Below are 288,358 nucleotides of genomic sequence, written 5' to 3'. Positions count from 1 at the left end.
TCTTCGCTGTCGTTCCTGATTTCCTGGCGACTCCCGCCAAGGAAGGGTCTCGCATCCTCCCATGATCTCTTCCCAGGTCCAACTCACTTTTCCCTCCGTTGCACGCTGCTTGGTCCTTGTTTGGTGGGATATTCTGTCATGGTTGTTGGGATAGACGGACCAAGGCGCAGCGTGATTTGAGTACCACATATTTTATTAAAGTGAAACTAAGAAAACAACAAACATACAACGAACGTGAAGTTGTAGTGCTCAACACACTAACACAAAACAATATCCCACAACCCAGGTGGGAACAATGGAGAACTTAACTATGATCCCCAATTAGAGACAACGAACATCAGCTGCCTCTAATTGGAAACCATACCAAGAGCACCAACATAGAAGTGAAAAGACTAGAACACCCTCTAGTCACGCCCTGACCTACAACACCATAGAGAACCAAGGGCTCTCTATGGTCAGGGCGTGACAAAGGTAGGAAGGATGGAGTGGAGGTTTGGCAGGATGTGAAAGTATTGTGTTTGGAGGCACAGCGGTGGAGTCGAGGTTGCTGACCTAAAAGTTGTCTCGATGGCTCCCAGAGGGTCCCATGGTAGTGGGCCCTGTAATCACTTCTCTCCAAGGCCGTAAGCAGCTTACAGCTTTATCCAAAACCACCACTGCCAGTCCCTGCTCCCGCCTACAATGTGCATGCAGGAGAGGGCTTTCCAAAGCAGTCATTGCATAAGCTCAGCCGGAGCATTATTCCCCTTTACAAACCATCAATGCTTTGAAATCAGCATTGATTCAAAGTCAAGTGGCGTAAGCATGTTGTACACTGTGGCAGACTCATCTTATTCACAGTGTGAGTGTCCCTTTAGCATGCAGACTTCCTGAAGGGATGCCTCTCACCAAGAGGGGAATAAAACCGGCTCACAGTTGTTATTTTCCTGAGTGGGTATAGTCTCTCAGGAGGGAGTGAGTTATTGTCAAACTGTGTTTGTGGAGGACCCTATAATTTGTTTGTATTGCTACTGTCTAAACCATAGAGGACCTGTATCCATGTGAATCAGTACACAAAGCATACAAGTAAAGAATACATTACCCTAAGTTACATCATACCATGGATTCAGGGGGTTGGCACCAGAGAGCATCACAGAGGCATCAGCTGTTTAACTAGCAGCTTACTGTTTCAACTGTAATCAGGTAAAATCCCTCCACAAACTATTAGGCAAGATCCATTACAGTGATGCGGTTACACAAAGACATTCAGGTCATGGAAATGCCTGTGAGGTAAGACAGGTCTGGGACAATGGCTTCAATCACCACTGGTTGCTGTCAACAATATTGCCTATTGTGTGGTAGAGGGGGACAGACATTTCAAGATATCAGCAGCATTACTATAAAAACATTTATCATGGTGTTAGTCTCCGGGGGTGATTTGCACCACTTTGTGGGGGCTGCCGAAATGTCAGGCCTTCCCAACCAGGGTGGAGGTGGCCCCTTGGGTGGTGACATTAGGTAGGCAGGGCTCTGCGATCAGAATTGAAGCAGAGGAACAGTGTGGTCTGGAGCTGGAGCAGGGGACTGTGACAAATCTCTGTTCCCTGTAAACATCTAGATAAGATAGGCCCCGCTGCTGTTGGGCCAGTCTTTCACTGAGGCTGACTGCTGCTGTGGCTGGAGGATGCTGAGGTGGGGGGCTACTGGGCTACAGCTCACCTGCACTCTCAGAAAGACCCAGAGGCATGGGGCCAAGGCTGCCTCCCCACCCCCCCACCGGCACCTTGCTGCCAATACTAATACATTCTAAATCCATTCTCTCCGTTCACACACCAGGGTCCTGCAATCTCCTGCACTTTCCTTTCATGCAATTAAATAGTGGAAGTGGTGAGCGAAGGGGAGCCCTATCAGCCCCACTGCACACACGGCACCATCTCCACATTCAATTTGCACACTCCGATATCATGGTCCTCTCTGCAGTACTTTTACCACTTCTCTGCTACACTGATACTGAAGGCCCAAATATAGACATTAAAAAATATTCCCTCAATTAGATTGCCCCATTGTTACATATACATATTGATGTTTCTCTGAGTCAATAACAGACACTGACACCTGGCACGGATGTGACCTACCTGGGCTGATATGTGAGGGCAGAGGTTAAAGATGAAGTGTGTGTGTGTGTGTGTGTGTGCCTGTGTGTGTGTGTGAGTGTGTGTCTGCCAGTCTGCCTGCATGTGTGCATTCATGTGTCTGTGTCTGTCTCTGTGTTTGTCTGTGTGTGTCTGTCTGTGTGTGTGTGTGCCTGCACATGTGTGTGATCACTGAAACCCCACTATGCAACAGTGCTGATGAGCTGAGGCCCGGGCCTGCAGTCTCAGAGGGGATTAGCCCACTCAACGACACTAGCTAAATTACAGGGATCAACGTCAGCTGAACACATCCCCTGCTGTGTGTTGCTGCTCCCAATGGAACACAGTGATAAATCACAAAGCATGTTGATAATTATCCTGTTGGATTTTCCCATACAGTAGCATTTGTCCTATTTTACGCGTCATAACTGGACCAAACTCTATCTAAACTATAAATTCTATGATTGTCAAACAAATTGATAACTCCTGTATTACACAAAAAAAATCTTCCATCGAAGCCAAACATACAGTATTACAGCGCTACGGTACCTATCTACAAAAGCTATTCATCAATCACATTGCATCAATGATTGGTTCAATTGTTAGTACAAACCTAGAGCATGACACAACGGAGCTTGTCAGGGTAATCTTTAACTCCCAGTACGACTGACCGTATGGCAGCCAACGACGTACCAAACACAGGGCCTGTTCAGCAGTAGCAGCAGCACCCATATCTCTTACAAGTGTAAACAGTTGTCAAATCTTTAACAACGTATGCACATTTACAAGTGCATCACTCACACTTGTGTTGGCAACACAAGGGAATGTCACGCAGACATTTAAATACAACAGAGAGGCAGTACTAGCAGTGCTGGCAATGGCCCTAATGACAGTACCTCTGTGTATCATCTGCTCTATTAAATCGAGGGGAGTACGCGCTTCTTAGTTACAGCATGGGGAAAGAAAAGCATGATTCAGGAGACTACATAACTACATAACATATGCTCCCGAGTGGCGCAGCGCAAGTGGCGTCACTATAGTACCTGGTTAGAATCCAGGCTGTATCACATCCGGCTGTGATTGGGAATCCCATAGGGCGGCGCACAATTGGCCAAGCGTTGTCGGGGTAGGCCGTCATTGTAAATAAGAATTTGTTCTTAACTGACTTGCCTAGTTAAATAAAATAACAGAATGAGAAAAAACCTTGGGAATCCCATTCAAAAGGGCGTTAAGGTTAGTGGTTAGAGTGTTGGACTAGTAACCGGAAGGTTGCAAGATTGAATCCCCGAGCTGACAAGGTAAAGATCTGTCGTTCTGCCCCTGAACAAGGCAGTTAACCCACCGTTCCTAGGCCATCATTGAAATTTAGAATTTGTTCTTAACTGACTTGCCTAGTTAAATAAAGGTAAAATAAAAAATACTTGTAAGTTTTGTTGTGGTGGTTTGGTATGTTTGTAATGCCCTTTTTTTTTGGGGGGGGGGGGGGGGCAATACCACAGGTGAACCAAAGTTCTTAAACGACGTGACGTTGTTGTGTCTGAACTGAATCCAGTCAGACATAGTGGAGTGTTTGGATTCTAGGGCCGAAGACAGAATTATTGGACCGTTGTTACAATGGTTACTGATACCAGCACAACAGCAATCAGATAGCAGCGTATGTTAAACCTCTCCTTTACTGCGCTATTAAACAGATGATTACATTATTCAAACTGTTTGTGCTCCTCCTATGTGTAGATTACCAGGGAGGTACGCGGCAAGATAAGCCGTAACGTAGACACACAACGGAACGGCAGCAGTAAAAACAAAACTCAAAGATTAAGACCCACAGTGTTTGCTCCAAACACAACCTCCACGCTACACCCACTTCTAATGTCAGCAGAAACCACAAGCTACCGAAGAACACCCTCAAATTATACTTGTAGTTTTGTTACAAGTTTACTATGAGTCATTATATTGATCCAAGTTTCCTTCAATGAGAACATTCCCAACCGTGCTGATTGTGCTGTACATGCATGTCACTATGGAGAGATTAGCCTGAGTAATGATGTGCTGACAGGTGAACAATGGCCTAGAAAAACACTAGTTATCAATGTGGCCCATTTGACCTTTGACTTGGGTTATGAATGAAAAAGGACAATGACATCATATTAAATTAACATACATTTAGAAACAGATTTTACCACAGAAATGGCAGCAATTGTTTTATGAATTGTCAAATTTAATTGGGAAGAATACATTTTCGTCTTCAAATTGAAAAATATATAAGTAGATAGAAGTCAGTTGTTTAATCACCTTAATATGGAGGTGTATTGTGAAGCAGCCTTGTTATAAAAACATAAGGGAAGTATCCTTTAGAGCAGGTCATCTTTGTATTGTTTGTTCAGTTTTAAGGTCATGTCCATCTGCCCACTCTACTCTGTCCAAAACAGATACAGTCTACAAAGCTAGTGAAACAGTCAAAGATTTCTGATATAGTGCACAAGGCAAATCGACCTGTATTTGGTCAGCTCTGTCGTTCAAATACCACACTACTTCAAGATCTAGAGCAAACAATATTCATTCAATACCATTGTTTGCTTTTTTGTTCAGGCTCACGGTTCATAGATAACCCTCTTCTCCCTCATTTCTAAAAGATGTGACACCTAAATATAGAGTAGATTCATTTCACATGTTATTGACTCGGAGCTCTGACACTCACCGACGATTGATGATTTCAGTTTATATGAAGCTTCTTTTAAACTAAATTGACTCTGCGATGTAGTGCTGTACCAAAACCCCAAACAATACCCATCTAACTAAAAAGTAACACATAACTCTTTAACCTTTTACTGAACTGGGCTAAATCAAGGTCACACGGAGTGTTTCTTGGTAGTCTTAAACAAATCTACTTTGAAACAAAAGTATAAACCTCACACACATGGTTATGGGCTTAAAAAAAGAAGACACCTGTACCATGTCAGATATAGAGATGAAATTGATTACATTTTGAGTTTGCATCCCGATATTAGACTTTATATGCATCACAGAAGACTGAAATATAACAAAACCGTTTGAAATTGAAACACCGGATTTCTGGCGGGTTTGTTGAAATAATGAATGTTTATTAATGATGAAATTATAAAATAAAATCTGAATAACATTCCAGCCATGAGGCCACGAGGTCATTTGATTGCAGGAGAGGGCTACAGTCCTAAATGAACATTGAATATTCCTGTCATTCTAGCAGGTGTATTACAAGGTGAATGATTTATTTACACTTATAGGTAACACATATTACTAATACTAGTGCATGTATATTATATATTATTGAGAAATTATTGGAATTTTAACAGATGCAAAACCATTGTCTAAAGGTGTATTTTGTTTACCTCAGCAGAGTGTAATTGTAAAGTGGGGACAGACATAGGTGTGTATCTGGTCTACTGGACTGGTAATTCAACCCTTATTTTACCAGGTAAATTGACAGAACAATTTTTTTTAACATGAGAGAAGAGGGGAGATGAATGAGCCAATTGGAAGCTGGGGATGATTATGTGGCCATGATGGTATGAGGGCCAGATGGGGAATATAGCCAGGACACCGGGGTTAACACCCTTACAATAAGTGCCATGGGATCTTTAGTGACCACAGAGAGTCAGGACCCCTGTTTAAATTGCCATCCGAAAGAGAGCGCCCAACTCAGGGCAATGTCCCCAATCACTACCCTGGGGCATTGGGTCTCCTTAGACCAAAAGAAAGAGAGCCTCCTACTGGCCCCCCAAAACCACTTCCAGCAGCATCTGGTCTCCCATACAGGACCAACCCTGCTAGGCTTCAGAGGCAAGCCAGCAGTTGACTGCAGGGTGGTATGCTGCTGCCAAGGCAGAAGCTGGTATGTCCCAGGAATAGTCTGCACTCTAGTGGACAGAATGGCCTTTAAGATGAGGACTCCAAAATGTAAGCACATGTAAAGGTTAAACTAAAAAAGGTTCTTGAAGAACACAAGACTATGCAGGAAGGCAAATACGATGGTGGCCCCTGTCAAACCTACATACCAACAAAAAAAGGTGAAATAAACACACCAGGAGAGTGCAGTAATACTTTTCCATCTTCCTGCTCCAAGTAGGTCAGCTGTAGACTTCACTGTACCATTGTTGGGCCTGAAAACTCAAAATGGGGCTAGATTCCACATCAATCTCTCCCTCAGTGATTCACTTTTTATTATTCAAAGGTTGAGCTGCCAATAGTTGACTATGGACTGTGAACACAGGCTTGGGAAACTGAAGAGGTGAGTAGTCATGGGAAGACAATCACATCAGACCTGAGAGCAATCCAACACTTGAAGACAAGAAAAGCACTCCTATCTTCTCTAGCAGCTGAGGCCCTGTAAACACAGAGTATAGACACTGGGTCTTGAAGGCCTTGGGCTCCAGCCAAAGCCTGGGGATGTGCTCAGTGAATGGCTGGGTTGTGCGGAGTCTCAATGGCAGACAATGGGAGCTGCGTTCACTGTGACTCACCTGCGTAAACACCCAAAGAAAGGTCAAGGTCCAGCTGCAGAGTGGCACTGCTGCCATTGAGGATGGGCTCTGTCACATTGAGACGCTCCTGTTCAGAGGCTCTGCCCAGCACAAAGGAATCAAACCCACAAGGACAAATAAACACCAATTCCATCAATAGAAAGCAGGAAGCTGAAGGTAGAGTACAAAGCAATATGTTCCTGATCCGGGATACAGGGTCAACCTGAATGACAACACATCATCAACGTAAATAAACAACATCGATCTGTTGTATTTAAGAAAACTAATCATGACTTCTCACAAGATTCCGACTTCGGACAAATTATTTGAAAGCAAACAGGTTATAATGTTCAGAAAGTCAATATTATTTTGTTCAGCAACTGAACATAGGTTTTCACTGATTCAAAACATTTCTCACCAGTAAGCCAGCCACCAGCCCTTGAGAATATATTTGATCTAGAAAATATGTATGAAAATCCACATTAGGCCTCAATTCACATTATAGTAGTTATAATTATTATTCTCTTACTTTAGACAATTTTTTGAAAATGCTAAATATATAGCTACCCCAACTTAAAAAAAGGACATTAAAATAGCCTGAATATGTTCTAGTGTCACATGTAATTGCAGAGCCATTGACAGTAGATTGAGGAAAACCGGGGCCAGGAGAACCAGAATGTTAGCACCTGCTATGAAGTACCTCAGATAAAGACGGAGGCTGATGGTTCCCTCTGAGTAACTCTTCTCCACCATGCGTTAAACTGGCTATAATACACCCAAATAGTCATGTAAATCCTTGAGTTATTCTTTATATGCAGGTGGCGTATGAAGGTAGACAAACTGAGAATATATACTGCCCTCCAGTGGGAGCAAAGAGGAAGCAGCAGACAAAAGTTCTTACCTTGTAAAGAACACCGTGTTCAACGAACTTGACAGCTCTCATTGCTTTGATACAGACTGACTCTGTTCCAAATGGCACCATATTCCCCATTCAGTGCACTACTTTTGACCAGAGGTATTTCCTATATAGTGCACTACTTTTGACCAGAGGTATTTCCTATTTAGTGCACTACTTTTGACCAGAGGCATTTCCTATTTCGTGTACTACTCTTGACCAGAGGCATTTCCTATTTAGTGCACTACTTTTGACCAGAGGTATTTCCTATATAGTGCACTACTTTTGACCAGAGGTATTTCCTATTTAGTGCACTACTTTTGACCAGAGGCATTTCCTATTTCGTGTACTACTCTTGACCAGAGGCATTTCCTATTTAGTGCACTACTTTTGACCAGAGGTATTTCCAATTTAGTGCACTAATTTTGACAAGAGGTATTTCCTATTTAGTGCACTACTTTTGACCAGAGGTATTTCCTATTTAGTGCACTACTTTTGACCAGAGGCATTTCCTATTTAGTGCACTACTTTTGACCAGAGGCATTTCCTATTTCGTGTACTACTCTTGACCAGAGGCATTTCCTATTTAGTGCACTACTTTTGACCAGAGGTATTTCCAATTTAGTGCACTAATTTTGACCAGAGGTATTTCCTATTTAGTGCACTACTTTTGACCAGAGCTCTATGGGCCTTGTTCAGAAGTAAATAAATAAAGGGAAAGGGTGCCATTTCAGGAAGTTACCGCTGAGATATAATCCTCTTTAATTATTCTGACAAACAAGACAGCACAGGATGCTGTGTGCTCTCCCACGAGGTGGGGGGTGGATGAGTGTGCCTGAGGCAGGGGCTGTGCCAGCCTTCCCCTCTTCTTCATCATCCTCATCCTTCTTCAGCAGCGAGGTGATACCCACTCAGGAGCCCTGGAGTTCCGTGTACCTACCCCGTGCCACCGTGTGACCCTAAAGAGAGAGAAGATGCTTACTGTCAGCCCTCCGAGGTGTGTTTACATAGTTTTGTACATAGTTAAAGTGCCTTCAGAAAGTTTTCCCACCCCTTGACATTTTACACATTTTGTTATGCTACAGCTTGAATTCAAAATGGCCCACACATAATACCCCATAATGTCATAGTGGAATGATGTTTTTAGAATTTTTGACAAGTTTTTACAACCCCTTTATTATGGCAATCCTAAATAAATTCAGGAGTAAAAGTCACATAATAAGTTGCATGGACTCTCTGTGTGCAATAATAGTGTTTAACATGATTTTTGAATGACTACCTTATCTCTGTACCCCACACAATACAATTAGGTCCCTCAGTCAAGCAATGAATTTCAAACACAGATTCAACCACAAAGACCAGGGACATTTTCCAATGACTCGCAAAGAAGGGAACCTATTGGTAGAAAAACTATTGGTATAAAAAAAGCAAACATTGAATATCCCTTGGTGAAGTTATTAATTACACTTTGGATGGTGTATCAATACACCCTGTCACTACAATGATACCGGTAGGTGTTCTTCGTAACTCAGTTGCCGGAGAGGAAGGAAACCGCTCAGGGATTTCACGAGGCCAATGGTGACTTAAACAATACTAACATGACGGAGGGAAAATAAGGAAGCCTGTACAGAATACAACATTTTCCAAAACATGCATCCTGTTTGCAACAAGGCAGTAAAGTAAAACTGCAAAAAATATTGCAAAGAAATTAACTTTATGTCCTGAATACAAAGCATTATGTTTGGGGAAAATCCAACAAAACGCATCACTGAGTACCATTCTTCATAATTTCAAGCATGGTGGTGGCTACATCATATTATGGGTATGCTTGTCATCGGTAAGGACTAGGGAGATTTTTAGGATAAAAATAAACGGAATAGAGCTAAGCACAGGCAAAATCCTAGAGGTAAACCTGGTTCAGTCTGCTTTCCAACAGACACTGGGAGACAAATTCACCAAGGCCAAATATACGCCGGAATTGCTTACCAAGATAACATTGAATGTTCCTGAGTGGCCTAGTTCCAATTTGACTTAAATCGGCTTGAAACCCCATGGCAAGATTTGAACATGGCTGTGATCAACAACTAACTTGACAGAGCTTGAAGAGTACTGTGCAAATATTGTACAATCCAGCTGTGTAAAGCTCTCAGAGACTTAACCAGAAAGACACACAGCTGTAATTACTGCCAAATGTGATTCTAATGTATTGTCTCAGGGGTGTGAATACTTATGTAAATGTTATAAATGTATTTCATTTTCAATGCATTTGCAAAAATGTCTAAATACATGTTTTCACTTTGTCGTTATAGGTTATTGTGTGTAGATAAAACATATTTAATCAATTTTGAATTCAGGCTTCTACATAACAAAATGTGTAATAAGCCAAGGTGTTAAGGTATGAACACAGCTTTATTTTCCACAGGCTTGAACTTAACAATTAACAGGTGGATTAGCAGATCTCCTAACCCTGTCCCCCGCTCTAACCAGCTTCCCCTCCTAGCTAGTTGTAGCCTCAATACTGTACACATAGTGGCAAATAAAGTATCAATCAATCACATTTATTTACAAAGCCCTTTTTACATGAGCTGATGTCACAAAGTGCTATACAGAAGCCCAGCCTAAAAGCCCAAACTGCAAGCAATGCAGTTTTAGAAGACCGGTGGCTAGGAAAAACTCCCTAGAAAGGCAGGAACCTAGGAAGAAACCTAGAGAGGAACCAGGCTCTGAGGGGTGGCCAGTTCTCTTCTGGCTGTGCCAAGTGGAGATTATAACAGTACATGGCCAAGATGTTCAAACGTTCACAGATGACCAGCAGGGTCAAATAAAGTATCACTGCAAACATTCTCACTGCACTCAATAGTATTGGGGTGAAGCACTCTAGGTAAGATGAGTATAGGTTAAAGGTCAAATACATTGAGATAAGGTCGAGTTCAGATGTCAATACACAAAAAGGGAGATTACTTTTTGGGAAAACTGCTGCGGTACGTGTCTACAGCTTCCTGTTTCCTGTTCTAGACCACATTTTTTGGGGGGATCTTTGTGTCACACATGTACATTGTATAATATTGAGTTTATGGCCCATCCAAAGTTTCTTTAAGGTCAAACAAAAGCTATTTTTATCGTAAATTGGCCTATTCTGTAAACAGGAATAGTTGAACTAGTAACTGAACTTTGTCACATTGCTGATTGTCTTATGGCTTACTGATTAGTCCTTTATATCTTTAATGTTAATATGACACTAGACCTCACTCAAAGACCAAGTCTGGAGAGCACAAAAGATACAAAAAAGGAAAACCTTTTCAAATGCTGCCTGAATAACTAACTGTCAGTTGACTTCATTTACTCTTTCACTCTGTCCATCCCTCTGCTCAGTAAATGGTGCGAGACTAGATGTCCTCAGTGTAAATCATCTCTGTTGAACACATGTCCGTTGTGTAATTTGCTCGCCTGGGGCATTTTATTTCTTCTCATTTTTAATCTGCTGAAAGACTTTGAAAAAAACTTTAAATTCACCTTTTTCCAAAATGTCAGGCATCCAGATCTTGGCTTTCCTGGGCGGCCTGGTTGGACTTGGTGCCACCTTCTGCGCCACGTTGTCCAACGAATGGAGGACCACCAGCAGAGCCTCCTCTGTCATCACGGCCACATGGGTCCTCCAGGGACTGTGGAATAACTGTGCTGGAAACGCCATTGGAGCCCTGCACTGCAGACCACACCACACTATCTTCAAACTGGAAGGTAGGGTGAGGAGTGTCCCTCCATCCACATCACACAGATCATGTACAGTGACAACCAACAAGGGACCGACCTGTGGAATTATTTTATGCAGGTTGACTAAATGAAAAACATCCTAGTTCACTAAATGAAAAACATCCTGGTTCACTGAATGAAAAACATCCTGGTTCCCTAAATGAAAAACATCCTGGTTCCCTAAATGAAAAACATCCTGGTTCCCTAGTATTCTTTCTTTACTGTGTTTCATGCTCCTGTCTTATCAGTATGATCATACTGTGCAAAGGTTGTTAAGTACATTAAATTGAACTGACTGACAATCATATGATACATGCATAATATGCATTTTATTTATTAATGAACTGGGCCTACAGCTGATGCGCTCTACAAAAAGAAGAAACTAAAATGAAACAGCAACATTTTGTAACACAAAACTGCAACATTCGTATATCCAATAGTCCTTGTCTATTTGTAGATATTTTCTTAAATGTCCTTTATTCACACGTATGTTTTAATGCCACTGATTTTGTGAATGCAAATTGTCAGATAAAAATGCATTATCTTGTGGAAAATTTTTTGGAGGGTATCAGATCATTGCATTTGGAGCATGTTGTTCTTCGTTGACAGAAGGTCAATCGAAGCATGTTGTTCTTCATTGACAGAAGGTATTTTGACAGTTGTTACACTTTGTAATATTTGTTCAATATAGTTTACCACTAGTGGATTTGATCACATTGTGGAATTTGAAATATAATCTATAAGAACAATTCATGTTCTTACGTATTTGTGTTCCAGGTGATGACACAACTTTTTGCCGTGGCCAATGTGTAATCCTCAGGAAAGACTGAGAGAACAGGCGGTTCACGTACTGAATCACAGTGGCTCCTGTATGAGGCACCTGCCAGTGTACAGGACAACATGTAAAAATTGAGACATAGCTCTGCCAAATGCAGTGGCCATTATAGGCTTGGTTGAGAAGAACTAGTAATTGTAGATATAACATTGCTGAGATATATTTTTCAGCTGTGTTCAATCTCTTCTGAGGACATTGAAAAGGGAATTGACACCATGATATTTCTCTGTTGTCCCAAAGTACAGAGGCTATAAAGGATAAATTCCCAGTGACACAGGCAATCATCATATGCCACGTTTCTGGATCATTACTTTGGCATGTTGACTTAAGAAATGTACTTTGTAATACTGCCTTTTTTGGGCTGCATTCTGTGCATGTCAAATGCACGTTGATCTCTCAAAACTCCCTCATGTGGTGGTGTTTGAAACTGTGCACATGTACAATAGTTTACCACTAGATGGGTCACTAACGTAACTGTAAAAAATAGTTAGGAAGAAAGTATTCCTTCTGTATCCCTATGAATGTACTATAGGATCTATGGCTATGTATAGCCATTTGTTTGCTTGTTTTGTTAACTAGTTCCTTTCTGTTATGTGAACTAGTTATTTCCTGTTTTGGTAACTAGTTCCTTCCTGTTATGTGAACTAGTTACTTCCTGTTATGTTAACTAGTTCCTTCCGGTTATGTTAAATAATTCCTTCCTGTTATGTTAACTAGTTCATTCCTGTTATGTTACTAGCTTCTTCCTGTTTTGTTAACTAGTACATTCCTGTTAGGTTAACTTGTTCCTTCCTGTTTTGTTAACTAGTACATTCCTGTTAGGTTAACTTGTTCCTTCCTGTTTTGTAAACTAGTATGTTCCTGTTATGTTAACTAGTTCCTTCCTGTTTTGTTAACTAGTTCCTTCCTGTTTTGTTAACTAGTTCCTTCCCATTGTTTGTCAAATCAGATGTGATGATACTTCATTTTTAACTACCATGTCATTGAGTTGCTCTACCGCTCTCTCTCTTGTCTCTTTCTCTCTCTCTGAAGCATCAGTCCATGGTGCGGGTTAATGAGTGATCAGTATTATTCTACTTTTAACCTTCGGTCACATTTTTTTGTTATTTAATACTTAATAACTCCCCTATGAGCAGGTTGTTACGACAGAGTCGAAAGTGGCTGTATCATGTCCCCCATGCTAAATGTGATGATCCCCTTTGAGATGTACAGGCTGGTTGTGCGACGTCCTCTAAGTTATAGGCCTATAAGTTCTAAATCTTCTGAATCACGTATATTTATCCTCTTGTTATGTGAGGCATCATATATGAAGTCATCATGACACATTTTGACACGTCATGACAGTGCATCCTCCACCTTTGACCTTTCTGTACAGTTAACTCCCATCAACTCTATGACAGTGAGTGATGTGTGTGAAGTGAGGGGGTGGAGGAAGCTAGACACCATTGGTCAGTCATTGACAACGAGGGCTAAACCCCTCCCTGATGAATAGGAAACATTCCAGAACATATTAACCATCAATCCCACCATGGCCATTTAACCTGGGTTACTGCTCCAGAGCCCATGCCTGAGATTGTCTTCAACAAGCTTCATTGGCTAGTGGACCGTCTTTTCTGTGACCTCTGTATTTCTCACCAACTTCAGTAGTAAGCGCTGGTGTACTGTACACGATGAGTGACATGGTGACAGAGATTTTGGCGTTTATTCTGACCACATCTGGCTGGGTCCTGATCTCCTCCACCATACCCACGGATTACTGGAAGGTGTCCTCTCTGGACGGCACAGTCATCACCACAGCTACCTACTGGTCCAACCTGTGGAAGGCATGTGTCACTGATTCAACAGGAGTCTCCAACTGCAAGGACTTTCCCTCCATGCTGGCACTGGACGGTCTGCTCAAAGTAACTTTTTTGTCATTGGGAAAGTGTGTTATAGTTGCTGTTTAGCAACAGTGGCCTACTGGTCTACTTGTCCACTGTCCTACTGGCCTACTGGTCTATTGGCAGTGGTGTAAAGTACTTAAGTAAAAATACTTTAGTATTACTTAAGTTGTTTTTGGGGCTATCTGTACTTTACTATTAATATTTTCGACAACTTTTACTTCACTACATTCCGAAAGGAAATGATGTACTTTTTACTCCAATACATTTTCCATGACACCCTAAAGTACTCGTTACATTTTAATGCTAAGCTGGACAGGAAAATTGTCTAATTCACACACTTATCAAGAGAACATCCCTGGTCATCCCTACTACCCTGATCTGGCAGACTCACTAAACACAAATGCTTCATTTGTAAATCATGTTTTAGAGTTGGAGTGTGCCCCTGGCTATCTGTACATTTTTAAAAAAGAAAGAAAATGTGACGGTCTGCTTTGTTTAATGAAAGGAATTTGAACTTATTTATACTTGTATTTAAGTACATTTTAGCAAATACATTTACTTTTGATACTTATTAAGTATATTTAAAAGCAAATCTTTTAGACTTTTACTCAAGTACTATTTTACTGGGTGACTCCCTTTTACTTGAGTAATTTTCTATTAAGGTATCTTTACTTTTACTCAAGTATGACAATTGGGTACTTTTTCCACCACTGCCTACTGGTCTACTGGTCTATTGGTCTACTGTCCTATTGGTCTACTGGTCTATTGGCCTACTGGTCTACTGGAATATTGGTCTACTGGTATATTGGTCTACTGGCTTACTGGTCTACTGGCCTACTGGTCTACTGGTCTACTGGCCTGCTGGACTACTGGACTACTGGCCTACTGGCCTACTGGCCTATTGGTCTACTGGTCTATTGGTCTACTGGCATACTGGTCTACTGGTCTACTGGTCTACTGTCCTACTGATCTACTGTAATACAAAACCGCAGGGGCAACCCTGGTTCTGGAGGGCCACTTCATGTTTTTGATTGAACCAACCTGGAAGACCAGGGGTGTTGAATTTAGGCAATCCCTGATCAATTAGCTCAGTTGGTCAGGTGTGCTGCCTAGTTGGAACAGAATCCTGCAGTACCTGCGGCACTCCAGGAACAGGGTTGCCTACCCCTGCAATACAGCTTTTCAAATGTAAGAACTCCTTATAGATTGATTAGCTGAGAACGCCAGGAAAAAGATGTGCACGCTTCAATGGGGCAGAAGTCTGTGAGTTGCTGGGTTTCTGGATGGCCAGATACTGTAGCTAACAACAATGACAAGAAACTGCCATGTTGAGGAATCGTAAGTGGTTCGTTTCAGCTAGTTTTATCTTGTTCTTGTTACAATGTCTTGTTTTGAGGTGCTATGACTGATTTCAAGTCAATACAATTATGGCTAGAATTCGCTAAGTAGATAACAAACAACTGTAACAATGTATTTAACCCTTCTGTTGTGTTCCTTTCATGTTAATTCATTCTGTGTTCCCGGTCCAAAATGACCGCCCCATTATAGCTGATTATATATCCATAATAATACATATATTATCACTTAATGTTGTGTTAGATCTTTTTATCAACTTAAGTTATTGTGAACATTACAAGTTTTGAACTTCTATTAGCTATTTATGGCCTGTAGGCCTTATTGACCTGAGCTCATACAACTTGTTTTTGAGTAAAAAAAAGCATAATGTATGGATTATTTTGACTATAACAAATACTCAGATGAAACATATTGTGCTATTTCGCACAGACTACTTTGTGTCAAAGTTTAACAAGGACATACGTTTTGAAACTATTTCAAATGTTTAAATAGTGGCACAAAATAACATCTGTTGTGTTCCCGGTCAAAACAGACCTGTATGATTTTATTAGTAAAGAAAGGACTACACATGAAAACTTTACCATATTACAAAATTAATGTCTGAACACATTAAAGAACAACAGTAACAATAACAGTATTACTAACAATAACAAAAACATTCAAATGTTCACAATCTGTCAATCAATGCTGGTTACATTTTGTGTGTTCTCATGCACATGTTGTACAATACGTGGTGGTTGCTGCATGTGCCTTGCAAATATATGCACTGCATTTATGGAACATAATGCTCGTTTTGACATCTCTTGGTGCACACAGATCTCACCTCTTCCCTCTGTCTCTTCTGTCTCTGGCGGCCGTAAATCTAGCTTCTTGCCCTTGTATAGCTCTCACCAATCCAGCAGAAAATGGTGTTAGAGGAAGGTGTTGGCGCCTTTGAATGAGGGGTGCCATCATGGCTTTCTTCAACTCTTCTAGGAATAGTCTCCTCTTGAAGAATTTCCCCTGCTTCCAGCCTGGATTCACCTCCATCCACACCACAAACGCGTTGTAGGCCGACACATCTAGGATGTTGAAGAACACCACCATGGGCCAACGTGCCATCATCCTCTTACAAGAGTATGTGCCAGTAACCTGCAAAAGTGCAACAATCAGTAAATAAAATAATGAGTACCAGTGATACTTCACGTCTTGCATAGTAATGTGAAAAATTGCATAAACGAGTTGTTTTAATTTAACACATCTAAAACATATTTAAATATTCAAATGAATAGAACTGACTCCATATTGTTCACAAATTCAATGAGTATTTCACCAAACAACAACATGTCTTATTTTTATAGTGCAGATAAAACAATCTGGTAATAGAAAACAAAAGTACATGAGATAAAAAGTAACATATCTTATCAACTCCCCCTTTGTTCCTGTTGTAATCCAGGACAGCGTTGGGCTTCTTGTCCTCCCTGGTACTCACAGCGGCATCCCTGTGTAGAGTTGTCATCAGGAGCACATTCTTCTTTTTCTTTGGGCAGTAGGACACAAGAGTGTGTCTATCGGTGAAGGCAAATTTAGAGGAAAAACGATCCCTGTCCTTGGTAGTGAGTAAGGCAGGAGGCAACTCAGGCTTGTTCCTTCTGACCGTCCCCACTATGATAAACATTTTTTGGAGCAGCTCCTGACCAAGAGCATATGAGGTGAAGAAACTGTCACGTTATGTTGTTCCCCTGGAGACCTGCAGTCATTTCCAGGACCACCCGCTTCCCCTGGTTCCCTTCGGGAACACCGTCTGCAGGTTTCCTGGTGTAAACCTGAATGTTCCAGGCATAACGTGTCCTTGCATCACATGCTTCCCATATCTTTATTCCATATTTAGATGGTTTGCATGGCATGTACTGTTAGAATGGGCAGTGTCCACTAAAAACGACCAGACGCTCATCCACTGTGATGTCTGGACTTGGGCTATAGATGAGTGGCAAATGCTCCACCCACTTGTCCCAAACCTCTCTGATAGCTGCCAGCTTGTCTTGTTGACAGCGGCCTGGTTTTGTATCACGGTTGTTGAAGAAAATCCCCCATGACAACACGTGAAATGTCTGGAGTGACACAGTGGCACGACCAGACTCTGCATCCCATAAACTGGTGGTAGATTCGTTTCTGGACCTGTACACACCAGCCAAAATCAAGAGACCCACGTATGCTTGGACGTCTGTCCGGGCTACCTCCTTCCAGTCGTCTTTGTAAGCGCATCTCCCCTCCAAGTTGGTCATGTTTATCACTATAGTTTTGATTGACTGTCAGCAACAGTTCGAAGCAGGATGTTATGTCATCAACCCGGGATATGGCGTATCTCGTTGCCCTGGGGTCATCCTGATAACATTTTCAGCCGACAACCGACCTCTCCTCTCAGGTGGGGATGAAGACCACGACAAATTCCCATTCTTTGACCGGAATGTAACAACAACCTCAGCAGGGCCCTCTTCCTCATCACTGGATTGTTCCACATCGGTTGTCTCTTGGTCTGGATCATATTCTGTGTTGTCTTCAACTTCTGACACTTCCTCCTCTAATGCATCTTCACTGTCAGTTTCCTGGCCTTTCTCCTCCTCACCAGTGTCATGATCAAAGATATGATCAAGAGCCTCACATACAGTATATCGTTTGGTCATTGTGCTGCCACAGAATGAATTGTGAGCAAGGCCTCAAAAAAGCTTTATATACCAGAGCTGCGAAAAAAGTTCTATATATTATTGAAACAATGTTGCGATTGTTTGTGAGAATGCCAACAGGTGTGGTTCCCTTGGGTGAAAGATTCCCATCGGGGTTTCCATGGAAGCCAAGAAGGGGAGTGAGGTGTGAGTGTATGTGCTCAAACACACATGTATGTGTGGGTCTGGGAGAGGAAGTGTATACATCTGATGAATGGGCATGTGCCTGAACTCAATTTGATACACTAATTGTAGTCTCACCCATTCATTTCTAATGACCGGTCATTTTTGACCGGGAACACCGCACGTGTACAAAAGTCATGGAACCTTATGACAATCATATTAAATTAACTACATTTTTCAGAGAGAAACCTTAAATTGGTCCAATTCGACCGGAACACAAGAGGAGGGTTAAGAGACAACAAGTGCACTGTCACGGATCCCTCCGGGACACGTCTGTCTCCCGAATCATTGATACCAGCGTGACAGAATAATGGACCATTAAGGGAGACAGCGGGAATGGTCCGTCCGACACCGCCACAACTTCGGCAGCGACAACTGGCCCGTACGACGACAAACGCAACTTCGGCAGTTGCATCGGGTCCTGATCGACACGCACTGCGTTCCTATGATCGTCCTCGAGGCCGGTGTCGTTGCACTGCTAGTGCAGCACGTTGCGGTGGGGGGGCTGTACTGTCACAGATCCCTCAGGAACTTTCATTACGCACCCCTGTCTCCCGAATCATTGATACCAGCGTGACATGCTCATTGTGCAAATGTACCTATGTTTTCAATAAACATTGGAGACTAAATAAAGCTTACGCGCTGTCAACATTCTAAGCCAACCCGTTTCTGTTTTGCCCAAACCAAACAGCAAATTATTGTGATTCTAAAGCCCTCACTGTGTAAATATATACTTTTTCATCCACTAGATCAAGCAATTACATCTCAATGCATTCAGTAGGCATGGACTAGCTGTAAAATCGTGTTACATGGATTGTATTAGATTTCATAGACGTTAATAAAAGTGCAGAGTCTGCAGACTAGCAGTGTTTCATCGTCGGTCTCAGATGAGGGTCAGTGGCTCCGCCACCTCACTGTAACTGTGCCACAGTTTCAATTTCTCGTTACTTGGAAAGATAAAGTGCTCAGAGCTTGACAGTGCTAATAGATTTGTGGGGAAGTCACAATGCAAGTGTTCTCCCAGGGACAACTCATCTACCTTCAGAAATGTCAATGTTTAGCCTAACATCATGGGAGGCTATAAATTTGATTTACTGGGAGCTTGGGGCTGATTTTCCATGGTTGGCTAGTTTCTGGGGTTAACCACCAAGCTATTATGTGCCTGTAAATCACGTCTCAAAGGCAGCTCCAATGCCAAGACTGTGAGGACCTTAGCATATCTCTTCACTTAGAAATGATTACTGGTTGTGCCAACAAATTATTGTTTACTCATACTGAACCAATTAGTTGCTTGCACAGTTAGCCAAGCAAATTAAGGTCTTGTGATCCTGTATGGTGTGTGAGTGGAACGAGATGTGGAGGGCATTGGGGGAAATGGCTGCGGGACATTTAGCTATCGGGAATGCTTAGAACCATAGACTTTGCTGACTATACAGTGAGGGAAAAAAGTATTTGATCCCCTGTGATTTTGTACGTTTGCCCACTGACAAAAAAATGATCAGTCTATAATTTTAATGGTAGGTTTATTTGAACAGTGAGAGACAGAATAACAACAAAAAATCCAGAAAAACGCATGTCAAAAATGTTATAAATTGATTTGCATTTTAATGAGGGAAATAAGTGTTTGACCCCTCTGCAAAACTTGACTTAGTACTTGGTGGCAAAACCCTTGTTGGCAATCACAGATGTCAGACATTTCTTGTAGTTGGCCACCAGGTTTGCACACATCTCAGGAGGGATTTTGTCCCACTCCTCTTTGCAGATCTTCTCCAAGTCATTAAGGTTTCGAGGCTGACGTTTGGCAACTCGAACCTTCAGCTCCCTCCACAGATTTTCTATGGGATTAAGGTCTGGAGACTAGCTAGGCCACTCCAGGACCTTAATGTGCTTCTTCTTGAGCCACTCCTTTGTTGCCTTGGCCGTGTGTTTTGGGTCATTGTCATGCTGGAAAACCAATCCACGACCCATTTTCAATGCCCTGGCTGAGGGAAGGAGGTTCTCACCTAAGATTTGACGTTACATGGCCCCGTCCATCGTCCCTTTGATGCGGTGAAGTTGTCCTGTCCCCTAAGCAGAAAAATACCACCAAAGCATAATGTTTCCACCTCCATGTTTGACGGTGGGATGGTGTTCTTGGGGTCATAGGCAGCATTCCTCCTCCTCCAAACACGGCGAGTTGAGTTGATGCCAAAGAGCTCCATTTTGGTCTCATCTGACCACAACACTTTCACCCAGTTGTCCTCTGAATCATTCAGATGTTCAATGGCAAACTTCAGACGGGCATGTATATGTGCTTTCTTGAGCAGGGGGACCTTGCGGGCGCTGCAGGATTTCAGTCCTTCATGGCGTAGTGTGTTACCAATTGTTTTCTTGGTGACTATGGTCCCAGCTGGCTTGAGATCATTGACAAGATCCTCCCGTGTAGTTCTGGGCTGATTCCTCACCATTCTCATGATCATTGCAACTCCACAAGGTGAGATCTTACATGGAGCCCCAGGCCGAGGGATATTTCTTTTGTGTTTCTTCCATTTGCGAATAATCGCACCAACTGTTTTCACCTTCTCACCAAGATGCTTGGCAATGGTCTTGAAGCCCATTCCAGCCTTGTGTAGGTCTACAATCTTGTCCCTGACATCCTTGGAGAGCTCTTTGGTCTTGGCCATGGTGGAGAGTTTGGAATCTGATTGATTGATTGCTTCTGTGGACAGATGTATTTTATACAGGTAACAAACTGAGAATAGGAGCACTCCCTTTAAGAGTGTGCTCCTAATCTCAGCTCGTTACCTGTATAAAAGACACCTGGGAGCCAGAAATCTTTCTGATTGAGAGGGGGTCAAATACTTATTTCCCTTATTAAAATGCATATCAATTTATAACATTTTTGACATGCCTTTTTCTGGATTATTTTGTTGTTATTCTGTCTCTCACTGTTCAAATTAACCTACCATTAAAATTATAGACTGATCATTTCTTTGTCAGTGGGCAAATGTACAAAATCAGCAGGGGATCAAATACTTTTTTCCCTCAATGTAGGTCTACATAAAATCAAGAAGCTCCGGTCCTTGCCATTCTGCCACCCTAGACCAAAAATTGCCGCCCTTACTAGAATGTTCCGGTTAGCAAAATTACTTTGAAATGATGTCTAAAATACTTATTTTTCCAGACTTTGAAAGTACACATTTTCCGGACGTTGAAATCAGGTTCATTTTCGGGTTCTAAATGAAAGTTGAAAATACATTTTATAGACATGTATATTTGGGCCAAATCAAGGCTGGTCCAGACTGGACAAAATCTTAACTAAACATAGACATCTGCACAAAAAGGTGGACGGTTTGGACAGGACCAAAAGAAAACACATAAAAGACGTCAGCGTTGGTCCATGCTTACTGGGGTGTAGCCTACCGTGTCGGCTCGCAATGGAATTTTAGAAATGCCCATCCATGTGTTAGGCCTTCGTTTGTAAAACAGTTTGTTGCATTGGCTTTATTAGTCCTAATTCCTGTGCTATTGGAGCTCTGAATATCAGCTACCCAAATGAATCAGGAGGAGTTATCCTGAACCCATTTGCAATGCGTTTACACAGTTGGAAATGCAGAAGTACTGTAGCCTGATTGTCCATTCCGTATTGTCAATTTTACTTGGACCTGTCCTGTTATTAGGATATGTTTGTTTTAACATGTTCTTTTTTTCTATGGTGTTCTTTGTATGCCATTTCTATATTTGAAAATTAACCAATGATATCAGGCCACACTTGGCCATGATTACAGACACCTGTGTGTCTTTTGACACTATATAAAAAGAGTCATCACGCAGTGTTTGTGATGATACCCTGATGAAGACAGCCTGGCTGTCGAAACGTTGGATATTACATTTTTGCATCTGTGCTCCTAGAGTGTGCGGCTCTCCCTTATTTTCAAGTTTTCTACTCCGCTAGCCAGCACCTCGCCTTAATAGGTGTGAGTTTCTTTTTCTTCTAGATTGTTTTAACATGTGAGCACATTTTTTTATTTGATTGGGCACCATTTAGATCAGGCTATTTGATCGGAGAAACCTGCATGACGTAAAAAGTTTCTGTCTCATTACATTGTCATACATTTTATCTCCAGCCTGTAGGCTACAGAAAAGGCCATATACTCTTTCTACCATATGCTATATCTGCTACAGTACATGATTTATGTTAGATAATTTTTTGGACGGAATGTTGGTGGAGCGCTGCAGCGATGCGTCTCTTCAACAGCACCCTGGAGGGCGCTGGGAATGGACAAGATAAATATTTGCATCCCTGCCTTCAACAAGGAGGGCTCTGCTTATCACAGGACGGAATCAGAGCTCACTTAAAAAGCTCATATGCCACTGGTTGAGAGAGAAATTGTAATTGTTTGGGGCAGAATTATGAGGTTTAATATGTTGTTGCAGGTGCGTCTTGGTCAGTTTAGATCAGAAAATGCTGCCCTCATCAATCTGCCGCCATAGGCGGATGCCTAGCTGCCTAATGAGCGGGCCGGCCCTGCCTAAAGGCGTGTACCATATATCTCACGTGGTATGTGCTCTTTCTTCCAGGTTATATTCAGGCCTGCAGGGGTCTGATGATCGCTGCTGTCTGCCTGGGCTTCTTTGGTGCTGTCTTTGCCCTGGTCGGGATGAAGTGCACCAAGATTGGGGGATCAGACCAAAGCAAAGCCAGAATGGCTTGCTTCGCCGGGGTCAATTTCATATTCAGCGGTAACTTGTCATGTCACAGCCATTGATGTACAATAATGGCGTAGTATGCAGCACTGAACGTTATTTTCCTCTCTGCAGGTCTCTGCTCGTTGTCCGCATGCTCCCTGTACGCACACAGAATAACATCTGAGTTTTTTGACCCCATGTTTGTTGCTCAGAAGTGAGTAACCCATTTGACGTATAGGACCAGACATACATTGGAGTGACTCACATGATCCTGGATGAAGTAATGTTGCTGTTCATTAACTAGTCTCCTGTTTTCCAGGTATGAACTGGGAGTTGCCTTGTTCATTGGTTGGGCAGGATCTATCCTGTGTGTTCTGGGAGGGGGGATATTCTGCTTCTCCGTAGTAGATAGTTCCACTAGAAGGTGAGTCCTACCTCAATGATGATGTGCATACATGTAATTGACATTTGGTAAATTATATGATCAGTTTACTTCACTAAGTCGCTTTCTCTTTGTCTTTCACTCTTTCTCTCTCTCTATTTCTCTCTCACAGCTCCAGTCGCACAGGCTATTCCTACGGAGGACCTGCCTCCACCTCCCATGTCTCTTCCCACCCTAGAGGGAATGCACAGCCCATGAGCCAGCGGCCTCCACCCAAATACAGCAGCTCCTCCAGAGCACAGCACTTTGATAAGAATGCCTATGTATAAGGGATGATAGGGAAAATGCAGAAATTGAACAGAGGAAGACTCATCGCCTTTCCAGTTAAAAGGGGAGAAAGAATGTGCTACATGACTGGCTGGCCCATTGTGTCACAAATCACGATTGGCCAGAGAGAAATCACTGGATATTGGAGTGGATCCTGCTGTCCACCTACTTATAAAGGAATTAATTTCCATTCGGAGTCGAATGGAAATCATAGCCTTTTGTTAGTTCACAAGAGATTAGATGATATTTGTTGGCTGAAATTCTCACGACAGAAGTTAAAGGAGCAATCTGCAATCTGCAGTTTTGGACTTATAAATGAATGATACGTACCCGTTGAGTCTTGAAGAATATAACTTCTGAGTGCCTCATGTGCTTAGTTCAGCTGTCGTACCCCATCAGAACCCAGCCTCAAAACATGGTAAAAAACTAATGTTGTTATCATTAAAGATTAGTCCTTGCATCCATAGCTCTGTCTATGAATTTGAGAGTGGTTACATTTCTCCAGCCCCATCCCTAAGCTTTTTTTTATATGCAAGAAATGAAATATATGATTAATTTGAAAAATACAACATTAAAATAGGGCATCAACATGAACCACTTTGTATACACTTGAATAGATTTTGTTTTTTACATTAAAGTGTATGTGAGTTGTTATATGGTCTTCTCTTGAACGTCTCTTTAATTTTAAGACACTTGCTGTTAATCTATAATGACAAAACATTCAAACGATTTCTGGACACATCATGTTTCTGACCTACCATAACCTTTAAGTACAGTATGTTTTACAATCCAAAGATCTTTGTGGTCCCTTTTGGTAAAAGTGCTATCCATTTACAGTACCTCTTATACAGTGCCTTGCGAAAGTATTCGGCCCCCTTGAACTTTTCGACCTTTTGCCACAATTCAGGCTTCAAACATAAAGATATAAAACTGTAATTTTTTGTGAAGAATCAACAACAAGTGGGACACAATCATGAAGTGGAACGAAATTTATTGGATATTTCAAACTATTTTAACAAATAAAAAACTGAAAAATTGGGCGTGCAAAATTATTCAGCCCCCTTAAGTTAATACTTTGTAGCGCCACCTTTTGTTGCGATTACAGCTGTAAGTCGCTTGGGGTATGTCTCTATCAGTTTTGCACATCGAGAGACTGAAATTTTTGCCCATTCCTCCTTGCAAAACAGCTCGAGCTCAGTGAGGTTGGATGGAGAGCGTTTGTGAACAGCAGTTTTCAGTTCTTTCCACAGATTCTCGATTGGATTCAGGTCTGGACTTTGACTTGGCCATTCTAACACCTGGATATGTTTATTTGTGAACCATTCCATTGTAGATTTTGCTTTATGTTTTGGATCATTGTCTTGTTGGAAGACAAATCTCCGTCCCAGTCTCAGGTCTTTTGCTGACTCCATCAGGTTTTCTTCCAGAATGGTCCTGTATTTGGCTCCATCCATCTTCCCATCAATTTTAACCATCTTCCCTGCCCCTGCTGAAGAAAAGCAGGCCCAAACCATGATGCTGCCACCACCATGTTTGACAGTGGGGATGGTGTGTTCAGGGTGATGAGCTGTGTTGCTTTTACGCCAAACATAACGTTTTGCATTGTTGCCAAAAAGTTCAATTTTGGTTTCATCTGACCAGAGCACCTTCTTCCACATGTTGTGTGTCTCCCAGGTGGCTAGTGGCAAACTTTAAACGACACTTTTTATGGATATCTTTAAGAAATGGCTTTCTTCTTGCCACTCTTCCATAAAGGCCAGATTTGTGCAGTATACGACTGATTGTTGTCCTATGGACAGAGTCTCCCACCTCACCTGTAGATCTCTGCAGTTCATCCAGAGTGATCATGGGCCTCTTGGCTGCATCTCTGATCAGTCTTCTCCTTGTATGAGCTGAAAGTTTAGAGGGACGGCCGGGTCTTCGTAGATTTGCAGTGGTCTGATACGCCTTCCATTTCAATATTATCGCTTGCACAGTGCTCCTTGGGATGTTTAAAGCTTGGGAAATCTTTTTGTATCCAAATCCGGCTTTAAACTTCTCCACAACAGTATCTCGGACCTGCCTGGTGTGTTCCTTGTTCTTCATGATGCTCTCTGCGCTTTAAACGGAGCTCTGAGACTATCACAGAGCAGGTGCATTTATACGGAGACTTGATTACACACAGGTGGATTCTATTTATCATCATTAGTAATTTAGGTCAACATTGGCTCATTCAGAGATCCTCACTGAACTTCTGGAGAGTTTGCTGCACTGAAAGTAAAGGGGCTGAATAATTTTGCACGGCCAATTTTTCAGTTTTTTATTTGTTAAAAAAGTTTGAAATATCCAATAAATTTCATAATTGTGTCCCCCTTGTTGTTGATTCTTCACAAAAAAATACAGTTTTATATTTTTATGTTTGAAGCCTAAAATGTGGCAAAAGGTCGAAAAGTTCAAGGGGGCCGAATACTTTCGCAAGGCACTGTATATTTTGGTAACACATTATTTACAGTCCTATTACAGTCTTAAAAAAAAAAAAAAAAATAACTGGTACCTATTTCAGAGAATCATTTAGCCTATAACAAAATCATGTTTTTTTGCTTGTTTCGATGAATCCTCTCCCCGTAAAAAGAAAAGGTAACAATAATAATTATCATTATTATTATTATTATGTGGTCCTTATTATGTGGTCCTTGTGTTTGATTCCCATGGCGGACTAGTATGAAAAAGTATAAAGATGTATTCACTGTAACTCGCTTTGGATATGAGTGTCTGCTAAATGACAAAAATGTTCAATTATGTCACTCATAATATTTAGTACATTTCTTACACCAAATATAGACATTCTATAATAATAGTTATTTCGGAATGTTATATAATTAAATAAACTGATTGAAACAAACATGACTCAAAGCTGTCAGTGTTGTTGGAGCCATGCTCCTTACAGTTTACAGTAAACAGATTCCAACATGGTTTCAACACAGAGCCCATATCGACACGCTCCTCTATACACATCATGTCATCCAGTCCAGAGAGACCTGATATCACAACAAGCATCGACATCCTGCAGCCGTGTCCTGAGTCTCGATCCTTCACACACAGCTCCTATAGGAGCAGTGCAGTGGGTTAGCACACTAGAGGTGCGTGGGTGATCTGTTTGTTCACCCGCACCTGCCTGCAATTATTACTAACTCAGCTGCAACCGCCCCAGCTGTATGTGAAAGGCCCGCACCCGACCCTAAACCGAAAACATAGAAAATGTGCTGCAGGCTACAGTCAGAGATGGCCAAATATTTTTTTTTGACAGGGGGTTCAGGGTTTTTAGTTTTTGGCCTAATTTAGATGTTTCTGCTGAGAATTTCCTACATTTTGGTAGTCTATTTGTTTGTCCACTTGTCTGTAATTAGATACATGCAGATTCTCTTCAGTCATTATATGTTGCCCTAGAGGACTAAATAAACCCTTGCTTGGCAGAATAATTTAATGAATTGATAGAATTAAATAAATGCTTCAACCCATATGACATCGGTAAAGTTCTCTGTCATCTCTGCTTCTTTCGCAGAGCAAAGACGTTTGGGGACCAGGGAATTCTTCAAAAAAAATGAACACTTCTTCAGGCTAGGGTCTATTTTTCTCCACTTCCTGTCTGACTGACATGCCCAAAGTAAACTGCCTTACTCAGGCCCAGATGCCAGGATATGCATGTAATTGGTACAATTGGATAGAAAACACATTGAAGTTTGTAGAAATGTTAAAATAATGTATGAGACTAACACAATTATAATGGTAGGAGAAAATCCAAAGAAAAACCAACCAGATTCTTTTTTTTTGAGAGCCCATGCTCTTACAATGGAAAGCTATGGGTCCTATGCAATTCCAGCTCCCAGATTGCAATTCCTATGGCTTCCACTAGATGTCAACAGTCTTTGTTCAAGGTTTCAGGCTTGTTTCTTCCCAAACGAGGAACAATTTTGAGTTTTGGTACTGGGAGTCAGAGTTGGAAACCAGCACGCGACGAAGAGGACGTGCACTTGCTAATTTTACTTTTCTATTGAACATACTTCTTTCCATATGAAATATTATAGTTTAATTACATTTTAGAGTACCTGAGGATTAAATAGAAATGTATTTGGACTTGTTTTAACAAAGTTTAGCGGTAGCTTATGGGATTCCTTTCTCTGCATGTTCAACGAGTGGATTACTCAAATCGATGGCGCCATCTAAACTGACTTTTTGGGATATAAAGGATTTTATCTAACAAAACGACCATGCATGTTGTAGCTGGGACCCTTGGGATTGCAAATCAGAGGAAGATTTTCAAAAAGTAAGTGAACGTTTAATCGCTATTTGTGGTTTTACGAAGCCTATGCTGGTTGAAAAATATTTTGATGTGGGGTGCCTTCCTCAAACAATCGCATGGCATGTTTTCGCTGTAAAGCCTATTGTAAATCGGACAATGCAGTTAGATTAACAAGAATGTAAGCTTTTAACCGATATAAGACACTTGTATATACCTAGATGTTTAATATCCATAATTTTTATGATTATTTATTTGAATTGCTCGCCCTCCAATTTCACCAGAAGTTGTCGACAGGTGTCCCGCTGGCAGGACGCCTATTCCAGAGTTAAAGAAAGATTTTCTGTTCAAAATATCCAAATGGCATCAGTTTAATCGGTTTTAAGGAAATAGAAAACGACCCAAAAGGTTTCTGATAACATAACAGTTTGGCTTGGATGCATATTTTATGTGTTTGAAATACTATCAGCTTTTATGATGCTGATAAAGATAACACGGTCCCTATCTGCAACATATACATTTGGTGTATCATTTTACTGCAAGAAATGCTTAATTCAGCAGGAGTTAACAATAAGGCTATGTGAGAGTTTGTAGACCTACATTCAGTTTCCAGATTTCAGTTTCCATTCAACCCATCTGAATAGTAGGCTACAGTTCCCTTGAAGTGTCATAGGCCTATTTGATGTCTCAGTCCTGTGACTGTTAAATTTGTATAGCGCCTCACACTTCACAATCATCACACAGTATTCACTGCTATCATCCTCTTTTACCACTTCAATAAATCTTTCCTAAACACTGTTTTCCTGGCCATTCCTTGTCTTTATTTTCAACTCTCCATTTCACAGCTTTTCTCTTATTGAATTAAACTTAAACATTGTTCTTACTTTTTCTACCCATTCACAAAAGCATTTGGTGATTGCCGTTTAAGCTTTTTTCCGCGCATTGAGATAGACACTAAAGCTTAGGGTTACACAGTAATGCCAGAGAGGAAACATTTTTACCAGCAAGTCACATGTGCAACCAGAGGAAAAAAAAATCTAGACCACCTTTAGTCCACACACAGAGATGCATACAAAGCTCTTCCTCACCCTCCATTTGGCAAATCTGACCATAATTTTATACTCCATAATTCTAACCATCAAACAGCAAAGCATCAATTCAGGACTAAAATTGAATCCTACTATACCGGCTCTGACATTCATCGGATGTGGCAGGGCTTGCAAACTATTACAGACTACAAAGGGAAACCCAGACGTGAGCTGCCCAGTGATGCGAGCCTACCAGACGAGCTAAATGCCTTTTATGCTCGCTTCGAGGCAAGCAACACTGAAGCATGCATGAAGGCACCAGTTGTTCCGGACGACTGTGTGATCACGCTCTCTGTAGCCAATGTGAGCAAGACCTTTAAACAGGTCAACATTCACAAAGCCGCGGGGCCAGATAGATTACCAGGACGGGGAATGCGAGCATGCTCGGACCAACTGGCAAGTGTCTTCACCGACATTTTCAACCTTGCCCTGACCGAGTCTGTAATACCTACATGTTTCAAGCAGACCACCATAGTCCCTGTGCCCAAGGAAGCGAAGGTAACCTGCCTAAATGATTACCACCCCGTAGCACTTACATCGGTAGCCATGACGTGATTTGAAAGGCTGGTTAATGCTCACATCAACAACATCCTCCCGGATACCCTAGACCCACTCCAATTTGCATACCACCCCAATAGATTCACAAATGACGCAATCTCAATCGCACTCCACACTGCCCTTTCTCACCTGGACAAAAGGAACATCTATGTGAGAATGCTGTTCATTGACTACAGCTCAGCGTTCAACACCATCGTGTCCTCAAAGCTCACCACTAAGCTAAGGACCCTGGTACTAAACACCTCCCTCTGCAACTGGATCCTGGACTTCCTGATGGGCCGCCCCCAGGTGGTAAGGATAGGCAATAACACGTCTGCCATGCTGATCCTCAACACTGTGGCCCCTCAGGGGTGTGTACTTAGTCCCTCCTGTGCCCCCTGTTCACCCATGACTGCGTGGCCAAACACGACTCCAACACCATCATTAAGTTTGCTGACGACACAACAATGGTAGGCCTGATCACCGACAATGATGAGACAGCCTATAGGGAGGAGGTCAGAGAACTGTCAGTGTGGTGCCAGGACAACAACCTCCACATCACCAACAAACGATCATGGTCCAAACACACCAAGACAGTTGTGAAGAGAGCACGACAAAACCTTTTCCCCCTCAAGAGACTGAAAAGATTTGGCAATGGTCTCCAGATCCTCAAAAGGTTCTACAGCTGCACATCAAGAGCATCCTGACTGGTTGCATCACCGCCTGGTAAGGCAACTGCTCGGCATCTGACCATAAGGCGTTACAGAGGGTAGTGCGTACGGCCCAGTACATCACTATGGTCAAGCTTCCTGCTATCCAGGACCTATATAATAGGTGGTGTCAGAGGAAAGCCCATAAAATCAGAGACTCCAGTCACCCAAGTCATAGACTGTTTTCTCTGCTACCGCATGGCAATCTAGGACCAAAAGACTCCTTAGCAGCTTCTACCCCCAAGCCATAAGACTGCTGAACAATTAATCAAATGGCCACCGGACTATTTACATTGACACCCCCTCCCCCTCCATTTGTTTTGTACACTGCTGCTACTCGCTGTTTATTATCTATGCATAGTCACTTCACCCCTACCTACATGTACAAATGACTTCTAACCCCACACACTACCCCCTGTATATAGCCTCGTTATTGTATTGTGTTACTTTTTATTATTTTTATTTTGTTTATTTGGTAAATATTTTCTTAACTCTTCTTGAACTGCCCTTTTGGTTAAAGGCTTGTAAAGTAAGCATTTCACGGTAAGGTCTATACTTGTTGTATTTGGCGCATGTGACAAATAAAGTTTGATTTAATTTGATTTGAGTATAAAAATAACGGAGAAAAATACCTCAGTGTAGCCTATAGATATAAATTGTACAATAATTTAATAATAATAAATCGCACATCCATCCTTTCTCATCTGGAACCATCACACACACACCTCTTCAGGAGCTCCTATAGGAGCACTGGGTTAGCAGACCCATCCTTTCTCATCTTGAACCATGAGTAAAAGGCTGATCCAGGTTTTTGGCTTCTTGATGTCAACACTGGGATTACTGGAGGATCACTCAGATAGTTGGCCAGGGAGGCTCCTGCATTGTCAAGGTGGCCTGGCACTGGTCCCACCTGTGGAAGGACTGCTTCACTGACTTGACAGCTTTCAACAATTGCAGACACTTCCCTGTGCTGTGGTCGGTCAAATGTTAGAACACTGTTCAAACATCTGACTTCAGGGTTTCTTCTATAGATTACAATGTAGGAGCTCTACAAATTGATTCCCATCCTGTTGCATTCTCTCATACTTAAACATCACTTTGAATTATTGTCAATGAGAGAAGTTTGTAGCTTTATTCCAATGAAGAGAACTCTTGAAATGTTACTTTGTACTGATCTATAAAATGTTGACGTCTTCTTCTACTTCTTCTAGCTTTGCCATGGCAGTGAGAGGTTTGCTCATGTGTGGGATAACGGTGTGGTTATCAGTGCAATATTTCGCTTTGTTTGGATGGAATACACAGATATCAAAGGAGGAATTTTTTTTTTTTAAATAATCCGGATAGCTGGAAACACAGATAGCTGGATCCGTGTTTCACTTTGTCAGTGGTAAGTACTGTCCATGGCATGTTGGGCTCTACAAATGACAGAAATGTTCTTCCATCAACATTTCCTGGTATGATTGAAACCTCTTCTCAGACATAGCTGCATACTGCTTATATATCAACAGAGCGGCCAGGAAAATCTTCACTCACTCTTTAGAGCAGGGTTCCCCAACTGGCTGCCCGCGGGCCGAATTTGGCTCACAGGTGGTTTTATTTGGCTCCCCAAGTTTTCAGATTTTTACATTTTCATTGTTGGACATAAAAGGCTGTAAAAACACCAGCTCCAAGTGATTAGAATTTTGGGAATCTTTTCAAGTATTTTCACGCATTGTAGAAAGGCACATGATTGTATACTGTACAAATGTAAGCAAGGTTTGAAATGATTATTTTTTTGTAAAATATTATATCTCCTTGGGCTTCTTCCCTGACCATCTCCTCACGACAAAATTGGCGCGTTGCTGAATCTAGTTGATGATACCTGCTTTAGCATCAGAAATCCTACAGTAAGGTTAATATTTCAAAGGTCTACTTTATGCTGATTGAGATTAAAAGTGCAACTTAATTAGGGATTTGCATCCCGCCAGCGGGACAACTTCCGGTGAAACTGGAGGGCGTGCAATTCAAGAAATAATCATAAAAATGATGGCTATTAAACATGTAGGTACATACAAGTGTCTGATATCGGTTGAAAGCTTAAATTCTTGTTAATCTAACTGCACTGTCCGATTTACAGTAGCCATTACAGCAAAAGCATGCCATGCGATTGTTTGAGGACGGCGCCCCACATCAAAATATTTTTACAACGGCACAGGTTTCATAAATTCACAAATAGCGATTCACTTACTTTTTGAAAATCTTCCTCTGATTTGTCATCCAAAGGGTTCGAGCTATAACATGTAGTGTTGTTTTGTTAGATAACATCCTTCTTTATACTCTTTGTATTGTCTTCATTGCGCGCCCAAACACGAATTTCCAAGAGTGTGTCCTACTAAAACTCGTATTTCTTACTCGTTTTGGAAGTTACAAGCCTGAAACCTTGAACATAGATTGCGGACACCTAGTGGAAGCCATATGAATTGCGTCCTGGGAGCTAGAATTCGATATGCCCCTGTACTTTCCATTGTAAGAGCATGGGCTCTCAAAAAAAAAATATATATATATTTTTTTGATTTTCTCCTACCATATCTATTGTGTTATAGTCTCATACATTATTTTAACATTTCTACAAACTTCAAAGTGTTTTCTTTCCAATGGTACCAATTATTTGCATATCCTGACTTCAGGGCCTGAGCAACAGGTAGTTTATTTTGGGAATGTCAGTCAAGTGGAAATTGAGAAAAAAAGACCTTAGCCCTAACAAGGTTTACAGCTGCAAATGTTACAGTATGTTACTGATTTATGCTTTCTAATCTATACTAAGGTATGATTTAGGAACTCACATTTTTCTTGGATTGTTGGGAGCTTTTTGAATAATTTAAGAACCGTTTTTGGTTTTAGGTAAAACCCTTTTGGGTTCCATGTAGAACCCTCTGTGGAAAATGGTTTTACCTGCAACCAAAAAGGGTTCTTCAATGGTTCTCCTATGGGGACAGCTGAAAAACCATTTTAGGTTCTAGATACACTCTTAGAAAAAAAGGTGCTATCAGAATGACAACCATTCATTATATCTCAGAACAGTAAGATCACAATGTTCCTGCATGCCATCATTATGTTGCCTTCATCCAATAATGGCAATACATTTGTTTTTATCAAAATGCATTTTTTGGCAGAAATGCCTTCTGGAACATGTGAACTTAATAAAGAACTTGTATGCCATCTGTAAATACAAATACAATTGTTAAATTACAAGCCTAGTTGGTTTAGCCACAGAAAAAGTTAGCAACCTTCCCGCTAGCAATGATTGGCTGAGATAATGAGTGTGCTGGACATGCCGAGAGATGAGTTTGGATTGGTCAACCCTGCATTTTATTTTAGATATATCGCGTAGTAGAACTGCATAAGTTTTGAAATCAGTGGAATTAGAGTATGATAGCTAAAGAGATGGAGAAAACAGCTGTTTCAAACTAAGGGCAATCATGGCATCTGTGACAGGGAGAAGCTTCCATCATGATGTATACAGGTAAGATAGCTACATTTTCAGATATTGCACATTTCTAATTTTGACAGAAAGTCATTTTAATTTCAAGTTAAAGTGCACTGTTAGCTAGCTAGCTGGCTCGCTAGATAACAGTATGTGTATGATCTTATTATTCGTATCGCAGAGCCATTTGCTTTGGTAGTTATAGCCTAATGTTAGCTAGTTAACATTGAACCTGGTTGGTTAGCTACCTGCAGATTCATACAGGTTAGTAACGTCATGAGTTGGGATTATGGTTAATTAATTACCGAGCTAGCTAGCTACATGTCTTAAAATGGTTACTTGCATTGCATTTGTTAATAGAATGTGACTGTGAAAACCGTTGATAGACGTAGCTGGTAAATTTGCTCTGGCTATCTACTCCGTTTTCAGAGCACTCTCGACTGAGTGTGCCAGAGCGCAGAGTAACTGACAAATTTACGTTGGCAAAAAAACATAAATTGTTTCCAGCAGCACAGTTGCAGTCACCAACGCTCTGGACCAGCCCCGCTAGGGCGAGTAAAATGGTCAGTGAGATGTTCTCTCATTTGTGTCTGGAAATAGCTAGCAAGCCAGCCAACGTTAGCCAGTTAGCTTGGGTGCTTGACTGCTGTTAGTACAGAACGCTCGGATCAACCCTTAAAGAGATGGGTGGGGCTAAGGCTTAAGAGGGTGTGAACGATGCTGAATGGGTGAAGACAAAGAAGGGCTCTCCAGTAGGTAGCAAAACATTCAAAGGCCATTTTCTCAAAAGTGAGTTTACAAGTGGATCAACTTTCAAAGCAGAATAACTTTCCCATTATTCCTGAAATGCAGTGTATGATATACCATTTTGTAGCTCTGTGTCTCTGTTTTTATCCAATGTAAAAAATATAATTTCAAATTTTGCTAATAAGACCAAATCAAGGCAGTCGGTCACATATATCATTGGGGTGAAGTCTATTATGGAAAATTATTAACAGTTTTTTTCCAGCTACATACTTTGATATTGTCTTTTCAGTTCAATGTATTTATTTTATTTATTTTATTTTATTTTATTTCACCTTTATTTAACCAGGTAGGCAAGTTGAGAACAAGTTCTCATTTACAATTGCGACCTGGCCAAGATAAAGCAAAGCAGTTCGACAACATACAAAAACACAGAGTTACACATGGAGTAAAACAACATACAATCAATGATGCAGTAGAAAAAAATAAGACTATATACAATGTGAGCAAATGATGTGAGATAATGGAGGTAAAGGCAAAAAAATGCCATGGTGGCAAAGTAAATAAAGTATGGCAAGAAAAACACTGGAATGGTAGATTTGTAGTTTGAAGAAAGTTAAAAGTTAAAATATAAATAATATGGTGCAAAGGAGCAAAAATAAATAAAATAAATAAATACAGTAGGGGAAAAGGTAGTAGTTTGGGCTCAATTAAAGATGGGCTATGTACAGGTGCAGAGATCTGTGAGCTGCTCTGACAGCTGGTGCTTAAAGCTAGTGAGGGAGATAAGTGTTTCCAGTTTTAGAGATTTTTGTAGTTCGTTCCAGTCATTGGCAGCTGAGAACTGGAAGGAGAGACGACCAAAGGAGGAGTTGGCTTTAGGGGTGACCAGAGAGATATACCTGCTGGAGCGCGTGCTACAGGTGGGTGCTGCTATGGTGACCAGTGAGCGGAGATAAGGGGGGACTTTACCTAGCAGGGTCTTGTAGATGACCTGGAGCCAATGTGTTTGGCGACGATTATGAAGTGAAGGCCAGCCAACGAGAGCATACAGGTCGCAGTGGTGGGTTGTATATGGGGCTTTGGTGACAAAACGGATGGCACTGTGATAGACTGCATCCAGCTTGTTGAGTAGGGTATTGGAGGCTATTTTGTAAATGACATCGCCGAAGTCGAGGATTGGTAGGATGGTCAGTTTTACGAGGGTATGTTTGGCAGCATGAGTGAAGGATGCTTTGTTGCGAAATAGGAAGCCAATTCTAGATTTCACTTTGGATTGGAGATGATTGATGTGAGTCTGGAAGGAGAGTTTACAGTCTAACCAGACACCTAGGTATTTGTAGTTGTCCACAAATTCTAAGTTAGAACCGTCCAGAGAAGTTATGCTGGATGGGCGGGCAGGTGCAGGCAGCGATCGGTTGAAGAGCATGCATTTAGTTTTACTTGTGTTTAGGAGCAGTTGGAGACCACGGAAGGAGAGTTGAATGGCATTGAAGCTCGTCTGGAGGGTTGTTAACACAGTGTCCAAAGAAGGGCCAGAAGTATACAGAATGGTGTCGTCTGCGTAGAGGTGGATCAGAGATTCACCAGCAGCAAGAGCGACATCATTTATGTATACAGAGAAAAGAGTTGGCCCAAGAATTGAACCCTGTGGTACCCCCATAGAGACTGCCAGAGGTCCAGACAGTAGGCCCTCCGATTTGACACACTGAACTCGGTCAGAGAAGTAGTTGGTGAACCAGGCGACGCAATCGTTTGAGAAACCAAGGCTACTAAGTCTGCCGATGAGGATGTGGTGATTAACAGAGTCAAAAGCTTTGGCCAGGTCAATGAATACGGCAGCACAGTAATGTTTCTTATCGATGGCGGTTACGATGTCGTTTAGGACCTTGAGCGTGGCTGAGGTGCACCCATGACCAGCTCTGAAACCAGATTGCATAGCGGAGAGGGTGCGGTGGGATTCAAAATAGTCGGTAATCTGTTTGTTGACTTGGCTTTCGAAGACCTTAGAAAGGCAGGGTAGGATGGATATAGGTCTGTAGCAATTTGGGTCAAGAGTGTCACCTCCTTTGAAGAGGGGGATGACAGCAGCTGCTTTCCAATCTATGGGAATCTCAGACGACACGAAAGAGAGGTTGAACAGGCTAGTAATAGGGGTTGCAATAATTTCGGCAGATAATTTTAGAAAGAAAGGGTCCAGATTGTCAAGCCCAGCTGATTTGTAGGGGTCCAGATTTTGCAGCTCTTTCAGAACATCAGCTGAATGGATTTGGGAGAAGGAGAAATGGGGGAGGCTTGGGCGAGTAGCTGTGGGGGGTGCAGTGCTGTTGAATGCAGTAGGGGTAGTTAGGTGGAAAGCATGGCCAGCCGTAGAAAAATGCTTATTGAAATTCTCAATTATAGTGGGCTTATCGGTGGTGACAGAGTTTCCTATCCTCAGTGCAGTGGGCAGTTGGGAGGAGGTGTTCTTATTCTCCATGGACTTTACAATGTCCCAGAACTTTTTAGAGTTGGAGTTGCACGAAGCAAATTTCTGTTTGAAAAAGCTAGCCTTGGCGTTTCTAACTGCCTGTGTGTATTGGTTTCTAACTTCCCTAAAAAGTTGCATATCGCGGGGGCAGTTCGATGCTAATGCAGAACGCCACAGGATATTTTTGTGTTGGTTAAGGGCAGTCAGGTCTGGGGAGAACCAAGGGCTATATCTGTTCCTGGTTCTAAATTTCTTGAAAGGGGCATGCTTATTTAAGATGGAGAGGAAGGCATTTAAAAAAAATAACCAGGCATCCTCTACTGACGGGATGAGGTCAATATCCTTCCAGGATACCAGGGCCAGGTCGATTAGAAAGGCATGCTCGTTGAAATGTTTCAGGGAGCGTTTGACAGTGATGAGTGGAGGTCGTTTGACCGCTGACCCATTACGGGTGCAGGCAATGAGGCAGTGATCGCTGAGATCTTGGTTGAAAACAGCAGAGGTGTAATTAGAGGGCACATTGGTTAGGATGATATCTATGAGGGTGCCAGTGTTTGCGGCTTTGGGGTTGTACCTGGTGGGTTCATTAATAATTTGTGTGAGATTGAGGGCATCAAGCTTGGATTGTAGAATGGCTGGGTTGTTAAGCATGTCCCAGTTTTTGTCGCCTAGTAGCACGAGCTCTGAAGATAGATGGGGGGCAATCAGTTCACATATGGTGTCCAGAGCACAGCTAGGGGCCGAGGGGGGTCTATAGCAGGCGGCAACGGTGAGAGACTTGTTTTTGGAGAGGTGGATTTTTAAAAGTAGAAGTTCAAATTGTTTGGGTACAGACCTGGATAGCAGGACAGAACTCTGCAAGCTATCTCTGCAGTAGATTGCAACACCGCCCCCTTTGGTCGTTCTATCTTGTCTGAAAACGTTGTAGTTAGGGATGAAGATTTCACAGTTTTTGGTGGACTTCCTAAGCCAAGATTCAGACACAGCTAGGACATCCGGGTTGGCAGAGTGTGCTAAAGCAGTGAATAAAACAAACTTAGGGAGGAGGCTTCTAATGTTAACATGCATGAAACCAAGGCTATTACGGTTACAGAAGTCATCAAAAGAGAGCGCCTGGGGAGTAGGTGTGGAGCCAGGCACTGCAGGGCTCTACATCCCTACATCCCCAGCGGAGCAGAGAAGAATAAGTATGAGGGTACGGCTAAAAGCTATAAGAATTGGTTGTCTGTGACGTCCAGAATAGAGAGAAAAAGGAGCAGGTATCTGGGGGCGATAAAATAGCTTCAAGGTATAATGTACAGACAAAGGTATGGTGGGATGTGAGTACAGAGGAGGTAAACCTAGGCATTTAGTGATTATGAGAGAGATATTGTCTCTAGAAACTTCATTGAAACCAGAAGATGTCATAGCATGTGTGGGTGGAGGAACTGAGAGGTTGGATAAGGTATAATGAGCAGGGCTAGAGGCTCTACAGTGAAATAAGCCAATAAACACTAACCAGAACAGCAATGGACAAGGCATATTGACATTAAGGAGAGGCATGCTTAGCCGAGTGATCAGAGGGTCCAGTGAGATTCAGACAGCTAGTATATTGCTTTGACGTCTGAGTTTTCCTTTACAAACTTCCCACATACTGTTTTCTGTCTGTATGGTTGATGCACCCATAAAATAATGACAGCGCAACTGTCTAAGGCACTGTATTTCAGTGCTAGATGTGTCACTACAGACCATGGTTCAATTCCAGGCTGTATCACAACAGGCCGTGAATGGGAGTCCCATAGGGCGGCATTGTAAATAAGAATTTGTTCTTAACTGACTTGTTTAGTTAAAGTTGAAAAAAAGGGGATCTTTGTATGTAGTGTTTGAAATTGTATATAATTGTGATTTTTATAAATTCATGTAAATAAAACTTTCGATATGCAATAGCAAGAATGGAGTCATTATTGCAGAGATTGTGGTCAGCTTACTATTTTGTAAAACCTACAGCACAGGCACTTGAAACCTCTATGGAAAATCATGATGATGACAGTGTGGAGCAAGTAGATGTGATGATATAAACAAAGACAGACTCCGGTGGCGAAGGGGCGGGGGTTGGTGGAGGTAGAATATGAGCCGTCTTTCTCCACACTAGCTCACATTTCTCCTCCGTTTGGGTTCTGACAGGAGCAGGCAACAGCTCTACTGCCATCTTTCCTCCCTCCTGTCTGGTGTCTTTTCACACAGAGGCAGCCATGAATTACAGGACAGTAGTAATGTACATGGAGATTGGCTGCTTTGTGGTTTGTGTGAGTGGATGGATCCTGGTCTGCTCTACAATGCCCACTGAGATATGGACCTGGTCTGAGGTAGAAAGCATTGTTCTGACCAGTTCAAACTACTTCTCCAACCTCTGGAAGGATTGCGTTTCTGATTCAACTGGAGTATCCGATTGCAAGGGTATCCCATCGATGTTCGGACTCAACTGTAAGTGAAGAATTCAAGTGGGTGAAGGAGTCTTTTTTTAAATTATAACAGCATGTCAAAATAATAAAACAACTGCAGTAGGTTATTCGAGAGACAAGAGGAAACTGTACCCAGGTACCATACGGCTGTGGAACAATGGTATTGTGCAGATGTAAATTTAAACTTTCATGACCAAACCATGACCTCCTTCTTCCTCCTCCTGGACAGGGGACATCCATATGTGCCGGGCTCTGATCATCATCTCTATTATTTTGGGATTCTTCGGGGCCATTCTGGTCCTAGTCGGAATGAAGTGCACTAAGATAGGAGGATCTGAGGTTGCAAATGCAAGAGTGACTTTTGCTGGAGGGATGAACTATCTTGTGTCTGGTAAACATTTACATTTTTCTTGATGTTTACGTGGCAATTCTGATTGTTGGATTCCTGGGTGAACTCTAACAGTCGAGTTGTCTTGTTCCAGGGTTGTGTTCCATGATTGCATTCTCTTATTATGGAAACAAAATAAGAGCGGAATTTCAGGATCCCAATTTCAGGGCACAAAAGTGAGTAACATTTATCAATTCTATGTAGATAAAATGCTTAAAAAGGGGTATAGATTTTGTATTTAGTAATATATGAAAACATTTCACAATTATTATGGTATAAGGCACGGTAAGGTGTTTACAGTGAAAATGCATGGGACAACTTCATGTCTTATTTTGACAGGTTTGAAATCGGAGTAGCTGTGTACATTGGCTGGGGAGGCTCCACCCTACTGGTCATTGGAGGCCTCATTTACAGTGTCTTTGCTGGGAAGGAAGCATGTCAATCAAGGTGTGTTTTTTCTATGCATTTCATATAAGAAATCACATGCTCTAGATTTCAATTAATGTGCACAATAAAGGGGATCTAATGATGGTTCCATCTCCAATCCAACCTTCACAGCTCAAAGAATAAACACATGCCTGTCTACAAGCTCCCTGACGCCGACGTGGCACCTCCAGCTAAACCGACGTACAGACCGGTGTCAACAGCACTCACAGAGGGTGGAGAGAGCAGGGAGTCCAAGACCAGCAGAGTCAGCAGTGAGACTAGGAGAAGTGGGAGCAGTAGCAAGACACTCTCCAGTTTGAACGCGTATGTGTGACCTGCTCTAGTAGCCTACAGTTTGACATAATAAGCTATTCTGTATTCTCTCCATATTGCTGTGTAAATCCTTAAACTGTAGGGGACTGTGAATGAATTGTTAGTGAAGTTGCAATTTAATAATAGCTCCGTAGCTTCTAAGTTTGACAATTGTGTACTTACAATTTTTTTTATCCATTGTTTGCTTTGTATTGTCCTAAATTTTATTTGTGAATAAAAGATCACAAACAAATGATCATCTTTTTAGTCATGAAACCCTACCTAACTTAAACCATACTTGATTTCCATTGCAACCCCATGTCAATCGATTAAACAATCATCATCGTCAGTTTAGGGTACAGCAGAGGCAAATATTGAATTTGTGATATAGACTTTAATTCACAATGAAATAGAACTGTGACTGAGCTACAGTTGTGCACGTTACACAGCCTCTGGCCCTCATTGAATGACACGTGGTTGCTACTTTTCTGCTGCCATGGCTCAACTCTGGGGAGGGGGTTTCAACAAATGGTCCAATCAGAGTGACCCACGACCGGTATGCCAAATATATTTTTTTTAACTATTTGTGTATTTGTCTATGGTCAATGACGTGAATGGGAAAAAGCGGTGAGGGAGGATCGTCCTTCTCAAATTGAACAGTAACCTGTGCCGCTCGGTCATGTTGTTAACAAGGAAGCATGGTGCATTGTCCAAAGTTGGGCCACACCTACTCATTCAAGGGCTTTTTCTTTATTTTATACATTGTAGAACAATAGTGACGACATCAAAACTATGAAATAACACATATGGAATCATGTAGAAATCAAAAACGTGTGAAACAAATCAAAATATATCTTAAATTTGAGATTCTTCAATGTAGCCACCCTTTGCCTTGATGACAGCTTTGCACACTCTTGGCATTCTCTCAATCAGCTTAATGAGGTAGTCACCTGGAATGCTTTTCCAACAGTCTTGAAGGAGTTCCCACATATGCTGAGCACTTGTTGGCTGCTTTTCCTTCACTCTGTGGTCCAACTTATCACTAACCATCTCAATTGGTTGAGGTCAGGTGATTGTGGAGGCCAGGTAATCTGATGCAACACTCAATCACTCTCCTTCTTGGTCAAATAGCCCTTACACAACCTGGAGGTGTGTTTTGGGTCATTGTCCTGTTGAAAAATAAATTATAGTCCCACTAAGCGCAAATAAGATGGGATGGCGTATCGCTGCAGAATGCTGTTGAAGCCATGCTGGTTAAGTGTGCCTTGAATTGTAAATACATTACATACAGTGTCACCAGCAAAGCACCGCCACACCATCACACCTCCTCCTCCATGCTTCATGGTGGGAACCACACATGCGGAGATCCATTCACCTATTCTGCGTCTCACAAAGACACAGCGGTGGGAACCAAAAATCTAAACACATCAGACCAAAGGACAGATTTCCACTGGTCTAATGTCCATTGCTCGTGTTTCTTGGCCCAAGCAAGTATCTTTTTCTTATTGGTGTCCTTTAGTAGTGGTTTCTTTGCAGCAATTCGACCATGAATGCCTGATTCACAGAGTTCTCTGAACAGGAAGTACCCCAGGAAGTACTCGTGCTAAGGTTTATTCAACGACCAATTGGAATCCATGCTTCAATATTGTTTTGATCACTCACTGTTTGATTGCCTCAGTAAGGCAATCAAACAAGCAAAATGTCAGTACAGAGACAAAGTGGAGTCGCAATTCAATGGCTCAGACACGACATGTATGTGGCAGGGTATACAGACAATCACGGATTACAAAGGGAAAACCAGTCACGTCGCGGACACCGACGTCTTGCTCCCAGACAAGGTAAACAACTTCTTCTTCTTCTTCTGTCATCATGAAGTGCTTTGAGAGGCTAGTTAAGGATCATATCAACTCTACCTTACCTGACACCCTCAAACCACTTCAATGTGCTTACCACCCCAATAGATCCACAGACGATACAATTGCCATTACACTGCACATTGCCCTATCCCATCTGGACAAGAGGAATACCTATGTAAGAATGCTGTTCATTGTCTATAGCTCAGCCTTCAACACCATAGTACCATCCAAGCTCATCATCAAGCTCGGGGCCCTGGGTCTGAACCCCGCCCTGTCCAACTGGGTCCTGGACTTCCTGTTGGGCAGCCCCAGGTGGTGAAGGTAGGAAACAACACCTCCACTTCACAGATCCTCAACACAAGGGCCACACATGGGTGTGTACTCAGCCTTCTCCTGTACTCCCTGTTCACCCATGACCCCGTGACCATGCAAGCCTCCAACTCAGTCATCAAGTTTGCAGACGACACTACAGTGGTAGGCTTGATTATTAACAATGACGAGACAGCCTACAGGAAGTAGGTGAGGAACCTGGTGGATTGGTGAAAAACAGCTTCTATCTCAAAGCCTTCCAGACTGTTAAATAGCCATCACTTGCCGGCTACCACCCGGTAATTCAACTCTGCACCTTAGCGGCTGCTGCCCTATATACAGTTGAAGTCGGAAGTTTACATACACCTTAGCCAAATACATTTAAACTCAGTTTTTCACAATTCCTGATATTTAATCCTTGTAAAAATTCCCTGTCTTAGGTCAGTTAGGATCACCACTTTATTTTAAGAATGTGAAATGCCAGCATAATAGTAGAGAGAATGATTTATGATAGATTTTATTTCTTTCATCACATTCCCAGTCGGTCAGAAGTTTACATACACTCAATTAGTATTTGGTAGCATTGCCTTTAAATTGTTTAACTTGGGTCAAACATGTCGGGTAGCCTTCCACAAGCTTCCCACAATAAGTTGGGTGAATTTTGGCCCAATCCTCCTGACAGAGCTGGTGTAACTGAGTCAGGTTTGTAGGCCTCCATGCTCGCACACGCTTTTTCAGTTCTGCCCACACATTTTCTATAGGATTGAGGTCAGGGCTTTGTGATGGCCACTCCAATACCTTGACTGAGGTCCTTTGGAAGTATGCTTGGGGTCATTGTCCATTTGGAAGACCCATTTGCGACCAAGCTTTAACTTCCTGACTGAAGTCTTGAGATGTTGCTTCAATATATCCACATAATTTTCCTCCCTCATGATGCCATCTATTTGTGAAGTGTACCAGTCCCTCCTGCAGCAAAGCACCCTCACAACATGATGCTGTCACCCCCATGCTTCACGGTTGGGATGGTGTTCTTCGGCTTGCAAGCCTCCCCCTTTTTCCATTATGGCCAAACAGTTCTATTTTTGTTTCATCAGACCAGATGACATTTCTCCAAAACATATGGTCTTTGTCCCCATGTGCAGTTAAAAACCGTAGTCTGGCTTTTTATGGCGGTTTTGGAGCAGTGGCTTCTTCCTTGCTGAGCGGCCTTACAGGTTATGTCGATATAGGACTCGTTTTACTGTGGATATAGATACTTTTGTACCTGTTTCCTCCAGCATCTTCACAAGGTCCTTTGCTGTTGTTCTGGGATTGATTTGTGCTTTTCCCACCAAAGTATGTTCATCTCTAGGAGACAGAACGCGTCTCCTTCCTGAGCGGTATGATGGCTGCGTGGTCACATGGTGTTTATACTTGTGTACTATTGTTTATACAGATGAACGTGGTACCTTCAGGCGTTTGGACATTTCTCCCAAGGATGAACCAGACTTGTGGAGGTCTGCAATTTATTTTCTGAGGTCTTGGCTGATTTCTTTTGATTTTCCCATGATGTCAAGCAAAGAGGCACTGAGTTTGAAGGTAGGCCTTGAAATACATCCACAGGTACACCTCCAACTGACTCAAATTACGTCAATTAGCCTATCAGAAGCTTCTAAAGGCATGAAATCATTTTCTGGAATTTTCCAAGCTGTTTAAAGGGACAGTCAACTTAGTGTATGTACACTTCTGACCCACTTGAATTGTGATACAGTGAATTATAAGTGAAATAATCTGTCTGTAAACAATTTTTTGAAAAATTACCTGAGTCATGCACAAAGTAGATGTCCTAACCGACTTGCCAAAACTATAGTTTGTTAACATGAAATTTGTGGAGTAGTTGAAAAACGAGTTAATGACTCCAACCTAAGTGTTTGTAAACTTCCAACTTCAACTGTACATAGACATGGAATCACCAGTCACTTTAATAATGGAACACTAGTCACTTTAATAATGTTTTTATCCTACTTTACTAATTTCATATGTATATACTTTATTCTATTCTACTGTATTTTAGTCAATGCCACGCCGACATTGCTCGTCCTAATATTTATATGTTTCTTAATTCCATTTTTTACTTTTAGATTTGTGTGTATTATTGTGAATTGTTAGATATTACTGCACTGTTGGAGCTAGGAACACAAACATGTTGCTACACCCGCAATAACATCAGCTAAATATGTGTATGTGACCAATGACATTTGATTTGATTTGATGTTGAGATGTGTATGTTGATCTCTGTGAAGCATTTATTTGGGCTGCAATCTGAGGTGCAGTTTATTGACGATTTCTGAGGCTGGTAACTCTAATGAACGTATCCTCTGCAGCAAAGGTAACTCTGGATCTTCCTTTCTTGTGGCGGTCCTCATGAGAAACAGTTTCATCATAGCGCTTGATGAATTTTGCGTCTGCACTTGAAGAAACTTTAAAAGTTCTTGAAGTGTTCCGCATTGACTGACCTTCATGTCTTAAAGTAATGATGGAATGTCATTTCTCATTGCTTATTTGAGATGTTCTTACCATAATACGGACTCGGTCTTCTTCTGTATACCAACCCTACCTTGTCACAACAAGACTGATTGGCTCAAATGCATTAAGAAGGATGGAAATTCCACAAATGAACTTTTAACAAGGCACACCTGTTAGTTGAAATGCATTCCAGATGACTACCTCATGAGCTGGTTGAGAGAATGCTAAGATGTGAGCAAGACAAAGGAGCTGATCGTGGACTACAGGAAAAGGCTGGGCCGAACTGGCCCCCATTAACATCGACAGGGCTGTAGTGGAGCGGGTCGAGAGTTTCAAGTTCAAGCTATCATGGTCCAGACACACCAAGACAGTCCTGAAGAGGGCATGACACACATTTTCCCCCTCAGGAGACCGAAAAGGTTTGGCATGGGTCCCCAGATCCTCAATAAGTTCATTGAGAGCATCCTGACCAGTTGCATCACCGCCTGGTGTGGCAACTGCTTGGCATCTGACCTGACCTGTAAGGCACTACAGAGGGCAGTGCGTACAACCCAGTGCATCACTGGGGCCAAGCATCCTGCCATCCAGGGCCTATATAATAGGTGGTGTCAGAGGAAAGCCTAAAAAAATAGTCAGTCACCCAAGTCATAGACTGTTTTCTCTGCTACCGCATGGCAAGCGCCAAGTCTAGGACCAAACGGCTCCTTAACAGCTTCTACCCCCAAGCCATAAGACTGCTGAACAATTAATAAAATGGCCACCGGACTATTTACATTAACCCCTCCCGCTCCATTTGTTTTGTACACTGCTGCTACTCGCTGTTTATTATCTATGCATAGTCACTTCACCCCTACCTACATATACAAATTACCTCGACTAACCTGTACCCCCGCGCATTGACTTGGTACCGGTACCCGCTGTATATAGCCTCGTTATTGTTACTTATTGGGTTACTTTTTATTATTTTTCACTTGAGTTTATTTGGTAAATATTTTCTTAACTCTTCTTGAACTGCACTGTTGGTTAAAGGCTTGTAAAGTAAGCATTTCACGGTAAGGTCTATACTCGTTGTATTCGGCGCATGTGACAAATAAAGTTTGATTTGAGTGTGCAAACCTGTCCTCAAGGCAAAAAGTGGCTACTTCGATGAATCACTTAATTTCTCAGAACAAGAAAAGACTAATGAATTTCAGAAGGAAGTCCTTTGTTTCTGGCTATTTTGAGCTTGTAATCGAACCCACAAATGCTGATGCTCCAGATGCTCAACTAGTCTAAAGAAGGACAGTTTTATTGCTTCTTAAATCAGGACAACAGTTTTCAGCTTTGCTAACATAATTGCAAAAGGGTTTTCTAATGGTCAATTAGCCTTTTAAAATGATAAACTTGGATTAGCTAACTTGCCATTGGAACACAAGAGTGATGGTTGCTGATAATGGGCCTATGTACACCTATGTAGATATTCCATTAAAAATCACCCGTTTCCAGCTACAATAGTCATTTACAACATTAATGTCTACACTGTATTTCTGATCAATTTGATGTTATTTTAAAGGACAAAAAATGCGCTTTTCTTTCAAAAACAAGGATATTTCTAAGTGACCCCAAACTTTTAAACGGTAGTATACATCTAGCTGGTTTTTCTATGCATCGGCAAGACAGAACCGCAGCGTCGGGTAGCTCAAGTGGGGAGGTTTGTGTCTCTTTGTTAACAACATCTGGTTCACAATCTCTAATATTAAGGAGATCTTGAGGTTCTGCTTGCCTCAGTTCGAATACCTCATGATAAGCTTTAGACAATACTATTTACCAAGAGAGTTTTCATCTATATTTTTCATGGCTGTCTACTTACCAACACAAAATGATGCTGGCACTAAGACCGCACTCAATGAGCTGTATAGGGCCATAAGTTAACAAGCAAATGCTCACCCAAAGGTGACACTCCTATTGGACGGTGACTTTAATGCAGGGAAACTGAAATCTGTCTTAAATCCTTTCTACCAGCATGTCACCTGTGCAAGTCACCTGAGGTGAAAACACTTACAAAGTTCTCTCTCAACATCCATTTGCCAAATCTAAGCATAACTCTATCCTCCTGATTCCTGCTTAAAGCAAAAACTCAAACAGGAAGTACCAGTGACATGCTCAATACAGAAGTGGTCCAACGAAGTGGTCAGATGGTGTGGTTACACACGGTCTGCAGTTGTGAGGCTGGTTGGGCGTACTACCAAATTCTCTAAAACGATGTTGGAATCAGCTTATGGTAGAGAAATTAACATTCAATTCTCTGGCAATATCTCTGGTGGACATAACTGCAGTCAGCAAGCCATTTGCACACTCCCTTAAAACTTGAGACATCTGTGGCATTGTGATGTGTGACAAAGCTGCACATTTTAGAGTGGCCTTGTATTGTCCCCAATACAAGGTGCACCTGTTTAATGATGTTTAATCAGCTTCTTGATATGCCACACCTGTTAGGTGGATGGATTATCTTGGCAAATGAGAAATGCTCACTAACAGGGATGTAAACACATTTGTGCATCATATTTGAGAGAAATAAGCTTTTTGTGCATATGGAACATTTCTGGGATCTTTTATTTCAGCTCATGGAACATGGGACCAACACTATACATGTTGCATTTATATTTTTGTTCAGCATATTTCTTGTTTTGTTTTGCCATTGCTTGTGTTTGATCATGCTCAGATGGGGACCCAAAGAACTACATGGCCTGAGCAAAGTCATTGAACTCAAACTAAACTTCATATTGGTGAGTCCACTGCAAAGTAATTCAACTCAAACATCGGTGAGTACACCATATACTTATAGAAACAACAAACTACTGTTAAATGACTGTTAATAATTAAATTTTTTATTTATTTTACCTTTATTTAACTAGGCAAGCCAATTAAGGACAAATTATTATTTACAATGACCGCCTACCCCGGCCAAAACCTAACCTGGATGATGCTGGGCCAATTGTGCACTGCCCTAAACTACTGTTAATGAAATACTGTTAATAAATTAATCTGTGGAGACTAGAAAAAAAACACACTTATTTCATCTCTCAGTCATCTCACTCTTCCAACAAGTCAGACTTCGGGAAAGGGAATCTACTCCAGAAGCAGGGGAGACTAGATGAAGCAGAGAGCTGTTTTAAGAAAGTGGTCAGTAATGTAAACATACATTTATACTCTGGAAGTGACTTGTTCAATGGAAAAATTAAGGAGTAGCAGCAGCCAGGAGATGTCAGTATTGTCCAGTGGAAGCAGCTCAGTCTATAGTACAGTACATCCCATGGGAAATTATTTTAACACATGGACCTAATGCATTTGCACTACCATGGCTACAGTAGAAGCAGAGATCTCAGTGACAAAAGAGCAAAGGGGGTTTAAAGGGTGTGTGTGTGTGTGTGTGTCAGTCACCAGATCTCAACACAATTGAACACTTATGGGAGATTCTGGAGCTGCGGCTTAGACAGTGTTTTCCACCACCATCAACAAAACACCAAATTATGGAATTCCTTGTGGAAGAACGGTGTCGCATCCCTCCAATAGAGTTCCAGACACTCGTAGAATCTATGCCAAGGCACAGTAAAGCTGCTCTGGCAGCTCGTGTTGGCCCAACCCCCTATTAAGACACTTATCTACAGTGCCTTGCAAAAGTATTCATCCCCCTTGGCGTTTTTCTTATTTTGTTGCATTACAACCTGTAATATAAATTGATTTTTATTTGGATTTCATGTAATGGACATACACAAAATAGTCTAAATTGGTGAAGTGAAATAAAATAAAACTTGTTTCAAAAAATGTGAATAAATAAAATACGGAAAAGTGGTGCGTGCATATGTATTCACCCCCTATGCTATGAAGCCCCTAAATAAGATGCAACCAATTACCTTCAGAAGTCACATAATTAGTTAAATAAAGTCCACCTGTGTGCAATCTAAGTGTCACATGATCTCAGTACACCTGTTCTGAAAGGTCCCAGAGTCTGCAACACCACTAAGCAAGGGGCACTATGAAGACCAAGGAGCTCTCATAAAAGGTCAGGGACAAAGTTGTGGAGAAGTACAGATCAGGGTTGGGTTATAAACAATATCTGAAACTTCCCACGTAGCACCATTAAATCCTTTATTAAAAAAATTGAAAGAATATGGCACCACAACAAACCTGCCAAGAGAGGGCCGCCCACCAAAACTCACAGACCAGGCAAGGAGGGTATTAATCAGAGGCAACAAAGAGACCAAAGATAACCCTGAAGGAGCTGCAAAGCTCCACAGCGGAGATTGGAGTATCTGTCCATAGGACCACTTTAAGCCGTACACTCCACAGAGCTGGGCTTTACAGAAGAGCGGCCAGAAAAAAAGTGTGGGGGGGTGAATAGTTATGCACGCTCAAGTTCTGTTTTTTTGTCTTATTTCACAAAAAATATTTTGTATCTTCAAAGTGGTAGGCATGTTGTGTAAATCAAATGATACAAACCCCCAAAAATACATTTTAATTCCAGGTTGTAAGGCAACAAAATAGAAAAAAAGCCAATTAGGGTGAATACTTTCGCAAGCCACTGTAGATGTTTCCTTTATTTTGGCAGTTACATGTACAACCCAAGCTTAATTAGATGGCTCGTTAGCTCACCTTCTGCCCAGCAGGGACAGTTTTCAGGTGCCCATTAAGGATAAAGAGTCAAAATCACTGATAGATTTTCCATTAGTATTACCATTCTGCCCGAAACCTCATAACATTGCCAGAAGAGATAAATGCACTTACGGGGAATTGGCTCTGGTTCAAACCCTGGCTCCGCCAACCACCCCGTGTGCCCCCCCAATGTTTTGGGGGAGGGCTGCCTCTCGGGCTTCCCTCGTGGTCGCGAACCCCGGTGTCGTCGTTGTTCCTCCCTCGCTGCCTCTGTCTCCTCCCACGTCCAGGATCCCTTACCGTCCAAGATATCCTCCCATGTCCAGGATGTCTGCTCCTCCTGGCCACGCTGTTTGGTCCGTTTGTGGTGGGATCTTCGGTCACGATCATGGTTTGAATGAGTGAACCAAGGTGCAGCGTTGTAGGCGTACACCTTACTTTATTAAATGAACACAGAGAAAAAAAATATACAAATGAAACGTAACGTTTAGTAGGGCTAAACAGCACAGTACCAAAACAAGATCCCACAAACTACAGGTGGGAAAAAGCTGCCTAAGTATGATCCCCAATCAGAGACAACGATAGACAGCTGCCTCTGATTGGGAACCATACCCGGCTAACAAAGAAATAGAAAACATAGATTGCCCACCCTAGTCACACCCTGACCTAACCAAATAGAGAATAAAAAGGATCTCTAAGGTCAGGGCGTGACAATACTGCTGTAATGCTGCTTTTTAAAATACTAGTAAAAAGTAGATTTAAGAGACTGTTTAAGGTGTTGAAAGTTTCATCATTGAAGTCAATGGTCATGCTCCAATTGTTGGGGGCCACTGGGCCATAGTCACAGTTAGAGCTGGGCCATAGTCACAGTTAGAGCTGGGCCATAGTCACAGTTAGAACTGGACCATAGTAACAGTTAGAGCTGGGACATAGTCACAGTTAGAGCCGGGAAATATGCATTTGGACCGGTACAGTTTTATTTGTACCATATTTTGCCAGTATGATGTCGACGGCTCTGGCTAGAGGTGCATGCTGTCCTGCAGCCTCAGCAGTCTATTACACAGGCATGGTTAAATGCATCACTGTGATTCATCACTCACATCCCAGGGCTGAGCTAGCAGGAAATCCTAATACGATAGCCAACTCTATTCGTAAAGTATGTCACATGAACTAAGATTGCTATCATGGAGATGTTGACCTTTAGGATGGAGATAATCCTTGGGAAAGGGTTCAGGGATCAGCACTGAGTAAGGAGAGGAGTCATAGGTAAAGCTTTTAAGAGTTAAAGTTATTGCAATAGAGCGTTCATCCTTTGAAGGAATATGTTACTTTCTTTCAAGTACATAGGTTGTATACTGAACAAAACTATAAACACAACATGCAACAATTTCAACAATTTTACTGAGTTACAGTTTCATATAAGGAAATCAGTCAATTGGAATATATTCATTAGGCCCTAATCAATGGATTTCACATGATTGGGCAGAGGCACAGCCATGGGTGGGCTTGGGAGGGCATAGGCCTACACACTTGGGAGCTAGCACCTGCCAATCAGAATGAGTTTTTCCACACAAAGAGATTTATTACAGACAAAAATGTCCTCAGTTTCATCAGCTGACCGGGTGGCTGGTCCCGCAGGGGAAGAAGCCTGATGTGTAGGTCCTGGGCTGGCGTGGTTACACGTGGTCTGAGGTTGTGAGGCCGGTTGGATGTACTACCAAATTCTCTAAAAACGATGTTGGAGGCGGCTTATGGAAGAGAAATTAACATTGCATTCTCTGGCAACAGCTCTGGTGGGCATTCCTGCAGTCAGCAGGCCAATTGCAGACTCCCTCAAAATTTGTGACATCGGGGGCATTGTGTTGTGTGACAAAACTGCACATTTTGCAGGGGTCTTTATTGTCCCCAGTACAAAGTGCACCTGTGTAATGATCATGCTGTTTAAGCAGCTTATTGATATGCCACACCTGATGGATTATCTTGGCGAAGGAGAAATGCTCACTGACGTATGTAAACAAATTTGAACACAATTTGAGAAAACACATTTTTTGTACGTATGGAACATTTCTGGGATCTTTTATTTCAGCTCATGAAACATAGGACCAACACTTTACATGTTGTGTTTCTATTTTTGTTCAGAATACAGTGAATATGTGGAAAGTATTCAGACCCCTTCATTTTTTCCACATTTTATGTTACAGCCTACGTTACCCCATAATGACAAAGCGTAAAAACAGATTTTTAAAATGTATTACAAAAAAGAAAAGAAAATAAATACCTTATTTACATAAGTATTCAGACCCATTGCTATGAGACTTGAAAATGATCTCAGGTGCATCCTGTTTCCATTGATCATCCTTGAGCTATTTCTGCAACTTGATTAGAGTCCACCTGTGGTAAATTCAATTGATTGGACATGATTTGGAAAGGAACACACCTGTGTATATAAAGTCCCACAGTTGACAGTGCATGTCAGAGCAAAAACCAAGCCATGAGGTTGAAGGAATTGTCCGTAGAGCTCAGAGACAGGATGTGTCGAGGCACAGATCTGGGGAAGGGTACCAAAAAATCTGTGGTGGAAAAAGTACTCAATTGTCATACTTGAGTAAAAGTATAGATACCTTAATAGAAAGTTACTCAAGTAAAAGTCACCCAGTAAAATACTACTTGAGTAAAACTCTAAAAGTATTTGGTTCTAAATATACCTAAGGATCAAAAGTGAATGTAATTGCTAAAATATACTTAAGTATCAAAAGTAAAAGTATAAATCATTTTAAATTCCTTCTATTAAGCAAAGCAGGTGGCACCATTTTCTTGTTTTTAAAATGTATGGATAGCCCTGGGCACACATCATTTACAAAAGATGCATTTGTGTTTAGTGAGAATACCAGATCAGAGGGAGAAGGGATAACCATGTGTTGTCTTGATAAGTGCGTGAATTTGACCATGTTCCTGTCCTGCTAAGCATTCAAAATGTAACGAGTACTTTTGGATGTCAGGTAAAATGTATGGAGTAGAAAGTACATTATTTTCTTTAGGAATGTGGTGAAGTAACAGTAAAAGTTGTCAAAAATATAAATCGTAAAGTAAAGTGCAGATACCCCAAAAAACTACTTAAGTAGTACTTTAAAGTATTTTTACTTACTGTGAGTACTTTACACCACTGCAAGAAATTACTGCTACATTGAAGGTCCCCAAGAACACGGTGGCCTCCATCATTCTTAAATGGAAGAAGTTTGGAACCACCAAGACTCTTCCAAGAGCTGGCCACCCAGCCAAGCTGAGCAATCGGAGGAAAGGGCCTTGGTCAAAAAGGTGAACAAGAACCCGAAGGTCACTCAGACAGAGCTCCACAGTTCCTCTGTGGAGATGGGAGAACTTTCCAGAAGGACAAACATCTCTGCAGCACTCCACCAATCAGGTTGTTATGGTAGAGTGGCCAGACAGAAGCCACTCCTCAGTAAAAGGCACATGACAGCCCGCTTGGAGTTTGCCAAAAGGCATCTAAAGGACTCAGACCATAAGAAACAAGATTCTCCGGTCTGATGAAACCAAGATTGAACTCTTTGGCCTGAATGCCAAGGGTCACGTCTGGAGGAAACCTGGCACCATCCCTACGGTGAAGCATGGTGGTGGCCACATCATGCTGTGGGGAAGTTTTTCAGCGGCAGTGACTGGGAGACTAGTCAGGATCGAGGGAAAGATGAACGGAGCTAAGTACAGAGAGATCCTTGATGAAAACCTGCTCCAGAGTACTCGGGACCTCAGACTGGGGCGAAGGTTCACCTTCCAACAGAACAATGAGCCTAAGCACACAGCCAAGACAATGCAGGATTGGCTTCGGGACAAGTCTCTGAATGTCCCTGAGTGGCCCAGCCAGAGTCCAGACTTGAACCCGATTGAACATCTCTGGAGAGGCCTGAAAATAGCTGTGAAGCGATGCTCCCCATCCAACTTGACAGAGCTTGAGAGGATCTGCAGAGAAAGTGTGCCAAGCTTCTAGTGTCATACCCAAAAAGACTCAAGGCTATAATTGCTGCCAAAGGTGCCTCAAGAAAGTACTGAGTAAAGGGTCTGAGTACTTATGTAAATGTGATATTTCAGTGTTACGCCCTGACCTGAGAGAGACGTTTTATTTCTCTATTTTGTTAGGTCAGGTTGTGGGGTGGGCATTCTATGTGTTATATTTCTATGTTGTTTTTTTCCTTTGATTGGCCTAGTATGGTTTCCAATCAGAGGCAGCTGTCTATCGTTGTCTCTGATTGGGAATCATACTTAGGCAGCCCTTTTTCCCTCATTCAGTGTGGGATCTTGTTTTTGTACAGCTCAGTAAGCCTGCAGAACGTGACGGTCGATTTTTCTTTGTTTGTTGTTTTGATTTCGTGTTCTGAGTTTAAGAAATAGAAATATGAACATGTACCATGCTGCACCTTGGTCTACTCCTTACGACGATCATCACAGTTTCAGTGTTTCAAAATGTGCAACATTTTCAAAAAAACACTTTTTGCTTTGTCATTATGGCGTATTGTGTGTAGATTGATGAGGGGAAAAAAATTATTTAATCTATTTTAGAATAAGGCTGTAACATAACAAAATTTTGAAAAAAATCAAGGGGTCAGAATACTTTCCGAAAGCACTGTATAGCTGTGGGTGTAGTGATGTCATCGGTGTACATTGTATAAGAGTACAATTGTATTGACAACATGTAACTAAAACATCTGTTTTTACCCCAAAACCACGTGTAGGTACGGAGATGCAATACTGAAGACAGAGCCATATGTGCCCCAGTACTCACACCACGCACGTTCCACTGTCTGGCCTGCCTGTCACCTTCAACCATGCCACATCAAGGAGCGCACCTTCCACTGTCTGGCCTGCCTGTCACCTTCAACCACGCCACATTAAGGAGCGCACCTTCCACTGTCTGGCCTGCCTGTCACCTTCAACCAACACTTCAAGTCACGAAAATCACAGCTAATGTAGATTTGACAGGACAATATAGCTTTTTGAAATATAATTATTGTTGAACACCAATTGTTATAAGGTGGAACCTAGACATTTGTGCATTTTGACTGAGTTTGGAGATGTCCCTCTTGTGCAGTCCGGTCCTTCAGTCTGACCCTCAGAATGTGAACGTGTTGAGGGTTACCTCCTGGATGAACAGCCTACCTCCTGGATGAACAGCCTACCTCCTGGATGAACAGCCTACCTGCTGGATGTAATGAATAGATGTAATGAATATTTCATAATTGAATGGATTTATATAGTACTTTTGAATTGCTTAATAAAGCACTTTTACATAGTAAGGGAGGAACTCAACTCTTCTGTAATGGCATCTGACCTTTTCTTGTCTTAGTTGAGGCTTGTCCATTCAACATGCCCAACAATGGAATCTTGTCAGGTGTGCTGTTCGCCATTGTCTTGGCAGTAGCTTTTCTTGATTGTTGTCTAGGGTTTGTAGGCAGATGTGTTATTCTGTAGGATGACAGTAGAGGGCACTATTTTACCATTAAGAGAAACAGAGAAACAATGTATAGTCCGTCCATATCGAATGAAATGATCCGTGAAACACTGATTGCTTATACAATAACATTTTATTTTATCTCCTAACTAGTTTTATTTCTGTTAAACAACACAGCAATATGATTATAAATGTAGAGGGTGCATTCCCCCTCTAGTCTGGACCCCAGTAAGCAGGAAGTCCAACCTGGTGTGATACATAGGTGTGCTGCTTCCCTGGCTGGAGTTAAGCACAGCCACAAGCTAATCAAGCCGCTAGCAATTCAATGGTGGTGGTGTCAAGTGCCAACACACACACACACACACACAGCTACGACTTAGTCTACTTGTGAGGACTTTTTTTGGACCAACAATTGATTCCCATTCAAAATCCTATTTTCCCTAACCCTAACCCCTAATCTTAACCCTAACCCTAATTCTAAACCTAACCACTACATTTAAAATAGCCTTTTTACAAGTGAGGACCAGCAAAATGTCCACACTTCTCAGAATTTTAGTCGGTTTACTATTTTCGTGAAGACTAGTAAAACATGTACACACACACACACACACACACACAGTGTAGCTATCTGCTCCAGGCCATATTTTGAAACGTTGATGAGCTGATACAAAATATTTTGGGACTATATTAACAACGGACAAATGAAACAAATACCAAAAGATGGGTGGAATTGTCCTTGTGTGGAACACAAGTCAATGATAGCCTTACCTGTGGTCTCTGGAATAGCTACAGTGTAGCTGTGTACTTTCAAATCCATGATATGTACTCTACTGCTATGTTAGACAAACAATTCTCACTACAACATTCTCACTACAAAATGCTCACTACAAATCATTGAAAGACTAGTCAAGGATGTAGAATTAAATAGTAACCAAGGCAACAGTAAACATGTCATCCCCCACGAATGATACAGCGCCCCCCACTTGGGCCAATTGAGATATCCCATGTGACTAACATTTCAGTTATCGTGTGTGATCACAGATGATCCATTATTTTGAGCAGATTCTCAAGTGGTCGCTCTAAAGATCCACCACACCAAGGACGATAACTAAAATGATAACTATAATGATCAATTACACATAATTATAAACGCTGGCAGACATCCACACCCATGGACAGTTTATCATTCTGCAGGAGGCTACACCTGTCAATCAACTTTGTAACGCATCCTACAACACTGTAGGCCTATTAATAAGGTGGTAACAGGACCATTCAGTGCCTCAGGGTGTGTTCATTGTCATAGTGAAAACTGAAAATAATACTTCAATGACATGTAATGAGAAATAATATAAAACTCATTTAAATGTAGCAATTCAACTACAAACGCTGTTTAGACTGTGCACCTTTTACATCAAGTCATTGCTTGCCTCGTTGCTCAAGTGGTTTGCAAGTGATTTCAATTTTTTGAACGACTGTCAATTAGTTTGGATATTCTTTTTCACTGTGCTCATCTCTCTGCATGTCCTGTGCGACCACTTGCAACAATGTTATCATCCAAAGTGATCACACCATCACGCGCTCTAGCTCTCTCCTTTCAAACTCCCCTATTTTACATTCAGCAAGCAAGAGCAATCTGGCATCTCTCCTTGATATAGGGTAGTAGTAGTAGTAAATAAAATGCTTGAATTTAGTGCTATTGTAGTCTAGCTTTTTCTGGGAATCCAAGAGCTAAGAAGAATAGTTGTAGCTGAGAGACAGTGGGGAGGCAAGGGGCGTAATTTCACAAAGTCAACCGCAAAGACAGACATGTAGCATACAGTACCAGTCAAAAGTTTGCAAACACCTACTCATTCCAGGGTTTTTCTTTATTTGTACTATTTCCTACATTGTAGAATAATAGTGAAGACATCAAAACTATGAAATAACACATATGGAATCATGTAGTAACCAAAAAAGTGTTAAAAAAAATCTAAATATATTTTTGATTCTTCAACGTAGACACCTTTTGCCTTTGACAGCTTTGCAAACTCTTGGCATTCTCTCAACCAGCTTCATGAGGTAGTCAACTGGAATGCATTTCAATTAACAGATGTGCCTTGTTAAAAGGTAATTTGTGGAAATTCTTTCCTTAATGCTTTTGAGCCTATCACACCTGCTCCCGTTCTTCCTCCCTCTGGCACTCGAGGGCGCCAGACTCCCCAACATTACGTACTCAAGCCACTTTCAGTACGGCACACCTGCCTTCCCCCCGTCATGCGCATCAGCGATCATTGGACTCACGTGGACTCAATTACTTGTGTCATTACCTTCCCTATATCTGTCTGTTCCCAAGCTCTGTTCCCTGCTTCGGGATTGATTTTTGTCATATGTTCTTGTTTACCCGTGTGCTGAAGCTGTTCCTGTCGTGTTCTATGTCTGCAAAACATCCCCACACCATCACACCTCCTCCATACTTCACGGTGGGAACCACACATGTGGAGATCATCCGTTCACCTACTCCGCGTCTCACAAAGACACAGCGGTGGAAACCAAAAAACTCAAATTTGGACTCATCAGACCAAAGGACAGATTTCCACCGGTCTAATGTCCATTGCTCGTGTTCCTTGGCCCAAGCAAGTCTCTTATTCTTATTGGTGTCCTTTAGTTGTGGTTTCTTTGCATCAATTCGACCATGAAGGCCTGATTCACACAGTCTCCTCTGAACAGTTGATGTTGAGATGTGTCTGTTACTTTAACTCTCTGAAGCATTTATTTGGGCTGCAACCTGAGATGCAGGTAACTCTAATGAACTTATCCTCTGCAGCAGTCCTAATCAGAGCCAATTTCATCATAGTGCTTGATGGTTTTTGCGACTGCACTTGAAGAATCTTTAAAAGTTATTGAAATTTTCCGGATTGACTGACCTACATGTCTTAAAGTAATGATGGAATGTCATTTCTCTTTGGTTATTTGAGCTGCTCTTGCCATTATCTGGACTTGGTCTTTTACCAAATAGGGCTATCTTCTGTATCCCCCCTACCTTGTCACAACACAACTGATTGGCTCAAATGCATTTAACAAGGCACATCTGTTAATTGAAAAGCATTCCAGGTGACTACCTCATGAAGCTGGTTGAGAGAATGGAAAGAGTGTGCAAAACTGTCATCAAAGCAAAGTGTGGCTACTTTGAAGAATCTCAAATATAAAATTTATTTTGATTTATTTAACACTTTTTTGGTTACTGCATGATTCCATGTATTATTTCATAGTTTTGATGTCTTCACTATTATTCTACAATGTATAAAATAGTAAAAATTAAGAAAATGAGTAAATGTTTCCAAACTTTTGACTCTTGTCTGTCTTCACGGTGTCCCAGGAAAAGCTAGACTACAATAGTTTGTTGTACACTTAATTCAAGCATTTTATTTACTACTACTACCCTAGTTTGAAAGGAGAGAGCGAGTACGCGCGATGGTGTGATCACTTTGGATGATAACATTGATGCAAGTGGTCGCACTGGACGGGCAGAGAGATGAGCACAGTGAAAAAGAAGATCCAAACTAATTGACAGTCATTTGAAAAATGGAAATCACTTGCAAACCACTTGGGCAACGAGGCAAGCAATGACTTGATGTAAAAGGTGCTCAGGCTAAACAGCGTTTGTAGTTGAAATGTTACATTTAAATACGAGTTTTATATTATTTGACTGGTACTGTAGTTAGAAGTGTATGCAACCCATAATGTATTAACTAAATATTAGGCCTAATACTGCAGTGATAATAGCCTATTCCCAATGAATTATTCCCACAGTTAAATATAAAACATTTTAAAATGAGATTACGATATTACAGGTAACCTAGGATAGTGTGCTCCCCAGGCTGCACACAGCTCCAAAATCTGGAACAGGAAAAGGATCACACAAAGGCTATAACAACACAATGCAATAATGCATTAGATCTTTTTTTCTATTGAGTAAATAATTCTAGTCTAGAGTGGTGTAGGGTAGGGTGTGGTAGGGTAGGGTGTTTTGCTGTGGTGGGGTAGGCTGTGGTGAGGTAGGGTGGGGTGAAATGGGGTAGGATAGGGAAGACTGTGGTGGGGTAAGGGCAAGGTTAGGTGGAGTAGGGTTGGGTGAGGTAGAATAGGGTAGTATGTAGTGGGGTAGAATGGGGTAGGGTTAGGTGGGGTAGGGTGAGGTGAGGTGGGGTAGGGTAGGCTGCGGTGAGGTATGGTGGGGTAGGGTTAGGTGGGTAGGGTAGGCTGTGGTGGTAGGGTTAAGGTGGGGTGTGGTGGGGTGGGGTAGGATGAGGTGGGTAGAGTGGTTAAGGGGGTGGTGGGGTAGGGTAGGGTGGGGTAGAAGTGGTGGGGTAGTATAGGGTAGAGTAGGGTTAAGGTGTGGTGGGGTAGAATAGGATATGGTGGGGTAGGGTTGGGTAGGGTAGGGTGGATAAGGTGTGGTGGGGTAGATTAAGGTGGGGTAGGGTTTGGTGGGGTAGGGTAGGGTATTGTAGGGTAGGGTGAAGTGGGGTGAGGTGGGGTAGGATAGGGTATGCTGTGGTGGGTTGAGGTGGGGTAGAATAGGATAGGTTAGGTTAGGGTAGGTTGGTAGGGTAGGCTGTGGTGAGGTAAGGTGGCGTGGGTAGGGTTAAGGTGGGGAGTTGGGTTGGATGAGGTGGGGTATGGTATGGTAGGGTAGGGTTACGGTGGGGTGGAATAGGATGTGATGGGGTAGGGTGTGGTGGGGTAGGGTAGGGTGGATAAGGGTGTGGTGAGGTAGGGTAAGGTGGGGTAGGGTAGAGTGTGGTAGAGTTGGTTAGGGTTAGATAGGTTTTGTTAGGGTAGGGTGAAGTGGGGTGGCCTGCTCTGCTTGTCATAGACCAGGTATTCCCAAACTGTGGTATGCGTAATGCCGTTGGGGGTATGCCAAATAAAAAATACTAATATTATTTTTTTAAACATTATTGTATATATTTTTTCTTCACATTTTCAAACAGTTCATTTATATTTTCCAACGGGGCTATACATTTGGGTGAGTTTTTCTCCTTGCCTGAGAAGCCTTGTTTCACTGCCAAAAATACAATTAAACCATCTAGTGTTCAGCAAAATAACAACACAATGTCAAATACAGGTAGCCTAGTCAGATAATTAACATCCAATCACATTAACATTACTCTCTCTCAGGAATTCCACTAACGGGCCATTTGTAGCCAATTGTAGCTGCTGCTCATGTTGGTAGCTGTACTGATGGTGCAAAAGTCATGACAGGGAGACATAGTGGAGCTGTAACGCGCGTGCAAGCAGTTGCTCCCGACGCCACTTGGGTCCACTGCAGCATCCACCAAGAGACTCTTGCTGCCAAGGAATGCCTGACAGCATGAAAGACATTTTGGACACTACAGTGAAAATGGTTAACTTTGTTACTCTCGTGTATTTCCTGCTCTATGCAATGATACGTGCAGCGACCATGTAACACTTTTACAACATACAGAAGTGCGCTGGTTATCAAGGGACAAAGTATTGACACATTTTTTTAATTGGGAGACGAGCTTAAAGTTTTCTTTACTGACCATAATTTTCACTTGTCTGACTGCTTGCATTATGACAAGTTTCTCACACGACTGGTCTATCTGGGTGATGTTTTTTCTCGCTTGAATGATCTGAATCTAGGATTACAGGGACTCTCCGCAACTATATTCAGTGTGGGGGACAAAATTGAGGCTATGATTAAGAAGTTGGAGCTCTTTGTCTGTATTAACAATGACAACACACAGGTCTTTCCATCGCATGATTTTTTTGTGTGCAAATTAACTCAAGCTTACGGACAATGTCAAATGTGATATAGCGAACACCTGAGTTGGGTGCACAATTACGCAAATACTTTCCCGAAGTGGATGACACATTCGTTAACACTTTCATGCCCTGCCTCCAGTCCACTTACCAATATCTGAACAAGAGAGCCTCATCGAAATTGCAACAAGCAGTTCTGTGAAAATTGAATTTAGATTTCTGGATTGGGCTGCGCACAGAGTATCCTGCCTTGGAAAATCGCGCTGTTAAGACACTGATGCCCTTCGTAACCACATACCTATGTGAGAGTGGATTTTCGGCCCTCACTAGCATGAAAACTAAATACAGGCACAGACTGTGTGGAGAAAATGATTTAAGACTGAGACTCTCCAACACAAACCATCATTGCAGAGTTATGTACATCCTTTCACGCACACCCTTCACCTGTGGTGAGTTATTCACAATTTTCAATGAACAAATAAGGTTTTATATGTAAGATGGTTAAATAAAGAGCAACATTATTGATTATTATTATTATATTGTTATTTGTGGCCTGGTCCTATAAGAGCTTTTTGTCACTTCCCACGAGCTGGGTTGTGACAAACTCACACTCATTCTTATGTGTAATAAATGTATCGTATAGTGTGTGTGTGGCAGGCTTACAATGATGGCAAAAAACAACATTTGAGAGTGCGCTGACCCTGGTGCTAGAGGGGGTACGCAGCTGGAGGTTGAATGTTTGAAGGGGTACGGGACTATAAAAAGTTTGGGAACCACTGTATAGACCATGTAGAATACTGTATAGCAGAATGTAATTGTATTACCTCTGTTGGACCCTGTCACAGGAGTACTCAGAAGAAGGAGATCATAAAGGCCTGCAGGAAAATGGTGCAGCAATGGCACCCTGACAACTTCCAGGACTCTGAAGAGAAGGCAGAGAAGAAGTTAATTGTCATTGCCCAGGACAAGGAAGTGCTCACTGATCCAGGTAAATGTCATATGGGCCAGGGTTACTCCCCAATGGCAGCTGTTACGCCTGTTCCAGTGATTATCTGAAATACCACAGGTCATCATTCACAACTCTGTACAGGCCCAAGTTTTAGGGTTCAGTAGGTATTGCGGTTTTGCAGTCACTGTTCGGTACGAATACGTGTACCGTTATGCCCTTACTTAGTTCTTTACAGTGCATTTTCAAAGCAGCAGAAATATTAATACTTCATCTACAAGCCAATACGTCATGAGATTCCAATTTCAGTTTTAGTGTACTTCCAGCACTTCTTTCTGCATATTGTATCATCCTCTTAACCTTCTCTTAACCTCCTCTTAACCTTCTCTTAACCACCGCTTGTTCCTCCACTTCGTGCTGGATGGTCAAACCTCAATGGTTATTCAATTTGTGCTTTAAAATTGTATTGATTTAGCAATACCCTTGTCTCATGCTATTGGTAAGGACTCAAGGCTGTCTACCTACCCTTTCAATTAATATCATATAAACTGTCTAGACTCTTGTCTAGGCATCTTAACTGCTCTCGACCTCTGTGTTTTGAACTAGTCTTTCACAGTTTTAAAACGCTGAATTCTTCCACTCAGTCCATTGATGCTCTCTGGTGTGTGGCATAAAGCTAGACTCCTTAGTTGCTATATCCATTTTGGGACTTATTTATTATACGGTATATATCCACTGATTCTTGAAGAATATAACTTATAAATGCCTTTAAGCTTTGTTCAACTGTCACACCTCATCAGAAACAATAGTATAAGCTTGTTTTACTTTTAAATGTAATCAAACACTGTTTAGCCTCAAAAAAAGATTACAACTATAATTTGGTCTATGAATTGATAGAGTTGTCTTGGAATTGGTTACGTTTCTCCAGGCCAATCCATAACCTTTTTCCAAAACAGAGGCTGAGTGACAGCTCTGTTACTGTTTCAATTAAGGATTCTAGCTTTAACATTGTTGTTGTGTCTGTGTGCCTGTGCAGAGATGAGGCAGACGTTTGACCACGGCGAGGACGCCATGGACACAGAGAGCCAGCAGGCAGGTCACCACCATCATCAGAACTTCCACAGCGGTTTCCAGGACTTTAAAACCCCTTCAGCTCCGGACCGTTCAACTTCAATTACCAGTGAGCGCTAAGAGAGAGGCTTCGTCTTCAAATTCAATTACCAGTGACCCTAAGAGAGAAGCTTCATCTTCAAATTCAACTACCAGTGAGCCCTAAGAGCGAAGCTTCATCTTCAAATTCAACTACCAGTGAGCCCTAAGAGAGATGCTTCAATCTTCATCCATCATCGCTGGAAAGTTACCTTCCACTTTCAGGGTGAGCACAATGAACGACATGGTCACAGCACAATGAACGACATGGCCACAGCACAATGAACTACATGGCCACAGCACAATGAACGACATGGCCACAGCACAATGAACGACATGGCCACAGCACTATGAACTACATGGCCACATGTCTGCTACAACTTAAAGATGAATGATGTTTCCTTGCCGCTGAATGATACATTTTTGGATTTTATTCTGCAAAAAAAAGGAATGTTCTTTCTGACACAATTATGAACGTTTTGTAATGTGTGCACCAACTCCAGCCATCTTCAGGGATCTTACAGTTGAGAGTTCAGGGTTCATTCCAAAGTGACACGACGCCTTTCTGTGGTGTACGTAATGAACATTGTCATCCATTCCTAAGACCAATGTGTACATAGATACAGTACTGTTTTATATGAATGGAGTCATTTTTGGAATTCAGTAGAGTCCTTCTACACATTTAAATTGACTGTTCAACATGCAAGTGTGGACAGTCAAATGGTACCGCGGTGCATCCCAAACCATCTTTTCACCCAAAACGTGCCGTTGTTCACTCCCCTTCATGGATTTCAAAGAAAATGACTGGTGTATGACGTAGATTGCATTGCAGCAGATCAGTCATGTCAGAAGACCGAGGACTTCTTCACAACACAACAACCCAGGCCCATTTCCGGCCAGTGTCTGGGTGGCCATTTGATTAATTGTTCAGCAGTCTTATTGCTTGGGGTTAGAGGCTGTTAAGGAGCCTTTTGGTACTAGACTTGGCACTATAGTTTTTTTCCCCTCTGGTTGCACATTGGACATGCTGGTAGAAATGAGGTCAAACAGATTTAAGTTTCCCTGAATTAAAGTCCCTGGCCAACAGGAGCGCTGCTTCCGGATGAGCATTTTCTTGTTTGCTTATGGCCTTATACAACTCGTTGAGTGTGGTCTTAGTGCCAGCATCGGTTTGTGGTGGTAAGTACACGGCTACAAATAATATAGATGAAAACTCTCTTGGTAGATAGTGCGGTCTACAGTTTATCATGAGGTACTCTACCTCAGGCGAGCAATACCTTGAGACTTCTTTAATATTAGACATCGCGCACCAGCTGTTATTGACAAATAGACACACACCCCCACCCCTCGTCTTACCAGACGTAGCTGCTCTGTCCTGCCGATGCACGGAAACCCCAGCCAGCTCTATATTATCCATGTAGTTGTTCAGCCACAACTTTTTAATGTCCCGTTGGTAGGATAGTCTTGATCATAGATCATCCAGTTTATTTTCCAGTGATTGCAAGTTGGCCAATAGTACGGATGGTAGAGGCGGTTTACCCTCTCGCCGACAAATTCTCGCAAGGCAGCCCGACCTCCGTCCCCTGTATTTCCATCTTTTCATCACACGAATTACCGGGATTTGGGCCTGGTCTCGGGGAAGCAGTATATCCTTTGCCTCGGACTCATTAAAGAAAAACATCTTCGTCCAGTTTGAGGTGAGTAATCGCTGTTCTGATGTCCAGAAGCTCTTTTTGGTCATAAGAGACCAACATTATGTACAAAATAAGTTACAAACAATAATGGGTTGGCCCCATGCAGCATGGGTTGGCCCCATGCAGCTTTGCAGCCTGCTGGAATAAAACATTTCATGATTTGCTGTAGGCCTTTATTCCAGCTAGCTAGTTTCCCAGGCGGTGGACTCTTGCTCTGGCCCTGACCTTGTGGATAGAGCATCTACAGTGGGCTCCAAAATTATTGGCACCCCTGACTGGCAATGCACAAACAATACTTTAAAAATATAAACAATATAATTAGAGAGAGAAACTCAAAATACCATCATGTGAGAGATACTGTACTTTATTAATGTTTCAATGGAACCAACCAAAATCATACAATTATTTAATACAAAATACGTTTAACCAAAATCAAGGTTTCATAATTATTGGCACTCCTCATTTAGTACTTAGTGCAACCACCTCTGGCAAGGATAACAACATGGTCTTTTCCTGTAATGTTTGACAAGGTTAAGGAACACATTTGGAGGGATTTTGGACCATTCCTCTATGCAGATCCTTTCAAGATGCTTCACATTCTTGGGTTTACGCTTATCAACTGCCCTCTTCCACTCAGCCCACAGGATTTCGATTGGATTGAGGTTCGGCGACTGAGATGGCCATGACAGAACATTGATTTTGTGGTCACAGTACCATTTCTGTATGGACCTGAGGTATGTTTCGGGTCATTGTCTTGTTGGCAAGTCCACCTACGGCCAAGTCCCAGACTTCTAGCAGAGGCAACCAGATTGTCAGCCAAAATTGCCTGGTACTTGGTGGAATTCATTATGCCATCAATCTTAACCAGTGCCCCTGGACCTCTGGAATTAAAACAGCCCCAAAACATCACTGACCCCACTCCATATTTCAATGTGGGTATGAGGTGCCTCTCCTTGTATGCATCTGTTTCGACGTCAAACATGCCGATGCTGTATCTGACCAAAACGTTCAGTTTTGGTCTCATCTGACCAGAGCACCTTCTTCCAGTCATAATTTAAATGACGTTTGGCAAACTCCAAGCGCTTGCGTCTGTGTCTTGGGGTCATTAAGGGTTTTCTTCTGGCAACCCTTCCAAAGAGCCTGTGGTTGTGGAGGTGGTGTCTGGTGGTGATTTCTTTAAACCTGGTGACCCCAAGATGCCACCAAGGCCTGCAATTCTTTCACAGTGATTCTTGGGGATTTTGTTGCTTCTCTCATCATCCTCTTTCCTATCCTGGGGGGAAAAATGCATTTGCGTCCTCAACCTGTGAGGTTTTCAACTGTTCCATATCTTCTGAATGTTTTAATAATTGCCCTGACAGTGCTCAGTGGTATATTCAATCGTTTGTGGATATTCTTGTAGACTTTACCAGATTTATGAAGGTCTACGACCATCTGTCTCTTTTGAACTGCCAGTTCTTTTGTTTTCTTCATGGTGTTGGATGACAGTGGGATATTGCATGTGTGTTACCTCATTTTTATACCCTAGTGAAACAGGAAGGGATGTAATGGCTCAATATATTTCCTTAAGACAGATAAACTTAAATCAGTTGAATTTGTGGTTTAATTTTGGTAAATGTTATTTACAATAATCTTTAAGGGTGCCATTAATTGTGAAACCTTGATTTGGAGGACACTGATTTTTAATTAAATCAATAAATTATTTGGGTTGGTTCCATTGAAACATTAATAAAGTACAGTATTTCTCACATGTTGGTATTTTTAGTTTATCTCTATAATTATATTGTTTATATTTGTTTAAGCATTGTTTGTGCATTGCCAGTCAGGGGTGCCAGTAATTTTGGAGCCCACTGTAGCTGGGGAGCATCATCTGTTCAGCATGGCTGGCTGAATTGCTGGTCAGCGCCAGTGCCAGCTTCATTTGGCGTGGAGATTGAATAAATCAAGGTGTGTCAGAGGTGTGTCTACAGATACGCCGTATTCTGACCTTGACTTAATTCCCTCATAATTCCACCACTTTTACGTGAGAGAAAACCAAAAATAAGGTCTTGCGAACCTGCCGGATCCACGTGGAAAAAGTTAGATATCGCACCCTTCTCTATGCACTGTAATTCATAAATAGATAAGAGTTATTGATAAGATGAGCTGTACAGTTGTTGCCAAAAGTTTTGAGAATGACACAAATATACATTTTCACAAAGTCTGCTGCCTCAGTTTGTATGATGGCAATTTACATATACTCCAGAATGTTATGAAGAGTGATCAGATGAATTGCAATTAATTGCAACGTCCCTCTTTGCCATGCAAATGAACTGAATCCCCCAAAAACATTTCCACTGCATTTCAGCCCTGCCACAAAAGGACCAGCTGACATCATGTCAGTGATTCTCTCGTTAACCCAGGTGTGAGTGTTGACGAGGACAAGACTGGAGATCATTCTGTCACGCTGATTGAGTTCAAATAACCGACTGGAAGCTTCAAAAAGAGGGTGATGCTTGGAATCATTGTTCTTCCTCTGTCAACCATGGTTACCTGCAAGGAAACACGTGCCATCATCATTGCTTTGCACATTAAGGGCTTCACAGGCAAGGATATTGCTGCCAGTAAGATTGCACCTAAATCAACCATTTATTGGATCATCAAGAATTCAGCTGCGGGATTGGGGCACCACCAGTACAGAGCTTGCTCAGGAATGGCAGCAGGCAGGTGTGAGTGCATCTGCACGTAGAGTGAGGCGAAGACTTTTGGAAGATGGCCTGGTGTTAAGAAGGGCGGCAAAGAAGCCACTCCTCTCCAGGAAAAACATCAGTGACAGACTGATATTCTGCAAAAGGTACAGGGATTGGACTGCTGAGGACTGGGGTAAAGTCCTTTTCTCTGATGAATCCCCTTTCCGATTGTTTGGGGCATCCGGAAAAAAGCTTGTCCAGAGAAGACAAGGTGAGCGCTACCATCAGTCCTGTGTCATGCCAACAGTAAAGCATCCTGAGACCATTCATGTGTGGGGTTGCTTCTCAGCCAAGGGAGTGGGCTCACTCACAATTGTGCCTAAGAACACAGCCATGAATAAAGAATGGTACCAACACATCCTCCGAGAGCAACTTCTCCCAACCATCCCAGAACAGTTTGGGGATGAACAATGCCTTTTCCAGCATGATGGAGCACCTTGCCATAAGGCAAAAGTGATAACTAAGTGGCTTGAGGAACAAAACATTGATATTTTGGGTCCATTGAGAACTTGTGGTCAATCCTCAAGAGGCGGGTGGACAAACAAAAACCCACAAATTCTGACATACTCCAAGCATTGATTATGCAAGAAAGGGCTGCCATTAGTCAGGATGTGGCCCAGAAATTAATTGACAGCATGCCAGGGCGGATTGCAGAGGTCTTGAAAAGGGGCAACACTGCAAATATTGAGTCTTTGCATCAACTTCATGTAATTGTCAATAAAAGCCTTTGTCACTTATGAAACACTTGTAATTATACTTCAGTATTCCATAGTAACATCTGGCAAAAATATCTAAAGACACTGAAGCAGCAAACTTTGTGGAAATTAATATTTGTGTTATTCTCAAAACTTTTAGCCACGACTGTCGGTAAATGAGTAATTCGTTCGGAAATTGTAAATATAAATGACGCTTGTTTAAGATCTATTTGACCTTATAATCGCTGGAGACAAATGTGAAAAAATGCATATGGCAGCAAATTGAAGCATATCAACATATCAACTTTCCCACAGTAAAGTTTATGAAATCTTCTGCCATTCTACAGAATTTAAGATGTACAGCCTTTAATTTGCAGGGATGGGCACACTCGAATGTCTTAATTAAAGGCTACCCCAGCTTTCTCTGTCTCCTATTTCTATCATATTAAATAATAGCCACTATCAGTATCGACTGTCAGTAGGCCTAATAATCACACATATTCAACTGCCAATTTACTGTTAGTTCCCTTCAGTTGGTGCAGCCTACATTACTATTCCATTGTTTAGTTTACATGAATTTGCTTCCTCTGTAAACACTGTGTTGTGGCTGCTGCTGAGGATCATTAACAACAGTTTATAATATAAAAAAAGACATGACGGCTGATCAAATCGTTATGGAGCTGAGCGCATACCAAGCCCTAACAGTTTGAAACCCCTGACGCAATGGCGCAATACTTGGCCATGTCATCACACAGTTCCATGCTTAGTGTAGCCAATACATGAGGGTATACAGCGCTTCAGAAGGTATTCATACCCCTTGACTTATTCCACATTTTGTTGTGTTACAGCCTGAATTCAAAATGGATTCCATTTTTTTCTCACCTATCTACACACAATAACCAATAATGCCAAAGTGAAAACATATTTTTAGAAATGTTTGCAAATATATGAAGTATTCACACCACTGAGCCAATACATGTTAGAATCACCTTTGGCAGCGATTACAGCTGTGAGTCTCTAAACGCTTTGCACACCTGGATTGTATATTATTTGCTCATTTTACTTTTCAAATTCTTCAAGCGCTGTAGAATTAGTTGCTGATTATTTTTAGACAACCATTTTCAAGTCTTGCCATAGACGTTTATGCATATTTAAGTAAAAACTAACTCGGCCACTCAGGACCATCCACTGTCTTCTTGGTAAGCAACTCCAGTGTAGATTTGGCCTTCTGCTTTTGGTTATTGTCCTGCTGAAATTTGAATTCCTCTCCCAGTGTCTGGTGAAAGCAGACTGAAACAGGCTTCCTCTAGGATTTTACCTGTGCTTAGCTCCGTTCCGTTTATTTTTTATCCTGAAAAACTCCCCAGTCCTTAACGATTACAAGCATACTCATAACATGATGCAGTCAACACTATGCTTGAAAATATGGAAAGTGGTACTCAGTAATGTGTTGTATCAGATTTGCCCCAAACACAACACATGTTTTGCAGTATTACTTTAGTGCATTGTTGTAAACAGGATGCATGTTTTTGGAATGTTTTTATTCTGTACAGGCTTCCTTCTTCTCACTCTGTCAATTGGGTTAGTATTGTGGAGTAATTACAATGTTGTTGATCACAGCCATTAAACTCTAACTGTTTAATGTCACCTTCGGCCTCATGGTGAGATCCCTGAGCTTTTTCCTTCTGGCAGATGAGTTAGAAGGACGCCTGTATCTTTGATACACAATACAAAGTGTAATTAATTACTTTACCATGCTCAAAGGGATAGTCAATGTCTGCAATAGGTGCCTTTCTTTGTGAGGCATTGTACAACCTCCCTGGTCTTTGTAGTTGAATCTGTGTTTGAAATTTACTGCTCGACTGAGGGACCTTACAGATAATTGTTTGTGTGGGATACAGAGATGAGGTAGCCATTCAAAAATCAGGTTAAACACTACTATTGCACACAGAGTGAGTCCATGCAACTTATTATATGACTTGTTAAGCGCATTTTTACTCCTGAACTAATTTAGCCTTGCCATAACTAAGAGTTTGAATACTTACTGATTCAAGATATTTCAGATTTTCATTTTAAATGAATTTATGAATTTCTTTATTATTCTTTTTTTTTTTTTTTACATAATTCCATTGACATTATGGGGTATTGTTTGTAAGCCAGTGACAAAAACATCTCAATTTAATCAATTTTAAATTCAGGCTGTTACACAACAAAATGTGGAAAAAGTCAAGGGATGTGAATACTTTCTGAAAGAACTGTACCTTACTATTGTACGCTATTGTCCCTATTATAATTATATGTACAGTAATCATCCAACATTACCATGGGTTGAAGAACTGAATGTGACAATATTCAGAATCAAACCAGCGTTTTCTTGCTTTCGTGCGTAAAGACTCATGACTGCACGGCCAGGCATGACTCCACACCATCATTAAGTTTGCCGATGGCACAACAGTGCCAACTGATCACCGACAACGATGAGACAGCCTGAAGGGAGGAGGTCAGAGACCTGGCTGTGTGGTGCCAGGACAACATCATCTCCCTCAACTTGATCAAGACAAAGAAGATGATTGTGGACTACAGGAAAAAGAGGACCGAGCATGCCCCCATTCTCATCATCGGGGCTGCAGTGGAGCAGGTTGAGAGCTCCTTGGTGTCCACATCACCAACAAACTAACATGGTCCAAGCACACCAAGACAGTCATATATAGGGCACGACAAAACCTATTCCCCCTCAAGAGACTGAAAAGATTTGGAATGGGTCCTCAGATCCTCAAAAAGGTTCTACAGCTGCACCATCGAGAGCATTCTGACTGGTTGCATCACTGCCTGGTATGGCAACTGTTCGGCCTCTGACCGCAAGGCACTACAGAGGGTAGTGCGAACGGCCCAGTACATCACTGGGGCCAAGCTTTCTGCCATCCAAGACCTTTATAACAGGTGGTGTCAGCGGAAGGCCCTAAAAATTGTCAAAGACTCCAACCACCCTAGTCGTAGACTGTTCTCTCTGCTACCGCACGGCAAGCGATACCAGAGAGCCAAGTCTTGGTCCAAGAGGCTTCTAAACAGCTTCTACCCCTAAGCCATAAGACTCTTGAACGCCTAATCAAATGGCTATCCAGACTACTTGCATTGCCCCCCTCTCCCTCTCTTTTACACCACTGTTGTTATCATCTATGCATAGTCACTTTAATAACTAACTACATGTACATATAACCTTAACTAACCGGTGCACCCTCACATTGACTCAGTTCCGGTACCCCCCTGTATATAGTCTCGCTATTGTTATTTTACTGCTGCTCTTTAATTGTTTGTTACTTTTACTTCTTATTCTTATCTGCATTTTTTTAAACTGCATTGTTGGTTAGGGGCTCGTAAGTAATCATTTCACTGTAAGGTCTACACTTGTTGTATTCGGCGCATGTGACTAATAAAATTTGATTTGATCTATCCAAAACAGAGATGTATGGATAAATCACTTCTCCAGTCTTTTTGGCTCTATAACAAAGAACAAACAACAAAAACAAGACTACCAGAACCCACTTGATTAACCAATTACATTGAATGAACTACAGGAAAAAATACAAACCCTCCAATCTTCAGTAAATTGATCAAATATACAGACCACAAATTCCATTCGGTGATACTTAAACTCTTTAACATCATCCTCAACTCTGGCATCTTCCCCAATATTTGGAACCAAGGACTGATCCCTCCCCCAATCCACAAAAGTGGTGACAAATTTGATCCCAATAAGAACCATGGGATATGCGTCAACAGCAATCTTGGGGAAATCCTCTGCATTGTCATTAACAGCAGACTCATACATTTCCTCAGTGAAAACAATGTACTGAGCAAATGTCAAATTGGCTTTTTACCAAATCACTGTACGACAGACCACGTGTTCACCCTGCACACGCTAATTGACAAACAAACAAACCAAGACAAAGGCAAAGTCTTCTCATGCTTTATTGAGTTCAAATAAAGCTTTTTCCTCAATTTGGCATGTGGGTCTTCTATACAAATTGATGGAAAGTGGTGTTGGGGATAAACATACAACATTATACAATCCATGTACACAAACAACAAGTGTGTGGTTAAAATTGTCAAAAAACCAAGGAGGGTCTACAGCAGCACCTATATCTTCTGCACAGATTCTGTTAGACCTGGGACCTGACAGTAAATCTCAGTAAGACAAAAAATAATGGTGTTCCAAAAAAGGCCCAGTTGCCAGGATTGGGCCTACATACCTTGGCCTAAACATCAGCGCAATAGTTAACTTCCACAAAGCTGTGAACGATCTGAGAGACAAAGCAAGAAGGGCCTTCTAAGCCATCAAAAGGAACATAAAATTCGACATACCAATTAATAACTGGCTAAAAATACTTGAAATCAGTTATAGAGCCCATTGCCCTTAATGTCTGTGAGGTCTTGGGGTCCACTCACCAAACAAGAATTCACAAAATGGGACTCTGCATGCAGAATCCTCTGTGTACAACGTAAAACACAAAATAATGCATGCAGATCAGAATTAGGCCGATACCCGCTAATTTTCAAAATCCAGAAAAGAGCCGTTTAAATTCTACAACTACCTACAAGGAAGCAATTCCCAAACCTTCCACAAGAAAGCCATCACCTACAGAGAGATGAACCTGGAGAAGAGTCCCCTGAGCAAGCTGGTCCTGGGGATCTGTTCACAAACACAAACACACCCCACAGAGCCCCAGGACAGCAACACAATTAGACCCAACCAAATCATGAGAAAACAAAAAGATCATTACTTGACACATTGGAAAGAATTAAGAAAAAAACTCAGCAAACTAGAATGCTATTTGGCCCCAAACAGAGAATACACAGTGACAGAATACCTCCCCACTGAGACTGACTCAAAATGAAGGAAAGCTTTAACTATGTACAGACTCAGTGAGCATAGCATTGCTATTGAGAAAGGCCGCCGTAGGCAGACATGGCTCTCAAGAGAAGACAGGCTATGTGTACACTGCCCACAAAATGAGGTGGAAACTGAGCTGCACTTACTAACCTCCTGCCAAATGTATGACCATATCCCTCAGATTACATAGATCCACAAAGAATTTGAAAATAAATCCAATTTTGATGAACTACAATATACCAGTGTGCCATCACAGCAGCAAGATTCCTGACCTGTTACCACAAGAAAAGGGCAACCAGTGAAGAAGAAAAACACCACTGTAAATACAACACATATTTATTTTCCTTTTGTACTTTAATTATTTGCACATTGTTACAACACAATCGATAGTCATAATATGACATTTGAATGTTTATTAACTTTTGTATATTATCTACTTCACTTGCTTTGGCAATGTAACCATATGTTTCCCATGGCGATAAAGCCCTTTGAATTAAATGAGAGAGAGAGAGAGAGAGAGAGTCTGTGCGTGTGTCTCTGTGTGGGGAGGGGGACAGAATTCCCATGTAATTGACGGTTATGGACGAAGAATGTCATGAAAAAAAATGGAACAAACAGCTGACTGAAGACAGGACAGACAGGACAGCCAGGCATTTGTGCGGTTGAGTCCGTTTCTGCGATAACATGGACTTAACAACGTGATGAAACTTTGTTGCCCCTTGCTGAAACAAGCAAGGTGTTGTAGCAGACAATAAATAGACAGGGCTTGGAACCTGTAACAATGGCAATTTGACTGGTACCCAATTGTATGGGTACACCCGCAATGGCTGCCTGGTATTGTGATGCAATCATTTCCACGGTAATGTAGAACGCTCATCCAAATTGAATATTTTTTAAATAATTTCAGTTGAGTTGAATCAACAAATCACAGCACAGACTGATGGGTACACTTCCTGCTTTTACTCAAGGTTAAAAAAAATAGGTAAAAATACAATCATTGCAATGATTCCATACGGAAGTTTTCGGAAATATACAAATTCAGAGTGGTAGGACCTCCGCATTATTGTGACGCCGTTGTCTTAATCCTTCGACCTAGCGTTTACTTTGTGCTTTGCCTCCTATGGGTACACTCACAATGCCGCCAGTTCACACATCATGCCATCATTGACTTGAATGGGGACACCAGTTCTATTCCATCTATTTCTATGGAAGAACACGCAGTCCGGAGCGGCGGAAAGGAGACAATGTGTAAAACGTTATTTGAAAGGTTGTTACGGAGACTGCGGTCATTTTGCTGGCCAATTACCATCCAAAATCAGATCAACTTGTTTGTGTCTTTTATAGCAGAAAGCTGCTCTCCTGCTGGCACTTCTCCAGAGTAATCAACTGATTCCAGCAGAAACCCACTGAAGGCAGCTTTAACTTTTATAGGGCCCCTTCTGTTTCCCTACGCAGATGTCAAATAAAGAGCAGATAATTAGTCTCTCACAACACCTCTAGAGCAATAGCTCCTGTCTATCCCCACTCGGCTGCTAATGGCAAATTGTTTTTGGACTCAGTCTTGAGACGGCTAAGACCTCTGGGATGTATTGACTAACTGGATCTATTCTGGACATGGCATGTGAACAGAGTATTGCAGAAGACTGGATGCCCCAGAAGCCGCCATGAGATAGAAGTGCAGGCAGCATTGTAGTAATGGAAATCAAGACTGTTCTCAGGGCAGCAAGATAGTATAGCTAGATACACATTGGGGATCATTTTAGCTGACCCTAACCCCAACCCTTTTCCTAACCTTAACCTAATTCTCTTAACCATGTTAATTCTCCTAACCTGCCACGTTAATTCTCCTTACCTGCTGCGTACATTCTCCTAACCGGCAGGTAGCCTAGTGGTTAGAGTGTTGGACTAGCAACCGAAAGGTTTCAAGATTGAACCCCCAAGCTGACAAGATAAAACATCTGTCGTTCTGCCCCTGAATAAGGCAGTTAATCCACTGTTCCTAGGCCGTCATTGAAAATAAGAATTTGTTCTAAACTGACTTGCCTAGTTAAATAAAGGTAAAATATATGTTTTTTAAACTCCTACAAAAAGTCACTTCTGCTGGTCAAAACTGGCAGATCTGCCATGAGAACAGTCTTGGTTTCCACTAATGCGATACAGTGAAGTGCAGTTGAAGGTGCTGCATCCAGATTCTATTCAATATCCATACCAGGGGCAAAATCTAACCTAAATGTGATCTGATAGTGTGTAGTACAACAGCAGTAGTATAAAAACACTGAAATCATTACCATGTGTAAGCACTGTAAAAACTCACTGTAAAAACACTGTATGAATTAAAATAATAGGTAGCAGGACAGAACAGGCATGTTTTTATGAAACCAGGCACTGTCCAAACTCATTGGATCATGCAGGGCACATTTGGTGGGAACAAATCAGGGCCTGTGCTTGGGGCTGTGATGTCAGTCAAACGGTGTCGTCCTCTGTAACAGACTGCTGAGGAGGGGAGTGTGTCTCTCTTTGGGGTAGGCTCATGAATCTCATGAATTGATGTGATGTATTTAGGTGAGCGGACACCTGGGGGCGATTGATTCATGACCGCTCCCATACCCTATAGTTCTGTATCTCTTTGTGACTCATTTGTATACGGGTATAGCAGAAAAGCCACATCCCTGATTGGCAGGTGAGTGACAACCCTGATTAGAACCACCTGTTGCTCATCTGTAGTTCCTTACATATATTGTTTTGAATTAAAAGAAAATTGTACCTACACAGTGAAAACGTCTGTAAAGCAGAAACATCTGTGTACGCTATCCCTGATGCAGTAAAAACAAATTAAAACATTGAATAATGAAGTAAGCTTCGTGCGACATCCTTTTGAGTGCAAACCCATTACCACCTCTGAGTGTGTCTCTCCTCCCACACTCCATCAACAGAGAGAGCAAGGCCCACAGGCTCCAGTGCATAGAATTTAACAGGGGAGAGAAAGTCACACACACACACACACACACACACACACACACACACACACACACACACACACACACACACACACACACACACACACACACACACACACACACACACACACACACACACAAGCCTGTCTTGCAGCCCTCAACATCTCACACAATATAAGGCTAGAGCTTGCCTTTCTCGCTCTTGCTCTCTAACGCTAAGCTATGTCTCCCTCTCTTCTATCTCTCCCTGTCTCATCATTATCATACTAGAACCAGCCTCACAGTTCTACTCTCTCATCATTATCATACAAGAGCCAGCCTCACAGTGCTACTGTCTCATAATTATCATACAAGAGCCAGCCTCACAGTCCTACTGTCTCATCATTATCATACAAGAGCCAGCCTCACAGTGCTACTGTCTCATAATGATCATACAAGAGCCAGCCTCACAGTGCTACTGTCTCATAATTATCATACTAGAGCCAGCCTCACAGTGCTACTATCTCATCATTATCATACAAGAGCCAGCCTCACAGTCCTACTATCTCATAATTATCATACTAGAGCCAGACTCACAGTGCTACTGTCTCATCATTATCATACAAGAGCCAGCCTCACAGTGCTACTGTTTCATAATTATCATACTAGAGCCAGCCTCACAGTGCTACTGTCTCATCATTATCATACTAGAGCCAACCTCACAGTGCTAATGTCTCATAATTATCATACTAGAGCCAGCCTCACAGTCCTACTGTCTCATCATTATCATACTAGAGCCAGCCTCACAGTGCTACTGTCTCATAATTATCATACTAGAGCCAGCCTCACAGTCCTACTGTCTCATCATTATCATACTAGAGCCAGCCTCACAGTGCTACTGTCTCATCATTATCATACTAGAGCCAGCCTCACAGTGCTACTGTCTCATAATTATCATACTAGAGCCAGCCTCACAGTGCTACTGTCTCATAATTATCATACTAGAGCCAGCCTCACAGTGCTACTGTAAGCCCAACCAATGCACTGCTGCTCTCCCTGGTGGAGTGAGCTGGCTGCTGGGCTGTTACATCACCGCTGTGGTCTGGAGGATGCCTTGTGCCTGGCCTTGCTAAGCCTGTCATTATGAAGGGCTGGAGGGGCGAGAGGCGAGGGGTGGACTCAAATATGAGGCCAGATAATTCCATCTGCAGCGTTGCACTCCAGCAGGACCCCTGATAATCAATCAAATCTATTTATAAAGCCCTTTTTACATCAGCATATTTGTTTCACAAAGTGCTTATACAGAAATCCAGCCTAAAACCCCAAAGAGCAACCAATGCAGATGTAGGAGCACAGTGGCTAGGAAAATCTCCCTAGAAAGGCAGGAACCTAGGAAGAAACCTAGAGAGGAACCAGGCTCTGAGGGGTGGCCAGTCTTTTTATGCATGTGCCGGTGGAGATTGTAAGGATACATGACCATTAAGGCCAGATTGTTCTTCAAGATGTTCAAACGTTCAAAGATGACCAGCAGGTTCAAATAATAATCACCGTGGTTATAGAGGATGCAACAGGTCAGCACCTCAGGAGTAAATGGCATTTCTTGGCCGAGCATTCAGAGGGTGAGACAGCAGTAGAGAGAGAAAGGGAGAGTACTTCAGTGGTCCTTTGTAGCTCAGTTGACAGAGCATGGAGTTTATTACGCCAGGGTAGTGGGTTTGATACCTGGGACCACCCATTTGTAAAATGTATGCATGACTGTAAGTTGCTTTGGGCAAAAGTGTCTGCTAAATATATTGGGCTCTATGTTTGTCTTGCGTTAAGGCAGTGCTAGTGTCAAACACACACGTTAGTTTGCAATTTCATCAATGAAACACTGGCACACTGGCATTTCCCAGCCCTAGTGCCAGGTTTGGCAATTTACCTGTCTTAAATCAGCTCAGATGGGCGGGGTGGAAATATTTGAAGTGTTTCCTTAAAAACATGATCCAAAGTGTTAATTTCAGGCAGCGCTGAGAGGGATATTTACTACCAGCAAAAAACTGGTTTTAGCGGTAACGCAGTGTAACGGCGTTCGTCGGAAGAAGGGGACCAAAGCGCAGCATGGTAAGTGCTCATGATTTATTAAACAAAGAAACACTCGAACAAAAATAACAAAAACGAAAAGCCAACAGTTCCGTCAGGTACAAAATACAAAACAGAAAACAACTACCCACAAACACAGGTGGGAAAAGGCTGCGTAAGTATGATTCCCAATCAGAGACAACGAGAGACAGCTGCCTCTGATTGGAAACCATACTCGGCCAAAACAAAGAAATAGAATGCATAGAATGCCCACTCCACACCCTGACCTAACCAAATAGAGAAAAAACACGGCTCTCTAAGGCCAGGGAGTGACACGCAGTTGGTTATGTCATGAATTTTGACAGCTGAAACGCACCCTATCCATCGGTGAGGAACACGGCCCATATGCACATGGAACAAGAGTAGCCTAATGTGCTTTTGGTAACTGTAATAACCAAGCATAGCCTCCTCTCCTCTCAGTTAAGGCCATTTTTTGTCTGCCCATTGCGAAGAAGTCAACACTGTTATTTTTTTCTTCTTTTGTTTAGAATTTGATTAGAATTATTCGGGTTTTTTTTAGGCCTTATCAATAATCAATGTAATCTTACTGATTGACAATGTTTTTTTACTTAGAACAACGTGGACTGCACATGGGTTCAAGTGTGCTGATAATTGCGCTAGTAAAATAGCAAAAATATTTCTGACACACACCTTAACCTATAATGCTATCACCTACGCTTAGATGTACCATTGTGTTAGGTTTGTTAAAGTAGAGTCCTGAGCCTTAGATGTTTTATTGTGTTAGGTTTGTTAAAGTAGAGTCCTGAGCCTTAGATGTTTTATTGCGTTAGGTTTGTTAAAATAGAGTCCTGAGCCTTAGATGTACCATTGCGCTAGATTTGTTAAAGTAAAGGCCATAATGTATTATTATATTAGTAGTCATGTGAGGGCCGGTTTGGAACCAGATAACCCCACCATCAGAGTGCTGTCCGTCTGTCCACAAACTGAGCAGGATCCAAGAGGAACTCCAGAGCTGAACTTTAACTCTCTGCATTTCACTTTCTGCTACATCCACAATAACATCACTTTACCGTGTGTGTGGGCAGTTCTAGGGCTAGCAGAACTCTTTAGGTCAAAGCATATTTTTGACATGAGAAAATATAATGTTCAATAAGTAAAGCCTTTATATCAGGGACTTGAACTACATGTGACATTAATATTAAGAAAATATATAAAAGATTTTTTTTTAAAGCACATTAGAAACTGAGACTTGAAATCAACCAATATTTACAAGACACTACTATGTTAACCAGTATGATAAACTGACAGGTTAAGTGGTTGCAGCAACACATGTCCTACCTTTTCTCAGAAGTGCTCCAAACACTTCTCACAGCAAGCATTCGGTGAGGAGACAGATCACACAAGTAGGGTGTGTCAGTAACAACGGTCATCGAAATTGTAATCTTATTTTGCTTTGTTTTTTACAATTCTAATAAATGCAACAGTTGGACAATGGCTCAAGATACTCCAGACGTTTAGAATTTTTAGATTTATAGAATCAGTTATTGACTGAATTTTAGCACATAAAAGATTTTACTGGCACAGAATAATAATGAATGGAGTTCAGGGATTTAGGTGGGAATTCAGGCATTCAATTTATTGTCAACTTCAACTTTTTTGTTATTAGAATGAAGTCATATATACATTTTTTTATTGCATGAGGTATTCATACAATTTTTTTTTTGTCAAAATAAACAAAATTATGTGCCTAATTTGCATAAATCCACTGTGTGTATTTACATATGTTAAGACATTAACATAAAGGGGTGGGACAGGGCTACAAACACTCTGTCTACCCTACCTGCACTCACCTGCGCTGTCTAGACTGCCTCATTAATTACTGTTGTTGTCATGTTGTCTTGCGTAATTTAACAAGTGTGTCAAAAGCAGGATACCCTCGGATTAAAAATCAACAGCTTGGCTCTAGATTACACTGGTCTAAACATACTTTACATTGTTTGCGAGATCAGACATAACATGACTATAATCCAAGTGTTCATTTTTGGATGTTGCTATCATTTCAGCGCATCTAATTTGTAAAATTGTCAACCTTATTAAATCATTACTTTTTTAATTAATGAACACGCATCAAATAAAAGTTGTCTTTCTTCTCTTTCAGTGCGTTAATTCCCTGACGAAGCTTTAGTGTTCTTATAGATTCAACGGAAAGACCATGTATTCCACTGAGCCCATTTTCATTGAAAAAGTTTTGTTACTAGCTACCTTTTGAATTTGGATCCCGCAACGCGGGACCGCTATATCGGTCTAGGGATCCTGGCAACCAAAAGTCTGAAGAGCTGCTTTGCATAGCAGCTAGCCTAGCTGCTAACTAGCTATCAAGCTAGCAAAGTTTCCTGAAAGCTTGAACACAGCCCGCGACACAGTTAGCCCTTGTGGCTGGGACCATGGACTGTCCTGGCTAAATCCATGCTGTTTGTTGCTGTTTCCATCTGCCCTCTGCGACCTGCCCTATTTGGAACTGTGTGAAGCTCAAACCAAATCCGGTGGGAGTAACATAGAGGACAGTGTTTCTCTAGGCCGTCATTGTAAATAAGAATTTGTTCTTAACTGACTTGCTAATTAAATAAAGGTTAAATAATTTTTTTTAAATCCCAGGTGAAGATCTTTTAAATTAACAAAAAGGGTTCTACAAGCAGTTGTTACAACAAATGAAAATAGCTTCAAGAGCTTTGTCCAAATACTGAAATACTGAAATAACAAAATAATGGATTTTATTTTTTTAATTTATTTTTATTTCACCTTTATTTAACCAGGTAGGCAAGTTGAGAACAAGTTCTCATTTACAATTGCGAACTGGCCAAGATAAAGCAAAGCAGTTCGACAACATACAACAACACAGAGTTACACATGGAGTAAACAACATACAGTCAATAATACAGTAGAAAAAAAAAAAAAAATAAAATAAAAAAAAATAAAATAAGACTATATACAATGTGAGCAAATGATGTGAGATAAGGGAGGTAAGAGCAAAGAAAAAATGCCATGGTGGCAAAATAAATAAAGTATAGCAAGAAAAACAATGGAATGATGATGATCTGAACAGCGAGGCCCAAGACCTAAAGAACAGTTTGCCGTTCTCCCAGAGAGAGGTGGATGTCCTGAACGAGACTTGCAGCTAGATGACAACAAACTGTAAGTCCACACGAGATGACATCATCACTGTCTATGACTCATTATTAACATAGACTGGGAAAACAGATTGAGGAGTGTCTGAGGAGAAAGCAAGAAAAATGGTCACTGAAAAGCTGCAGATGTATCATAGAGAAGATTGAGGTGGAGCACGTCCAGAGGTCTGGAAAAACCTGTAAGCAGCCCAGGTGACAGACCCAGGCCAATAGAGGTCAAGTTCCTAAGGTTTAAGGACAAGATGGCTGTTCTGGAGAGAGCCTAGAACTTAAGAGTGAATCAACAACTTTCTTAACGAGGACAGGAAAGGGCTAAAATTAGACCATATTGATATATGTATCCTTAAAAATAAGGTTTATGAAATCAATAACTTGCTAAAATCAGATAACATTAATATATTGGCCATCTCTGAGACTCACTAAGATATTTCCTTTGATGATACAGCCGTAACATCATCATCTACAGTAAAGCCTATTCTTTTGGGGTGCTGCTATAGGCCACCAAGTGCTAACATTTATTGTCTGGATAATATGTGTGCAACGCTTGATAATGTGTGTGATGTTAACAGAGAGATCTATTTTCTGGTTGACTGGTTTTCATCAAGCGGTCCACTCAAGAGGAAGCTGCTCACTGTAACCAGTGCCTGTAATCTGGTTCAGGTTATTAATCAACCTCCCAGGGTGTTTACAAAGAGTACAGGAACTACAGTGCATTCGGAAAGTATTCAGACCCTCTTCCCTTTTTCCACATTTTGTTACGTTACAGCCTTATTCTAAAATGCATTAAATCCTTTTTCCCTCACCAATCTACACACAATACATTTTGAATTTACCATAGGTGGACTCCAATCAATTTGTAGAAACAGCTCATGGATGATCAATGGAAACACGATGCACCTCAGCTCAATTTCAAGTCTCACAGCAAATGGTCTGAATACTTATGTAAATAAGGTATTTAGGTTTTTTATTGTTAATACATTTTCTAAAATGTCTAAAAACCTGCTTTCGCTTTGTAATTATAGGGTATTGTGTGTAGATTGCTTAGGATTTTGTATTTATTTTATACATTTTAGAATAAGGCTGTAACGTAACAAAATGTGGAAAAAATGAAGGGGTCTGAATAATTTCCGAAAGGCACTCTATATCATCCATTTATATTGATCTAATTTTAACCAATGCTGCAGAACTCTGCTTCTAAAGCTGTATTCCCATTGGATTTAGTGACCATAATATAGTGGCCATATCTAGAAAAGCCAAAGTTCCAAAGGCTAGATCTAAAATAGTGTATAAGAGATCATACAAAATGTTTTGTACTGATTCCTATGTTGAAGATACAAAAAGTATTTGTTGGTCTGATGTGTGTAATGAGGAGCATCCAGACGCTGCACTTGATGCAGTTATTGATAAGCATGCACCTATTTAGAAACAGACTTTTAGAACTGTTAAACTGTGGATCGATGAGGAATTGAACAGCTGTATGGCGGAGAGGGACGAGACAAAAGGAGCGGTGAATAAATCTGGCTGCACATCTGATTTGCAAACTTACTGTAAATTGAGAAAGTATAAACTAAACAAAAAGAATAAGAAATTGTACTATGAAACCAAGACGAAGGACAATGTATAATAATTCAACTCCATATTCTATTGAATCACATGGCTAATTTATCACAAATACCTTTTGGTGTTGCCAATTATGTTAATGACTATTTTATTGGAAAAGTAAGCAGACTTAGGCATCAAATGCCAACATCAAACTGTGACTCATCATATTCATGCATGAAATAACTAATAATGAAAGAAAAGCATTGTCATTTTGAATTCTGTAAAGCTAGTGTGGGTGAGGTGCAAAAATTATTGTTGTCCCTCAATAATGAGAAACCACCTGGTATTGGCAACTTGGAAAGCTACTGAGGATGGTAGTGGACAATGTTGCCAATCTTATTTGAAATATTTAGTATCTGACTCTGGAGAAAAATGTTTGTTTTCAGCTTGAGCAGATACAATGCTATTTCTCTGTAAACAAATTAATAACAGACTTTCAGGGCACTCAACAAGTACTGCATTGACACAAATTACTGATGATTTGGTTGAAATAAATTGCTAAGAAGAAGATTGTGGGAGCTGTACTGTTAGATTTCAGTGCAGCCTATGATATTATTGACCATAACCTGTTGTTGAAAAAACGTACGTGTTAAGGCTTTTCTACCTCTGCCATATTGTGGATTTATAGCCGTCTATCTAATAGAACACAGAGGGTTTTCTTTAATGGTGTAACGCCCAACGCAGGAAATGAGAAGCAGGTACAGGGAGTGAACCATTTAATATAGATGGACATGCAACGGAACAAGAACAGCGTCTGGACATAAACACAACAAACAATTCTACTACAGGGAACAGAGGAGCAGACATATATGTAGGGGCAATCAACAGTCGCTGGCCATGGCAGAACACTGACATTCCTGTCTTGCAGGAAATCACGCACAGAACGAGCAGTATGGCTGGTGGCATTGTCATGCTGGAGGGTCATGTCAGGATGAGCCTGCAGGAAGGGTACCACATGAGAGAGGAGGATGTCTTCCCAGTAACGCCCTGCGTTGATATTGCCTGCAATGACAACAAGTCTGATGATGCTGTGACACACCGCCCCAGACCATGACGGACCCTCCACCTCCAAATCGATCGCGCTCCATAGTACAAGCCTCAGTGTAACGCTCATTCCTTCGACGATAAATGCAAATCCGACTCGTCAGGAAAAGTTTTTTTTGCCAGTTCTGTCTGGTCCAGCGACAGTGGGTTTGTGCCCATAGGCAACGTTGTTGCCGGTGATGTCTGGTGAGGACCTGCCTTACAACAGGCTTATAAGCCCTCAGTCCAGACTCTCTCAGCCTATTGCAGACAGTCTGAGCACTGATGGAGGGATTGTGCGTTCCTGGTGTAACTTGGGCAGTTGTTGTTGCCATCCTGTACCTATCTCGCAGGTGTGATGTTCGGATGTACTGATCCTGTGCATGTGTTGTTACACATGGTCTGCCACTGCGAGGACGGTCAGCTGTCCATCCTGTCTCCCTGTAGCGCTGTCTCAGGCGTCTCACAGTACGGACATTGCAATTTATTGCCCTGGCCACATCTGCAGTCCTCATGCCCACTTGTAGCATGCCTAAGGCACGTTCACGCAGATGAGCAGGGACCCCAGGCATTTTTGTTTTGGTGTTTTTCTGAGTCAGTAGAAAGTTTAGTGTCCAAAGTTTTCATAACTGTGACCTTAATTGCCTACTGTCCGTAAGCTGTTAGTGTCTTAACGACCGTTCCACAGGTGTATGTTCATTAATTGTTTATCGTTCATTGAACAAGCATGGGAAACAGTGTTTAAACCCTTTACAATGAAGATATGTGAAGTTATTTGGATTTTTATGAATTATCTTTGAAAGACAGGGTACTGAAAAAGGGCCATTTCTTTTTTGCTGAGTTTATATGCAGGGGCAATCGACAAAGTGAGGGAGTCCAGGTGAGTCCAATGAGTGCAGCTGCTCGTAATGATGGTAACAGGTGTGTATGATGACGGGTAGCCTGGCGCCCTCAAGCGACAGGGAGGGGGAGCGGGAGTAGGCATGACAAATGGTAGCTTCTTTGACGTTAAACATGTAAAGTGTGGTGTACTGCAGGGCAGCTCTTTTGGCCCTCTACTCTTTCTATTTTTATTAATGGCCTGCCACTGGCATTAAACAAAGCCTGTGTGTCCATATATGCTGATGATTTAACCCTGTAAGCTTCAGCAGCCACAGCCTCCTTGCTCGCACACACTTTTTCAGTTCTGCCCACAAATGTTCTATAGGATTGAGGTCAGGGCTTTGTGATGGCCACTCCAATACCTTGACTTTGTTGTCCTTAAGCCATTTTGCCACAACTTTGGAAGTATGCTTGGGGTCATTGTCCATTTGGAAGACCCATTTGCGACCAAGCTTTAACTTCCTGACTGATGTCTTGAGATGTTGCTTATATCCACATAATTTTCCTTCCTCATGATGCCATCTATTTTGTGAAGTGCATCAGTCCCTCTTGCAGCAAAGCACCCCCACAATTTGATGCTGACACCCCTGTGCTTCACGGTTGGGATGGTGTTCTTCGGCTTGCAAGCCTCCCCCTTTTTCCTCCAAACATAACGATGGTAATTATGGCCAAAAAGTTATATTTTTGTTTCATCAGACCAGAGGACATTTCTCCAAAAAGTATGATCTTTGTCCCCATGTGCAGTTGCAAACCATAGTCTGGCTTTTTTTATGGCGGTTTTGGAGCAGTGGCTTCTTCCTTGCTGAGTGGCCTTTCAGGTTATGTCGATATAGGAATCGTTTTACTGTGGCTATAGATACTTTTGTACCAGTTTCCTCCAGCATCTTCACAAGGTCCTTTGCTGTTGTTCTGGGATTGATTTGCACTTTTTGCACCAAAGTTCGTTCATCTCTAGGAGACAGAACGCGTCTCCTTCCTGAGCGGTATGACGGCTGCTTGGCACATGGTGTTTATACTTGCGTACTATTGTTTGTACAGATGAACGTGGTACCTTCAGGCCTTTGGAAATTGCTCCTAAGGATGAACCAGACTTGTGGAGGTCTACCATTTATTTTCTGAGGTCTTGGCTGATTTCTTTTGATTTTCCCATGATGTCAACCAAAGAGGCACTGAGTTAGAAGGTAGGCCTTGAAATACATCCACAGGTACACCTCCAACTGACTCAAATGATGTCAATTAGCCTATCAAAAGCTTCTATAGCCATGACATCATTTTCTGGAATTTTCCAAGCTGTTGAACGGCACAGTCAACTTAGTGTATGTAAACTTCTGACCCACTGGAATTGTGATACAGTCTAATTATAAGTGAAATAATCTGTCTGTAAACAATTGTTGGAAAAAATGACTTGTGTCATGCACAAAGTAGATGTCATAAAGTAGATGACATGCCAAAACTATAGTTTGTTAACAAGAAATTTGTGGAGTGTTTGAAAAACGAGTTTTAATGACTCGTTATTATATTTAAAATCCTTCAAGCTCTGTCAAATTGGTTGTTGATCATTGCTAGACAGCAATATTCTTGCCATAGATTTGCATGCCGATTTAAGTAAAACTGTTACTAGGCCACTCAGGAACATTCAATGTGGTCTTGGTAAGCAACAGTATATATTTGGCCTTGTGTTTTAGGTTATTGTCCTGCTGAAAGGTGAATTTGTGTCACGTCCTGACCATAGTAAGTTGTTATTTTCTATGGTAGAGTAGGTCAGGGCGTGACAGGGGGGTTTTCTAGTTTAGTTTTTTCTATGTTGTTATGTTCTAGTTTTGTATTTCTATGTTGGGTTGTTCTAGTTTTTATATTTCTATGTTGGGCTTTGTTTGAGGTGATCTCCAATTAGAGGCAGCTGGTCATCGTTGTCTCTAATTGGAGGTCATATTTAATTTGGTTTTTTGTCCCACCTGGGTTTGTGGTAGATTATCTTTGAGTCAGTGTATGTTTTACCCCTGCGTCACGTTTTTTTTTTTTTGTCATTCAGTTTACTTATATCTACTGCATAGTTTCACAGTGTAAATAAAATGTGGAACGACACACACGCTGCACTTTGGTCCACTTCTCCGTTCGACAACCATGACAATTTGTCTCTTGGAAAGCAGACTGAACAAGGTTTTCATCTAGGATTTTGCCTGTGCTAAGCTCTATTACATTTATTTATATCCTAAAAAACTCCCCAGTCCTTGCCGATGACAAACATAGCCATAACATGGTGCAGCCGCCACCATGTAAAGAGTGGTACTCAGTGATGTGTTGTGTTGGATATGCCCCAAACATAACACCCTGCATACAGGAGATAAAGTTTAATTATTTTCCAATTTATTTGCAGTTTAACTTTAGTGTCTTATTGCAAACAGGATGCATGTTTTGGAATAGTTTTATTCTGTACAGGCTTGTTTCTTTTCACTCAGTTGGGTTAGTATTGTGGAGTAACTACAATGTTGTTGATCCATTCTTACTTTTCTCCCACCACAGCCATTCAACTCTAACTGTTTTATGGTGAAATCCCAGAGCAGTTTCCTTCCTCTCCAGCAACTGAGTTAGGAAGGACAACTGTATCTTTGTAGTGACTGGGTGTATTGATACACCATCTAAGGTGTAATTAATAACTTTACCATGCTCAAAGAGATATTCAATGTCAACTTTTTTTTCTCCCATATACCATCGTTGTGACGCATTGGAAAACTTCCCTGGTCTTTGTGGTGGAATCTGTGTTTGAAATGCACTACTTGACTGAGGGATCTTGCAGATAATTGTATGTGTGGGGTACAAAGATGAGGTACAGTAGTCATTCAAAAATCATGTGAAACACTGTTAATGCACACAGAGTGATTTCATGCAACTTATTATGTAACTTGTTTAGCAAATGTTTACTCCTGCACTTATTTAGGCTTACCATAACAAAGAGGTTGAATACTTATTGACTCATGACATTTCAGCTTTTCATTTTTTATTAATTTGAAAACAATTCTAAAAACATCATTCCACTTTGACATTATGGGGTATTTTGTGTAGGCCAGTGACACAAAATCTCAATTTAATCAATTTTAAATTCAGGCTGTAACACAACATAATGTGGTAAAAGTCAAGGTGTGTGTATACTTTCTGAAGGCACTGTATGTGGGTAGAGTATACATATCCTGACAATGTTGATTTTGCTATGGAAGCTGTTCAGCACAACTTTAAAGTCACCAGAAACTTCTAGGAGAATTGGTCTTGTCATGTCAACAATTAAGGTGAAATAGTTATATTTCAGTAGTTATAACATAGCATTCTCTAAACAGCATCTCCCATTTAGTGCCAGAGGTGCTGGTGCTGTTCTACTGCAGCAGGACAAGACTGGAGTGGATCATCCTGTGTGTTATTTTTCACGTAAATTTAACAAATGTCAGACAAACTATGCAATCATTGAGCAAGAAGCTCTAGCTTTGTTGTTAGCTCTGCAATACTTTGAAGTGTATATTGGTTCTAGTGCCCTACCAGTGATGGTATATACTGACCATAACCCCTTAGTGTTTCTCCACCGGATGTACAACCAGAACCAGCGCCTTATGCGTTGGGCGCTTATTGTGCAGAATTATAATTTGGAGATCCACTACAAAAAGTGTTCTGATAATGTGTTAGCTCATGTGTAAAATAATGATTTTTGTATGTTTTGTAAAGTTGCCTTTGTTTGTTGATCTTGTAAATATTCATTGTAAATACTTTGATCGCAATACCCCCTAGGGTTGCTCTTATAAGGGTGGGAGTGTTACGGATACAGGTAGTGTGTATCCTGTATGTGTATTTTTGTTCTCTCCTTCTCCTCCTCACAGGTGACAATCATCATTCCCCAATCAGTCATCAATCAGTCGCTAATCAGAAGACACCTGCTCCTTTTCCCTCAACCAATCATATCCCTTTCCCTTGGTTTAAAACCCCAGTCAGTTGTTTTCTCTGAAGTTCGAGTTCAATCTCTCTCTGTGAGCTCGATCGCTGTGTTTAAATCGCTCTGTCTCAAGCTCTTGTTATATATCTCTTTGTATGCAGATCGTTCATTTGTGTTGCCCATTACATGTCACATTTGTCCGGTACCTGTGAGTATTGTTTTGTTGTGGTGCATGACTGTTTGTTTGATGGCGGGAAAAGGGGGTACCAAGACAAGTCGCCCATGGGCATACACCTGTAGGTAATTGTTGTCTAAATACCCTAGTTAGAACTGGGTGGACCACCCTCTGTATTTTTGGTTAGTTAGACTAGCCTATTTCAACAACAGCTAGCTATCTTAGGTGTGTTTTTGGATTATTGTTTCTTTCCTTGGGTCCAGCTCAGCCCCTTTTCTCACACCCCATTACCGTGTGTTTAGAAATAAACCAATAGTGTTTGACGGTAAATTTAAGATGTCTGTGGTTATTTGTTCTCACTGTTACTTTATCACTGTTATAATTTGCATGAGTTACGTTACAGGTCTCGTTGCCATCCCCCCTAGACTGCAGGGCCAAAGGGATTCGTAACACCTTCCCTCTGTAGAGTTGTACATATTGTAGTATCCATACACGTGGACCACCAGCTAACGTGTACTAGTGACTGAAGAAGCCCACAGCACATCCCAGTCCCAACCAAAACCATCAATCTAGAGGGAAGAAAAAAACAAGAACAACAACAAAGGTTATGCTCATGAAGGAAACATGATGAGAGAAAAGCATTGGAGACTGCCGACAAGGCACACATACAGACACAACAGAATGATATGAACAGGCCATTCTGGGAACTCTGCCAGGGTCATGCTCAGACCATATTAATTCCTCCCTCTCATCCTTCAGTATCCCCTTTATTCCATTTTATTAGTTGATACTTTCCAATCGTGCTTTCTGTGTTTATCTATTGGCACATTCTTTAAAAGGAAACCCCTGTGGTATTGATTATGTGGCCACTGGCCTTGGCTTTGATTGTTTAAGACAACCCACTCTATCCTTAACCCTTGTCCAGTGGAGAGTGTACAGGGTCTGAAGGTTGGAACATCACTGAACCAACCCACAGCCATATGACCAATAGGCTCTGCAAGCCATCAGGACTTCCACGCTTACTAAAGGCAGAGAATTAACCTTATCACTATGATAAATGTCTGCCCTCATTCGGCACAAAGTGCATTTTCCCCAGTCGTAGAGTGCTGTACGGTTTGGACTGGTCTATTGTCGCCTCTGCCTCAGTCGAGACCATTAGTGGTCTGTGGTAGGAAAAGGACCAGAGATCAATTTGTATCCCTGCTACAAGGAGAGCTGGGCGTCACATTCATCGCTGTCAGGGCCAGTCCGTGCCCTGCCCGTACAATTCGCTACAGGAGAGAGCAGGCATTGAGACTAGCAGGGAACAGGCACTCCCACTCAGCTCCTTTTGCCCCCCCCCCCTAATCAAAGCAGAGCGCCATTAATGACAATTCTTATTTTTTATTTTTTTATTTAACCAGGTAGGCTAGTTGAGAACGAGTTCTCATTTACAACTGCGACCTGGCCAAGAAAGCAAAGCAGTGCGACACAAACAACAACACAGAGTTACACATGGAATAAACAAAACATACAGTCAATAATGCAGTAGAACAAAAGTATATATACAGTGTTTGCAAAATGAGGTAAGGTAAGGGAGGTAAGGCAATAAATAGGCCGTAGTGGCGAAATAACTACAATTTAGCAATTAACCTCTTGGGCTCACCCTAGGATAGGGGGCGCCACAGCGCATTTTGAATAAATTCGTGCCCATTTTCAACGGCCTACTAATCAAACTCAGAAGCTAGGATATGCACATAATGAATACCTGTGGATAGAAAATACCCTAAAGTTTCTAAAACTGTTTGAATGGTGTCTGTGAGTATAACAGAACTCATATGGCAGTCAAAACCCCGAGACCGATTGAAACAGGAAGTGGAATTCTGAATTGTGGACTCAACTTCACATCTTTGTCTATTAATCACACCGTGAGCTATCGTTCATTGAGCACTTTCTATTGCTTCCACTAGATGTCCCCAGTCTTTACAAATGGTTTTGAGCCTTCTACTGTCGAAACTGAATGAATGAGACGCTGTGGAAATTGGTCACAGGAGGAGGGCCATCACCATTGTGACGTCGGCGGCCCTGTCTACCCCCTCCTTTCGAAACGTTTTGAAACACAATACAATCGTCCCCCTCGAATCTTATTGGCTCTCTTGTTGAAACAGGCCCTGAAGATTTATGTTATTACAACGTTTGACATGTTTGAACGAACCTAAATGGGAGAAAAAAGTTATTTTTCGAAACCGCTGTCCCACGCCCGACGGAGCAGTTGGATACAGCCTTCAGACGTGCTAACAACAGCATGCTAATGGAACATAAAGGATGGACTTTTTCGACCGAAAATACATTTGTTGTGGACCTGGGATTCCAGGAAGTGCTTTCTGATGAAGACAACTAAAGGTAAGGGATTATTGACAATAGTATACAAGATTAGATGTGATATGCGATTGTTCCAAGATGGCGCGAGCTGGGTTTACCAGCTAATTTTCTGAGTATCGCATCCCCTTTTATCGCAAAGTGTGATTACCCAGTAAAGTTATTTTTAAATCTGGTATGACAGGTGCTTTCAAGAGATATTCATCTATAAATCTTAGAATGACAATATTACATTTAAAAAATGTTTTCGAATAGTAATTTAGTAAATTGTAGCACTGTTTCCCGGGATGCATTTGAGGGAAAATAGTTAGTCAACGTCAGGTGCCGATGTAAAATGCTGTTTTTATATATAAATATGAACTTTATTGAACAAAAGAATGCATGCATTGTGTAACATGATGTCCTAGGTGTGTCATCTGATGAAGTTTGTAAAAGGTTAGTGCTGCATTTAGCTGTTTTTTGGTTATTTGTGATGCATGTGGTTGGTTGGAAAATTGCTATGTTGCTACTTTTACCATGTACTCCTCTAACATAATCTAACGTTTTGCTTTTCCTGTAAAACCTTTTTGAAATCGGACGACGTGGGTTGATTCAGGAGAGGTGTATCTATAAAACGATATGAGACAGTCCTATATTTGAAAAATATATATATTAAATTTCGTTATGCTAATGTCGCTAAGAGTTTTTCGCTGGATGTTGATCCCGCTTGTGGGACGAGACGCTCACACTGGAGTGATAGATGTGCAGAAAGTGAATGTACAAGTAGAGATACTGGGGTGCAAAGGAGCAAAATAATAATAACAACAGTATGGGGATGAGGTAGTTGGATGGGCTATTTACAAATGGGCTATGTACAGGTGCAGTGATCTGTGAGCTGCTCTGACAGCTGGTGCTTGAAGTTAGTAAGGGATATATGAGTCTCCAGCTTCAGTGATGTTTGCAGTTCTTTCCAGTCATTCGCAGCAGAGAACTGGAAGGAAAGACGGCCAAATGAGGAATTGGCTTTGGGGGTGACCAGTGAAATATACCTGCTGGAGTGCGTGCTACGGGTGGGTGCTGCGATGGTGACCAGTGAGCTGAGATAAGGTGGGGCTTTACCGAGCATAGACTTACAGATGACCTGGAGCCAGTGGGTTTGGCGACGAATATGAAGCGAGGGCCAGCCAATGAGAGCATACAGGTCGCAGTGGTGGGTAGTATATGGGGCTTTGGTGACAAGACTGATGGCACTGTGATAGACTGCATATAATTTGCTGAGTAGAGTGTTGGAGGCTGTTTTGTAAATGACATCACCGAAAGTCGAGGATCGGTAGGATAGTCAGTTTTACGAGGGTATGTTTGGCAGCATGAGTAAAGGATGCTTTGTTGCGAAATAGGAAGCCGATTCTAGATTTCATTTTAGATTGGAGATGCTTAATCTGGGTCTGGAAGGAGAGTTTACAGTCTAACCAGACACCTAGGTAGTTGTAGATGTCCACATACTCTAAGTCAGAACCGTCCAGAGTAGTGATGCTGGATGGGCGGGCAGGTGCTGGTAGCGATCGGTTGAAGAGCATGCATTTAGTTTTACTTGCATTTAAGAGCAGTTGGAGGCCACGGAAGGAGAGTTGTATGGCATTGAAGCTCGTCTGGAGGTTAGTTAACACAGTGTCCAAAGAAGGGCCAGAAGTATACAGAAGGGTATTGTCTGCGTAGAGGTGGATCAGAGAATCACCAGCAGCAAGAGCGACATCATTGATGTATACAGAGAAAAGTGTCGGCCCGAGAATTGAACCCTGTGGCACCCCCATAAAGACTGCCAGAGGTCCGGACAACAGGCCCTCCATTTTGACACACTGAACTCTATCAGAGAAGTAGTTGGTGAACCAGGCGAGGCAGCCATTTGAGAAACCATGGATGTTGAGTCTGCCGATAAGTATGTTGAGTCTGCCGATAAGAATGTGGTGATTGACAGAGTCGAAAGCCTTGGCCAGGTCTATGAATAGAGCTGCACAGTATTGTCTCTTATCGATGGCAGTTATGATATCGTTTAGGACCTTGAGCGTCGCTGAGGTGCACCTCACGACCAGCTCTGAAACCAGATTGCATAGCGGAGAAGGTACGGTGGGATTCGAAATGGCCGGTGATCTGTTTTAACTTGGCTTTCGCAGACCTTAGAAAGGCAAGGTAGCATAGATATAGGTCTGTAGCAGTTTGGGTCTAGTGTCTCCCCCTTTGAAGAGGGGGATGATCGCGGCAGCTTTCCAATCTTTGGGGATCTCAGACGAAACGAAAGAGAGGTTAAACAGGCTAGTAATAGGGGTTGCAACAATTTCGGCTGATAATTTTAGAAAGAGAGGATCCAGATTGTCTAGCCCTGCGGATTTGTAGGGGTGGAGATTTTGCAGCTCTTTCAGAACATCAGCTATCTAGATTTGGGTGAAGGAGATGTGGGGGAGGCTTGGGCAAGTTGCTGTGGGGGGTGCAGGGCAGTTGACCATGATAGGGGTGGCCAGGTGGAAAGCATGGCCGGCCGTAGAAAAATGCTTATTGAAATTCTCAATTATCGTGGATTTATCGGTGGTGACAGTGTTTCCTAGCCTCACTGCGGTGGGCAGCTGGGAGGAGGTGCTCTTATTCTCAATGGACTTTACAGTGTCGCAGAACATTTTGGAGTTTGTGCTGCAGGATGCAAATTTCTGTTTGAAAAAGATAGCCTTTGCTTTCCTAACTGCCTGTGTATATTGGTTCCTAACTTCCCTTGCATATCACGGGGGTTATTCGATTCTAATGCAGTACGTACGCCACAGGATGTTTTTGTACTGGTCAAGGGCAGTCAGGTCTGGAGTGAACCACGGGCTATATCTGTTCATGGTTCTACATTTTTTTAATGGGGGCATGCTTATTTAAGATTGTGAGGAAAGCACTTTTAAAGAATAACCAGGCATCTTCTACTGACGGAATAAGGTCAATATCCTTCCAGGATACCCGGGCTAGGTCGATAATAATAATGACGCTGCCAAGGTGAAAAATGACATCACCTTTTAGCTTCACCTGTAGGATTGGGTAATGCATGTTGTTGTCTGATATCAATTCAGGGCTGGAGGCTTCCTAAATCACCCCTGTGGAGATGGCTGAGCAGGCAATAGCTGAGCTGGGAGACCCACTGTACTGAACAGACCCAATGGACGGAATCAGGGAATTGCCCCATCTGATTGGACTCAGTATCGTCAGTGTGCTGCTGATTTCCCCGGGTTTAGAGAAGATTTCTCTCTCAACTCCCTGCGCTGTTCAGCAGCTCCCTGCGTTACCATAGCAATGTACAACACCTCTGATGTTGTACATCAGTACAGATGGACACGGATAATTACTGGCAGGCTCTGCATGCTTTCACAGAAAATAGAGTGAAATCAATACATGATATGATGAGCGAAAACTGTGATGGGCGACTGGGAGATTCAAAGGAAAAGGTACACTCAATCAGTAGGAAAATCAAGTAAAATATTGACTCTGTAGACTGAGTTTATTCTCACGCTAGAATTTGATAGATAACCTCTGACTTCCCCTTCCGTAGCTTCAAGATCCAGGCTCAAGGATTGACTTTCAACTGGAAGTATCCATATTGACAGCACGGGTTCAAGTAACATAGAGAGAGCGATCAGAGATATATTTTCTATACCAGAGGCATAGATGTACAAAGTTCTGAAAACTGCTATCGACTTCAGAACAAATATAATACCATTCAAATTCCTATTTGAGCCATTTTGAAACTTGAAGCCAAGTAATTTGAGACAGATGCATCACAACTGAATAGCCTTTATTAGCTATAGACAGACACATCATACCATATTTAATTTTCTAGGGAAGGGAGTCATTCTATTGAGACAGCTGAGGATACTACTTCTATGGTATTAGTCAGCCAGAATCTTCTTTGGTATTAGTCATCCAGAGTCTATGGTATTCGTCAGCCAGTCTTCTCTGAAGTTATTGGGCTTGTTTGAGTGGTAAGGCTAAAGCAACCGACTGCAGGGAAAGCGAAAGGGGGTACCTAGTCAGTTGCACAACTGAGTGCATTCAACCGAAATGTGTCTTCCTCATTTAACCCCTCTGAATCAGAGAGGTGTGGGGTGCTGTCTTAATCGCCATCCACATTATCAGAGCCCGGGGCACAGTTGTTGTTGGGGTTTAACTGCCTTGCTCAAGGGCAGAACGGCAGATTTTTGCACCTTTCTTCCTTGGGGATTCGAACCAGCAACCTTTCGGTTACTGGCCCAATGCTCTTAATCGCTAGACTAGAGACAAAAGTCAAGGAGTGAAGTCGGGGGAGCTGCGTCTGCCACAGCTGAAAGTCAGACACTGATGTGGTTTTCCAACAGCAAGGCTAAGTGCAACATGGCAGTGTTGCCATTGTTTGTAAAGGTTTTTATTTGTAATGTCAAAATAAACATGTCTCCAGCCCCCATATCACACACTGACAAACTGTAAATACACACTCAGTGTCAAGTGTATTAGGTACAGCACCCCATTTATGAAAATGGTTCGCTCCTACAGACAGTGAGTCATGTGGCCATGGCTTGCTATATAAAGCAGGCAGACAGGCGTTGATGCATTCAGTTACTGTTTGATTGATTGCTAGAATGGGCAAAACGAGTGACCTAAGCCACTTTGAGTGTGGTATGGTCGTCTGTGCCAGGCGCGACAGCTCTAGTATCTCAGAAAAGGCCGGCCTCTTGGGCTTTTCACGCACGACAGTGTCTAGGGTTTACGAGAATGGCGCGATAAACAAAAAAGATCCAGTCGGCGGCAGTCCTGTAGGAGAAAGCATCTCTTTGATGAAACGTTGAAGGACAATGGCAAGAACCGTGCAAGCTAACAAGTGGGCCTGTGATTTGTACAAATCCACTGTATACATATGAATCCTGGCAAAGTAGCGTTCTGTTTCAGTTATGTCTTTGGCCCTGTTTGCGTGGGTCAAACAAAAACAGTCTAATGAATGACAAATAGTGCCGCCCATAATTCAGGCAAGTTTCAACTGGTGAGGAGCAACTGCAGAAAATTAAAGTCAACTGCAGTTAAAACTTCATGACCTTAGATAACATGGTTGTTGTAAAATTCCTGCCGTCGACATGTAGGCGCAAGTGAGACAATTTTTATCCCCATAATGCAACACACTTTGAAAGGCTGTGTTAGAGAGGATAAAAACCGCAATGTATCATGGGTAAATTGTGACTGACTGACTGCTCTACAAATAATAATGAGTCGTTGTTTATCATGCAAGGTGATTTGTAGATCAGTCAGTCCGCAGTCGCCTGCAGTCATTTTGATGCTCTCGAACACAGCCATTGTCTGCTAATCTTTATGCTAATAGCTTTGATTCAATCTGCCCTCTCACACAGTGGAGTCGTAATTAGTGAAGATAACACGGCATATGATCAATACAACTAAAATATTTTCTGCATATTTAAAACTGCCATCCCAGAGACTGATCCTCACATTTCCTCCCGAGAAGATTTTTCAAAAGTGAATTTAATTTTCAGCAGTTTATCTTGCCACAGAGCTGCTGGGAAGAGTTAGAGTTAGGGCTTAGAGTTAGGGCTCAGAGTTTGGGCTCAGAGTTTGGGCTCAGAGTTTGGGCTCAGAGTTTGGGCTCAGAGTTTGGGCTCAGAGTTTGGACTCAGAGTTTGGGCTCAGAGTTTGGGCTCAGAGTTTGGGCTCAGAGTTTAGGCTCAGACTCACACCAATAGCGTTTGCTGGCCGAGAGTACTTAGCACCTCTGAACGTAATTTGCGAACCAATTTTCTCTCTGGAAAACCGAGTGTGCTCTCTCTCTGTCTGGAAGAATGAACAATTTCTCAACAGAGAGAAAAGTAAGAAAGAGCTTAAGACGGGCAGCCAACTGAACTAATATCCTCATCGCCATCCACCTCAAGCTATGGACATCTTGGAAGATATTCCAATGCGCTCACAATCGCAGAGGATGGAATGCACCTGTGCTCGCCAGCAGCTAAGTAGAGTTAGCAGCCCTCGGTCACTGCTGGGGCATTGCAGTTGGAAGGAGTCTTGTGCTCTAAATTGGCTTATCATAAGCTTGTCCATATTCTCCTAAAGCCACAAATAAGGTTAATGCCACTCAATTGCGCCAATTTGATCAAGAGAATGCAGATTTACAGTAAAATCTCTATATTGCCACCATACCTCTATGCACTAACAAATGTGTTTTTAAACAATTTGCCTTAAGAACCAGGGGAGGCCCAGAGCAATAAGGTGGTGTAATTAAGCAGATAGCATCTGTGATGCAATCTCAGAGAGTTCCTGGGTGGTCAGACACACGCACACTACAGCACTTGGACAGGAAGTTTAATTAGGATCAGAGGAGGAGGCTTACCTCTTGAGGGGCATCTCGGACAGACAGCTTGGCCCAGCAGTTCATAAACACCTGCAGTTTCACATTGACCACTTGACGGAGGGAGGGGTGGGGGGGCACAGCGGGGGCAACCCAGTTACCACACAGCTAAATAAACCACACTCAGCCGGCAGGGTGAACCTACACACTAAGTTCAACAGACAAGCTCAAAGTCTGCCATCTGTCACTACTACTGTATACTGCCTTGAAAACCTGTTTGAAACAACATTGATCAATGAAATTACAAGCTATATTCACCCACTCACAAAGACAACCAAAAATGTTCAATGATTTATCACTATGATTTCAACCATCTAAAAAGCACAACCAAATTACAATGGTTGAAATTGCAATGGTACAAATTAAATGGTACAAATTAAAAACAATGTCTGATTTTTGGTTTAGTTGTCACGCAAATGTACGGTATATCACTGGGCTTACAACCATTTAAAAGCACAGCAAAATTCAAATGGGAATACAGCGTCAGATATTTTGTCTATTTCTATAACAGATTATAGTGTTATCACTGTGCTTCATCTAATAAAAGACCCAAATGACCTGGATTGTAGTTGAAATTACATTAAAAGTACATGGATCACTGCCGTTCGAGATTCTGCATAGATTATTATAGCAATTGTGAAGATCTCTACAGACCTGTGACGACCTACTGTATGCATGCTATCTTTATTTAACCTGCGTGCTTTATATGCGTACATGACAAGAAATGTGTAGTTACAGTAACCTCAATGTGACCATAGATGTGTTACTCATTTTAAGGTTGAATGTTACATTAGTTTGTAAGATAGCCTTAACTTTAGTCTATTTACTGTATTACAAAAGTAATAATGAATTGTGTTTGGTTGACAATGCAACCAAATATCAAGGAGATGTATCTACTTAAAGGAGATGTATCTACTTAAAGGAGATGTATCTAATTAAAGGAGATGTATCTACTTAAAGGAGATGTATCTACTTAAAGGAGATGTATCTAATTAAAGGAGATGTATCTAATTATAGGAGATGTATCTACTTAAAGGAGATGTATCTACTTAAAGGAGATGTATCTACTTAAAGGAGATGTATCTAATTAAAGGAGATGTATCTAATTATAGGAGATGTATCGACTTAAAGGAGAAGGTTTTTAATTAAAGGAGATGTATCTAATTATAGGAGATGTATCTACTTAAAGGAGATGTATCTACTTAAAGTAGATGTATCTACTTAAAGGAGATGTATCTACTTAAAGGAGATGTATCTAATTAAAGGAGATGTATCTACTTAAAGGAGATGTATATACTTAAAGGAGATGTATCTACGTAAAGGAGATGTATCTACTTAAATGAGATGTATCTACTGCTTGGATAGTTCCATCTGAGACACTGGCTTAAATCAATTATTTTGATTGAGTTGGAGACGTGAATCAAACATATAATTTGTTAACTTGTCGACAAGTTAATAGGATATTTATTGTAATTCAAAAGTGATATTAAATTGTGTTTGGTTGTCAGCGCAACCAAATATCAACATTTGAAGGAGATGTATATTCTGACTGGATAGTTCCAGCTGTGCCACTGATTTAATCTGGCTTTAATTCCAGTTTGTCTACAAATTAATTATTGATATGTTGGATTCACATCTCCATCTCCACCAAAAATCAAAGGTAGCCCTTTACACTTGTACCCATATCCGAGTTGAAAATGGCAGATTTGGACACTGATACGCGCCTAAATTGGAACGAGTGGCTGTACAGTAACATGCTACACATGACGTCTGAGCTCAGGCTCTGCTCTTCACAGCTCTGTATGGGTTTTGACTGACAGCCGTTCTGAACTTGAGCACCACACGCCACACTAAATATAGTTGAAGATTCTTCTTTGAGTCAAAGAAAAGTTAACTGAACTTACTTAATACCTGTGCACACTTTGGAGAGGTGTGTGGCCACTTTGGAGAGGTGTGTGGGCAACTTTGGAGAGGTTTGTGGCCACTTTGGAGAGGTGTGTGGGCAACTTTGGAGAGGTGTGTGGCCACTTTGGAGAGGTTTGTGGCCACTTTGGAGAGGTGTGTGGGCAACTTTGGAGAGGTTTGTGGCCACTTTGGAGAGGTGTGTGGGCAACTTTGGAGAGGTGTGTGGTCACTTTGAAACAACAGTTAGACCTTTCACTCAAACCCTTGTCATTTTTGTTTTATGTTCCACCTACCCCAAATTTTCCAATAATATTCTCATCATGTTACTGAATGTATACAGAGTATTTTCATAGTTCGTTATCAACAAGTGTGGCAAAAAGTACAGTAAATGTAAAATACACATTTGATTAACAGTCTTGTGAACTGTTGTATCCTCTCCTTTAGTCCAATACTTGGACTAATACTTTTCCAATAACCTTTGAATTGCTACCATGGTTAATCATATGCGTTTCAATTTTTCTTCTGTACAAACATTTCAGTTTATCCCTATAGGCCAATTCCCACGAGTGTAAAGGCTTAAAGAATAGGACCAAATCAAAACAACCTTAAAGGCACTTTAAATAAAGTTTGATTTGATTTAGTCATATTCTTTAACTTTGAATTTTGTTTGAGATGGAGACGCCAATCCAACATATAAATGATTTATTTGTAAACAAACTATAATTAAAGCCAGACTAAGTCAGTGGCACAGAAGATACATCTCCTTCAAATGTTAATATTCGGTTGCGTTGACAACCAAACACAATTCAATATCACTAAATGTCAATGGATTAGAAATCAACCAGAGATTGAAACTCTAGGCCTATTATTGTATTGACTATTTTTTGTTAAATTCTGGTTTGAATTGAAACAATAGCTGTTGACGACTTTGCAAATTCTATATAGGGCTAAATAGCATCATTAATGATATATGATTGATAGAGTACGGTCACATTTCATTTGCTCTGTTAACTTACCCTTTGGAATGACTTCAATAGCAACAGTGAATCTATTAAGTGGAGATTTCTCAACAATCATTTTCATGATACCACATTGGTAATAGTCAGTGACAAATATCATGGCTAAGCAGATCTGGGCTTGGTTAAAACCTTGGATGGGAGACCAATTCTCCAGTAAGAGGTGCTGCCCAGTGGATATAACATTGAAGATCTGACATGGTTTTAAAGGTAGAAATTCAACATGGTTTACACAAGGTTTGTAAATGTTGAAATTTGGTTAACACGGTTTAAATATCACCCTCAAAACAACTGTTTTTTCAAATCCAATGTATTTTCCACGTAGATTCCACATCACAATACGTTGATAAATTACATTGAAACAACGTAGATTCAATCAGTTTGCGCCCAATGGGAGTGTGAGTCTGGCTGACTACAGCTGGTTCTCTCCTATACTGTGCGTTCCAGACGTGGCTGGCTGCCTGTGAACACCACCCCATCACTACATACTGCAACACACTCTCCCAGTCTCCCCAACACACTCTCCCAGTCTCCCCAACACACTCTCCCAGTCTCCCCAACACACTCTCCCAGTCTCTCCAACACACTCTCCCAGTCTCTCCAACACACTCTCCCAGTCTCTCCAACACACTCTCCCAGTCTCTCCAACACACTCTCCCAGTCTCCCCGCCACACTCTCCCAGTCTCCACAACACACTCTCCCAGTCTCCCCAACACACTCTCCCAGTCTCCCCAACACACTCTCCCAGTCTCCACAACACACTCCCCAGTCTCCCCAAGACACTTTCCTAGCCTCCCCAACACCCTCTATATCATTTTGGCTGGCTAGCTGGCTGGCTGGGTAGTTGGCTGGCTGGTTGGTTGGCTTGCTGCTCAGACAGTGATAGATAGAATTCACATCAGTCATGTAACTGGGTTGGTTAAAGAGCCCAGCTAGCCCACAGCTGCAGCAGGCAAGCAGGCAGGCAGACAGGCAGGATGGCAGGCAGCTAATGTACAGAGAGCAGCAAGTGGGATTGTGTCAGTGAGTCATCATCAGTAGCATACTGAATACGCAGGCAGCTCCAAATAGCACCATACCTTCATTTCCCTGAGGAACTTAGAGCTTTACATCACACACTGTGCAGAAGAAATAACTGCTTAATATCAAGATGGGTAATTACACTGAACAAAAATATGAACACAACATGTAAAGTGCTGGTCACATGTTTCATGAGCTGAAATAAAAGATCCCAGAAATGTTCCATATGCACAAAAAGCATATTTCTCTCTAATGTTCACATCCCTGTTAGTGAGCATTTCTCCTTTACCAAGATAATCCATCCACCTGACAGGCGTGGCATATTACGAAGCTGATTAAACAGCATGATCATTACACATGTGCACCTTGTGCTGGGTACAATAAAAAACTCAAAAAAAGTGCAGTTTTGTCACATAACACAATGCCACGTGCAACTGGCATGCTGACTGCAGGAATGTCCACCAGAGCTATTGCCAGATAATTGCGTGCTAATTTTTCTACCATAAGCCACCTCCAATGTCATTTTAGAGAATTTGGGAGTATGTCCAACCAGCCTCACAACCGCAGACCACGTGTAACCACGCAGAACAGGACCTCCACATCCGGCTTCTTCACCTGCGGGATCGTCTTAGACCAGCCACCTGGATAGCTGATGCAACTGTGGGCTTGCACAAACAACTGTGGGCTTGCACATAGTCCTCACCAAGGTCTTGACCTGACTGCAGGTCGGCGTCGTAACCGACTTCAGTGGGTAAATGCTCACCTTCCATGGCCACTGGCACGCTGGAGAAGTGTGCTCTTCATGGATGAATCCCGGTTTCAGCTATACCGGGCAAATGGCAGACAGAGTGTATGGCTCCATGTGGGCGAGCAGCTTGCTGATGTCAACGTTGTGAACAGTGTGCCCCATCGTGGCTGTGGGGTTATGGTATGGGCAGGCATAAGCTATGGACAACGAACACAATTGCATTTTATCGATGGCAATTTGAATGCAGAGAGATACCGTGACGAGATCCTGAGGCCCATTGTCGTGCCATTCATCTGCCGCCATCATCTCATGTTTCATAATGATAATGCACGGCCCCATGTTGCAAGGATCTGTACACAATTCCTGGAAGCTGAAAATGTCCCAGTTCTTCCATGGCCTGCATACCCATTGAGCATGTTTGGGTTGATCTGGATCGACGTGTACGACAGTGTGTTCCAGTTCCTGCCAATATTCATCAACTTCGCACAGCCATTGAAGAGGAGTGGAACAACATTCCACAATCAACAGCCAGATCAACTATATGTCAAGGAGATGTGTCGAGCTGGTTATATGGTCACACCAGATACTGACTGGTTTTCTGATCCACGCCCCTACCTTTTTTTAAAGGTATCTGTGACCAACAGATGCAAATCTGTATTCCCAGTCATGTGAAATCCATAGATTAGGGCCTATTTATTTATTTCAAATGACTGATTTCTTTGTACGAACTGTAACTTAGTAATATCTTTGAAATGATTGCATGTTGCATTTAAATTTTTGTTTAAAGTAACATGGAATAGGCCTTGAAGCGTAAAGAGTTGAAGAGTTATCTCTGAATCTATACAAACACACAGTACCAGTCAAAAGTTTGGACACATCTACTCATTCAAGGGTTTTTCTTTATTTTTACTATTTTCTACATTGTAAAATAATAGTAAAGATATCAAAACTATGAAACAACACATACGGATCCATGTAGTAACCAAAAAAGTGTTAAAACAAATCATGAAATACTTTAGATTTTAGATTCTTCAAAGTAGCACTTTGACTTGATTCTCTCAACCAGCTTCACCTGGAATGCTTTTCCCACAGTTGTTAAGGAGTTCCCACATATGCTGAACACTTGTTGGCTGTCTGTCCTTCACTCTGCGGTTCAACTCATCCCAAACCATCTCAATTGGGTTGAGGTTGGGTAATAGCGGAGGCCAGGTCATCTGGTACGGCACTCCATCACTCTCCTTCTTGGTCAAATAGCCCTTACACAGCCTGGAAGTGTGTTGGGTCATTGTCCTGTTGAAAAACGAAGGATAGCCCCACTAAGCACAAACCAGATGGGTTGGCGTATTGCTGCAGAGTGCTGTGGTAGCCATGCTGGTTACGTGTGCCTTGAATTCTAAATAAATCACTGACAGTGTCACCAGCAAAGTACCCCCACACCATCACACCTTCTCATCCTGCTTGATGGTGTGAACAACAAAGATCATCCGTTCACCTACTCTGCGTCTCAAAAGGACACGGCTGTTGGAACCAAAAATCGCAAATTTGGACTCATCAGACCAAAGGACAGATTTCCACCAGTCTAATGTCCATTGCTCGTGCTTCTTGGCCCAAGCATGTATCGTTTTCTTATTGGTGTCCTTTAGTAATAGTTTCTTTGCAGCAATTTGACCATGAAGACTTGATTCACGCAGTCTCCTCTGAAGAGTTGATGTTTAGATGTGTCTGTTACTTGAACTCTGTGAAGCATTTATTTGGGCTTCAATTTCTGAGTCTGGTAACTCTAATGAACTTATCAACTGCAGCAGAGGTTACTCCAGGTCTTCATTTCCTGTGGCGGTCCTCATGAGAGCCATTTTCATCATAGCGCTTGATGGTTTTTGCAAGTGCACTTGAAGAAACACTCAATGTTTTTGAAATGTTCCACATTGACTGACCTTAATGTCTCAAAGTAATGATGGACTGTCATTTTTCTTTGCTATTTTGAGCTGTTCTTGCCATAATATGGACTTGGTCTTTTACCAAATAGGGCTATCTTCTGTGTACCAACCCTACCTTGTCACAACACAACTGATTGGCTCAAACGCAATAAGGAAAGAAATTCCAAGGCACACCTGTTAATTGAAATGCATTCCAGGTGACTACCTCATGAAGCTGATTGAAAGAATGCCAAGAGTTTGCAAAGCTGTAATCAAGGCAAAGGGTGGCTACTTTGAACAATCTGAAATATAAAACATATTTTGATTTGTTTAACACTTTTTTGGTCACTACAAGATTCCATATGCATTATTTCATAGTTTTGATTTCTTCACTATTAGTCCACAATGTAGAAAATTGTAAAATTAAAGAAAAACCCTGGAATGAGTAGGTGTGTTCAAATGTTTGACTGGTACTGCACATCCAGAAAGCCACATTCACAAATGATGAAATTCAAAAGAAGCATTAAAAAAGTACCTTTCAGCCAATATACAATAAGAACAATGAGATTGTAGAGAATGAAAAATAATATCAGTTTTCGGTTTGAAAACATTTTCTCTTCAGCCTGTAGTTGCACACTTGCTGTAACGTGTGCGCTGGGAGTCGGGAAGCAAGTTCAGGGAGTGAATCATTTAATAAATAAATGCAAATGAAAACATAACACAAAACAAGAAAAACGAACAACGCACAGACACGAAACTGAATCAGAAACAATGATGCCTGGGGAAGGAACCAAAGGGAGTGACATATATAGGAAAGGTAATCAGGGAAGTGATGGAGTCCAGGTGAGTCTAATGACGCGCAGGTGCGTGTAACGATGGTGACAGGTGTGCGCCATAACGAGCAGCCTGGTGACCTAGAGGCCGGAGAGGGAGCACACGTGACACTTGCTCGTCTCAGGTCGTTAATATCACTGTAGCCTTTGTGCAAATTAAACTACATGCTGAATGTCCTTGACGTAGTCACAATAAAATATGGGATGATAGAGGAAAGGGCTGCTCAACAGCGATGACATCTTCTGGGCAGGTCAGGGGGTCCATGGTGGGCCACGTGGTCTTCTCCAGTAGTGAGATGGAGCACACTGGAGAGGAGAAAGAGAGAGCAGAGTCAGCACAGCAGCGTCAGCACAACAGCGTCAGTGTAACAGTATAGCTTCCGTCCCTCTCCTCGCCCCTACCTGGGCTCGAACCAGGGACCCTCTGCACACATCAACGACAGCCACCCTCGAAGCATCGTTACCCATCGCTCCACAAAAGCCGTGGCCCTTACACAGCAAGGGGAACACATACTTCAAGGTCTCAGAGCGAGTGACGTCACCAATTGAAACGCTATTAGCGGGCACCCTGCTAACTAGTTAGCCATTTCACACCAGTTACATCAGCACAGCAGAGTCAGCACAGCAGCGTCAGCACAGCAGCGTCAGCACAGCAGCGTCAGCACAGCAGCGTCAGCACAGCAGAGTCAGCCCAGCAGAGTCAGCACAGCAGCGTCAGCACAGCAGCGTCAGCACAGCAGCGTCAGCACAGCAGCGTCAGCACAGCAGCGTCAGCACAGCAGCGTCAGCCCAGCAGAGTCAGGACAGCAGAGTCAGCCAGAAGAGTCAGGACAGCAGAGTCAGCCAGAAGAGTCAGGACAGGAGAGTCAGGACAGCAGAGTCAGGACAGCAGAGTCAGCCAGCCGAGTCAGGACAGCAGAGTCAGGACAGCAGAGTCAGGACAGCAGAGTCAGCCAGCCGAGTCAGGACAGCAGAGTCAGGACAGCAGAGTCAGCCAGCCGAGTCAGGACAGCAGAGTCAGGACAGCAGAGTCAGGACAGCAGAGTCAGGACAGCAGAGTCAGCCAGAAGAGTCAGGACAGGAGAGTCAGGACAGCAGAGTCAGGACAGCAGAGTCAGCCAGAAGAGTCAGCCAGAAGAGTCAGGACAGCAGAGTCAGGACAGCAGAGTCAGCCAGCCGAGTCAGGACAGCAGAGTCAGCCAGAAGAGTCAGCCAGAAGAGTCAGGACAGCAGAGTCAGGACAGCAGAGTCAGGACAGCAGAGTCAGCCAGCCGAGTCAGGACAGCAGAGTCAGGACAGCAGAGTCAGCCAGCCGAGTCAGGACAGCAGAGTCAGCCAGCCGAGTCAGGACAGCAGAGTCAGGACAGCAGAGTCAGCCAGCCGAGTCAGGACAGCAGAGTCAGGACAGCAGAGTCAGGACAGCAGAGTCAGGACAGCAGAGTCAGGACAGCAGAGTCAGGACAGCAGAGTCAGCCAGCCGAGTCAGGACAGCAGAGTCAGAAAGATACAAGGGTTATTACATCACTTATTCATTATGCTTATTAAGGTGGTCAGAATTGAGTCCCAAATGACACCCTATTCCCTTTTTAGTGCACTTTTGACAAGGGTTCATATGGGGAATAGGGTGCACTATATTGGTATAGGGTGCCATTTGGAACACAGTCAGAGACATCTATCCTCGGTTATGACTTCAATCTGTTTTCGGGGGGGGGGGGTGTCCAATAAATAAGATGGGTAGAGACAGATCCAGAAAGGAGATCACAAGACAATTTCCAAAAAGCAGTAGTTTCTAAAGTCTTTATAGAGAGATTGTAGTTTAGAAGATAATCGTACTGTGAGACTATAAGATACGACAAACGCTTTAGAAAATGATCAGAGTATTTTCCCTTGATAACATCTTATGGCTTTCATCATAAAATGATACTTTGTGCCGATGGTGAAGCACAGGGCACTGATACAGACAGTGAGTCCAAACAGAGAAAAAGAGAGAGAGAGATGTTAACAAACGTACTGATTTCCCTTCATTCCCATCTGCTTGATTCTAGTTTTGATTTTCTCGGCTGTGGTGTTGAGTGTAATCTCTGTAACAAATCGAAATCCTCCACGTTGAATTACTCCTCCTTCTCAAATGGTGCCAGGCAATGTTCCCTTTAAACTGCACGCATGAGAGGGCCCGCAGCTCCCCAGGACTGCCAAGCAGAATAAATATCAGCGTGCGCAGAGAAGCACGATATTGAACTTCAGTCAACTTTATAGTTTTCCCCTATGCTATCAACATTTCTCTTCACTGTGGGAACTGTGATCGAATCAACGCAACATTAGCCACTTTCAATGCATCACACTGAAACAAAACAAACTATGCAATAGTTGTTATTAGCCCAGTGATAGATCATTTGTACTCAGCAATGGGGGAGTGATTGCTTCCTACAAGAGCTCAAAACGTGGACATTTCTAGACATCTTTGAAAAGTGAGTCACATAAAGAGCTTTTTTTGTCTTAAAGGGGCAGTGTTGTATTTTGAGACAGGCTTGAATAAGCTAAGTAGCCAATAGGCAGAGGGTAGCATCATTTGTCTGTTTCTCTGTAATAATGGTATGGGAATAATGATGCATTGTATTTTAGAAAGTTGTTTCTTGCATCAAACAACACAACAAAATGTTCAGTCACCTTGTCTGAAGGACAAGTGGATAAACAGGTTAATGTCAAGCCCTGCATGTTTTTTTCAAAAGTGTCATGGAATGTAGGCCTGCCCTCCATTGAAAACCACACATTGGCTGTAACTGTAGGCTGAACGATCGAACAGCTATTTCCATGTTCAAATGTTATTGGATGCACATTATCCATTGTTTTTGATGGTAGGCCACTCTGGTAGGCCTACATTATGATCAAGTAGTCACAGTAGCCTACTTGACCACTGTGAAAACTAACTTAAGAGTGGGTACAGTGTTCACAGTAAACGCACAAATAATTTTCACAATGTTCAAGTTTGCGCACAGAAGACATAAAATTTGCTCAGTGATGAAAATTTTTTGGGAACATTTGTCCCTGGATCTAGCATGGAAAGAAGACCATTTCATTCAATGTTTTGAGAGGAATGGGTGGAAAAGTGAGGTGCCACACATAGAACAATAAAAACGTTAAAATGTACTAATAAACTAATAAAATGCATTCTTCAACAATGTCCAAGTCAAACAATGTGCTCTGATGTATCTGTTTATAGACATTACATGTTGGACTTTAATACAGAGCAGCAGTATACCTACAGTATAGAACTAAAGAAAAGGGAGATGGGTGTTTCATCTCTTCCACGTACAGTTGAAGTCAGAAGTTTACATATACCTTAGCCAAATACATTTAAACTCAGTTTCACAATTCCTGACATTTATCCTAGTAAAAAAAATCCCTGTCTTACATCAGTTAGGATCACCACTTTATTTTAAGAATGTGAAATGTCAGAATAATAGTACAGAGAATGATTTATTTCAGATTTTATTTCTTTCATCACATTCTCAGTGGGTCAGAAGTTTACATACACTCAATTAGCATTTGGTAGTATTGCCTTTAAATTGTTTAACTTGGGTCAAATGTTTTGGGTAGCCTTCCACAAGCTTCCCACAATAAGTTGGGTGAATTTTGGCCCATTCCTCCTGACAGAGCTGGTGTAACTGAGTCAGGTTTGTAGGCCTCCTTGCTCGCACACACTTTTTCAGTTCTGCCCACTCATTTTCTATAGGATTGAGGTCAGGGCTTTGTGATGGCCACTCCAATACTTTGACTTTGTTGTCCTTAAGCCATTTTGCCACAACTTTGGAAGTATGCTTGGGGTCATTGTCCATTTGGAAGACCCATTTGCAACCAAGCTTTAACTTCCTGATTGATGTCTTGAGATGTTGCTTCAATATATCCACATAATTTTCCTCCCTCATGATGGCATCCATTTTGTGAAGTGCACCAGTCCCTCCTGCAGGAGGGACCCCACAACATGATGCTGCCAACCCCGTGCTTCACGGTTGGGATGGTGTTCTTCAGCTTGCAGTGGCTTCTTCCTTCCTGAGCAGCCTTTCAGGTTATGTCGATATAGGACTCGTTTTACTGTGGCTATAGATACTTTGGTGCCTGTTTCCTCCAGCATCTTCACAGGGTCCTTTGCTGTTGTTCTGGGATTGATTTGCACTTCTCGCACCAAAGTACGTTCATCTTTAGGAGACAGAATGCATCTCCTTCCTGAGCGGTATGACAGCTGCGTGGTCCCATGGTGTTTATACTTGCGTACTATTGTTTGTACAGATGAAAATGGTATCTTCAGGCTTTTAGAAATTGCTCCCAATGATGAACCAGACTTGTGGAGGTCTACAATCTGTTTTCTGAGGTCTTGGCTGATTTCTTAAGATTTTCCCATGATGTCAAGCAAAAAGACACTGAGTTTGAAGGTAGGCCTTGAAATACATCCACAGGTACACCTCCAATAATCTCGAATTATCTCAATTATCAGAAGCTTCTAAAGCCATGACATCATTTTCTGGAATTTTCCAAGCTGTTTAAAGGCACAGTCAACTTAGTGTATGTAAACATCTGACCCACTGGAACTGTGAGACAATGAATTATAAGTGAAATAATGTGTCTGTAAACAATTGTTGGAAAAATGACTTGTGTCATGCACAAAGTAAATGTCCTAACCGACTTGCCAAAACTATAGTCTGTTAATCTCAGGGCTCGGATCCCGCTAGCGGGATACAAAATCGACAACATCCAGTGAAGCTGGAGCGCACCAAATTCAAATGACAAAATTGTAATATTAAACATTCATGAACATACAAGAGTCTTACAACATTTAAAAACGTCTTGTTAATCCAACCGCTTTGTCAGATTTCAAAAAGGCTTTACGGCGAAAGCAAACCATGTGATTATCTGAGGACAGCGCCCCACATCAAAATACTTTTTCAACCAGCACCGGCATCACAAAAATCACAAATAGTGATAAAATAAATCACTTACCTTTGAAGATCTACCTCTGTTTGCAATCCCAAGGGTCCCAGCTACACAATGAATGTTCGTTTTGTTCAATAAAGTCCTTCTTTATATCAAAAAAAGTCAGTTTAGTTGGTGCCATTGATTTCAGTAATCCACTCCTTCCACCTGCATACAAAGGAATCCAAAAAGCTACAGGTAAACTTCGTCCAAACAAGTAAAACAATGTCTCTAATCAATCCTCCGTTACCCTAATATGTAAATAAACAATAATATTTCAGAAGGAAAGAACGGTGTTCAATAGAAAAGGAAAATAACAAAGAGTGCGCCCTCATTCACGTGTGCCAAAAGCCTACCTTTCCTGATGAGAACACCTTGGATAAACTACAACTACTTGTTCATTTTTCAAGAAACAAGCCTGAAACCCTGTCTAAAGACTGTTGACATCTAGTGGAAGCCATAGGAACTGCAATCTGGGAGCTATTTTCGTATATCCCATAGGCTTGCATTGAAAAGGCCTGTGACCTCAAAAAAACAAAAACATTTTCCAGATGGATTTTCTTTGGGTTTTTGCCTGCCATATCAGTTCTGTTATACTCACAGACACTATTTGAACAGTTTTAGAAAATTCAGAGTGTTTTCTATCCAATGCTACCAATTGCACATCCTAGCTTCTGGACCTGAGTAACAGGCAGTTTACTTTGGGCACGTCAGTCCTCCGGAAATTCAGGATACTGCCCCTAGCCTTAAGAAGTATTAACAAGAAAGTTGTGGAGTGGTTGAAAAATGTGTTTTAATGACTCCAACCTAAGTGTATGTAAACTTCTGACTGCAACTGTATATGGTCACTCTGCGATCCAGAGCTGCTGCCTATTCATTTTTCCTTTCTATTTTAAGAGAAGAGAGAGCACCCCCTACCCTGCAGGACTGACTGCATAGGAATGTAAAATTATATTAATTGTTACTGCCATCTCAGGGCCTGGCCCCTTCATCCTCTGCTGCTGAGACATCAGTCCTCAGCTCTGCACTAAGATAACACACACACACGCGCTGCAGACCTCTGTGAAACAGACGTCATGCTGACTGGACGGTCTAGAGGAGTTCAGTGAAACACCAGAGGGAGAATACTCCCCTGCTACAGCAGCTTACTGTGGGATACCCCACTCATCTCATCTCCCACTGACAACACTGACAGCGCTTACCTCACCAAAACGTCAATGTTCTATTCTACCCCTCCAGATTGACAGTAATACATATAATTATTTTTGTTATGTTGATTTAGTAAGACTCAGTAAGTATTGCTGAGCAAATACATTCCCTGGTGTATTCATGTCATTGCAGTGGACAGGAGACTGTCACTACAGCACTGGTAAAAAAAAAGTGTTACAGGGTCAACCATAGTACAAATAAGGTTTAAGTACCTTGCTTAAGGGCACAACGGCAGATTTTCCCCCTTATCAGCTCAGGAACTCGAACCAGCTACCTTTTGGTTACTGGCCTAATGCTCTAACCACTACACAGATCAAGGACTGTAGTGTCCTGTCCACTCACCCTACTGTTGCTGACCCACAGCCCTTTGTCCAGCATTCAGCTTCAGGACATCTCTGCAGAACAGCTGCGGATGAAATCCACCACCATTGTGTTGAATTTCTTCTCGAAGGCGTCCACATCCATGCCCTGCAGTGGAGAGGGAGACACAACACATACACTGTTGGAGGAGGACCAGGTGATATATGATCTGATAGGCCTCAAGGACATTGCTCCCATTCAGAACAAAGTCTGAATCAGATTGACATGAAGTATGATGCATGTCGGGCTAGAAATCACTTTGTTATTAACAAACCATTGAAGTCCTGCATCACGACAATCACTGCGACGCTTTTAAACATAAATACTGTATTTCATAGTCAGAGCGGTCCGAGCTATCAGCAATGCGAATGCCGGGGGAAAGAAATCTAAAGAGATTAATCAATGTGTAATTAATCTAACGCAATTTTAATTAAACATTGGCAATTTTTGCAATAACAAACCAGCAACCAGAGAAAGCGTTAAGTTTGCAGAGTCAGATTATTAGTTTCTCAAACAATGTTTTTAGCCCCCAAGGAGAACAGGTGAAATAAAAAAAATGTCAGGCCGAACTCTGTCAGCAAGTCTGTCTTGTAGCCAGTAATAACCTCATATCCCCAGCCCTCTGGATCCCAAACCCCAACCCACAAAGCCTCCACAAAGAGAGAGACAGAGTAAAGCTGGGATGATAAACCAAACATTTCAGACATTGACTTCCTCTTACCGAAGCATTTTGACTATGTCGGTAATTTTTGTTGATTTTGCTACACAACATTCCTGTAGATTGTTCTAGAACCATTATTCAATCAACAGTAATAGCCTATGTATTATGTTGTTTCCTGCTATGAAAGTATATGCCTGTCCCTGTTTTGCTGTCGGTTGTTGACTCTCACTGTGTGCACTGAGGAGGGAGAGATGCATTCTGAGAAGCAAAAGCATATGAACATTGCTCAAAGTGCTATTGCAGGAAAAATACCGTTTTCAAAGCGTTTCCACTAGGCACATAGAGTACGTCAATGCAACATATATTCCACGTTGGTTCAACACTAATTTCATTGAAATGACGTTGATTCAACCAGTGTGTGGAAACAACGTTGATTCAACCAGTGTGTGCCCAGTGGGACTACTGTTGTTCTAGTTACAGAGAGGAGGGTCACAGCTTTCTGTGAAAATATCATGAATTTTTCACCTCTTAAAAGCTATACTTCAGGAGTTTGGTATTTAGGGTAATTTCCTACCTATCCAGAGTCAGACAAACTCATGGGTGCAGTTTGAAGGAAATTGAAGGTATCATATTGTTAGCTTAGCCCCAATTGCTGGAAATCTATGGGTATCTACTAGCCAGCTCCTCTCAAAAAGGAGCGGAAATAGACATTATATACTCCAATGCATGGGAGGTCAGGACATTGTACTCTAAGTATTCTTTACAAATATGGAATTATAATATATTGATTATAGTTGTTTGAAAAACATTTGTTTTTAGAACTATTTTCACCAAACTATGCATGTCATTCATCTGCTGTGACCGTGGATGCAAGGATAGGCTGTGCGTGAGTGTCAACTCAGCTGGCCAGTTTTTAACAAGTTTGGTAGATATCAAGTAAGCAAAGTGTGAGAAGAGTAGGAGAGGGGTAAGGCTTGTTTGAAAAATCAGGCTGCATCCAGAAGAGGTGCGATGATGCGAAAGCGTAAGAATGTCACTAAACTTAGACCTTCATCTCCCGAGTGCACACTTTCAACTCCTGAGTACATACCTTCCTCTCCTGAATACAAACCAAGTAATCTTACCCTTAGGTCTTCTTTCTCTCTTGATAATCTTGAGGATCTCGAAATGGAGTTGGTTGGCAGTGATGAGTGCTCTGAAATTGAGCCAGACCAGGATGAAGTGGGCCTACCTGCGGCAAAAGGTGCGGTAGAGACTTCCAGTGTTTTCCCTGTGAATCCTACAGAGAAGATTTTGGACCGGTGGGCGTGAGATTTTGGGAAAGAGTGGAATCCTGCTTTTTTGGCCGACCCATACTTTGTGTCAAGCTGGGTAAAGGGCAAACTAGGAATGGTTACATCTGTTAAATTTTCGAGAAGTGGAATTGTTTGGATTTGTTTGTGCATCCTCTGCCCAGAGGAAGCGGATGCTTTGTTCTCCGGAACAAGACACCTCTCAAAGGAGGGACCAGTGGGGTAGCTTTGAGTGTAGAGGTGGATCAAATGAAACATTATGTTCCTGGTGTTTATGATGCCCTCCGTTTGGTGAGATGTAGACCCGGTGACAATGGCGAGACAGAGAATTCCCTGTCTGTCTTGTTGAGCTTTAACACAGAGTTTATACCTCATAAGGTCAGGTTATGTTTGTTATTCTGTGAGGGCCTATGTTCTGAACCCGCTACGGGGCTTTAAGTGCCAAGGATTTGGACATGTTGCGGCAGTGTGTAGAAGTGAGATCCCATGATGTGAGAAACGTGCAGGAGGGCATAGTCAGAGGGAATCTACAGTTGGGATAGAGAAAGCACTGTGTCAACTGTGGGGGGTGGCCATGCAACTGGGGATCTGAAGTGCCCTGTGAGAGAGAGACAGGTTGAGATTGCCAGAGTTCGAATGGGACAGAAAGTTTCCTATCTTGAGGCTGTGAAGACAGTAGAGGATAGTCCAAGGGTGAGAAATCCAACCTTACTAAAACACATCCTCTCTGGATCTCTCTCTTCAGGCCTACTCACTGAGGGGTTCCCAGTCGAATCATTCAGTCTTGGACTATCCTCTACTGTCTTCACAGCCTCAAGATAGGAAACTTTCTGCCCCATTCGAACTCTGGCAATCTCATCGACTGGGAGCCCCTCAGTGAGTAGGCCTGAAGAGTCCAGAGAGGATGAGTTTTAGTAAGGTTGGATTTCTTTGTGTTTATAGCCATGGTGATAGTCACGCTGGTATAAAGGATTCAGGGACAGGCGCATGAGTACATCATCTGGGTTTTTAATACACCCAAAACAAACACGTATACAAAACACTGGGATGTACCCAAACAAAAGAGCGAAGGTAAACTTCGTAGAACGACACGGGACGAGACCCGTAATACACAATGCCCAAAACACGCAGCACAGGCTGAGACAACGCATAGGTACTCACACGACCTGGGAACACTAATCCACAGCCCAATGGGGAAACAAAGGCCACATTTATACAAACACAATCGGTGAGGACTTGGAACCAGGTGTGCGTAATGACACAGTTCAGTGCAGCCTAGAAGGCCAGTGACGTCGACCTCCGGAACTGGTGAACAGAATGAGCAGCAGTACCGGGGGGGATCCGTGACAGTGATCAACTGTGCTGCGCTGATGGAGCGGAAATCACAGAAGATAGATGTGGTAGATGTAAATATTTTGATTTTAGTGCAGAAGATCTACAGGAAGTTTGGAGAGAAGGGGTTCCATCCTCCCAGGCCGACGGCCTGGTGTAGGATCTTTTAGAACCAAAGTAGTGGTACGGTGGGGGTGGATTTTTGGGGATACTATATAGATGCAAGGTTAGATGGTGGTGCAATTGAAGAGTTTCTCATCCCCCTTTTCAATTTTGTGATCAAAATATGCCATCCACAGTCAACACAGTGTCTAGTCTGCCGGAAAGCCACACGAAGAAGAAGAAGTGAGAAGAGTACATGAATGACTAACCCCACAGAAGAAGAAGAGTATATACACTGCTCAAAAAAATAAAGGGAACACTTTAACAACACAATGTAACTCCAAGTCAATCATACTTCTGTGAAATCAAATTGTCCACTTAGGAAGCAACACTGATTGACAATAAATTTCACATGCTGTTGTGCAAATGGAATAGACAACAGGTGGAAATTATAGGCAATTAGCAAGACACCCCCAATAAAGGAGTGGTTCTGCAGGTGGGGACCACAGACCACTTCTCAGTTTCTATGCTTCCTGGCTGATGTTTTGGTCACTTTTGAATGCTGGCGGTGCTTTCACTCTAGTAGTAGCATGAGACGGAGTCTACAACCCACACAAGTGGCTCAGGTAGTGCAGCTCATCCAGGATGGCACATCAATGCGAGCTGTGGCAAGAAGGTTTGCTGTGTCTGTCAGTGTAGTGTCCAGAGCATGGAGGCGCTACCAGGAGACAGGCCAGTACATCAGGAGACGTGGAGGAGGCCGTAGGAGGGCAACAACCCAGCAGCAGGACCGCTACCTCTGCCTTTGTGCAAGGAGGAGCAGGAGAAGCACTGCCAGAGCCCTGCAAAATGACCTCCAATAGGCCACAAATGTGCATGTGTCTGCTCAAATGGTCAGAAACAGACTCCATGAGGGTGGTATGAGGGCCCGACGTCCACAGGTGGGGGTTGTGCTTACAGCCCAACACCGTGCAGGACGTTTGGCATTTGCCAGAGAACACCAAGATTGGTAAATTCGCCACTGGCGCCCTGTGCTCTTCACAGATGAAAGCAGGTTCACACTGAGCACGTGACAGACGTGACAGAGTCTGGAGACGCCGTGGAGAACGTTCTGCTGCCTGCAACATCCTCCAGCATGACCGGTTTGGCGGTGGGTCAGTGATGGTGTGGGGTGGCATTTCTTTGGGGGGCCACACAGCCCTCCATGTGCTCGCCAGAGGTAGCCTGACTGCCATTAGGTACCGAGATGAGATCCTCAGACCTCTTGTGAGATCATATGCTGGTGCGGTTGGCCCTGGGTTCCTCCTAATGCAAGACAATGCTAGACCTCATGTGGCTGGAGTGTGTCAGCAGTTCCTGCAAGAGGAAGGCATTGATGCTATGGACTGGCCCGCCCGTTCCCCAGACCTGAATCCAATTGAGCACATCTGGGACATCATGTCTCGCTCCATCCACCAACGCCATGTTGCACCACAGACTGTCCAGGAGTTGGCGGATGCTTTAGTCCAGGTCTGGGAGGAGATCCCTCAGGAGACAATCCGCCACCTCATCAGGAGCATGCCCAGGCGTTGTAGGGAGGTCATACAGGCACGTGGAGGCCACACACACTACTGAGCCTCATTTTGACTTGTTTTAAGGACATTACATCAAAGTTGGATCAGCCTGTAGTGTGGTTTTCCACTTTAATTTTGAGTGTGTCTCCAAATCCAGACCTCCATGTGTTGATAAATTGGATTTCCATTGATTATTTTTGTGTGATTTTGTTGTCAGCACATTCAACTATGTAAAGAAAAAAGTATTTAATAAGATGATTTCTTTCATTCAGATCGAGGATGTGTTGTTTAAGGGTTCCCTTTATTTTTTGAGCAGTATATATAAGAGTATATTGCTCGTCCAAAACAATATTTTTAGCTCACAACTGTAACTGTGAAGATTGTTGACATTGCTGGAAGTATTTTCAAGTTATTAGCCCTGAACAAGGCAGTTAACCCACTGTTCCTAGGCCGTCACTGAAGATAAGAATTTGTTCTTAACTGACTTTCCTAGTTAAATAAAGGTAAAATAAAAAATACGTTGAAATAAAAAGTGTAGTGAGACTTGTGTTACATCGACAGACTACCATCACAAACTTCCTTTGAATGATCCAGACCGATTGAAATAATTGGCAAGTTCCATGAGCATACCAAACATTAGGAACACCTTCCTAATATTACATTGGCTAGATGTCCTTTGGTTGGTGGGCCAAATCTTGATACAGACAGAAAACTGTACACTCAGTGTAAATAACACCACCAAGGACCTCAGAAAGTTAGTAGTTTGCTCTGAACATGTTTTACCAGTGGACGATTATGAGAGGATGGAACTGACAAGCCAAGATGAGATGTTTCCTGAGGGATACAGCATTCTACGCATGCCAGAACAAAGTGGAATGGGGGTAAGTGTGCTGATGATCTAACATTATCTGACTGATTGAATTGTAGCTAGCTGTTAACTCTGTTTATTGTCTATGCATAATCACTTTAACTTTACCTCCCTGTACATATTACCTCAATTACCTTGACTAACCTGTGCCCCCCCACATTGACTCTGTACCAGTACCTCCTGTATATAGCCTCGCCACTGTTATTTTACTGCTGCTCTTTAAATATTTGCTTTTTTTACTTATCTATTTTTTACTTAACACTTATTTTTCTTAAAACTGCATTGTTGGTTAAGGGCTTCGCTTGTAACTAAGCATTTCACTGTAAGGTCTACTACTGCTGTTGTATTTGGCGCATGTGACAAATACAATTTGATTTGATAAAATGTGATAGGCTTGTCAATTTTCTGGTGGATAGGCTGTCCATGTCATTCGTTACATGTTTGTGAATGTCCTCCTTTCAAAGCCAAAGAATAGCCAAGTACAACAACACGACGAAAAATGCTCGAAACTATATGCTGTCCTTTCAAATTGAGTAGTGGCATTATTTTTGTATTTATTCAACTTGAATCAAATACTTCCAAACAATTATACAATTTCCACATCCGTCTTCAAGTGTGTTCTCCTTTGGTTATTTCAGATGAATACCAACATTTCCTGTTCGCTTGTCCTTTATTTCTCACTCAGGTTGAGATAAGATACGTGCCCGCTATGGACAGTCCGCAAGGAACGGACTCCATGTCTACTGGAGTATCACATTCAGAACCAGAATAGAGGACAAGCCTCAACCGTTGCTGGAAAGTACTCAATGTTCTGGTTTACACTTTAGCACTTGTTTTGTCATATTGGAAAGGTAATGAAATCATTGGCCTATCCAGACAAAGCTATTCTAAAAAAAAAAGGACAGGGTAATGGCCCATCTGAGATAGTTTGGTCAACATGTTTTGTCATGGGATAGTATTGCAATCATTGGCCTGTCCAGACAGATCTGTTCTAACCAAAGGACAGGTAGCCAAATTGTCCTTCCAGGATAGTTTGTTTGACTTGGGGAAAGTGTGCGTGGGGGAGGGGTTCTTTGGGGGATGGTGCTCTCTTTCAAGTGTGATCAGAGGCCCCCTTTTTCTCATGTGGCACCTGACTATATCCACTACACCAGGGAGGGGTATCTCCTGTCCTCAGGGGCTGGAGTGATGTCACCCCCCCCCCCCATCTCTAACAAACACAGCTGATTAAACTAATTGCATTCTAAACTGAACATGATTAGTTCATTATTGGAGTCAGGTGTGTTGGCTGGGTCCAAAGTGTCACACCAATCAACCCCCTGAGGACTGGAGTTGCTCATCCCTGCACTACACTAATTAATGTACACTACTGTACATTAATTTGACCAACTGCATCCAGCCTGAGTGCAATGTAGCAAACAAATAAGTGTCCCATATGTTCATTCAATATGTATGGCAACGTCATAACAATAAAAACAGTGTATATATCAGCCCACCACTCAATGATTCAGGAATGACCTGTTGGAGCGCATCCTAAAGAGATGCATGGACAAATACTTGGAGCCCAAATCCTGTGGAAGAGGCCATCTTCTGGCTGCAAACAGCATTTTAGTCATTTACCAGACCTCTTATTCAGAGCAACTTACAGTTAGTGCATTCATCTTAATTAAACTAGCTAGGTGGGACAACCACATATCACAGTCATAGTAAGTACATTTTCCCTCAGTAAAGTAGCTATAAGCAAAGTCAGAGCTAGTAAGGTGGGGAAAAGTCAAATTTGAGTGAGTTCATGAAAGGGGGGGGACTGTGGGATTATTTACTCTTTGAAGAGGTAGGGTTTCAGATGTTTTCGGAAGATGGGCATGGACGCTGCGGTCCTAGCTTCAGGGGGAAGCTGGTTCCACCATTGGGGTATTTGTATTTGTACTTGTAGGCAGCAGCTACTCTTCCTGGGGTCCGGCAAAATTAAGGCAGTTATACAATTTTAAAGTGCTCGGGTTGGGGTGTAGGATTTGAGCATAGCCTGAAGGTAGAGAGGGGCAGTTCCTCTTGCTGCTCTGTAGGCAAGTACCATGGTCTTGTAGTGGATGCAAGCTTCGACTGGAAGCCAGTGAAGTGTGCAGAGGAGCAGGGTGACATGGGAGAACTTGGTAAGGTTGAACACCTTACCAGACGGGCTGCAGCATTCTGGATAAGTTGCATGGGGGTTGATGGCACAAGCAGGGAGTCCAGCCAACAGTTGCAGTAGTCCAGACCGGAGATGAAGTGCCTGAATTAGGACCTGCGCTGCTTCCTCTGTGAGTTAGGGTGAAGAGAAGGTGGAAAAGAGTTTCCTAGGGATATAGAGGCAGAAGCTTGATGTTTAGAGTGATAGAAAGTGGCTTTAGCAGTAGATGCACAGGAAGAGAAGGTAGAGAGGAGGGAGTGAAATTTTTGCTCAGCTGCCCGCAACCCTGTTCTGTAAGCTCGCAATGTCACTCAGCCACGGTAAAGGAGGGGAGGGCCGAGCCGGCCGGGAGGAAAGGGAACAGTGCGAGTCATAGGATGCGGAAAGGGAGGAGAGTAGGGTCAAAGAGGCAGAATCAGAAGACTGGAGGGAGAAGGATTTAGCAGAAGGCAGTGATGGGATAGAAATGGAGAGAGTAGCAGTGGAGAGCGAAGATTGTGACAGTGCATGACCATCTGGGTAGGGGCTGAGGGGCTAAGGCTGGAGGACAGGGAAGAAACTAAGTAGTGATCAGAGACCTGGAGGAGGATTGCAGTGAAATTTAGTCCCTGTTTTTCCGGATTTGACCATTCTGCTTGCCCTGACCCTGAGCCTACCTGCCGTCCTGTACCTTGTGACACTGCCCTGGATTACTGACCTCTGCCTGCCCTTGACCTGTTGTTTGCCTGTCCCCTGTTCTAGTAATACACTTTTGTTACTTCGAACCGTCTGCATCTGGGTCTTATCCTGAGGTCTGATATAGACTTCCAGTCATTGTGCTAACACTAGTTAGCATTGGCTCAATAAACAACATCTAATGTCCTCCATACTGGACACAGAGACATACAAATGGTATCCACAAGTTCATCTGACTCTGGGGAAGTAGATCAAGGGCCTCAATGCAAAAATCCCAATGTGTCCCATTAACACATTGTTGGGGTTAAGTGGGTTAAAATATTCCTAGAAGTCACAGAGGATGATTAGAGGGACATGTCAAAATACTGAAATGTGCCACTTTAGCAAGTCTTTATTCATGTTAAAAATATGATATATTAAATGTTCTATATATATATGAACCCTCATACTACCAACTGGGGTATATTTTTCATAAATTATTTTCAATTCTTCATGCCTTTGTCAATTGTTCTTAATAAATCAAAATTGTTTAGTGTTTCTGTATCAATATGGACTGTAAAAAATGAAAGTCCTTTGACATCATTTTGACCCCAGCCTAATTCCGCCTATAGTAATTTCATAGTTAGGATTTTTATTTGAATCTAGTTCAGATTGGTCTGCCATGTACTGTAGCACGCTTCTGTCTATAACATGAGCTGGTCAATATGTGTAGGTAATCCTTTTTAACGCGGCTTTTTTGAAAGATATCACGTCGTAGAAGTGCAAAGGTGTTGCTCTCCACTTTCTGGAGGACCGAGTTTTGAAATCAGTGGAATGCATGGTGGAATTAGAGTATGATAGCTAAGGAGATGGAGAAAATGCTGGCGTTTGATTGCAAATACGCAGACGGAGTTGAAAACAGAACACACAGAAGGCTGTTGTATAAAACGCCGGATTACGTCTCCGGATTACATCTTCAAACTAAGGCAACCATGGCATCCGTGACAGAGAGGGAGAAGCGTCCATCCGGGTAAGATAGCCTAGCTAGCTACATTTTCAGATATTACACATTTCTAATTTTGTCAGAAAGTTTTCATTTCAAGTTAAAGCGTACTGTTAGCTAGCTAGCTAACGTTAGCTGGCCGGCTCGCTAGCTAATGTTATGCGTATGATCTGTGTATTAATATTATTCATATCTCAGAAACATTTCCATTGCTAGTTATCTAGCTAGCTAAAATTGAACCTGGTTGGTTAGTTACCTGCAGATTCATGCAGGGTAGTAACGTTATGAGTTGGGATTATGGTTCATTGTTTAGCTACATGTCTAAACAAAAGAGTCCACTATGCAAGTAACCATTTTAATAGAATGTTCATGATGTCACTACGACAACTGTCGATAGACGTAGGTGTTGAATATGGCCGGTGTCAGTAAACGTTGGCAAAAAAAACGTAATTAAATTGTTGCCAGAAACACAGTTGCAGTCACCAATGCTCTGGATATCATAAAAACGGCCTAACCAGCTCTGCTAGGGCGAGTAAAATGGTTGGTGAGCTGTTCCCTCATTTGTGTCTGGAAGTAGCTAGCCAACGTTAGCCAGTTAGCTTGGGTGCTTGATTGCTGTTGTTAGGCTCAGAACGCTCGGATCAACCCTACTCCTCGGCCAGAGCGTCCAGTGTGCGCTCTGAGCGCTCCGAGAGCGAAACGCTCTGAATTTATGAACTGACAATCTGACAACGCTCTGAGTTTATAAAATGTATAAAAACCTGTTTTTGCTATGTCATTATGGGGTCTTGTGTGTAGATTGATGAGGGGGGAAAACGATTTAATCCATTTTAGAATAAGTAACATAACAAAAAAGTTAAGGGGGCTGAATACTTTCTGAAAGCACTGTATCGTTAAGCATGGTCAAGTTAATTATTATTCTGTGGATGATGTCTTCAACCACCCAGACACATCAATGATGCAGTCGTCCTTCTGAACTGAGCTGCAGGTCAAGAAGGAAACTGCTTAGGGATGTCACCATAAGGCCATTGGTGATTTTAAAATAGCTACAGAGTTCAATGGCTGTGGTGGGAGAAAACTAAGGATGGATCTATAACATTGTAGTGACTCCACAATAATAACCTAATGATAGAGTGAAAAGAAGAAAAATATACAGAAGGCAAATCCGACACAATACATCACTGAGTAACTTCCTCCTTATTTTCAATCATGGTTGTGGCTGCATCATGTTATGGGTATGCTAGACATCGGCAAAGACTAGGAAGTTTTTCAGGATGAAAAGAAATGTGATGGAGCTAAGCACAGGCAAAATCCTAGAGGAAGACCTGCTTCAGTCTGTTTTGCACCAGACACTGGGAGAGATATTCACCTTTCAGCAGGACAATAACCTACAACACAAAGTTAAATCTACACTGGACTTGCTTACCAAAAAGACAGTGAATTATCCTAAGTGACCAAGTTGTGGCAAGACTTGTATCTATGGCAAGACTTGGAAATTGCTGTCTAGCCATGATCCCTAACACCTTGACAGAGTTTGAATAATTTTTTTAAGAATAATGAGCAAATATTGCATAAGACAGGTGTGCAAAGCTCTTATGAGACTTACCCAAGAAGACTCACAGCTGTAATCGCTGCCAAAGGTGTTTCTAAACATGTATTGACTCAGGGGGGTGAATACTTACAGTATCTAATCAAGGTATATTAGTGTTTCATTTTCATTAATTCCCCCAAAATAAAAAAGATTCCACTTTGACATTACACAGAACATTGTGTAGATCGTTAAAAAAGACAATTAAATCATGTTAATCCCACCTTGTAACACAATAACATTTGAAGAAATCCAAGGGGCGTATAGACTTTCTATAGGCACAGTAAAAATGACAAAATTCATATTTACTTCAAAATTCTAAAAACTAAATGATACTACAACCAAATGATAGAGAATCAGCTCTTTAGTGCTAATGTGGAATTTACTTAGGAAAAAAGCTGCACATAATTTAATGGTAAGTGTATACATGCATTTTAGTTTTACAGAATATGAAAAAACATTTGGTCTTTTTTATTATTCAAATAATATTATTGACATGTTTAATTATGTTTTGATACGAATTATGTTGATTGTTGCTCTTTCCAAAGGTTTTTTCCTAGGGTCAAAATGACCCAGCTGTTAATCCATTTATGTAAAATATGTTGGAGGTATACGGGTTAAAGGGCACTTCATTTAATACAAGAGGCTTTTAAAATGCTATTTTTGAACACTATTTCTACTTAAAATATCAAAGGGAAGCAAAAGGCACTAATTCCGTGGAACGATGCAACTATGCCTATACAGAGAATCTTGTGGATGTCCTTGAAAAGACTGCAGACAGGAGATTTGTTTTGAGAGTACGAGTCCACTATCTTTATAACATTAGTGTCTCATTGACAACTGTCTCAGTAGATTAGGTCATAATAACTGTACCTTCGTAATATGTCTCAATAGCTTGTAATGGCCAGACCGTCACGACTCTATTAATGGTCTTTCTCTTCTTATCTGCAGTAGTGAGTGAGGTATAACCTCTGGCTGTGTTTTTAAAACCACCATGGAATATTTATGTTGGTATTTATCAGAGAAAAACAACTGCAGCCTTTGTTTGGTTGTTTCAGGCTGAGATGAAATGTGTCCCATGCAAGTTTGCCATTTTAATTCCAGAAAAGTTTCTTCATACCTACTTTGTTCAACTACAGTTGAAGTCGGAAGTTTACATATACCTTAGCCAAATACATTTAAACTCAGTTTTTCACAATTCCTGACATTTAATCCTAGTACAAAATCCCTGTTTTAGGTCAGTTAGGATCACCATTTTATTTGAAGAATGTGAAATGTCATAATAATAGTAGAGAGAATGATTTATTTCAGATTTTATTTCTTTCATCACATTCCCAGTGGGTCAGAAGTTTACATACACTCAATTAGTATTTGGTAGCATTGCCTTCAAATTGCTTAACTTGGGTCAAACATATCGGGTAGCCTTCCACAAATTTCCCACAATAAGTTGGGTGAATTTTGGCCCATTCCTCCTGACAGAGCTGGTGTAACTGAGTCAGGTTTGTAAGCCTCCTTGTTCACACATGCTTTTTCAGTTCTGCCCACAAATATCTATAGGATTGAGGTCAGGGCTTTGTGACGGCCACTCCAATACCTTGACTTTGTTGTCCTTAAGCCATTTTGCCACAACTATGGAAGTATTACTGAGCGGCATGAAGGCTGCGTGGTCCCATGGTGTTTATACTTGCGTACTTGTCACGTCCTGACCAGCAGAGGGTGTATTGCTTTGTCTTGGTCAGGATGTGGCAGGGGGTTTGTGTTTGTTAAATGTTGGGTTGATGATTGGGACTTCCAATTGAAGGTAGGTGTGTATAGTTGCCTTTGATTGGAAGTCCTATATAGGTGTGTGTGTTTGTCTTTGGGGTTGTGGGGAATTGTTCTTGCACTGCGTTTGCATAGCCTGTGAGACTGTCCAGGTTGTGAGTATCATTTATTGTTTTGTTTTCCGGTGGATGCTTTGCCTTTTACCAATTAAAAGCATGAGTGTCCACACTTCTGCTGCGCCTTGGTCCTTCTCTCTCATGTAAGACTTATTCTGTGACAGTACTATTGTTTGTACAGATGAACGTGGTACATTCAGGTGTTTGTAAATTGCTCCCAAGGATGAACCAGACTCATGGAGGTCTTAAAAAACAATTCTGAGGTCTTGGCTGATTTCTTTTCATTTTCCCATGATGTCAAGCAAAGAGGCAATGAGTTTGAAAGTAGGCCTTGAAATACATCCACAGGTACACCTCCAATTGACTCAAATGATGCCAATTAGCCTATCAGAAGCTTCTAAAGCCATGACATTGTAACGGGCGTCATATAGAGGAGACCAAGGCGCAGCGTGTTGAGTGCTCATCGTTATATTTTAATGAAAACGAACACTAGACAAAATAAACAAAATGACAGCCAACAGTTCCGTCAGGTTATACAAACTAAACAGAAAGCAACTACCCACGAAAACCAAGGGAAAAAAGGCTGCCTAAGTATGGCTTCCAATCAGAGACAACGATAGATAGCTGCCTCTGATTGGAAACCATACCCGGCCAAAACACAGAAATACCAACAGAATGCCCACCCCCTATCACACCCTGACCTACCTAAACAGAGAAAAAACAGCTATCTTAGGTCAGAGCGTGACAGACATAATTTTCTGGAATTTTCCAAGCTGTTTAAATGCACAGTCAATTTAGTGAAGGTAAACTTCTGACCCACTGGAATTGTGATATAGTGTGTTATAAGTGAAATAATCTGTCTGTAAACAATTGTTGGAAAAATTACTTGTGTCATGCACAAAGTAGATGTCCTAACCGACATTTGTGGAGTGGTTGAAAATGAGTTTTAATGACTCCAACCTAAGTGTATGTAAACTTCCGACTTCAACTGTACATAAGAAGCAACATTTGCATTGGTCTGGGGCAAGTCACTGCAGTGTAATTAATTTGAATTCCTAAATGAAATTGACATGACCGATCAGTAATACTGAGCAAAAACTTTGGATTCTATTTTTTTAGAATAAATGATTATTTATGCATAGCTTAATTCATTGCTCAAAACTTTGCCAGTGAAAAAGCTTTCCTTTTTGTGTGCATTGTGTGGATAAGGGGAAGGAGGAGATGTGCAGTAGAGTACAGCAGCAGAATCTCACCACGTTTCAGTGCGTTCAGCAGCAGTCTTCTCCCTGAGGCCTTTTCAAAATCTCCAATGATCCATGCTGTCACTCCATTAATTTCATCTTCATCTGGAGAGAAACATCCATTACTGTAGGGGAGAGTGGGGTAAATTGAGCAGATTTTTTACATTCAGCATCACTCCGTCAAGGGAAATATGGTATTATTTCTAACAAAGATATCTACATATATTTCAGGATGTTGTGCATCCCTGGAAATAATCAGAATTCATGTCAACATTACAGTTCTAAAAACATAACTTGTCCAAAAAAAGTGGTGTCTTACCACCATTTACTTCAGGTTTTGGTTAAGTTGAGCCCCGGGATAGTTGAGCTGCCTACAAAATATGTATATACTGTATTGTATTCTATAGTACACCACTGACTGTTAAACAGCAATCTCCAGCACATCAGAGGCTGCTGCCTATAGACATAGATTAGGAATCATTGGCCACTATAAGGAAATGAAACACTAGTCACTTTAATAATGTCTCTGTATCTTGCATTACTCAACTCATATGTATAAACTGTACTCTATACTATTGTACGGTATCTTAGACCAATGCCGCTCTGACATATATGTATATATTCTTAATCCATTCCTTACTTAGATTTACGTGGATTTTGGGTATATGTTGTGAAACTGTTAGATATCACTTGTTAGATTGACAGATATTACTGCACTGTTGGAGCTAGAAGCACAAGCATTTCGCTACACCCGCAATAACATCTGCTAAGCACGTGTATGTGACCAATACAATTTTATTTATTTGATATTCTGTACTGAATTAAATATTACCACTACCTTTTTAAAACCATGTCTTGCTGTATTTCCCACACACGATTCCACACAACAACAATCACTTTTTGATCTTTTAATCATTTTAAGGATATTTTAACACAGGCTTAACATGTAACAAACACTTGTACATTTTTAAACACTTTTAACATAGGCCAAGCCCTTTTGTTATGTCATATGCCAGCAATAATGGATTGCATTACACCTGGGAATGAAACTCTTACGTTTGCTCAATTTGATATTGGCTCAACTTACACAATGACTATTGGCTCAACTTACCCCAAGGCAAACATTTTGACTATATCAGCCCACACAGCTACAAGGATGCAGTTTCATGCTAGGTTTAGGACCTCATAGTGAAACTGATAGAGACCCCAACTGATGTATAGAATAATCTTACAATCATCTACTTGTACAAACGTCATGAAACCTCTAACACAAATTCATTTGACTTGGTGAAAATATGTTTATTGGACCTAACTTGCTTTTTCCATGTGGTTTCTTCCTTCACAGACTACATGCAAGTATGATACTGTCTATACACACCATACATTGACACATTTGTTGTTCTTTTGGCACTGTAGTCCAGCACTTGGGATTCAACTCTGAATAATGATGATTGAGAAAGTTACAGACACACAAATACTGTATCGTGTTTTGGTTGTGTTTCAGATTATTATAATGTCTTGTGTCATTTGGTAACTTTTATTGTAAGTAAGAATACACAGTATAATGTTTCTAAATACTTCTACATTGATGTGGATGCTACCATGATTATGGATAGTCCTGAATGAATCATGAATAATGATGAGTGAGTAAGTTACAGAGGCATAAATATCTTATTTTTTTCCCAAGATGGCGTAGCAGTCAGACGTCTTTATCCTCGTCTTGTCCTGTGTTCCGTGTATATATCTTTAACTTCCCATATCTTTTTTAAAATCTTTTTCTTAAACCTCAACTTCAATATACTCTCCTGCAACCCGTCTCACCCAATGTGGTATGGATCTGCTATTTTCTAAAGTATTTTTCTTCATCAGCTAACATCTAGCTCGGAAATCTCTAGCCAGTTTGCACAACGCAATTCAAACTAAAGCATACCGGACTTTTTTCTCTGCATATCCCCAGATTCCTACCACAAGCTCTGAACCTTTTCACCTGGATCATCGCAGCTAGCTAGCTGAAATCCGAGTTGCTACTCCTGGCTATCGTCTCTGTCCCAAAGCAAGCACCAATTAGGCTGGAGCTAGCCCATGCTAGGCCCAACTCCTGGCTAGCTGAAGAGGTCCATCAGCCACTCCTTGGGCTACAATACCTATTTTGGACCCCTTTTACTACACAAAGCCCTGCTAATCCATCACAACTGGACTACCGATGTAATCCGCCCCTGGGTTCATTTTGCAAAAGGTCCCTCCGTCGCGACGTCCCCTGAACACCCATCTGCTAGCGTGCTAGCCACGGCACGCTAACTGTCTAGAGCATATCGGACTGTTAGCTGAATAGGTCAATCGGCCAATTTCTTGGGCCACTATACCTATTTTGCAAATTGAACTGGGCACCTTTACTACATGGATCCCTACTAATCCATCACGGCTGGTCTGCAGACGGAACCGCTCGAGGAGGCTCTGCACGAGGAGGCTACAACAGGCTTCTTCCATCGTGACGTACCTCTAAGGCCCTTCTGCTAGCTTGTTAGCCCCGGCCTGCTAGCTGTCTGAATCGCCGTGTCTCCAGCCAGCTTAACTACTCACTGGACCCCTATGATCACTCGGCTACGCATGCCTCTCCCTAATGTCAATATGATTTGTCCAATCCTGTTCTGGTTAGTGATTATTGTCTTATTTCACTGTAGAGCCTCTAGCCCTGCTCAATATTCCTTAGCTAACCCTTCAGTTCCAACTCCCATACATGCGGTGACATCACCTGGTTTAAATGATGTTTCTAGAGACATTATCTCTCTCATAGTCACTCTATGCATAGGTTTACCTCTGTTTTCACATCCTACCATACCTTTGTCTGTACATTATGCCTTGAATCGATTTTAGCGCGCCCAGAAACCTGCTCCTTTTACTCTCTGTTCCGAACGTACCAGACGACCAGTTCACATAGCATTTAGCCATACCATTATCCTCCTCCTCCTCTGTTCCTCTGGTGATGTAGAGGTGAATCCAGGCCCTGCAGTGCCTAGCTCCACTCCTATTCCCCAGGCGCTCTCATTTGTTGACTTCTGTAACCGTTAAAGCCTTGGTTTCTTGCATGTTAACATTAGAAGCCTCCTCCCCAAGTTTGTTTTATTCACTGCCTTAGCACACTCTGCCAACCCAGATGTCCTAGCCGTGTCTGAATCCTGGCTTAGGAAGACCACCAAAAACCCTGAAATTTCCATTCCTAACTAGAACATTTTCTGACAAGATAGAACTGCCAAAGGGGGCTGAGTGGCAATCTACTTCAGAGATAGCCTGCAGAGTTCTGTCATACCATCCAGGTCTGTGCCCAAACAATTCGAGCTTCTACTTCTAAACATCCACCTTTCCAGAAACAGGTCTCTCACCATTGCCCCTTGCTATAGACCACCCTCTGCCCCCAGCTGTGCCCTGGACACCATATGTGAATTGATTGCCCCCCATCTATCTTCAGAGCTCGAGCTGCTAGGTGACCTAAACTGGGACATGCTTAACACCCCGGGCATCTTACAATCTAAACTTGATGCCCTCAATCTCACACAAATTATCAATGAACCTACCAGGTACAACCCCAAATGAGTAAATATGGGCACCCTCATAGATATCATCCTAACCAACCTACCCTCCAAATACACCTACGCTGTCTTCAACCAAGATCTCAGCGATCACTGCCTCATTGCCTGCATCTGTAATGGGTCTGCGGTCAAACGACCACCCCTCATCACTGTCAAACGCTCCCTAAAACACTTCAGCGAGCAGGACTTTCTAATCGACCTGGCCCGGGTATCCTGGAAGGATATTGACCTCATCCCGTCAGTAGACGATGCCCGGCTATTCTTCCTCAACATCTTCAATAAGCATGCCCCATTCAAAACATTTTGAACCAGGAACAGATATAGCTCTTGGTTCACTCCAGACCTGACTGCCCTTGACCAGCACAAAAACATCCTGTGGCGTACTGCATTAGCATCAAGTAGCCCCCATGATATGCAACTTTTCAGGGAAGTTAGGCTAGCTTTTGCAAGCAGAAATGTGCATCCTGTAGCACAAACTCCAAAATGTTCTGGGACACTGTAAAGTCCATGGAGAATAAGAGCACCTCCTCCCAGCTGCCCACTGCACTGAGGATAGGAAACACTGTCACCACTGATAAATCCACGATAATTGAGAATTTCAATAAGCATTTTTCTACGGCTGGCCATGCTTTCCACCTGGCCACCCTTACCCCAGTCAACAGCCCTGCACCCCCCCATAGCAACTTGCCCAAGCTTCCCCCATTTCTCCTTCACCCAAATCCAGATAGCTGATGTTCTGAAAGAGCTGCAAAATCTGGACCTCTACAAATCAGCAGGACTAGACAATCTGGACTCTCTCTTTCTAAAATTATCTGCCGAAATTGTTGCAACCCCTATTACTAGCCTGCTCAACCTCTCTTTCGTATTGTCTGAGATCCCCAAAGATTGGAAAGCTGCCGCGGTCATCCCCCTCTTCAAAGGGGGAGACACTAGACCCAAACTGCTACAGACCTATATCTATCCTACCCTGCCTTTCTAAGGTCTTCGAAAGCGAAGTTAACAAACAGATCACCGACCATTTCGAATCCCACTGTACCTTCTCCGCTATGCAATCTGGTTTCTGAGCTGGACATGGGTGCACCTCAGCCATGCTCAAGGTCCTAAACAATATCATAACTGACATCGATAAGAGACAATACTGTGCAGCTGTATTCATAGACCTGGCCAAGGCTTTCGTCAATCACCACATTCTTATCGGCAGACTCAACAGCCTTGGTTTCTCAAATGACTGTCTCGCTTGGTTCACCAACTACTTATCTGATAATTCAGTGTGTCAAATCGGAGTTCCTGTTATCCGTACCTCTGGCAGTCTCTATGGGAGTGCCACAGGATTCAATTCTTGGGCCGACTCTCTTCTCTGTATACATCAATGATGTCACTCTTGCTGCTGTTGATTCTTTGATCCTCTATACAAACAACACCATTCTGTATACTTCTGGCCCTTCCTTGGACACTGTGCTAACTAACCTACAGACGAGCTTCAATGCCATACAACTCTCCTTCCATGGCCTCCAACTGCTCTTAAACGCAAGTAAAACTAAATGCGTGCTCTTCAACCGATCGCTGCCCGCTTGTCCAACATCACTACTCTGGACGGTTCTGACCTAGAATATGTGGACACTCCTGTAAACTCTCCTTCCAGACCCAGATTAAGCATCTCCAATCTAAAATGAAATCTAGAATCGGCTTCCTATTTAGCAACAAAGCATCCTTCACTCATGCTGCCAAACATACCCACATAAAACTGACTATCCTACCGATCCTTGATATCGGCGATGTCATTTACAAAATAGCCTCCAACACTATACTCAACAAATTGGATGCAGTCTATCACAATGCCCTCCGTTTTGTCACCAAAGCCCCATATACTACCCACCACTGCGACCTGTATGCTCTCGTTGGCTGGCCCTCGCTTCATACCCGTCACTAAACCCACTGGCTCCAGGTCATCTGCACGTCTTTGCTAGTTAAAGCCCCGCCTTATCTCAGTTCACTGGTCACCATAGCAGCACCCACCCGCAGCACGCGTTCCAGCAGGTATATTTCACTGGTCACCCCCAAAGCCAATTCCTCCTTTGGCCGCCATTCCTTCCAGTTCTCTGCTATCAATGACTGGAACGAACTGCAAAAATTGCTTAAGCTAGAGACTCTTATCTCCTTCACTAACTTCAAGCACCAGCTGTCAGAGCAGCTCACAGATCATTGCACCTGTACATAGCTCATCTGTAAATAACCCATCCAACTACCTCACCCCATACTGTATTTATTTATTTTGCTCCTTTGCACCCCAGTACCTCTACTTGCACATTCATCTTCTGCACATCTATCACTCCAGTGTGTAATTGTTATATTGTAATTACCTCCCCACTATGGCCTATTGAAATAAAGGTGAAATAAAATTAAAAATTAAAATTAAAAAAAATATGCTATACTAACCTCCGCTGTTACTGTAATGGAGAGGTTAACATGTCTTGGGGGTATTATATTTCTGCATCTGTAACTTTCTCACTCATCATTATTCATGATTCATTCAGGACTATCCATAATCATGGTAGCATCGACATTAATGTAGAAGTGTTTAGAAACATATTCTATTCTTATTTATAATAAAAGTGACTTGAAACTGACACAACACATTATTTGCCGTTCATTTATATTTATACCAAAATAATCTGAAACACAACCAAAACAAATAGCAAATGCATCCAACAAGTTTGTAAGGTCACAAGCTTGATATAGTCATTACACGCTAGGAATATGGGACCAAATACTACACTTTTGACTACTTTAATACACACATAAGTGAATTTGTCCCAATACTTTTGGTCCCCTAAAATGGGGGGACTATGTACAAACAGTGCAGTAATTTCAAAACAGTTCACCTGATATGGATGAAAATACCCTCAAATTAAAGCTGACAGTCTGCACTTTAATGTCATTGTCATTGTATCATTTAAAATCCAAAGTGCTGGAGATCAGAGACAAAATGACCAAAAATAGTTTTGGAGCTCACTGAGTGTACAAAACATTAGGAACACCTTCCTAATATTGAGATGCACCCCCTTTTGCCCTCAGAATGGCCTCAATTCGTTGGGCATTCATTGGGACTCTACAAAGAATCAAGTGTTACACAGGGATGCTGGCCTATGTTGACTCCAATGCTTCCCATAGTTGTGTCAAGTTAGATGGATGTCCTTTGGGTGGTAGACCATTCTTGATACACGCGGGAAACTGTTAAACGTGAAAAACCCAGCAGTGTTTCAGTTCCTGACACAAACCGTTGCACCTGGTACCTACCACCATACCCTGTTCAAAGGCACTTAAAAATGTTGTCTTGCCCATTCACTCTCTTAATGGCACACAATCCATCTCTCAATTGTCTCAAGACTAAAAAATCCTAAAAAACCTGTCTTCTCCCCTTCATTTACACTGATTTGAAGTGGATTTATCAATTGACATCAATAAGAGATCATAGCTTTCACCTGGATTCACCTGGTCAGTCTATGTCATGGAAGTGTTCTTAATGTTTTGTATACATTCCGGACTCTGACATTGCTCGTTCTGATATTATTATTACATAGATTTTTTTGATTACGTGTGTATTGTTTTGCATTGCTGGATATTACTGCACTGTTGTAGCTCGAAACACAAGCATTTCTGTGCAAATCTGTGTACGCGACCAATAAACTTTGATTTGATGAGCTCTTCCTAAATATTTGGTGAAATGATACATTTTGTTTATGGTTTCCTAGAAACAATTTTTTTTATTAAACCTTTATTTATGCAAGTCACTTAAGAACAAGTACCCCGGCCAAACCCGGACAACACTGGGCCAATTGTGCACCGCCCTATGGGACTCCCAATCACAGCCAGTTGTGATGCAGCCTGGACTTGAACCAGGTCCTGCATCTCTTGCACTGAGATGCAGTGTCTTAGACCACTGTGCCACTCAGGAGCCCAGCTAAGGTGGCTCAACTAACCCCGCTCTCCTCTATAATGAAAAATTATAAATAGGTTGACATTTCTGACAGCAGAAAAAACGCCATTGTCAAAATGCCCTGAATCACTTCAAATACTAAACTACACAGTGACTCAGCCAGTCTTGGCATCAAATGAAAAGGAGCAAGAGATGAAAGTTTTTCTGACAAGGGGGATCTCAATCTAAAAGCTCCAGCTTGCCTTATAAGGGAATATTGTTAATCCCTTAAAAGGGTCTTGACACAGATCACCTACTAACAGTGGAAACAGGCATTGAGAAGGGAATAGAGAGAGAGAGAGAGAGAGAGAGAGAAATTAACTCAGACTACTTCCCTAAAGGACGATTTTACACATCCCTAGATCCATACTAATATGTCAATATTATATCCATGTGTCAAGAGTGAAGATCCACCTGGCGAGATGAGCTGTTTAAGGAACAAACACTCCTCAATTGTTCCCTGTCTCGTTTGAACTGCTCCGCTTTGTTGGAACAAAATTGTCTACATGTTCAAGTATACTCAACCATAAAACATTACAGCATGTACACTCAAAGGGAAAAAAATAACAAATACTTTTTTTGTTGGGTGAAATACAGTCTTGTGTATGAGAACATGGTGGTGTCCTCCTACTCATCTACATCTGAAAGGAAGAATAAAAAATCCATCATGTTAACAAGTTGTGTAAGACGTATTAAAAGGACTGTATTGTAAATATACACATCAACAAAGGATATCAATGCATTTGTGTTACCTGGAGAAGCTGTTAGGTCCAGATAGGTTCTGTCTATGCTGAGAATGAGAGGGTTGATGCGTGCACCACCTTGGCCTGGTCCATCAGATGTGTCACCCTATCTGCCCTTTGAGCCAGCTGGACCTGGTCAGGTGAGTAAACCATATTCCGTTGATTCAGAGCCAGTTCTAGCATATTCAAGAACAATAGAAAAGCTATTTCTACAAATAGATCAAGTATTATTGCTCTTCTTCCACAAATGGACAATAAATGGACACACATTTACATAGTATCCTTGTTCTTCTAGTCATTAAATTAAAAAATACTTAAATTCCCACAGCAGCTCTTACAAAAAAGATAACTCTCTGGGAGAAGTTGGTGGTGTCCATGATGCGCTTCAGGATGACAGACCCAGATGAGCTGGAGATTCTCTCTTCAGCACTGAGTGGGACTCCGTTGAACAGAGGCAGGGGGCCCAAGCCACTCTTCTTGTACAGTCATGGCCAAAAGTTTTGAGAATGACACAAATATTAATTTTCACAAAGTTTGCTGCTTCAGTGTTTTTAGATATTTTTGTCAGGTGTTACTATGGAATGCTGACGCATAATTACAAACATTTCATACGTGTCAAAGGCTTTTATTGACAATTACATGAAGTTAATGCAAAGAGTCAATATTTGCAGTGTTGACCCTTCTTTTTCAAGACCTCTGCAATCCGCCCTGGCATGCTGTCAATTAATTTCTGGGCCACATCCTGACTGATGGCAGCCCATTCTTGCATAATCAATGCTTGGAGTTTGTAAGAATTTGTGGATATTTTGTTCCCCGTGCCACTTAGATATCACTTTTGCCTTATGACAAGGTGCTCCATTATGCTGGAAAAGGCATCGTTCATCACCAAACTGTTCCTGGATGGTTGGGAGAAGTTGCTCTCGGAGGATGTGTTGGTACCATTCTTTATTCATGGCTGTGTTCTTAGGCAAAATTGTGAGTGAGCCCACTCCCTTGACTGAGAAGCAACCCCACACATGATTGGTCTCAGGATGCTTTACTGTTGGCATGACACAGGACTGATGGTAGTGCTCACCTTGTCTTCTCCGGACAAGCTTTTTTCCGGATGTCACAAACAATCGGAAAGGGGATTCATCAGAGAAAAGGACTTTACCCCAGTCCTCAGCAGTCCAATCCCTGTACCTTTTGCAGAATATCAGTCTGTCCCTGATGTTTTTCCTGGAGAGAAGTGCCTTCTTTGCTGCCCTTCTTGACACCAGGCCATCCTCCAAAAGTCTTTGCCTCACTGTGCATGTAGATGCACTCACACCTGCCTGCTGCCATTCCTGAGGAAGCTCTGTACTGGTGGTGCCCCGATCCCGCAGATGAATCTACTTTAGGAGACGGTCCTGGCGCTTGCTGGACTTTCTTGGGCACCTTGAAGCCTTCTTCAGAACAATTGAACCGCTCTCCTTGAAGTTCTTGATGATCCGATAAATGGTTGATTTAGGTGCAATCTTACTGGCAGCAATATCCTTGCATTTGAAGCCCTTTTTGTGCAAAGCAATGATGTTGGCACGTGTTTCCTTCCAGGTAACCATGGTTGACAAAGGAAGAACAATGATTAGAAGCACCACCCTCTTTTTGAAGCTTCCAGTCTGTTATTCGAACTCAATCAGCATGACAGAGGGATCTCCAGCCTTGTCCTCGTCAACACTCACACCTGTGTTAACGAGAGAATCACTGACATGATGTCAGCTGGTCCTTTTGTGGCAGGGCTGAAATGCAGTGGACATGTTTTTGGGGGATTCAGTTCATTTGCATGGCAAATAGGGACTTTGTAATTAAATTAAATTCATCTGATCACTCTTCATAACATTCTGGAGTATATGCAAATTGCCATCATACAAACTGAGACTTTGGGAAAATTAATATTTGTGTAATTCTCAAAACTTTTGGCCACGACTGTACAACACTGCACCTGTCTGCTCCCCCCAACACAGACCAGAGCCATGGTTGATAGATACACATGCTATTTGATTAGAAGTGTAACATGCTGTATCGTATGTTTCATGCAGTGGAGGCTGCTGAGGAGAGAATGGCTAGTAATAATGGCTGGAATGGAGAAAATGGAATGGTATCGAAAACATGGTTTTCATATGTTTGATACCATTGCATTCACTCCATTCCAGACATTATTATGAGCGGGCCTTCCCCCAGCAGCCTCCACTGATTTCATGAGATGTATGTAGGCATCATGAACCAACCTTTAGAGGCATGTAATCAAATGTATTTTGAAACAACTGCGTAATATCGTGTTGTTTACATTTAAAAATATACAGTGGCTTGTGAAAGCATTCACCCCCCCCTTAGCATTTTTCCTATTTTATTGCCTTAAAACCTGGAATTAAAATAGAGTTTTTGGGGGTTTGTATCATTTGATGTACACAACATGCCTACCACTTTGAAGATGCTAAATATTTTTTCTTGTGAAACAGACAAGAAATAAGACAAAAAAATATTTTTAAAAACTTGAGCGTGCATAACTATTCACCCCCTCAATGTCAATACTTTGTAGAACCACCTTATGCAGCAATTCTATTGTGGCATGTCTCTATAAGCTTGGCACATCTAGCCACTGAGATTTTTGCCCATTCTTCAAGGTAAAACTGCTCCAGCTCCTTCAAGTTGGTGGGGTTCTGCTGGTGTACAGCAATCTTTAAGTCATACCACAGACTCTCGATTTGATTGAGGTCTGGGCTTTGACTAGGCCATTCCAAGACATTTAAATGTTTCCCCTTAAACCACTCTATTGTTGCTTTAGCAATACGCTTAGGGTCATTGTCCTGCCGGAAGGTGAACATCCGTCCCAGCTTAAATCTCTGGAAGACAAATAGGTTTTCCTCAATCATTTTCCTGTATTTAGCGCCATCCATCATTCCTTCAATTCTGACCAGTTTCCCAGTCCCTGCCAATGAAAAACACCCCCACAGCATGATGCAGCCACTACCATGCTTCACTGTGGGGATGGTGTTCTCAGGGTAATGAGAGGTGTTGGGTTTGTACCAGACATAGCGTTTTCCTTGATGGCCAAAAAGCTACATTTTTGTCTCATCTGACCAGAGTACCTTCTTCCATATATTTGGGGAGTCTCCCGCATGCCTTTTGGCGAACACCAAACATGTTTGCTTTTTTTTGTAAGCAATGGCTTTTTTCTGGCCACTCTTCCCTAAAGCCCAGATCTGTGGAGTGTATGGCTTAAAATTGTCCTTTGGACAGATACTCCAATCTCCACTGTGGAGCTTTGCAGCTCCTTCAGGGTTATCTTTGGTCTCTTTGTTGCCTCTGATGAATGCCGTCCTTGCCTGGTCCGTGAGTTTTGGTGGGCTGCCCTCTCTTGGCAGGTTTGTTGCGGTGCCATATTCTTTCAATTTTTTTATTATGGATTTAATGGTGCTCCGTGGAATGTTCAAAGTTTAAGATATTTATTTGTAACCCAACCCTGATCTGTACTTCTCCACAACTTTGTCCCTGACCTGTTTTGAGAGCTCCTTGGTCTTCATGGTGCTGCTTGCTTGGTGGTGCCCCTTGCTTAGTGGTGTTGCAGACTTTGGGGCCTTTCAGAACAGGTATATATATACTGAGATCATGTGACAGATAACGTGACACTTAGATTGCACACAGGTGGACTTTATTTAACTAATTATGTGACTTCTGAAGGTAATTGGTTGCACCAGAACATATTAAGTGTCTTCATAGCAAAGAGGGTGAATACATATGCACGCACCACTTTTTCAGTTTTGAATTCGATTTTTTTTTTTTTTTTACAAGTCATTTTTTTCATTTCATTTCCCGAATTTGGACTATTTTGTGTATGTCCATTACATGAAATCAAAATACAAATCCATTTAAATTACAGGTTGTAATGCAACAAAATAGGAAAAACGCCAAGGGGGATGAATACTTTTGCAAAACACTGTATGCACCAGTGAAACGTACTGTACATATCTTTCTTTTGTCATCAGAATCAGAATCCTCCCCAAGAATCCTTGCAGCACTGGCTTTGGGGAATTTCTTCTTAAAACATGCAGACACTGTATCGACAGATAATATCTCGCTGATCTGCACATTATTGTACTCTACATCTGCAAGTGCACAAAAAAGTTCAGTGAGACTTAACCATCAATCTCCTTTAAATCACAGGCACTGTGGTTAACTTCCAGCCCTGCCTAGAGAGGCTGATGCCTCAGGCAAACCCTCACTCGTCTAGTCCAATATTGTCTGAGACAGTGGTCCAACGGGACTAAGCGTACCATTATACAAGTGATAAACATTAAAGGTTGCATGAAGTTGCAAAAGATTGTGCTTAAATAATTCCACAAGAAAGTCCTCGCTGGAAATGGCAGAGATGTAAATACATGAGATACTCACAGAGCCCATAGACATGACAGCCTGTGAATCATACTTGTTGGCGATGTAATTCAGAATCTGGAAAAATGCAACTCCAGCATCCGTAATGCCATCGACTTTCACTACTGACGACAAACACACATCCGATTCATAAATATGCAGAAAAATACATTGTTTCAGTTTGTAGAAAATGTATGATTCACCTTCTGGTGGAGTTGACAGGTGTGAAGATAAACGTGTAGTTCTCTGCAGCCTATAAAGTAGCTGAGAGGAATATTGTGTTTGCAGAAGAGCTCTGACATTTTCACCAGCTCAGTTTTCTCTTCCTGAACTGGGTCCAGAAACAGCACCTGAACACAACAAAAAGGAAGTCCTAATGACTACTCTGCTAGAACAAACAACCTTATATAATCAGTTTGCTTTGACATGTAGCAAGCCTACTGTAGTATCCACAAGTGCAAATTCACCTGACCTGGCCGCTATGCATTATACATGACTTCCTCTAAAAATCAGAACTGACTGCTCCAGTGGCTTTGTGTCACAAGCCCTCCCAGCTGTCCTCTCCTCTGCTCTGCTCTCCTCCAGGGACTCACCAGATCTGGTGGATGACTCCAGGGAACGTACCCCTGAACACTTGTGGGCCAGCTGCGGCACATAGTTAATCCTCTGAGAAAGACAAAGCAAGAGGAAAGCAGGTTTAGAGTATGAGGTTGTGAGAATGTTTCATTCGTTTTGTCTTAAACTGAGTAAAAGTGTCCTTAGGCTGACTTCAGAGTAATCAATACAGTGAAAGCATTGGTAGAATAGCTGCATTTAATTAGAATGCAGTACTAAATACAAAAAAAAGCAACACTCACATCAGCCAGAAATGGGGTGGCAGGTAGCCTAGCGCTTAGCGCAATGGGGTGGCAGGTAGCCTAGAGGTTTGAGAGTTAGGGTGGCAGGTAGCCTAACAGTTAGAGTGTTAGGGTGGCAGGTAGCCTAACAGTTAGAGTAACAGTTAGAGCGTTGGGGGGGCAGGTAGCCTAACAGTTAGAGTGTTGGGGTGGCAGGTAGCCTAACATTTAGAGTAACAGTTAGAGTGTTGGGGTGGCAGGTAGCCTAACATTTAGAGTAACAGTTAGAGTGTTGGGGTGGCAGGTAGTCTAACAGTTAGAGCGTTGGGGTGGCAGGTAGCCTAACATTTAGAGTAACAGTTAGAGTGTTGGGGTGGCAGGTAGCCTAGCAGTTAGAGCAATGGGGTGGCAGGTAGCCTAACATTTAGAGCATTGGGGGGCAGGTAGCCTAACAGTTAGAGTAACAGTTAGAGTGTTGGGGTGGCAGGTAGCCTAGCAGTTAGAGCAATGGGGTGGCAGGTAGCCTAGCAGTTAGAGCAATGGGGTGGCAGGTAGCCTAACATTTAGAGCATTGGGGGGCAGGTAGCCTAGCAGTTAGAGCAATGGGGTGGCAGGTAGCCTAGCAGTTAGAGCATTGGGGGGCAGGTAGCCTAGCAGTTAGAGCATTGGGGTGGCATTGGCTCCATCGGAGTGAAAAGTGCGTGAGAGGTTAACTACATGTATACAATAGACTCCATTGTTAGGAAGTAGTATATATATATATATATATATATATATATATATATATATATATATATATATATATATATAGTTAAATAAAGGCTAAATAAGAAAACAAAAAAACTATTAACGGCAACTCTGGAGCAATTAGGGTTAAGTGCCTTGCTCAAGGGCACATCAACAGACTTTTCAACTTGTTGGCTCAGGGATTCAAACGTGTGACCTTTCAGTTACTGGCCCAACTAACTGCTAGGCTACCTGCCAGGGCTTCCCAACTCTCTTCCTGGAGATCTACTGTCCTGTAGGTTTTCAGTCCAACCCTAAATTAGCATATCTGATTCAGCTAGTTATTAAGGTCTTGTTGAGGAGCTAATAAGTAGAATCAGGTGTGTTAAATTAGGGTTGGACTGAAAACCCACAGGACGGTAGATCTCCAGGAAGAGAGTTGGGAAGCCCTGGCAGGTAGCCTAGCAGTTATTTGGGCCAGTAACTGAAAGGTCACACGTTTGAATCCCTGAGCCAACAAGTTGAAAAGTCTGTTGATGTGCCCTTGAGCAAGGCACTTAACCCTAATTGCTCCAGAGTTGCCGTTAATAGTTTTTTTGTTTTCTTATTTAGCCTTTATTTAACTAGACAAGACAGTTAAAAACAAATTCTTATTTACAATGACGGCCCAAGAACAGTGGGTTAACTGTCTCGTTCAGGGGCAGAAAGACAGATTTTTACCTTGTCAGCTGAGGGATTCAATCTAGCAAACTTTCGGTTACTGGCCCAATGCTCTAACCACTAGGCTACCTGCCGTCCCAATAACGGAAGACCCTAGCTGTGACCCCACTCTCCAGGGTGTCTCAGGGGGAGTTGGGATATGCAATTTTGTTTTACATTTCCAGTTTAAACATAGTGTATATATATATATATATATATATATATATATACTACTTCCTAACAATGGAGTCTATTGTATACATGTAGTTAACCTCTCACACACTTTTCACTCCGATGGAGCCAATGCAGCATCATATCATCTGCTCCTTGGGGAATATGGAATGAAGTGCAGCAGCATCGAATGAATTTCATAGTTTTCAAACTGAACTGTAGGTTGCTGATATGTAAGATATGTATACAATAGACTCCATTGTTAGGAAGTAGTGAAGCAGACGCCTACTGTAGCTAAATAATCCATTACAAGCCAAACTGGCACTTTCAGCACTCTCGACCTCAGAAGGCTGAGAAACCTCCCTGAGAAATCATAGAGCCACACTGGCATACTACTGTAACACTCCTTCCTGTCTATCTCTGCCCAGAGCAGACAAGCCAGAAGTAAACATTCTAAGTGACAGACAGACAGCAAGCCTGGTTAGAAGAACACATAAACTACAGTATATTTAAATATGTCATACCATTTGTTGTTATTTTTTTCAATGTAATTTACATAATAATATGGCAAAGGGGCCTCATATTAAATTAAGGCTGGGCGATATGGCCAAAATATCATATCACAATATTTGTCCATTTTGTGACAGTTTAACTGTATGTGATATTTGTGAATAATACCCTTTCTACATATGCTTCATGACCCTAGGGTGACCACACATACATTCTACATTGTTTTAATGTTGTTGTTTTTTACCTTTATTTAACTAGGCAAGTCAGTTAAGAACAAATTCTTAGTTACAATGACGGCCTACTGGGGAAGAGTGGGTTAACTGCCTTGTTCAGGAGTGGAACAACAGATCTCTAACTTGGCAGCTCAGGGATTCGATCCAGCAACCTTTCCGGTTACTGGCCTAATGCTCAAACCACTAGGCTACCTGACGCTTTTCTCTCGTCTGATTGTTTTTTATTGTTCAAACAAACTTTTTCTGCATTTCTTCACTCATTTGTTATAATTTCCACACCGTACCACATTTGTTTTGTCTTTGTATGCCTCTATTTTGTGAAAAAATCTATTTTATGTACTTTATCAGAATCTTTGTCTTCTATGACCATGTACATTATTTTCAATGGATTCAATGACAGTTCTTACTTTCGCCACTAGGGGCATTGTGACGACTTGTAGGGAGCTTTTGGCACCAGTATTGCCTCACAAGTAAGATTCACGGGAAAAAATATATCTGTGCGCCTTCGCACCATTGTAGCCTCACAAGCACTATTCATGGCAAAAAAAACGACATGTGCGCACCCAAAGATTGTCTATTATATTGACAAGATAGTCAAGTGACCACTCTAACCATGGGAATACATGTCCTCAAAGATGGAAGACAGGCAAGAGGAGGCGAGACCAGGTGGGACCATTCTGGTCAATGAGAGGGCAGATACGTGTGTGAAGAACAAGCCCTGAAGATCAATAGAGGACTCATCTTTGTATCTGTGTCATTATAGCATCTATGACAGCGTGGGCAGTGCCATTGAGGCTATCTCTTAAAGTAGTCAATTTAATTTTTCTTCATTGGCAGATTGCTCCCAACTCATAGGAATCCCCACTCAGTTGACAACTTTAAAATTGGGGAAGTCCTCAATGGCAATGTCCATGCTAAAATGTTTTATATCCATGAGGTAGGCCTGATTACCAACAACGACGAGACAGCCTACAGGGAGAAGGTGAGGGCCCTGGCGGAGTGCTGTCAAGAAAATAACCTCTCCCTCAACGTCAATAAAATGAAGGAGCTGATGGTGGACTTCAGGAGACAGCAGAGGGGGCACGCCCCCATCCACATCGATGGGGCCGCAGTGGAGAGGGTGAAAAGTTCCACAGCATGCACATCACTGACAACCTGAAATGATCTATCCACACAGACAGTGTGGTGAAGAAGGCGTAACAGCTCCTCTTTAACCTCATTAGGCTGATGAATTGTGGCTTTGCCCTTAAAGCCACCGGAGCCAGGGCATGTTCACCCCGCTACCATCTAGAAGGTGGAGACAGTACAGGTGCATCAAAGCTGGGGCCGAGAGACTGAAAAACAAGTCATGGACTTCTGCCCCATTTAAGCATGTGCATCGTTCTCAGGACGTTGTCAGTTAACCCATCTATATTATAGCTTTCCTTGGCTGGCTACCCAGTGCATAATTGAGGTTTTGGGCGGACTTGGACACGCGCAATTAGGGTTGCAAAGCTACTGGTAATTTACCAAAGTTATCAAAATCTTCTGTAATGTTGGTAATTAATATGTAATCCATGGAAATATATGGTAACTTTGATAATTTATACTTGAATAACTTTGAAAAACATTTTTTTTATATCTGTGTCCATATTATCCATAAGTTTGTACTGTATAGACCATATGGTTCAAGAGAAAATAGCCTAATTAATGAAAAAAAGCATCTAATCAACAATGGCTTTATTTTCTCTGCGACTCTTCCAACTATTGTCGTACTTCATAACTGCTACCTGTTTGGCCTCAAGACATTACCAACCAAGACATATTGACATATAAAGAATATTCATTGTTGAAACCCTCATATTAAGCACCAAATGTGTTCACTAAGTTGATGCTTTATATTCAGTTTAATGTATCACAGCTTTGTCATTCTAGTTTTTATTTGAAAACTTCTTATTAGATGTTGTGTACATTTTACATGTGATAAAGCCACTCAGGGGGCCAAAGCACCTGCGATAATCTGAAGTGCCCAAAAAGGACACTAGATGCAATCTGATAAAATTCCATATATTCCTTGAAAGTTACCAAAATTATGTTAGTTTACTGGTAAACTTCTAAAGTTTCCAGTAATATACCCTTCCTTTGCAACCCTACTTGCAATAGTTTAATCCACACCCCAATGCCTGCACTCAAGACAAAGCACCTGCAATGCTGGTCTGGGCCAGGCGAGATAAAACAAATAATTCACTTCCACAGGACTGTGTTGTTGGCACGGATTAATCTCTGACTCTCACCATTATACAGTGCGTTCCTTAACTATTGGGACAATGGCCCATTTTGTGAGGTTTTGTCTCTGTACTCCAGCACTTTGGAATTAAAATTAGTTTAAAGTGCAGACTTTGAGCTTTAATTTGAAGGTCTTTTCATCCACAACTGTTTAGAAATTACAGCACTTTTTGTACATATTCCCCCCACTTTAGGGGACCAAAAGTATTGGGACAAATTCACCTACACTGTATGTGTATTATTAAAGTAGTCAAAAGCTGTATATTTTCAAAGCACATAATGACTACATAAACCTTCTGACAACAAACGTGTTGGATGCATTTGCTGTTTGTTTTGGTTGTGTTTCAGATTATTATAATGTCTTGTGTCATTTTGGAGTCACTTTTATTGTAAGTAAGAATATAATATGTTTCTAAACACTTGAACATTGATGTGGATGCTACCATGATTATGGATAGCCCTGAATGAATCACGAATAATGATGAGTGAGAAAGTTACAGATGCACAAATATAATACCCCCAAGACATGCTAACCTCGCATCATTACAATAACAGGGGAGGTTAGCATATTTTAGGGGGTGTGATATTTACGTGTCTAACTTTCTCACAAAAAAAATGCTTCACTGTCCAAATAATTACAGAGGGCACTGTAGCTGGATGGTGGAAGTCTAAGGTATAGTTTTCTTCCACTGGGATCATGGGCAGTCTCACTAGCGTGCCCAGGTTTACTCCCTTAATCGCCACGGTATGGAGGCCCTCTAGAATCTTGCCTTCTCCTCTGATGGTGGCACTCCCATCTGTAACCCTGAAATGCTTTGAAAGGCTGGTCATGGCTCACATCAATACCATCATCCCAGACACCCTGGACCCACTCCAATTCGCATTCTGCCCTAAAAGATCCACAGATGACACAATCTCTCTTGCACTCCACACTGCCCTTTCCCACCTGGACAAGAGGAACACTTATGTGAGAATGCTGTTCATTGACGTGCTTCTACACCTGCACTGCTTGCTGTTTGGGTTTCTGTACAGCACTTTGTGACATCAGCTGATGTAAGAAGAGCTTTATAAATAGATTTGTTTGATTGAAATAAATTTGATTGACTAAAGCACTGCATTCAACACCATAGTGCACTGGGACTGAACACCTCCCTCTGCAACTGGATCCTTGACTTCCTGACTGGCCACCCCCAGGTGGAGAGGGTAGGCAACAACGCATATGTACATCACTTGGGCCGAGATCCCTGCCACCCAGGACCAGTGCTGTCAGTGCCGTTTAAGATGAGGATATTGGATGACTGTCATTCATATTCCATTCACCCAGTTCAAAGTAACAGCGATAAGTTTAGGCTACTACGTGATACTCAAATCTTCCCTATACCATCATGAGGTTGCTACAACCTAGTCTATGAATGAACGTTTACAACATAGGGACAGACAAGTCGAGAGAAAAATTTTACACATGGACAGACAATGACGTTCAATACCGCCTTGCACAATCTTGCCTGCATCAAGCTGATATAGGATGTAATTAGTAGTCCAACAGTTGCAAACGAGAATTTTTATTGGACAAATTCAAGTATGTTTATCCCCATTTTGTTCCGTTTCCTTCCATTTAAGAAATGTTTTTCATCAGAATCGGCGGAATGAATACACCCCTGATCATGCGTAAACACACAGGCATGTTGTATTCCTTCTGGCATCCATGCGCTCCAATGCACAACACATCAGCTGTATGAGACCAGGCAAAAAAAACATTTCCAAGACAAAATGCCTGACACAGCCTACATTGTTGTAACCATATTAGCTGGTGGGCCCCGGTGGCAATAAAACACGAAAGCGTATCTTGACTTGGAAGTTCCAGTGTTGTGCTGGATAGTCATAGCCAGCTAGCTAACATAACATCCCTCTGAGCAGGGTGTTTCAGTAGGCTAAACTAGCTAGCTGCATTTGCTAGCTAAGTAAGTGAAACTGGAAAAAAAATGACATTCTCTCTCTATTTCTCTCTTGCTTCGCCTTAATTTTGGAATAAATACATTTGTTCAACTATTGTCTTTCTCTCTCTCTTTGAATCAACTATTCACAACATTTTATACACTGCAGTCCTAGCTAGCTGTAGCTTATGCTTTCAGTACTAGATTCATTCTCTGATTCTTTGATTGGGTGGACAGCATTTCAGTTCATGCAGCAAGAGCTCTGATAGGTTGGAGGACATCCTTCAGAAGTTGTCATAATTACTGTAAGTCTATGGAAGGGGTTGAGAACCATGAGCCTCTTAGATTTTGTATTGAAGTCAATGTACCCAGAGGAGGACGAAAGTTAGCTGTCCTCCGGCTACACCATGGTGCTACTCTACAGAGTGCTGTTGAGGCTACTGTAGACCTTCTTTGCAAAATAGTGTGTTTTAATCAAATGTTTGGTGACGTGATTATATTTATTATACTTTTTAAATGTTTTACCATTTTTATTTTTTATGAAATTCTCTGAGCAGGATGGTCCTCCCCTTCCTTCTCTGAGGAGCGTGTTTTACTTTTCTATTATTTCTCTATTTTCTTTCTTTCTGCATGGTAAGTAATAATTTCACTGTTAGTTTACACCTGATGTGTACAAAGCATGTGACAAATGAAATGTTATTTTATTTGATAGTGTCAAAGATTCTACCAAAGTCAGAGAATCGAAGAAATCACAGGTCAGCTTTCATCGTCCCTGAACAGGGGCGCTGTCTGTTGATGGTGCGCTAAGCCAGCTCTGATCCTGCAGCCCTGGATCACTGAGCTGTGGGCAGCCAGCAGTGTTGGGGAGTAGTGAACTACAAACTACGTGTAAACTACCTTTTGCACACCGGAGGTTGGTGGCACCTTAATTGGGGAGAATGGGCTCGTGATAATGACTGAAGAGAAATAGGTGGAAGGGTATCACATGCTTTCCAAGTGTTTGATGCCATTCCATTTGCTCTGTTCCAGCCATTATTATGAGCCGTTCTCCCTTCAGCAGCTTCCTGTGTTTTTGCAGTAGCTCGGTGGTGGTTGAACTACATTCAAATCTTGGTAGTGTTTTTAGTAGTTAATAACTGTAGTGGGGTAGCTAACTACTGGACACTACTTTTCAGTAGGAAAGAATTTCCTTTCTTTTTTGGTTACTTTAGTTCAGTAAACTATATTTTTCTTAAGGGTAGCTTAAGCATAGCTTCACTTAATCCAGAGTGAAGTAATTGGTAGCTTCATAAACTATATTTTCAGAGTAGCTTCCTCAACGGTGGGAGCCGTTGAGGCTGAGGTGGCGGAGGCTGAGGTGACCCAGCGAGAGAGAGAATAGAGCAGGAGAACTTGACTGCAGAGCTGAGCTGAGCAGAGCTGATCTCCTACAGTATCTGAAGGGTTTGTTGACGTCCAGATCATTGTGCAGGCCATTAATGAACAGGCATCCATCTCCTGGGTGGGTCCCCATGGTCTCACTCAAACGCTACAAAAGAGAAGAACTCACTGCTGTTAGTCAGCCTTGTCAGCCGCTGCAACAGAGAACAACTTACTGCTGTTAGTCAGCCGCTGCAACAGAGAACAACTCACTGCTGTTAGTCAGCTTGGTCAGCCGCTGCAACAGAGAACAACTCACTGCTGTTAGTCAGCCGCTGCAAAAGAGAACAACTCACTGCTGTTAGTCAGCCGCTGCAAAAGAGAACAACTCCCTGGTGTTAGTTAGCCGCTGCAACAGAGAACACCTCACTGCTGTTATTCGAATACTATCCAAAACCTAGTATGCACTGAGAACGCAAAATATTAAGGACACCTGCTCTTTCTATGAAATAAACTGTCAAGTTCAATCCAGGTTAAAATCTATGATCCCTCATTGATGTAATTTGTTAAATCCACCTCAATCAGTGTATTTAAAGGGGAGGAGACAGGATTTTTAAGCCTTGAGACAATTGAGACATGGATTGTGTATGCGTGCCTTTCAGAGGGTGAATGGGCAAGACAAAATATTGAAGTGCCTTTTGAACAGGGTATGGTAGTAGGTGCCAGGTGCACCGGTTTGTGTCAAGAACTGCAACGCTGCTGGGTTTTCACGCTCAACAGTTTCCCCATGTGTATCAAGAATGATCCACCAACCAAACGACATTCAGCCAACTTGATACAACTGTGGGAAGCATTGGAGTTATCATGGGCCAGCATCCCTGTGGAACTCTTTCGACACCTTGTAGTGTCCATTCACCGATTTAATTGAGGCTGTTCTTAGTGCAAAAGGGGATTATAAGTGCACAGTTTTAGGGACAAACTATCAAGGATCTATGGGAACAGTAAAACATGTACAGTCACAATCAGCTTTTTCTCCCCCATACCTGGAGTTACCAGGACAAAATGGGCACGTTCCTTAGGATGTCCACATTATACAGTGAGTAAGCTAGTATCAAATATGAAGTTAATAACCTAGTAACTTAGTTACTTATTTCTTCACAATGCCGAGTAACTTTCCAGTTGTATTTTTGCTAGCTTAACATCAGAGTAACTTTATAATGATGTGGCTTAGATAGAAGCAGTCTAGGCGTAGTCTATTTTTGGCGATAAAACCCATTTTTAATCTCTAAAATCTGTGGGGCCTTCAGACCGTATATCTACAGCTGACTCTGTGAACATGAGCCACACCGCTGATTCAGCACTAGTGGGTTGTTTCTCATAACCGCTGTCTAAAACAAGTTACATCCTAGGATTGGTTTCAAGTCTACACACTGGGAGTACTTCTTATTTAATTTCAACAGGAATATTTATTCCTGTAGAATGTGCGAGGCGTTTGAAATAGAAAGAGTGTGAGGCGGTGTAAAGGTGTACCTTGGCTCTGCAGGAGAAATTCTGACTTAGGTATGCTACAGAGAATCAATCTTTGGTACAGACAATGGTGGAAGCAGCTGCCTGGAAGCTTAGATCTACAGAATGAAACATTTTGCATTTTCATCAAAAGTTTAAATTATTTTAAATTGAGCCAGTTGATTATTTTTCTTTAGGAATGTACATCACCTTGGCATGCCTACAGTGCTTGTTGAAAATGTTCCATGCATAAACACAAATAATCGTACAGATTAAATCAAATATAATAGAATTATATACATTAAATAATATATTATTTGTTTGATTCAGAAGTACTCTATGAAACTCTGTGTACTGCAAAGTCTGTACATATATCATTAGCTCAATGTCAAACATGTTCAAATAGAATCAAGACCTTTCTATCAGGATGTTATACCTTGCTGTGTTGAACTGATTGGGATTAAGGGTTATTGAGAGCTTCTTTCCCTTTTCATTTCCATTCATACAATCAAAGCCATAACACACGGGTGGTTGGAGCAATATGTGGCCAAGCCTGGTCCATTGATCACGTGCTTGGCAATCTCTCTATTGTACAGAATAATATTGTACATAATAACATGATTGATTGCTTTAGTAAGCTCTTTAGTAAGTATAGTGCTATGATTTCCATTTCATTCCCATTAATCAAACTGTTACCACAGCTATCCTCACAGTCACGGATTTAGTGGTTAGCCCTTTGCTAATGGGTAGGGCCATGAGTTTTTCCTGTCTAGTTTTAACTAGGGCCCTGAGTTTTTCCTAGTCAGGTCATGTGGTCAGGAAAAACTTGTAGCATAAATAATGGTTGTTCCAGTACTTTGAAGATCCCACACTTTGAGAGGGGCCATGTCATTGGTGCTCTCCAGCAGATGCTTGCGGAGAGCCCCTAGCTGCTCCTCCAAATCCTGGTGTGATTTTCTGGGATGGAGGAAGGGAGAAGGTGATTATATTGTTCCAATCTCATTATACAAACACATTGACTTACGTCAATTTCCCGACGAGAAAGCCCTGGACTTCATCAATGTCATCCTGTTCACTGTTCCTTTCTGTATAGAAAAATAATAAACTGCCATTAACGTTCTTCAATTAGCATCTGTTGAATATATTTTAATACAGAATAGACATGCACAAACACACTGTTTACTTGTGTGTCATTCACAGCTTTGTATTCAGTGCTTTTTATGGCCTATTCAACACCATATCCAGACAAAAGCATATTTTGAGACTTTGGCTCCTGTAGTGGAAATAAACAACAGAAATATAATATTAACCATAAAAACACTTGTTTTAATCCAAAAATAACAACCAATGATCCTGATGTGTCTGGAATACCGACACCGAATAAGTTGGAAGAAAAACATTTACTTCTAGGACTTCAAGGCCTATAGGAAAGCCTATTTTTTCTTTGTGAGTGGACCGACCCTTTTCATTTCCATGACCTTTCGATTCTTAAAATTTTCTCCACATCTCAGAGACTGTCTGAATGTGGCTTGGTGAACTCTGTGGTACATCTCTGAAAAGAACACATTAGTGGTGATCCTCACAGTGTCAGACCATCCGTTAGTCAGGCCTCAGCTAACTTCCTCTGCTTTTTCCGTGTTCTTCTGCTGAACACTGGCAGCTAATGCAATCCATGTGTAGTACAGTCCTGATGACTTTGTCCTTTTGTGGGTGTTGTTCTTAAAGCCGGCCTTTCTGGCCACCCCTCCCATTCCATCTTCCCACAGGAGCTCAAGGTTGGGACCAGTGACTACGCACCCGTAAAGCACAAGCTTGCTGTCCATTGTCACTTCTAAGCCTTAATACCAACAACATCCGTCTAATATTGGTTTGAAATCCCAATCATATTTTCACATGTACAACAGCACAGCCAACAATATGAGGTGTAGCAGTTGCTGTGTGTGAAGTAGGCCTATTTAAGACTCATTTTGACTTGGAACTAGGCTGAATTTGGTTAATGTTATGTCCCATATAGTTAGCCAACATAATGTGATTCCTGAAACAAAATAAGTAGACTGCAATATACATATAGTCTATTTGGATCTCGGATGTCTCTTTTAGAGGGATTCTAAAAAATAGGCTATAACACAGCAAATAACACGATTCACCAACAATGTCCTGTAGACTATAGGCGATTTTCCCACAAAGTGTTCTTCGTGGGAATGATTCATCCTTCCTACCGATTGTCAGAACCATGGCTCAACAACTAACAGTAGACTAAATACATCAACAATTTGCAGTAGATTGCATGCGTCAACAACTTAGAAAAGCCTATTGTATTGTTACGTGATACCTGGGATCTGTCCATGGTGCTTGAAGTCGAAAGTGATGAAGGTTCATTCCCACGAATGGTGATCCTAAAAATATTTGTTTGTTTATTTTTTTCATGAATGTATTAATATCAGCAAACTGTGTTTCAATTGCTTTTGGCTCTCATGAAACCATATGTCAATGCATGAAACTGGCTGCATGATGTTAGTAGCCTACAGTATTTGGATTGGACTGGATACATTGTTTTCCCACCTTCGATTGGCTGTCGTTTTTATTTTATTATTCTAACCATTGACTTTTGTAGAACATTTTCAACGTGCTTTTGGTTCAATTTTCTTGGTATAAAATCTACTATTTGCTAATTGCCCAGCACTAAACTCACATTCCGTTCTCAATTGCTCATAGTTAATTTTACGAATATCGACTTTCAGTTGTCGGGTCACTTGTGTGTGCTGACTGATCCGCAAGAGCTGAATGCAGGCTATCTGTTCTACGACTACGAGATAAGATTATGAGCCCTTTCTCCTATGCTAGCCTAAAGCCAGGGTAGCCTACAATATGTGTCCACACAAATCGATAGATAGGATATGACAACGAAGAGTGCGTAACATGATCACCGAGTCTTGGATACAGCATCTTCAAGTAGTAGCCTACAATATTTGAAACTAAACGCGCGATGTATGAGGAAGCTTCAGGACCCATCCCACTGTAGTCGGAGCTGCAGTCACTTGCCTCCTTTTGCGCACGCCTTGGACATAAGGATAACGTCTGGCGTTTCTCCACTAACCTACAGCCTACATGCATGTTTGTGGTGCTGAATTTAAACCGACGGGACTGTTTCGTGAGACGTAAATTGTCATTTTGTGGGATCAGAATAAAACATTTTGAATGGCTCGTTTCAACTTGAAATTCAAGTACGAGGGACGTTAGTATGCAGCACCGTCTGTGAAGTTCGGACAACCAACAGCGATATGTAACCGAAATATGACATGGTTTTTTTTGCAAACCTGCCTTGTTTAAAATTATATGCGTTGAGGAATATGAATGCCGTATCCTTAAAACATAAAGGTAGGCTACATGCTTAGACCAGAATACGCTTTTTGATAGCCTTGTCCATCAACATGTGGCACTTTGAAGGTCTGTAGACATTATTATGATGAATCAAGAAGCAACTACTGAAAGGATCATGTGTAATAATTCACACTAATATGAAAACACCTTATTGTTATAATGGATGAGAAATCCAATAAGCTGATCTTAGTTCCTATTTTAGCTGTTCTTTTTGTAATGATAGGCTATCAATATATCTGTCCAGCTGGCAGCAACTCTTGCCACTTTAAGACTGGGGAAAAATTGAGAGGGGCCAGTCAACTTTCTACCCAATATCGGGCAACCGAAGACTTTTACACAGAACTGGAGGATGACAGCCCACCGAAATTGCCGTCAAAATTCAACTTTACTGAACGAGACCTTCAGCGGCACGTGGATTTCAACATCAAAGGAGACGATGTGATAGTGTTTTTACACATTCAAAAGACTGGTGGAACCACGTTTGGAAGGCACTTAGTTAGGAATATTCGTTTGGAGCAGCCATGCGACTGTAAATCAGGGCAGAAGAAATGTACATGCCACCGACCTGGCAAAGACGAGTCCTGGCTGTTCTCTCGGTTCTCTACAGGCTGGAGCTGTGGTTTGCATGCGGACTGGACAGAGCTCACCAACTGTGTGCCTGTCATAATGGACAAGAAGAAAGCTCAAAAGAACAAAAGGTACTGTATAACATTCTATGTGATCTGTGTGTGTGTGTGTGTGTGTGTGTATACACATTTTACTATACTGGAGAATTACCTTTACATTGACAATCACACTTTCAGTAGCATTGCCTTCAAGAAAAAGGGCTTCAACTTCTGCAATTGCAGCATAGCGTTCTTACAGTTAAATGTTGAACTTCGACACTATGAACTGTAATGCAAAACAGATATTTTAAGTTGCCTGAAACAACACTGAGTTGTTGGTGATGCTTTACAGGTCTCAGGGATGTAGACATCCAAATCAAATCCGAATCAAATGTTATTGGTCACATACAGTGGGGCAAAAAAGTATTTAGTCAGCCACCAATTGTGCAAGTTCTCCCACTTAAAAAGATGAGAGAGGCCTGTAATTTTCATCATCGGTACACGTCAACTATGACAGACAAAATGAGAAAAAAAATGCAGAAAATCACATTGTAGGATTTTTAATGAATTTATTTGCAAATTATGGTGGAAAATAAGTATTTGGTCACCTACAAACAAGCAAGATTTCTGGCTCTCACAGACCTGTAACTTCTTCTTTAAGAGGCTCCTCTGTCCTCCACTCGTTACCTGTATTAATGGCACCTGTTTGAACTTGTTATCGGTATAAAAGACACCTGTCCACAACCTCAAACAGTCACACTCCAAACTCCACTATGGCCAAGACCAAAGAGCTGTCAAAGGACACCAGAAACAAAATTGTAGACCTGCACCAGGCTGGGAAGACTGAATCTGCAATAGGTATGCAGCTTGGTTTGAAGAAATCAACTGTGGGAGCAATTATTAGGAAATGGAAGACATACAAGACCACTGATAATCTCCCTCGATCTGGGGCTCCACTTAAGATCTCACCCCGTGGGGTCAAAATGATCACAAGAACGGTGAGCAAAAATCCCAGAACCACACGGGGGGACCTAGTGAATGACCTGCAATGAGCTGGGACCAAGGTAACAAAGCCTACCATCAGTAACACACTACGCCACCAGGGACTCAAATCCTGCAGTGCCAGACGTGTCCCCCTGCTTAAGCCAGTACATGTCCAGGCCCGTCTGAAGTTTGCTAGAGAGCATTTGGATGATCCAGAAGAGGATTGGGAGAATGTCATATGGTCAGATGAAACCAAAATAGAACTTTTTGGTAAAAACTCAACTCGTCGTGTTTGGAGGACAAAGAATGCTGAGTTGCATCCAAAGAACACCATACCTACTGTGAAGCATGGGGGTGGAAACAGCATGCTTTGGGGCTGTTTTTCTGCAAAGGGACCAGGACGACTGATCCGTGTAAAGGAAATAATGAATGGGGCCATGTATCGTGAGATTTTGAGTGAAAACCTCCTTCCATCAGCAAGGGCATTGAAGATGAAACGTGGCTGGGTCTTTCAGCATGACAATGATCCCAAACACACCGCCCGGGCAACGAAGGAGTGGCTTCGTAAGAAGCATTTCAAGGTCCTGGAGTGGCCTAGCCAGTCTCCAGATCTCAACCCCATAGAAAATCTTTGGAGGGAGTTGAAAGTCCATGTTGCCTAGCGACAGCCCCAAAACATCACTGCTCTAGAGGAGAGCTGCATGGAGGAATGGGCCAAAATACCAGCAACATTGTGTGAAAACCTTGTGAAGACTTACAGAAAACGTTTGACCTGTGTCATTGCCAACAAAGGGTATATAACAAAGTATTGAGATAAACTTTTGTTATTGACCAAATACTTATTTTCCACCATAATTTACAAATAAATTCATAAAAAAATCCTACAATGTGATTTTCTGGATTTTTTCCCCTCATTTTGTCTGTCATAGTTGAAGTGTACCTATGATGAAAATTACAGGCCTCTCTCATCTTTTTAAGTGGGAGAACTTGCACAATTGGTGGCTGACTAAATACTTTTTTGCCCCACTGTACATATGAGATGAGTAATGTAAGATATGTAAACATGATTAAAGTGGCATTATTTAAAGTGACTAGTGATCCATTTATTAAGGTGGCCAATGATGTGAGTCTGTATGTAGGCAGCAGCCTCTCTGAGTTAGTGATTGCTGTTTAACAGTCTGATGGCATTGCGATAGAAGCTGTTTTTCAGTCTCTCGGTCCCAGCTTTGATGCACCTGTACTGACCTTGCCAACTGGATAGTAGTGGGGTGAACAGGCAGTGGCTCGGGTGGTTGTTGTCCTTGATTATCTTTTTGGCCTTCCTGTGACATCGGGTGCTGTAGGTGTCCTGGAGGGCAGGTAGTTTGTCCCCGGTGATGCGTTGTGCAGACCGCACCACCCTTTGGAGAGCCTTGCGGTTGAGGGTGGTGCAGTTGCCGAACCTGGCGGTGATACAGCCCGACAGGATGCTCTCAACTGTGCATCTGTAAAAGTTTGTCAGAGTTTTAGGTGACAAGCCAAATTTCTTCAGCCTCCTGAGGGTGAAGAGGAACTGTTGCGCCTTCTTCACCATACTGTCTATGTGGGTGGACCATTTCAGTTTGTCTGTGATGTGTATGCCGAGGAAGTAACATTTTTCCACCTTCTCCACTATGTCCCGTCGATGTGGATAGAGGGGTGCTCTGTTGTTTCCTAAAGTTCACCATCATGTCCTTTGTTTTGTTGACGTTGAGTGAGAGGTTGTTTTCCTGACAGCACACTCTGAGTGCCCTCACCTCCTCCCTGTAAGCTGTCTTGTCATTGTTTAGGAATCAAGCCCACTACTATTGTGTCATCTGCAAACTTGATGATTGAGTTGGAGGCGTGCATGGCCACACAGTCATGGGTGAACAGGGAGTACAGGAGTGGGCTGAGCCCGCACCCTTGTGGGGCCCCAGTGTTGAGGATCAGCGAAGTGGAGATGTTGTTTCCTACCTTCACCACCTGGGGGTGGCCCGTCAGAAAGTCCAGGACCCAATTGCATAGGGCGGGGTTGAGACCCAGGGCCTCAAGCTTAATGATGAGCTTGGAGGGTACTATGGTGTTGACTGCTGAGCTGTAGTCAATTAACAGCATTCTTACATAGGTATTCTAGATGGCGCCGACAGAGATAGTCGCCTCGCTTCAAGTCCTTTGGAAACTATGCAGTATTTCATTTTTTTATGTATTATTGCTTATATTGTTACCCCAGGAAATCTTAAGTCATATTACATTCAGCCGGGAAGAACTATTGGATATAAGAGCGACTTCAACTTACCAACATTACGACCAGGAATACGACTTTCCCGAAGCGGATCCTCTGTTTGGACCACCACCCAGGACAATGGATCTAATCCCAGAAGCCCACCCAAAACAAAGGAGCCGCAGAAAGGGCAGACGGAGCGGCCTCCTGGTCAGGCTCCGAAGACATGCACATCGCCCACCGCTCCCGAGTATACTACCCGCCAATGTCCTCTTGACAACAAGGTAGATGAAATTCCAGCAAGGATGGCCTTCCAGAGAGACAACAGAGATTGAAACATTCTCCGTTTCACGGAAACATGGCACCAAGAGGTCCCTCAAGGCACTTCACTGGACTCTATGTAAACTGGAAACCATATATCCTGAGTCTGCATTTATTGTAGCTGGGAATTTTAACAAAGCAAATTTGAGATCAAGGCTACCTAAATTCTATCAGCATATCGATTGCACGACGTGCGGGGGTAATATACTCGATCACTGCTACTCTAACTTCCGCAATGCATACAAAGCCCTCCCCCGCCCTCCCTTGGGCAAATCCGACCTCAACGCTATCTTGCTCCTACCATCTTAAAGGCAGAAACTCAAACAGGCTGTACCAGTGACGAGAACCATTCAACACTGGTCTGACCAATCGGAATCCATGCTTCAAGATTTTTTCTATCATGCGGACTGGGATATGTTCCGGTTAGCCTCACAGAACAATATCGATCTATACGTTGAGTCAGTGAGTGAGTTTATGAAGAAGTGCATTGGAGATGTTGTACCCGCTGTGACTATTAAAACCTACCCAAATCGTGGATGGCTGGCAGCATTCGCGCAAAGCTGAAAGCGCGAACCATTGCTTTTAACCATGGAAAGAGGTCTGGGAATATGGCTGAATATAAACAGTGTAGTTATTCCCTCCGCAAGGCAATCAAACAAGCGAAATGCCAGTACAGGGACAAAGAGTCGCAATTCAACGGCTCAGCCATTAGACGTATTTGGCAGGGTCTACAGAAAATCACAGACTATAAAAAGAAAACCTGCCAGTTCATGGACACCGACGTCACGCTTCTAGACAAACTAAACACCTTCTTTGCCTGCTTTGAGGATAATACAGTGCCACCGTCGCAGCCCGCTAACAAGGACTGCGCCCCCCCCATGTGTATTTGACCAATACCATTTGATTTGATTTGATTCCTCTTGTCCAGATGGGATAGGGCAGTGTGCAGTGTGATGTTGATGGTGGACCAGTTAACCGAGAGATTTTAAATGCAGCTGGTGGCAATCAATCACTCTCTGCACAGAGAGTAGTGCTGCAGAAGACAGTGGATGGATGTGATAGAAACCTGAAATATCATAAAAGTTTGGTTACAGTGATGAGTTGTGTCAGGCAGAGTGGAATGTGTAAGCCAATAAGGTGTTACCAATAAAATGGGCATCTCTGCAATAACAATTAACTGAACCATGAAATGTTGCCACTGCTAGGAATTGGCGATGCTTGCTATATGCCCAGAAGTGTTAAGTAAGTGCTTTCTGTTTGATTTGCTTGTCACTTTCCCTTGAACTCGCCTGAAAACATCACGGGGTACAAGGAAAGGGAGGGTGGGAAAAGTCACATGAAGTTCATCCGTCTTTAGTCTCTCTCCTTCACCGCTATGAAAAGATGGATATTAATGTAGAACATAAGGGGTGTTGGCCAGTCACAAGGTTCAGAGCTGGAGGATTCTGAACGCAGCTCTGTTTTCTCTTTTCACCACTATCGACCTCTTGAGCTGTAGTGACCACACACAAACTGCCGTTACCACTTTTGGCTTGTCTACAGCCAAGCCTTTCAAGTCGACATCTACAGTGTAGCCTATTCATTTCACTATTCGTGTTCAAACATGATGTGGTCAGTGTATACACCATTGAGAAAATCTTTGATTTTATGTTTTATATTTTTTTTTTTGGGGGGGGGTGGATTACAGGAGGGCTATTCAAGAGGACCATCTAAAAGGCATGCCAGTTTATAGTGTGGGTTGTGTGAGTTTTACCCTTTTGTCTGGTATCTGTTTCTGTGCAAGCGCTCTCTTCAAGTCAACCATGTAATCTCTAATCTAATCCATTATAGCTTCCTTTTAAGAATTGTATCTCCGCTGCTGACTGTCTGTGGCATGAATTGTAATGTGTCCTCCAGACATGATGTTCATTTTCATAAAGAGTTCAGTGAAAATCTCACTTTAAAAGTTAATATTATTTTAACTCATACCCAAATAATGTTGACTAATCCTAAAATCATGTTTGTGGTCTAAGCATAAATTGGAGAAAAAACACTTAAAAAACCCTACCTCAAAAATGTGTATCTCGAACAGACCGTTTAAAAAATGCTTGCTATTTCCTCATACATTACCAGTCAAAAGTTTTAGAACACCAACTCGTTCAAGGGTTTTTCTTTATTTTTTTTACTATTTTCTCGATTGTAGAATAATAGTGAAGACATCAAAACTATGAAATAACACATATGGAATCCTGTAGTAATGACATTAGATTATGTTAGGACAGCACCTAAACAAGAAAAACCACACAGCCATTTTCCAAGCAAGGAGAGGCGTCACAAAAACCAGAAATACAGCTAAAATGAATCACTAACCTTTGATGATCTTCAACAGATGGCACTCATAGGACTTCATGCTACACAATACATGTATGTTTTGCTCGATAAAGTTCATATTTATATCCAAAAACCCCATTTTACATTGGCGTGTAATGTTCAGAAATGTTTGCCTCCCAAAACTCCGGTGAATGAGCACATCAATTTACAGAAATACTCATCATAAACGTTGCTAAAATATTCAACAGTTATTTAAAGAATTATAGATACACTTCTCCTTAATGCAACCGCTGTGTCAGATTTCAAAAAACCTTTACGGCGAAAGCAAATTTTGCAATAATCTGAGTACAGCGTTCAGACACGAAACAAAACCCGGCATTTTGTGGAGTCAACAAAACTCAGAAATAATATTATAAATATTCACTTACCTTTGATGATCATCATCAGAATGCACTCCCAGGCATCCCAGGTCCACTATAAATGTTTGTTTTGTTCGATAAAGTCCATCATTTATGTCCAAATACCTCCTTTTGTTTGCGCATTCAGTCCACTACTCCAAATGCAGGAAGCGCGTGCAAATGTCACGACGAAAAGACAACATTCTAAAGACTGTTGACATCTAGTGGATGCCTTAGGAAGTGCAAAATTAACCCTAAGTCACTGTATACTGGATAGGGAATCACTTGAAAAACTACAAACCTCAGATTTCCACACTTCCTGGTTGGATTTTCTCAGGTTTTTGCCTGTCTTATGAGTACTGTTATACTCACAGACATTCAAACAGTTTTAGAAACTTCAGAGTGTTTTCTATCCAAATCTACTAATAATATGCATATCCTACCTTCTGAGCCTGAGTAGCAGGCAGTCAAAATCCGGACGTCAAAATACTGCCCCCTACCCTAGAGAAATTAAGTGTGCCTTGAATTCTAAATAAATCCCAGACAGTGTCACCAGCAAAGCACCCCCGCACCAACACACCTCCTCCATGCTTAACGGTGGGAACCACACATGCAGAGATGCACATGCGTTCACCTACTCTGCGTCTCACAAAGACAAAGCTGTCATCAAGGTAAAGGGTGGCTACTTTGAATAATCTCAAATATAAAATATATTTTGATTTCTTTAACACTTTTGATTTCATATGTGTTATGTGTTATTTCATAGTTATGATATCTTTACTATTATTCTGCAATATAGAAAATAGTAAAATAAAGAAAAACCCTTGAATGAGTTGGTGTGTCCAAGCTTTTTATTGCTACTGTATATATACACATACAAAAGTATCTGGACACCCCTTTCAATTAGTTGATTCAGCTTTTTCAGCCACACACGTAGGAAGTGGTACTCGCTAAGCAAGCAGCGTGACATCCGTTATACATATTTGTATACTTTAGAATCTTACGGATTGACTACAGTGTTTTGAATAACTATTGAATTGTATAGGAAGACCATAACAATATGTGCCGAATCATTCTCCAAAGCATTGAAACACCTTCTGTTGTCTTCCTGGGATTGACCTCTCCGGTCCTCTGTCATCTGATGACCTTCTGCAGGAGGCAGGCCTCTGTCTGCTAGACACAGAATGCACTACATAATAATTACCAGGGCTGCTCATCTGATCTGTGGTGAGAAGATTAAAAGTACCAACACATATGGCCCCGGAGCCTCAACAATAACATGGAAAGAAGGAAACCCAACTAAAGCCTTTTTATGCACCAAATGAATACTCAGAATTAGGGTTGCAAAGGGTCGGAAACTTTCCGGTAAATTTCCGGAAATTTTCCATTGGAAAGTTAATTTAGCTAAATTCATCAAAAAAGCTAGCTTATAACAGTGAACCTTTTTTTGTAGGATACACAAAAGGCAATTCTACTGTAGGTCTTGTGGCATATTTTGGTTAAACTATCCCCAATTCAATGGAATTGCAACCCTCTGCATGCACAGTGAATTCTTCAACCAAATGTGCAGTGCACTCTTCCATCACTTGTACAACTGATTCTCAAGATCTTGCACACTAATGAGATGCTATTGAGCCCACACTACTACACTGTCTGAGCCAAGGACTACATGCTTTCTGGTAAGTTTTGATTCAATACTGGGTGGGGTGAATTTATTTGAAATGACATACATCATTTTTTGTTAACTAGTAAATAGTAGCCTACAGCAAAGTGTGTTTAAATCATTTCTAATGTGTTAACAATTTCTGCGAGTTAGTTTTGGCTACCATGTGGGTTTTAGCTTGCTTGAGCCTGCTAACTGAGGAGTGTTAATTCACCTGTTTCCATTGTTTCATTTAAAAAAAATATCTTACAAAGGAGTTGTTTAATCTAACTGCTTAACTATTTATCTTTACATGGAATTGTATTTATTTTTTACAAAATGTTTTCTAATCTTTACAGGAAAATGCCAGGGCACTATCTGATGTGTGGAGACATTTCACTGCAGCTAATGTAGAAGGAAAAGCTATGTACATTTGCAAATACTGTGCCAAATCATATGTGAAGAATGCAACAAAGATGCAGAATCATCTGGCCAAGTGCATAGAGTTCCCTCAGCGCTCACAACAAGCAACCTTTGACAAAAGTCCCTCTACTTCTATTTGAGGTGAAAATGATGAATCAAACACGTTATCGATAGCAACAGCTCATGGTCCTCCTGGAATCAGAGGTTTTTTTTTACTCAATGGAGGAAAGTAGTCAGAGAAATGCTGATGAATGTCTTGCTTGAGCTGTGTATGCAACTGGTTCACCTCTGATGCTCACAGGCAATGTGTATTGGAAGAGATTTCCAAATGTTCTTTGCCCAGCATACACCCCTCCAACCAGACATGCTTTATCTACTCATTTGCTGGATGCAGAGTTCAACAGAGTTCAAGTGAAGGTCAAGCAAATCATAGAGAAAGCAGATTGTATTCCAATTAGAGGTCGGCCGATTATGATTTTTCAACGCCGATATCGGTACCGATTATTGGGCCCGAAAACCCCGGTGCCGATTAATCGGCCGATTTGTTTATTTATTTGTAATAATGACAATTACACCAATACTGAATTAACACTTATTTTAACTTAATATAATACATAAATACTATCAATTTAGCCTCAAATAAATAATGAAACATGTTCAATTTGGTTTAAATCATGCAAAAACAAAGTGTTGGAGAAGAAAGTAAAAGTGCAATCTGTGCCATGTAAAAAAGCTAACGTTTAAGTTCCTTGCTCAGAACATGAGCACATATGAAAGCTGGTGGTTCCTTTTAACATGAGTCTTCAATATTCCCAGGTAAGAAGTTTTAGGTTGTAGTTATTATAGGAATTATAGGACTATTTCTCTCTATACGATTTGTATTTCATATACCTTTGACTATTGGATGTTCTTATAGGCACTTTAGTATTTCCAGTGTAACAGTATAGCTTCCGTCCCTCTCCTCACTCCTACCTGGGCTCAAACCAGGAACACATCGACAACAGCCACCCTCGAAGCAGCGTTACCCATGCAGAGCAAAGGGAACAACTACTCCAAGTCTCAGAGCGAGTGACGTTTGAAACGCTATTAGCGCACCCGGCTAACTAGCTAGCCATTTCACATCGGTTACACCAGCCTAATCTTGGGAGTTGATAGGCTTGAAGTCATAAACAGCGCAATGCTTGAAGAATTGAAAAGGGCTGCTGGCAAAACGCACAAAAGTGCTGTTTGAATGAATGCTTACGAGCATGCTGGTGCCTACCACCGCTCAGTCAGACTGCTCTATCAAATATCAAATCATAGACTTAATTATAATATAATAAACACACAGAAATACGAGCCTTAGGTCATTAATATGGTCAAATCCGGAAACTGTCATCTCGAAAACAAAACGTTTATGTTTTTAGTGAAATACGGAACCGTTCCGTATTTTATCTAACGGGTGGCATCTCTAAGTCTAAATATTCCTGTTACATTGCACAACCTTCAATGTTATGTCATAATTACATAATATTCTGGCAAATTAGTTCGCAACGAGCCAGGCGGCCCAAACTGTTGCATATACCCTGACTCTGCGTGCAATGAACACAAGAGAACTGACACAATTTCACCTGGTTAATATTGCCTGCTAACCTGGATTTCTTTTAGCTAAATATGCAGCTTTAAAAATATATACTTCTGTGTATTGATTTTCAGAAAGGCATTGATGTTTATGGTTAGGTACAGTCGTGCAACGATTGTGCTTTTTTTCGCAAATGCGCTTTTGTTAAATCATCCCCCGTTTGGCGAAGTTGGCTGTCTTTGTTAGGAAGAAATAGTATTCACACAGTTCGCAACGAGCCAGGCGGCCCAAACTGCTGCATATACCCTGACTCTGTTGCAGAGGTGACACATTTTCCCTTGTTAAAAGAAATTCATGTTAGCAGGCAATATTAACTAAATATGCAGGTTTAAAAATATATACTTGTGTATTGGTTTTAAGAAAGACATTGATGTTTATGGTTAGGTACACGTTGGAGCAACGACTCCTTTTTCGCGAATGCGCACCGCATCGATTATATGCAATGCAGGACAGGCTAGATAAACTAGTAATATAATCAACCATGTGTAGTTAACTAGTGATTGTGATTGATTGATTGATTGATTGTTTTTCATAACATAAGTTTAATGCTAGCTAGCAACTAACCTTGCCTTCTTACTGCATTCGCGTAACAGGCAGACTCCTCATGGAGTGCAATGTAAAGTTGGTGGTTAGAGCGTTGGGCTAGTTAACTGTAAGGTTGCAAGATTGAATCCCCAAGCTGACAAGGTAAAAATCTGTCGTTCTGCCCCTGAACAAGGCAGTTAACCCACCGTTCCTAGGCCAGCATTGAAAGTAAGAATGTGTTCTTAACTGACTTGCCTAGTTAAAAAATATTATTTAAATTTTTTTTTTTTAAATTGGCCAAAAAATACCGATTACCGATTGTTATGAAAACTTGAAATCGGCCCTAATTAATCGGCCATTCCGATTAATCGGTCGACCTCTAATTGCAATCATCTCTGATGGATGGTTGAATGTTCGTGGGCAAGGAATAAATAACTACATCACCCCTCAACCAGTATTCTAGAAGAGCACAGACACAAGGGACAACAGACACACCGGTCTCTACATTGCAGATGAGCTGAAGGCAGTCATCAATGACCTTGGACCACAGAAGGTATTTGCACTGGTGACAGACAATGCTGTGAACATGAAGGCTGCTTGGTCTAAAGTGGAGGAGTCCTATTCTCACATCACACCTATTGGCTGTGCTGCTCATGCATTGAATCTGCTCCACAAGGACATCATGGCACTGACAACAATGGATACACTCTACAAGAGAGCCAAGGAAGTGGTTATGTATGTGAAGGATCATCAAGTTATAGCAGCAATCTACCTCACGAAGCAAAGTGAGAAGAATAAGAGCACCACATTGAAGCTTTCCAGATGGTGTTGTCATCATATTGTACAGTCTCCTGGAGGGAAGGAGTCACTCCAAGAAATGGCCATATCACAGTCTGCCGATTTGGACAGCCCCATCAAGAGGATCCTCCTTGATTATGTATTTTGGGAGAGAGTGGTAAGCAGCCTGAAACTCCTGAAACCTATAGCAATAGCCATTGCACAGATTGAGGGAGACAATGCCATCCTGTCTGATGTTCAGACTCTGCTTGCAGATGTAAGAGAATAAATCCGTACTGCCCTGCCCACCAAGCAGAGGAAACTGCAGTTCTGAAATACATCAAAAAGTGTGAAAACTTCTGCCTGAAGCCCATACACGCCGCAGTGTACATGTTGGACCCCAAGTATGCTGGCAAGAGCATCCTGTCTGGTGCAGAGATCAACAAGGCCTATGATGTCATCACTACTGTGTCTCGCCACCTTGGCCTGGATGAGGGCAAGGTTCTTGGCAGTCTGGCGAAGTACACTTCCAAGCAAGGGCTTTGGGATGGAGATACAATATGGCAGTTGTGCCAACATATCTCATCAGCCACCTAGTAGAAGGGACTTTGTGGATCTGAGGCTCTTTCCCCTGTTGCCTCCATCATCCTCCAAATCCCACCAACATCAGCCACCTCAGAGCGCAGCTGGTCCTTGTTTGGGAACACACACACCAAAGCACGCAACAGGCTGACCAAAACAAGGGTTGAAAAATTGGTGGCTTTCCGGGCAAATTTGAGGCTTTTTGAGCCTGACAACGAGCCATCCTCAACAATGTTGGAAAGTGACAGTGAGGATGAGGCCTCAGAGTCTGATGTTCAAGGGGTGGACATTGAGGAGGTCCAGGGAGAAGACATGGAAGCCTGAGAGGAAGACAACCAAAGCTTTAGTTTCTGGACTATCATTTTATAGATGTATGTTGAAAATGTTTTTGGGAGATGCGATGGATCATTAATGTTCATTCAATCTTCCCTTTCTTTTGTTGTTCAGTGAAATCATCCCATGTGAAGAGTCAACTCATTTAATTAAAGTTACATTTGTAACTAAATAATTTTTTAACATTTCTATTGGAAGGTTTTAATCATTTGCAATTATGTCTACTTATGATAAGGTCATGTTTATGTTTCTGTCTCCATATGATTTGGTAAATATATCCAATGCAAAAAAACATCTACATTTAAATGGTATTACTATTCAATTGCATATATTTCCGTTAATTCCCATATATTCCCTTTAATTCCCACGGAAAGTTTCCACCTCTGAATATACCCCAAAATGTGCAACCCTACTCAGAATCATATTTTTCAAGGAACTTGAAGAGACCTCACATCATTACATTATCGCTCTCAGAACAGTGTCAGATGGTGTTCTATTCAGCTGGAATGGAGCATGGTGTGATTTTCACACACCACCCCTGAAAGCTGAGAGTGTGTGAGCGCAAGGTGCTCAAGTCACCTTAGTTACTAACCAGAGAGTGAGAGAGAGTGGGGGAGTGAGAGCAAAACAGAGAGTGAGAGAGAGAAACAGAGAGAGAGAAACAGAGAGTGAGAGAGAGCGATTGAGAGAGAGAAACAGAGAGAGAGTGCGAGAGAGAGAAACAGAGACAGTGAGGGAGAAAGAGTGAGAGAAACAGAGAGAGAAAGAGAGTGAGAGAGAGAAACAGAAAGAAAAATAGAGTGAGAGAGAGAGACAGAGAGATGGCATGAGAGAGAGAGAAACAGAAAGAAACAAAGAGAGAGAGAGAGACAGAGAGAAACAGAGAGAGAAACAGAGAGAGAGAAAGAGAAACAGAGAGAAAGCGAGAAACAGAGAAAGAGAGATTGAAAAACAGAGAGAGAGAGAAACAAAGGGGTGACTGTTGTTTCTGCCACTGCTACTGATTATCCAGCAGTCTCTGTCCTTGCTTAAATTATTGACAACATTGCTGCAAACTTTGGCGAAATGGCAAATCAAAGCCCCGCTCTGCCAGATGACTTTGTCATGCAAAGTAACAAAGTTCATGCTGTCTCATTGATTTACCAAATGAATACAAAGTTAATTATGGTCTTTAATGATTGTTTTCATCTCATTTGATGGAATGACATTCAATGTTTTACTTTGTCTTCATCTTCATTGGCTTGCTGCAGCCTGCAGTTGTTACACACAACTATAAATATCAGCAAGAACCATCAATTTAAAAATGAAAAACTCTGTTTAGCAGTCGTCTTGACATTTAACAAATCACTGGCATAGCTGTGGAAAAATAAGTAGATTGACTTTCTATATCCCCATCTTAAATCTGCTTAAGATTCAATTATTGAAGTATTAGTACATTTGATATTATCTACAGTGCTTCTTCTCACCTGTTCTGTTTTCAAAGTTTTCACATATGATTGAGCTTAAATTTCACATGTATAAAATTTAGAGTTCACATTTTCACCTCATATATAGCATCTATTCACCTCATGTGGAATTGCAAGTTCATATTTGAAAAACGTTAAACCTGTTAGGGACAGACGTTCCGCTAGCGGAACTCCTCACCAATATCCAATAGTAGAGCGTGGCGCGAAATACAAACACCTAAAAAATGCTATAACTTCAATTTCTCAAACATATGACTATTTTACACCATTTTAAAGATAAGACTCTCGTTAATCTAACCACACTGTCCGATTTCAAAAAGGCTTCACAGTGAAAGCAAAACATTAGATTATGTCAGGAGAGTACCCTCCCAAAAATAATCACACAGCCATTTTCAAAGCAAGCATATATGTCACAAAAATCAAAACCACAGCTAAATGCAGCACTAACCTTTGATGATCTTCATCAGATGACACTCCTAGGACATTATGTTATACAATACATGCATGTTTTGTTCAATCAAGTTCATATTTATATCAAAAACCAGCTTTTTACATTAGCATGTGATGCTCAGAACTAGCATACCCACCGAAAACTTCCGGTGAATTTACTAAATTACTCACGATAAACGTTGACAAAAAACATAACAATTATTTTAAGAATTATAGATACAGAACTCCTTTATGCAATCGCGGTGTCCGATTTTAAAATAGCTTTTCCGCGAAAGCACATTTTGCAATATTCTGAGTACATAGCCCGGCCATCACGGCTAGCTATTTTGACACCCACCAAGTTTGGCACTCACCAAACTCAGATTTACTATAAGAAAAATTGGATTACCTTTGCTGTTCTTCGTCAGAATGCACTCCCAGGACTTCTACATCAACAACAAATGTTGTTTTGGTTGGAAATAATCCATAGTTATATTGAAATAGCTCCGTTTTGTTCGTGCGCTCAGGTAACTATCCGAAGGGTGACGCGGCGGCGCGTTTCGCGACAAAAATTTTCAAAAGATTCCATTACCGTACTTCGAAGCATGTCAAACGCTGTTTAAAATCAATTTTTATGCGATTTTTCTCGTAAAATAGCGATAATATTCCGACCGGGAGACGTTGTATCTGTTCAAACAGTGAAAGAAAAAAATGGAGTCGTCTCGTGCACGAGCGCCTCAGTGTCATTGTTCCCAGAAGGACCACTCACAAAAACACCTGCAGTTGTTTGCCCAGAGACTGCAGAGCTATCATTCCACTTTCTGGCGCCTTCTGAGAGCCAATGGAAGCCTTAGAAAATGTCACGTTACAGCAGAAATGCTGTATTTTTGATAGAGAGGCTACAGAAGGACAAGAAATGGTCAGACATGGCACTTCCTGTATAAGTTCTGTTATACTCACAGACACCATTCAAACAGTTTTAGAAACTTTAGAGTGTTTTCTATATAAATCTACTAATTATATGCATATTCTAGTTTATTGGGCAGGAGTAGTAACCAGATTAAATCGGGTACGTTTTTTATCCGGCCGTGAAAATACTGCCCCCGATCCCTAACAGGTTGTGAAAATCATATTTGCAGTTTCACATCTAAAAAAACTCCACGTGTAAATCTCACTTTCACATGTGGAATTGCAAGTTCACATGAGGGGTTAAAATGGTGTTATTCTCCTCACATGAAAAGGTGGTTTCAATATGCTGTAGCAATGTTTCCACATGTGGAATTGCAATGGATGTAATGCCATTCTGTAAAATTAAAAGGTTACATCGCCTACCTGAGTATAGTAATTCAAGTGTGTTAAAAATAATAATGTCATATTTCTGTGTCATCCACTCCACTATTACTGTAGTCGTCCATGGTGTTGCATTGATACACATGTATACTTAACACTATCACTAGGCGGAGGCATTCGGAGTGTTACTGCTGCAGGCGCATGCCTCTCTTCTTTCGCACGTTGGTCCGTGACTGTTGGAAGAAGTCTGGTGAAAAGAACAGAAAAGCTAGCTCTCCGTGTTTCCTTTTTTAAAATCCTGTTTTACGGTTTGTACGCGTGGTTATGTATTCAAAAGATAACATGTTTAAATAAACTGCGTCCCAGAGTAGCCAAGTAGCTAGCTAGCTCACTTTTATATGCAAGTCAATGAGAACATTTATAACGAGAAATAAATGTGTGTGTCTGTGTGTGTGTGTATGAACAGTGTGTCTTAGTACAGTTGATCTCCATGGTGCGTACAGCATGATGATAAATGCTCTTGCATTTCCCCCCAACAATTTAGAAAATAATAGATTCACAACCTCACCATTTCCAGGACAATCAGAGTAATGAGCAACCTACAGCAGCAGTAATGGTCTGTTATTACTCACATGGCACAGCGATGACACGCTTCTCCCCACTCCTGGCTGAATAATACACCACATCATATTTTATTCATTATAGCCAATGCAGAGAGGGCTGCAATTACTGATTACACCTTACCACTTAGATCAGATCACCCAGCCATGTCTGGCTGCCTCCACCTGTCCCTGGTATCACCCAGCCATGTCTGCCTGCCTCCACCTGTCCCTGGTATCACCCAGTCATGTCTGCCTGCCTCCACCTGTCCCTGGTATCACCCAGTCAAGTCTGCCTGTCACCACCTGTCCCTGGTATCACCCAGTCATGTCTGCCTGCCACCACCTGTCCCTGGTATCACCCAGTCATGTCTGCCTGCCTCCACCTGTCCCTGGTATCACCCAGTCAAGTCTGCCTGCCTCCACCTGTCCCTGGTATCACCCAGTCATGTCTGCCTGCCTCCACCTGTCCCTGGTATCACCCAGTCATGTCTGCCTGCCACCACCTGTCCCTGGTATCACCCAGTCATGTCTGCCTGCCTCCACCTGTCCCTGGTATCACCCAGTCATGTCTGCCTGCCCACACCTGTCCCTGGTATCACCCAGTCAAGTCTGCCTGCCTCCACCTGTCCCTGGTATCACCCAGTCATGTCTGCCTGCCACCACCTGTCCCTGGTATCACCCAGTCATGTCTGCCTGCCTCCACCTATCCCTGGTATCACCCAGTCATGTCTGCCTGCCTCCACTTGTCCCCCAGTGCCTGGGTCTTAGCTAGTTAGTCTTAGACATCTCCCAGCAATTCGACATGTGGGTGGGGATGGACTGTCAGGATGAAGTCTAGTTGTGGCGATACAGTAGGTTGTGTTTGTTAAAATACTACACAGTACTGTGACCTAACTTCCTGCCCAAACGATGGTGGTTGGCCAGTGTGTTGCTAATGTTCTGTCACTGAGGTAGAGCTAACCCAAATGTACTGTTATCTCCCGTGTACATGATCAAAGCCAGGAAAACATGGTTGACCATTAACATATTGGTGGATTAGTAATGGTTGAGTAGTCAATAGGAAGACTTATGTAAATAAATAATTACTGTCGTGGAAGTTCAAAATGGATACGTTTCCTTCATAAGAAATACATTGCTCTACACATTTAGCAAACACTCTTATCCAATATGTCTTACAGGAGACATTAGGGTTGAGTGCCTTGCACAAGGAGACCTTCTCAGATTTTATTCAACTAGTCGGCTCGGAACGGATACCTTGCAGTTACTGGCCCAACGCTCTTAACCACTAGGCTACATGCAACCATCTACGCATGACCTAATCATCTCAGTGAAGGTGTTTTTTCTCGCAGGGATCTCCTGCTCAGTGAAACAAGAGCAACTGAAAAGGCCCCAACGATGGTCTGACCAAACTTATTACAGGAGGAGCAGCAGGCTATGGGCCAGAAGCCCAGGGACCACAGATAAACCTGCAGAAGTAAAGTTTTACAGATTTACGGCCCTGGCCGCATCAGCAGGCCTGCGAGGCGAGCGCTCCCGATTATGGGATGTTTATTATGTGTGGAGCTGAGTGTGCCCTTGTGGGCCCGGTCCTCTCGGGTGTGGAGATTGCTTTTCATGTGTCATTAATCCAAGCCGTCATCGCTGGCAGGGCAGAGCTGTAATCCAGTTGGTTCCAGTGGTGGGTTTACCATTAGGCAGAAGAGACAATTGCCTCAGGCCTCACATCATCAAGGGGCCCCATGAGCTGGGCATAATTTAACAAAATAATAATAGTAAAATAATCATAAAATAAATATAAAAATGTCCGTTGCAGCGATGAGGTGCTTTCAGAGAAAATGTTAAGGCATTTATTTTGTAACAAACAGCTGCTGCTGACAAGACTGCCTTCGTCGTCGAGGTGGCTTCTCCACATTTTGTTGTGTTGCACTCATCTACACACAATATCCCATAATGACAAAGTGAAAACGTGTTTTTTTACATTTCTGCAAATGTATTGAAAATTAAATACAGAAATATCTCATTATCTCATTTACATAAGTACATACGTGTAATAATGGCTGCCGTTTTATGGCCCTCTAACCAGTTGTGCTATTGTGTGTGTTTTTTTGCATTATTTGTAAATTATTTTGAACATAATGTTTCTGCCACCGTGTCTTATAACCGAAAAGAGCTTCTAGATTTCAGGACAGCAATTACACACCCCGTACTGGAGGAATTCTTTTTCTTTAACGATTCTGACGCAAAGGATTTACTTCAGACACCCGACAAGGCCCTCATCCCCATCATTCGCAGGAGAAAGAGACGGAGGTATCGGGGACGAAGGTCTGGATCTCCTTTTACCATTTGTCCTATTAGCCAACGTACAATCAATGGATAATAAAATAGACTGACTGTGATCACGTATATCCTACCAATGGGACATAAAAAACTGTAATATCTTATGTTTCACCGAGTCGTGGCTGAACAACGACATGAATTACATACAGCTGGCGGATTTTACGTTTTTTTCGGCAGGATAGAACAGCGGCCTCTGATAAGACAAGGGGTGGTGGTCTATGTATATTTGTAAACAACAGCTGGTGCATGGTATCTAAGGTTTTGCTCACCTGAGGTAGAGTATCTTATGATAAGCTGTAGACCACACTTTTTACCAAGAGAATTTTCATCTATATTCTTCGTAGCTGTCAATTTACCACCACAAACCGATGCTGGCACTAAGACCGCACTCAATGAGCTGTATACGGCCATAAACAAAGAGGACAATGCTCTCCGTAGACCGATGTGAATGAGACCTTTTAACAGGTCAACATTCACAAGGCAGCAGGGCCAGACGGATTGCCATGATGTGTACTCCAAGCATGCGCTGACCAAATGGCAAGTGTCTTCACTGACATTTTCAACCTGTCCCTGACTGAGTCTGTAATACCAACTTGTTTCAAGTAGACAACCATTGTCCCTGTGTCTAAGAACACTAAGGTAACCTGCCTAAATTACTTCTGACCCATAGCACTCACATCTGTAGCCATGAAGTGCTTTGAAAGGGTGGTCATGGCTCACATCAGCACCATTATCCCAGAAACCCTAGACCCACTCCAGTTTGCATATCACCCCAACAGATCCACAGAAAATACAATCTCTATTGCACTCAACACTGTCCTTTCCCACCTGGACAAAAGGAACACCTATGTGAGAATGCTATTCATTGACTACTGCTCAGCGTAGTGCCCTGAAAGCTCATCACTGAGCTAAGGACCCTGAGACTAAACACCTCCCTCTGCAACTGGATCCTAGACTTCCTGACTATCCGCCCCCAGGTGGTAAGGGTAGTTCACTCATGACTGCATGGCCAAGCATGACTCCAACACCATCATTAAGTTTGCCAATGACACAACAGTGGTAGGACTGATCACCGACAACGATGAGACAGCCTATAGGGAGGAGGTCAGAGACCTGGCCGTGTTGTGCCAGTACAACAACATCTCCCTCAACGTGATCAAGACAAAGGAAGATGATTGTGGACTACAGGAAAAGGAGGACCGAGCACGCCCCCATTCTCATTGACGGGGCTCTAGTGGAGCAGGTCGAGAGCTGCAAGTTCCTTGGTGTCCACATCACCAACAAACTATCATGGTCCAAACACACTAAGACAGTCTTGAAGAGGGCATGACAAAACCTATTGACCCTCAGGAGACTGAACATATTTATGCCTGGGTCCTCAGATCCTCAAAAGGTTCTACAGCTGCACCATCGAGAGCATCCTGACTGTTTGCATCACTGCCTGAAATGGCAACTGCTCGGCCTCCAACTACAAGGGATTACAGAGGATAGTGCATACGGCCCAATAAATCACTCGGGCAAATCTTCCTGCCATCCAGGACCTCTATACCAGGTGGTGGTATACTGAGCAATCGGGGGAGAAGGGCCCAAGTCAGGGAGGTGACCAAGAACCCGATGGTCCCTCTGACAGAGCTCCAGAGTTCCTCTGTGGAGATGGCAGAACCGTCCAGAAAGACAACCATCTCTGCAGCACTCCACCAATCAGGCCTTTATGATAGAGTGGCCAGACAGAAACCACTCCTCAGTAAAAGGCACATGACAGCCCGCTTGTTTGCCAAAAGGCACCTAAAGACCATGAGAAACAAGATTCTCTGATCTGATGAAACCAAGATTGAACTCTTTGGCCTGAATGCCAAGCGTCACGTCTGGAGTAAACCTGGCACCATCCCTACGGTGAAGCATGGTGGTGGCAGCATCATGTTGTGGGGATGTTTTTCAGAGGCAGTGACTGGGAGACTAATCAGGATTGAGGGAAAGATGAACGGAGCAAAGTACAGAGAGATCCTTGATGAAAACTTGCTGCAGAGTGCTCAGGACCTCAGACTGGAGCAAATGTTCACCTTCCAACAGGACAACGTACCTAAGCACACAGACAAGACAACGCAGGAGTGGCTTTGAATGCCCTTGAGTGGCCCAGCCAGAGCTGTTTAATCAGCTTATTGATATGCCACACCTGTCAGGGTGGATTGATTATCTTGGCAAAGGAGAAGTACTCACTAACAGGGATGTAAACAAATTTGTGAAAAAACATGAATGAAATAAGCTTTTTGTGCGTATGGAACATTTCTGGATCTTTTATTTCAGCTCATGAAACATGGGACCAACACTTAACATGTTGAGTTTATATTTATGTTCAGTATAATTAATTTAGACATTATGGGGTGTTGTTTGTCGGGCAGTGACAAAAAAAATCAATTTAATCCATTTTAATTCAGGCTGTAACTTAACAGAATGTGGAAAAAGTCAAGGTGTGTGAATACTTTCTGAAGGCATTGTAAGTGTAGCCCATGTATCTGATGCTGTCTGGCCAAAACTATTATGGCATGCCAGCTTGTTCTCTCCCTGGGGCCGCCCCTGGTTGATTCGATAGTTCAGTGTTACCTAGACGGGGTGGTTACAGCATAGGTAAAGCACTTGTTCACTGTCTTGACAAAGCAAATTAAAGGGAGGTGATCAAGCGTGTGATTAAAAATGATTTCAGAGTAGATACATTATCGGTATTATCAGTGTTGCAACTTGAAAACACGTTTAAAGATGATATAGTCAAGTAGTTCCAGTGTGCTCATGCTCACATGAAATCCTATTGACTCTTCTCATATATGTGGTGGTCATGGAAACAGGACACTTATGCTTATTTGTTTTTGAGTAATGTCTCTGTGGGCCTTTAATAACATGTATGTTTTATGATTCTGATGTTAATCTGTTAAGATGTGTAGGCTGAAACAAAGCATATATTAAGTACTTCAGAACTTTTTAATCTATTATTACTTTGATGAAGATTTGCATAAGCACAGTGAAGTTTTTTTTTTAGCTGAAACAAGACAGAAATGTGTAGCTTGGTTTGTGATGCATTAAAATGGTGCACCAAGTTGCCTTCACGTTTTTTGTTGTTGTTGTCTTGTGCGCTTTGATTAAATAGCAGAGAGCACTGATTTAAGATTACAGGCTCTGGCCCAGTACTATTAGCATTTTGGGAAATGAAAAGCCCTGCATGTTTATGAGACCGTTCTGCATATTTGATGCTATTTCCTATGAAACTGTTTAATATGAGCTCATAGTGTATCTCTAAAAGCCACTCTGAGTAATGAAAGGCGTGCAGCTTGCCAGAACAGCCAGACAGGCAAACAGCTCGTCTGCTCTGACGCTGCTGTCAAATACTTGCTGGTCCGGCAAATATGAATCTCCCAACATATGATTCAGCTCTTCTTCTCTGATAATTTTTAATTTTTAATTTATTTTATTTACCCTTTATTAACTAGGCAAGTCAGTTAAGAACAAATTCTTATTTACAATGACAGCCTAGGGACAGTGGGTTAACTGCCTTGTTCAGGGGCAGAACAACAGATTTTTACATTGTCAGCTCGGGGATTCGTTCTAACAACCTTTCGGTTATTGGCCCAATGCTCTAACCACTAGGCTACCTGCCGCCGATTAAGGGGGACTCCTGGACTGGATGAGTGGCTGGCCAGGACCTCTCTGCTTACTGAAGCCTCAGCACTGCTGGAGATGGCTTGTTGAGTGTTCAGGTCTCCCTGTTTCACTGTAGTCCATTAATGCTTTCTGCATTTATCCATGTACCAAATACACTGTTGCATTTTAATATTTTGCAGCCTTATTTTGATGATGCTTGACATTTTCAGTGCCCCAGTTTTAAGACTTGCCTAACGCTCTCTGTTATTTCCTCTTATTGAGACCTCCTCTTGTAAATCCTGCAGTGCTTTTGAGGTGGGATGAGATGTAATAATTACAATAGGCCTGAACACCTAGTTGGATGATTCTCTACTTCATAGGGCATATTGTGTCTGAACACAATATAGACACCATCCACACTGTTTCTCTTTTATTGGATAAAAATTAGATCATTGCCAGACGGTGAGAGGACGGAGGATGTGGCTGCACACTGGAAAAACAGCTAAATACAGTCATCAATGTGATGTGAGTGAGTCAATGCACACATAGTGGAGAAACAAGGTGCCCTGCATGTCCCCCAGAGTGAGTCAGAGACAAGGTGCCCTGCATGTCCCCCAGAGTGAGTCAGAGACAAGGTGCCCTGCATGTCCCCCAGAGTGAGTCAGAGACAAGGTGCCCTGCATGTCCCCCAGAGTGAGTCAGAGACAAGGTGCCCTGCATGTCCCCCAGAGTGAGTCAGAGACAAGGTGCCCTGCATGTCCCCCAGAGTGACTCAGAGACAAGGTGCCCTGCATGTCCCCCAGAGTGAGTCAGAGACAAGGTGCCCTGCATGTCCCCCAGAGTGTCTCAGAGACAAGGTGCCCTGCATGTCCCCCAGAGTGACTCAGAGGCAAGGTGCCCTGCATGTCCCCCAGAGTGACTCAGAGGCAAGGTGCCCTGCATGTCCCCCAGAGGGACTCAGAGGCAAGGTGCCCTGCATGTCCCCCAGAGGGACTCAGAGACAAGGTGCCCTGCATGTCCCCCAGAGTGACTCAGAGACAAGGTGCCCTGCATGTCCCCCAGAGTGACTCAGAGGCAAGGTGCCCTGCATGTCCCCCAGAGTGACTCAGAGACAAGGTGCCCTGCATGTCCCCCAGAGTGACTCAGAGACAAGGTGCCCTGCATGTCCCCCAGAGGACTTCCTGCCTGTATGGTGGCTGAGCTCAACAATACTAACTGTAATGGGGATTATGATTATAAATTCTTCATTGTACACTAATGGAAATATCTTGATCTGCAGTTTCTCACAACAAAGTGCTTGGAGGATTTAGGGAAAACTGACATAAACAGCTGGAATGCTGTTTCTTAGCTTTCTTTTTCTGTCGTCTTGCACATCTCGGTCTTTGTTTAAGACTCTTATGTGTTTATATCTCCCATTAAACGTTTTAGTGTCACAAGCTTGCTCAATAAACTCAGTTAGTTTAGATTGTGTTAACCTCAGCAGAAATAGAAGATATTTGAAAACCATGCAGATAACCACAGTTCTGGGATAGGTAAAACCTTTAAAAGTCTAAGCCATTGGGGGAGGTTCAACTAAACTAAAATAGGCCTTTACTACTATAGCCCATAGAAACACATTGAATAAAACATTCTTAAATAGCAACAAAAAACAGTTTGTCATATATCTGGGAGATATAAGAAAGCTCAGGAAATATTTGTGTTTTTTTTATACATATTTAACCCCTTTTTTTGGGTTATGCATAAAACTACCTCCATACTTCCATAAATGTTTTAACTGGTACCGGGTACCTTCAGATAAGTCCGGTACCGGTTACCTTCAGACGAGTCCTGTGGGGCTTGTGGGAGAGTCTCATCTTTCCATAGAATGGTCATATTAGTTAGTAGGCCAAACCATTTGAACGCTACAAACGTTTTCGTGAGAAGACACCATTATTTTGATGTCTCCTGGTCTGACAAACAGCGCTGTAGTTGTGCCTCTTCCACTTTCCACCGCAGATGCAGAATGGCACCATAGTGTCACGACTTCCGCCGAAGTCGGCTCCTCTCCTTGTTCGGGCGGTGTTCGGCGATCGACGTCACCGGCTTTCTAGCCATCGCCGCTCCATTTCTCATATGTCCATTTGTTTTGTCTTGTTCCATTACACACCTGGTTTTCATTCCATAATCAATCTACATGTTTTTCGTCCTCTGTTCCCATCATGTCTTTGTGTGTAATTGTTTATTGTTACGTGATTATTTTGTCAGGCGCTGCACTTTTGTATTAGACCGTGTTTGTGGCACTAGTATGTTTTATGTGCTGTCGTTGTTGATCGGTATTAAAGTGCGCCTGTTTAATATACTCCGCTCTCCTTCACTTGACTTCGCCTCCTATATACACGCCTAACACATAGGCAGATGATGGATTGAGACCCAGCCAATGCAAAAAAAATAACAAATTCTGTCAGATTTTGATGGAGTTTTATTTTTAATGTGTTCTGTATATTGGCGCACCTCAATAGACTCTTAAGGATTTAATGGTGGTATCTTCCATTGCTATCTACCGTGCAATTTCTGTAGAATTATTCTGTACATAGGTAGCAGTGTATGTGTTCAGTTTGAGTCATGTAGAGGTGTTATTGGATGATAGCATACTTATTATCTCACCAAACACAGTCTTAAAGACAAAGCAAACTAGATTGATTTCGCTGTTGATGTCTACAGCCAGGGACTGACTTTCCTCTCTGCAGCCGCCTGTTGTTCCCGCTTCGTTATTTAAGTGACAGATTGACAGATCAAACAGAGACAGGGAAAACGCCAGCTCAGATACTTTGCTGTGTTATTTTTCGATTGATACCTGTAAGGCCTGATGAAAGGTTTCTGCCAGGGAACGTCTGATTTATCAGAACAACCTGGAGAAAGGTCATCTGTCCTTATTTGGGGCGTGCTGCTGACAGATATGTTATGCTGCAGGGAGAGCAGGGGAGGAGAGGGGAGGAGAGAGGGGGGGCCGGGGTTGGAGAGAGGAGGGCCGTGGAGGAGAGGGGAGGGCCGGGGAGGAGAGAGGAGGGCCGGGGAGGAGAGGGGATGGCCAGGGAGAAGAGGGGAGGGCCGGGGTTGGAGAGGGGAGGGCTGGGGAGGAGAGGGGAGGGGAGGGCCAGGGAGAAGAGGAGAGGGGAGGGCCAGGAAGAAGAGGAGAGGGGAGGGCCAGGGTTGGAGAGGGGAGGGCCGGGGTTGGAGAGGGGAGGGCCGGAGAGTAGAGAGGAGGGGAGGGCTGGGGTTGGAGAGGTGAGGGGAGGAGAGGGGAGGGGAGGGGAGGAGAGGGGAGTAGAGGGGAGGAGAGGGGGGGGGCAGGGAGTAGAGTAGAGTAGAGGGGAGTAGAGGGGAGGGGCGGGCCAGGGATGAGAGGGGAGGGGAGGAGAGGGGAGGCTTGTGGGGCTGGTGCTCATCTTTACTGCAAGCCCAGACCCAGGGCAGGGCTCAGCTCTGCTGCCAGGGGATTGGTTCATCCCTGTGATGTCACTGTGCCAGCCTACAGAGCACCAATCGCTGTGCTGGGTACGGATTTCAGGAACCTCTATTCCACTGCGGGGTCGATCCCTGGGGAGTGATGCTCAAGGATGTTGACAGTGATTGACAAATATGTGGAGACACTGTCAGGGCCCCTTGCAGAGGCTTTTGACAGTGCTTTTAGTGGCTCTGACTAGAATCTCAGATTCTACTTTATTATGCACAGACCACCTCTCTACGACCAAATGTAATTCACAATGTTCTCTCCTCAAAATCTCCATAGCATTTTGGAAACATCCCTTTCCGTCACTTCGCCATGTACAAGACTGGCTGCGAGAGAGGCTAGAATGATCTCACTGAACAGATTGCAGCCCAGATTGCTTCTTAGACTCCTATTTTTATAAATAGATGCTTGTCTGTGTTCCTGGTTTCATTTTCAAGATCATTTCTAATATTTGATTAACAGTAGTGCACTGTATCTAAGGATATGCACATCTTTTTACATCCTTTTTGTTTTACTGGACACTCCATAGTTTTTTAACCACTCGACTTTTCGGAAAAAGTTAACACCTATTTTGATATGTATGCATTTGAGGATATAACTCTGATGCTTTCAATTGAAGTCGTTTCTCTCCAGACATTTCTCTCCTATCTTCAGAATGTCTCTTCTCTTCATCGCTCATCATCATGTTTACAACTAACAGTATAAGAGAGAAGAATTTGGTACTGTATACATATCATTTTGCATGTCCTAAGTTCTTCTGACTAAAGTATAATGGCCCTATATTGCAGTATAATTGCCCTATATTGCAGTATAATTGCCCTATATTGCAGTATAATTGCCCTATATTGCAGTATAATTGCCCTATATTGCAGTATAATTGCCCTATATTGCAGTATAATGGCCCCATATTGCAGTATAATGGCCCTACATTGCAGTATGTTGGCCCTATATTGCAGTATAATGGCCCAATACTGCAGTATTCCCCGATATTGCAGTATAATGGCCCTATATTGCAATATAATTGTAACGATATGCGCTGAGAGTCGGGAAGCAAGTTCAGGAAGTGAGTGTTTCAATAAAATAAACGGAACATAATACAAAACAAGAAGCACTAACAGCACACAGACATGAAAGAATGACGCCTGGGGAAGGAACCAAAGGAAGTGACAAAAATAGGGAAGGTAACCAGGGAAGTGATGGAGTCCAGGTGAGTCTGATGATGCGCAGGTGCGCGTAACGATGGTGACAGGTGTGCGCCATAACGAGCAACCTGGTGACCTAGAGGCCGGAGAGGGAGCACATGTGACAATAATGGCCCTATATTGCAGTATAAATCGAGAGAGAGGGAGCACACGTGACAATAATGGCCCTATATTGCAGTATAATGGCCCTATATTGCAGTATAAATCGACTCCCAGTCCACTGTATAATAATTATGTACTGGAAATCCATCCAAACAACAGGAATGGCACTAGAGAATAGAGTAACTTCTTGTGGTATCACAGAGTGGTGGTGTGGAACAAATAGCATTGTACCCCAGTGTTGGCTGGGACACAGAACATAAACGTTATTAAAGGAAATTAATCAAATGTCCCTCAATGTAAGCCAGTCCTCCTGAGGCTCTAGCACCAGGACTACTAGCTACAGCTACAAATCCTGGGATCACTATTCACTGGCAACACCTGGTTGAATCAAAGTTGTTTCCATGTCATTTCAAAGAAATTTACATTGAACCAAGGTGGAATAGAAGTTGAATGGTAATCTGTGTCCAGTGGGTCTGCTGTCATCAATCTGGGTTCTGCAGTGAATCATATACTTTTCCGCCGAGTGACTTGTGTGTTATTCAATATTCAAGCCCAGTTCCCTGTGCAGGGTCTGGAAATTCAGGGAGGATTTTGTTTGCTTGCTTTGCGAGGGCGGTAAAGGAACTGGCCCTATTGCTTCATGCATTGAAAGTGCTTGTAATGCCAAGCATGCTTTTGAATCGTAATCAGGAACAGATGAACGTCATTACATATCTGGGTTTGAGTGGTCCCACTTCTTCTCAGTCTGAATGATCTCCAACAGGCGATCTCATCCCTTCTGTCAAGACAGAACGGCTCACTCTGTTGTCATGCCAACAAGTTAAATATCCTATGGCACATTATGAAGATTCAGTTCTAAACAGCCAGTGAGTGCATGGCATCGGAGCAGTGCCACGTAGTCCTTGTCACTTTGCCACCGATTCCACAGCGGCCAAGAGTCCTGAGACCCCCTTTACCTCTGGCCGACACATTCTACAGTAATTGTGCACCCATTGAGGGCATTGCTTAATTTCTCATCCATGGGTCTGGACCTGTGTGGAGGAAGAGTATGGAGGGCTGGGCCCCAGCCCCAGGAGCACAATGCAGGGTGCTAACATGACTAATGGGCCTCACCTGGACCCGCTATCGACTGCATTGAAATTATGCCAAAGCCATAATCTGCCCTCCAATAATTTGGTTTCATGGAAATGTGATGTAAAAAATAAAATTCTGCTGCAGCAAGGAAGAAGGTGCTGTTAAGTATCATCCAGAACATCAAACCTGTAAAATGACCAGCGAAGTGTATTCTGACCCCTGCCCACTGTAGCCCTTTTCTCTTCAGTCTAAGGTCAGTTTTCATGATGTTATTTTGGAATAGACTGCAGTTTGAACTGATTGATTTCCTTTTACATTTTTTTTTGTCTGTTTATGACAAGCGATTTGTTTGTTAACTTGTTAGCTATTCCGAGTGTATCTCAGCTTGCCAGTTAACTCACGCGTCCCTCTTAGTTTTAAGGAATCATCCAGTCTGTGAGAACAACACTGAGCAGAACACATCTCCAGAACTGTCATTTCTTGTGTTCCAGTCCAGCAATACTCTGTAGGGAAGACCTTGACTGAAGTCTGCGAATGACATTCCTAATCAGAAAATCCTTATAATAGCAAAAGCCATGTGTACACAGCCAGAGTAAAACAGAGGACACGATACGTACACACTTCACCATGCTGTCAGGGTCAAAACATGATTGCATTGTGTGCTCTGCGCTTCCTCTTTGAGCCTCACTGATTACATTTCTGTGGCAATTCTCGTTTGTTTTCTCCTGCAAGTACAAGCACAGCCTCAAGTCAAATTAGCAAGCGCTGTCCAGTTGATGTGGAAACCGGATATGGCTGTGCCAACCAGGCTGTGCCAGTTTGATATGTAAATAGGATATGACTGTCCCAGGCAGGCTGTGCCAGATTCACATCTGTTTCTGGACACCACAGGATCATTCTAATGGCCAAAGAGGATTTCACTTTCAGTGCCACTGTTGGTCTAACTAACACGTTACATGAACGTGCTATTATAACACTAAGTGCTGTGTAATGGCATAGTAATGGCAGTGTACTACACTAGCTGTTATGATTAATTGACTTTGTCCCTCTGTGAAGATAATATACTGCGTTCAGTCTGTTCTCGCATCAGTTAGTAGGTCTGTGTTTACGTGCATGTGTGTGCTCAGCTATAGGTGTAGTTAGGATTGTGTTAAAAAAAAGCCACAGCAGTAAGTGGGATATTTGTTATACCTGAGGGACAATCTTTAAGCAACACCAATATCCTAAAGCTGAAAGTCGGAGATGGAGCTGAACGCTCTAAGTCTTCTACAAAGCTACAATGTAGGTGATTGATTTAGGTGCAGTGGACAGGGAAGGAGGGAAAAGAGGGAGAGGTTTTGGGCTGTGTTCGTTAATCATGCGACATTACCACACAGAAAACATTTATCACACCAGACCATAGGCTTCAGTCTAAAGGAAATGTTGGACCCAATCTCACAGCTCACACACAATCCATTCAGGGACATAAAAAGGAAGGCACATCTATTTACTGGATATGAGTGAGTGCTCCCCAGAGTAGAAGAGAGCCCCTGGAAATCAGTTCATTCAGTTCTTCAGTCTTGAATATGATATTTGGAGTTTAACTTTTGATCTGACAGTTCTGAACCACAGTGCTCTATGTATTAAATAGTATTATATACAGTGCCAGTCAAAAGTTTGGACACACCTACTCATTCAAGGGTTTTTCTTTGTTTTTACTATTTTCTACATTGTAGAATAATAGTGAAGACATCAAAACTACAAAATAACACATATAGAATAATGTAGTAACCAAAAAAGCGTTCAACAAATCAAAATCTACTTTATATTTCAGATTCCTCAAAGTAGTCACCCTTTGCCTTGATGACTGCTTTGCACACTCTTGGCATTCTCTCAACCAGCTTCACCTGGAATGATTTTCCAACAGTCTTGAAGGAGTTCCTACATATGCTGAGCACTTGTTGGCTGCTTTTCCTTCACTCTGCAGTCCAACTCATCCCAAACCATCTCAATTGGGTTGAGGTGAGGTGATAGTGGAGGCCAGGTCATCTGATGCAGCACTCCATCACTCTTGTTCTTGGTCAAATGGCCCTTACACAGCCTGGAGCTGTGTTGAGTCTTTGTCCTGTTGAAAAACAAATGATAGTCCCACTAAGTACAAACCAGATGGGATGGCATATCACTGCAGAATTCTGTGGTAGCCATGCTGGTTAAGTGTGCCTTGAATTTTAAATAAATCCCGACAGTGTCTCCAGCAAAGCACCCCCACACCACCTCCTCCATGCTTCACGGTGTGAACAGATCATCCGTTCACCTACTCTGCTTCTCACAAAGACATGGCGGTTGGAACAAAAAATCTAAAATCTGGACTCATCAGACCAAAGGACAGATTTCAGACCGGTTTAATGTCCATTGCTCGTGTTTTTTGGCCCAAGTACTTCTCTTCTTCTTATTGTTGTCCTTTAGTAGTGGTTTCTTTGCAGTAACTCGACCATGACGGCCTGATTCACGCAGTCTCCTCTGAACAGTTGATGTTGAGATGTGTCTGTTACTTGAACTCTGTGAAGCATTTATTTGGGCTGCAATTTCTGAGTCTGGTAACTCCAATGAACTTATCATCTGCAGCAGAGGTGACTCTGAGTCTTCCTTTCCTGTGGCGGTCTTCATGGGAGCCAGTTTGATCATAGCGCTTGATGGTTATTGTGACTGCACTTGAAGAAACAAATTGACTGACCTTAATATCTTAAAGTAATGATGGACTGTCGTTTCTCTTTGCATATTAGAGCTGTTCTTGCCATAATATGGTCTTGGTATTTTACCAAATAGGGCTATTGTCACGTCGGTAACAATGATTCGGGAGACAGGCGCAGGAATGCATAATAGGGTTTTTTATTCAGCCCAAATTACTGTGTGCCATGTAAAGGCAAGGGGACGAAGACCAACAAACACGTAACAAAAACACAGGGTTGAAACCCAAACAAAAGAGCGATGAGTTCCTTGAATAAATAACACACACGCACAATGATTATCACACGGAACGAGACCCGTAATCATCTGCGCAATCCACAAGGGCACGAAAGACCAAAACACACAGCACAGGTACTCACACACACCAACGGACATTCTAACAATAATCGACCCCACCATGGTGAACAAAGGGCACATATATACACATACAGTCAGTGGGAATAGGGTCCAGGTGTGCGCAATTAAAGTTCCAGAGGGATCCGTGACAGCTATCTTCTGTATGCTCCCCTCCCCCCACATTGTCACAACACAACTGATTGGCTCAAACGCATTAAGGAAGAAAGAAATTCCACAAATTAACTTTTTAAAAAGCACACCTGTTAATTTGAAATGCATTCCAGGTGACTACCTCATGAAGCTGGTTGAGAGATTTCCAAGAGTGTGCAAAGCTGTCATCAAGGCAAAGGGTGGCTACTATGACGAATCTCAAATATAAAATATATTTATTTTTGTTTAACACTTTTTATTACTGCGTGATTCCAAATCCCTGGACTGAGTAGGTGTGTCCAAAGTTTTGACCTGTACTGTATATTTAGGTGGTTTTGTGTTTGCAACATGCTTTCTGCAACTTGAAAGTGTTTTTTTTCTGTATTTGTTGGTGTTCTTTCAAAGAATCATTTACATTGAGATGCAACTTTATCTGTACATTCCCTTTAAACTATGTTCAATTCTTAAACGTTTTTCCTGTTTTTTCCTCTGTCTCGTCTAAAGTTTCACTCTACACCAACTTTTAATGAGTTGTGTGGTGACAGGTATGAGCTAATTACCAAAGTGTCATTTTAGCTGGCATGAAACCGATTGCCAGGGGGTATAAGGGCCTCATAGTGCTACATGACATTGTTTTAGTGGAGCAGGAGAGCCCCCTCAGTGTTCCACGCCCCTCAGTCCCAAACATGGGCTGTGGTAATGGTTCTGCCAGTGGGGGGGGGATGCTTTCACTCCCTGAAATAATGGGCCTGGAGCTCAGTGGGGCCTTCCCATTGTCCTGCCGAGGAAGCTGAGCTAAAAGCCACTTAATACAGCTCAGCCAGTCATGTGAGAGGTGTTAAGCTTTTAATTGGGAGATATACTCATCTTAATGCTCTTGTTTACTTTAGTGTGGGCTTGTGTGGGTTTTGAAAAATGCCAGCACTTCATCTTTAGTGGTATTGATCAAATGTCACATTGGTTTGGGAGGTGGGCCATACAGTTTCCTCTTGGATGAGTAGAAGGGGCCTTATGTTCTCTTCTGCGTCATACATTTATGTACTGTACCTTAAGAAGAGTAAACGTGTGTTGGAAATAAGGTCCTAAATGGTTGGCTTCACATTTGTATTTTACTGGACGCTCTTATCCAGAGCGATCAAGGTTAAGTGTCTTGCTCAAGGGCACATCAGCAGAGTTTTCACGCAGGAATTCGAACCAGCAACCTTTCGGTTACTGGCCCCAACACCGCAAGCCTACCTGCTGCCCCTAAATTTCCCAGAATCATAGAGTGGTTCATTGTGTCTAATTGGTTGATGCATTAGGAGAGGGTAATGTTGTACGTCTCATTATCAAGGTTATTCTTTTCATAAGCATATAACACATGTGGTTGTATGTATGTTGTTAATTGTTGTCAATTTTTTTCACAAATGCTAAGACGGTGATAGCTTTAAAAAGATAATGTATATTTTAAATAACTGTATGGTTGAGACTTACTGTATGGTTGAGTAACTGTATGGTTGAGCCATACTACAGTGAGGGAAAAAAGTATTTGATCCCCTGCTGATTTTGTATGTTTCCCCACTGACAAAGAAATTATCAGTCTATAATTTTAATGGTAGGTTTATTTGAACAGTGAGAGACAGAATAACAACAAAAAAAATTAGAAAAACGTATGTCAAAAATGTTATAAAATGATTTGCATTTTAATGAGGGAAATAAGTATTTGACCCCTCTGCAAAACATGACTTAGTACTTGGTGGCAAAACCCTTGTTGGCAATCACAGAGGTCAGACGTTTCTTGTAGTTGGCCACCAGGTTTGCACACATCTCAGGGGGGATTTTGTCCCACTCCTCTTTGCAGATCTTCTCCAAGTCATTAAGGTTTCGAGGCTGACGTTTGGCAACTCGAACCTTTAGCTCCCTCCACAGATTTTCTATGGAATTAAGGTCCTGGAGTGGCTAGTCCACTCCAGGACCTTTATGTGCTTCTTCTTGAGCCACTCCTTTGTTGCCTTGGCCGTGTGTTTTGGGTCATTATCATGCTGGAATACCCATCCACGACCCATTTTCAATGCCCTGGCTGAGGGAAGGCGGTTCTCACCCAAGATTTGACAGTACATGGCCCAGTTCATCGTCCCTTTGATGCGGTGAAGTTGTCCAGTCCCCTTAGCAGAAAAACACCCCCAAAGCATAATGTTTCCACCTCCATGTTTGACGATGGGGATGGTGTTCTTGTGGTCATAGGCAGCATTCCTCCTCCTCCAAACATGGCGAGTTGAGTTGATGCCAAAGAGCTCCGTTTTGGTCTCATCTGAATTGTCCTCTGAATCATTCAGATGTTCATTGGCAAACTTCAGACGGGCATGTATATGTGCTTTCTTGAGCAGGGGGACCTTGCGGGCGCTGCAGGATTTCAGTCCTTCGCGTAGTGTGTTACCAATTGTTTTCTTGGTGACTCTGGTCCCAGCTGCTTTGAGATCATTGACAATATCCTCCCGTGTAGTTCTGTGCTGATTCCTCACCGTTCTCATGATCATTGCAACTCCACGAGGTGAGATCTTGCATGGAGCCCCAGGCCAAGGGAGATTGACAGTTCTTTTGTGTTTCTTCCATTTGCGAATAATCGCACCAACTGTTGTCACCTTCTCACCAAGCTGCTTGGCGATGGTCTTGTAGCCCATTCCAGCCTTGTGTTGGTCTACAATCTTGTCCCTGACATCCTTGGAGAGCTCTTTGGTCTTGGCCATGGTGGAGAGTTTGGAATCTGATTGATTGATTGCTTCTGTGGACAGGTGTCTTTTAAACAGGTAACAAGCTGAGATTAGGAACACTCCCTTTAAGAGTGTGCTCCTAATCTCAGCTCGTTACCTGTATAAAAGACACCTGGGAGCCAGAAATGTTTCTGATTGAGAGGGGGTCAAATACTTATTTCCCTCATTAAAATGCAAATCAATTTATAACATTTTTTACGTGCGTTTTTTTCTGGATTTTTTTGTTGTTATTCTGTCTCTCACTGTTCAAATAAACCTACCATTAAAATTATAGACTGATAATTTCTTTTTCAGTGGGCAAACGTACAAAATCAGCAGCGGATCAAATACTTTTTTCCCTCACCGTATATGGTTGAGTAACTGTATAGTTGCGACTTACTGTATAGTTGAGTAACTATATGGTTGAGCCATACTATATGGTTGAGTAACTGTATGGTTGACTAACTGTATGGTTGAGCCATACTATATGGTTGAGTAACTGTATGGTTGACTAACTGTATGGTTGAGCCATACTATATGGTTGAGTAACTGTATGGTTGACTAACTGTATGGTTGAGTAACTGTATGGTTGAGTAACTGTATGGTTGAGTAACTGTATGGTTGAGTAACTGTATAGTTGAGACATACTGTATGGTTGAGTAACTGTATAGTTGAGTAACTGTATGGTTGAGTAACTGTATGGTTGAGCCATACTATATGGTTGAGTAACTGTATGGTTGAGTAACTGTATAGTTGAGTAACTGTATGGTTGAGTAACTGTATAGTTGAGTAACTGTATGGTTGAGTAACTGTATGGTTGAGTAACTGTATGGTTGAGCCTTACTGTATGGTTGAGTAACTGTATGGTTGACTAACTGTATGGTTGAGTAACTGTATAGTTGAGTAACTGTATGGTTGAGTAACTGTATGGTTGAGTAACTGTATGGTTGACTAACTGTATGGTTGAGTAACTGTATGGTTGAGTAACTGTATGGTTGAGTAACTGTATGGTTGAGCCATACTATATGGTTGAGTAACTGTATGGTTGAGCCTTACTGTATGGTTGAGTAACTGTATGGTTGACTAACTGTATGGTTGAGTAACTGTATGGTTGAGTAACTGTATGGTTGAGTAACTGTATGGTTGAGTAACTGTATGGTTGACTAACTGTATGGTTGAGTAACTGTATGGTTGAGTAACTGTATGGTTGAGTAACTGTATGGTTGACTAACTGTATGGTTGACTAACTGTATGGTTGAGTAACTGTATAGTTGAGTAACTGTATGGTTGAGTAACTGTATGGTTGAGTAACTGTATGGTTGACTAACTGTATGGTTGAGTAACTGTATGGTTGAGTAACTGTATGGTTGAGTAACTGTATAGTTGAGTAACTGTATGGTTGAGTAACTGTATAGTTGAGACATACTGTATGGTTGAGTAACTGTATGGTTGAGTAACTGTATGGTTGAGTAACTGTATAGTTGAGTAACTGTATGGTTGAGTAACTGTATGGTTGAGACTTACTGTATCGCAGCTCCATGCCAAGATCCTAAGAATGTGAAGAATATTTAAAGAGACATCAAGCCTATCGCCAACATATGGACGTGTATGAAGCCCATCTGCCCTGGGCTGTCAGTGCAAAACAGGTTGAGTCCATTGGGATTCTTGACCCAGTATAAAGCGCTCTGACATTTACATTGAAACGCACAATGTCAGAGTTTAGACAGTGTGTCTGGTCTCTCTCCCTCTCTAGTCCCCCTGTATATGTTTTATAATTGTTTAAAGGTGTTGCACTACACGCTCCCTTAGGTCCTAAGCACTGATGCTTGATAAGGTAACATACACATGTGCTTGTTTATACGGGGCTTTGATAAATGTGCTGTGTTTTTCATGTTAGGAAGACGCACAACATCGAGGGAAGGGTAACTACCGCATATTTTAATTAAACTGACACACTTGCAATCACGGCAATAAACCTGTCCGCCATCTGATGAAAGTAGATCAAAGTCAAACCCATCCTAACAGTTTGATGTAGTTCCCTGACGTCTCTGAATGGGTGTTTGCCTGGAAATGGGGGAGGCAAATATATATTTCTGGAGTTTAACGTCACTCCATATTCGGAGGCTTCCTGTTCAGTCGGGATTGAGGTGCTGTGACATTCCCCTCTGACTCAGAGAGTGGCAGGTCCTCCTGAAATGTGTATGCATGGGAACAAATGGAAAGGATATGAGTGTGAGAGGTGTCCGGCATTGATGTGCGGTGGAGGAGAAGACAGTGACATTTAACTGTGTGAGGAGGAGACTAGCATTCCTCCGCCCATCTTGAGTGCACAGCTCAACAGCAACAGAGGACTCCTCCACATACATTCTACAAATCTCTGTCTGGTCATTATATAGGAGAGAGAGGACCGAGGAGAGACAGAGGACCGAGGAGAGACAGAGGACCGAGGAGGGAGAGGACCGAGGAGAGAGAGGAACGAGGAGAGTAAGAGGACCGAGAAGAGAGAGAGGACCGAGGAGAGAGAGAGGGCCGAGGAGAGAGAGGACTGAGGAGAGAGAGGACCGAGGAGAGAGAGAGGACAGAGGAGAGAGAGGCCCGAGGAGAGAGAGAGGACCGAGGAGAGAGAGGGAGGACCAAGGAGAGAGAGGACCGAGGATAGAGAGAGGACCGAGGATAGAGGACAGAAGAGAGGACAGAGGAGAGAGGACCGAGGAGAGAGAGAGGACCGAGGAGAGATAGAGGGTCGAGGAGAGATAGAGGACCGAGAGATAGAGGTCTGAGGGGAGAGAGAGGACCGAGGAGAGAGAGAGGACCCGAGGAGAGAGAGAGAGAGGACCGAGGAGAGAGAGAGAGAGGACCGAGGAGAGAGAGAGAGAGGACCGAGGAGAGAGAGAGAGGACCGAGGAGAGAGAGAGAGGACCGAGGAGAGATAGAGGTTCAAGGGGAGAGAGAGGACCGAGGAGAGAGAGAGGGTGCGAAGAGAGAGGGTTTGAGGAGAGAGAGAGAGGACCGAGGAGAGAGAGAGTAGACCGAGGAGAGTGAGAGGACCGAGGAGAGGGTGAAGGAGCTACCCCAGCCTTGTCCTGTCGAAGTCGGAGGAAACAAACAGGAAAATCAATAGTCCCACTCAGGACAGCTCACTACAACGACCTCCCTCAGCACCACTGTCTGTCACAGATAGTCCCTCAAGCAGGACGAGAACTGCTGACGAGAGGTGTCAGACCACTGAGAACACCCTCACAAAGAGATAGAGCGAGGAAGATGAAAACAGCGGGAGTTCAGAGCGCGAGAGAGAGAGAGTGAGAGAGTGAGTCAGTCAGCCCACTGACACCCCTATCAGACCACAGCAAAATCACAGTCTACTTGAACAGAGTAATACTCAATCATGAGGCATCAAAGCCAAAGGAACTGAGTAACGTTAAGAAATGCTATAGATGGAAGGAATGCAGTTTGGAAACCTACCAAAAAACAATTAGGCAACAACAAATTCAATCCCTTTTAGACAATTTCCTGGGTAAAACGTTCCACTGTAATAGTGGTGTAACCTTTGCAGTAGAAAATCTTAACAGTATATTTGACCTCTCAGCGTCCCTATCAAATCTAAAAATCTCAAATAGAAAACCGAAGAAAATGAACAACAATGACAAATGGTTTGATGAACAATGCAAAAATCTAAGAAAGAAATTGAGAAACCTGTCCAAACAAAAACATAGAGACCCGGAAAACCTGAGTCTACGCCTTCACTATGGTGAATCACTAAAACAATACAGAAATACACTACGGAAAAAGAAGGAACAGAACGTCAGAAATCAGCTCAATGTAATTGAAGAATCCATAGAATCTAACCACTTCTGGGAAAATTGGAAAACACTAAACAAACAACAACACGAAGAATTATCTATCCAAAATGGAGATGTATGGGTAAACCACTTCTCCACTCTTTTAGGCTCTATAACAAAGAACTAAGAGCAAAAACATATACATGATCAAATACAAATCTTAAAATCAACTATTAAAGACTACCAGAACCCACTGGATTCTCCAATTACCTTGAATGAGCTACAGGACAAAATAAAAACCCTCCAACCCAAAAAGGCATGTGGTGTTGATGGTATCCTCAATGAAATGAGCAAATATACAGACAACAAATTCCAATTGGCTATACTAAAACTCTTTAACATCATCCTTAGCTCTGCCATCTTCCCCAATATTTGGAACCAAGGACTGATCACCCCAATCCACAAAAATGGAGACAAATTTGACCCTAATAACTACCGTGGGATATGCGTCAACAGCAACCTTGGGAAAATCATCTGCATTATCATTAACAGCAGACTCATTGAAAACAATGTGCTGAGCAAATGTCAAATTGGCTTTCTACCAAATTACTGTACAACAGACCATGTATTCACCCTACACACCCTAACTGACAAACAAACAAACCAAAACAAAGGCAAAGTCTTCTCATGCTTTGTTGATTTCAAAAAAGCCTTCGACTCAATTTGGCAAGAGGGTCTGCTATACAAATTGAGGGAAAGGGGTTAGGTGGTAAAACATACGATAAAATCCATGTACACAAACAACAAGTGTGTGGTTAAAATAGGCAAAAAACACACACATTTCTTTCCACAGGGCCGTGGGGTGAGACAGGGATGCAGCTTAAGCCCCACCCTCTTCAACATATATATCAACGAATTGGCGCGGGCACTAGAAAAGTCTGCAGCACCCGGCCTCACCCTACTAGAATCTGAAGTCAAATGTCTACTGTTTGCTGATGATCTGGTGCTTCTGTCACCAACCAAGGAGGGCCTACAGCAGCACCTAGATATTCTGCACAGATTCTGCCAGACCTGGGCCCTGACAGTAAATCTCAGTAAGACCAAAAAAATGGTGTTCCAAAAAAGGTCCAGTCGCCAGGACCTCAAATACAAATTCCATCTAGACACCGTTGCCCTAGAGCACACAAAAAACTATACATACCTTGGCCTAAACATCAGCGCCACAGGTAACTTCCACAAACCTGTAAACGATCTGAGAGACAAGGCAAGAAGGGCATTCTATGCCATCAAAAGGAACATAAAATTCAACATACCAATTAGGATCTGGCTGAAAATACTTGAATCAGTCATAGAACCCATTGCCCTTTATGGTTGTGAGGTCTGGGGTCTGCTCACCAACCAAGATTTCACAAAATGGGACAAACACCAAATTGAGACTCTGCATGCAGCATTCTGCAAAAATATCCTTTGCGTACAACGTAGAACACCAAATAATGCATGCAGAGCAGAATTAGGCCGATACCCACTAATTATCAAAATCCAGAAAAGAGCCGTTAAATTCTACAACCACCTAAAAGGAAGCGATTCCCAAACCTTCCATAACAAAGCCATCACCTACAGAGAGATGAACCTGGAGAAGAGTCCCCTAAGCAAGCTGGTCCTGGGGCTCTGTTCACAAACAGACCCCACAGAGCCCCAGGACAGCAACACATATAGACCCAACCAAATCATGAGAAAACAAAAAGATAATTACTTGACATATTGGAAAGAATTAACAAAAAAACAGAGCAAACTAGAATGCTATTTGGCCCTAAACAGAGAGTACACAGTGGCAGAATACCTGACCACTGTGACTGACCCAAACTTAAGGAAAGCTTTGACTATGTACAGGCTCAGTGAGCATAGCCTTGCTATTGAGAAAGGCCGCTGTAGGCAGACATGGCTCTCAAGAGAAGACAGGCTATGTGCACACTCCCCACAAAATGAAGTGGAATGAGGTGCACTTCCTAACCTCCTGCCCAATGTATGACCATATTAGAGACACATATTTCCCTCAGATTACACAGATCCACAAAGAATTCCAAAACAAACCCAATTTTGATAAACTCCCATATCTACTGGGTGAAATTCCACAGTGTGCCATCACAGCAGCAATATTTGTGACCGGTTGCCACAAGAAAAAGGCAATCAGTGAAGAACAAACATCATTGTAAATACAATCCATATTTATGCTTATTTATTTTCCCTTGTGTACTTTAACCATTTGTACATTGTTACAACACTGTATATATACATAATATGACATTTGTAATGTCTTTATTCTTTTGAAACTTCTGTATGTGTAATGTTTACTGTTAATTTTTATAGTTCATTTCACTTTTGTATATTATCTACCTCACTTGCTTTGGCAATGTTAACACATGTTTCCCATGCCAAAAAGCCCCTTGAATTGAATTGAATTGAGTGATGTTCGGAATTAAAGAGCGAGAGGTTTGACTAGGGAGAGAGATGTCTACAGCGAGACAAAGTAAGAGGTGTCCACAGAAAGGTGTGTGGAGATAGAGGGCGGGTAAAGATAGAGGGGGTTGAGATATAGTGGCGGGGTAGTGAAAGAGGTGGAGTAGTGAAAGTGGTGGGGTAGAGATAGAGGTGGGGTAGAGATATAGAGTGGGTAGAGATAGAGGGGGTAGAGATATAGAGGTGGGGTAGTGAAAGAGGTGGGGTAGAGATAGAGGTGGGGTAGAGATATAGCGGGGGGTAGAGATAGAGGGGGGTAGTGAAAGAGTTGGGGTAGAGATATAGATGAAGTAGAGATAGAGAGGGGGTAGAGATATAGAGGTGGGGTAGAGATATAGAGGAAGTAGAGATAGAGAGGAGAGTCAGGATAGAGAGGGGGTAGAGATAGAGAGGGTAGAGAGAGAGGGAGGTAGGGATAGAGAGGAGAGTGGGGATAGAGAGGAGAGTAGAGATAGAGATGGGAGTAGAGATAGAGAGGAGAATAGAGATAGAGAGGGGATTAGGGATAGAGTAGAGATAGAGAGGGGAGTAGGGATAGAGAGGGGAGTAGAGATAGAGAGGAGAGGAGAGATAGAGAGGGGAGTAGGGATAGAGAGGGGAGTAGAGATAGAGAGGAGAGTAGAGAGGAGAGGAGAGTAGAGATAGAGAGGGGATTAGGGATAGAGTAGAGATAGAGAGGGGAGTAGGGATAGAGAGGGGAGTAGAGATAGAGAGGAGAGTAGAGATAGAGAGGGGATTAGGGATAGAGTAGAGATAGAGAGGGGATTTGGGATAGAGAGGGGAGTAGAGATAGAGAGGAGAGTAGGGATAGAGAGGGGAGTAGAGATAGAGAGGGGAGTAGGGATAGAGAGGAGAGTAGAGATAGAGAGAAGAGTAGATAGAGATAGAGAGGAGAGTAGAGAGAGAGGAGAGTAGAGAGGAGAGGAGAGTAGAGATAGAGTAGAGATAGAGAGGGGAGTAGGGATAGAGAGGGGAGTAGAGATAGAGAGGAGAGTAGAGATAGAGAGGGGATTAGGGATAGAGTAGAGATAGAGAGGGGATTAGAGATAGAGAGGGGAGTAGGGATAGAGAGGAGAGTAGAGATAGAGAGAAGAGTAGAGATAGAGAGGAGAGTAGAGAGAGAGGAGAGTAGAGAGGAGAGGAGAGATAGAGAGGGGAGTAGGGATAGAGAGAAGAGTAGAGTAGAGATAGAGAGGAGAGTAGAGATAGAGAGGGGTGTCTGTCACAATGGTCAGCGCTACAGTCAGAATATAATGCATGGCAATAACAGTGTTACACTAGCATATGTGTTTTACTGGGTTTTGAGGCCTTCCATTCTTTCGGTTGAAAATGTAAATAACTGTTAATTATTGTGTTTTTTGAAGGGCATACAGTAGCTCATTCAATGCAGACATTAGGCTACATGTGTGGCTTAACTATACATGTTCTGTTTCTACTGCTTCTCTGGCATCTTCAACATTCCCTCGGTTATAGCTTCAACATTCCCTCGGTAAAAGCTTCAACATTCCCTCGGTAAAAGCTTCAACATTCCCTCGGTAAAACCTGCAACATTCCATCGGTAAAAGCTTCAACATTCCCTCGGTTATAGCTTCATAATTCCCTCGGTAAAAGCTTCAACATTCCCTCGGTTATAGCTTCAACATTCCCTCGGTAAAAGCTTCAACATTCCATCGGTAAAAGCTTCAACATTCCCTCGGTAAAAGCTTCAACATTCCCTCTGTAAAAGCTTCAACATTCCCTCGGTTATAGCTTCAACATTCCCTCGTTTATAGCTTCAACATTCCCTCTGTAAAAACTTCAACATTCCCTCGGTAAAATCTTCAACATTCCCTCGGTTATAGCTTCAACATTCCCTCGTTTATAGCTTCAACATTCCCTCTGTAAAATCTTCAACATTCCATCGCTAAAAGCTTCAACATTCCATCGGTAAAAGCTGTGTAACCATTGAGATAAAGGAGGAGGTACAGACAGTCAGAATCAAGTTTTTCCCACAGTATATTTCCGCAGTGTGAAGATGGAGGGGGAGCTCCCTCAGTGAAGGCTGCCAATGGTAATGAAGCCACCACTTTAAATAGGCTAGTCATTCATGATTAAGTGGCGTGTCATGCACAAAAGTAATTGCCTTAATTAGCTACTGAACAGGTTTCAGGGTTAATGGGAGAACAGGTTGGCAGTGAATGTAATTTACCGTTGGAACTTAATGATATCACTCTCATCTTCCCCTTATTCCTCGGAAATTTTTAATTAACAGTAGAGAAGAAACAGATCCGCTTGTTTGTCCATACTAAATCAATTTCATGGCTGTCTGAACTATCCCTGACAGTGTTTTTTGTTGGGTGAGCAAGGTCCTCAGTCAGCCTTCAGAGAGAAGAGCAGACAGACAGACTAGTCTGCCGAGTTTGCCTCCTTCCAGGTTAGGGAATGCACTTCGTTTTGTCCCTTTGGGAAAACCTGGCATCCCTCATCTCATGTCCTGCCTGCTAGTTTACCTCACAAAGGTTTTTGGGAAGACTTGCGGGCCAATCCAGTGTGTTAGACTGTTAGACTGTGTCTGGGGTATAAGCCTATGTCAGTAATTGGAGAGCAGGTACTGTAGAGTCCCAGGAAGACTAGATCAATAGGCTTTGAAACATCAGGTGAGTTTAAAATGTCAGGCAATAATATTGCCTTTAAATCCACAACCAGCAGGGTCATCTAATTGGGAAACCATGGTTTTATATTGAACTCAAAATAACACAAACTTTTTTGTTAACTTCATTTTCTCTCTAAATGGAAATACTTTGATAGTGAAACCCAATTTGGCCCTGCTTCCGTATGGCAGATTTTGCCTGTGGCCTGACTAGAGTAGAGACACTTTGCCTGTGGCATGACTAGAGTAGAGACACTTTGCCTGGGGCATGGCTAGAGTAAAGACACTGCCTGGGGCATGACTAGAGTAGAGACACTTTGCCTGGGGCATGGCTAGAGTAAAGACACTGCCTGGGGCATGACAAGAGTAGATACACTTTGATTGGAATAGTTAACACCTACGAGAAAGGTGTTTGGACAATGAATGGGGACCAATAGTCTGACCATCTGTATCAGTTTACTCCGACTTACTTCATTAGAGGTTTTAAATGATTGCTCTGGATACACAGAAACACAGCCTTGGGCTTTCATGGTTACGCCACATCAGGTTTGGTTTTCAATAGCGGCTGCTGTGGCCATCTTAGCATATTGATGTCATCTCTCCCACACCACCTCGAGGTGTCCCTTGTGTGCTGGAGTATCATTCAAAAAGTGTTTCCTGGGATGGTTGAATCTAGGACATCGTATTTTGACAATCTCTGATATATACAGTACAGTGCCTTCAAAAATTATTCACACCCCTTGACTTTTTCTAAATGTTGTTGTTTTACAAAGTGGGACTAAAATGGATTCAATTGTCTTTTTTTCTCAACGATCTACACAAAATACCCTATAATGTTAAAGTGAAGATAATAAAACACTAATATACAGTATCTTGATTAGATAAGTATTCAACCCCCTGAGTCAATACATGTTAGACTCACCGTTGGCAGTGATTACAGCTGTTAGTCTTTCTGGGTAAGTCTCTAAGAGCAGTGAGTCTTTCTGGGTAAGTCTCTAAGAGCAGTGAGTCTTTCTGGGTAAGTCTCTAAGAGCAGTGAGTCTTTCTGGGTAAGTCTCTAAGAGCAGTGAGTCTTTCTGGGTAAGTCTCTAAGAGCTGTGAGTCTTTCTGGGTAAGTGTCTACGAGCAGTGAGTGTTTCTGGGTAAGTCTCTAAAAGCTGTGAGTGTTTCTTGGTAAGTTTCTAATAGCAGTGAGTCTTTCTGGGTAAGACTCTAAGAGCTGTGTTTCTTTCTGCGTAAGTCTCTAAGAGCTTTACACACCTGGATTGTACAATATTTGGCCACTTATTATTTTCTAAGTTCTTCAACTCTGTCAAATTGGTTGTTGATCATTGCTAGACAACCATTTTCAGGTCTTGCCATAGATTTTCAAGTAGATTTAAGTCAAAACTGTAACTTTGCCACTCAGGAACATTCACTGTAAGCAACTCCAGTGTATATTTGGCCTTGTGTTTTAGGTTATTGTCGTGCTGAAAGATGAATTAATATCCCAGTGTCTGGTGGAAAGCCGACTGAACCAGGTTTCCCTCTAGGATTTTGCCTGTGCTTAGCGCCATCCCTTTTCTTTTTTATCCTGAAAAACCCTGCAGTCCTTAATCATACTCATAACATGCTGCAGCCACCACTGTGCTTGAAAATATAGAGCGTGGTACTCAGTAATTGTGTTGTATTACATCAGTGCCTTGTTGTCTTGTTGCAAACAGCATTGTGTCCCACCACCCGCCAACCCCTCATTTTACGCTTTTTACGCAATGCTTTTTACACTACTGCTACTCTCTGTTCATCATATATGCATAGTCACTTTAACCATACCTACATGTACATACTACCTCAATAAGCCTGACTAACCGGTGTCTGTATATAGCCTTGCCACTCTTATTTTCAAATGTATTTTTACTGTTGTTTTATTTCTTTACTTACCTACACACACACACACACACACTTTTTTTTTCTCTTCACATTATTGGTTAGAGCCTGTAAGGAAGCATTTCACTCTAAGGTCTACAACTGTTGTATTCGGCGCACATGACAAATAAACTTTGATTTGATTTGAGGATGCATGTTTTGGAATATTTTTATTCTGTACAGACTTACTTCTTTTCACTCTGTCATTTAGGTTAGTATTGTGGTGTAACTATAATGTTGTTGATCCATCCTCAATTTTCTCCTATCACAGCCATTAAACCAATTGGTGTCACCTGGTTAGTCAGTATGTGTTACACCTGTGCTGGCCCAGGTGATACTGTATTAAAGAGTGGCTGGCCCAGTGCTCCAGTGATTTTGAGAGATGTGGCTGGTTGACACCTTTAGTTGGCTCGTCCTATTTGATAAAAGGATATTTATTTTTGTATAATTATATTATATTATTATCTGCTCTGTTATAGTTTTGCTCCACTTTTTGGTTTGCTTTCTGTCTTTCTGTTTTTTTCCCTCTTCTTGGGTCAATTTAGTGGGTGCTCGTCGTGGTGGGTGTCTTTTAGGTTCCCGCTGTTGTTGCTAGTCAACATTAAAACCTGTTTGGGCTAGGGGGCAGTATTGAGAATTTTGGAAAAAAATATGTGCCCATTTTTAACTGCCTCCTACACCAACTCAGAAGCTAGAATATGCATATTATTGTTCAGGTTTGGATAGAAAACACTCTGAATTTTCTAAAACAGTTTGAATGGTGTCTGTAAGTATAACAAAACTCATATTGCAGGCAAAAACCTGTGAAAAATAGATAAAAAAATGTGAATTTTGTAACTGTACTATTTAGTGTCATTGTTTTATAGATACCATAGTGAGAAAGGATTCAGTTCGCAACTCCTAAGGCTTCCACTAGATGTCAACGATCTTTATAAAGTTGTTTGAAGCATCTGTGATGAATACAGACCGAATTAGAATGCTTGTAAGTTGACACGTCATCACTTCATTTTTTGCGCCTGCGCATAAATCTGAGAAGAGTGTCTTTGTCATAATCGTTTATTCTAGACACTTGATAGGTTGTGTGAAAATATTACTGATGTTTACTGATGTTTCACGTTAAAAATGGACCAAAAGATTAATGCTAAACAACGTTTGACATGTTTGAACAAACGTAAATAGATTATTTACTAGGTTTTTTTTTAGCTTTTCGGCGTGACTTTACACTGCCCACCTCATTTTGTGGGAGCCTACTGAACGCTAACTATTTGGACATAAATTATGAACTTTGTCAAAAGAAACCACATTTGTTCTGGACCTGGGATCCCTGGCAGCGCCTTCTGATGGAGATAATCAAAGGTAAGGGGATATTTAGAATGTTATTATCGATATTAGATGAAGCTAATGCTAACTGTATAGCTTAGCTTAGCTTATAGCTTAGCTTGTTGTTGTTAGCATAGTACCCAGTTTATTGCAAAATGTGATTTCCCAGTAAAGTTATTTTGAGATCTGGCCATTCGGTAGCAATTACGAGATGATAATATATTATTCTTTGAATGACAATATTATAATTTACCAATGTTTTCGAATAGTAATTCCGTGATTTGTAATGCTGGATTCACTGGGAGCATTCGAGCCAAAAAGAAATCTGAATTTCACCGCGACTGTAAATGCTGTTTTTGGATATAAATATGAACTTGATGGAACTAAAAATGCATGTATTGTATAACATAATGTCCTATGAGTGTCATCTGATGCAGATTGTCAAAGGTAAGTGCATAATTCTAGCTAGTTTTCTGTTTGTTGATGCCCTTCTTTGAATTGGCTAAACATTACACACAGCTATTGTCAATGTACTCTCCTAACATAACCTAACTTTATGCATTCTCCGTAAAGCCTCTGAAAATCGGACAGCGTGGTTAGATTTAGGAGATATATCTTTCAAATGGAGGAAAATAGTTGATTATTTGATTATTTGAAATGATTACTCTTGCAGTTTTGAATTCCCCGCCATGGTCACATGACAATGAATCCCAATACCGGGATAAGATCCTGCCCCCTGGCCTCAACAGGTTTTAAGTGAACATCCCCATGTTTTCTTGCTGGTAAACATAACACCATTTACCAATAGGTGCACTTCTTTGGAAAACCTCCCTGGTCTTTGTGGTAGAATCTGTTTGAAATTCACTGCTCGACTGAGGGACCTTACAGATAATTGTTTGTGTGGGGTACATAGATGTAGTTGTCTTTCACAGAGTGAGTCCATGCAACTTATTATGTGACTTGCTAAGCACATTTGTACTCCTGAACGTATTTCGGCTTGCCATAACAAAGGGGTTCAATACTTATTGACTCAAGACAATTCAATTCGTAAACATTTCGAAAAACATATTTCCACTTTCACATTATTGTGTGTAGACCTGTGACAAAAAAAATCTAAATTTAATAAATTTTAAATTCAGACTGTAACACAACAAAATCTGGAAGTTAAGGGGTTTGAATACTTTCTGAAGACACTGTACCTGTAGAGATTATAGCCTGAAGGAGCAGTGAAAGGGGAACGTTTCTGCTGAACTGAAAAAAGAAGACTTTTGAGATCCGTAGGAGCTGAATGAATTCGCAAAAACCTGTCTTCATCACTCAGAGGAAAATGTTAAAAGAATGGAGGAAGATAGAGGAGGAGTGTGATCGTGCCATTAGACTCTCTCTTCTGGGGTTTTAGGTTCTAGAACTTCCCCTTTAAGCAACTTTCCCTTTATCAGCTGTGCTGTGCCATTGGCCCAGCCACATAATTGATTCATGTTAATTACAGTACATTATGTATGTGGTACTCCCCCACTGGCTTATCAATCATATTACCAATACAAACAACAAGGTTGTTTATCCAACACTTGACTCAGACCACTTACAGTATTTGCCTCAGTATTCTTCACACATTCACACTATCAACTTCCTGGGATGTTTTCGTGTCTGTTGGAACACAATTTCTTATTCAAATACTTCAAGTACTTTAACTGAAAGAACAATGCCTCAACCTGACAGAGAGGAGGAGGAGAGTAAGGAAAGAAGTGGGTGCGTGTGTACGTGAGTTCGGTGTGGGTGCGTGTGTACGTGAGTTCGGTGTGGGTGCGTGTGTACGTGAGTTCGGTGTGGGTGCGTGTGTACGTGAGTTCGGTGTGGGTGCGTGTGTACGTGAGTTCGGTGTGGGTGCGTGTGTACGTGAGTTCGGTGTGGGTGCGTGTGTACGTGAGTTCGGTGTGGGTGCGTGTGTACGTGAGTTCGGTGTGGGTGCGTGTGTACGTGAGTTCGGTGTGGGTGCGTGTGTACGTGAGTTCGGTGTGGGTGCGTGTGTACGTGAGTTCGGTGTGGGTGCGTGTGTACGTGAGTTCGGTGTGGGTGCGTGTGTACGTGAGTTCGGTGTGGGTGCGTGTGTACGTGAGTTCGGTGTGGGTGCGTGTGTACGTGAGTTCGGTGTGGGTGCGTGTGTACGTGAGTTCGGTGTGGGTGCGTGTGTACGTGAGTTCGGTGTGGGTGCGTGTGTACGTGAGTTCGGTGTGGGTGCGTGTGTACGTGAGTTCGGTGTGGGTGCGTGTGTACGTGAGTTCGGTGTGGGTGCGTGTGTACGTGAGTTCGGTGTGGGTGCGTGTGTACGTGAGTTCGGTGTGGGTGCGTGTGTACGTGAGTTCGGTGTGGGTGCGTGTGTACGTGAGTTCGGTGTGGGTGCGTGTGTACGTGAGTTCGGTGTGGGTGCGTGCATGCATTTGTTTGTGTTCCTCTGTCAATCCCAAAGTGTATTTTTTTAAACTGATAAGGACTTTGATGAAGTTTGAATACCAACGATAAAAACAGCAGCAGTAGCAGCCAACTGCTCAGATTCACTTTTTCTCCCTGTAGTCTTCTGATCAGGGTGTCAGCTCTGCCAATCCCTTCATTCATTAAACAAGTCTTTCTACTCAGATTGTCAATGAAACTTTTTAGTGTCTGTGCTATGCAGCGATGCAGGCAGTCAAAGTTTTTCTCATCTGTCAGACTGAGACTGAGCGAGATTGTAGGGGATTTGCTGTAGCACTGAGGTGTCTGTTCAATTGTGCTGTTCTGTAAGAAATCATTTACAACCATTCCATGCCCTGAGGCTAATGCATGCCAGGGTAGGCCATGACACTCAATTAGTATGGGTGGGACATGACACTTAATTAGTATGGGTAGGACATGACACTCAATTAGTATGGGTGGGACATGACACTTAATTAGTATGGGTGGGACATGACACTTAATTAGTATGGGTAGGACATGACACTCAATTAGTATGGGTGGGACATGACACTTAATTAGTATGGGTGGGACATGGCACTCAATTAGTATGGGTGGGACATGGCACTCAATTAGTATGGGTAGGACATGACACTTAATTAGTATGGGTAGGACATGACACTTAATTAGTATGGGTAGGACATGACACTTAATTAGTATGGGTGGGACATGACACTTAATTAGTATGGGTAGGAAAGGGCACTCAATTAGTATGGGTGGGACATGACACTCAGTTTGTATGGGTAGGACATGACACTCAATTAGTATGGGTAGGATTGACACTCAATTAGTATGGGTAGGCCATGCCACTCAATTAGTATGGGTAGGACATGACACTCAATTAGTATGGGTAGGTCATGACACTCAATTGGCATGGGTAGATAATAACACCCAATTAGCATGGGTAGATAATAACACCCAATTAGCATGGGTAGGTCATGACTCTCAATTAGCATGGGTAGGGGCTAACACTCAATTTGCATTTTCTCTTTTCGCACAGAGTGAAGGATCTCTACAAATCAAAACTGTACACAAACACAGATCCCAAATGACTGCACTTACACAGTTATTCTACCACATTCCACCGTGTTTAAAGACATTGAACTGCTTGCACGCCTGTTTCCAGTAGTTTGAGTAACATTGCTGAGACTGTCTGTGCAGCCCATCCTGGAAGGGGAGCTGAATCAGCTGATTTGGTTGGGACAGAACCTGTGCGGGGTGTTGTGGTGCACGAGGGCCAGGCTCTTTGCGGCCAGCCTGCTACAGGAGAAGGCCTGTAATCCAGCAGGAAAACATGGAGGAGATCAATCACTGATGTTATCCGGTGAAGAGTGGGACCACGGGTGCTCCTTCACTCAAACTCTTAGCGGATCAGAGGAGCTGTCCAGCCTGGTTCCAGCCTTAGAGATGCCCTGGTCTAAATGCTCCAGAGCAACAGACGGACAAAGACAGACGGACGGACGGATGGACTGAAACGATGAAACGCTTTACCACTACTGCTAGCTACATCTGTATGATAATGATGGTCAGATAAGCTGGGTTGTATTTCTCCTCGATCTCGGCGGACACACATCGTATGCATCACAGGGGGAGAGAGGAAGAGGATATGACGCAGGTTATAGGAAACACAATTAGAGCTGACAAGAGGTTCACCCTGACCCTGTCAGTGTTCCTGACATACAGCTTCACTAACAAGCATCTGAAGTCTGCTCTGAAAGAAACAACACACAGTAATGTTTTACTGTGTACTGTACTGTCTGAAGTCGGCTGTAGATTCAGACCTCTTTACTTTCATGATCCGTCATCAGCTTGATGAAGTTGAATGTGTGATTAATTGACAAGTAAATGTCTAATTGTGGGAGTTGGACCCAGATCTATGATAGCCTGCAGCATGACGTGTTGGCGGAGAGGCAGTATGAACTGCGTCCATCTGTGTGTCCATCTGGTGTGATGGGCGGGCATGACAAAGCTAACAACGCCCGGTTCTCCAAGAGGCTTCACTATGGATAAGCAAGATGATAGACATAACATGACCTGACATGACATAGCACAACGTGACATAGAGTTGCATTATACCATATTAGTCCGATAACCCTGAAAGGGCCTGAATGTCACTTTACACTAGCACCAAATAACTTCTTCCTGACATCCACTAGCTCCAAGGAGAAACCTTGTGTTTTATCTGGGTGTGTTTTTAATAAGGTATCTCTGTCTGCAGGCTACATGCTTGGATGACTAGCTCCAGTACTGTAACCTCAATCTCTATACCATATCTCCAAGGCAGAAATGCCACAATTTTCTGACTGCTGTGGTGGAAAGGCTTAGCAGTTTGTGAGGTATGACGTTTCCTATGGATGTTTAAGATAAGCTCACACATTATGTCTATGAAGAACAGGGGTTATCTTACCCCTCTGGTATTGATCATGTATGGTTTTAAAAAGCAGCATATTACATTTTGTTTGTAATAAGCTCAATGTTTTTAAAATGTTAGTTTTTTTCCCCCGTCCTGAGATGGACAACATGCATATTGTAAAGCAGGATATCTCTCTGCCATCGTCGATAACAATCAGAGCTGTCAATTAGGGTTGTTCCTGGGAGGCCTGGGGAAAAGTCACAATGGCAGTTTCTTATTTTCACTGAATTGTCCCTCACATGCAAGTTGAAACCCAATTTTTCTCACAGTAAGCGGAAAGAACAGTAAAATTTGAGCTTAATCCGTGGGAGGGAAAGTTCCTCTGTGATGATGTCATGCCTGTCAGGAAGTGTGGGCTGTTAGCAGTGGGATATATTGGTGTAATGAGGTAACAGAGAGCAGGAGCAGAGTGAAAGTGTCCTTCCACCTCAAACAGCCAACGCCACTAGGATGGCAGAGACACTGTGAAACTGTGGAGATGGAATTAAACAGGACAGCAGATGCACAAGCAGTTGTGTGTTGGTTATGCATTTTTTGTGTGTGTGTGTGTGTGTTTACATGCATGTGTGTGATTTGAGCATATGAAATCAAATCAAATGTTATAGTTTACATACACATGGTTAGGAGATTAAATGCTTGTAATCCATGGATGTCTCTTCACAGTAGTTAAGTTTAAATGCATGTCCACTGTGTGTGTGTGTGTGTGTGTGTGTGTGTGTGTGTGTGTGTGTGTGTGTGTGTGTGTGTTATACAGAACATGGCATGGATGTGTTTTGCTGGGAGGATTCATGTGTGAGCAGTGCTGTGGTCTGTGCTCATGGCTCTGCAGGAGGGTGAAGATCAACCAAGTCTCCAGAATGGTGCAGCATTATCTCTGCCTCACAGGACAACAGTGAGCAGGCAGGCATGGAATCAGACAGCAGCTTCCGCTCCACTGCCCTGCCATCCACACTACTGTAACATCCCCGCTCTGCTTAGCTTCATCACTCCCATCTCAGAGATCACTGTTTAAGTAGACATTTTTTTATCACTTTGTTAGCCTGGCTCCCATCTAGTGATTCTGATTGATGCATAGTGATGTGCCAAGCCTTTTGGGGAATCTTGAAGACAAAGTGGTTGTTTCTGGTAATGGTAGTGTTGGGGAGTAGTGAACTACATGTAGTTCAACTAGTAATTTAACTACATGTTGAAGTAGCTTAGTGGTAGTTGAACTACATTCTAATCTTGGTAGTGTTTTCAGTAGTTAATGACTTGTTAGCCATGTATCAGTGTAGCTAACTACTGGAACTACACTACAGTTTTACCATGTAGCAATGTAGCTACCTACTGGAACTGTTTTACCATGTAGCAATGTAGCTAACTACTGGAATTACACACTACTGTTTTACCATGTATCAGTGTAGCTAACTACTGGAACTACACTACTGTTTTACCATGTAGCGGTGTAGCTAACTACTGGAATTACACACTACTGTTTTACCATGTAGCTAACTACTGGAACTACACACTACTTTTTTACTATGTATCAGTGTAGCTAACTACTGGAACTACACACTACTGTTATACCATGTAGCAATGTAGCTAACTACTGGAATTACACACTACTGTTTTACCATGTAGCAATGTAGCTAACTACTAGAACTGTTTTACTATGTAGCAATGTAGCTAACTACTGGAACTACACACTACTGTTTTACCATGTCAAATCAAATCTAATCAAATTTATTTATATAGCCCTTCGTATATCAGCTGAAATCTCAAAGTGCTGTACAGAAACCCAGCCTAAAACCCCAAACAGCAAACAATGCATGTGAAAGAAGTATGTATCAGTGTAGCTAACTACTGGAACTACACACTACTGTTTTACCATGTAGCAATGTAGCTAACTACTGGAACTACACACTACTGTTTTACCATGTAGCAATGTAGCTAACTACTGTAATTACACACTACTGTTTTACCATGTAGCGGTGTAGCTAACTACTGTAATTACACACTACTGTTTTACCATGTAGCAATGTAGCTAACTACTGTAATTACACACTACTGTTTTACCATGTAGCAATGTAGCTAACTACTGGAATTACACACTACTGTTTTACCATGTAGCGGTGTAGCTAACTACTGAAACTACACTACTGTTTTACCATGTAGCAGTGTAGCTAACTACTGGAACTACACACTACTGTTTTACCATGTAGCAATGTAGCTAACTACTGGAACTGTTTATCACTTTTTTGACTGGTACTGTATATATTTTTTCTCATTCAAAATGGACCATTATGATGGAAGCCTTGAGTCTGTTCTAGGCGTGAAGATATTTTAATTTCTCTAGGGATAGCCTAATATTGTCTTTCAGTTCGAAGAACATCCAAATAATATCAACAAGAACCATCAATTAATTAACTGATGTGTTTGGCAGTTTATCAATTCAGTTGCGCAATATCATCCAATTTATCAATTGATTGGCACAATATCTTCTCTCAAAAGAGAAGTCGGCACTGTGAAAGTTTATTTATGACAAGACAGATCATCCATTTGTACTTTTTCAAAGTAACTTTAGTTAAGTAAACTATATTTTTCTTAAGGGTAGCTTCAGTGTAGCTTAAGTAATTATTATCTTGGTAAACTATATTTTCAGAGTAGCTTTTCTAACACAGGATAATGGATACACTAAGGCCCAGCTGCGCAAAGTTAATTTAAATCTATGAGAGAAATAGGCCTGTTCCCAACACCTCTCAAAAATAGTCTCTTCAATAAATTATCATCTAGCTGTTGAAATCCTTTGTGTATTTGCATGGTGCTGCACTGAATAATATTTTGGAGAGAGAGAGAGCTTTGAAGGAGTTTTAATGTCAAGGTGAATCAGATATTCTCCATCAGATAAGAGAAAGGATGAATGGGCTATTGCCCACATGATGTTTACAGTTTGGGGAGAGGCTTGGGAGAGTGATGATCAAAACAAAACTTTTACACAAAATTAATGGAGATTTATTAACCATAATGCCTTTTTGCTCTCAAATCAAATCAAAATGTATTTGTCACACGCTTTGTAAACAACATGTGTAGGCTAACAGTGAAATGCTTGCTCGCGGGTCCTTTTTCAACAATTCAGAGTTAGAGCAAAAAAATGTAATAGAAATATTGACAAGTAATAAAAACACAGTGAATAACAAATAACAATGACGAGTAAAAATAAAATGGCTACCAGTACTAGGTTATAACATGGCTATATACAGGAAGTACCAGGTAATAACATTATTATATACAGGGCGTACCAGGTTATAACATGGCTATATACAGGAAGTATAAGGTAATAACATTATTATATACAGGGAGTACCAGGTAATAACATGGCTATATACAGGGCGTACCAGGTTATAACATGGCTATATACAGGAAGTATAAGGTAATAACATTATTATATACAGGGAGTACCAGGTAATAACATGGCTATATACAGGGAGTACCAGGTAATAACATTGCTATATACAGGGCATACCGGGTTATAACATGGCTATATACAGGAAGTACCAGGTAATAACATGGCTATATACAGGGAGACCAGGTAATAACATGGCTATATACAGGAAGTACCAGGTAATAACATGGCTATATACAGGGAGACCAGGTAATAACATGGCTATATACAGGGAGTGCCAGGTAATAATATGGCTACCAGTACTAGGTTATAACATGGCTATATACAGGGAGTACCTTCCAACAGGACAACAACCCTAAGCACACAGCCAAGACAATGCAGAAGTGGCTTCGAGACAAATCTCTGAATGTCCTTGAGTGGCCCAGCCAGAGCCCGGACTTGAACCCGATTGAACGTCTCTGGAAAGACCTGAAAATAGCTGTGCAGCGATGCTCCCCATCCAACCTGACAGAGCTTGAGAGGATATGCAGAGAAGAATGGGAGAAACATAAAAATATTTAACATTTATTTAACTGGCAAGTCAGTTAAGAACAATTTCTTATTTACAATGATGGCCTACTCCGGCCAAACCCGGACGATGCTGGGCCAATTGTGCGCCGCCTTATGGGACTCCCAATCATGGTCGGATGTGATACAAATACAGGTATGCCAAGCTTGTAGCGTCATACCCAAGAAGACTTGAGGCTGTAATCACTGCCAAAGGTACTTCAACATAGTACTTAGTAAAGGGTCTGAATACTTTTATTTATCAAAAAATTTTTTTACGGTTTTGGCTTTATCATTATGGGTTATAGTGAAGTATAGATTGATGAGGGAAAAAATTGATGAGCAATTTTTTGTCTTGTTTAGCAGTCTTTTGGCTCAGGGGTAGAAGCTTTTCAGGGTCCTGTTGCTTCCAGACTTTGTGCACTGGTACCACTTGTCATGCGGTAGCAGTGAGAACAGACTATGGCTTGGGTGGCTGGAGTCTTTGACAATTTTTTGGGACCTCTTGCACGCCTTTTATAGAGGTCCTGGATGTTAGAAAGCTCTTGCGGTCGGGTGCCTTGCAGTTGCATTACAAAGCGGTGATGCAGCCAGTCAAGAGGCTCTCAATTGTGCAGCTGTACAACATTTTGATGTTGTTTTCCGTTTTGCTCTGCAATCCCTACATGTGTCACGGAATTTGTCTGAAGGTAACCGCTACCGGTTTTAGAAAATAAATGGAAGTATGAAGGTAGTTTTGTGCCTACCCCCAAAAAAGAGCTTAAATGTGGGTAATAAAAACGTAAAATATTTCCTGAGCTTTCTTATATCTCCTAGATATTGGACAGACGCTTCAATACCTTGTTTCTTATGATACATTTTCTTTGTCTTTTTTGCTATTTAATGAATGCTTTTCTCTGGGCTATAGTTTAAAGGCCAAATTCAATATTTTCAATATGTTTTTGTACCTTAAGGGGTCCTACTCTGGTAACAAAGCAGTTGGTTACCTCTGGTAACAAAGCAGTTGGTTACCTCTGGTAACAAAGGAGTTGGTTACCTCTTGTAACAAAGCAGTTGGTTACCTCTTGTAACAAAGCAGTTGGTTACCTCTGGCAATAGGGTGTATTGTTGTGCGGAAGAGCTTTAGAGGTCCTCCAAACAGAGGGCTCTCCAGACCCAATCACAACAGCCCCGTTTCAGCTGTGGAGGGAGTTCATGGCCATATAGCAAATCAGAGATTAATATTTGATATGGCTACTGAAATACCGAGATACGTAATTCAGTTTGTGACAGAAAAGAATGAGAGTGATAATTCAGCTGCAGATCCAATAATCCCCTGAAATAACAAGCTTATGGGGCTAAACCCTCTATAATTTTATCTTCCGTACAGTGGTATTATATTTACATCAAAGCAGGACTGCTGATTCGCGGCTAACAAATCAATAGACAGAAGAGCTGCATTTATGCTTAGCACGTGGCAAAGTGGAGCAGGGGGAGAGCCGGGGTTTGGAGCTTGAGTAGAGCCTGGAGATAGCAGGTCGGATATCTCCCATCCAGACACTAAGGCGCTACTCCCTTTGTGCTCTGCTCTGTGGATTACAGCTGCTGGGTGGACTTTGCACCAAAATTATTTTTATTCCTGATGGGTTATTCTCCTAGGCAAAATGTACTGTGTTTCTTTAGTTCATTAGTTGTCATGCTGTGAAGGTTTAGTTTGGGGAAACCCCTTTAGGGCTAGAAGGGAATTAGTATGCTTACTACATATGTTTTGTGAATTATCAGATGAGGATTTCTGTGTTTCTACATTTCTGCGCTACATTTTTTGCTGTACTGATTGTTGTTAGTAAAATCGATGAATACAGGTTTATCTTCCACTGCTTACCATTTGAATTATTTAAGCAGTCAAAGGTGACATGGATTTTCTTGTAACCAAATCATTCCATACATTGGGCTCCCGAGTGGAGCAGTTTAGGCACTGCATCTCAGTGCAAGAGGCGTCACTACAGACTGGTTTTAATCCAGGGTATCACACATGGCCGTGATTGGGAGTCCCATAGAGCGGCGCACAATTGGCCCAGCGTCGTACCGGTTTGGCCGGTGTAGGCAGTCATTGTAAATAAGAATTTATTCTTAAATGACTTGCCTAGTTAAATAAAGATTTAAAATACAATACAAATTGATTGATTGGCACACTGCACTCAACAGGTCAAACCACAAGGCAAGGGTGAACGTGGCAAGGAAACATTTAACTGCAAATTCTTTGTGAAAATAAATGCAACACATGCTATTTGAAATGTCACTGTCCATTTTGATGACAGGGGCACTTTTTTGCGATGTCAAAAAGTGTCCCTGTATGTAGAGTTGCCAGAGTTCCCATTCAGAGATCTGTTTCTGCCAGGCCAAGAAGCAGCTTAGCCTCTCTGAGGTAATCAGCCTGTGAGGGCTGCAACCCTGCCTGTCCCAAGGACATAGCTTTCCTTTCCTCTGCTCTCCTCTCCTAATCTCCTCTCCTCCCACTGACTGCCACTATTTTCCCTTTCCAACGAAGCCATCTTCTTATTCCTCCTCTGAATATTCTCTGTTGCCTTAGGAACATGGGGGAATGGGGCCGCTTGGTTCGCTCTGTGTTTTTATCTGAACACTACGTAATTTCATATGAGGGACTGTCTCCATGTAGGAATTGCAGAGGGAAGCAGCTCTGAGGAAATCAGTGATGCATTACGGTAGCAGTACATTTAGTCTTCTGCTATCACCCTCCCTAGGTGCCACAGAGTATGTACGGAATGCATAGCAGGTCTTCAAAAGGGCTTTGGCGATTTTAAAGAGTGCAGAATATGATATCCAAAGAATTTTAATCAGTCCCTTGTATGAGCTATGTGTGAACACTGGTCTCTCTCTTTCCAGGACAGTGGGAGTGGGACACACACAGGAAGCGCTGTTGTGAATTATTTGTCTCACTTTGCATCAGCCTGTAGACCACTGGTTTAATAAGGCTGAGCGGTGAAGGCTTGGAGCTCTGCACAGGCAGAGAGACACGCGAAGACGAGTCGAGTGGAGATTGATTAGGGTAACGCGTCTACACGACCGAGCCTAGTCATCCCTGAACTGGACCTGGCAGGGACCTCAAGTGCTCCACTAGATTAGGATGGTGCACAGCAGAAGTAATACATGGCTGAGGAACACCGATTCCTGATGGCAGACTGGGCTGTGGGGAGAGAAGAGAGATGAGCTCGGTAATAGGTCAAAGCTATTACTGGGGCATCATCCTATAAGCTCCATCCCTGTGGGCTCAACCTGTACAAAAAAACCCCAGAATATATCAACTTATCATATCCATCACTGAATAATATAACCTTTATAGAAAGAAACACAATGTGTCGATGTGTATTGAAATTAGTTTATAATAGCCTCAATCAATAGTTATTGATTTAAAGATGCCCCCAGAGGGAAATTCCGCCCCGACTTTTGACGTAATTCCTGTCGGAAGAGCGGAAATGCTTGTTTAGTTACACCTCCGAAGAATGCCGCAGGCTCCTATTACATATTCACGAATTGGGGATGTGAACGTCCACATGGAGTGGAGAGAAACATCAACAAATAGAGAGGGCAGTCAGTGTTGCTAGCTAGCATGCTAACCTTATCTAGCTAGCATGCTGTCTTGCTAACCTTAACTAGCTAATGTTATCTGTTGTTGCTGTTTTTTTAACTACACAGTATTCAAAAGATTAGCCAGCTGGCAATGGCTGGTTCTGGAGCTAGATTTGTCATAAGCATTTAGGGAAAACCTTGCCACATATGGATAGGGGAAACCAGTATCTTTGACTTCGCCGTCTATTGTTTTCTCCAACATTTTGGCATAATGCTTCCATAAATTGCGGCTGCGAAGCCACCATATAAATAGTTAAAAATAATAAGATGAAGCTCTGGAAATACAGATAACTATTATGCAGTTTGGGCTAAACATGCGGTTTTCTATATTGTAATGGACAAGGTGCAACCTTTGGTAGACTGCTGGTAGGCTACTCGGCTGCGGTACAGCAAAGCCAAGTCAAAGCAAACTGTTTCTCAAACTAAACACTCTAATGTACTTGTTCTCTTGCTCAGTTGTGCACCAGGGCCTCCTACTCCTCTTTCTATTCTGGTTAGAGCCAGTTTGCGCTGTTCTGTGAAGGGAGTAGTACACAGTGTTGTACGAGATCTTCAGTTTCTTGGCAATTTCTCGCATGGAATAGCCTTCCTTTCTCAGAACAAGAATAGACTGATGAGTTTCAGAAGAAAGTCCTTTGTTTCTGCACATTTTGAGCCTGTAATCGAACCCACAAATGCTGATGCTCCAGATACTCAACTAGTTTAAAGAAGGACAGTTTTATTGCTTCTTTAATTAGCACAACATTTTTCAGCTGTGCTAAGATAATTGCAAAATGGTTTTCTAATGATCAACTAGCCTTTTAAAATGATAAGCTTGGATTAGCTAACACAACGTGCCATTGGAACACAGGAGTGATGTTTGCTGATAATGGGCCTCTGTACGCCTATGTAGATATTCCATTAAAAATCAGCCGTTTCCAGCTACAATAGTCATTTACAACATTAACAATGTCTACACTGTATTTCTGATCAATTTGATGTTATTTTAATGGGAAAAAAATAGCTTTTCTTTAAAAAACAAGGACATTTCTAAGTGACCCCAAACATTTGAACGGTAGTGTGTGTACAGACTTGCTAAAACGTTTGGGAAAAATAAATGATCCAATGGATTGACCCTAGCACTCACAAGACTATATACAGTATTCACATTATATAGACACTCATTCACACACATTACACTGACATGCACACAAAAAACCCACACACATTCACATACACTACACACATACACACCACACACAAATTGTCTGCTACTACTCTGTTCTTATTATCTATTCTGATGCCTAGTCACTTTACCCTGCCTTCATGTACATAATTACGTCAAATACCCTATTATTATTATCTATCCTGATACCTAGTTGCTTTACCCTGCCTTCATGTACATATCTACCTCAAATACCTTATTATTATCTGTCCTGATGCCTAGTCACTACACCCTGCCTTCATGTACATATTGTCACGATCGTCAAAAGGAGTGGACCAAAGCGCAGCGTGGTAAGTGTTCATCGTTGTATTTATTTACCTCAGAACACTACAAACAAAAAGGAATAAACAATGAATACGACCGTAACGTCTTGTAGGCTTAACAAGCAGTACAAAATAAAGATCCCACAACTACAGGTGGGGAAAGGCTGCCTAAGTATGATTCCTAATCAGAGACAACGATAGGCTGCCTCTGATTAGGAACCATACTCGGCTGAAAACACAGAAATAGACATAATAGAATGCCCACCCCACACCCTGACCTAACCACATAGAGAAATAAACCGTCTCTCTCAGGTCAGGGCGTGACACATATCTACCTCAAATACCTTATTATTATCTATCCTGATGCTAACTTTATCCTACCTTCATGTATATATCTACCTCAAATACCTTATTATTATCTATCCTGATTCCTAGTCACTTTACACTGCCTTCATGTACATATCTACCTCAAATACCTTATTTTTATCTATCCTGATGCCTAGTCACTTTACCCTGCCTTCATGTACATATCTACCTCAAATACCTCGTACCACTGCACATTTATCTGGTACTGGTAAATCTAAATGTGTCATATGCGTCGAATACAACGGGTGTAGTCTTTACCGTGAAATGCTTGCTTAAGAGCCCTTCCCAACGATGCAGAGTAAAAAAATAAAAAATGCATAAAAAAAATTGTAACACAAGAGGAATAAAATGCACAAGATTGAAGATACATACAGAACAGAAAGTACCAGTACCAGATCAATATGGAGCTATAAACAGGGAGTACCAGTACCCGATCAATGTGGAGCTATATACAAGTAGTACCAGTACCAGATCAATGTGCTGCTATATACAGGGAATACCAGTACCAGATCAGTGTGGAGCTATATACAGGGAGTACCAGTACCAGATCAATGTGCTGCTATATACAGGGAGTACAAGTACCAGATCATTGTGCATGGGTACAATGTATTGGAGGTATATGCAGTCCTGTAGCTTAGCATCCGCTTCATCGGACCACTTCCGCATTGAGTGTGTCACTGGTACCTCCTGTTTGAGTTTTTTCTTGTAAGCAGGAGGATAACGTTATGGTCAGATTTGCCAAAGGGAAGGCGAAGGAGAGCCTTTTATGCATTTCTGTGTGTAGAGTAAAGACGATCTAGAGTTTTGTCGGCTCTAGTTGCACAGGTGACATGCTGGTAAAAATGAAGTTAAACAGATTCCAATTTTCCTGCATGAAAAATCACCGGCCACGAGAAGAGCCGCCTGGGGATGTGTATGTTCTTCTTTGCTTATGGCCCTGTACAGCTCGTCGATTGCGGTCTTAGTGCCAGCATCTATTTGTGCTTGTAAATAGAGAGTCGGGGGACAACAGCTATTGACAACTGTAGCCTAACCCTAACCCTTTTCCTAACCTTAACCTCATTATCTTAACTCACTATGTTAATTCACAAACTTACTGTATTAGTTCTCCTAACCTGCCATGCTGTTTATTCTAACCTGCCACATTGCTGATCCTAGCCTGCCACGTTAATGATCCTAACCTGCCACGTTAATGATCCTAGCCTGCCACGTTAATGATTCTAACCTGCCACGTTAATGATCCTAACCTGCCACGTTAATGATTCTAACCTGCCACGTTAATGATTCTAACCTGCCACGTTATTTATCCTAACCTGCCACGTTAATGATCCTAACCTGCCACGTTAATGATCCTAACCTGCCACGTTAATGATTCTAACCTGCTACGTTAATTATCCTAACCTGCCACATTAATGATCCTAACCTGCCACGTTAATGATCCTAACCTGCTACGTTATTTATCCTAACCTGCCACGTTAATGATCCTAAGCTGCCACGTTATTTATCCTAACCTGCCACGTTATTAATCCTAACCTGCTACGTTAATGATCCTAACCTGCCACGTTATTAATCCTAACCTGCCACGTTAATGATCCTAACCTGCTACGTTAATGATCCTAACCTGCCACGTTAATGATCCTAACCTGCTACGTTATTAATCCTAACCTGCCACGTTAATGATCCTAACCTGCCATGTTATTTATCCTAACCTGCCACGTTATTAATCCTAACCTGCCACATTAATGATCCTAACCTGCCACATTAATGATCCTAACCTGCCACGTTAATGATCCTAACCTGCTACGTTATTTATCCTAACCTGCCACGTTAATGATCCTAACCTGCCACGTTATTTATCCTAACCTGCCACGTTATTAATCCTAACCTGCTACGTTAATGATCCTAACCTGCCACGTTATTAATCCTAACCTGCCACGTTAATGATCCTAACCTGCTACGTTAATGATCCTAACCTGCCACGTTAATGATCCTAACCTGCTACGTTATTAATCCTAACCTGCCACGTTAATGATCCTAACCTGCCATGTTATTTATCCTAACCTGCCACGTTATTAATCCTAACCTGCCACATTAATGATCCTAACCTGCCACATTAATGATCCTAACCTGCCACGTTAATGATCCTAACCTGCTACGTTATTTATCCTAACCTGCCACGTTAATGATCCTAACCTGCCACGTTATTAATCCTAACCTGCCACGTTAATGATCCTAACCTGCCACGTTAATGATCCTAACCTGCCACGTTAATGATTCTAACCTGCTACGTTAATTATCCTAACCTGCCACGTTAATGATCCTAACCTGCCACATTAATGATCCTAACCTGCCACGTTAATGATCCTAACCTGCTACGTTATTTATCCTAACCTGCCACGTTAATGATCCTAACCTGCCACGTTATTTATCCTAACCTGCTACGTTATTTATCCTAACCTGCCACGTTAATGATCCTAACCTGCCACGTTATTTATCCTAACCTGCCACGTTATTAATCCTAACCTGCCATGTAAACAAACCATCTGTGGCAACAAATCATCAGTATCACCACAGGTTTATTTATCCTGACTCTGAGATTGATTATCTGACGTGAAATAGATAAACCTGTACACATCGTTTCAGCCATACAAACCTTAATCAAAGCAACAGAGTGTTTACGAGTATGTAACATAACAAATAAATACCTGTTTGTTGACAGTTGAACCAGTGATTTACAATGGCCTTCTCTGCAACCTAACAGGAAAAACTTTGCCTGACATTATACTAACCGTTAGTAGGTCATTTCATCAATGTTATTGGTGTCATGACGTTGCCCTCTCTCTGGGAACAGGGAGCACAGTTGACCCCCCCCCCCTTGCACCATCCCCCTACCTACCTCTCCCTACCCAGGCCCTGTGAAGGTGGTCGTAAAATTCTAAAGGAGAATGTCCTGCCGCCTGGCCCAGTTGAGACACAGAGGGGTTTCATAGAGAGACCAAGGAAATTCTTCCAACTCACAGAATTGGGGAACCGAACGACATTTATGTTCTGGAGAAGGTATAAAATATTGGTGAAGAATCCAGCTACGAACTGGTCCGCTTGGTACAATTTTGTGATACTCAGAAGAGACAATATAGCCATATTACCATAATACTGTTTATATAATAGCCTCAGCTATGGGACTTGCATCTAAATGGTTGTATAAAATGTATTAATAAGGATAAAGCTATTTGTAATACGTTGAGATGCTATGTACTGATGTTAATGTGATAGAATGTATTTCTGTTCAAAGCTTAAATCAGTCATCGGCACGCCCCCCAGGGACACAGACAGGACCAGGCGTCATGTGACAAGCCTGTTCTATGTTCACATATAAAACCCCCACCCTGATTTACTTTCTTCAGACCAGGCCTCCACTCCATGACGAGTTGGCCAATAGATTTGACCATCCAATTCCTCTACTGAAAGTTAACTACACCACGTGGTTAACTTTTAGACTATCGATAGTCTAAAGAATAAGGACAAGTCTTTGATATTAATTATTAGTCTGCAGCTAAGTAAATGATATCATTGAACGCAAAGACCGACGAAACATCCATTCTATAACGACATTAATGAATATCGCTTTGAAAGACTCCTTCTAACGAAGAGAGAGAGAGAGAGAGAAAACTCTCCAACAGAACGACTCTCCAACAAGTATCCCGACGACACACTGAGCGTAAATATATATTGATTGCAATTGTTCCCGAATGAGTGAGCGTTCATGTGCAAAGGATTAGCATATCAATTGTTAATATTAATGAACTCTGTGTGCCTCCTCAGCTGCCCTTTATGACCCTTTGTTTAACAAGACACCAGCCATGCCTGTTTAGCCCACTAGGGCACATTACTCTACCAATTCTTTGTGACGATAATTACTGTTTGTATGCTTTCTGTGAATTACTTAGTTTAGTAAATAAATGATTTTAAGACAATTGATGTATGGATGACTTTAGTAAAGGCTGGATTCGTGCAGATACAACAATTTACGACGTTTGGAATGAGACTGGACGCGAGGTAAAATACACCATTTAAACCAGAAGATAATCGGCCTATACTATAATATATAATGTTATAATATAGGAAAGTTATATTAGGAAAATTATAACTTTGTAATCTGAATATTTTCCTTGGTGCCCCGATCTCCTAGTTAATTACAATTAAACAATTAATCAGTTTAATCGCGTGATAATAATTGCAGGGAGTTAATTGATAAACATGTCTTCAGTTTAATGGTGCCCCAAAGACACGACACTTCCCACGAGCCAGGTTGTGACAAAACCTAACACTCCTTGTTATGTTTAATAAATATATCGTGTGGCAGGCTTACAATGATGGCAAAAAACAACATTTGAGAGTCAGCTGACCCTGGTGCTAGAGAAGGAACGCAGCTGGAGGTTAAACGTTTGAAGGGGTACGGGACTTTAAAAAGTTTGGGACCCACTGCTACATTTTTACATTTTAGTCATTTAGCAGACGCTCTTATCCAGAGCAACTTACAGTAGTGAATACATACATTTGATACATTTTTTTTTCTTCCGTACTGGTCCCCCGTGGGAATCGAACCCACAACCCTGGCATTGCAAACACCATGCTCTACCAACTGAGCCACATGGGACCAGAGTAATGGAATGGAAAACAGTTTGAAATGCTTTATTGTCATAAGTGTTTCTCACTATGATCAGGAGGTTATCCACAGACACACTAGGAGTAATTTATGAGAATAATAATGAAATAATTACAGGGAGTTATTTTGATAAACATGTCTTCAGTTTAATGGTGCCCCAAAGACATGACATTGGTAATACACTAAACTGAACGGAAGTGAGAGTAACTGAATCTATGGACATAAAAAGATCACTCTATCTGAGCACAACATCTGAGCCACAGCACTCAGAGATTCTAGGTAATCTACAAGATAATGCTGTTGTTAATGTGTGCTGCTGTAGCTGTTATGTATGCAGCCAAACACTGAGGAAAGTATCTCTGAGTGTGAGCTAAGGTTAAGCTGGTGGTAAAAGATGTATTCATTCATCACACATTAATTTTTGTCATTCACCCATATCCCGCCAGGCTCATTTCCATGTAGAGAAAACAATCTTAATTTGTGCATGATGAGCATTAATATCAAATCAAATCAAATTGTACTGGTCATATGTGCCGAATACAACAGGTGTTGACCTTACAGTGAAATGCTTACTTACGAGCCCCTAACCAACAATGCACTTTAAAAAAAATACAGATAAGAATAAGAAATAAAAGTAACAAGTAATTAAAGAGCAGCAATAGAATAACAATAGCGAGACTATATACAGGGGGGTACCGTTACAATGTGCGGGGACACCAGTTAGTTGAGGTGGCACCGGTTAGTTGAGAGAGGAAAGGTGAAGGCCAGGAAGGAGTCTGTGGGTATGGGAGGAGGCAGAATCCTGCACCCTGATTGAGACAAATAAATGAAGTTGTGAAACCCCCCTGAGGTCCGATGGACAAAACGTTTAATACCGTCAAGGGCAAAACACAGCGACAAGGCAGGGTGCACAGAAGAAAAGGGAGGAGGAAAATGCTCCAAACTCCAAAATAGACAAGGGCGCAGCCCGGCAACCCTAATGCCTATACAATACGTAGTGTAATCTAATAATCATAAAATCTGCTAACTAAAGTAACGTCACACGAAACAATCCCGCACAAATCCCAAACAACAACAGCCAAACTAAATACCCCCCCACTAATGACAAACAAGGAACAGGTGCAAACTAAAACAGACGTAACCAACAGACACTGAAACATGGATCGGTGGCAGCTAGTAGGCCGGCGACGACGATCGCCGAGCGCCGCCCGACCGGGGAGAGGCACCACCTTCTGTGGACGTTGTGACAGATGAGAACATTTTTAAGAAAAAGCAGCTTTTCTGTGTTTAAATGGTGTGGGCGTACCCCAACAACAGAATGTTTGCTCATTACAGATATCCATGTGAGTAAACCACTGATTGGCCAGCTCAGCCAATGAGCCAACATGGTTTTTGAATGATTTTTTCTCCAATTTATGCTTTGGCCACAAATATGAGTATAAGACAAGTCAACGACATTTGGATATGAGTTAACGGAATATGAACTTTTAAAAGTGAGATTTTCCCTGCAGAATTATTTTTATGTACAATTAGCAGTCACTTCAAAATTTTGTCTGCCCAATCCCCTCTCAGGCCTCTCAACCCGCAGTGTTGATGCTGGGATTGTCAAGAACAGAGATCGATATCTGTTCTCCCTTGCGGCATGGTGCTGCCGCTGTGGCAGTGCCCTCTGCCACCTCCTTGCCCTCTGTGCCCTCCGGTGCCTTGTGTAGACCACTACTCCTGTTACAGTACTACCGGGCAAAGGGGTGATTTAGCAAACCTTGTTTACAGTGGACCTAAAGTCATCTGGAAGCAGGGGAGAGAAACCTCATCGGTCCACATCCATTCTCTACAGAAAGCAGTGCTCACTGTATTTATCATTAGCTTGAATAAGTAACCGGCTCCAGGGGCTGATATTCTATTCCCTTACAGTCCTCCCCCTCCACTCAATAATAATTCAATTATTGAATGCCAGTCGAACAGAGAACAATGAGACACACACACACACACACAATACCAGACATTGCAACGTAATTGCCGAAGGAGTTTTCTGCTCATTTGGAAAATTATGGGCTATAGCTTCAGGGTAAATGATGACAATTAATGTCAGTTAAGCATGCCATAAAAGGGCGTTTAAGCATTAGTCAAACGTTTGGAATAAAGATTCCTTTTTACTAACCCCTCCTCCCACAACCTTTTGATCTCATCTGCATTTAATCGTGCAAATGCTCAATTTTAAATCACCACACTTACATATTCATCATGCAAATCATTTTATTGAAATGAATAGGCCTATTCAGTATAGGCGTTTCATATGAACCTAGATTGGCATAGAGAGAGAAATTCAAACAGCCAACCTCAGTTGAACCTACAGAAACAATCACAGGCTGGTGCTCAGTAACTGGACAGAGCAATGTGCTTACTGTGGGTATGGGAAGGGTAAATAAGGCATGGGTATTCCACAGGGCTTGTATATATAGTAGAGCCTCTGATGCATTAGGCATTGTAAAGGCATTTTCCTGGAGTTGACTATTAATAACGTCCTCGCGGACGTTGATTATAATGAATGAAAATTGTCTTGGCAAGGATTGATTTCAGGGTCTTCATTTCTCCATCGTAGCAGCTTGTCCAAGCTATGATACAGATGGATAAAGTATTTAGGTTTCTGTTGCAACTGCTGAAAATCCATTGCATTCCATTTACAAAGCAGACAAAGGTGACTCGGTTAATTTGACCATGAAAGACCATCTTTAGTTGTCAGCGAAAGTAAATGTCCAAAGGCAACAGAGCATTGGTTATGAGAACTGACAAATAATTGAATTATCCAAGCTCACATTTAAATGTCATTGTGCTTCTACTGCACTGCAATGCTGTACTCAAATGATTATTTGAGCGAATACCAGTTTATGAGTTTTGAAATAAAAGTCAGTTCCTTCACTGTAAATATAGAAAGTCTCAAAACCCCATGATTGTGTAATGAAGCCATGAAAAGTAGTTCACCTAAACTGGTGTTTGAATGTAATCCCAATGTTAGTGTTTCAATACGCAGCATGTGTTTTGAAACATACATTAAGTACTCTGAAACAACCAAAGTGGTTCTTCGACCTAAATATTGGTGATTTTAAGAGAGCATTATTCCTTATACAATCAATGGTTTAGAAATGCAAATGGTTCATAGCCTAAATATTGATTGAGGATTAGGACCAATGGAGAATATTTGTTGTGGAATTCCACCTTTATTCTTTCAATGCTTTATTTAGTCAGATTAGAAACAAGAGGGGCAGTAAAATGATACATTTCTATGGGAATATACCCACTCAGAAATCATCATCAGCCAGATGTGGAGGTCCTGGGCAGGCGTGGTTACACGTGGTCTGCGTTTGTGAAGCCGGTTGGACGTACTGCCAAATTCTCTAAAATGACATTGGAGGTGGCTTATGGTAGAGAAATTTACAGTGCCAGTCAAAAGTTTGGACACACCTACTCATTCCAGGATTTTTCTTTATTTTTACTGTGTTCTACATTGTAGAATAATAGTGAAGACATCAACTATGAAATAACACATATGGAATCATGTAGTAACCAAAAAAGTGTTAAACAAATAAATATATTTTATATTTGAGATTCTTCAAATTAGCCACCCTTTGCCTCGATGACAGCTTTGCACACTCTTGGAATTCTCTCAACCAGCTTCATGAGGTAGGCACGTAGAATCCATTTCAATTAACAGGTGTGCCTTGTTAAAAGTTAATTTACGGAATTTATTTTCTTCTTAATGCATTTGCGCCAATAAGTTGTGTTGTGACAAGGTGGGGGTGGTATACAGAAGACAGCTCTATTTGGCAAAAGACCAAGTCCATATTATGGCAAGAACAGCTCAATTAAGCAAAGAGAAAAGATAGTCCGTCATTACTTTAAGACATGAAGGTCAGTCAATCCGTAAAAGTTCAAGAACTTTTAAAGTTTCTTCAAGTACAGTCGCAAAAGAGCTATGATGAAACCATCACAGGAAAGGAAGACCCAGAGTTACCTCTGCTGCAGAGGATAAGTTAATTATTCAAATTGCAGCCCAAATAACTGCTTCACAGAGTAGAAGTAACAGATATCAACATCAGCTGTTCAGAGGACACTGCGTGAATCAGTCATTCATTGTCGAATTGCTGCAAAGAAACCACTACTCAAGGACACCAAAAAGAAGAAGAGACTTGCTTGGGCCAAGAAACACGAGCAATGGGCATTAGATCTGTCCTTTGGTCTGAGTCCAAATTTGAGATTTTCAGTTCCAACCGGTGTGTCTTTGTGAGACACAGAATAGGTGAACGGATGACCTCCGCATGTGTGGTTCCCACCGTGAAGCATGGAGGAGGTGGTGTGGCGGTGCTTTGCTGGTCACACTGTCTGATTTATTTAGAATTCTAGGCACACTTAACCAGCATGGCTACCACAGCATTCTGCAGTAATATGCCATCCCATCTGGTTTGGGCTTAGTGGGCCTATCATCTGTTTTTCAACAGGACACTGACCCAACACAACTCCAGGCTGTGTAAGGGCTATTTGACCAAGAAGGAGAGTAATGGAGTGCTGCATAAGATGACCTGGCCTCCACAATCACCCGACCTCAACCCAATTGAGATGGTTTGGGATGAGTTGGACCACAGAGTGAAGGAAAAGCAGCCAACAAATGCTCAGCATATGTGGGAACTCCTACAAGACTGTTGGAAAAGCATTCCAGGTGAAGCCGGTTGAGAGAATGCCAAGCTGCCATCAAGGCAAAGGGTGGCTACTTTGAAGAATCTAATAAATACTTTGATTTGTTTAACACTTTTTTGGTTACTACATGATTCCATGTTTTTTTTCATAGTTTTGATGTCTTCACTATTATTCCACAATGTAAAAATAATGAAAAAATTACCTCAGAAAAAAAATGGAGACCTCCACAAGTCTGGTTCATCCTTGGGAGCAATTTCCAAACACCTGAAGTTACCACATTCAACCACACAGCCACACTGTAAGAAATTATTCTGGGGTGTACTGAAATTCACAAAAAAAAAATCAACAACTAATTTATAGGGTATAAAAGTCAAGTAAACAAGTGTAAATGTATAAGTTTAATTGGATATTTATTTCATTCAAGTTCGCAAACATTAGCTAGGACCTACTAGTAGACTAGTTCTGTTGTGATAATAACGTTAGCTAGATCTACTAGTAGGCTAGTTCTGTTGTGATAATAACGTTAGCTAGACCTACTAGTAGGGTAGTTCTGTTGTGATAATAACATTAGCTAGACCTACTAGTAGGCTAGTTCTGTTGTGATAATAATGTTAGCTAGACCTACTAGTAGGCTAGTTCTGTTGTGATAATAACATTAGCTAGACCTACTAGTAGGCTAGTTCTGTTGTGATAATAACATTAGCTAGACCTACTAGTAGACTAGTTCTGTTGTGATAATAATGTTAGCTAGACCTACTAGTAGGCTAGTTCTGTTGTGATAATAATGTTAGCTAGACCTACTAGTAGGCTAGTTCTGTTGTGATAATAATGTTAGCTAGACCTACTAGTAGGCTAGTTCTGTTGTGATAATAATGTTAGCTAGACCTACTAGTAGGCTAGTTCTGTTGTGATAATAACGTTAGTTGTGTTGTGTCAGAGCTAAAGGGAAACTAGACAATATTTGGTGTGTTTTTCCAGTCTCCCTGCAGAATTATGAGTGATAAAAGGGTGTTTCAGACATAATTCTGAGTGATGAGTGGGGGTTTCAGACAGAATACATTTTCGTGCCAGTAGAGTTGAAGTCATTGGCTGATTGGTCCTGCTGTCTAATCTATAAATGAAGAGAGTCATGTTTTGTTGCAATTATTGTGGCCTTGGTGTTTCGCCGATTGCAAAATCACGCAAGTAGATATGGTTGTCCTTGTTCAACAGAGCTATTGTTCTTGTCTCAACGATGTTCGTATCTGCCAGGACATTGCAGGATATCTAGGTTGACAAATTTCCACAGGCTTTGTAAAGACTACAGCCAGACGGGAGTCATACTTCCTTGTAACCACCCTCGAAGGCAGGCTGCTCAAAACGGGGGCGGTACTAGTTTACAGGTTTACTGTCTATCCGAGCCTGCTAAATAATTAGCTGCAATGGCTGATTCTGCCGATTCCTCTTTTCAAGAAGAGCTGGACGACAAAACAATTTTAGATGTTCTTCTACAAAGGAACATACAGCCCTATTTATTTGAGCTGGAATACACTGAAGAGGAGTTGAGATGGCAAGAAAAATAATTATGAGACCAGCAAGCAGCGGCAGCCTAGACCAGCTGGACCAGGACTCAAGAGGGTAAATTACAAATGAGACCAATATAATATATCTTTTAACCGAGGCAGTGTTGTTCAGTATAGTACAATTTGGTGATCAATTCGGCCATAACGGGGATTGCTAGAATGACTACAAGCCAAGCTAGCTAAGTTTAGCTAGCTAGCTAGCTGTGTTGTTTGCTTTACATAAAATGTACTGTAGTCTAACGTTATAGCTAGCTAGCTAACTAGCCTCAGTGCCTCATTATGAGCAAAACTGGATAAATGTTTTGATGATGGCAGAGATTAAAGGAATTACTTTGGCTTGATTATATTGGTATTGGAATAACTATACCTGTGTGTTGTATCTAGCTAACGTGTGTCTGTGAGATGTCTCATATTCCACACCGTGCTTCTACTGAAGGAATACAGACGGTAACTTTACACAACGATTGCCCATGAATGTGTAATGGCGTTTTCGTCTTTCTCTCACAAACATTACCGCTTGGATACAAAGAAGTTAATGAATCTCAAGATGAGATATGAATGGTCCGAAACACACCATATGCAAGTATTCTCTTTGTAGAACTGTAGTATTTATTATAGGCGTTAGTAGTATATTTCTACTGTGTATATGTCATATAGTAAATTACAGTAGCTCTTCCTGCATACTCACCTTGAGCAAATAAACTTAGAATGGGGCCTCCCGAGTGGAGCAGCGGTCTAAGGCACTTCATCGCAGTGCTAGAGGCATCACTACAGACCTGGGTCCAATCCCGGGCTGTGTCACAACCGGCCATGATTGGGAGACCCATAGGGCGGTGCATAATTGGCCCAGCGTCGTCCGGGTTAGAAGAGGGTTTGGCCAAGGGGGCTTTACTTGGCTCATTGCATTCTAGCAACTCCTTGTGGCAGGCCGGGCGCCTGTAGGCTGACTTCGTTGGTCAGTTGAACGGTGTTTCCTCTGACACATTGGTTCAGGGTTAAGCAGACGGGTTTTAAGAAGGGGGGGTTAGGCAGGTCATGTTTCTGAGGACGCATAACTCGACCTTCACCTCCCGAGTCCATTGGGGAGTTGCAGCGATGAGATAGCATCGAAATTGTGGAGAAAAAGGGGGTAAAATACAATAAAATAAGTTTTTTTAATACAAGCCAGGTCTACTTATTTGCTATATTGACAGACTAATGTTTACTTGCCAAGAAATTGTTTTTAATGATATACCAACTCCCTGCATCCTTTGTTTCAGCAGTAAGTTACATTTTATGAATATGACAATGAATTGATAAAGAAGTTAAGTAAACACTTTAAATGTTTCTGATGCAAATGGAATAATTTAGTCTCTTGTCAGTACACTTGTAAAACATATTACAATGCATTCGGAAAAGTATTCAGACCCCTTGAATTCTTCCACATTTTGTTACGTTACAGCCTTATTCTAAAATGGACCAAAAAAAATATCCCCTTATCAATCTACACACAATACCCCATAATGACAAAGCAAAAATGGGTTTTTAAAATGTGAAATATTACATTTACATAAGTATTCAGACCCTTTACTCAGGACTTAGTTTTACGTGCCTTTGGCAGCGATTACAGCCTTACAGTATGATACTACAAGCTTGGCACACATGTATTTGGGGAGTTTCTCCCATTCTTCTCTGCAGATCCCTTCAAGCTCTGTCAGGTTGGATAGGGAGCATCGCTGCACAGCTATTTTCAGGTCTCTCCAGAGATGTTCGATCGGGCCAAGTCCGGGCTCTGGCTGGGCTACTCAAAGACATTCAGAGGCTTGTCCCGAAGCCACTTCTGCGTTGTCTTGGCTGTGTGCTTAAGGTGGATGTCAAGTTGGAAGGTGAACCTTCTCCCCAGTCTGGGGTCCCGAGCACTTTGGAGCAGGTTTTCATCAAAGATCTCTCTGTACTTTGCTCCGTTCATCTTTCCCTCGATCCTGACTAGTCTTCCAGTCCCTGCCGCTGATAAACATCCCCACAGCATGAAGCTGCCACCACGCTTCACCATAGGGATGGTGCCAGGTTTCTTCCAGATGTGACGTTTGGCATTCAGGCCAAAAAGTTCAGTCTTGGTTTCATCAGACCAGAGAATCTTGTTTCTCATTGTCAGAGTCCTTTATGTGCCTTTTGGCAAACTCCAAGCGGGCTGTCATGTGCTTTTTAATGAGAAGTTGCTTCCGTCTGGCCACTCTACCATAAAGGTCTGATTGGTGGAGTGCTGTGGAGATGGTTGTCCTTCCGGAAGGTTCTCCCATCTCCACAGAGGAACTCTGGAGCTCTGTCAGAGTGACCATCGGGTTCTTGGTCAACTCCCTTACTTTGGCCCTTCCCGATTGCTCAATTTGTTCGGGCAGCCAGCTCTCGGAAGAGTCTTCGTGGTTCCAAACTACTTCCATTTAAGAATGATGGAAGCTACTGTGTTCTTGGGGACCTTGAATGCTGCAGACATTTTTTGGTACCCTTCCCCAGATCTGTGCATCGACACAATCCCGTCTCAGTGCATAACGGACAATTCCTTCCACCTCATGGCTTGGTTTTTGCTCTGACATGCGCTATCAACTGTGGGAGCTAATATAGACAGGTGTGTGCCTTTCCAAATCATGTTCAATCAATTTAATTTACCACAGGTGGACTCCAAGTTGTAGAAACATCTCAAAGATTATCAGTGGAAACAGGATACACCTGAGCTCAATTTCGAGTCTCATAGCAAAGGGTCTGAATACATATGTAAATAAGGTGTTTCTGTTTTTTATTTTTTATAAATGTGCAAAAATTCAAAGAACTGTTTTAATTTTGTCATTATGAGGTATTGTGTGTAGATTGATGAGGGAAACAAATATTTAATCCATATTAGAATAAGACTGATATGTAACAAAATGTGGAAAAAGTCGTGGGGTCTGAATATTTTTCGAGTGCACTGTGTATAAATTATATACATATGTACAACAGCTAAGAATATCTAGAATACTACGCATTCTGTATTATACTACCACATCAGTCTAACTGAATGTGGATGTTGTGTTGATTGAATGTTCCAGGCAAGTTCCAGAATGTTCTTCAGCTAGTGAACCTCTTTTTGTGTTGGGTAATGGCAGCTGATTTAGCAAGCTGTGGTGATGTTGGCAGGGATGTTGTGTTTGAGGGGCTGTGACTCTGGCTCCTTGTAGACAACCATCTGGTCCTTTCTGCAATCCACAGCCAGGTTGACAAACAATTCCTACACTTTCTTCACCATTCAATCCTTCCACCTATTGCAGAAGATTTGTCTGTGCTGCAAGTCTCCTGGAAAGACATGAAAACTGCTTTTGAGGATGTGTAACCGTACAATAAACCATGTTTGTGACTGCGAGTGATTTCCATTTTTCTAACGGTTTTCAATTGTTATTTTTCACTGCTCATCTCTCTGTCTGTCCTGTGCAACAATTTATCAAAACCGGCCAAAAGTTCCCAACCAGGGGTACTAGGACCACTGGAGGTACTTGAGAAGACTCATGAGACCTTAAGCCCAGTGGCGATTTTAGGATGTAAATCTTGATGGGGGGGAGTGGGATGCATGCCAGCAAAGCCACTACACTACACAACACGACACTAAACAATACATTAATTGCACTATAATGGTGACAAACGGTGCCCACAAACTGTTAGTGCCTACATAAAGCTGTCCCAACACCTTACCTCTGCTACACCTGGCTATCAGCGAGCCTTGTCTGGCAGCGAAACATTTCATGCAGCCTCATTTGCTGTCTTTAAAAAAAAAACATAGCTTATATGGCTGACTTGCTTAAACAAATGTGGTTTCTAATGACAATTGAGATGTACAAACTGTGGCATAAGCGGACGACAAGTGGATAAGAGGCAATCCGTAATTTCGATTAAGACATTAATGAGCGAGCGACGACAGATGTAGTCAATATAATTATTTGTTCTGCACTTTATAAATGTACTGCTACAGAATTCCGAACATGGGCTGTTCTTGCAATGTACTCCCTGTACACCAAGTCAGAACCGTAAGATAAATAAAGGGGGCATATAAGCAGACAATGAAAACTCTTATAATATTCGATGATTACATTTCTCTAAAACAGGTTATATGCTACATGTACACCACCAAGTCAGAACAGTAGGTGAAATTAAGAGGTGAAAATAGATCAAATTATTAGGGTAAGGTACATTGAACGCCGTTTGGGTCTTTGCATGTCAAAAAAGATACACTTCAAATAACACTATTTGACGCGTTAAATAATATTTTAATTTGACACGTCAAAGAACACAATTATATTATAGAATGTTGTGAGTGCTGAATTTGCACGTGCAAGCCAAGCGCCACCACTACTATCAGTAACACTGTCAAAGCTGTACAAAAAAAATTCTGCAAACAAGCACACACCGACCACGAACGATGTGTTTACAATACGGCGTTGGTGAAAATAGACCAAATTATTAGGGTAAGGCACATGGGCTACTAACAGCTTACTACACAACATACACTTAGTATTACTTTCTTAGCTACAGTATACATATCTCCCTTGCATATTACATATTTTATGCAGCAGCATAAATGTTACAAGACATTTTTGGACTCACCGGGTGCTGTGCTCACTTAAACAGGAAGGTGGCGCGGCAGTCCTTTGTGGGCAAATTTTGTCATCAAACTTTGTCATCAAAGTCTGGCATTCTCTGGATTTGTGTTGGAAACTCGGGGAAAAAAACCACACAGCCACTCCACTGAATAGCAGACTAGTAATTCCTCTTCATTATTTCTCTTCATATTACAAGGATTAAAAAGGATATTCCAGTAGATTGTCGACTTGATTCATGATGATGACTGCTAGCTAAGATCAGTCCAATCAAAGCTACTGTACATATGACGTGATTTGACGTGATTTCATCTGTGGCCAATGACCTTGAGCCTTCTTGGAAGGGCTCTTCTAATGTAATTCTATGGCAGGACCCAAAGGGTTTAAATGTTAGATGACTACCCTAACTAAGGACTTAGACTTGGCCTGTGACGTAGTGTCCACGTGAGTGACAGAACAGTGAGCCAATAGGAGCAATGCTCCTATTTTCTGCTGGCTTGCCCCACCACCACCACAGAAAGCACTGAGCTTTTTTTGGGCTATTATTGTTTGCAAGTTAGTACACAACTCTAGTCTAGGCTGTAAACTACAGTGGCATGTCATTTGAATAACCGTTCAAAAGCCTGGCATTTTGAATGCACAATAATTTTTTTAATAACTGCATCTAGCCTGCCTGATTAGGCAACCATTTGGGTCAGTTATGTGGATTTTTCTCAGCAGTTTAGCTTACAAGGTCCAGGCACATTAGCAGTAATATGGTGTATTGTGTCAGAATGTATTGCCTAACAGAAACATGCTAATGCATAGATTTCTAGTGGTGCGCATATGAATTATGATAATGTGTGAGCATGGAGGAAGTTGTATCCATAGTCCTTGGCTTCCATGTTTTTAAAGCGTTCGAAAATGAGGGAGCCCTTGGTCTAGTGGTCAGGCACCTGGCTTAAACACATGTCCCCCGTCACCGAAGACGGTGTTAAATTCCCCCCTTCAATCTGTTTCTCCCACCTATCTGTATCCCCTCTGTCATTTCATAAGGGGGAGGAGTTGCAATCTACTGCAGAGATAGCCTGCAAAGTTCTGTGATACTTTCCAGGTCTATACCCAAACAGTTCGAACTTCTAATTTAAAAAAATTAATCTCTCCAGAAATAAGTCTCTCACTGTTGCCGCCTGTTACCGACCGCCCTCCGCTCCCAGCTGTGCCCTGGACACCATATGCGAATTGATCTTTCCCCATCTAGCTTCAGAGTTCGTTCTGTTAGGTGACCTAAACTGGGATATGCTTAACATCCCGGCAGTCCTACAATCTAAGCTAGATGCCCTCAATCTCACACAAATCATCAAGGAACCCACCAGGTACAACCCTAAATCCGTAAACATGGGCACCCTCATAAACATTATCCTGACAAACTTGCCCTCCAAATACACCTCTGCTGTTTTCAATCAGGATCTCAGCGATCACTGCCTCATTGCCTGTGTCCGCAATGGGTCCGCGATCAAACGACCACCCCTCATCACTGTCAAACGGTCCCTAAAACACTTCAGACAGCAGGCCTTTCTAATTGACCTGGCCCGGGTATCCTGGAAAGATATTGACCTCATCCCGTCAGTCGAGGATGCCTGGTCATTCCTTAAAAGTAATTTCCTCACCATCTTAGATAAGCATGCCCCTATCAAAAAATGCAGAACTAAGAACAGATATAGCCCTTGGTTCACTGCAGACCTGACTGCCCTTGACCAGCACAAAAACATCCTATGGTGGGTTGCAATAGCATCGAATAGTCCCCGCAATATGCAATTGTTCAGTGAAGTCAGGAATCAATACACGCAGTCAGTCAGGAAAGCAAAGGCTAGCTTTTTCAAGCAGAAATATTACATCCTGTAGCTCTAACTCCAAAAGGTTTTGGGACACTAAAGTCCATGTAGAACAAGAGCACCTCCTCCCAGCTGCCCACTGATAAATCCATAATAATCGAAAATTTCAATAAGAATTTCTCTACGGCTGGCCATGCCTTCCTCCTGGCTACAGCCAACCCCGGCCAGTCGCTCTGGATAAGGGCATCTGCTAAATGCCTAAAATGTAAAATGTTAATCCAGATGGCAGATGTTTTGAAAGAGCTGCAAAACCTGGACCCGTACAAATCAGCTGGGCTATACAATCTGGACCCTCTCTTTCTAAAACTATCCGCCGCCATTGTTGCAACCCATATTACCAGCCTGTTCAACCTCTCTTTCGTATCGTCCGAGATCCCTAAAGATTGGAAAGCTGCCGCGGTCAAATCAAATCAAATTTTATTGGTCACATACACATGGTTAGCAGATGTTAATGCGAGTGTAGCGAAATGCTTGTGCTTCTAGTTCCGACAATGCAGTAATAACCAACGAGTAATCTAACCTAATAATTTCACAACAACTACCTTTAACACACAAGTGTAAAGGAATGAAGAATATGTACATAAAAATATATGAATGAGTGATGGTACAGAATGGCATAGGCAAGATGCAATAGATGGTATTGAGTACAGTATATACATATGAGATGAGTAATGTAGGGTATGTAAACATATAAAAGTGGCATTGTTTAAAGTGGCTAGTGATACATGTATTACATCAAGATGGCAAGATGCAGTAGATGATATAGAGTACAGTATATGCATATGAGATGAGTAATGTAGGGTATGTAAACATTATATGAAGTGGCATTGTTTAAAGTGGCTAGTGATACATTTTTCATCAATTTTTTTATTATTAAAGTGGCTGGAGTTGAGTCAGTATGTTGGCAGCAGCCACTCAATGTTAGTGGTGGCTGTTTAACAGTCTGATGGCCTTGAGATTGAAAAACAGTTCTGTCTCTCGGTCCCTGCTTTGATGCACTTGTACTGACCTCGCCTTCTGGATGATAGCGGGGTGAACAGGCAGTGGCTCGGGTGGTTGTTGTCCTTGATGATGTTTATGGCCTTCCTGTGACATCGGGTGGTGTAGGTGTCCTGGAGGGCAGGTAGTTTGCCACCGGTGATGCGTTGTGCAGACCTCACTACCCTCTGGAAAGCCTTACGGTTGTGGGTGGAGCAGTTGCCATACCAGGCGGTGATACAGCCCGACAGGATGCTCTCGATTGTGCATCTGTAAAAGTTTGTGAGTGCTTTTGGTGACAAGACTAATTTCTTCAGCCTCCTGAGGTTGAAGAGGCGCTGCTGTGCCTTCTTCACCACGCTGTCTGTGTGGGTGGACCATTTCAGTTTGTCCGTGATGTGTACGCCGAGGAACTTAAAACTTACAACCTCTCCACTACTGTCCCATCGATGTGGATAGTGGGGTGCTCCCTCTGCTGTTTCCTGAGGTCCAGGATCATCTCCTTTGTTTTGTTGACGTAGAGTGTGAGGTTATTTTCCTGACACCACACTCCGAGGGCCCTCACCTCCTCCCTGTAGGCCGTCTCGTCGTTGTTGGTAATCAAGCCTACCACTGTAGTGTCGTCTGCAAACTTGATGATTGAGTTGGAGGTGTGCATGGCCACGCAGTCATGGGTGAACAGGGAGTACAGGAGAGGGCTCAGAACGCACCCTTGTGGGGCCCCAGTATTGAGGATCAGCAGGGTGGAGATGTTGTTACCTACCCTCACCACCTGGGGGCGGCCCATCAGGATGTCCAGTACCCAGTTGCACAGGGCGGGGTTGAGACCCAGGGTCTCGAGCTTGATGACGAGTTTGGAGTGTACTATGGTGTTAAATGCTGAGCTGTAGTCGATGAACAGCATTCTCACATAGGTATTCCTCTTGTCCAGATGAGTTAGGGCAGTGTGCAGTGTGGTTGCGATTGCGTCGCCTGTGGACCTATTGGGGAGGTAAGCAAATTGGAGTGGGTCTAGGGTGTCAGGTAGGGTGGAGGTGATATGGTCCTTGACTAGTCTCTCAAAGCACTTCATGATGACGGAAGTGAGTGCTATGGGGCGGTAGTTGTTTAGCTCAGTTACCTTAGCTTTCTTGGGAACAGGAACAATGGTGGCCCTCTTGAAGCATGTGGGAACAGCAGACTGGGATAAGGATTGATTGAATATGTCTGTAAACACACCAGCCAGCTGGTCTGCGCATGCTCTGAGGACGCGGCTGGGGATGCCGTCTGGGCCTGCAGCCTTACGAGGGTTAACACATTTAAATGTTTTACTCACGTCGGCTGGTAGCCCCATATACTACCCACCACTGCGACCTGTACGCTCTCGTTGGTTGGCCTTCGCTTCATAATCGTCGCCAAACCCACTGGCTCCAGGTCATCTACAAGACCCTGCTAGGTAAAGTCCCCCCTTATCTCCGCTCACTGGTCACCATAGCAGCACCCAACTGTAACACGCGCTCCAGCAGGTATATCTCTCTGGTCACCACCAAAGCCAATTCCTCCTTTGGCCGTCTCTCCTTCCAGTTCTCTGCTGCCAATGACTGGAACGAACTACAAAAATCTCTGAAACTGGAAACACTTATCTCCCTCACTAGCTTTAAGCACCAGCTGTCAGAGCAGCTCACAGATCACTGCACCTGTACATAGCCCATCTATAATGTAGCCCAAACAACTACCTCTTCCCCTACTGTATTTATTTATTTGATTTATTTTGCTCCTTTGCACCCCATTATTTATTTCTACTTTGCACTTTCTTCTACTACAAATCTACCATTCCAGTGTTTTACTTGCTATATTGTATTTACTTTGCCACCATGGCCTTTTTTTGCCTTTACCTCCCTTATCTCACCTCATTTGCTCACATTGTATGTAGACTTATTTTTCTACTGTATTATTGACTGTATGTTTGTTTTACTCCATGTGTAACTCTGTGTTGTTGTATGTTGTCGAACTGCTTTGCTTTATCTTGGCCAGGTCGCAATTGTAAATGAGAACTTGTTCTCAACTTGCCTACATGGTTAAATAAAGGTTAAATAAAAAAATTAAAAAAAATAACTGTCTCAATAAATACCCCCAAAATGTCTTTAACCTGTCTCCTCCCCTTCATCTACACTGCTTGAAGTGAATTTAACAAGTGACATCAATAAGGGATCATAGCTTTCACCTGGTCAGCATATGTCATGAGGTGTAATGGTTCATGATGAAAGGATATCAAAACCGTCAGGTAAATTGACGTTCAATGAGGACAGCACCCATTTCCACATTCATGATTGTCAATGGAAGTGACAGGTGCAGAATCCTCAATTCTAGCAGTTCAACCTCCAGTTACTGACAATACCAGCCAAAAACGGTATGAAAATGGCAAATGATCAAGTACATAAAATGTCAAACATTAAGACACCAGACAAAGGGATCTAATTCCACACTAGATAGGATTCAAAACATTAGAATGGTGTTTAGAAGCTTTAGAGAAACAATACCAAAAGAGAAAGTATCTAATTTTGCACTAAACAGGACTCGAAACTTGATTAAGTGATGTTTCAACACAACATGTAATGTTTCAAAACATTTAGGATGATGTGTTTAAATACTGCAGCAAAGTTAAGGTTTCTTCTCCTTCAAGTTGGTGACAGCTCAGTTGCCACTGGTTTTGGTGTTACAAAGCACTTCATTTTAAGTAGTTACATTTAGCTTGTACACTGTTAACAGCACAAGGCTATGATGTTAGTCTATATCAATCCCATCAGCTAATACATGGATTAATGAATTAAAGCCTTATTAGGTAACTCTACCGCTCCATGTTTTTCTCCATTAATGTTGTTTATGAGACTGATATAACCGTTTGGGGCAACCCGGGACAGGACCTAACTCTGAGAGTTGATTTTCACAAATAAACTGGTCCAAAAAAAATCAATGCGGCCCTTCGTTGAATCCCAATGCTCAGTCTCCCCCTTAATATGGTTAAATGGCGATTTTGAGTGTCACCATAGCTACCATAGCATCATTTATTAGTGTAAATCTCCTGTTTTAAGGACAGCAATGGTGCTTTTCACGTTCAAGACCTTTCCATCGGTGTCCAGCCCCAACATATGCATGAACAAAATATTATAATTTTTTTGTTGTACTTTTACCCATTTTTTCTCCCTAATTTTGTGATATCCAATTGCTAGTTATGATCTTGTCTCATCTCTGCAACTCCCCAACGGGGTGAGCGAGGTGAAGGTCGAGACATGCATCCTCCTAAACATGACCGGCGCATCTTCTTAACACACTGCTTAACCCAGAAGCCAGCCTTGAAAACCTTCAAGGAGATTTTAGCTCTGCTTTTAGAAATGCACCGGTGACATATTAATTAATAAACCATTGGCTCAATCATTTAAACCATCAACATAACATCTAGGGTGACTATTTCATTGTCATGATTTATAGATTCAGATAGTCTTACTCTGCCCAAGCTGATCAAAACAACAACTTGGTCAATTGAAAGCTGTATCCATATTCACTGTGTTTACTCTTTACTGTATATATTTAAGTCAGAATCAGTGATGTGTCTTCAGTTTAACTAAACCGGTCGGTCTAGAAGTTGTCGATTAAACTCTGTGGGTCTGGCACCAGTGTGGTAAAATTAAGCAGTGTCAAATCAAATCAAATGTTATTAGTCACATGCGTCGAATACAACAGGTGTAGACCTTACAGTGAAATGCTTACTTACAAGCCCCTAACCAACAATGTAGTGTAAAAAATAGGAATAAGAATAAGAAATAAAAGTAACAAGTAGTTCAAGAGCAGCAGTAAAATAACAATAGCGAGACTATATACAGGGGGGGTACCGGTACAGAGTCAATGTGCGGGGGCACCTGTTAGTCAAGGTAATTGAGGTAATATGTACATGTAAGTAGAGTTATTAAAGTGACTATGCATAGATAATAACAGAGAGTATCATCGCCATAAAAGACGGGGGGGGGGGGGGGGGGGCAATGCAAATAGTCTGGGTAGTAATTTTATTAGATGTTCAGGAGTCTTATGGCTTGGGGGGTGGAAGCTGTTTAGAAGCCTCTTGGACCTAGATTTAGCACTCCGGTACCACTTGCCGTGCGGTAGCAGAGAGAACAGTCTATGACTAGGGTGGCTGGAGTCTTTGAACATTTTTTGGCCTTCCTCTGACACTGCCTGGTACAGAGGTCCTGGATGGCAGGAAGCTTGGCCCCAGTGATATACTGGGCCATACGCACTATCCTCTGTAGTGCCTTCCAGTTAGAGGCCGACCAGTTTCCATACCAGGCAGTGATGCAACCAGTCAGGATGCTCTCAATGGTGCAGCTGTGGAACCTTTTGAGGATCTGAGGATCCATGCCAAATATTTTCAGTCTCCTGAAGGGAGATAGGTTTTGTCGTGCCCTCTTCACGACTGTCTTGGTGTGCTTGGACCATGTTAGTTTGTTGGTGATGTGGACACCAAGGAACTTGAAGCTCTCAACCTGCTCCACTATAGCCCCGTCAATGAGAATGGGGGCGTGCTCAGTCCTCCGTTTCCTGTAGTCCACAATCATCTCCTTTGTCTTGTTGACGTTGAGGGAGAGGTTGTTGTCCTGGCACAACACGGCCAGGTCTCTGACCTCCTCCCTATAGACTCTCATCATTGTCGGTGATCAGCCTACCGCTATTGTGTCATCGGCAAACTTAATGATGGTGTTGGAGTCGTGCCTGGCCATGCACTCATGAGTGAACAGGGAGTACAGGAAGAGATTGTGCACGCACCCCTGAGGAGCCCCTGTGTTGAGGATCAGCGTGGCGGATGTGTTGTTACCTACCCTTACCGCCTGTGAGTGGCCCGTCAGGAAGTCCAGGATCCAGTTGCAGAGGGAGGTGTTTAGTCTCAGGGTCCTTAGCTTATTGATGAGCTTTGAGGGCACTATGGTGTTGAACGCTGAGCTTTAGTCAATGAATAGCATTCTCACATAGGTGTTCCTTTTGTCCAGGTGGGAAAGGGCAGTGTGGAGTGCAATAGATTGCATCATCTGTGGATCTGTTAGTGCGGAATGCAAATTGGAGTGGGTCGTCATTTTGGCAGGTTACCTTAGTGTTCTTGGGCACAGGGACTATAGTGGTCTGCTTAAAACATGTTGGTATTACAGACTCGGACAGGGAGAGGTTGAAAATGTCAGTGAAGACACTTGCCATTTGGTCAGCGCATGCTCACAGTACATGTCCTGGTAATCTGTCTAGCCCTGTGGCCTTGTGAATGTCGACCAGTTTAAAGGTCTTACTCACATCAGCTGCAGAGAGCGTGATCACACAGTCGTCCAGAACAGCTGGTGCTCTCATGCATGTTTCAGTGTTATTTGCCTCGAAGCGAGCATAGAGGTAGTTTAGCTCGTCTGGTAGGCTCGTGTCACTGGGCAGCCCTTGGCTGTGCTTCCCTTTGTAGTCTGTAATGGTTTGCAAGCCCTGCCACATCCGACGAGCGTCGGAGCCGGTGTAGTACGATTCGATCTTAGTCCTGTATTGACACTTTGCCAGTTTGATGGTTCGTCGGAGGGCATAACGGGATTTCTTATAAGCTTCCAGGTTAGAGTCCCGCTCCTTGAAAGTGGCAAATCTAGCCTTTAGCTCAGTGCGGATGTTGCCTGTAATCCATGGTTTCTGATTGGGATATGTACTTACGGTCACTGTGGAGACGACGTCATCGATGCACTTATTGATGAATCCAATGACTGATGTGGTGTACTCCTCAATGACATAGGAAGAATCCGGGAACATATTCCAGTCTGTGCTAGCAAAACAGTCCTGTAGCTTAACTTCTGCTTCATCTGACGACTTTTTTATTGACCAAGTCAATGGTGCTTCCTGCTTTAATATTTGCTTGTAAGCCGGAATCAAGAGGATAGAATTATGGTCAGATTTGCCAAATGGAGGGTGAAGGAGAGCTTTGCACGCTTCTCTGTGTGTGGAGTAAAGGTGGTCTCGGGATGTTTCCCCTCTGGTTGCACATTTAACATGCTGATAGAAATTTGGTAAAACAGATTTAAGTTTCCCTGCATTAACGTCCCCGGCCACTAGGAGAGTCCCCGCCTCTGGATGAGCATTTTCCTGTTTGCTTATGGCGGAATACTGTTCATTGAGTGCGGTCTTAGTGCCAACATCGGTCTGTGGTGGTATGTAGACAGCTACGAAAAATACAGATGAAAACTCTCTAGGTAGATAGTGTGGTCTACAGCTTATCATGAGATACTCTACCTCAGGCGAGCAAAACCTTGAGACTTCCTTAGATATTGTGCACCAGCTGTTATTTACAAAAAAATATAGTCTGCCGCCCCTTGTCCTGCCGATACAGCGTATAACCAGCCAGCTGTATGTCGTCGTTCAGCCACGATTCCATGAAGCATAAGATATTACAGTTTATTTTAATTTAAATGTTTTATTTTTATAATGTCCCGTTGGTACTTTTATCTTCCTCGTAGGTCGTCAATTTTATTTTCTGATGACGTTAACTTGTATAATGGAAGGCAAAGTTTTTTTTTCTTTGATCGTCTACGAATTCTCAGAAGGCAGCCCAATCTCCGTCCTTTTGTTCTCTGTCATCTCTTCATGCAAATGACAGAGATTTGGGCCTGTTCCTTCCCGGGAAAGCAGTATGTCGTTCACGTCGGGCTCGTTGGACTCGTTAAAGGAAAGCCAGTTTGTGGTGAGTAATCGCTGTTCTGATGTCCAGAAGTTATTTTCGGCCAAAAAATTTCCCACCGGTGGTGTTTTCACCAAACATGCTTGTTGTGGATAACAATCAGTGCATTATGACGCAGTGCACACAAAATGTAATTTTTCACTTAAGTTTTCATGTATCGATTAAAAATCAAAAGTTCAATGTGTTTCCATCGGATTTTCAACTCTACCTATAGTTTTGTCACAAAAACTGTTGCGTTAAATACCCAATGTGGCTACCCTTGTCTTGGCATGTGCGCTCTAGCCAACAGCTCGCAGGATCAAACCCTCAATATTTATTGGAAAGGAGCATCAATATCACAGTACACTTTCATCACCTTTTGAAGTTCAACCTAAGTTATTTCATCTATAGCCTAATAATCTGAAGGGTTGGGTTTATGATTAGTGGAAAAAGGGGTTTTGGGTGGGAATCAATTGTTTGGACCTCACAAGGATAGTAAAACAAACGTGTGTGTGTGTGTGTGGGTGTGGATCAATGGGCGTAGCAATCTGCAGCCTGGCGGCTGTGGAGGAGTGACAGTGAGAGGTAGAGCGGTGAGGCAGTCGGCTACAGTTGGCTTCAGGCTGATGGCTTCAGCAAAGAGAGGGTTGGCAGTGAGCCTGCCCGGCCCGCTGTCTGACACTACCTAACTAGCAAGTGTCTTCCAGACAAGATCAGCCCTCGCCGCCTTTTGCTTTTCATTAATGTACAGAATAATTGCTGTGTCCCAAGCAGCTTTCTAGCACCACATAATAATAATAATGATGTATCCATGGTGATAATGATGTATCCATGGTGATAGTTATGTATCCATGGTGATAATGATGTGTTTCTATTTAGTCAATTTAATATTATTTAGATATTGTGGACAGAGCTATGCTCTGGTAATAATGTATTTGAGGCCAAGTACATTGGAGCCCCCAAAGCCCTACTCTGCTCAATTTCAGAAATAAACCTACTGAATATATCATTAAGTAACAAGCCAACGCACGCATCCCCCCCACCAGTTACAGACACACACACACACACACACACACACACACACACACACACACACACACACACACACACACACACACACACACCACACTCACACGTATCCCGCTGTTACAGATGTGAATAATTCATCCAGCTCTATTCCAGGTCCAGATATGTGTCTGTTGTTTGATTAACCTCCTGATCTGAGGATTGAGGAGGAATTCCTGCTCCTGGCTTTTAACAGTGAGACGCCTCCAACATCTACCCCCCAGCCCCCTAAAACTGCTACCCCCAGGCACCTCTAACAGACCCGGCCTTGGCTCAGACGGGAAATAAAAGGGCATCTGGACAAGATAGACTTCAGAAGAAATAGAGAAAAAATCTAAAAAATCCACCCAGAGAGAGTGAGATCCTTTCCTCAGAGAAGCCAATCAGGCATCTGACAGTGCAGACAGCAAGCCTCTCTCCCCCTGTATCTCTTTCTCTCTCTCTCTCTCTCTCTCTTGCTCCCTCACAGTAATCACTGTGGTAGGGCACTGGCCTCTGAGTAGTCAGCCAGGGAGAGCAGCTTAATGTCAGTCTACAAGCTTTTACACAAGCTCACAGATAATGACGCTACAAAGCTGAGAGACAGTTTTACCTACTGTACAGTAGCAATGCCCTCAGCTTCAGCAAAAGGATTACTTTTCTTTTACACAGCATAAGAAATGTCCACATATTTCTTTAGAGCTAAGACTCAATGATATGTAGCATTTAGGTCCACGTGAATGTGATGAAATAATAGGAAGAATTAGAGATTAGTAGAGATTTGCCAGAGCTCATGGTTGCTGATGCAGAGTGGCGTCAGGGATGATTTCACCACTAGTATGATAACTGCAGATTATTAAATAATGCATAATTGCCACATCAACCTTCCAGGAGAGCCTGGTCCTGCAAGACATCCCAGTTTATAGCCATACATCACTGATGCCGATCAAACATGACTGGTCTGAGGCCAAAGCAATCTCATACTGGCTGTTACTTGTCATTATGACATGCAGAAGGAAAACCATTTCCAAACTTCAAAGACCTGAAAATCTATTTAGCATCAGAAACAGAACCGCAAATAAAAAGGAATGTTCTCTTTTTAGGGTCTCTCTCTCTCTCTCTCTCAGTGCATGCTGGGAGTGTTTTTTAGTTGAGAGGCCATGTGGAGGGTCTTTTCTTCAAATTTTTTTTTTCTATGGTGGAGGGTTAACACACTGTTAGTTTAGCGGTACCCACTGTTAGCGAGGAAGAGGACAAAGTTTTAGTTTCTTGGGGTTTGAATGGTAGGGTGTGCGTGATGGCTTCACAGCCTAGCGCGGAGGAGACACTGTCGTTACGGCATGGATTGAGGTGTGTTCCTGAGAATGGAGTTAAGGTGGAGGAGGTTCTGCTAGTGGTCGGTGAACAGGTAGGAGATTAATTTATACATTCTGCATCCAGGATGAACAAAGCTGTGGTTGTGTTCATGAAAAGAATGAATTTGGTGGGTAGGCTGATAATTAGTGGAATATTTGTAAGGGATGTGTTGGTGCCGATTTCTCCTCTTTCAACTACCACTAGGGTGGTTGTTGCCAATTTGCCTCCATTTATTACGGATGATCAAATCCATAAAGAGCTGAATTGGTTTGGTAAGTTTACTAGCGGTTTTCTTGTACTATCGACAGGTTTTCAGGCAGATGCCGTTAAGCATGTTGTTTCGTTCCGGAGGCAAGTGTTCATGTTTCTGAATAACAATGTGCAACAGTTAAATGTGCATTTTAAAGTGAGGCATGGGGAGGGGCTCTACGCGGGGTTTGACAGCACAGATAGTGTGCGATGCTTTGAGTGCGGGGATTTGGGGCATAAGATCTTTGCGTGCCCACACTGACTTGCCTAGTTTAAAAAGGGTTAAGTAAAAATGTTTAAATGGAGGCCATAGCCAAAGTTAGGGTACAAGCGCCAGTGGGAGAAATTGAGGTCAAAGTGCAGGGGCCATGAGACGCAGGCATTAGAGGCTGGGTCTAGTCAGGCTATAGATCAGGCCTGGGCAACTCCAGTCCTCCGGGGCCTGATTGGTGTCAAACTTTTTTCCCAGCCTCAGCTAACACACCTGACTCCAATAATCAACTAATCATGATCATAAGTTAAAAATGCAATTAGTTTAAATCAGGTGTATTTGCTAGGGAGGGGGGAAAAGGGTGACACTAATCAGGCCCCCGAGGACTGGAATTGCCCAGGCCTGCTATAGATGGTGGTGTAGCTGAGACTGGGTCTAGTCATGCTATAGATGGTGGTGTAGCTGAGACTGGGTCTAGTCATGCTATAGATGGTGGTGTAGCTGAGACTGGGTCTAGTCATGCTATAGATGGTGGTGTAGCTGAGACTGGGTCTAGTCATGCTATAGATGGTGGTGTAGCTGAGGCTGAGTTTAGTCATGTCATGGATGGTGGTGTAGATGAGGCTGTGTCTAGTCATGCTATAGATGGTGGTGTAGATGAGGCTGGGTCTAGTCTGGTTATGCAAGTGGATGAGGAGAGTATGGTGGGGAAGGGGAAGCGACTAAGGGGGGTGGAGGACGGTGGAAGAGGAAAAGGGGGAGAAGAAAAGAGATGGGAGGGGAGAGGCTGGTGTGGTCAAAGGCACTAAGGAACCTTTGCCTGCTGCTGGGGGGGAGGCCCTGACTAGCGAGAAAGGGCAGGTGGTCAGGATGGGAGATGGAGATGAGGAGGAGGAAGGTGAGTCTGAGGAAGGGGACGATGAGGAGGCTTTCTTTTCAGACTCCTCATCAATGGGTCCAGAGCTGACAGCCAGTCAAGCAGAGGGGTCGAAGGACACGGTGAGGGAACTGTCAAGGATCCTGGATGAGAGAAAAGGGAAAAAGGTTAATCTTCAAGCTTTTTTTGCGATCAGTACAACATGCTATGAAAAGGGACATGGTGTCCTCTCACCCAGGAAACGTTCTAGATTGAGGAACCGTGCGTAAGGGTCTACCTTCAGATGCTGTTTAGATTAATTGTTTTTTTCTGGCATTGGTGCTTTTTGAGCTTTGCTATTGGTCTCTTTCTTGGCTGGCTTTTCTCCCACTTCTTATGGAGACTCTTCGGGTAAGCTCGCTTAATATAAATGGCGCCACAGATGCAGGAAAGAGGAGTCTGTTGGTTGAATATGTAAAACAAAACGAAAAGTACAGGTGTTGTTTCTGCAGGAGACGCATAGTGATCTGGTGAGTTAAGTCAATTGGGGGCTTTGGTGGAAAGGGGCAAGTGTGCAGAGCCATGGAACAAATGTTAGTGCAGGGGTGGCAGTTATTTTTGCATCAGGTCTGCCCGTTAAAATTTGCTTCTCGAAAGGAGATGTGTAGAGGAAATAGGGCTTGTTGTAAAAGCAGAAATTAACCTGTTGGGGATAAGGGGGGAGTATTTGCACGGCCGGATAAAAAACGTACCGATTTAATCTGGTTACTACTCCTGCCCAGTAACTAGAATATGCATATACTTGTTTGATTTGGATAGAAAACACCCTAAAGTTTCTAAAACTGTTTGAATGGTGTCTGTGAGTATAACAGAACTCATTTGGCAGGCCAAAACCTGAGAAGATTCCAAACAGGAAGCGCTCTCTCTGACTATTTCTTGGCCTTCTTGATCATCTCTAACCAAAACAGGGGATCTCTGGCATAACGTGACGTTTTCTAACGCTCCCATAGGTTCTCAGAAGGCGCCAGAACGATGAATGGTGACTTTGTAGGCCATGGCTGAAAAACAGTAGCGCATTTGGATAGTGGTCGATCTGAGAACAATGAGACTGAGGCGCTTGCACGAGCCGACACCATGTTTTTATTTTTTCGTCTTTGAACGAAAATATGGTTTCCCGGTCGGAATATTATAGCTTTTTTACGAGATTTTAAACAGCGTTTGACATGCTTCGAAGTACGGTAATGCAATATTTAGAATTTTTTTGTCACGAAACGCGTCGGGCGCGTCACCCATCTTTACCCTTCGGATAGTGTCTTGAACGCACAAACAAAACGCCGCTATTTGGATATAACTATGGATTATTTGGAACCAAACCAACATTTGTTATTGAAGTAGAAGTCCTGGGAGTGCATTCTGACGAAGAACAGCAAAGGTAATCCAATTTTTCTAATAGTAATTCTGAGTTTGGTGAGTACCACACTTGGTGGGTGTCAAAATAGCTAGCCTGTGATGGCCGGGCTATCTACTCAGAATATTGCAAAATGTGCTTTCACCGAAAAGCTATTTTAAAATCAGACATAGCGATTGCATAAAGGAGGTCTGTATCTATAATTCTTAAAATAATTGTTATGTTTTTTGTCAACGTTTATCGTGAGTAATTTAGTAAATTCACCGGAAGTGTTCGGTGGGAATGCTAGTCTCATGCTAGTCACATGCTAATGTAAAAAGCAATACCTGCATGTTTTGTTCAATCAAGTTCATTTTTATATCAAAAAACAGCTTTTTACATTAGCATGTGACGTTCAGAAAAAGCATAACCGCCGCAAACTTCCGGGGAATTTACTAACAGTTTGCTAAATTACTCACGATAAACGTTCACAAAAAGCATAACAATTATTTTAAGAATTATAGATACATTACTCCTCTATGCACTCGATATGTCCGATTTTAAAATAGCTTTTCGGATGAAGCACATTTTGCAATAATCTAAGTACATAGCCCGGCATCACAGGGCTAGCTATTTAGACACACACCCAGGTCAGCCTCCACCAAAATCACATTTCCTATAAGAAAAATGTTCTTACCTTGCTTGTTCTTCGTCAGAATACACTGCCAGGACTTCTACTTCAATAACAAATGTTGGTTTGGTCCCAAATAATCCATTGTTATGTCCAAACAGCGACGTTTTGTTCGTGAGTTCTAGACACTATCAGAATGCTTCATCACGGTCTTGAGCATGGCGCATTGGCGTGACAAAAAATGTCTAAATATTCCATTACCGTACTTCGAAGCATGTCAACCGCTGTTTAAAACCAATTTTTATGCCATTTACCTCGTAGAAAAGTGATAATATTCCGACCGGAATATGCATTGAGCCTAAACAGCCGAATAAAATTTCTCCTCAGGAGCGAATCGTGCACGCGCCTCATTCAAAGGTCCTCTGAGCCGCCACTTGCCAAAGCCGATAATGTGTTTCAGCCTGAGGCTGCCTCGTAAACCTTCAGGTATTTCGCGGGTTCTGAGAGCCTATCGGAGCCCTGGGAATTGTCACGTTACAGCTAAGATCCTTACTTTTCAATAAACAGATGCAAGACGCACGACTCCTTGTCAGACAGGGTACTTCCTGCTTGAAACCTTGTCAGGTTTTTGCCTGCCATAGGAGTTCTGTTATACTCACAGACACCATTCAAACAGTTTTAGAAAATTCAGAGTGTTTTCTATCCAAACCTGAACAATAATATGCATATTCTAGCTTCTGAGTTTGTGTAGGAGGCAGTTAAAAATGGGCACATATTTTTTCCAAAATTCTCAATACTGCCCCCTATCCCAAAAAGGTTAACAACAGAGGTTTTGTCCTTAGATATGTGTATGGGCCTAACACAGGGAGAGAGAGTCTGTTTGGATGTCTTAGACAGGAACTCTCACAGGTAGTGCCTGAGGAGAAGCTGGTGGTCGGCATGGACTAGAACTGTACGATGGATTTTATGAAAGATAGAAATGGGGAGAAGCCTCATTCAGGCTCAGTGGGGCTGTTAAGGGAAATCATTAAACAGTTTGCCCTAGTGGATGTTTGGAGAACTTCTCAACACAATGGGTGAAGGTCTTTGGGGCTAGGGTGAGTGCAGCCCGACTCGATCGGTTTTACATATCCAGGAATCAGAGCAATAGACTGTTGGGCGCTACCATTCTCCCGGTGGGTTTTTCGGATCACCACATAGCTCGGCTGTCTATTTTACCAGGGCCGGGCAGACATCCTATTGGAAGTTTAATGTAAAGCTCTTACAAGATGCCACTTTTTGCTCAGGTTTCCAGACTTTTGGGAAAGGTTGGGGCAGCGAAGAGAGGAGTATGAGTCTCTGAGTCAATGGTGGGATGTGGGGAAAAGTCAAAATTCGGCTTTTCTGTCAACATTATACAGATCTCTTATCGTCAGAGGCTAGGAGAGTATTGGGGGAACTCCAGTGTAGTATCAGTGAAGTGGAGGTAGAGCTGGTGGGGCAAGGCAATGTAGGCTTCCAGGCTATTTTAGCTGAATTACATGGGACCTGGCCATTTTTTTCTTTGTTAAAGCAAAGGGAGCACTTGTAAGAGTGGTTTGGAAAGACAGAGCGGTGAAGCCTAGGGTATACATTGTCTATGGCTGTCAGATGGGGGGGTGCCCTCTGTGGTGGGGGAGATGCGGGAGCAGACTGTGGAGTTTTATACTGAGTTGTATAGGGCAGAACTGTGTGATCCTATGTGTGCTCAGGTTTTGTTTGCGGAACTCCATAATCTCTCTCTGGTACAGAATGATGAAATTGACATTCCTCAGTTGTCCCATGAACTGGCAGAGATCTTAATCCATATCAAATCAAAGTTTATTTGTCACGCGCGCCGAATACAACAGGTGTAGACCTTACAGTGAAATGCTTACTTACAGGCTCTAACCAACAGTGCAAACAAGGTATTATGTGAACAATAGGTAAGTAAAGAAATAAAAACAACAGTAAAAAGACTAGGCTATAACAGTAGCGAGGCTACATACAGGCACCGGTTAGTTGAGCTGATTGAGGTAGTATGTACATGTAGATATGGTTAAAGTGACGATGCATATATGATGAACAGAGAGTAGCAGTAGCCTAAAAGAGGTGTTAGCGGGTGGTGGGTGGCGGGACACAATGCAGATAGCCCGGTTAGCCAATGTGCGGGGGCACTGGTTGGTCAGGCCAATTGAGGTAGTATGTACATGAATGTATAGTTAAAGTGACGATGCATATATGATAAACAAAGAGTAGCAGCAGCGTAAAAGTGGGTTTGGGGGGCGGCACACAATGCAAATAGTCCAAGTAGCCATTTGATTACCTGTTCAGGAGTCTTATGGCTTGGGGGTACAAACTGTTGAGAAGCCTTTTTGTCCTAGACTTGGCACTCTGGTACCGCTTGCCATGCGTTAGTAGAGTCTATGACTGGGGTGGCTGGGGTCTTTGACAATTTTTAGGTCCTTCCTCAAACACCGCCTGGTGTAGAGGTCCTGGATGGCAGGCAGCTTAGCCCCAGTGATGTACTGGGCCATACGCACTACCCTCTGTGGTACCTTGCGGTCGGAGGCCGAGCAATTGCCGTACCAGGCAGTGATACAACCAGTCAGGATGCTCTCGATGTTGCAGCTGTAGAACCTTTTGAGGATCTGAGGACCCATGCCAAATCTTTTTCATTTCCTGAGGGGAAATAGACTTGCCCTCTTCACGACTATCTTGGTGTGTTTGGACCATTCTAGTTTGTTGGTGATGTGGACACCAAGGAACTTGAAGCTCTCAACCTGCTCCACTACAGCCCCATCGATGAGAATGGTTGCGTGCTCGGTCGTCCTTTTCCTGTGGTTCACAATCATCTCCTTAGTCTTGGTTACGTTGAGGGATAAGGTTGTTATTCTGGCACCACCCGGCCAGGTCTCTGATCTCCTCCCTATAGGCTGTCTCGTCGTTGTCGGTGATCAGGCCTACCACTGTTGTGTCGTCTGCAAACTTAATGATGGTGTTGGAGTCGTGCCTGGCTATGCAGTCATGAGTGAACAGGGAGTACAGGAGGGGATGTCCCCTGGCTGTGCACCGGGGGTCGATGGACTCACAGTGGAGTTTTATAAAAAATTCTGGGGAATTATTGGACAGGACTTCTTTTGCGTGTTGCGTGAGTGCGTCGGGGTAAGAGAGTTGCCGATGAGCTGGCGGCTCTGACTCGCCTACCTAAAAAAAGGGACTTGTGTGAACTTAAGAACTGGAGGCCTATGGCATTGCTCTGTGCGGACTACAAGTATTTGCTAAAGTCCTCGCTAACAGACTAAAGTCCCATGTGGACTGAATAGTACACAAGAACCAGACATATTGTGTACCGGGACAATCAATCATGGACAACTTGTTGGACTTGTCGAGAGTTTCTAATGTGAACTTTGGACTGGTATCTCTAGACCAAGAGAAGGCTTTTGATAGAGTGGACCATGAGCATTTGTTTAATATGATGTCCGTGTTTGAGTTTGGGGAAAGGTTTTTGGCTTGTGTGAAGATGTTGTATGCTGGGGCATCATGTATGGTCAAGGTGGGAGGCGGGGCATTAGACAAAGATGCCCTCTATTGGGGCAGTTATATACACTAGCCATTGAGCCTTTTTTGGGCAGGAGTCTGCAGGGAGTGTGTTGGACAGGTATGGGTGTATTGACAGGCATGGCAGTGTCGGCATATGCAGATGAAATGTATGTGATAGTCAGGGATGGGCAGGATATGCAGGCACTAGAGATGCAGGCACTAGAGACTAGTCTGAAGGTGTTTGAGGGAGATTTGTCAGCTTCATCAGGTGAACTGGGGCAAGAACAAAGCTCTGTTATGTGATCATGGAGGGATAGGACCCCCCTCTGCTTCCAGGGGGTCTGCAGTGGGGTTGTGGGCTTAATATTTTGGGGGTGTACCTGGGCTCTGAGAGGTGGGTCAGGAAGATCTGGGAGGAGCTGTCACAGGCAGTGGTATCAAGACTGGCCAGGTGGAGGTGGCTCCTGTCCCAAGTGTCATATAGAGGGAGGGTGCTGATATTTAACAACCTGGCGGCATCCTCCCTGTGGCATAAACTGGCTGTCCTCTGCTCGCAGACCTGCAACGCAAGCTGGTGGATTTTTTTCTGGTCGGGCCTTCACTGGCTGTAAGACAGGGCCTGGTGGAACTGGAGAGAAGGGTGGCTGCATTACCATACCGATGTCGGCTGGAGAGAACCAGCATGCGCGCTGCTGAGGAGAGCTGGCGGATTAGGGTTTGACCGGCAGCTGTTCCTCATGAGTCTGTAGAGGCTGAGTACAGCAGATTTTTACTCGCCGATGCTGAGGGCCTGGCAGCTGCTAAGGCCCATACAAGAAGGGGGTGTGGAGCCTGGCTGTGGGTATGGGAGGAGCCTATCTTCCACAATCCAGCCATCCTTTTGAGATCGGTTCAGTCGGCCACCCTGCTGAAGCGACTAATGGCAGCGGGTTTACTAAGCCTGGGTGGCCTACGGCTGCTGGGGGAGGAGCGGTGGAAAACACTGGAAGTCCTGGCACCACAAACAGGACTAACATCTCTTAGGCTGCTGGAGATATTCCTGTGGGAGGTCCAGGAGGCACTGTCTGAGCCGGTAAGGGGTGGTGTTTGAGCGGCCAAAGGGGGAGGGGCCACCAATGTTTCCGCCACTGCAGGTGACGGCAGTGACTGGGGACTGGCAAGGGGGTCTGGAGGACTTGTTGGACTTTAACACTGTGACCCTGGGGGAGTTTGAGGGGCTGGGAGGTAAAGCCCTCTACAACCTCTGCATTAAGGTGAGGAACATTAGGAGCCTAACAGGAGTGAAGGCACATCAGTGGCAGGGGGTATGTTGGGTGGAGAGTATGGTGGGTTTTAGATGGAGGGGGCTCTAAAAACTCCCAGTACCAAAGAGTTCAGGGGACCTCAAGTGGAGGGTTCTACATGGAGCCCTGGCCACTAATAGCTGGTTGGCACAGGTCGACCCAGGAGTCGGACAGGGATATCCTTTCTGTGTCATGAGTGAAACTGTGCATCATGTGTTTTCTGTGTGTGCCAGGTTAATGCTATTAAAGTCTCTGTTGGAATGTCTGTGTAAGAGGTTGGGGGTGGAGGTTATTGTTGGGATGTTTATAATGGAGTACAGGTATTTGAATAAGGAGAAGGCCAAATGTATGTTGTTGATTTTTCTGTTTGCTCAGGCAAAGTTGGATATTTGGCTAACAAGGAGGAACAGGGTCAAAGGTGGGGCCACCTAAACTCAGAATTAGTATTCGAAATATTCTCTTACCTTTGCTGATCTTCGTCAGTATGCACTCCCAGGACTGCTACTTCCACAATAAATTTAGTTTAATCCATATTTATGTCCAAATACCTCCGTTTTGTTTGTGCGTTCAGAGCACTATCCAAAGGCATAACGCGCGAGCGCGGTACCAGAGACGAAAAGTCAAAATGTTCCATTACCGTACTTAGAAGCATGTCAAACGCGGTTTAAAATCAATCTTTATGGTATTTTTAACGTAAAATTGCGATAATATTCCAACCGGACAATAGCGTATACATTCAAGGAGAAAAAGAAGGAACGGCGCTCTCGCGGGATCGAGCATATCCAATCCCTTTGTTGCCAGGCAGTCCACTCAGTAACTGAGCTCCTATTATCTGCCCAGTGACAGGAGAATGCTGAAACAACTTTCTGAAGGCGTTTGACAGCCAATGGAAGCCTTAGGAAGTGCAACGTAACCCCACAGATACTGTAGTTTCCAAAGGGACTAGAAAGAAGAACTACAATTCTTAGATCCTCCACTTCCGGGTTGACTTTTTCTCAGGTTTTTGCCTGCCATATGAGTTCTGTTATAGTCACAGACACCATTCAAAAAGTTTTAGAATGTTCAGCATGTTTTCTATCCAAATCTACTAATTATATGCATATTCTTGTTTCTGGGCCAGAGTAGTAACCTGTTTAAATTGGGTACGTTTTTCATCCGGCCGTGAAAATACTGCCCCCTAGCCCAGACAGGTTAAATGATATTTCTAGAGATGATATCTCTTTCGTCATCACTCTATGCACAGGTTTACCCCCACTGTATTCACATCCTACCATACCTTTGTCTGTACATTATGCCTTGACTCTATTCTACCGTGCCCAGAAATCTGCTCCTTTTACTCTCTGTTCTGAATGTATTAGACGACCAGTTATTTTAGCCTTTACCCTTATCCTTCTCCTCCTCTGATCCTCTGGTGATGTGGAGGTTAATCCAGGCCCTGCAGTGCCTTGCTCCACTCCCATTCCCCAGGCACTCTCCAGGCACTCTCATTTGTTGACTTCTGTAACCGTAAAAGCCTTGGTTTCATGCATGTTAACATTAGAAGCCTCCTCCCTAAGTTTGTTTTATTCACTGCCATAGCACACTTTGCCAACCCAGATGTCCTAGCCGTGTCTGAATCCTGGCTTAGGAAGGCCACCAAAAACCCTGAAATTTCCATCCCTAACTATAACATTTTCCGACAAGATAGAACTGCCAAAAGGGGCGAAGTTGCAATCTACTGCAGAGATAGCCTGCAGAGTTCTGTCTTACTATCCAGGTCTGTGCCCAAACAATTTGAGCTTCTACTTTCTACTCTCCAGAAACAGGTCTCTTACCGTTGCTGCTTGCTATAGACCACCTTCTCTTCCCAGCTGTGCTCTGGACACCATATGTGAATTGATTGCCCCCATCTATAATCTTCAGAGCTCGTGCTTTTAGGTGACCGAAACTGGGACATGCTTAAGACCCCGGCCGTCCTACAATCTAAGCTTGATGCTCCCAATCTCACACAAATTATCAATCAACCCACCAGGTACAACCCCAAATGCGTAAACACGATCACCCTCATAGATATCATCCTAACCAACCTGCCCTGCAAATACACCTCTGCTGTCTTTCAACCAGGATCTCAGCAGTCACTGCCTCATTGCCTGCATCTGTAATAGGTCTGTGGTGAAGCGACCACCCCTCATCACTGTCAAACGCTCCCTAAATCACTTCAGCGAGCAGGCCTTTCTAATTGACCTGGCCCGGGTATCCTGGAAGGATATTGACCTCATTCCATCAGTACAGGATGCCTGGTTGTTCTTTAAAAGTGTTTTCCTCACCATCTTAAATAAGCATGCCCCATTCAAAAAATGTGGAACCAGGAACAGCTATAGCCCTTGGTTCACTCCAGACCTGACTGCCCTTGACCAGCACAACAACATCCTGTGGTGTACTGCATTAGCATCGAATAGCCACTGCGATATACAACTTTTCAGGGAAGTTAAGAACCAATATGCACAGGCAGTTAGGAAAGAAAAGGCTAGCTTTTTCAAACAGAATTTTGCTTCCTGTAGCATTAACTCCAAAAAGTTCCGGGACACTGTAAAGTCCATGGAGAATAAGAGCACCTCCTTCCACTGCACTGAGGCTAGCCTGATATGGATAGGGGGCAGTATTTTTATGTCCGGATAAAAAACGTACCCGATTTAAACTGGTTACTACTCTTGCCCAGAGAATATGCATATTATTAGTAGATTTGGATAGACAACACGCTGAAGTTTCTAAAACTGTTTGAATGGTGTCTGTGACTATAACAGAACTCATATGGCAGGCAAAAACCTGAGAAAAAGTAAACCAGGAAGTGGAGGATCTGAGAATTGTAGTTCTTCTTTCTAGTCCCTTTCGAAACTACAGTATCTGTGGTGTTACGTTGCACTTTCTAAGGCTTCCATTGGCTGTCTAAAGCCTTCAGAAAGTGGTTTGAGCCTTCTACTGTCACTAGGCAGAGTATAGGAGCTCAGTTACTGAGTGGTCTGCCTGGCAACAAAGGGATTGGATATGCGCGGTACAGGAGCGCGCTGTTTTTTCTTTTTCTCCTTGAATGAATACGCTATTGTCCGGTTGGAATATTATCGCATTTTTACGTTAAAAATACCATAAAGATTGATTTTAAACAGCGTTTGACATGCTTCTAAGTATGGTAATGGAAAATTTTTTGTTTTTGTGTCTCGAATTGCGCTTGCGCGTTAGCCTTTTGGATAGTGACCTGAACGCACGAACAAAACGGAGGTATTTGGACATAACTATGCATTATTTCGAACAAAAACAACATTTCTTGTGGAAATAGCAGTCCTGGGAGTGCATTCTGACAAAGATCAGCAAATGTAAGAGCATATTTCTAATAATAATTCTGAGTTTAGGTTGCCCCGAACTTGGCGGGTGTCTGTATAGCTTGCTGTGATGGCGAGCTATGTACTCAGAATATTGAAAAATGTGCTTTCTCCGTAAAGCTATTTTAAAATCTGACACAGCGGTTGCATAAAGGAGTTCTGTATCTATAATTCTTAAAATAATTGTTATGTATTTTGTCAACGTTTATGAGGAGTATTTTTGTAAATTCACCGGATGTTTTTGGTGGGAATACATTTTCTGAACATCACGCACCAATGTAAAATGCTGTTTTTGGATATAAATATGAACTTGATTGAACAAAACATACATGTATTGTGTAACATAATGTCCTAGGAGTGTCATCTGATGAAGATCGTCAAAGGTTAGTGCTTCATTTAGCTGTGTTTTGGGTTTTATTGACACATGTCCTTGCTTGGAAAATGGCTGTGTGGTTATTTTGGTCTATGTACTCTCCTAACATAATCTACTGTTTTGCTTTCACTGTAAAGCCTTTTTGAAATCGGACAATGTGGTTGGATTAAGGAGAAGTGTATCTTTAAAATGGTGTAAAATAGTCGTATGTTTGAAAAATTGAAATGATTGGATTTTTGAGGTTTTGTATTTCGCGCCACGCTGTTCCATTGGATATTGGCTCGGCTAGCGGAACGTCTGTCCTCAACAGGCTAGGAAACACTGTCACCACCGATGAATCCGTGATAATTGAAAATTTCAATAAGCATTTTTCTACGGCTGGCCATGCTTTCCATCTGCCTACCCTTACCCCGGTCAACAGCCCTGCACCCCTCACTGCAACTGGCCCAAGCCTCCCCTATTTCTCCTTCACCCAAATCCAGATAGCTGATGTTCTGAAAGAGCTGCAAAATCTGGACCCCTACAAATCAGCAGGGATAGACCATCTGGACCCTCTCATCCTAAAATTATCCACCAAAATTGTTGCAACCCTTATTACTAGCTTGTACAACATCTCTTTCGTATCGTCTGAGATCCCCAAAGGTTGGAAAGCTGCCACGGTCATCCCCCTCTTCAAAGGGGGAGACACTCTAGACCCAAACTGCTACAGACCTGTATCTATCCTACCATGCCTTTCTAAGGTCTTCAAAAGCCAAGTTAAAAACAGATCACCGACCATTTTGAATCCCACCGTACCTTCTCCGCCATGCAATCTGGTTTCCGAGCTGGTCATGGGTGCACCTCAGCCAGGCTCAAGGTCCTAAACGACATTATAACCGCCATCGATAAGAGGCAATACTGTGCAGCTGTATTCATTGACCTGGCCAAGGCTTTCGACTCTGTCAATCACCACATTCTTATCGGCAGACTCAACAGCCTTGGTTTCTCAAATGACTGCCTCGCCTGGTTCACCAACTACTTCTCAGACAGAGTTTAGTGTCTCAAATCGGAGGGCTATGGGGTGCCACAGGGTTCAATTCTCGGGCCAACTATTTTCTCTGTATACATCAATGATGTTGCTCTTGCTGCTGGTGATCCTCTGATCCACCTCTATGCAGACGACACCATTCTGTATACTTCTGGCCCTTCTTTGGACACTGTGTTAACTAACCTCCAGACAAGCTTCAATGCCATACAACTCTCCTTCCGTGGCCTCCAACTGCTCTTAAATGCAAGCAAAACTAAATGCATGCTCTTCAACCGATCACTGCCTACACCTACCCACCTGTCCAGCATCACTACTCTGGACGGTTCTGATTTAGAATATGTGGACAGCTACAAATACCTGGGTGTCTGGTTAGACTGTAAACTCTCCTTCCAGACTCACATTAAGCATCTCCAATCCAAAATGAAATCCAAATTTGGCTTCCTATTTCTCAACAAAGCATCCTTCACTCATGTTGCCAAACATACCCTAGTAAAACTGACTATCCTACCGATCCTTGACTTCAGCGATGTAATTTACAAAATAGCCTCCAACACTCTACTCAGCAAATTGGATGCAGTCTTTCACAGTGCCATCCGTTTTGTCACCAAAGCCCCATATACTACCCACTACTGCGACCTGTATGCTCTCGTTGGCTGGCCCTTGCTTCATATCCGTCGACAAACCCACTGGCTCCAGGTCATCTATAAGTTGTTGCTAGGTAAAGCCCCACCTTATCTCAGCTCACTTATCACCATAGCAGCACCCTCCCGCAGAGCACGCTAGAGCAGGTATATTTCACTGGTCACCCCCAAAGCCAATTCCTGCTTTGGCCGCCTTTCCTTCCAGTTCTCTGCTGCCAACGACTGGAACGAACTGCAAAAATCACTGAAGCTGGAGACTCATATCTCCCTCACTAGCTTTAAGCACCAGCTATCAGAGCAGCTCACAGATCACTGCACCTGTACATAGCCAATCTGTAAATAGCCCATCCCACTACCACATCACCATATTGTTATTTTTTATTTTGCTCCTTTGCACCCCAGTATTGCTACTTGCACACTCATCTTCTGCACATCTATCACTCCAGTGTTTAATTTGCCATACTGTAATAATTTATGCCACTATGGCCTATTTATTGCCTCACCCCCCTTATCCTACCTCATTTGCCCACACTGTATATAGACTTTCTCTATTGTATGTGTGTATCTCTGTGTTGTTGTTTGTGTCGCACTGCTTTGCTTTATCTTGGCCAAGTCGCAGTTGTAAATGAGAACTTGTTCTCAACTAGCCTACCTGGTTAAATAAAGGTGAAATAAAAATAGAAATTGAAGGAAGAGTGTCCCCTCAAGTATTAGATAGCACAACAGTAGCCTTGAGCTCCAGGCCAGCATTATTTTCATAATGCTGGGTTGAGTGTTGGCCTTGCGAGACTAGTAGAATAACATTGTGTGACTAATTATTTGTGTCAGAGTGATATTTTCCTTGGTTGGATTGAGATTCTTACTTGATGGATGTCAGATTCTCTCAGTCTGAAAAGTGAGCGAGTTACCACCTTGACATACCAATCCTAAAGTGTATGGATATTTTGTGACAGGTGTTTTATTTAACCTCCTTTAGTGGAGGAATGTCTCATAAAAAATAATTCCTTTAGAAATAGTGTGACTAGGGCTTCCTGAGTGGCGCAGTGGTCTAAGGCACTGCATCGGAATTGTTGGCTGTGCCACTAGAGATCCTGGTTCAAGTCCAGGCTCTGTTGCAGCTGGCTGTGACCGGGAGACCAATGGGGTGGTGCACTATTGGTGAAGTATTGTCCGGGTTAGGGGAGGGTTTGGCTGGCAGGAATGTCCTCATCCCATTTCACTCTAGTGACTCCTGTGGGGGGCATGCATGCTGACACGGTGGCCAGGTGTATGGTGTTTCCTCTGACACATTGGTGTGGCTGGCTTTTGGGTTAAGCGGGCATTGGCTGCTGTCCAAACACTTAAAAAGACACAGCCCTGAGGGGCACTTCTGATGACTGAGTATATACATCCCGCGATGAATGTGTCTTCAGCCACCGGTGACTTGTGTGGGCTTTATATGCGCTACAGTCAATTATGAGTGCATGTCTACATACATTAAATATATAATTATTAATATGCGCCTACTGTATGATAGCTAGCAAATTAATTAGCTAATTAGCTAGTCTGCCTAGCTGGAACTTCTGAAGAATGAAAATGTTTTATTTCTACAATTTCCAAAAGATAACCCAACAAAAACATATTTACTTTTTAGATAGTAGCAAAATGTCTAACTTATTTGCATTCGTTTTTATTTACACTTGTATCTTGACTTCTCCGTTGATGTTGTTTTTAAGTTTTGGCGGACTTTTCTTAGAGGATGTACAATCGTCGCGAATTGAATTATGGGGAGTTTCAGGCCCGGAGTGAACATAATTGTACACTCACAAAGCCGACTAAAAACGAGGGCTGAGGGACTTACGTTGCAAACTTCCCTTGCTTGGCTAATCATTTGGACCACCCTCCAAGATGGCAACGGGGATTCCCCCAAGGGCATAAGGCCTTAAGGGTAAGTGGACGAGGGTGTGTCTTTTTAAGTGTTTGGACCGCAGGCATTGTGTCAAGAAGCAGTGCGGCTTGGTTGGGTTGTGTTTCGGAGGACACATGGCTCTCGACCTTCGCCTCTCCCGAGTCCATACGGGAGTTGCAGCGATGAGACAAGACTGTAACTACCAATTGGATACCACGAAATTGGGGAGAAAAAGGGGTAAAAGTTTAAAATAAAAAAATTGTTACTAGGATCTGCTTATTATTATATCTGTTATTAATCATTCTTTACCTTTATTCTGAGTAATACCGAATCCAGCTACTGCCACTTCCTCATGAATACATCATACACCTAATTCATGGTACTTTAAATGATGGTGGAAGGAATATGATGTTGTTGAAGATGATGATGTTGATAAAGGTAATGATGGTGATGATGATGATGTTGATAAAGGTAATGATGATGATAAAGGTAATGATGATGATGATGGGAAGGGAGATGATCTGTGGGTGTGGAGGTTTGTTCACACGGCGGTTAGGAGGATTATACGTCTCCCAGAGTCACATTTTTATTTATTTTTTCACTGTGATGTAAAGTGATAGGTGCCATGTTAAACCGCCGTCCGCCTAGTGTACATACATCTCTTCTGGCATTATTATTTGTTCAGAGATTGTATGACGTGTGTGAAGGAAAGTCTATCAAGTCTCCTCCTCCTTCTTCCCTAGCCTCTTGGATAAAGAGAGAGAGAGATGAGAAATAGTGTGAAAGAGAGAGAAGAAAGAAAGAGTGTTAGTTACGAATGAGGCTCAGGACATAATTAGACAGGAGGTTTTTCATGGTAATTGACTGTCAAATTAGAATATTTAATTGGCCTCAAATTACAGTAGATTAATCAGAATGACTGGGAGTACAACTAAGAGTTTCTCTCACAGTCGACTGACTATTCACTGTGTGTTTCACCGCAAACACTTTTTTTTTACTCTGTATAATTTACAATACACATACTTTCATTTACATTTTTCAGACAATAGCAATTCTCTACCTGTGTGCTACATGAATGATGATACCCTTGAGTTTATTTCTACAGCACTAGAAAGTAGTTTTAAAGATAAGGGAAATTCCCTGTTGCACCTAGTATCTCCGAGCTCCCACTTATAGTATAGCCTTGGTCTGTGCTGGTAAACAAACAGGGGGTCGAGGAGACGCTGCTGTCCGTGTGCTTAAATGAGACGTTAGATCTTGTTACAGATAGACAGTCATTCAGATTAGACTGGAGATTAATAAAAAGGCTATTCCCTAAGGTGCCTCCTCAGTTGATTCTCCTGGAAGTAAACTGTGTATTCAGCATTAACAACGTTGGAACTAAACTCTAAAAGCATGTTCTCTCCTCTACTCAACAGCCTATGTTAGTTAGAAAGATGTTTAACATGTAGGAACCTATTGATCTAACATGATTTTATGTAATCTGTAGTATTGTGCTTTTAGGTCAAATTGTCTTCCATTACAAAATTGAAAATGCATGTATTTTCAACAACAACAAAAAATTCTTATTCTCTTGTAGAGAACAACAGCCTAAGACTGCCCTTTGAAGTCTTGTCTCTGTCACTAGACACTCACTGTGTTCAGACAGTAAATGTCTTTGCTTAAGGTTGTCACCATCCAATAAGTGGATTCTCATGTCTCAGAGCAGGCAGACTGTTCCTTGATGCTCACTGTAACTACATCTCCCTTATGTAGAACCTGCCTGCCTGCCTGCCTGCCTGCCTGCCTGCCTGCCTGCCTGCCTGCCTGCCTGCATGCCTGCCTGCATGCCTGCCTGCATGCCTGCCTGCATGCCTGTCTGCATGCCTGTCTGTGGAACTGCTTTGGAAAATCCTTAGTCCCTCAATGGACATATTATTCTTACAGCCCTAAAAAGTCAAATAGACCCTTGTAATTGCCGTGATTTTATGACAGGTGATAATTAAGTGAAGTCATATTTTCTCTTTCTCCCTTTTGATTCCATACCATAATCAGTGCCCTAATACCTGCCATTTAACCCTTTTACTTTCAATATGTGTCTAGTTTTTTCTAATGTATTTACAGTAGTTGAGTTCTATAGAGATAACATCTGCTGCACACTGAAATTCCCACCAGGATGGAAGGGGATGGAGTCTGTCTTTCTCAGCTTAAGGGCAGTTTTTCTCCTTGTTGATATCTGGCAGTACAAGGCACTTTCAGTTTGCGAACCATGTCAAGTCACGTAAATGAAAGGCCCTGTCGTTCCTCTCCTCCTCTCTTCCCAGGTGACACACTGTCCCCATTCCGTCACCATCAGAAAGCTAAACAAGACGCAGATAAACTCAGAAGACGCTCCATTATGGGCTGCCAGGGGGAGCACAAACACCATTAGGGAGTGATATCGGTTACAAATAATGTATGTCTCCAGTCCCGTGTTCATCTGGTCTGAAGGAGAGAGGAGGAAGGGAAGTGCAGAGAGACATGCACCAATGAGTCGCCTCCTCACTCCCACACACCAAAGGGCATCTGAGATGCACAGAGCACCAAGGACATTTCAGGAAAATGTGAAGTCGATTTTTTTCTTCCGTTAATCTGAATCTTTAGATCTATATTTTACTGTTCAGGCTTTAAAAAATATTAGTTAATGCCTTAATCTAATAACAGACATTGTTTAGTTTCTTTAAGCAGATACTGTAGATCACAATACAACTAACTGTGCTGTCTGCATATCTACAGTAGAGTATCTCCATCATGTGTTTGTGAATGCAGAGGCTGATGGGTACCGACTGTTCTGTTTCGTAGACCGTCTAGATCAGTACAGAGATGGTTATCTTAGTAATGACTTAATATCAGCAGTCATACAAAGTGCCATTGATAACACCGGTGGTAAGGTTATTGAGACTTACCGCCGGGTAGGTCACACTGGAACTGTAATACAAGAAGACCTCTGTGTCCTCACCACTGAATCGGCAGGCAGTATTGAGGTCTAATATCTGGCCACAGATGTGGTGTGGCCAAACCTCTGTATTCATTCTTTGTTTCATCATTACATGAATGACTGTAGAAGCCCAGCATCCACTGAAGGAACACACACAGTGTAGCTCAATCAGCAATTTATCTGTATTGCTAAGATGGGATCCTAGCATCTCACGTCTCCGTAATGTTAAGATGGGATCCCTGTAGCAATAGTTTTATTGGCCATGTTTGTGATGTTTAAGATGTAGGGTGAAACTGGGAGGAGTTGTGGTGGATTAGCTAGAGAACCACACTATGCCACTCTGCTGTGTTAAATCCCATGCTCACTGGCTTCCTGTGGCCGTGGTGGAAAAACCATCCTGGTAGAAAGTGCCAGGGAGAGTGACGGAAATCAATTTACCACAATGAGTCAATGAAGACCATGCTCTTGTAAGCAGTGTAAATACAGTGGAGGAACTGTAGAAATAACAGTATATGAGATTTCATTCAGCATCCATCTGGCTGTCTCAGAACTTGATGATTGCACGCTCCTACGTTTGGTGATTTCCTTCTGAATTGAAATGTAAAGGCAATGCTGCTGAGTTGGTAATAGCACTTCCAGTTTTATAAATGTAAGGATTTTAAGATTGAATCTGAAAAACTCTGAAGGCTTTGCCTTTTAATTGTAAGATAACATTAGGTTCAAGGGGTATTTATGTATATTTAATGGAGGACCTAAATTGCCTTCATACGCATGTGGTTTTCCCCCCAAATGAAAACCTTACAGACTACTGGTTTATGAATGTCAAGCAGACTGCTAAATCTTCCCTGCCGCTTTATGGGCCATAGGCTATAGCATTAGGATACTCACTGATGACCATGTGAAAGACATCTGCAAAAGATTGGACATTTAACGTTATTGAATATACTGTGATTGAAGAAAATGTTTTACATTATTTAATAATATAGGTTAATTATCTTTTCTAAACACTTTCCACCTTGTTTTAGTTGTTTAAGTATTTTTTATTTGCGGCCCACCAGTTGAGAATCGCTGCTCTAGACAACTTATCACAAAGTGGTAATAAAATTATTCTTATTTCAAAACTCTCTCTCTCATTATAGTGCATCCTGGTTGTTTTTGTCCTCGTGTTTTGCATCTAATCCGTATATATATATATTTCGGACAAGTGACGTGTTGTGAAATGATGATTGTCAGGAAATTAATGTTTCAAGTGAAGAAAAGACAAGTTTGAAATGAATGAGATGCTGCCTGGCTGCTGTAAACTCTAATTAGTAGACCATGTCTCCTATCTCAGTTAACCCAGAACTAGAGTCTCAAGTAATTGGTGAGCTGCTCAACTAAGTTCTGGGTCCATACGTGTTTAGAGAAGAGATGAAAAGATGCTAGAACGAGGAGTGGAACCAAAACTAGGAGCTTCACCCTCTCTCTTTGCAAGTTACAGGCCGAGTGTCCCCTCCCCTTCCAAAATTCTAAAGATGCTAACACCTGCGAAATCATGATTCGTCCAAATTACCAGTGACGAAAAACCCACTCGTTATCCCACGCATCCCATTCCTTCCCAACAGATTCTATGGTTCCAGTTCTGTCTAATGTCTTCAATAACCAGGAGAGGAACATTTGGTACATATACTGTAATAATGCCAGATTAAAAATACAGGGGGATAGTTTCTGCTTCTTGATTGTAGCTTAGGGAAGCTTTAGGGCGGCAGGTAGCCTAGTGGTTAGAGCGTTTGGCCAGTAACCGAAAGGTTTCTGGATTGAATCCCCTGGCTGATAAGGTAAAAATCTGTCGTTCTGCCCCTGAACAAGGCAGTTAACCCACTGTTCCCCGGTAGGCTGTTATTGCAAATAAGAACTTGTTCTTAACTGACTTGCCTAGTTAAATAAAGGTAAAAAAAAAAAAAAATGTTGTGCTAATGTTGTCATGTCTTTTCGTCAATGGATTAGCCTAAGTAAATGCAAATACATTGATATACATTTGGAAAAAACAGGGATAGAAAAATGACGTAGTTTAACCACCAGTAATACAATTTAAATTGTAGTCCGCCCACACACAGTAAAATGTTTGGAATGCATAGGTCTTTTTAGTGATACTGTTGTCGTGCTATTTGCCAGCATGCTTTACCTACTTAAACAAGAGAAATAGCAAACTCTGACAACATTCACCGTTGGCAATACCGCAGGCGGCTGCAATACCGCAGGAGGCTGCAATACCGCAGGAGGCTGCAATACCGCAGGAGGCTGCAATACCGCAGGAGCCTGCAATACCGCAGGAGGCTGCAATACCGCAGGAGCCTGCAATACCGCAGGCTGAAACTGAGGAAATGATAAAAGATTGCTGCTCCTGGCATAGAACTCATCTCTATCAAGGTTATATATTACTTTTTCAGGGGAGTGGAAATGTTAATGTTCTCCAAATCCAGTGATGCAATTGCATTGTTTGCTCTGGCTGCAGTTCAGTGGTCATCTTAGTGTGTGTGTGTGTGTGTGTGTGTGTGTGTGTGTGTGTGTGTGTGTGTGTGTGTGTGTGTGTGTGTGTGTGTGTGTGTGTGTGTGTGTGTGTGTGTGTGTGTGTGTGTGCGTGTGCGTGTGTGTGTGTTCTTTGGGAGGGGAAGTGATAATGCCTCCGGTACTTATTCTACTATGTGACAGTGAAAGATCAGAAGGGACATGTCTGTCATCCTGACTGCTGTACATACTATAGTTGTTGAAAATATAAGGATGTGTTGTCATTGATTCAGATTAAAATGTTACCTAAACAAATTCAGGTCTGCCTTTTGTGCTGTGTAGGATGAAATGTAATAATTCCCCTGGTATCTCCTGAAGTGATCAAATGGTGTAGGAACTTTATTATGTACACTGGTATTAAGATCATGGTCAGCAGAAACGCAAAATATGACAGTGCTATTGAAGGTCACCAATAATCGGAGGCTAAGTCCAATTTTAGAGTCCAAAAATGATCATCATATCCCTTGTTAGTTGAACAGCAGAGGATGTATTTGAGGTGGGAACTATAGCCTGAAACGCAGCAGGAGGCAGTTTTTATAGTTTTTATGCCAGGTCGCAGTTGTAAATGACAACTTGTTCTCAACTGGCCTACCTGGATAAGTAAAGGTGAAGTAAATAAATATTGTGAACTACCCTAGGTTACTGGGCTACTGGGCTACAGGTCTACTGGGTACAGTAGTACTGAAATTATTAATTGGCATCAGGCCAGGCAAATCCCCAAGGAGGTGCTTCAAGCAGGGCACCACTTTTATCTTTCTTTCACTCTCTAGCTGAGACCACAAGCCAATGTGTCCTACTCCATGCAGCTACACTGGCGAGGAAGCTTTTCTCACTCCTGCTGAGAAGCAGATTTCTCCCACAGGAGTCCTCTTCCGCGTTAATGAGACGAAGACGATGGTGGAAACAAGAGGGCATTATTTGCCCTCAATAGAATCTGCCATCTGATGCTCCTACTATATTCATTGCCCTGCTTGTTCTATGTATAGTATATAACAAGCAGTTGAGTGTGTGTACAGTGGTCTATGTTGATGTGGCTCAGTTGGTAGAGCATGGCACTTGCAATGCCAGAGTTGTGGGTTTGATTCCCACGGGGGACCAAGGACAAAAAAGTATGCACTCACTACTGTAAGTTGCTCTGGATAAGAGTGTCTGCTAAATGATTCAAATGTAAAAATGTAAAATGTGCACAGTGTGTTTGGAATGCAGTTTTGCTTGCAGGCTGAGGATGATGAGTTCTCTTGAGGCTGTGCGAAGCAGTAGTTTAGCCCAGGGCTGTACCAGCGGCACACCCCTATCTATCCCTATAATGTCCTGCTGTTGACTGGCTAAGGTGGGTTTGGCCTTTCAAAAGAAAAAATGCATATGCAGAACATACCTCATCCCTACTGTAAAATATGGTGGTTGATCTTTGATGTTATGGGGCTATTTTGCTTTCACTGGTCATGGGGCCCTTGTTAAAGGTCCAATACAACCGTTTTTATCATGACTGGATAACGATTAAGTACCTAACTGTGATAGTTTTCAATTAAAATGGTCTTAAAAGGAACCAAAATAGCTTATTAGCAAAGCGCAATTGCTACAGTAAGAATATTGCTAGGACTGGGGAGGGGAAAACTGAAAACTAGCTGTTATTGGCAGAGGGGTTTGGAACTCTTTTTCTTATTGGTCTATTGACTAATTTATCGCCTGGTGATGTCACTAGACAGGCCAAAACTACATCCCACCAAAACAGGCTGAAACTTCAGACGGTCTTTCACTCTTCCACTAAAAGGGCATTATCATAATTTTCACAATTTCACAGTATTATTCCAACCTTATAATGTGGAAATATACACTGAGGGTACAAAACATTAAGAAGACCTGCTCTTTCCATGACATAAACTGATCAGATGAATCCAGATAAAAGCTCTGATCCCTTAATGATCTCAGTTGTTGTATCCACTTCAATCAGTGTAGATGAAGGGGAGGAGACGGGTTAAAGATGGATTCTTAAGCCTTGAGGGCTGCATTCCCGCGGAATTTCTGACAAACCTGCCATGTCCCTACAGAGATCATTATGGTGTGGTCAACATTTTTCATGCTGCAGGCGGGAGCGGGCGGTCAGTCAGACACGACTTTGGGATGAAAATATTTTTGTTGACTCGCCGATTATTTGGGAACTGTTGTCTTTCTGGTTTGTAAACCTATTGTATTAAAAACACATTATTTCTGCATTATTCACACACTCAGAATTCACTGCTTCAACTTCAGTAGCCTACCTCTTCTAGTTTTGTGTGTGAGTTCATGTGCGCCTAGTATGTGTGATCTCATTGAAATGGAGTAGACTGCCTACATGGGCAGAGAATCAAAGTTAACTGAAATATGATTAGACTGTAGTTTACTACAGTGTCTGTAAATACATATTGATAATGAAAAGAAGTAGAGGACGTTCAATCAACGTGAGTCGAAGTGCAATCAAAACATGTAATCATGATTGACAAGGAAAAAGCACAACCCACACATAGGTTAGGTTACTATGGTTACCATAGGTTAGGTTACTATGGTGAACACATATATTTGGCTACTATGGTGAATAAACTATAAACTATCAAAATAAAGAAAGTCGCACACTCCATATATAAACTCCCAGCAATTTGATGGGCATTTACCAACGTTTCTGCATCACTGTGCCTTCCTCAGGGTGACCATAGGTTAGGCTTCTATGGTGAACACATAGGTTACGCTTCTATGGTGACCATAGGTTAGGTTGCTATGGTGACCATAGGTTAGGCTACTATGGTGAACACATAGGTTACGCTTCTATGGTGACCATAGGTTAGGTTGCTATGGTGACCATAGGTTAGGCTACTATGGTGAACACATAGGTTACGCTTCTATGGTGACCATAGGTTAGGTTGCTATGGTGACCATAGGTTAGGCTACTATGGTGAACACATAGGTTACGCTTCTATGGTGACCATAGGTTAGGTTACTATGGTGACCATAGGTTAGGCGACTATGGTGAACACATAGGTTACGCTTCTATGGTGACCATAGGTTAGGTTACTATGGTGACCATAGGTTAAGTTACTATGGTGAACATATAGGTTACGCTTCTATGGTGAACATAGGTTAGGTTACTATGGTGAACATATATGTTAGGTTACTATGGTGACCATAGGTTAGGCTACTATGGTGACCATAGGTTAGGTTACTATGGTGAACGTATAGGTTAGGTTACTATGGTGAACGTATAGGTTACGCTTCTATGGTGACCATAGGTTAGGTTACTATGGTGACCATAGGTTAGGCTATTATGGTGACCATAGGTTAGGCTACTATGGTGAACGTATAGGTTAGGTTACTATGGTGAACGTATAGGTTAGGTTACTATGGTGACCATAGGTTAGGCTACTATGGTGACCATAGGTTAGGTTACTATGGTGAACATATAGGTTAGGCTACTATGGTGAACATATAGGTTAGGTTACTATGGTGACCATAGGTTAGGCTACTATGGTGACCATAGGTTAGGTTACTATGGTGAACAAAGGTTAGGCTACTATGGTGACCATAGGTTAGGCTACTATGGTGAACATATAGGTTAGGTTACTATGGTGAACAAAGGTTAGGCTACTATGGTGAACATATAAGTTAGGTTACTATGGTGAACATATAAGTTAGGTTACTATGTTGAACATATAGGTTAGGTTACTATGGTGACCATAGGTTAGGCTACTATGGTGAGAGAGCATTGCGCCTTTTCATTTTCAATAAGTATGGATTACCCATTTATTTGTCTCTGCCTGCAAATCGTCCTCCTAAAAGGTAGGCTATATCCTATAGGACTATGCAAAACGTAGCAAGTGTCACTGTCATCATTCTTGCTGCTTCCTGTTCAGTAGCCATACCTGCCAGATCAGGTACACATGTGGTTTTAATTAAACAGAGTAAGCTATAGCTTATGTATGGGCATTTCTTTCCAAGGAAATGTATTTCCTGAATATGATTAGGCTATAGTTTACTACATTGCCTAGAAATGAATAATGATCACCCATATTTCTCATCTGAAAATCATCCCACTCCTAAAAGGTAGCCTATAAAAATAGCTCAAGAGACAGCGCAAGTCTCGCCAACTCTGCTCTTTTCAAACTACAACTAGGATATTTAAGCAATAAGGCACGAGGGGATGTGATATATGGCCAAGTACCTGGACATTTTAGCCAAAAAACTGGTTGCCTCTGCCAGGAGGCTGAAATTTTGCCGCAAGTGGATCTTCCAGCAAGACAACAACTCCAAGCACACATCAAAATCTACAAAGAAATGGTTAATTGACCACAAAATCACAATTTTCCAGACTTGAACCCAATTGTAAACCTGTGGTTTGAATTAGAGGGATATCAAGGATCTGGAAGGATTCTGTATGGAGGAATGGTCTAAGATCCCTCCCAATGTGTTCTCCAATCTCATAAAACATTTTAGAAAAATGTTCAGTGTTGTTAACCTCGCAGGGTGAGGGTGATGGAGCATTGAAGACAGGGGATCCAATGATATTTTACCTGTATCTTTAAAAAAAAGAAATTGTATTACTTGTTAAACAAAATATCTTTCTCTGAGCAATTGTATTGGTATAAAATAATATGTTTTAGCATACAATTTACATTAGTATTTGTATACAGTATTGTTTGCTCATCTTTATCAGAGGATCCAATAATTCCAGACCCCACTGTATATGACACACAAAGTAGTGTGTTTCTGTGGAGTTCCAATACAACTTGCTAATATGAATAATGAAGCATAGAGTAATTAATCGTCCCTCTACTGGGAGTATGATTGAACTAATACACCGTCCAAAACAGTCAGCGCTCTTCTTTATTAGTAATTGATTTCTCTTTGCATTGGATACTGCGATCTCGGGCAAGGCAGGCATATAGCAGACTAAATTTGTTTGTCCCGATTAAAACAAACTGTCTGCTGGAATTTTGGTTATTATTTTTAGTAAATCACAGGAGGTTGGTGGCACCTTAATTGGAGAGGACGGGCTGGTGGTGTTGGCTGGAGTGGAATACGTGGAATGGGATAAAATACAATGCCATTCCATTTGCTCTGTTCCAGCCGTTATTGTGAGCCGTCCTCCCCTCAGCAGCCTCCACTGTAGTCAACAGTGCATAGAGATCATTTATTTCAGAGCAATTGTATCTTTTTAAACAACCAGATTCAACAAGAAAGCTTCACAGTTGTTCATATATTTATATATATATGGGAACGTGATGAAATAAATAAAACCTGAAATAAGTCATTCTCTACTATTATTCTGACATTTCACATTCTGAAAATAAAGTGGTGATCCTAACTGACCTAGGACAGGGAACTTCTACAAGGATTAAATGTCAGGAATTGTAAAAACTGAGTTTAAATTTATTTGGCTAAGGTGTATGTAAACTTCGGACTTCAACTCTGTGTGTGTGTGTGTGTGTGTGTGTGTGTGTGTGTGTGTGTGTGTGTGTGTGTGTGTGTGTGTGTATGAGAGAGAGGTAATAGAGCGAAGGAGGTGGTGGGAGAGATAGACGACTGGAATCAGAAGCGTGATTAATCCTTTCCTTTAGAGGAAAGGTTGGGAATCCTGAGGGAGGACATTTAGGAGAAGCAGAGTGGAGAGTGCTGATGTCTGTAGGACATGGACATGGAGGAGAAGCAGAGTGGAGAGTGCTGATGTCTGTAGGACATGGACATGGAGGAGAAGCAGAGTGGAGAGCGGAGGAAAGGCCAGGAGTCAAGTGAGGTATACATCTACAGGAAGAACTTCTCCTCAGTTAAAACACTTGTTGTTAGAAAGTCTTCATGGATATTTGACATCAAAGGACTTGGAATGGAAATCATCACCGCTAACTGTAACACAGTGTTTGCTCTGTGGATAACGTAACTGATTGGTTTGAGTAAAATCAAGCTCATTAAGACTATTCTTGACAGGTCGGAAGAACAATGGCACCTGGTTCCTCTCTAGGTTTCTTCCTAGGTTCTGGCCTTTCTAGGGAGTTTTTCCTAGACACAGTGCTTCTACACCTGCATTGCTTGCTGTTTGGGGTTTTAGGCTGGGTTTCTGAACTGCAGTTTGTGACATCGGCTGATGTAAAAAGGGCTTTATAAATACATTTGATTGATTGATTGACTTGCATAATAAGTCAAGTTTACACAGGCACTCACAATAATGTTCTGTCCCAAAAGCATGACTTGAAATGCATATTAAAACCTGATTTTCCTGTGTTTTATATATATTTCCACACTATGAGGTTGGAATAATATTGTGAAATAGTGAAAATGATGATAATGCCCTTTTAGGATAAGAGCTGTTTCAAAAGACCACCTGAAATTTGAACCTGTTTTGGTGGGATGGTTTTGGCCTGCCTGGTGACATCACCAGTTAATCGTCAGTTAATAGACCAATAAGCATGAGCGTTCCAAACCTCTCTGCCAATAACAGCTCGTTTTCAGTTTCCTCTCCCCACAGACCACTCCCAGACAGTCCTAGCAAAGTTCACTCTTGAGAAATTACTCTTTGCAAATATTTTGTGTCTTTTTGACAATTTTAATAAAAAAACAATCACAGTAATGTACTTAATTGTGACCTAGAAATTATTTTATATTGAGATAAAAAAATGGCTGCATTAGACCTTAAAGCTCAGTTGAGTTTAAGCTTTATTTTGTCGTATCAATTTCTCTCTGATACGTCTCTTTCATAAGCGGAGACTGCCTTTGAACGAAGGTATCAGCACAGAGAGCTGTTTGACTTCTGAGGCTTCTGAAAAGCAGAGTCTGAGCAACAAGCTTCATACAGAGAGAGGGAGCAGTAGGTTTGAGGCTTCGCCAGGTCCAAGATGAAACGCAGCGCGCTTGTCTGAAATGGCCTCGAGCGCAGGCCACTGGAGTTCGTTGCATATTCATTTCTATTACATGATGCGGCACAGTAAAGGGTGTCGAGCAAGTCTAATCAGCCACACAACATGGAGTTAGATTCAGCACACACTTCACGTTCCCTGTCTATTTCCAGCAGACTGCAGTGGGCTAGCAAACAAAGTGATCAAAGCTTTTCTTAAGCGGTTGTAAACCATACATGGTGCAGTAAAACAAGTGAACAGATTGGGTGAGAACCTCAAGGTGAAAGATATGAGGTAATTTCTTATAAAACAACACTCAGGAGATCTCCTTCACACGAGATCAGTCGGCTTCGGTGCTGCAGTTTCAGGACAAGGCCTGCCTTGCCTACTTACAGAATCACAATGGTACACAATACTGTAGTAACAGAGTAGCAACATTCTGCACAGTTGATGTTAGCAGACAGATCTGTAATTTAATTGATTTTCCCCTGTTGTCAGGCAGTCTACCTTCAGGCATCTGCAACAACGTTATGCACACACTTCACTTATTTCAGTTGGTTGATGTGTGAAGCCAGTTTCCCCTGTGACCCCCACCACAGTAGAGACCATGTGATGGGGCTAAATGTACTGTATACTGTCATTTTTAGTAGCATGTGATCATGGAGGGGCAGAGGGCTAGACTCATGTCATTAAGGTTAATTACTGGCAATTAAAAGCCAGTTGGCTATTGAGCTGACACTGCCTTGGATGAATAGTAGTTTCCCATCTGCTCAGATGGGTCCCTGTGTGGAGAGGTGGAGCATTTATACAGCCTGATTTTGGGGAAGGAATCCTACAAGAGAGAAATACTGTGTTGCTAAGTCCTCAGCTACTGTAAAGCAGGTACTGTAAAGCAGCTACTGTATGCCAAGCAGTGAATAACACTCTCTAACTTCACGTTGTCCATTGCAACTGCAAAAAAAAATCATTATGTTGATAGATATTAAAGTTCAAGTTATACTAGACAGATAAATTGACAATTTAATCAGATATTCAGCAGATATTTCAAAAGCATATTATGTATCTGATGTTCTCAGATTCAGTAAATATGACGTCTTCTTCAGGTGCATAGTGGCTCCTCCCTAGATGTTGTGTTAAATGCTTTCTCTACTGTTAAGGGGTGGCACGTAGCCTAGTGGTTAGAGCGTTGGGCCTGTAACTGAAAGGTTGCTAGATCGAATCCCTGAGCTGACAAGGTAAAAATCTCTTCTTCTGCCCCTGAACAAGGCACTGTTCCTAGGCTGTCATTGTAAATAAGAATTTGCTCTTAACTGACTTGCCTAGTTAAATAAAGGTTAAAAATTAATACTTTTGTTCTGAACACCTCCAAAACAAAGGTCATGTGGTTTGGTAAGAAGAATGCCCCTCTCCCCACAGGTGTGTACTAGCTCTGAGGGTTTAGAGCTTGGGAGTATGGCTAGATGGTACACTGTCCTTCTCAAAACACATATCAAAGCTGCAGGCTAAAGTTAAATCTAGACTTGGTTTCCTCTATTGTTGTCGCTGTTCTTTCTGTCACGGTTGTCGTAGGGTTGAGACCAAGACGCAGCGGGAAAATGTACACTCATCTTCTTTTATTTACGTGAAGAAGGAAAAACACCAAAAACGTATACAAAACACAAAACGAACTTGACAGTCTTGTTAGGCACACATAGCTAAACAAGAACAATCTCCCACAAAATACTAACACAAACTCATACCTATTTATAGGACCCTCAATCAGAGGCAACTAGAAAACACCTGCCTCCAATTGAGAGTCCAACCCCCAATTACCTAAACATAGAAATACAAATGACTAGACTAAACATAGAAATACATAAACATAGAACAGTGCCCAAAACCCGGAATAATAAATCAAACACCCAACTACTAACACACCCAGCCCGAACCACATAAAACAAATACCCCCTGCCACGTCCTGACCAAACTACAATAACAAATAACCCCTTTTACTGGTCAGGACGTGACACTTTCACCCCAGCTGCCAAACTAACCCTGATTCAGGTGACCATCCTAGATGCAGAAACAACATTTATAAATCGGCAGATAAAGGTGCTCTCAAGTGGCTGGATGTTCTTTACCATTCAGCCATCAGATTTACCACCATTGCTCCTTATAACATTTACATTACATTTTAGTCATTTAGCAGACACTTATCCAGAGCGACTTACAGTAGTTAATGCATACATTTCATACGTTATTTTCCTTACTGGCCCCCCGTGGGAATCAAACCCACAACCCTGGCATTGCAAACACCATGCTCTACCAACTGAGCTACACGGGACCTATAAGACATATCGCTGCACTCTATCCTCCTCTGTAAACTGGTCATCTCTGTATACCTGTTGCAAGACACACTGGTTGATGCTTATTTATAAAACCCTCTTAGGCCTCACTCCCACCTATCTGAGATATTTACTGCAGCCCTCATCCTCCACATACAACACCCGTTCTGCCAGTCACATTCTGTTAAAGTTCCCCAAAGCACATACATCCCTGGGCCGCTCGTCTTTTCAGTTCGCTGCTGCTAGCGACTGGAACGAGCTGCAACAAACACTCAAACTGGTCAGTTTTTTCTCAATCTCTTCATTCAAAGACTCATTCATGGACACTCTTACTGACAGTTGTGGCTGTTTTGTGTGATGTATTGTTGTCTCTACCTTCTTTCCCTTTGTGCTGTTGTGTGTGCCCAATAATGCTTGTACCATGTGTTGTAATGCTACCATGTTGTGTTGCTACCATGTTGTTGTCATGTTGTGTTGCTGCCTTGCTATATTGCTGTCTTAGGTCTCTCTTTATGTAGTGTTGTCTCTCTTGTCATGATGTGTGTTTTGTCCTATATTTATATTGTATTTATTTTTACTCCCAGCCCTCGTCCCTGCAGAAGGCCTTTTGCCTTTCGGTAGGCCATCATTGTAAATAACAATTTGTTCTTAACTGACTTGCCTAGTTAAATAAAGGTTAAATAAAAAATAAAATAAAAAATACTGTATAGTTCCAACAAAAGTTGAAACATTCATTTAATCTGAGCAGCATCGCTTCCTCTTAGCCTTATTTGGATCCATATGTTCTTCTACGCTTCTTCCATGTTAATGACCTGTTAGTCTTCGCTCCAGTGACTCGTGATACTGCCTTTCAGATGAGCATTCCGCAGCTGACTGAGATGCAATATGCTTCACATCCATTATTGATCTATGATTAACTGGGGTTCAGACGGCCTCCGAACTTAAACACTTGATTGGAACGTCAAATATCTCTGCCTCGTGGTGACATTACGTCAACATATTAACAAAACTCCAAATTATTCCATCTGAAGATTCAAGATAGCAAGTGTCAATTCAACGTGTGATTGCAGACGATGGCTATAAGAAGTGATTAGGACGGAGGAAGGGAGAAGGGCGGAAGGGAGATAGCTCGCTGGGCCGACTCACCTCCCCTGTCTGAAGTCTATGGTATGCAGGGGCTCCTCTCTCTGAGGCGGCAGCGATGTAGACGCTTTGATGCTGATGTTCCGTGACACTGATGGTGCACACGGATGACCTTTGAGCGTGTCGGCGTGCTCAGGCAACACTTGCTTCATGTGTTTATGTCCCTGAGACAGGCTAATGAGGATATGTGTGTCTGTCTGTCTGTCTGCTGTGGCTGAACGACCAACTCCAGTATGAAGAGAAGAGCCAGGGTACAGCTGCTGCCAGCGGGGCTCTAATCACAGCTTACTGCCTGACACAGTGCCATCTCACCACGTGGTGGGAGAGAGAGAGGGGGCTCTCTACACCCATGCATACTGATGCCATGGCACATCACAGGGGAGTTATTGGAATGTAAGGGTATACAGTACCTTTCCCCACAATAGTTGATTTAGTGAAAATTGGAGTAATCGTGATGTATAACGAACAAACACCTTTTCAAGACTACATGTTTAGTGTCATTTAATAATAGTATCTTACTAATGTGAACATGCCATGTGTTGCTGAGAGAGACAGAAAAAAACTGTTATATTCGGCTAATATTCAGTGGATTTTGTTGCCATGACTGTTGCTAGTGAATAACGAGTCCATTTGGCAGGACAGTGTGTAGTCTTCAAGTGAAGTCATCTAGATTGTAGAAATACAATGTTTCTGCGTGGTGTATCCTTGCAGACTATGACTATGGTCATGACAGTATATCCTTGCAGACTATGACTATGGTCATGACAGTATTGCTATCTCAGCACTCTTATTTTTCCAAAGCAGGGGCTGATTTAACAGTACTGACAGGGGGCCAGAAATAGGGCTAATTTAACAGTGCTGACAGGGGCCTGAAATAGGGCTAATTTAACAGTGCTGACAGGGGGCCAGAAATAGGGCTAATTTAACAGTATTGACAGGGGGCCAGAAATAGGGCTAATTTAACAGTGCTGACAGGGGGCCAGAAATAGGGCTAATTTAACAGTATTGACAGGGGGCCAGAAATAGGGCTAATTTAAAAGTACTGACAGGGGGCCAGAAATAGGGCTAATTTAACAGTATTGACAGGGGCCAGAAATAGGGCTAATTTAACAGTATTGACAGGGGGCCAGAAATAGGGCTAATTTAACAGTATTGACAGGGGGCCAGAAATAGGGCTAATTTAACAGTGCTGACAGGGGGCCAGAAATAGGGCTAATTTAAAAGTACTGACAGGGGGCCAGAAATAGGGCTAATTTAACAGTACTGACAGGGGGCCAGAAATAGGGCTAATTTAACAGTACTGACAGGAGGCCAGAAATAGGGCTAATTTAACAGTACTGACAGGGGGCCAGAAATAGGGCTAATTTAACAGTACTGACAGGGGGCCAGAAATAGGGCTAATTTAACAGTATTGACAGGGGGCCAGAAATAGGGCTAATTTAAAAGTACTGACAGGGGGCCAGAAATAGGGCTAATTTAACAGTATTGACAGGGGCCAGAAATAGGGCTAATTTAACAGTATTGACAGGGGGCCAGAAATAGGGCTAATTTAACAGTATTGACAGGGGGCCAGAAATAGGGCTAATTTAACAGTGCTGACAGGGGGCCAGAAATAGGGCTAATTTAAAAGTACTGACAGGGGGCCAGAAATAGGGCTAATTTAACAGTACTGACAGGGGGCCAGAAATAGGGCTAATTTAACAGTACTGACAGGAGGCCAGAAATAGGGCTAATTTAACAGTACTGACAGGGGGCCAGAAATAGGGCTAATTTAACAGTACTGACAGGGGGCCAGAAATAGGGCTAATTTAACAGTACTGACAGGGGGCCAGAAATAGGGCTAATTTAACAGTATTGACAGGGGGCCAGAAATAGGGCTAATTTAACAGTACTGAAATAGAATGTGTAGTTGTTAGAGCAGAATTCAAGGTACAGGGCATCTCAGAATACAAAAGACTAAAGAGTGGTTTAAAGTCCCCATTGGTTAAAATCCTGCGGGATGAGTGTGTGTGTCAGTGTGTGCGTGCCTCCGTGGGAATGTATCTGTTTACCTGTGTGTGTGTTTATGGTGTACGTGAAAAGCTGAGCAGCTTTGGAGTCAGTGTGAAGTCCCCTGGGTCACATCCCACTTTATCCAGCCCGTCGGTTCTCCTGTGTCACATCCCACTTTATCCAGCCCGTCGGTTCTCCTGTGTCACATCCCACTTTATCCAGCCAGTCGGTTCTCCTGGGTCACATCCCACTTTATCCAGCCAGTCGGTTCTCCTGGGTCACATCCCACTTTATCCAGCCAGTCGGTTCTCCTGGGTCACATCCCACTTTATCCAGCCAGTCGGTTCTCCTGGGTCACATCCCACTTTATCCAGCCAATCTGTTCTCCTGGGTCACATCCCACTTTATCCAGCCAGTCGGTTCTCCTGGGTCACATCCCACTTTATCCAGCCAGTCGGTTCTCCTGGGTCACATCCCACTTTATCCAGCCAGTGGGTTCTCCTGGGTCACATCCCACTTTATCCAGCCAGTCGGTTCTCCTGGGTCACATCCCACTTTATCCAGCCAATCTGTTCTCCTGGGTCACATCCCACTTTATCCAGCCAGTCGGTTCTCCTGGGTCACATCCCACTTTATCCAGCCAGTCGGTTCTCCTGGGTCACATCCCACTTTATCCAGCCAATCTGTTCTCCTGGGTCACATCCCACTTTATCCAGCCAGTCGGTTCTCCTGGGTCACATCCCACTTTATCCAGCCAATCTGTTCTCCTGGGTCACATCCGAATGCGGCAATGTAATATTCACTGGCACTCAGAGGAGGTCACCTCAGCCTTGACTAACATTCCTGGAGTTTGGGACCAGTGTTGTCATGCCCATACAGGGCACAGGGGCACATGCCCTGTCCGATTTGTCCTGTTTATAAAAATAAATATATATCTAAAAATACAAAAATAATTGTTTTGTTTTGTTTCTCTGTAATACGAATAGCCACCAAGAGATGATATGGAGTTGGCTTTAGCTAGCCCAGATAGGTTCCCAAACTCCCAAACTCTTAACACCTACCAAGAAGCCATTTCAGGCTATCAATCAATTTCAAGTAGCTAGCTTGTCTAACTATCTTAGTAGACTTTAGAAAAGCAAGCAATTACTAAATGTACTGTATAAGACTCACATTCCTTTCAGTCTTTGACCCACATTTTAGCAAATGCAGAGAAGTATATTTAGTTTCTTTAAAAATAATATACCACCGTTCAGGAGGATACAGACAGCTGAAGAGGTACGCTTAGATATGCAGAAAAATATATCTTTTTTTACATAGAATTAAGCATAATGGTTATGGCACTAGTTTGCTAGAAAATGCTGTTTCCGGTGTTTAAAAAATGCTACATTCTCCACCCCTAACCCTTCCTCATGTACTTCGTGCTCGTGCCATTTCACATTTTTGGGGTGCATGGTGGCCCTGTTTGGGAGTCTGATGTTTTTCCTTTGAAGTTGTCAAAAAGCCTTGTGGTAATTTGTATAAATGGACAGCTCTCTTTGCAAAGTACAGTGCCGAAAACATTATGAATCCTCTTATATGTGTTTGGCCATTTGGAGCTGGCCAGTATTGTGGAACTGTACTGTCTATCATTCCTACTACCTACATATTTTTGAGTAAGTTTCAGGGTTTGTTCTCCATAGCTTTTAGACAGTGTTTTCACTTTGTACTACGTTGCTTACTGGTCTCGATTTTCCAGCACATTCTCCGATTTTACTGTAGCCTTTACAGTGTTCTTCTCCTATGAATGTCCTTTAAGTTGGCACTACAGGAATCTGTTGAATTTAAATTAAGATTCCACATTTTTCTTCTGTAGCAATGTGCGCTGAGAGTCAGGAAGCAAGTTCAGGGAGTGAGTGTTTTTTAACAGAAAAGAAACACAGCCAACACACAGACTTAACACCGGAACCGAAACAATGGCGCCTGGGGAAGGAACCAAAGGGAGTGACATATATAGGGAAGGTAATCAGGGAAGTGATGGAGTCCAGGTGAGTCTGATGATGCGCAGGTGCGCGTAACGATGGTGACAGGTGTGCGCCATAACGAGCAACCTGGTGACCTAGAGGCCGGAGAGGGAGCACATGTGACAATAATGGCCCTATATTGCAGTATAAATCGAGAGAGAGGGAGCACATGTGACAATAATGGCCCTATATTGCAGTATAAATCGAGAGAGAGGGAGCACATGTGACAATAATGGCCCTATATTGCAGTATAAATCGAGAGAGAGGGAGCACACGTGAAAATAATGGCCCTATATTGCAGTATAATGGCCCTATATTGCAGTATAAATCGAGAGAGAGGGAGCACACGTGACATTTTCCATGTTCCGTGGCTATACCTAGGCTTACATGGACTGAGGAGATTGTCCCTCTCTGCAGGAGAGGCAGTGATGTGTCTAAAAAAAAGTATCTTTCATTTAACAGCTCTCCTCTCCACCAAAGTGCTACTGGAATTTCTCCTGTAAAACGTGTAGCTCAGTTTGGTAGTTAACTGATGGGTAAAGCACTTGATTAGGACTGCAAAATACTTCTGTCACAAACACCTCCTCATTCAAATAAACCAGGATGGATCTGATATGTTTTATATACATACTTGGCCAACTAGGTTTGTGCTTCAGGCTATTTCTGATGACTTGACATGCTCATGAGTACTGTAATATTATCAAAGTATGAACACATACCTCAGATGACTTCTAAAACATTACTTTGTTGATATTCACGATATTGACACCATAAAGAACATACATGTTCAAGGACAGTAGGGGAACAGACCTCTCTGAGAATCTCTCAAGTTTCAGTTTGGTAATTAGCATCCAACCTTTAAGTGTACTACACAGACACAAGTCACCACCTGTCAGTACAATTCTGCGTGGGCCTGTGTGATGTTGATGTGTTCACAGCTCTCTGACTGTTTCTTTTGTCTGCAGGAACTTCTACTACATAACCATGCTGCGTGACCCCGTCTCCCGCTACCTGAGCGAATGGAAGCACGTGCAGCGCGGCGCCACCTGGAAGACCTCCCTGCACATGTGTGACGGGCGCTCGCCCACGCAGGACGAACTGCCCACCTGCTACAGCGGCGACGACTGGTTGGGCGTCACCCTGACCGAGTTCATGGACTGCCCGTCTAACCTAGCCAACAACCGGCAGGTGCGCATGCTGGCCGACCTCAGCCTGGTGGGCTGCTACAACCTGTTATCCATGAACGAGAGTGAGCGCAACCACATTCTGCTGGGTAGTGCCATGAACAACCTGAAGAACATGGCCTTCTACGGACTGACCGAGTTCCAGCGCAAGACGCAGTACCTGTTTGAGCGGACGTTTAGCCTGCGCTTCATCGCCGCCTTCACGCAGATCAACAGCACGCGCGCCGCCAACGTGGACCTGAGCGAGGTTGTGCGCCGCCGCATCGAGGAGCTAAACTACCTGGACGTGCAGCTGTACGAGTACGCAAAGGACCTGTTTCTCCAGCGCTTCCAATACACCCGCCAGCGCCAGCACCAGGAGGAGCGATTGAAGAGGCGCGAGGAGCGCCGTTGGCTGCGGGAGCAGAGGGAGCAGAGCAGGGACTCTCTCCCCAAACGACAGGTGGGCGGGGGAGGGGGCGGAGACGAGCTGGCCACCACCACCGAAGACTACACCAGCCAGGTGGCTCGCTGGTGAGGTCCCACTCCTGACCACACACCCAGAGATAGGTCACAGAACAGCCATTGTCACATGGTACTCTCTCTCTCTCTTTCTGTCTCTCTTTCCCTCTCTCTTTCTGTCTCTCTCTCCCTCTCTCTTTCTGTCTCTCTCTCCCTCTCTCTTTCTGTCTCTCTCTCTCTCTCTTTCTGTCTCTCTTTCTCTCTCTCTTTCTCTCTCTCTCTCTCTTTCTCTCTCTCTCTCTCTCTCTTTCTCTCTCTCTCTCTCTCTCTCTTTCTCTCTCTCTCTCTCTCTTTCTCTCTCTCCCCCCTCTGTCTACTCTCCCCCTCTCTTTCTGTCTACTATCTCTCTCTCTTTCTCAGTTTCTGCTCTGCTAAAGTTTCTTGGTTTGTTTTGGTGCTCCTGCACTTTCCTGCCTATCAGTCATAGTTAGCTATAATCATGCAGGTTGTGATAACTCTTATCAGTCATAGTTAGCTATAATCATGCAGGTTGTGATAACTCTATCAGTCATAGTTAGTATTAATCATGCAGGTTGTGATAACTCTTAAAGAGAACACAATCAAAAGGCGCTGCTTGTAATTACTTTTTTAAATTGCAATTTAGTGAGTATGTTTACATGCACACTAATAATCCGATATTAAACAGATTATGGCAGTAGGCAGACTATGCAATAGTCATCTAAACACCTTACTCTGTTATCAGCTTTCGGCCCTTGTGCTCACGACGTCCCACTCCGTCGTTTCCCATGTTTGTGGAGCCCACGCCAACAGCACTGTTGGATCAGCTAATCTGATGTGTTGTTCTGTTATGAGCATTCCAACTCTCCAATGACAATATTTTCATTCAAAAATTAATTTACTTCTGATTTGATAGTTCTGTCTGATCACTGAGCACAGTTTTGGTCCATTAACCTTAACCTGTGAGTGGAATTGTTTATGTTGTTTACGTTAGTTTGTATCCAATTAGTAGATTTACTGTAATGTAATACTAATCCATGATCCATATTAGGCCTGCGCTTGGACTAAAAAGCCTGCTAAATTAATCATCTCTATTGAAAGTGCTTTTTTGACCAAGAATACGCAGGATCTGGTTGCGGGGAAACTAGTCCTTTGCGTTTTAGGTAATTGTTTGAGCTAATAAATTATTATACTGGTATGTGTGTGTGTGTGTGTGTGTGTGTGTGTGTGTGCTCTCATGCATGTGTGTGTTTTTGTCATCATTGTATATTGGTCACAATGCCATTGAGCTAACACACCTACTATGTTAATACATTACCTCATCATTTTCAAATCAACATTATGGATACAATACCATGAGTGTTTTTTCACTTTTCTTTCAAAAGGTTGGAATGTGCTGTGAATAAATCGCCCTGACAAAAACAACATCTTATTTTCATGTAGTTGTTATCTGCTAAAACTTACAGTAATGTGATGTATATATTGATGCAAAGTCTGGAAAGTCTGAAATTAATATTTCCAAACCTATGATCTCTGTGTAAATGAAGTGATGAAACTGGACCTAAAAAGGTCATGTCACACTAGATATTGTACTGCCATTCCCTAATCCCTGTGATAGGCCATGTTGTGAAAGAGTGATTGGAATAAACTTCAACTGTCATTCAACTTAAGTGCACATCTTTGAATAACAGATAATCTTACATTTATGTATTGCAAAAGAGGTTTTGTCTTAAAGGAAAAGGGTTATATACCATCACTCCGGGGAGTGGTGTTCAAGGTTAACTTTCTAAATGTAGGAATCTGTATGTTCCTGTTCAAATGATTGTGTATGAAAAGGGCAGTCTTGATTCCATTTGATGTGTCATGCTTTATGAGCAATGTTCTTGTCAGGTCTACAAAGCTGGGTGAATACTACTTCAGATATTAGAAATAAATGCCTTGATCAACCATGACCAATTTCTGACTGTAATCACTTGTATAAAACCAGATTCATTAGAAATGTTATTGAAGGACATTTAACAGCATACATGAGATCTCAATATTTAAATGTAATTCCATTTACAAGCGCTAGGTTCGGCCATGTTAGTAAACAGCCCAAATAAACACTGTCCCAGAAACGTGACCAGGCATCCAACATACTGTACCTCTTCTTCATCAGTGGGCTATGCACTGTCAATATGCAAATATAACCGTGTTTACATGAATTATTAGCATTGGTTGTGTTAGCTACATTTTTGCCTTTATTTTTTCCATCAATATTTTGATATTCATGGATCATAATGAAGTATCCTTTTAGTTCATGTACTATGTGTCTGTCTCCAGTGGGTTTTATTTCAATAAGAGATCTGACCTGGGTTCAAATTCAATGTGAATTGAATTATTTGTTCTTTAAATACTTACTTTCTGTGTATTTGAGTATTTTCTAATAATGTGGCCAAAGTCAACTACTTCAATTGGAAATATTTTAAAGTTTTTTTTTCCCCCAAAATACTTTCCAATAAATAGTGTACTATTTCAAAATATTTTAAAATATTTATTTCCAAATACATTATTTCAAATACTCTTGGGTTCAAATGCATACCAATACTTTCCAAGTGCATTTACAAAAAAAATATCAGAATACTTACTTTGAAATGTATGTGAAACTAATTAAAATAATTAAAATAGTATTTGAACCCAGGTCTAACAGATATACATGTAAGTATTGTAAAACACCAAAATTAGACAAACAGGTGAGGACCATTGAGAGGAACACTAAATATTCAGTGTCCTTTCCTCCTGCTATAGTAAGATTATCGCTAAGGGACAAGGGAAAATAATTCAGAATGTTCTGGTCCAGAAATGGTAGTCAATATACAGTACATGAACTAGACAATCACCAGTCTCTTCCACTTGCTGTTATTCAGCAGTAACAAGGTAAGGAAATATTGGTCTGCTTATCAGACACTGATTTGACTACTACTGTACCTGCCTGAGACAAGCTTCTCACCATGCAGGAAATTTACTTTTTAGGCGGGGGAAATGTAACCTTTATTTAACTAGGCAAGTCAGTTAAGAACAAATTATTATTTACAATGACGGCCTACCGGGGAACAGTGGGTTAACTGCCTTGTTTAGGGGTAGAACAACAGATTTTTAGTTGACAGCTTGGGATTCAATCCAGCAACATTTCGGTCACTGGCCCAACGCTCTAACCACTAGGCTACCTGCCGCCCTTAAACACACTACAATGTGTTTATTTTAAGGTTCTAATCAAGACAGGAAGAACTGACTTTCCACAACACAACTGGACAGACAAACTCCACTGTCTACTCTCTACAGATTCCTCTGTCTTCCTCTAACCCTTCCTGGCCTTGATGTTTAGGAGGGGAAATGACTCCTCCCCACAAACAGGGAAAGTAAACAGAACATGTCCTGTATTCTTCTCCGTGTTCCTTCTCTGTGGACCCAATCTTACTGCATTCGCTTGAGCAAATTCAAATGACTGGATTATTATTGTGTACAGACTGGCAATGTGAAATAACTATTGATTTACTACGATGTTGGCTGTTGTGAACAAACGGGGTCCACCTGCACACATGGATCCTTATACAATCAGGTAATTTTAATTCTAAAATCCATTGACATACATACAGTTGAAGTCAGAAGTTTACATACACGTATGTTGCAGTCATTAAAACTCATTTTTCAACCACTCCACAAATTTCTTGTTAACAAACTATAGTTTTGGCAAGTTGGTTAGGACATCTACTTTGTGCATGACACAAGTAATTTTACTTATAATTCACTGTATCACAATTACAGTGGGTCAGAAGTTTACATACACTAAGTTGACTGTGCCTTTAAACAGCTTGGAAAATTCCAGAAAATTATTTATTGGCTTTAGAAGCTTCTAATAGGCTAATTGACATACTTTGAGTCAATTGGAGGTGTACCTGTGGCTGTATTTCAAGGCCTACCTTCAAACTCAGTGCCTTTGCTTGACATCATGGGAAAATCAAAAGAAATCAGCCAAGACCTCAGAAAAAAAATGGTAGACCTCCACAAGGCTGGTTCATCCTTGGGAGCAATTTCCAAACACCTGAAGGTACCACATTCATCTGTACAAACAATAGTACGCAAGTATACACACCATGAACGTACTTTGGTGCGAAAAGTGCAAATCAATCCCAGAACAACAGCAAAGGACCTTGTGAAGATGCTGGAGGAAACAGGTACAAAAGTATTTATATCCACAGTAAAACAAGTCCTATATCGACATAACCTGAAAGGCCGCTCAGCAAGGAAGAAGCCACTGCTCCAAAACCGCCATAAAAAAGCCAGACTACGGTTTGCAACTGCACATGGGGACAAAGATCGTACTTTTTGGAGAAATGTCCTCTGGTCTGATGAAGCAAAAATAGAACTGTTTGGCCATAATGACCATGTTTGGAGGAAAAATGTTATGTTTGGAGGAAAAATACGAGGCTTGTAAGCTCGAAGAACACCATCCCAGCCGCGAAGCACAAGGGGTGGCAGCATCATGTTGTGGTGGTGCTTTGCTGCAGGAGGGACTGGTGCACTTCACAAAATAGATGGCATCATGAGGTAGGAAAATGATGTGGATATATTGAAGCAACATCTCAAGACATCAGTCATGAAGTTAAAGCTTGGTCGCAAATGTGTCTTCCAAATGGACAATGACCCCAAGCATAGTTCCAAAGTAGTGGCAAAATGGCTTAAGGACAAAGTCAAGGTATTGGAGTGGCCATCACAAAGCCCTGATCTCAATCCTATAGAAAAATGTGTAGGCAGAACTGAAAAAGCGTGTGCGAGCAAGGAGGCCTACAAACCTGACTCCGTTACACCAGGTCTGACAGGAGGAATGGGCCAAAATTCACCCAACTTATTGTGGAATGCTTGTGGAAGGCTACCCGAAAAGTTAGACCCCAGTTAAACAATTTAAAGGCAATGCTACCAAATACTAATTGAGTGTATGTAAACTTCTGACCCACTGGGAATGTGATGAAAGAAATAAAAGCTGAAATAAATCATTCTCTCCACTATTATTCTGACATTTCACATTCTTAATATAAAGTTGTGATCCTATCTGACCTAAGAAGGGACATTTTTACTAGGATTAAATGTCAGGAATTGTGAAAAACTGAGTATAAATGTATTTGGCTACGGTGTATGTAAACTTCCGACTTCATCTGTATATTTCTTCCCTAAAGCACTGATTAATTATTCACTTGTGAAACAATATTGACGGACTTTGTGCCCTGCTGTTGACTTCCTTCTCCGACCCTGAGTTTACTTCCTTGAGAGGATGTTCCCCTGATGATTTACACTACTCGGGTAGTCACGTGTCTACTGTCTCCATGATGTACACACAGTGGGATCACTGTATTACTGTGAATGTTCTGCCTCCATACCATTTCTACTGACATCCGTCCTCCTCAAGCTCCATGGATCGTAGGCTCAGCCCAATAGATTATGTCTTCAGCACGTCATTTACACCCAGAAGGCCCAATTGTATTATACTCTCAAGTTTAACAGCAAGAAGTGTGTAACGACTCGAAAGAGACACGACTAGACTACTTTCTGGGCTTTTCTACTGATCTTCCCCCCAGGTGTACACAAGCCATATGAGAGGAAAGGGTTGACAGGTTTTCTAAGTTAATCACAAGGGCAATCACTCTGCATCAAAGTCTGATATACTTATTGAATCTATAGCTATATAGCATGTTCATAGGTGACAGTGTTTTATCCTGAGTCCGATATTTTGAGGCAATATTTTAGTCCAATATTTACTGACACAGTGATGACATTTTATTGATTTAATTTCAGCATACCAACAGTATAACAACATGTTAACATCATTGTGTTGCATGGTTTTGCAGCTTGTATGGTTATAATGCCATTTGAAACACTATTGCCAGGACTGCCCCAGAAAAACTATCCGAAACCCAGAATTTCCTAACTGAATCCAGTCTACTCAATATATGATCAGCCGGCTGTGATTTATCTATCACTGCAGTCAAAAGAACCAGTTTCATGGCAATAACATGTTGACAATATGAGTAATGTCTAGAGTCCCAGTCAGCCTAGAAAGGCAGCATGACCAATATTTTATTGACATTTTCACTTTGTTATAGAGAAACAACAGCATACAACAAATACAAAATGACAGGAGCCAATGAATACTAATGAACTCACTACCCATGAGAAAAACTAAATAGAAAAGAAAAAGGATGACAGCAAACAAAAACCAACGGAAAACTGGAATACATTAAAATAAAATCACTGGCTAATCACGTCACACTGGCAGAGAGAACAGGAGAAATACATCAACCAAGATTCTAGAACACATTGAAAGAGTTTGTCTTATGGCTGAAATGTAACACTCCATTTTCACTGAGGTCTCCTGAAACACTGTTATGATCAAGATATGTATCTATTGTCAAATAATATTTTGCCACGTGGTTGATAAGTCGTAAAGAATATTTCTCGTATGGTGCTAAAGTACCCAGTTTAAAGAACCATACATTTACTGAGGGTAAATCAGAGGCTTTCCATTCTCGAACCAGACATTTTCTTCCAAGCGTAAGGGATGTATGTCCCCAGTCTGTATGGGAAGCAGGGAAAACATTTTATGTTTCATGAATGGGGAAAAGTATTGCAGGACAGGACAATATAAAGGGAACCAGAGAGCCATCACTCTCCCTGCATCTCCAACACTCTGCACTAGAAAGCCTGCATCTGATAAAGTTACTCAAAGGCAGTTTGAACCATAAGTTAGTGAAGAGAAAATTGTTATGTTGGTAAACATCCAAAAGCAGACTTCTATGTGTTTTGGAATGAAATAAGACAACCGTATAAAATGTGTAGTATTTTTGACTCAACTCTTTATCATGTTAGCCTGTGAAATGCTGTTGCTGCCTGGTTGGCCAATCACTGCAGCCACGATGGGCCTCTTGGTCTTGCGAAACTGGAATCTCCAGCGGAGGAGGCGAAGGACCGCCTGGTGAAACCTTTCTCCAGCCAGTGTGTACAGAGCCAAGTTGAAGGTGTTGCGCACTGGCTATGGTATAGGCTGCATTATAAACTGAGTGGTTCGAGCCCTGAATGTTGATTGGCTGAAAGCCATATACCACAGATATGAAAATTACATAGATATATTTTACTGCTCTAATTACATTGGTAAACAGTTTATGATAGCAATAAGGCACCTCGGATGTTTGTGATATATGGCCAATATACCATGGCTAAGGGCTGTGTCCAGACACTCCACGTTGCATTGTGTGTAAGAATAGCCCTTAGCCGTGGTATATTAGCCATATATCACACCCCCTCTGGCCTTAATGCTTAATTGACCCCCCTCAGCAGTATACAGGGCACCAGTGTTTTGGCTTCCATCCGGGTATACATCCGCAGGGCACGGAGGATGTAGAAGAGGATGAAGCACATTACAAACACAACCAGGATCAGCACAGCCAGCCTGCGGGCACGCACCCGGCTCACATACACATACACATGTTTAGCAGATGTTATTGCGGGTGTAGAAAAATGCTTGTGTTTCTAGCTCCACCGGTGCAGTAATATCTAACAATTTCACAAAGTAATATCTAACAATTTCACAACAATACACGCAAATCTAAGTAAAATAATGGAATTGGACAGCCTTCGTGGGGCCCATCGGTCACCGGCATAGCTCAGGCACACCACCACCAGGGGGATTAGGTAGCCCAGGACTGTGAGTAGCCAGGCATAGACCCACTATGGGGAGTAGGTAGCCCAGGACTGTGAGTAGCCAGGCATAGACCCACTAAGGGGAGTAGGTAGCCCAGGACTGTGAGTAGCCAGGCATAGACCCACTAGGGGGAGTAGGTAGCCCAGGACTGTGAGTAGCCAGGCATAGACCCACTAAGGGGAGTAGGTAGCCCAGGACTGTGAGTAGCCAGGCATAGACCCACACCTCTCCTGGATCATTACTAGAAAAATCCAGACATGACCGTCATTGTAAATAAGAATTTGTTCTTAATTGACTTGCCTGGTTAAATAATGGTTAAATAAAAATAATACATACATAAATGACATTCTCAGTCTTCTCCACAGCGGTCATGTAGACCATGGTTGTAATCTCCAACATAGATATGAACCATACAGCCGAGCAGTTGATGACAGCCTAGCTCTTCCTCTGTACCTGGGCTGCCCTCAGCGGGTGGACCACGACCACATAGTGGAACTCACTCAGGCAGGTGAGGAAGAGGATGCTGCCGTACAGGTTGAAGTAGGAGCTTAAGCTGACAAAAATGTTCCAAGTTGACAATTCCACAATGCTGTGCAGTTTACAGTAATGTACTGTTAAACCAACATTTCTTTGAAATGTATGGTATCATTTACTGTTTACGCCTAAAATCACCCAGAGTGCATTGCCTTTTATGGCAATGTACCGTAAATAATTAATACAGTACTTTACTGTTTGTTTTACTGTATAATACTGTCAAAACAACAAAGTTTTACACTGTACTAATGAAACCAAATAGTCCAACTTACTTTTACATGTTTTATTGCCGAGGATGCTGCCATACAGGTTAAAGTACAGGTTGAAGTGAGAGCTAAAGCAGACAATGGGACACATGACGTCGCCCATGATCCAGTCGTCCTGGAGGTAGTAGTGGACCAGGAAGGACTCAGAATGTCCAGGAGGTCTGCCAAGGCAAGGTTCACCATAATGATGCTGCTGCTCTTCCATGGCCGCAGCCTGACCACGTAGATAATGACTGAGGTGATGTTTCCCACAAGCCCCAATACAAAGATGATCCCATACGTGATCTGGAGATAGTACCTCCTACTGTACTCATCAACTGGGAAACAGTCAGTCACTGTTCACTTTTTCTCTAGACATGGTTGTGTTGGGATATCCAAGAAATTAACCTAAGACACAAGTAGAGAGACAATTTGTGTATAATGGTATCCCATTAGAATATTACTAGTTGAATTCATCTATGTGGTTTAAGAATGTGTTTATTCCCACCATAAGCTGCAGTGTTCCTCCAGTATCCGTCTGTCACTCATGAATTTCCTGAATCTTCAGGCAGCAGTCAGTTTTAAAAGCATCCCAGAGCCCTCCCACACAGAATTAGTACCACTTCCTACCAACAGAGGAAGTAGTACACCCATAAGAGTCATACAGCAAATTGTAACAGGTTTAAAGTTCTCAAATGTGTACTCAAACTAATCAGGCACGTGGTTAGATTTTGGTATTTTATATCACTTCTAGAGGCCTTATCAAAGGCCAAAGGACATGAAAAATACTCAACCATTAAAGGTATAAGACTTGCTGCCACTGTTCCCTGTACACATTACATTTTTTGGGTCACTACTACCACATATCAGTTCAATTGGTACAGCACTCTCATTAATGTGTGGCACAAATGTAGCCTATTACAAGGCACTCCCCAAAATATTTAAATTAGCCAGAAACAACAATACCATGTAATTTAGTCAATCATAGAAATGTTGTACACACCTTGTTTGGTTGGTTCACTTCAGACCTTGATGTCTCTCAATCCTGTCACTCAAGAATTGTTTGAAAAAGTTCCAAGTTGACAATCCCACAATGCTGTGCGGTTACAGTAATGTACTGTTAAACCAAAGTTTCTTCGAAATGTATTGTATCATTAACTATTTACGGCTAAAATCACCCAGAGTGCATTGCCTTTTACGGCAATTTACCGTAAATAATTAAAATGGTACTTTACTGTTCATTTTATTGTATAATACTGTCAAAACAATAATAAAGTTTTACACTGTACTAATGAAACCAAATAGTCCAACTTACTTTTACATGTTTTATTGCCGATACACAAGTGCTAAACTGTAGTTGTTGTTTAAGCAATGCCTGCAGTATTGGGATTTGATTAGAATTCAGACTTCTCCGACCCTACATACTTGAAAAATGTGTCATGTATCCCTCTGCTTGACCAAGGACACAAGTGGCAGACATACTCCACCTCCAGGTTATTGTTCAACTATTGACCACACACTAATGATCACATAGAATGTCCTTTCATTTCCTTAATAAAATACCACAGAAACAAAGCCATCAATTGTCCGCTGAATCGTCCCGCAGCACACAAAAGGAATAGTGATGGGACATACCTCTGGGACATTTCAATAACATTTTTATAATAGAACGTACACTTTCAAATAACTTGATAGAAAACATTCCACTGTGATTATGAATGATTCTCCAGTGGTGGTCCAGTTTCTTGTGTAGTCCTAAAAAAACAGAGAGGAGGAGAGTGACATCTAGCGGTCATAAGCTGAAATTGCATATGTTTGCAATATAATTAAAACAGTGTGATTATGATTATAATTTGATATTTTCAATACACTAAGACAAAACATGTTTTATTTATTTGTTTTTTTAAATACATTTTCAGTCAAGCTATTAAGTCCGTCCCAACCCATTTTTGTACGAATGTTAGTACCTTACATTCTTGCAATAATAAAGTATAATGCAACATTACATCTACATGTGGCGTATGGGACAAATTCTGAAGTTATCGTTGACTACATTTTTGACAGTTTTTAACCATATTCACTATACTGTACAAATATAACAAATATATTGTTGTCAACTTGTCAATAAGAAAGTGATCCTTTTTTTACCACTAAATGGGGCATAATATCAGAAACTGATTCTGAATAGAAAAGCACTATGATTGTATTGTAGTTTATGGAATTAATATTACGTTAAAACTTGACAGTATAATAAAATCATATCATATTTTTTCCTCTCATCTGAGAAGTATCAAACAGTACAAGATAGACAGTGAAGATGAGGAAGTGTGTATAACAGACAATGACTAGTAGGTAGATGGATGAAGTGATATTCATGGCTGTGCAGACTGGCACCGACAAGTGTAGGAGGGACGTGGGCACTGACCAGCCATCACTTTCACATTGACCTTCTTCCCACCTTATGGTTGGCTCCGGAT

The 288,358-nt window shown here is 42.2% G+C and overlaps 3 protein-coding genes and 1 long non-coding RNA gene across 5 annotated transcripts; 3 read left to right on the top strand and 1 right to left on the bottom strand.

The window, feature by feature from the left end:
* Window positions 1–10,694: 10,694 nt before the first annotated feature.
* LOC115155508 (claudin-10-like) lies at window positions 10,695–24,460 on the top strand. Of its 2 annotated transcripts, none has more exons than XM_029702175.1 (5): window positions 10,695–11,243; window positions 22,775–22,936; window positions 23,015–23,096; window positions 23,202–23,306; window positions 23,437–24,460. In XM_029702175.1, the coding sequence occupies exons 1-5, from the start codon at window positions 11,030–11,032 to the stop codon at window positions 23,591–23,593; spliced, it is 720 nt and encodes a 239-aa protein (XP_029558035.1). In that variant the 5' UTR covers window positions 10,695–11,029; the 3' UTR covers window positions 23,594–24,460. The 2 variants fall into 2 exon arrangements, with proteins under 2 accessions (XP_029558035.1, XP_029558034.1); XM_029702174.1 differs by lacking the exon at window positions 10,695–11,243 and adding an exon at window positions 13,570–13,980.
* A 14,554-nt stretch (window positions 24,461–39,014) lies between these two features.
* LOC115155509 (claudin-10) lies at window positions 39,015–40,702 on the top strand. The gene is made up of 5 exons (XM_029702176.1): window positions 39,015–39,342; window positions 39,550–39,711; window positions 39,803–39,884; window positions 40,048–40,155; window positions 40,267–40,702. The coding sequence occupies exons 1-5, from the start codon at window positions 39,111–39,113 to the stop codon at window positions 40,466–40,468; spliced, it is 786 nt and encodes a 261-aa protein (XP_029558036.1). The 5' UTR covers window positions 39,015–39,110; the 3' UTR covers window positions 40,469–40,702.
* Window positions 40,703–151,552: 110,850 nt separating this feature from the next.
* On the top strand, window positions 151,553–279,322 carry LOC115155507 (heparan-sulfate 6-O-sulfotransferase 3-B). Its single transcript, XM_029702173.1, has 3 exons — window positions 151,553–152,950; window positions 276,693–277,424; window positions 278,116–279,322. The coding sequence occupies exons 1-3, from the start codon at window positions 152,412–152,414 to the stop codon at window positions 278,204–278,206; spliced, it is 1,362 nt and encodes a 453-aa protein (XP_029558033.1). The 5' UTR covers window positions 151,553–152,411; the 3' UTR covers window positions 278,207–279,322.
* Window positions 279,323–285,904: 6,582 nt separating this feature from the next.
* Window positions 285,905–287,098, bottom strand: LOC115155506 (uncharacterized). The gene is made up of 2 exons (XR_003868095.1): window positions 286,390–287,098; window positions 285,905–286,289 (listed from the first exon to the last, which is right to left on the bottom strand). It is a non-coding gene; the product is annotated as an uncharacterized LOC115155506 (long non-coding RNA).
* Between the last annotated feature and the right edge of the window lie 1,260 nt (window positions 287,099–288,358).

This window comes from Salmo trutta, chromosome 20, assembly GCF_901001165.1.
Source record: "Salmo trutta chromosome 20, fSalTru1.1, whole genome shotgun sequence".
Lineage (NCBI taxonomy): Eukaryota > Metazoa > Chordata > Actinopteri > Salmoniformes > Salmonidae > Salmo > Salmo trutta.
Note: the sequence above shows the minus strand (reverse complement) of the source record. Positions and strands in the feature narration are given on the sequence as shown.

Excerpts from the sequence above, each read along its gene's own strand:
- LOC115155508 (XM_029702174.1), top strand. The coding sequence starts at position 13,761 with ATGAGTGACATGGTGACAGAGATTTTGGCGTTTATTCTGACCACATCT. Across the intron at positions 22,937-23,014 it reads GGTCAATTTCATATTCAGCG|GTCTCTGCTCGTTGTCCGCA; the intron begins GTAACTTGTCAT and ends TCCTCTCTGCAG. Across the intron at positions 23,097-23,201 it reads CCCATGTTTGTTGCTCAGAA|GTATGAACTGGGAGTTGCCT; the intron begins GTGAGTAACCCA and ends CCTGTTTTCCAG.
- LOC115155509 (XM_029702176.1), top strand. The coding sequence starts at position 39,111 with ATGAATTACAGGACAGTAGTAATGTACATGGAGATTGGCTGCTTTGTG. Across the intron at positions 39,343-39,549 it reads ATCGATGTTCGGACTCAACT|GGGACATCCATATGTGCCGG; the intron begins GTAAGTGAAGAA and ends CCTCCTGGACAG. Across the intron at positions 40,156-40,266 it reads AAGGAAGCATGTCAATCAAG|CTCAAAGAATAAACACATGC; the intron begins GTGTGTTTTTTC and ends CAACCTTCACAG.
- LOC115155507 (XM_029702173.1), top strand. The coding sequence starts at position 152,412 with ATGGATGAGAAATCCAATAAGCTGATCTTAGTTCCTATTTTAGCTGTT. Across the intron at positions 152,951-276,692 it reads AAAGCTCAAAAGAACAAAAG|GAACTTCTACTACATAACCA; the intron begins GTACTGTATAAC and ends TTTTGTCTGCAG. Across the intron at positions 277,425-278,115 it reads ACCAGCCAGGTGGCTCGCTG|CTTTCGGCCCTTGTGCTCAC; the intron begins GTGAGGTCCCAC and ends CTCTGTTATCAG.